This window comes from Rhipicephalus sanguineus, chromosome 2, assembly GCF_013339695.2.
Source record: "Rhipicephalus sanguineus isolate Rsan-2018 chromosome 2, BIME_Rsan_1.4, whole genome shotgun sequence".
In the NCBI taxonomy this organism is placed as follows: domain Eukaryota; kingdom Metazoa; phylum Arthropoda; class Arachnida; order Ixodida; family Ixodidae; genus Rhipicephalus; species Rhipicephalus sanguineus.
In genome coordinates this window covers 23421975-23710332 of record NC_051177.1, presented here as the reverse complement: position 1 = coordinate 23710332, position 288358 = coordinate 23421975, and the positions used below count along the sequence as shown (strand labels likewise).

Here is a 288358-nt window from a genome sequence, read left to right as displayed (position 1 = left end):
CGATCGCGTTTCATGACGCGCGCTGACATAACTTCTTTCCCCCGTGCCATCTCTCCCTGTCTAGCTTCCAGTGCGCTCGTCGGCACGAGAAAAGAGAGAAAGCGCTGGGAGCGTGCTCCAAACCCCCGTAACTCCGCTGATTCTTGACGGATTCGAGAAATTTTTGCGGCAATCGATTCGGGAGGCAGTAAACTCCGATACTGAGGTCATTAGATCATTACTTGGAAAAGTGGTTCATGACCCCTTTAATACAGTATGTTGAAACGGTAGCATGTGCTGACGGAACCCATTGCATGCCTTGCTATGCTGTTTTATGCTGCCTTTGCTCTGGTGGATTGAATTGAATTGAATTGACTATGCGCAACAGTAAAAACAATGTTGTGGGAGACCAGGGAAAGAAAAGCTTTACGACAGCTTGAGAGTGTTCTGGCCATCCTACACATGTCAGCGTAACAGTGGCTGCAAAAAAAAAAATTGTCAGATTTACGCATGCAGTCGATTGTACATGGCTTACGTACAGGAATGAAGCATGCTTGCACATGCCACATATAAGGCACTCTTACAACAAAAACATTTTTGATAAACACCAAAACGATATGACTATTGCTCAGCAAGGTTTTTGAAACAAAAAGTAAACAAGTTTATGGTAATAATCTTATGTCAAGAAACACTCTCTGTAGTTCTATCAATTAAATTTGTGTGAAGCCTGAGGGCCCCCTTTCCCTGTAACAGCATTAATATGCCTTGCAGGGACCAGAATTGTTCAGCAAGTGGGTTGGTGACTCTGAGAGGGCTGTTCGAGATCTCTTCCGCAAGGCGAGAGCAGCATCACCCTGCATCATATTTTTTGATGAGATTGATGCCCTGGCTGTGCACAGAGGAAGGTGAGCTCTGGACTGAGCTCGTGCTCTATTTTGATGTGCTGATGACACCCTGATGAGGCAACTACATCAGTTGTGAATGATGCCCTTGCAGTTTGTGTCATGCTTGTTGTATTTACATTACAGTCAAGTGTTAAAATAAACACCTGATTTTTATTCAGACCAGTACAGTCGAACTTATATATATACTGAACTCACAGGGGGATCATGAAATAGTTATGCACAAAATACAAGATACACCTATCTGAAGCTTACCTAAAACTCCACGTCTCTGACCACATTTTGACAATGTTAAAAATGGGAATTTGTCTCCTTGCGTTTTCGAGACTATGCTAAAAGCACAAATGTTTCTTTATTTCCATCCTTGCCTTCATATCAGGCAAATTGGTGATAGCGGTTTCAGATTAGGAAGGAGCTTATTTCTGCAGCCCATAAGAGAGCACGGCGCATTGTCATGGGGGAATGGGAAACGTTATGAAACGATAGAAGAAAGTGGAAAGGACAGACCACGTTCTGTAGACAAGTACTAAAAGCACTGAACGCCAGGTCAATGCATCCTCTCTCGATTAGAAAAACCAGTGCACACCAGCACTGAAAATCAAACCCAGTAGTACCTCCAGCATTGGAGGCAGATGCTTTACCACTTGAACACTGCTGTGGTGGTATATCAGATTAAAAAGTCTTTTGTGTTCTTTAGTGGCGTGGCAGTTTTCTTTCCAATGACAAACAGCCTCAGTTAGTGCACTTCATTATACAGTGTCCAATTGTCCCCACTATTATCGTGCTTCAATGCACACGTCTGTGCTGCGGGAATCTTATTAAAGCAATGCATCATTATGGAGTGCAAATAAAGCCCTTGCTCTGCGAGCCATCCGTATTTTGAGCCAAGCACCTTGCTCATGGTTTGCGGTGTCCTCCTATTCCATTGCCCTGTTTGACTGCAGTTTTGCCGGCACAAATTTTTCCGATGATGCAAGAAGTGATCATGGGGCATTTACCAGAAATGCAGGTGCAAGAGTGCAGCGAACTGCACCAATCAACATTTCGGAAATGTAGGTGAATGGGTGTTCGACATACATGTACTACGGCGCTATACTTCGTACGGGATTTCCAAAGGGTCATTACAACTGTTTGATATAGAGAATAATGCGATATATCCAGGTTGAACTGTATAACTTGAATGTACTATTATCCACTTCATAGGAAAGTGTTCCTGATATGGCATGCTAGGCACACCTGTAAAATGCAAAAAGATTTGTAAGTGCATGCAAATCCAAGCAACCTACTCATCAAAATAGTAATGTTCTCACTTCCTTCGAAAGTTCTGTGAATCTTGTTTATCATTGCTCAATATCAACCCAGGGCTTTGGAATTGCTACATATAGCAATACAGCCATTTGGGCTAGTTGGTATTTGTTCATCTTAATGCAAAAAAATGGGCTTACTAACAGACAGGGACAAAGTAACAGAAAATCTGTGCTTGTGTGGTCGTTTCTTCTTCCTTTGTCCCTGTCAGTGTGCCCCACTTTTTGCATTGAGATGCTACACTGGTACAGTTGAACTCCTTTATAAGAGACATGCACTGGGTAAGCAGTTCTTGTACCTTAGATTAGGTGTCTCTTATAAGCTGGGTGCCATGTTCTCGTTTTGTGATGGACCCCTATTTCGATGTAGGCACACTAGTGTCTGTTACATCAGTGTCTCTTATTAAGGGGTTCAACTGTAGCCTTCAATGTGTGTGAGCCTTTCCCAATACTTCTCTATATCTAAGCTTAGTCTCATCGTTCCAATGGCCTTGTAGGGCTTAGTTGCTGGCTCTGCTCGGTGATGGGGCACCACCAACACCCTGGTTCTGTGACTGCTTCAGTGTTGTCATTGCTTGTGCAGCACAAGTGGCAGCAGCAACGTGGGGGACCGTGTCATTGCCCAGCTGCTGACAGAAATGGATGGCATCGAGAAACTGGAAGATGTTATCTTGGTTGCAGCTACAAATCGACCAGACATGATTGACCAGGTAAATGTCTGACTTCGCACTCAGTAAGACCGCTATGTGCCATTACCCAATATAGCAATATAGCAAAAATCAAAAATTCTTAATTTTGTCTCAGTTATCATGTTATAGCGTGGCCGGCATGCAAATAAAAACCTTCTCTGCAGGCCCTTATGCGACCTGGGAGATTGGACAGCATTGTGTATGTGCCACTGCCCGATGTTGACACAAGGAAGGAAATTCTGCACTTGAACCTTTCGAAAAAGCCCTTGGGGAATGATGTGGATATTGAAGACCTGGCAAGTAAAACCAATGGCTATTCTGGAGCAGAGGTAAGCACACTACTTATAGCATGCATCTGGCATTTTGGCACAGGATATACCATACAGGTATTCCAGCTTAAAAAAATCCAAGCCTTCCATGTTTTTAGCAGAAACCTTAAGAACCATAAAGTATTTTTTGTGTCGTCAGTCATACTAAACAGTAAGTGTTGTTATGTCTACTATATAATTTAATCATTATGCAGTAATTAGAAATAAGAAATTTAGACACCATTCAGGTGGCTGACAGCAAGAGACAATATGAGTTTCATCAGCAAAGAAGGCTTTGTTTTCGTTTTGTTTTTAACTTCATGCATAATGGCTGAGACACTATATGGGGAACAGAAGTCCAAAAAATATTACTTACCTTCCCTGCCTTTTGCCTTTTCTCTCTCGCTCTCTAAAAAAAAAATCTGGAGTTTTCTTTCTGGGCCAAAACCATGAGTTTGTTACAAGACGTACTGGAATAATTTTGCCCATCCGGAGTTCTTTAACCTGCACGTGTTACCTGAGAGCTTCTGCATTCTCTCCTGATTGGAATGTAGCCATTGTGGCCACAATAGAACCACAGCCTTGTGCTCAGTGGCACTATATGTGTTGGCCACTTGACTACCACAGCGGGTAACAAGAGGTCTGAAAAATTGCGTGAGTGATGTTTAGTCGCAGCACGTAATGACCAGGTAATGGTATTAAACTGGAGATGTAAAAATGTGAAATGAATGGGCAGGAGTGCATATCAACTCCTGCTGTGAGTTTGTCTTTCCACTGCAGGATGCACAAAAAAAAAAAAGGACACAGGCGATTGAACAGCTGTAGCCTGCATTCTTCATCTTTTGCGTGTTCTGCAGCTTAAACATAAGGAGCTGCCAACTTTTGACTTTACTGCAATCCTCTTGCAAAACATGTTCTGTCATTGCTGGGAATTTGGTATGTCTTCATGAAATTTTGTAAAAGCAGGTGGGGTTGAAATGTTTTTTGAAGAAGCAAAATACAGGAGGCTGCACTATGTGAAGCTTAAAGCTGACACATGGCTCTTACTGCACATCAGCCACAGTAAAAAAAGCTCTTATTTTCTCTTTTGCTTTTGAAGGCACTTCTATAGCAACTACCATTTACAGTTCTTTTTTTCTGCACAAACTATTTGGTTGTAAAGATGTGTCGGTCATGCCAATCAGATGTTTTGCGAGTCTTTACTTCTTTGAATGAGCAGGTCTTTTTTAGAACTGTTCATAAAGCTCTAACACAAAAGAAGTGTAGTATGGTTACATCAAGCCTGAAAAAATGTCGCCTTTATTCCTTTGCAAAAATGCAGTTTTTTTAAAAGGCACAGTATGAGAACATGGAGAAGCAGTATACTAAAATTTGAAGATGTGCTGAAGATACACTCTACAATTAATCTGGCCACTAGCTGAAGCACAGGGTAAAGCTTTTGTGGCAGCATTTGGCACTATGCGTCTGATCAACTCCCAGACACTGAAAAAGTGCTACCATACCTTTGACTCCTGCCACACCTGTTGCAATACATTGTCAAGTTGCACAATAGGAAGGATAAAAGCACCTTTAGGCATACTTCTTTTATGCTTGAATGGTGCACATCTCTGCCAACAGCTAAATAAGGTAGCTTCCATATGGTAAATTACACATGCCTAAGTTTGGCAATAACATCAGCTACCAAGGACACCGCTAGTGCATTTGTAAAAGGCCCTACTCGGGGCTGCTGGTGGAAGACGTTGGCACGGCGATTGTCACACTATCCGCCCACAGTCTCTGCTGCAGCTCACTGCGTTTTGGCGTGCTCTTTTTGAATAACTGTTGCACCGCCTTTCCTGTTAACACATCGATGCTCCCTCTATGACAACACTTTTGCTTCATAACTAAGGGGCAGTTCTGTAGTCTTTGTCCTAGCCTAAAAACGGTACACTGGCACAGGTGAATGTTCGGCAAGTGAATGTGAATGTGTCACTCAACAGGTCGTGGCTGTATGCCAAGAAGCAGCGCTGCTCGCCCTGGAGGAAGACATCAATGCCACGTGTGTCGAGGGTCGGCACCTGGAAGCTGCGCTGAAACTTGTCCAGCCACGTATCTCTCCAGAGTCCGTCAAATTCTACGAGTCCTACTGGGCATCTTCCCAGAGCAGACACACCTCAAAAGAGTCTTGAATGCCGCGCTCATCCCTTCGCCTCGGAAGAGGGGAAACCACTCGAAAGTTTCTCTAGCAGGTCTGGTTCACGGGCACAACCCTCAGTCAGCACTTGTGGTCCGCTGCTGGTCATGAGTACGTCATCTTCTATGCGCATGCCCATTCCACGAAATTTTTCCGCGACTTTAGTGTTGCTCTCTGGTATGTAGATACCTGAAAAACAAACACACGTATTAGTGTGACAAAGAGTTCGGTCAGACTGGTGCAACATTTAGCATCTACATCATTTTTTGAGCACAGCAAAAAGCTGCCAGTATGGCTAAACTTTTCACATCATTGCTGGCTTACAATGGCCTTGCAGCATAATGGAGCAAGGGCTGTACGAACTTTCTTGCATCAAATTAAGGAGGCATGGGTGCAGGAGTAAGGACAAAGTATGTAAACGGGGTCGGCATTCATTCTAAAGAACATCTATACACTGTAAAACACGAATCGTCCTCAGTGTTTCTACCTAAAGCATGCTTGTGTCTCAACTTGCCACCATCAACATACATTTAGGCAAAAACTTTTAAGTTTAACTCCATAACAATAAATTTCAATGTTCACTTAAGCAGAATGTGGTACACATGTACAGTCAACCACAAAAGTTTACGGACCATGCGAGCGCATGGCCAAGAGGATCTTCGCGACACTTCCGCTATGTCAGTGGCAATCGACAGCAGTGCTACACCCAAGATGCATCCCTCCCTTAATTTGCAAGCAGTCTATCAGCATAACTGTTATCACTCGCAATCTTCCTCACAACGTTATAGCTTTGATTCTGCTATCCAAGTAGAAGTATGATGGTCACAATGCAGATAAGCGCTTTGCGTGAAAACAGTGAACGAACGATTCGCTGCGTGCCAGTAGAACATTGATATGCCAGTTAACCCTTTAATGCCTGAATTATGAAAGTGCCGAAGAAAAAAATGTGTTTTTCATTTTTCAGCTTTAAATAGCAACCTTAACTTAAATCAGCAGTTTTATTATCCAAAATGCAACTTTAATGCATACTTTTAGGTATGTCGCGAATTCGCGACAACCGGCACTTAGGCCAATAGTAGCGCAATATAGGGATATGTTCAATGGCAACGCAAGTATGGCATTCCCGCATCAATGAAGCGGATCTGTTCAGGGCGATGTAACTTGGCGTCGTCATTGTTGTTAAATGCAAGTTTGACTTTATTGCCTCCTACCAATCACATGACATCGTGTCGGCCACCGTATGGACACTAGACTCCGCCGCCCAGTATAGCCGACTTCTTGGAAGTCGACAGAATGACATGAAGGTGACGGCACCAAGAAATAGATCTAGCTCGCCACGAGACAGAACCAGTCTTTTGTGCGGATTTTTTTGTGTCGCAAACAGATTGCTCTGCTGAACGATGTGATCCATGGAGGTGTCATAAAAAATTCCTTGAAATATTCAATAGGAGCTCGGACAGTGTCCCATTGAGGAAGAGCGGTTTTCCAGTGTAGCATTTCCCGCTGTTCTTGACAGTCTTTTTTTTTCCCACCGCACTGCATGTTTTAGAGAGGCACTAGCTTGGATGGTCTACCACATCTTCGTCTTCATCCTCACTGCTCGATGAAGACACTCGTGCTTGTGCATGAGGATCAGGATCGACATCGTCGTGTTCGCTGTCACTGAGACAGCTGTCGTCACGTTTATCTTCAGGTGGCAAGCGCGTGCGAAGCCTTTTTTCCCATAAAATGAGCGAAAGTCCATCATGAACTTGTCATACCGGCAGTCATCACTGACTGACTCAAATGCCGGATGTCGCGAATTCGCGACATACCACAGAAGTGAGGATCGTGCAGGAACTAAAGTACTTCAAAACAGCGTGACATGTCGTGTGTGTCACGAGGCTGTTAAATTAACCAGCTCTCGCGTAGGTTCGTGTAACAAAACTAGATGACGCAACCGTCATCAGGGAAGGAGAAACGAGACCATTTGCGCCCAAAGAAAAGAACAACACTCAGTATATTTAAACAAACGGAAAAAGAGAGAAATTGATAGAAAATGGAACAAAACATGAAAGAGGTAGAGAAAGTTAACAGGACTATGGGCCGCTTAATAAACTGTAACAATGCATAGATGTAAGTTCAGAATGAAAAGACCGTTCACCGTTCCGTACACGTAGTCCCACAGAAGAGACGCAGTAGTGCAGGCGGTGATGCTGGAAGATGCGGGACGCAGGCTCGGCTTGGATGAAGGCGTCGCTCGGAGGGACAGTGGCGTCGGGCGAGTCGCGGTCAGCGACCTTTCAGCGTTCGTCCACCGACGCTTGGAGAGGGAGCAGGAGATGTAGGCGTGCCTGGCCAACGCCAGACGTTGAGAAGAGGCCTGGCCAACGCCAGACGATGGAAGAACCTTGGGTCTGTGTCCAGGTGGGAGCCCGCAGCGGCCTCGACGCAGGAACCCGCTGGCCGCCACTCCCGCGCCCTGGTCACGTTCTTCTCTTCGCCACGTCTCAGCCCCGTCTCCTCGCTCTTCTGTTTGCACCCGTGGCTCTCTTCTTCTGACTCGCGTGGAAGATCCCCATTGGACAAATTCGTCTTGCGTAACTTCACGCGCCCTGTTCGCACATCTTCTTCTTTCATTTGCCGCCCCGAGAACTCGCGTACGCACATTCAGCCGTCGTCTTTTCTTTTCTTGCGCCGACGGCTTCGGTCACTTTCGCGCCCTTTTCGAAACGCGCACTTCACTCATCACAATAAGTCCCCCTTTCGAAAAGTTTTTTTTTTCAAAAAAAAAAAAACTGTCGATGAATGCGCGTCTGGCCACATACTACACATATTCAACGCAGTCCACTGCACTGTCTTAACCTAAGACACCTAATCAATCTTGAAAGTTGCCACACACAAAATCAACTTGTTGAGTAGACCACACATTTTTTTCACATTTACACCGTCATGTGAAAAATTATACATCACGTCACACTTCGCATGGAATGCAAGTTCATAAACAAATATTTACAAGATCGAAGTACACCTCGGTGGTCCGCAATCCAAAATCCAAAAGGAGCAACCGGTTTTAGAACTCGACGCTCAAGTTATAGCGTCCCAAACAAGCCGAACAGCGCTGATCACCTGGCTAGAGAAAAGAGACCGACGCCCTTGGATTAATTTTCCACCGTAGGCTCGTTTGTACCTGAACCTCTGAAGCATCGGATTCTCAGCCACCAAATTGCTAGCGTCAACGCCGGAATGTCTGCATTCCAGTCGGAGGCGTTGTCTCCATGCGCACCAGTGCAGGAGCGTCTGAATGACGGCTTCCTTCACGAGAATGCTTTGCCTCGGCCCGTTAGCTTCTAAAGGTCCAGAAACCTTAAAAGCAATCACTGATGCACCCCAAGACGCCATAGAGCACAAGTCGGCTTCCTTACTGCTCCGATAGCAACGAACTGGCGAAATATTACTCTCTTGAGGATCACTTGGTACCAGTGAAGCGTCTTGTTCTCCAACACCAATGACCCCTCCATCTGCGTCATCTGGCCGGCCCTCGTATTCACATTGTGCCGACGGAGCTTTCGACTCTGTTCTCCGTTTTTCGACCATTGCTTCTACACTCTGCTTTAATTCTCCCACACAAATCGGTTGTGCATTTACTCGAGACGTTACTCTCGTTCTCTTTTTGGGAGGATTACTTAGGTGGTTCTCGACCATATCCGTCCCATCCGCTACCGCAGCCTGTGCTACACACAAAAAGACTCCGCGGCCACCACCGCAGAGTTCTCTCCCCGGATTTCGCTCATCACTCTGCCGTATGTTTTTGTTGCGCTCACTATGTGTGAAGACTCGGCGTCTTCTCTAGAGACCATCTCACGGTCTTCAATTGTGCACTTCATGCGAACATCTATTACCCTTTCATCAGGGCTGTCTAGAGGACTATGTACCTCTCCAATCAGTGTGCATTCTGTTGCACCAGTTCGCATAGCCGCATTGCTTTCAAAGGAACACGACTGTTCCTTCTTTGCTAGGTTTTGCAAAGCCATATTTAGCACTGTCCCTAGACCTTGCTTGGTCTCACCCTCGCTCTCCGCCTCGCCTCTGTCCTCTATTTGTAAAGTGTCTGTACCAGTGTGGTTGGTGGCGTTTGCAATACTGCCACTAAAGAACGATACTGGTTCACTCGTGAAGGCCCTGCCTTCGGAGCATACATCGTGTACCTGCTCTTTGGAGCTCAGGTATGAGAATTGCTCCCGCCATTCTCCACCCTCTCGTCGCCTCGTTTCGACCTCCGCCAGTTTAAGCCTCAATTGCTGCGTTCTTTGCCTTAGCTCTTCAAGCTCTCTTTCCTTCTTTCTCATTTCACGTTCGAACTCCATCTGTTCGATGCTGTCTTTTATTTCCTCAGCCATCTCTTCACGAATCCGCCTCTCGCGTTCATCGCACCATGCCACCAGTTCCTCGCCTTCTAGACCCATGCGCCTTCCCAACTCTTCTAAATCTGCCCTGCTCATCTTTTCTCTCTATTTCTGAACACCAGTAGAGTGCCACAAACGGTCTCGTCCTGTCGTAGCGGACGCCAATTTGTCACGAGGCTGTTAAATTAACCAGCTCTCGCGTAGGTTCGTGTAACAAAACTAGATGACGCAACCGTCATCAGGGAAGGAGAAACGAGACCATTTGCGCCCAAAGAAAAGAACAACACTCAGTATATTTAAACAAACGGAAAAAGAGAGAAATTGATAGAAAATGGAACAAAACATGAAAGAGGTAGAGAAAGTTAACAGGACTATGGGCCGCTTAATAAACTGTAACAATGCATAGATGTAAGTTCAGAATGAAAAGACCGTTCACCGTTCCGTACACGTAGTCCCACAGAAGAGACGCAGTAGTGCAGGCGGTGATGCTGGAAGATGCGGGACGCAGGCTCGGCTTGGATGAAGGCGTCGCTCGGAGGGACAGTGGCGTCGGGCGAGTCGCGGTCAGCGACCTTTCAGCGTTCGTCCACCGACGCTTGGAGAGGGAGCAGGAGATGTAGGCGTGCCTGGCCAACGCCAGACGTTGAGAAGAGGCCTGGCCAACGCCAGACGATGGAAGAACCTTGGGTCTGTGTCCAGGTGGGAGCCCGCAGCGGCCTCGACGCAGGAACCTGCTGGCCGCCACTCCCGCGCCCTGGTCACGTTCTTCTCTTCGCCACGTCTCAGCCCCGTCTCCTCGCTCTTCTGTTTGCACCCGTGGCTCTCTTCTTCTGACTCGCGTGGAAGATCCCCATTGGACAAATTCGTCTTGCATAACTTCACGCGCCCTGTTCGCACATCTTCTTCTTTCATTTGCCGCCCCGAGAACTCGCGTACGCACATTCAGCCGTCGTCTTTTCTTTTCTTGCGCCGACGGCTTCGGTCACTTTCGCGCCCTTTTCGAAACGCGCACTTCACTCATCACAGTGTGCAACCTCTTGTGTGTGGGCACACTGAAAAAATTTTATATGAGATGGAAATTACGTCCCTCGGGCAGAAAACAACGAAGAAGTGAGAGCTGTTGCACGTGCTTCGCGCTCTCCGGCAATTGATACACAACACTGAGTTCCAGCTTGCAATACCTTACATGATATGGCGCTAGGTGTCTCGTGGTGAAAGCTACGTTCGCCGCAGATACGTGACAGCCGCCGTTGAAGGCAGCAACGCGTTTCGTGTGTTACTTGGTCGGCGTCTTTCGGTATGTCGCGAATTCGCAACAACCGGCAGTAAAGGGTTAATAACAAGACCCATTTCCGGGCTAGCGCTTCGGCAGACAATAGGTGGCGCACCGTTAGGTTGTGCAGACAGGTAGTTTGGCACGCGCTCACATGGTCTGTAAACTTTTGTGGTTGACTGTACATGTTTTGTTGAGTGTATAAACACAACTTTTTTTTTTTTCTAGTAACACTATGAGGTGGCATATCTGGGGCTATTAATCAAACTCTTTTTTAATATAGGTATGGATCAGGGCATCAGCTAAATGTGTGCTGCTTCAACAGCTCTTAGAAATGCTAGCAAAACTCTGACCATGCGTACAGCGACTACAAAAAACTATAACGCAACAGAGTTGCCAAAATGTATTGTTTTCCAAATATGGCATAACAGTAGCATAAATGCTTGCTACATGTGCAAAGGTTAATTATGCAATAAAATGAGAGTGAAATGTTTGAAATATGTTGAGAAAACCAACATCTGTAGATTGATATGAAATATTCTTGCTATGCACGTCTATTTTAGAAATCTTTCTTGGTAAAAAAAATACACAATGACCTAAACTTCAGGATGCTTTTCAATAATGACCTGATTTCTTCCATAATGAGGACTATAAACATTTTTAACTACTGAATTTTACCTTGAAGATTTTTTAAAGTATGAAATCCATAAATTAAGGATGCTAGACAAGCATTATACTGATAAAAACTGCATTCTGCATACACGCACAGCTTCGTGCATTACTGACCTGGCTCCACAGTGAGCACAGAACCTGGAGCAAGACGCAGGCTGCGAGGAATAAGGGGCGTATCGTGTACATCCATACCCAAGTAGTGGCCCACATGGTGTGGACACAGTTTGTGGGCTTCCTGCACAGAGGAGACACGGTGTAAACTGTCATGTCATGAAATGTGGCAAAGTGTTGGTTATTTCAACTTTGTTATAGCACATCCAGAATGAGAGGTCGAATTTTCAGAGTACATGGGGGCACTGCCAATCATGCTGCATTATGGCCAGTATGATGACTTGGAAAGATGTCAAGAGCAATGCTTGGACATGTAAATCGCCTAGTTGACTTACAGCTAAAATACGACATTTAGGATACCTTGAGCTAAGCTCTTCCCGTTACAGCCATTCATCCCAAAACTGCTCTAAGTTGTAGCTGGAGAATTCCTCCACCATACCCCACTTTACCGCTGGGAAAGTGCAAAGCATTGCTTGTGATGTCTAGGGTTGTGAAAGTACCTACAAATTGTGCCACGTCTGTTGAGTTGATGCAAAAAAGGCAATCACTGTGTCAGGTCATGAATACAAAGCTGGCAACCTTCTGCAATATTACCTAAAGCAAACCTCCGCCATTCTGATAAACCTCTGTAAACTTAACAATTTCCATACATCTGTAATACTCAGCGGTGTGTTAATGCCATAATGCCTTGTCCACACTGCAGGCAAATGTCAATAAATAATGCTTTTATTTGTCACGTCAAGATTATTTCAGATTTCAAGCGTGCAACAGTTTTACCGTATGTACTCACGTAATGAACACACTTTTTTTTTTTTTTCAGAAATGTTGATGCAAATTTGGGGGGAGGGTTCATTACACGGAAAAAAATTGCGGCAGGTATAAAAGTTGAAATTTCGCATGATGGTGTTCAGAAATTCGATAATTATACTTCAGTCTCTAAAAAGGAAGCGTTTGCACGCAATGTATGCAAAAAAAAAAGCTTTATTGATGACACCAACCGGCCACTTTTTGGCACTCCTACTCGCTTCTATCGCCGTCAGTGTCTTCCTCGCTTATGTCACTTGCTGCTGCCGCCTCGTCAGCGCCACACCACAGCGCATCGTCTTCTGTACCGTCCAGGCTATTGGAGATCCCAGTCTTCTTGAAGCTCCGGACGATCATATCGCTCGGAATCTGGCTCCATGGCTCCAGAATCCAACGGCACAGCATCTCGATGGACGGCCTCCTTATTTTACCTCCTTATTTATTTTGGCTATGTTTTTAACTTTTGTAGCGTCGTCGTTTTGAGATATAATGGCGTGATTTAACGTGGTTTCGATCTTCAACGACGTTATCAATCAAACCAAAATCAAATCAGCATATGCACTCAATAAAAAAACATTTTTTTTTTTTTCCGAGGACCAAAGTGGGGGGTGGGTTCATTATGCGAGTAAATAGGGTATAGTTTACAGGTTTTTAAGCATCAAGATGCACTACAATTACAATTGTGTAAACTATAACCTTTTGTATTAAAATGTCCAAATCCTTCACATACTTGCTATGATAGTAGCCGACTGACAACAGACACCTGACATTCTCAAAAGTTGCTCCTACTGGCAAGTCGTTACATGAGAAAATTTTAATCTGTCATATCACAATAATTTGCTGTTCAGACTACATACACTAGAGCTTAATAAACTGGAGTTACATTTCCGTCTGCTCAACAGTGGGTGATTCTACATAGCACTCCCACATGATATACCGGGCATTGCAGCAGAAAAAGAAAAACATACTTTTAAGTTCTCTGCATGTGCACTTTGTGCAGATATTGATACAGATTTAGCAGTTCAGAAGGTCTGGCAAACTTCAGTGAACTTTTTAAGTGAATTAATGTTTTAACGTAAAAAGTAATACTGGAGGACATTTCCAGCTCTCCAGAACAGTTGCCAAAGCAAAAACTATTCAAGCATTAAAGGGACACTAAAGAGAAACAATGAATCGGTTTAGATCAATAAAATGTGCTCTGAGAACTCTAATGTCATCAATTTCACCATCATAGGTTTATTCATAGAGGAGAAAATCAAGTTCAAAGTTTCATTTTTAAATTTTGCGCCGATATCTCCCCGCGTGACGTCACGGATTTCAAAGTGTATCGTATTTTGGCGCCGTTGGCTCAACAAAATTACCCCAAACTTGGTATGTTAAGTCTATGGCCCCCTCAGAGGACAATGTACTTCATTTTTATCGATTAGGAACTACGTAGTCCCTAGTAGGCGCAGTCAAAACATGTGACGTCACGACAAATGGTGTGGAAACTTCAAGGTGGCGTCGCCACCCACATTTCGTTTGTGCGTGTTTTCTCGCTTATTAAGCGTCTTCTCGCAGCAAGCATGGTGTTTTTAGTATCGTGAAAGAGTGCTTTACTAATACGAGAAAAATCGTTTTGCTCTTTAGTGCCCTTTAACTACTACTGATTTTACACAGTCATACTGTATGTGAAAGGTTGTTCTTACCTGCACAAGCTCGGTGTCTGGAGTGTGTGGTGACAGAATGCCAGCTTCACGTAGCCGATGTCCGAGTTGGGCACACATGACGTGAAACAGGGCGTCAAGTGACATTGGCCCTTCTAATTTTCGCAGCAGTAGCTGCTGGACATCCCAGAGCAGTTCGTATAACTCCCGCTGGCCGGACTCAAACTGGCCATTTACGGGCCATGTTCGTGTCAAGTCGCTGGTGTAGCCATGAAGTTCACATCCTGCACAGACAGTGTTTTGTTGTTGCTCAACTTTGTTAAACCAAGTTTGGTGCCATGATAGTTTCATTAATTTGAGTTGATGACAACACTGAGCACTATGGCTACCTGCTAGGGAATGGAAATTTCTTTGTTACATCGGCAAATTTGTAAAATCTGGTTTCGTTAGATTGAGTTTCAACTGTACATCACCACCGTCACTTCTGCTGTAACCTATAAACCATGGTTCTCAAGTTCGCTGCAGCTACAAGTCACAAGAAAAGTAGTCTTCACTGAACCTGGAACTGATCTCCTCCAGACATATTTGCCGAGTTATAGTGCACCAGAGGAGTGACAATGATCTCTTTAGTATGATTACTGATGTTTCTGTCCTTACAAGAGCGTGCTAATGGGCTTTGGCATAAATGTACTGCACACATGAGAACCGCACACTCGGACGCGGAAGGAACGAATTAGTTCAGCTACAAGAGTATAACACACTCTAATGACATGCACATAGGTGTCCCCATGAGAAGAAAGCTGATGAGAGTACAATGTGTCTATGCAAAAAGAGTGCCTTGGTGCCTTTGTATGAAAGAGAACTCGTACAATAGAAGTATGTAACATAAGTGAGATAGGAAATGCAGTGCCTTGGCTTCATTTAAACGTAGATAAGTTCACACAGTCTTCGCCCAGCTGTTCATGCTAGCCATGTTTTACACTTACCTCCATCCATTAGCACAAGTTCACCACCCAGCACACGCTGGTCGTTGGCCACGTAGTGAATGATGTTTGCCCGTGTGCCTCCAGCAACAACTGGTGGATAAGCAAGTCGTTGGGCACCACGTATGCGGCACTCAAACTCCATTTTTGAGTGCAACTGTGCTTCCGTCACACCCGTGTGAGATGCTCGCATCACCTCAGTCATGGCTTCGCATGCCACCTGGCAGGTTTGCTTCATGAGCTGCTGTTCCGCCTCCGACTTGATCAGTCGCATCTTCTGGATGAGTAAACGAGGGGACTCCACAGCCACATTGCTCTTGTAACTGTCGGCAAGCTGCCTGAGGACACCACTTGCTTTGGGTCGACTGGGTGCATTGTCATACCAGAGGGTTGTAGGGTACTTGGCTTTCAGCAACTTTCCAACATAGCTTTCAAGCTCCCCCATTTCGTAAGCAGCGTCTACACCCAGAAGATCTACAGCCCCATGAGGACCAGCACATGGCCCGTCCCAAAGCTCTGCATGTACATCCCGCTGTGGAACGAACATGACCGACTTTGGTTCTTGCTGATCCGTGCTTGCGTGAATCACCAGGGCACTGTCTGGTTCTTGAAAGCCAGTTAGGTACAAGAAGTCCGAGTTCTGACGAAATGGATAGGGTATCTTGTCAGACATGTACGCCTTGGTTGCTGAGAGGACGACAACTGCGTGGTTCTTTGTCGTCCTGGTTCCCGGCGACCCAGAGATGGCACACAACTGGAAAATATCATCGATGAGCTTGTGCCGCCTGTCTGCGAACTCTTGGCGCGTCAGGCCAGGAGTAAGCTCGTCTTCGCGAAGTAGGTGCGGATGCGTGGCTGCCGTCGGCTGCCCGTACAGTCGCGGCTGTCGCGAGCCGCACTCGGGCTTTGCTGCCGTGGTCTGACAAAGGCGGTATCCCGCTGCCGCAGCTCGGCCTGGAACGGGAGAAACAGGACATCGATCTAAATGCAAGCATATTCGACAGAAGTCTCGCTGGCTGGCTAGAAGATTCGCGAGGCTTAATCAGCACCGGTCAAAGTTTAAGGTAGTGGAGAAACGTCGTGACTGCTTTAAAATATTAGCAGGAGCCAGTTTAGTCGAGATTACATAATTGTGAGGGCAACAGCTCTTTGTTGTTTAAGAGTGTTGAGCGTTTTCAACTTAAGAAGTTTGAAAGACGCGCTGCATTCCACAGGCAGCCCTTTCCTGGAGAGCACGAACTAGTAAAGTTGCACAGCACGCGGTTTCAGTTTCTATCGCCGTGCGTCTAACTTTTCGAGTTTGATCGAGACATGAAGCAGATAATGTCGGGCGTCCTTGAAAGCATGTCGTAGCACTGGACATGCGGCGCACATTGTTGAATTTGTATTGACGCAAGCGATCGATGCCTACGCACACTTTAGTAAGCACATGTGATTGACCACTCAACGGACAGAGAAGCGCTTTCGACCAGAAATACTCACAGGGCAGTCGCGACGTAACGCTGTACCACATAATTAAAGTTGATGTTGCAGGATGTTTTTCTTGAGAAATAAGACGTCGAAAGTTGCTGAGCTTTCGCGGGACCTGACAGTAGAGTCAGACGCCGGGGGCACAGCTTCAATCCAAAGTGACGAAGTTTAAAAAAGAATCTTCGACCACAAAAGAAGCGACAGTGAACGGAAACTGCATCGTGTATAAACGCTAATGACAAACGTTTTTACTTGAACCGTCCACTCTGCAGGTGTTGGCGAGAAAATTTTAAACTTATTAGCTGCAGTTTACGAGTGCTTTGTTGTGTGAATACTAGTTTGTTTACTATTCATCGCGCAGCTACCTCAGCTGGCGCTCACGACGCCCCGTACGGTAGCTAGGCTTGACTGTTTTCACGATCAAGCGTTTTTATAACTCATGTGGCTAGAGGGCGCTAGCGAGCGTCTAAAATAATCGCTCGGCTGGCTCGAGCGGGCTCGAGGTTCAAGCGTGTCGCCCCAACCAGCGTGTTGCGCTATCGAGTGCTCAGTTTGCGTGGCGGCTTGGCTCTATTCACGAGCGTTCAGTGGCGGGTGAGTCGAAGGCTCGCGCGGCGCCGATCCATGAATCGAGAGGCCGGGTTCTTGACAGGTCGACTTCGTTTGGTCGTGACCGTGCAATAGGAGCACGCTGACGACGAACTTCGACTGAGGTAATTTATGGGCTTGATTTTCTTTTTTGTTTTCTTGCGAACTTAGAGTTCCCTGAACGATTGTCCTTGTAGTCACGTGCGATGTTCCCCTTCCCGCGGCGGACGTCCCACTGATCGAGACACGGCCCCGCTTACTTGCACGCAGAATTTGCTTACGGAGGGACTCGTAAACCAACTTTAATCCAATCACGTGTTTCGTGACACCGTAAATAACTTGTTCGAAAATACTCGGCTAGTTTTCGGGTGGTTTGGAACAAGTGGCGTATGTTTAAAATGATCACAATAATAGTTGCCTATCGATTTTTCCTTTTTGTTAGTGTGCCCAACAAGGTTTATTAAATGAGTACGATCATTTCTGGTTGACCAAATCGCGTTTGCGCGGTTCTGCTTCAAAAATTCACAAAATCTGAGTCGTACTCTACATCATAAGAGGAATTGATATTCGTGTAGAATACTTAGCCAATATGTCCACCTTGAAGTGGGTTTTGCTACAGCGCGAAGATTAGGCAGCACGTCTTGAGGTGGAAACGGGCTCTGATTAGGCTACCTGTTAAAATAAGCAAACTAAAGTGGTGATGATATGGTAGGGCTCACGAAGAAATGGGACACGGAGAAGAAGACACAGTACGCGCACTAACTGCGGGGTTTATTTTTTTTTTATTTTTTAAAGAAAGAAAACTGCATTTTATACGTGGCACTCTATATTAGTGGAGGTCAGTTGGCACGTGCGCTGCTATAAACCAATGAACAAAAGCAAAGTCCACAAGTGCCCCGCGTAAACATAACAAATAAACAGAAAAATACAAAAGTTGCGGCACTGTAATGACAATGACCGCCCCTTTACCGCTGAATATAACTAATTTTTTCATCTGTTGCAATGCAAGAAACGGTGCTAAAATATTGGGCGCAACGTCTGTGTTCGAGCAACTATATTGAGCACCGATGAGTGGGAGAGAGAGAAATAAAAAAGAGGGAAAGGCAGGGAGGTCAACCAGAATTACAACACCCGGTTTGCTACCCTACACTAAGGGGAGAGGGAAAGGTAATCGCAACGTGAACGCTGTGTGACAGCGTGTGTTTTTCATAGACGCAGTAATCAGTTTTCATGGGTGGATCCGTTTCACGAATCTTTTTGGTGAGCATGATCAGGCACGCTACGGTGTCGCGTGATATCATTTTTTTTAATGAACTTCGTTGTAAGCATACTGTATAGTTCTTTGATATCGCATTGCCGCACGCTCGTTGTGGGCATTTTTTCCGATCTGCCGTCTTTCTTACCATCATCCACATTGTTAGAGCCAGGGGCAGGCACGTAGGCAAGGGGGGGCCCGGGGGGCCCGGGCCCCCCCCCCCCCCCCCCCGAAATTCGTCCAGCCTTTTATGTTCGCGGGCAATTTTTTTTCTTTTTGCCATGAAAAGACTTTCGTTCGAATAATTAGGCCTTGGGCCCCCCGCGAAAAAAAATCCTGGCTACGTGCCTGGCCAGGGGGATAGAAGAAAACATGATGTTTTCATTTCCTCTTGGTGAAATCACGTTAATGCTGCACGATAATTATTCCGATAGAGGCCTGTCGCCAATCGGGCTGAGAACAATGGTAAGTTTGTGCCTCTGCTCTCGTTACAGCGTGCTCTGGCGCAGGATGTGGCCGATGGTTCACTATTCACCGCTGTGGTCACGGACTGCGGTGTTTTCCATCCTCATTCCTCATGATTTTCTTATCAGCAAGGAAATCTTAGACGTCGTGTTGGCCTAACTTCCAGCGCAAGATAGCTTTAATGTACCAAAGCGTGCCGAAATATAAACAAGCTTGCTACGATCGAGATAGCAACCAAACAGAAATCTACCTCGCCCACCCGCCATGCTCTGTTTTATTTTCCTTAACAGACACAAAAATAACAGCTGGCACAATGACGTCCCGACCATCGTGAGTAAACCTCAGTGTGGTTCACATGTACAATGAAGCAGTGTAATCCAGGCTGCAGGTTAATGTCTTCTTGAGAAAACAGGACTACGATATACTTTACGCACAAGACTCCCGACTTTGGCGTGCTTACAGAATTACTACTCTCGTATTATCGAACATAATAAAAAAGTTATGAAGCTTTCTTATGCCTCTCTGACCCACATTATCGTTTAAGAAAACTGCCGTGTGTTCTTGTGCACACGATGCGGCACCATAATTTCCTCGTTTCTCTACCAGAGAAATCCACCTTATTACGGGCTTCAGCCTTTCTGTCACCTAAAAATAAAAATTAAAAAAATAATGACTACATTCGCTTTTCGAGAAGCGCAACTGCTTTTCTAAGGCGATTTATTGTGGGGAAACTCCCTGTAATTACGCGATCAAGGCTTGCCTTACGTGAGAGTTAGGGGCCGTGTACCTATCTGGCCAAGCGTCGCATATATCCAAGCATATAACTGCAACGCACCGCCTTTTCTTGGAGCCATTTTTAGCTCTTTCGCATTTTCATGGCGTTAAAACCAAGTGTAGATCGCGAAATTCCTGCAGAAATTGTGTGCACTCTATTTATTTGTAACTTCGATGCAACTGACTCGACGTTCCTTCTTATTTTCATTATTTTTCGATATCGTTACGTCTTTGTCAGCCTCAAGTTGGTTGTCTGCAATGAATGTGCTTCGGTACCTCTCACTTGTATCGGATCTAGTTAGAATAATTAGTCATGAATTGGAATGATGATTAATGTTGCGTGACTCGCGCTCATGTGCAACCTGCTTAAGTATATTGCGATGTGTCTTGGAAACTAATTAGCTGGGCGACGCCACGCGAATAATGACGGATGCATTCTTCAAGCTCTTCTTCTTTAAACGTTGTGCAAGGATTTTTTTCTCACCACTTTCGGGATACTTTCTCGTTGTCTTGCTGCAATTATCTTGCAGAAATCAGGCAGTCTTAGCTCGGGATACCTTTACATCGAGTTGCAGTAACGACTGCCTTACTTTTTCTCACCCTGCAAAGCGTGCTTCACTGTTAGACTAGCACGTTAGTAGAGGCAGCCCAACCTGACAAGCAAAGGAACAGTACGAGGCTGGTGTTTAGAAGTAGTGAGCCCAACTGCCGCGCTTTCGGGATGTTTTTCTTTGTAATTAGTTAGATTATTAATTAATAACGCAGGCACAAAATATAGGTTGCACTTCAGCGATGGGAGAAGCCTCTAGCGGTGTCTGGAGAGTTGGTGTGGTAGCAAGGGGAAAAGAGAAATAATGCTATGCGCGTAAATACACTCGACTTGAGTTATATCAGAGTACTCTGGTTGTATGGATGGAAGGTGGTATTAAACGCCGAAATGAACGGATATCTTGCGATGACAGTAGTATATGTTTAAAGATGCGATTATTTCAGGTATGCCATAATGCGCTGCCGCACCATCCTTTTTAACGCTGTTGTGCACTCGTTTGTCACCCGAAAAAAAAACAAAAAAAAAAACGATTGCATAGCGAGACGATGACACTTTTTCCTCACTCTCCCTTTCTATTTTAACCTGTTTTGCCTTTCCACTGTGCCAGTACAATTTAGGAGGCGTCATGAAAAGCCCACTTTTTCATTCTTATTCCTATATAGGCAGGGTGAAAGATGATACGCAACGTTAGCCTCGTTATAAGAGCGGCAAATCATTTTCCAAGTTGCCTGTTGTTGACGAAGCTACCATATGGGTTCGTATGCCTTGGTTGGAGTTGTACTGCTTCGAGTGATACGAAGCTCTAGCTGCAGAGAAGTGTGCAAGCCGTACGATCCATTGTCTCGTATATATATAACGAACAGTACATACTTTCAGATCATAAAAGTATGAACTGGATGCTTTGATCAGGAAGTAACTTCAATAAGCGTTTAGCCTCGTGTTTTTTCTGTGTTTTTTTTTCTTTATAAACGAATTTTTCTTCAACAAATACGAATCGAGACGTGAACAGCAGACTGCGAAATTAACCGAAATTAATTAATTAATTAATACTGCTGTAACTGTGCCATCCGGGGCAGTTGCCAAGCGAAGTGGAAGTTTTCTGGTCATAGTCGCCATTACGACCATAATTATCATTATTATCATCCCGAGCACCACCACTTCCACCTTCCACGACCTGCTATAGATTTGGGGTAGGTTGCCGAACTTCCCCAGCGACGATTTTCCTATGGAAGTGGGCTCGACATTAATTGCCATAGAAAGAGAAGCCACCGGCACAGCTTGAATCACAGTCCTGAATTTGCTTTGGAACGTAATCGTCCAAAGTGCTTGTTTTGCTGCCTGTGTGTTTTTGTGCTGCTGTGTAAATAATGTCATAGATGTCAAAGCAGCCAACTCATCACTCTGTTCTTTGGGATGAAGGTTGCGTTTCGCATACTTCTTTGTCACTAAAACACGCAAAGTCTTCGCGTTTTTATCTTAAGCAGTAATTAATTCAGTGTTCAGGCATTTCGTCTACGCTTTTTTGGATAACATGAAATTTAGTTCGGGCAGCATACCAACCATCTCAGCATTCGCATTCCTGTATAACGAGCGTCCTATCAGCATTTCATCAATATTGGCTTGTCTGCGGCTTATACTGGAAACAGCAGCTCATCATCACCGACCCCTGCGGATGATCTGCGAGAAGATTATTGAGAACACAGCCCCCGACGCCGCTCCAAGGATCACTGTTTTTATTTTTAGCGTGTTCGAAAACACTGCGTATATCGAGTCAGAACTTTCTTGCAACGACAAGGTTGTTCTGTTCATCGTTTTGAAGGGAGAACGCTTGCCTCTAGCTGTACGAAGCTGGAATATACTGAAACGTAAGAATGTCGGATGTATAACGAAGAAATTATACTCGATATAGCCAAGTGTTGTCGAAGTCTTGTGTAGACTTGTGATGGTGGCCTTCTTCAGTATTACTTCTTCAGGCAGCTTCGCTTTCCTTAATCTACGAGTTGCTAGGATGACAAGCATTTTCGAATATGGTTTTTCTTTCTTTCTTTCTTTCTTTCTTTCTTTCTTTCTTTCTTTCTTTCTTTCTTTCTTTCTTTCTTTCTTTCTTTCTTTCTTTCTTTCTTTCTTTCTTTCTTTCTTTCTTTCTTTCTTTCTTTCTTTCTTTCTTTCTTTCTTTCTTTCTTTCTTTTTTTTTTTTGTAGTAATCATCGCCTTTATCGCCTCCGTCGATTTCGGTACACACACAGACCCGCACGCAAAACAAACTCTTCAGTGTATACAAGAACAGCTTCCTATGGCAATAAATTAAGACGTCATAGATTAAGACGTCACAAGATTAAGACGTCATAAGCAAACAGGTAGACAATAAAATGGGATAAGTAGGAAGTTGACCAGAACAGGAAAAAAAATCCGGCTTTCGTAATCTACAGTAAAGTATGATAAGTAGAAAAAAGTGCAATAGAGAGTGACAGCGCAGACATGGGATCATAGCCTGCAGCGATCAGTCGTTTATCACGTACTTGTGGCTCCGTCGCTTGTCTATTTTCTACTTCTCTCCTTTTCCCAGCTTCATTCCCTTCATTTATTCCTTCCTCCCGAAAGAGTCGGTAGCTATGTCTCTCTCGATGACATTTGTCTGTTTCCTTTGTGCTATTGTATGTTATATTTGTTTATGCATATCAAATAAACATATTATGGAGCACCAGTTAGCCCAAAAACAATTTCTGTAGTCTTCTTAAAATCTGTAGAGCTGCCATCGTCCCCCAGTCTAGCGATGGTGATTATGAGGTCGTGTCATTCCAAGATGGCCTCTCATAGTTTGTTCCGAGGAGTCAGGCAGAACGTCTTCAGTGTCTGCTTATGACTCCTTTCATCACCCTTTGTGGTGTCGGCCATTCCTGGGCGTAAACCGAGAGACTTCGTGAAGGCCGTTCACATAGCCATAGCTGTATAGCGGGTAGTCGCCGTAGTCTGGATGGAATGTGGAGGCGGCAGCGAGTAAGAGTCCAAGATAGTATACTCGGCTGTTTTCAAAAGTTGACGCGTTTAAGACGGTGTGCATGATGTTTTTTTTTTTTTTGCTTTCTCGCATCGCTGCCTTTAAAATGTTGCGAGCTGGGATCTTTGGTTATTGCGCCAGCTTTCTGTAAAGCTTCGTCCCGCAACAATGTCATCGATGCTTTTTTTAGCAGTAGAGCTGTTCTATAGGGCTGGGCCTGACGACAGGTGAGTGCCCGCGTCGCATGTCACGCTGCGGTTCCCAGATGCACTCATATATGGCGTAACTGAAACGGTAGTCGCACAGTGAAACGGGGAAGGGTGGCTCGAGCGTGAATAGGGCCTGAAGCCACAGTAGCAGGGGCGGGTGTGGCTCGGGCTGCCACACGTCCTTTCCCGTGCGTCTGTGCTCTACAAATAACGCAATCACAGACACCCACGTAAAATCACGAAATGTCGCAGAAAATCGCAAGGGAAACATAGGAGAACCGAAGCTCCGCCGTTTCTGCAGATTTCACACTGGGTAAAACTGGGGTATTTTTTTTTTGTCCCGTCCGACCCTCAATGCGCCTTCCTGTAGACGAGCAATTGGCAAACAATCTCAGCCGTTGTCTCCTACTTTTAAGAAACTGTATCTGCTCCTTCAGCACGAAAGGCCCAAACGTATAGGGATTTTCATGAGACACAGAGAGGTGAAGGAGCGGACACCGAGGCCCACCTAATTGATGGTCTTGTCTCTGAATCTCTTTATCAGCTCATTTTACACCGTCAAGGCGAGCATTGTGCTGGGGCCTCGACATTCTTAAGTTTAGGAGGGAATAAATAAAATGTGCGAGCGTCTGCTATAAGTGGGCGGTAATTAAAGCGGGACTTTTAAGTTATCTGCGGCGCATACGCGCTCCGAAAGAATCAATGCTTTTCTGCTTGTCGCGCTTCAGGAGGAATCCACCCGTGCTAACTGATTAGGTAATTATTCAAGCACGCGTGAATGAAACATTCCTTTCTTCTGTTGTCAGAGGCTGTGTACATTACTTAAACCTGCGCTAGGCCGGACTGCTTACCATTGTTCTGTAAAACGCAGTATGTACGTACAATACAAGTGCGAGCACACGTGCAAAGCAAAAATAACAGCAATATATTAAATTTAAGATTTATGACTACGCATTGCAACTCCCTGGAGTATTTTACTCTTCCTCTTGTTATAATTTGAGCAGAGATGTGCGAAATTACATTACCAATAGTGTGCACAGTGTTACAACCATATGAGCATTCAAACAAAACGGATGTCAGTATTTGCCGGTGCTTGTTAAAACTACTTAATTACTTACAAGATAATTAGAAGTGAGACGCTGGCGCGGGTTTTTAAGAGTTTAAGTTAATGGAGTATTCACGCGTACACCCGCAGGTCCTTTACTCTAACACTGCTATATACACTTACGGATGAACTCAGTGTAACTGTGGGCGTATGAGCGGTCATAGCCTTCCTACAAACCACTGGACTGGATGCGCGCCAACTTGGCGGGACTGTATACTCACCTCCCTAACTTACCATCGTCATTCATTACTCTTTTTCTTCCCCGTTCCCCTCCCCTGGTGTGGAGTATAGCAGACTCGAGCATACTGTCGCTCAGGCCGACCTCTCCGCCTCTCTGCAAATAAACCTCTCTCTGTCTCTCGGTATGCGTTTCATTTTTTTTATATTACGCACAAGCGGATCCTTATTGCTAGCGAAAGGTCTCGGACGTCGGCAGGCCCGAAGGCAAGTGGCGTTTCTTTTTTTTTTTTCTTCTGGAAGGAGGAGGGGTGGGGGGTGTTCTATGCTTCTAACTTGTCCTATTATTCCGTCAGTCAAAAATTAGCCCTTTTCTATTTTTCTGGTGTGCAAATTATCCGCTGAAAACATGGTGGTGGTATATGCTTGTGCGGGTGAATGTATCAGCTCTTGCTTTTCTTTTCTTTTAATTATCGTCTAGCCTTCCTGACAACCTCCTTAGAGTTTGTTCCCCCTTGTTGGCTGTTCACTGTTCTTCAGAGAGCACGCACGCTCTTTTTTTTTCACTTTTCCTTTGCGCGAACGCGGGTCACTTGTTTTCGAGGTTTACGCAGTCCGTCGGTTCTGCACTGGACAAGCCTTCGAGTGGCCCTCCCATCCTGGCGCTGTCTGCACAGTTTACCTGGGGTCCGAATCGTGCGGATCCTAATCCCCCTAGATCGATCCCCACGGATTAGCAGCTGGGGAAAGGAAAGGGCGGCCACGGCCAAACTTTCTGTCTGCGACTGCAGGCTTGCACGATCATCCGTCTCCAGGCATGTCGGGTCGGTCTGCAGCTGCTCCGTCCACGTGTGCCTATACGAGTTCCTTTTGTTTCTTTTGTTGAGAGAGAGGGAGAGACCATCCATTTAGCAGTGATCGTCGGATTATTGCTATAAATTACTCTCGACGGAGCATTTCTCATTTTCCGACGACGGTGCGGGACCGACGCCCATGGGGAGAGGTTTGCGTAATCCTTCCAACGTCCTGCCCTGACAGTTGCAGTGAACGTACATCATCGCCATGCGCTTATATGTGGGGTGCTCTGAGTTATACGTGTATGCGACGATTTGCCGTGCTCGCGATCTCTTAGGGGAGCACTGACGACGCACACACCATTTTACTCCGAGTTATCTCGTACGAGTTCATGCATGGAAGAGAAGAGCACGATGCGTACGTTGCGTGACATTTCAGGACTTTCACTGAAGCACCGCTGCTATTGCCAGTATGTGTTGTTCAAAAAATGATAGTTTGCACTGAAGCGTGAAAAGCTGGGCCGGTTGGTTCATGTTTAGGTGCATGTTTACACTGCGCAATATCTATGCATGCATGATATGAAGGTGCACATACGCGCTTGTACTTATTGGCTGTCTTGCAATAGTACACTCGCCGCGGTGGCTTAGTGGTAATGCCGTTACGCCGCTGGGTACGAGGTCGCGAATTCGATTGCAGATCGAGCTCATGGGCGCGACAGGGCAAGTGAGCTAGCAGGAATCACAGCGTGAGGCAGCGCCGACCGCCCTGGCTGTTTGCATCGTACGTCGCAGGACACGCAGCCTGCTTCCGCGACGCAAATGTTCCTGTGCGTGAAATTGCCCTAAACCAAGTGTAGGTGAAGAATGCTTCGCTTGAAGCGCTTGGCAGGCCATTTATACAATAATGAGCATTCTTTGTTCTTTTACGTCTCGAGTGAAGACTCCATGTACCGCTTGTCAGGACGCGGAAAACGGACCTGACGGTCTATGCACTGACTGCTTTTATAGATGGTTCTTACGAGGGGCGGTTTTAATGTGTCCGCAAGGGAGAGAGTTAGGCGGAACTCGTCAAGAAAGAGTGCGAGAGAGTAGCCCCAAGGTCTCCTTTCATGCATCTTCCACTGATTGCTGCCGCGCAAATGATGTCGCTGAATGTCGCGCGGTAGGCGGCCCTCGAGGCCTGAGCAACAACCTTTTCGCAGACATTCCGATCGCGCTGAATTCGAAAATTGTTTCCCGCTTCCCCTATTGTCCACTCTCTCTTCGAAAGCGTGGTATGTAGCTCAACGATCTAGCGTTAAACGACGGCGAATTAACGCTTCCTCTTTCGTATGTGCGTGCGCGCGTAAGTGGTCTCGTCGCTAACGACTGGCCCATATATACCAAGTTACCAACACCTTCCAATGCGCGGCGCTGCCGTATCTGTCGAGACGACTGTTTTGCCGCGCGTGCGATTGGCGATGCGTGCGCCCCATATCGCGCGACCACGTGAGAGAGAGAGAGCAGAACACAAGAGTATGGCGCCGGGCTGGGCACATACACGGTGCTTACGAAAAGCCAAAGCCCCATTTGCCTCCCTCGCCCTCTTTCTTGCCACCGCGACGCAAGCGCGTGCACGGGCGTCACTCCTCCTTCCGTGCAAGGAGGTAGGAGGCTTTAATTAAACTGGGCTGTCGTGCCACGGCCGCCCTGCTCGTAAATCGGCTGTCGACGAGCGCCCGGCCGCTATAGCCCAACACAACGCGTCTCCGATGTCGGGCCTAATTAAACTCCGCTCAGGCATCCGCTCCGGCTGCTGCGGGACGTGCTACTCGCTGTGGGGAAAGATGGGGACGGGGAAGGGAAGCTGTTTCGCCGTTGTTTTGCGCTCTCCTTAAAAGGGGCCTTCATATAGCTCGCCGCGCACTCGCTTCCCGGCCCTCTTTTTCCCCTCACGATCACGAAGTACATCCGCGTGACGGCGATGGCCCGTCCCGTGGCCCGCACGCGCTGGCTGAGCCGGTCACCGTGCAGCAATCTCCCATAAACTTCTCATTTTGGAGTGCGTTGATGGGCTAGGGGAAAGGGGAGCTGTTCACGTGCGAGCATGCGCTGACGAGGCGTTAAAGGGCTCTTCAGTGGATGCCACTTATCATTGCAGCATCGCGTCATCGGGGCACTTTAAGGGAGCACCACGCGCGGCCGGGGATTCAAGTGGTGTTTGCGTATGGGCTCAATTCCACGGCGGAGCCTCCGCCGGATCCTTGTGCTCACTCAGCTTGTGTGAGTCATGGAGTTAAGGCGATGCTTAGCAGTTTCCGCAAGTGGTACGCGCGAAAAGTACACTACTTGGCACTTCCTGTGCTTGACTTATATACAGTACGAAATGGTGCGAGGAATTTTAGGAACAAGTGATGGCATCTTCTCCTACGTTCGCAGACATCACTCTCTGGTTAAATTTAAGGATCTTATCGCGGTTGAAAGTTAGCGTAACGTCTGTGGGCCTATTTACATCTGGGGCCCGCAGCACACCCATAAATTAGACGGCGCCTGCAGGGTGACATGGTTTGGGCTGTTTAAGTTGCAGAAGCGCAAAGCAAAATTCGTTTTGAAGAGAGTCACAAGATGGAAAGAAATGGGCGGCTCAAGTGCACAAAAAAAAAAAGTTGGCTCCCAGGCACAGGGTAATAGAAGGTATAAAATGAACAATCAGGAGTAACTGAGGAATAATCAGGAGTAATCAGGAGTAAGGAAACAAGGGGATGGATGTATAAAAATAGGGATAAAGTGACATCAATAGACAGAAGTTGGGCTGTGAAACAAAAGACCAGTGCTTTGCTCTTTGAAACCCCAGCTGTGTGCCCGTGGAGAGGCGCACTATGTGTAACAGAAATACTGTGTGTATGCAAGCATGAACCCACTCGCCCAGCAGAAAGTTTTATTGAGGGAAACACACTGGAGCAAATATTCGCTACAGTATGAGGCCCCTATTTGCTGCAGCAAAAGTCCGGAAAATATCTGCACGTTGTATTTGAAATGCACCGGTACAAAGCGAATGACAAAATTACCTCGTGAATTATCTTGATCTAAATGAGCTCATAAATAAGTGTCGTTTGCTACGCAGACTGGTATACTGGTGGGAAAATGTGCCAAAGGGATAGAACGGGTGTCGATACAGCATCTAGGTAACTGTATAGAGCTAGAGGTTTTAACTGAAAGAATAAAGGATGATATGCAAAATTCTGAACTGCACTAGACGCTTGTAAAACCAGATTACCTCAATCATCATTATCTTGTCTGTGTTGCTGTGGTCACTATATACTGCATCCTTCGCGTTGGTAAGCTCGAGGGCGCGGGTTCGATATCCGGTCACGGCGACTGCATTGCGATGGGGGCGAAATGCAAAGAACACCCGTGTGCTTAGATTTAGTGTACGTTAAAGAATCTCAAGTGGTCAAGAGTCGAGATTAATCCGGAGTACCCTACTACGGTGTGCCTCATAATCATATCGTGATTTTGGCACGTAAAACCCCAGTAATTATTATTATGTACTGCACCCTCGTGGCTGCGGCCGTTTACACATTTTATTAACCATTGAAAATGACGGCGCTTTGTGCAGCTGTAGCTACAGGGCTCCGAAGATGGCTTGACGGAAAGAGCAAGTCCGCTGCAGACACGGGCGACGATACAGCCGCACGAGGGACCAACCGTCGCTGATTGAGGTATGGTCTTCTGAATGTGCTTTAATTCTTTGGTTCTGGAAAATACTTGTAAGCAGCGTCGAAAGCGTTTGATGCTTGTTAGTAGCGCACTACGTGGGCATTCGATTGGCATCTATCGATGTGCGGTGATATAGATGTCACAAAGTGAAAAAGAGGCGTAAATGCAGTTGTCGTTGGAAGTAATTTCATAGCTTCGTGATCTACACGATACAAATAATACCGATTAAAAAATAACTTTCAGAGCCGCACCAGCACGTTACCTGCGTGCGTTTATGTATCTGACTTCAAGTTTATTGTTGTCATGGTTGCGTAATTCAAGAACTACCTCTGATTCTCTGAAATCACGATTCAAATTACTGAACTTCCGTTGGTTCTTGTACGTCAAGGAGGAAACGTCTACGTCTTCTTCAAATTATGTCTAAAAATTTAGTTTGGGCACAATCGCATATGGTGTCTGTGTAATAATAAAGGATAGGTGCACTGATAATTCGCATAAGGCATGCATCTGCGCTGCAGTATAAAAACGTATTTTCTTAAGAACTATTTTTTGACACTTCGTGCCAGCAACTGCATTACTTATTTTTATTTAATGGCAACTGTATTTCGATTTTAAGGATGAAACGTTTCCTCAAAAATTCGCGCTTTAGCACTTACCTACTATTTTTGTTCCGCTAAGTCTCCCTGCTTTCCGCATAACATTTGGCTGCATGTGTTTCTTTTCTGCCGTGATACATTTTATGGGCCCACCTCCTACTAACCGATAATATTACGCAGCTCGTACAGAGCTTGGCATTCCGTAACTGTAACGCTTAAACATTCGCTAGTTGATTCTGCTTAGTCGAGATAAGTTTACCTTTAACGGGCCCAGATAGATGACAGCCGTATAATCAGCTCCGTGCCTGCTTCCCGATGGCACAGGATGATCAGCTATCCACTCATCGAAACAAACAACACAATATTGCGACGATCTTCTTAGCGGGAGCACCAGTAAGAAAAAAAAATATAGCCAGTTCTACGCCTGGGAAATCGGAGTCAAACAGCGGAACTGGCGAACGCAGATTGAGTTCTTTCTTCTTCTTTCTTTCATCTATCTCTTTCTATATTTCTCTCACTCATCCTTACCCTCACTTCTTTTTCCCACCCCTTGATATGTTATGCAGTACATGGCCATGCTATGGTTTACCCTCTCACCCCCTCCTTTCCCTCCTCATCACTGTAACATTACTTCTCCTCACACTCACTTCCCTTTATTTCGCCAAACTATACTATACAAAGCTATCCCATGTTTTACCCTCTCCCCTCCTTTCCTTCCTCCCTTTCTGTGCCGCATACCCGCCAAGTTTTCGGTCTCCGACACCGGCCTTACTCCGAGCATAAGCAGCCCCGCTGTTAAAAACCAAAACAAAATGCTCTTAACGCGTGTGGCGTCAGCGCGAGCAACGCCGCTCGAACAGCTAGGCGTGCCACTATCGTCGCCACGCCGTTTGTCTGTTAGCGCGATGCGCGACCTCACGCGCCGCCGAATTAAGGCCGATAAGCATCCGTGCATTATTATTATTTTTTGTAGCTCTCTTATGGATGAAGAAAGGCATTAACCCTTAACACCGGTGGCCCATCGTGTCACGCGTGCGCTGTCTATAGCGACGCGCCCTTTCGCGACGCCAAACCGCACCGAGCATTGCGGCGGCTCCCGACAGCATCTGTGTTACCGGTCGCGACGAACACAGCATCGGCGCGCAATTTAGCGCATAATTAAAGGATCGCGCGCGCGTTAGCTGTTTCGCGCTCCCCCGTCCGCTTATTTAACGCTTCCCGGCTCGGAGCGTCCGTGCTGCTGAAGCGCCAAAGCGGGAACATATTGCCACGTGGCCGAGGTGCGTAGCTTCGCGCCGCAAGCTGCTGCTTTTTTGGCCTTCGTTTCGTGGGTGACGCGGAGCGCAGAGCTGCCCGGCTTCCAATAATTTGTCTCAATGAAATCATGCAGCTGCCGTATAACGCTGGAACTGTCGTAGGGTTAGAGAGGGCAAATAGCTGTGATAAATGGCGGCTGCTCACTTTGCTGCAAAGAATCGGCTGTATATGCCGAATCCTTTAACAGTGCTTTATATATATATATATATATATATTATATATATATATATATATATATATATATATATATATATATATATATATATATATATATATATATATAGCTTATATATATATATATACTCAGCTTATATATATATATATATATATATATATATATTGGGAACATATTGTCACGTGGCCGAGGTGCGTAGCTTCGCGCCGCAAGCTGCTGCTTTTTTGGCCTTCGTTTCGTGGGTGACGCGGAGCGCAGAGCTGCCCGGCTTCCAATAATTTGTCTCAATGAAATCATGCAGCTGCCGTATAACGCTGGAACTGTCGTAGGGTTAGAGAGGGCAAATAGCTGTGATAAATGGCGGCTGCTCACTTTGCTGCAAAGAATCGGCTGTATATGCCGAATCCTTTAACAGTGCTTTATATATATATATATATATATATATATATATATATATATATATATATATATATATATATATATATATAGCTTATATATATATATATATATATATATATATATATATATATATATATATATATATATATATCAGTGCTGGGCAGTATCGAAGCTACATGTATCTTAGATACTCTATGAGTATCTTGTATCCGTATCGCGATACGCCTCGAAAGACGGGTATCTGTATCTGTATTTCCGATACATACCATAATGTATCGTGTATCTTAAGATACAAGATACTTCTATCACAACATAACCGTGCGAAACAATAATCGCTGGCCAAGCTCCACTTCTCAAGCTGGTACGGTGCCACTAAGCCATCTGAATAAGTCTAAGGGCAGTGACGTTATTTTATTTTTACGACAGAGTCATCCACTCAGGGTAGAAGATCAGGAAGACAAGCACGCGGACGTCTACGTCCAGCCCACGTACCTTTTGTATTCTCGATTTCTTTTCTCTTTAGTTGCGCCATTGCCGCGACACTTGCTCTTAGCCACTGTCCTGCGCCGCGTACTCCACTGCGTGCGGCGTCCATCGCGCAAATTCTGATGTTGTTGCAGTGTCGTTATTGAAGATTCTCTTGCGTCTTGCTCCGTAACGAAATGTGATGCGTGCAAGAATGGGGTTGCTTTGCGTCGCGTGGATTTTACATATGAGCTATTTGAAGGATCTCGTGAATGTAAGTTTGACTTGCATTCAATGAGTTAACGTATATACAAATAAGATTCTAACAACTTTAGCACCACTGCTACTGATGCTAGATCTAAAAGAGCAAGCGTTTACCTAACAGAGAATATCTTGGCGTGCCGTATTTTTCACTTCCATCTACATTTATTCAAAGAATTTATGAAATCATAATTTCATTATTAGCACAAGTGTTTTCTTAGCTGTCATTTTGCATGACATACACTACCTAGGTCTCTGCACTGTTTTTCCGGTCTGGTCACTGCAGTATGTCTTTTGTAACGCGCTCCCAAAATAAGAGTTCTGCTTTATTCTTCTAATTGTCTGCTTTATTTCTACGACTGTTTACACATTTACACGTTGCCAAGGCGATTTTGCAAACAAATATGTTATGTGGGCGTGCCTTGAGTATACAGTACAAAATATTCTGCTTACCGCTTAAGAGAATAGAGAAATTGAGTTTGCATTATAATAATGGAAATAATTAGGAGGCACCTTAAAGATGTTAGCAAGGGGATTCGAGAAACGTTGTTTAACTGAATGCTCCGTTTTTCTCATGAGCGTCCCAACCAGCTGTTTCAGGCAATTTTCTATAGGCACTGAATTTTCTATTGTCTCAACAGGTAAGTTGACGATACTTCATGCTCATAGCTTTTAAGGGCGCGGTCTGTATTGTGTTTCTGTACTCATTCAATGTGAATGTTTGATGCACAACCACCTCTCTATTTTACTTATATTTGTTTTCTTGTGCTGGGCCTTCTTAAATATTTTTCGTATTACTAATTGCCGCCTAATGGGAGCTATGTGCGGCAAAAGCGCGAAGAGCGGCGGTGTCCTCCGACGCTTTGTGCAACTATACAATACGTCTGAGTCATTTCTGTGTTGCACATGCTCTCTCGTTGAAGAAAAATTGCTAAAAGATTGCACGTTAGCGAGTATATCAACAAAGAATCCCTTACGCCAGCAGCTAGGTAGAACATGGAAATTCATTGCAGTTTTACATCATCTACGTATGCACCAGGGGTCTCAAACTCAGCTTATAGCCGGCGGGCCGCGGTCGCGAAATTTAGTTCCAAGGGCCGGGACAGTGAAGATGGTGGGGTCGGAGAGAGTTTGAACAAAATGAGGTTGCCATTTGAAAGGAAGTCTTTTGCATATCTCATATACAGGTCATTTCTAAAGAGGATTAGGAGTCAGGATTTGAGAGACATCAATACCCATGTACACAACGAGTGAAATCTGGACGCGGATTGAAATACAGAGTTTTATTGCGATAGCAATTATATGGACAGTCTCGGCTGATTTTTGCCGTCGGTGGCCGCCGTCATTCACCGTATATGTATACATATATATATAGAAAAGCCACAAAGAAAAATAATTCAGAAATTCTTCCCGACGCGCGGAATCGAACGGGCGACCTCTCGCTTTGCAGCCCGCCGCGTTAGACGTTAGGCCACGACAGCACAGTCTTTCAGCCTGCTAACGGCGAGCTATTTATATGCACCATGTAATTCAGGATGCTTTCTTAGTGGCCACATAGATGGCGCGACGTGCGCGCGCGCTTTAAAGATCGTCGCCCCGCCCCTGCGAACGCCGTTGCTGTTCGCTCTACAGGGCGTCGTCGCTTTCGTGCGCTTATCTCAAGGAAAGAAGGGGCGGCCGGTGGGGTGCTTCGCTTCGCTCGCTGCAGCGGCCGCGTTTGCGAAAGGAGCGCGCTGTTCAAACAGAAATAAGTAACAACTGTCACAATTAGTTCGCGCTCGTCTTGTTTATATACACCTCTTACATCAGTATCCTTTCTGAGTTACCACGTAGATGGCGCGATGTCCGCGCGTGGCGCGCTTTAAAGATCGTGACCCCGTTCCTGCGAACGGGGTCGCCTTCGTGCGCTTATCTTGAGGAAAGAAGGGGGCGGTTGGCGGGGGAGTGGGGGGTTGTATGTCTTGTGCTCTCCCGGCGATGTCTGCGCTGAAGTGACAGAGCGTACGAAGGTCGCTTCGACGCTGCAGCGGCCGCGTTTGCGAAAGAGGCGCGCTGTTCAAACGGAAATAAGTAACGACTGGTACAGTTGGTTCGCGCTCGTCCTGTGTGTACCTGTTCGTTCGTTTCGTGCGTCCTGCTTTATGTTTGAGCGGTGCGCTTCCAGTGTCGAGCTGTGACGCATGATAGTTCGCGCTCGTCCTGTGTGCGTTCTTTTCGTGCGTCCTTTGGGCTCGAGCGACGCGCTGGCAATTTCGAGCTGCTTTCCGTTCTTCGCGTTAAATTCCAATTTATTGCTATCGCATTCATTGCTTCGCCGTTGCGGTGAAACTGTGACTTTTTTGTTCCACGGTAATGTTTCAGCACATGGTGACCACATGTTCCTCACGAAAGAAACGCTTGAGACCAGCCATGTCTGTGTAGCTCACGAACATACTTAGAAAATAAAAACAAATGGGACGGAGACGGTCATGTGTGCCGGCCGGGCCGCGGGCAAACGGTCTCAAACCCCGTATACACAATGCGTCCCCCCCCCCTTCCCCAAAGAAAAGAAGTCGCTACCAGCGTTGTTGCTGCTGTACACCTGTCCGGATATACGGCATTGTGCAAACTGTCTTTTACGGACAAGGTAAAAGTCCACACTGGTATTTGCGCCGTCATGCGAAAGCTTCTTATTGACGTTATTGTGATTATATGGCAACGCGCTAGCTGGTCGGCAAGCTGAGCAGCGACTCCAATCAATTGCAAAAATGACAAGAAAGAACTGCTGTCAGCGAAGTGTATAAAGAGTTGCCCTGTGAAGAAACTAAAACAAGCCCCCATAAGTTGTTTTGAAAGGAAACTAATCTACTTTGAGCAAGAAGGGCAACACTTTTGAGATACTAACAGACATTTCATTCATGTGAAACAAAATAGATCACAGCTAAGAAATTTTCAAGCAGACATTTTCGTGTATAGGCGTTTGCTGCTATAATATATGGATATATAATAACAAATTTGAGAATGTATCGGAGTATCTTAAAATACGATTGCCAAGTATCGTATCGGATACAATTTCAAAGTATCTTTGCCCAGCCCTGATATATATATATATATATATATATATATATATATATATATATATATATATATATATATATATATATATATATATATATATATAAAAGAAAAAGAATGAGTATAGAGAAGAAGATCGAGGAGTACGCGATAGAGAAATATTTAATTGATCAATCAATTAATTAATTAAGAAAGGAAGAATGAATGAAAGAAAGAACAACCTTACATTACGCTGCGGTAAACGAAGACGCGAGAATAAAAATGACAGAATGGTGACGTCCCAGCAGAATACAAATTGCTTCGTATTTGACAATTCGTGCGCACCATGCTTCGTGTATGCGTGTGTTACGTATAGTGAACCACCGAGGTCAGTTGGCTTCAGTATAACTGTAGCAATACTCACGTTGCTTTGCAAGCCTGCGATGCGTATAGGGCATGGTACAAGGAATTTCGTTTTTGTGAATTGTTTACCGCCTAGATTGTTTAACACAGTCCTAATAACATCAGGTTCGACGTTGGCAAAAACACACAATCGCAAAAACACAACGCATGTTCTATCGTCTCCCCACAGTTATATTAATCAGAGACGGTACGGTACGCCTGCGCCGAAAAAAGAGACAATGGCCGGTTTCGCCCAATGGGCTGTCGCTCCCGCGTCAGTCTGGAACATGAAGCTAGCGCATTCTAAACAAGCAGGGTGTCGGAACGAAATGTTTTTCGTTTCGGTTTTAGTTTCGTTCCACCGCAAAAAGTTTCGTTCCGTTTCTGTTCCAGACCGGAAAAAAAAAAAACGTTCCGTAACGGTTCGTAACGGTTTTTTTTGTATGCAGAAATTCGAAGTAAAGGTAATCATAAAAAAACATTGGATTTGCGATGTAGTCACTTGCCCTCCTCTTAAGAAAATGGGACAAGGGTAAAACGAGTTCTTCACAGGAGTTGAAGTAACTGTACCACGATTTCCTACCAACTACCTCATACCAGTATTATTTCAAAGTCATAGCATTTATTTTCTCAAAAGACAAACACGAATTTTTTTAGTGGGCTCAATGCTTTGTGTCAAGGTAGTGAGCACGATCTCAGAAGCAGCACGTCATTGAGTGTACTCTCTGATGTGCGAGACCGCTGTTCTGATAGAAAGATATCCAGGCCTGCGCGGAATACGCAGCACAGTCACGGTGAAAGCTGGAAGAGCGGACTTTGTAGAGCCTGTTGTAGAGTCTTTTGGGGCAAATAATACAAGTACACATGCAACGTACCCACTGCGCCATAAATCACAATTTTGCTGAAGTAGCGAAGTTCCCACTATGCCATTTTTCGTCATTCTTCGGAGAATCGTGGTACCCGCTACACATCTGTAAGGCATTATGAGCACTTTGTGCTGTGGCTGATGATGATGAAGTATTATGGCTGGGCACTTTGCAGTAGGTGGGAAGCAGTGTTGCGGAATGGGCGCCTCCATTCCACTCCACTTCCATTCCGGGGAATTAGAACTTGCCGCAATTCCATTCCTTTCAATTCCTCGGAATGAAAAAAACTTAGCCCATTCGGACACTGGGGATGGCCGGGCAGCTCAATTCCATTCCTGCAATTCTTCAACGTAGGAAAGGCATCTTCACAGTTTTATCGAGTTAAGAATGAACGCCACATAAAGCTGATGTCATCAGATGCATTAAGAACTGCAAAAGTACGCAAAACACGTTACCAAGAGCAAGGGATAGTAGCTTGGTGACATATCTCGTGCAGTACAACCACCCTACTAATTTCTATAGGGGCAGTTCTCCCCCTACCTATAGTATTTGCCTGGTCAGCGTGTTTGAACGAATGGTGGTGTTTTAATATTGTTTAAGCTTAAATGTGCTAATGCTAAAATGACGACATAGCGAATTTTTTAGCTGACAAAAGTAGTATTCAAGAAGGCTAAGCAGTTTTGCCACGCGTCTGGAGCGGTCGGAAATATGGAAAAAAACTAAGATTTGGTTAATGGAAAAGAAAACCCTCTAGATCTTCTGGTATTAATTGGAACAGTGCACCGCTCGAGCACCTTGTGCCTTTGCATCGAATACGGAACGCGGGGCCGCACCGCTCGTCAGCACGCACGCTTGTCAAGCGCGCCTCGCAAGCATGGATGGGGTGAGAACTTTGTGTTCACCTATGCGCAGGTACGCAATGTCTTCCTTGTTGCAAAGGTTATTTACGTGTGTCAGGTACTAAACTGCTCGTGAGATAAAGATCAGGCTGTGCATAGAGTATTCGCCACTTTCGGGGGGGGGGGGGGGGGGTTCAATGGGAACCAACGCGCAGAAATAATTTGTTTTCTCCCTTCTGTATCTGCTTGGATAGTGCATTTGTTTGTACACTAACCTATGTCTCGGTTTATAGTAGGTGCGTTGCTTAAAAATGTACCATGCTCGAAGTTAGCCAAGCCATTTTAAAAATCCTGCTTTATTGTTAATTTTGAGGCTCTGACTTACTCATGTTTGAAGTTCGAAAAACAGGACGTAGACGAAAACGTGCTCTATTTTCGGAAAAAGACGTAATTCTATTCCCATTCCATTCCGTGCAAAAGGCGCTTAATTCCATTCTCATTCCATTCCTCCAAGCGTTGTTCCCATTCCATTCCGGGATCGGGAAAATGTGGAATGATTCCTGAGTCATTCGAATTCTGGTGGGGCAACTCCGCAACGCTGGTGGCAAGCATTAAGGCATGCAGGGCTTAAAGTCTCCCTTCATTGGAGGGGGGACCCTCAGAGGGCGGCGACCTATATACATACATACACACATACATACAGCCCCTCCTTAAGAAATGGAAGGGGGGCAGGGCTTCCCCGAGCTGCCCCTGACTTTAAGCCCTTTATTAAAGCCCACACTCTTTGCGCTATTAGCATTGTCTGATGACTGGATGTTATTTTCCTCTTCTGCCACGCTATATTACATATGTTAACGCGACTCCTTGCCCGACATGACGCCTGTATAGAGTGTTTTTGCGAAGGAGTTGCAAGCACCAGCGTGGTACTGTGGAGGAAGACCCGACTGCCACGCAGAGGGCGCGGGTTAAAATCCCATCCGATCCTATAAATTTGTTTCTCATTCAATTTCCTCTTATTTCACGCGATAGCGGGCACGGAAAACGGCGGCGGCGGACAACTATGGCGCCAAAACCAGCTGTTGTGATCTCATAACAGCTTTCGCTGTAACAAACTTCAGCGCCGTCAATGCCCTCTCCCCTTTGGCCTGCGTGACAGGCGCGCGATAGTCAACTTGCGTTAATATAAATATGTCTGGTTGCCACTGTTTTCGTTTTTCGCACAATTTCAAATAACCTTTGCTTTGGAATTCCTGCCTGAGGTACGCGCTAATACTGTGCCCTGAGATATGCATAACTGCTCACGTTGCATGAGCTCAGTTGTTCCGGATTGCGAAGTTTTCTCGTGAACCGAAAAACGATTGAAAAAATTTCGGTTTCACTCCGGAACGAAATAGATAAAGTTTCGGTTACGTTTTCATTCCGGTCAAAAATATCGTTTTTTTTTTTCGTTTTTCGTTTTCGCTTTTCGTTCCGTTCCGACACCCTGTAAACAAGTGTCGTGGCGTTTGTGCGGTCACCTTACTGCGTAGTCCGTGACAATAAGCAAGTGGAGGAACATCACCAAAATCTGCTATCTGAGAAAGCTCGACGCGTCGGGTACGATAACTGTGCCTGACCAACTACGCGGACGCTGTCCGATCACGAATCATTTTCAGATGCTAACACTTTTGCCCGGTTTACTTCTTCACAACGCTCTGCAGATTTTATTGCTTCAGCATTATAAGTGAACTCGACCCAGTTTGGAGGTATCACGATCCTCTAATAAAAAATGTGGGTGAACTGATGAAACCATTCCATTCGCTTGTATATTGTACCGACTCGACACATGACGGCTGAGGGACAACGTATTCGCAGAGTGCGTTGGTTCTGCACCGCTGCAGTAGATTTGACGGCACTGCACGCGTGCTCTGACGTGGCGGTCACGTGTCGGACCCCGCCGCCCATATTTTGTGTGCGCGTTTGTGTGCTAATTTCGTTCGTGTTGCGCTGTAAGCTCTCTCCTAATTCTCCCTCCTCCATGGGCCTGACGCTAAACGCTATGCCACCGTTCCGTGCTGATGGCACTGTCGCTGTCAGAGCTCTGAATGGATCCTTTGTGAGGCGCGTGCAGCGGCCATTAGGACCGTACTTTGGTTAACAGTGCCCCATTCGTCTTTGTTTCATTTCGCGCGGCCACTCGCGCTCTTTCGACGAGCAATCAGTAACTCTGAAGAAGTCACGGTGCGGCGGTGAAAATGGACAATGGACACGTCTTATGTAACCACGGCGGCGTGACAGTTGCCTTTGTGCACGAGCCTTTGTGCGAAATGCGTTCGGTCTTGCGCAAGGCTGTTTAAGGGAGTGCATGGGCAGATCTGAAGCCGGTCATGACAGCCTGTTTTTGTTGTTTTCTTCTTTTTTTGGTAGTTCGACACTTCCTTCCTTCCGACTAAGACGGCTGACATTTGACACAGTCAGTTGGTTTGATGTGCTTAGCTGGCCCACTTGTTCTGTGGGCAATTTAATTAGTGGCTTTCTTCTCTGATGCCGGAATGATCGTCCCCGCAGACTTCTAAGATGAGCACCATTTCTCTAGTGTGATTTGTATACTGGATTCGGATCAGGTTAGCTGCTTGAAATGAACGTATAGCATGAGATTTGATTATTACCCATGTCAAGCCTGTTCGCAACGACGTCCTCACAGCGCGCACTCCTGCAGTGTTGTGCCCCTGTATAGCTTGTGGGTTCTGAGGCGATATAACCGCCGCCGCTCTCGGAACACACGGACACAGTTCACGCGGTCGGGCAACAAAACACAGAGGTTTATTAACACAGTTCTTTACATAATCTGGCGAGCTCGCCGGCCGAATTAGTAAACACGTAACACGCTAACAATGAATACTGGAAAACATATCATACACTCAAGAGAATGTAAGACATGCAATAAGACATACAATAAGACAACATAATAGAATACAAATGCGGAGGCGGCGCCGCAGATGCACGACTTACCACGAAGGCCCGAGGGAAGCGAGCCGCGGTACCGTCACCCACGGACCCCGGGGCCGTCGTCCATCCGCGCGCGCAGCCACACCCGAAAAAGAGATTCACTCCTGTTTCTATGCGCCGGCCTAAATTCGCGGCGGCGATGCCGGCGCCACCGCGCTAAACTCGGATTACAGACAGCGCATCACTGACCTTGGACGAACGCTTCGGCTTACGCCAAGCACGTGCGTTCCAAACCCAGCGGCCGCGCCCAAGTTACGGCAGTCGCCTTTACCCAGGATGATATAGCACCCCCACAAGCTGACACGGTCGAAAGGCGGTTTACTATATCTCACTGTATCTGATACTTAAATTTAAGAAGCTTTTGAAAATAGCACGGACAAGCGTACGAAACATGAGGCCGAGACTGCGGGGACATTCGCATGAATGGCGCCGCGCAGCACAGTCAAAAGCCATGTGCACACGATGGGCCTTGCAACGCCATCTTAGTTGGCCAGCGTAGCGTGTTTACCGACGACGACGATGCGAAAGTGTTCAGCAACTGACCAGCTCGAATTAATTAATTAATTAATTATGCAACAATCAATTTCTAATTCGACAGAACATGTCGGCTCGAGTTCATTTTTATGTAAATTTTATGTAAATTTTAATCCACGAACCGGTGTATATGCCATAGACTCAAACATAAGATTACCACCATAACCTGTTTCACTCGACGGGAAAAAGAAAATTACTACGACGCCTCCGACTAGGAGTTTGTTACGAACGGCTACTCATTCCTATTTGCAATCGCGAACAGCGCTAACTGTAACATGTGTGTTGTAAAGGAAACTACAAAACACATGCTTTGTGGCTGTACAGCTATCGAAGACAAGATGCTTTCTCTTAGAACGGATTTAATACACTTAGATGACAGACCTTTTTATGAAAAAAAAATCTTGAACGCATGAATTCGCGCGTCTGCGTTTAGGTTATTCTGATTTCAGAGATAGTAGAGTATTATTAGCACTGTCGGAGATCCGTGTGAAGTCCAAGTACTATCCGGAGGCACTTACTCGTCGAAGGATTGTGCAGGGGAAGTAATTTGGGAAGTAATTTGTAGTGTCCTCTTCGTCCTGTGTCTAAGGGCCACCGTGCGTATCGGCAGAGAGAGGAGGCTACCATTACCGCCCTGTCATGCACGCACAAGGTGATAGCATTGTGTGCACCACTGAGAGCCAAAGTATACCTTAATTAGGAGGACCCCCTTACTTAGTGTAAATTAAGATAAAGTTTAAGGCACGGCAAACGATACGGGATACCTACGTTTAGCATCACATACGTAATTCATGCAACTAAAAAAAAAAGCAGGGCATAAACACGCATGAAATGTCTCACTGGGTATTGCAATGCGATTAAGGCGTCTCTGTGCTTGTAGAGATGCACTGGCTTTCGCTTTTGACGTATAATGGACGATATATATGTAGTGATTCTTGGGGAGAAAGGAAAAGGCGACAATTTAGGTCTACCATAGCGGTGACACGGCTAAGCGCCTTGAGTTGTAAGGGTTGGGGAAAAACAGAAAAGTAGGAAGAAAAAGAAAAGGAAGTGGCAGAGCGACAGGGGAACAAGTGATAGGAAAGATGGGCGGAGCGGTTAGAGAAGTTCGCGGACGGCGCCCCGATCGGCGAGCGGTCTTCTGCGAGAGGACATCGCGGACGAGTCGACCGTCTGGCCTGAAATCCTCCGAGCAACTCCTATAGTGGACAATGAGCGTTTCTTTGTGCGCGTGTGTCCGTGCAGAAGTGATAACTTCTCTCTCTCTCTCTTCTCATATGTCAATCACACTTTTTCCCATTGCAGTTTCCTGCGGATAGAAAGGGGCAAGAATGGGATTGAAATATGAGAAGAGAAAGAAGTTTTCACTTGTTGGGTTCACCTCATAGCCTTTCCTTTATGGCTTCTCTCTCTCTCTCTGTTGCCTAAGTTTCACCAAAGTCGTTCCTATAAAAGATCCACACAGCTGGATTACAAAACTGACAGGGTCCCTTATGTATTCGCCTAAGACAACTCGAAGGCAAAAGCCATCTTCTTTCTCTTCTCAGTTCGTGTGTTGATCGGAGGCATTGCAAGCTTTCTGCACCTCCCCTGGTTTAGCACTGCCTCCGTGATCATCCCACCTTCGACCAAGCGATGATGTCATGTAAAGACGTCATCGTGTGACGTCATGATCATTTTTTCATCACTTGTGTTGGCGCCTACGCCGACGGTCAATTTTCGCGCTTGAGGAGGCATCTGAGGCTTTCACCTTAATAAAGCAGCCTGGTAGCAGACCTAGGTGTGGTAAGAGCAGATACTTGAAGACGCCAAGTTTTAACACGAAAGTGTTTTATGCCGGGGTCCACCACGGCTCCACTGACGTATTTCCGTCACAGATATTGCGTTGTAAAATATGCACTAACAGATGGCAACGAAAAGAACTGGACGAAAAAGTTCCGTTGCCGGGAGTCGAATTACGACCCCTCTCTCAGCAGCGCGCGGCGCGAACCGACTCGGCCACAGACGGCACGTTCTTCTGCACACTAATAGCGAGCTATTTATATGCGCCATTTACCGTTGGCGGTACTAATACATCGGTGGCACTTCGGCGTGTATTCGTTATCACTAGCGAGATGGCGCGACGGGCTCGAAGGGCGTAGAAGGGCGCTCTTTAAAGGTCGTCGCCCCGCGCGTTGCGATGCATGCGCGCCTCCACAGGGCGTGGTCGCTCGTGCGCGCGCGCTTATCTCGTGATGGGGGGTGGTTTGTACGTCTTGTGCTCTCACCGCAAGTTTGCGTTGAAGTTACAGAGAACACGAAGGTCACTTCGCTCACTGCAGCGGCCGCTTTTGCGAAAGGAGTTTGCTGCTCAGACACAAATGAGCTACAACTGTGACAGTTAGTTCGCGCTCATCCTGTGTACACTTGTGCGTTCGTTTCGTGCGTCCTCCTTTGTGTTTGAGCAGCGCGCTTTAACTGTCGAGCTGTGACAGCTGTTAGTTCGCGCTCATCCTGCGTATGTTCTTTGCGTGCATCCTTTCTACTCGAGCAGTGCACATGCGTTGCGAGTTTCGAGCTGCTTGCCGTTCTTCGCGTGACATTACAATTTGTTGCTATAGCATTCATTCCTTCGCCCTTGTGCCGAAACAATGCACAACAAACGCTCAACTACGTCCGTGAAGGCACGTTTCACTTTCGTGTTATACCGATTCCTATGACAGAGGGATCAGTCATGTTTTTTTTTTTTTCTGTCTAGCGCAGCACACAGGCGAGAAACTTTTCCAACGGTGGCATGTATATGCCAACGGTGATAGCTGGCAACAGGGTTTGGGAGACGCGACGGCTGCTGATCTCGCTCGGTAGCATTTTGTGCCTTCATTACGAGAAGGCGAGGAGAAATCGCGCTGAGATCGCCTCGACACGTCGTCGATTCCTCCGAAGAGGAGCGTCGGCGTCTCCGGCGCCCGTGCGAGATCCGACGTTCCCGACGAAGACCTGCGTCGCCAACGCGGTTTCCATTTCCCGGCTAACTTGTTGGCTCCAGCTAGCTGGGGTGTCAAGCCAGGCAATCCGGAAATAATAATAATAATAATCAAAAAAGAAGGAAAGGAGGTGTGAGCGAGGTGAAGGAGGGGGAGATCTCGAGGTGGGTAATGAAGCGTAGCCTGCGGCTTGATCGATGATGGTTCTCCGCTAGCAGACCGCGCGGGCCACTGGCTTTTTTTTTTTTTTCGTTCGGTATATGGGGGGGGCACCGCGGTGCTGCCGCCAGCGAAACGCGCACCGGTATTGCGAGTGCGTGGCACGAATTTGCGCGCGTTGACGGCAACAGGCAGCACGGAAAAGAAGACATTTCTGTTGGTTTGCTCGTGTGTGTGAGTTTTATCTTTCCGCCCTGCCCTTTCTTTTATATCTTTCTTCCTTCGCTGTCAGCGCTAAAGACTGGTATGCGCAGATTCGGATGTGTCCAAATGAACTTTTTTTCCCCCTTCCTTCCTTCCTTTCCTTTTTTCCAGGTCGACGCGTTTCCGTGTAGCATATACCGCCTAGTCGTGCCGAAATCAGCTTCTGTGGGAGCGAAGCGACAAAAAGGGCGACGGCGCAAATGAGCTGCGCAGAAGCAGAAGTAATTCGTCTTTTGACGCAGTTGCCTTTTGTTCGCTCGCAGAAATTCGCTGTACTCGTTAACTCCAAACAGCAAGTTTCTCCGCCGATTGTGTCGCACCAGTTGCGAGTCGTACTCCGTTTCTGCTAGTTACAATCCGGGGCTGGAAATGCTGACGCGGAACGAGTTTCGGTGGCTGGCTCTCGTGTCGCGTCGCACCTCGGCGTTTTGATGGATGATGTAGGTAAGCCTTCTTCTACGTGCGACTGCGCTGGGAAAAATATATATAAATTGGAATGGTGGGAGTCCTGCGTGTGTAGGACCGCAGAAAGCATATACCAATATTTCGGTCGCTCTCGCAGTTCCACTGAGATGTCGATAGATGCCTGGTTTAATTAACGTAACGTTTCTTTTAAAACATTTCTCTCTCTCTTTTTTATTCAATCGAGTTAGTTTAGAACGTTTTAAAGGTTGTCTATAATGTGCGTCGCAGACACACGTATGTGTACTTGGTGCAGCTCACTTTCTGAAACGAGTCACTTTAATGGTTAAATATAACAGAGACCCGCATGCGGGTACCTTCGCTCGTCTCGTCGCCTAGACGTCAGTGCGTTAACTGAACCTTATAACTGAGTAAATCAAATATACTTAGTCACCTAATGGCGCCAGTTATAATGTTGATAACTGGGCGCGTTGAGACGCATCCATCAGACGAGCCATTAATCAAAACGCCTTTTTGAGTTTGGTCCTGACATCTAATAATAATAATATCTGGGGTTTAACGTCCCAAAACCACCATATGATTATGAGAGACGCCGTAGTGGAGGGCTCCGGAAATTTCGACCACCTGGGGTTCTTTAACGTGCACCTAAATGTAAGTACACGGGCCTCAAACATTTTCGCCTCCATCGAAAGGGTCCTGACATCGTGCAGCGATGTTAATAAACTGTGCGTTAAGTGATTCCCTTAAATGTTTCTTTTTTAATGCGATAGCAAGAGGCGCATTCCCAGCGGCGCTACCCTCTTTCCGTCCCGCTGTCGACGGCGCTTGCTCGGTTCACGTGTGCGGAAGCATGAATCTACATTTGTAGACACATACTTAACTAATCGCAGGCAATATAGTCTAAGGCACAGTCACTTTGAAGTCCACTCTGTATAAATAATTAAAGCACAAAACAACTTAGATACCTAATACCTAACTTTCAAAATTCACACCCGGAAGTTCTAATTAATGTGAATGAACGCATCTCCACGTCTCGTTTTCAAAATGTTATTAATACATATTTGTTGTCCTGTATACCTGCATAGCATAAGGTCATAGTCACCAAGTGGTTTACAATATACAGTGTAAAAATGTCGGCAGATCCCACGCGTTGTGGGAACCGGTTTCATGCGAAGCAGTCAGCGAGTACTTCTATGCTGTATTTTATGGCTTTGAGCCAATTAAGCGTTACGAGGTGGATCGACGCGTTTTTTTAAGTGCAGTACCTGTGTGCACATCGTGGGCTTGCCAGGCACGTCGACAACACTGGCGTTTAAAGGGTAACTTATGGTGCGACGTAACGTCAGCCCTCACGTTAGAGTAGATACATACGTCAGTATTATCGAAACTAAGTGCACTTTATGGTACAACCATGTGAATATCATACGTAACTTTCTTTAATGTATTCTTCCGGGTTCTATCAATGCTTCAATATAGCTTGCTGAATCAGAGGAATACAAATGTAATATTTATTAGACGGCTATAAAAGCGGAGCCAACACTAAAACCATAAACGTTAATCTGATATGACGCCTGTATCGTAGGAGTACATATGTAGTGTTTATTACTTTCTTGTAAAATTAGATAGCCAGTGCCACAACAACAATCGGCGTTGCACCGACATTACGCCCGCATAGGCTGTTTTTCCTAAACAGATTATAGACCTGGCGTGGCTCTGTGGTAGGATACCTGATTGCCACACAGAATGCTGGGGTTCGATTCCTGCTGGGATCCTAATTTTCATTCTTTCCATTCGTCGGGTCAACGCTGCCGATGTCGGTTTTTCCTAACGCTCTCGCATTTAAATTACCAATGTCTGTTCTCGCCGTTCCTGGGTAGATATAAATTGTCAGTCACCTGTGGCGCATACCCGTACACCGCGGCCCGTGGTAAACAGTTATGTGCCACACGTGTCTGGAGGAAAGTCTTTGGCGACGTACGCGACAAGATTTTCACGTTATTAAAGACGATAGTCTTTCTTGGGGAACTTAAACGCCGAAATTTTGGTCTGTCTTTCTGTCTGTCCTTCTGTCTGTCTTTCTGTTTGTCGGCACGTCCCTCGATTCAGTCACTCGGCCAAAGTTGAACCACTTGCCCAAGGGCCAGCCATCGTGAACGGCTGACTAGGTTCATACTTGTGTACATTGTTGATCAAAAAGCAAACATTACGCATATCTCAGGCGCAACATCACTAGGTAAGTATTAGACTGTGTGTTCCTTTAACAGAAAATACATAGATACGCAATTTTAAAGACCTTGATGGTATGCGTTTAACGTTGAGACTTAAAAGATTGCCACAGCTGAAGCGATCAGCGGTCCAAGCCGAGCAAGCGCGAGCGCCAACAACAACCGTCTTCGTCTTCTTCTTTCGCAGGCGTTCTTGTCTGCGCCCTACCATGTTACAAATCACTCCCCCGCGGAAAAGGAGCCATCCTGGCGACCTAAGGAACAGGTACAACTGGTGGGTCATAATGCGGCTTCAGTCGATCGACGTGAACAGTCTCGCGGCCGCGACGACGGCGGTTCGTAGATGATTGAACAGGCTCAATCATATAGTTAACTGGGGATGCTTGACGTAGGACATGGTAGGGGCCTTCTTACTTAGGCAGTAGCTTTGTGGAAAGGCCAGGAGCGGAGGAGGGAACGCGAAGCCACACCAACGTTTCAGGCGAATACGACTGAGGAGGCAGGTTTTCGTCGTGACGGTCCTCCTGGCCCTACTCGCCCTATAATGTTACAGCCCTAGTTTCTTAAGGTGAGCTGAAAATGCGACTGCGCTGAAACTTGTCTTCCTCCGTGCCCTCTGCACAAGCTCATGTTGTGTTTCGGTTTCGGTTCAGTATTGCATTGTACGAATGACAGGAGGCGCCGCTCTGGCATTCCTGTTTTACCCAGGCGACGTGTAAAGTTTGTGGAGAGTACTCGTTGAGTGCGGACGTTTCTTCTCCTTCGGCGCATCGCGCCAAACAGCGTGTTCGGGCTGGCCGGGGTCCCCACCGGTCGCGTTGGCCACCGCCGGTCTTCGCCTGCCGCTGCGCCGGGACTACCAGCCCGCAACACAGCACTCATGTTTCCCGACGTATTGCCAGATGGCCCATATCTCACGCAGCGCCTCTTCTATCGTCTTTAGACGACATTTGCAGCGAAGCACGCAGATACGCGGCCAATTTTTTTAATATCATGACCCGACAGTCCTCTTACCCTCCCATGCCACTTTTGGTCTATACCAAGTTAAGAAGGCAATCATGAGATCACCCGGACGTAGGTGGCTAGATAGATAGATAGATAGATAGATAGATAGATAGATAGATAGATAGATAGATAGATAGATAGATAGATAGATAGATAGATAGATAGATAGATAGATAGATAGATAGATAGATAGATAGATAGATAGATAGATAGATAGATAGATAGATAGATAGATAGATAGATAGATAGATAGATAGATAGATAGATAGATAGATAGATAGATAGATAGATAGATAGATAGATAGATAGATAGATAGATAGATAGATAGATAGATAGATAGATAGATAGATAGATAGATAGATAGATAGATAGATAGATAGATAGATAGATAGATAGATAGATAGATAGATAGATAGATAGATAGATAGATAGATAGATAGATAGATAGATAGATAGATAGATAGATAGATAGATAGATAGATAGATAGATAGAAACGCTCAAAGTGCCAAAGATTCTCTAAGAAATGCTTCGCGTTTAAAAAAATTGTTTGAATTTGTTTTTGTGTGTGTTATGAACTGTCGCCAACGATGCTGTACCAAGTTACTTTTACAGCGAAAGCTGTTATGAGATCATTTCTCCGGCCGTTTTTGGCGCCGTAGTTGTCCGCCGCCGCCGCCGCCGCCGCCGCTGCTGCCGCTGCTGCCGCCGCCGCCGCCGCCGGTGTCCGTAACCACTATCGCTCGAAATAAGAAAAGAACGAAATAAGAAAAAAATTCCAGGATGGAACGAGGTTCGAACCTGGGCCCTCTGCGTGGGAGCCCAGTATTCAACCTCTGAGCCATGCCGGTGCTTGAAACTGCATTGCAAAAAGGTCCTATACAGGCTTCATGTCGGGAAGGAACCACATTAGCATATGCAATATAGCGTGGTAGAAGATTAAAATAAGCACCAAGCGTCGCACAACGCGAATTCTGTAACCAGGCGTCAAACAATTGCGAATTGCGCAACGAGTAGGTTGTTGAATGCTTCCAACCCATTACACAGGGCTCTGCCATAATTCTTCATCGTCATCAGGCGCAGAATCAACAAAGTGCGCATAATCCCTTACATGCGTTTAGCAGGTACCAACGCTCTCTGTAGAATGACGAAAAATGGCACAGTGCCTGCTGCCCTACTTCTAAAAAATTAGAATTATTTATAGCGTAGTGGGTTCCTCGCAAGTGCACTTGTATTGGTTGCCAAGGAAGCCCATAAGCGCATGATCCACTTCCTCGGGGTCTCAGTAAGATTACAATGATTTATAGCGTAGTGGGTTCCTCGCAAGTGCACTTGTATTGGTTGCCAAGGAAACTCATAAGCGCATGATCCATTACCTCGGGGTCTCAATAAAGTTCTTCGCCCCCCCCCCGTCTCTCTTCCACGTCAACGTATACAGCATGACGGGAGAGGGAAATAGCGACCGGGCGTCACCCAATGCAAATTACATAACTGGTGGGCCGTTTAATGATTCCAACCCATTACAAAGGGTTGAGCCATAATTCTTCATCGTCATCAGTCGTCACGTCAACAAAGTGCACATAATGCCTTACAGACGTGCAGCTGGTGCCTCGCTTCTCCATAGAATGACGAATAATGGCTTTGTGGGTGCTTCCCAACTTCACAAAAATTTTGATTTGTGGCGTAGTGGGTACCTTTCTAGTGTACTTGTATTGTAGCCCCAAGAGAGCTTAACGGGCTCTAGAAACGCCGCTCTTCCAGCTTTCGCTGTGACTGTGCTGCGGTTTCAGCGCAGGCCTGGCGTTTTTTTTTTCGTATTATGCATCTGCTTTCTGTTGCATAAGTTCTTAATGAGTGTTCACGCAAGTGCTGAGCAGTGCATGGATGGTTGGGCCAATGTCAGGCAGTCTTTGCCACCTTTAGCCGTGCGTTCCCTTGGCATTTAATGTGTTGAAAATTTTAAAGTGACAATGAAACGAAATGAAATATCCATGTGACAAATCGGTCTCCCTACAGTCTGTAGTTTCTAGTCTAGTGCTCTTGAGAAAATACATAACTGCCACTGGCACTGTCTGGTCGGACATTGCGGACAAAATGCAGCTTTCACTTAGTGTCTCCACATCGATGCCTGCCAGCGTAAAAGCCAGCATCTTCCGTTGTCACGCGTAGAGAGGGCAGTCGCAAATAAGATGTGCTAAGGTTTCATACACTTGTCCGCACAGCCGATTAGGTGCGCGCAGCGTCGAGTGAAGGCAATCCGGTGGATTCCTGTGGAATCCGGATTCCACCGGATCCGGTAGAGCATACTAGCATGGCTTCGTTTGATGCTAGCCAGGAGGCGATCGCAAGAAATAGTTCACGTCATTTGACGATTATGTTACTTTTACGTCGACGGGGGCTGAAGCAACAGCGGCTGTTGCTTCAGCCTCATCTAGCTCGTTGCCTATCAAGTGACAATGTCCAAGTACCCTCTCGAATGTAAACGAGTGACCATTCCTCTGCGCAACATTGAATGCTTGAATGATCTCCAAAGCCAGTGCATAATAATGGCTTCTTTGAGTAAGGATGAGCAGCTTGCAATGCGAATTTTGCATCCATTTACGCGGTGTTTGATCGGACACAAATTGGACAGCTTTTCGTACAGTTCTTGAGATTCATACAATGTCATATGACAATCCAGTTCGATGGCGTTCAACAGAAAACAGCGATTGGAGCAACAATGCGGAGAACTGGGCTTTGTGTTTGAACCTTCTAAACACCGTAAAACAATCGCGCATTGTACCGGACCCTGGTACAATTCGTAGCGCGACGCTGGGCGGCCTTGGTGATTCAGATGAGTCCGCGATCCACAAGTATCGGAACCATTGTTGGAGCCAGTCTTTATTTCATTCGAAACGGAACACACAAAACAAGCGCACAACGGATACGCTGGTGCAACTTTTGACTCGCTCAAAGCCATTGCGAAATATATGCGACTGCCTGCGGCGTCAGGAAGCCAAGCTACGCGAATGAGAAATGAAATGGCATAGAAGTGCCTGAATCGATCATCGATCTCGAAAGTCCGGCTGGGCCTGAGAACAAACGTCCTTTTTCCGGGCTTTCCGTCTGTGTGGTTTCTGTTTTGTTAAATTTTTGCAGCATCGCCGATCTCTTTTGAGCGTGCGTTGATGTAGCTATGCGTTTCATTTCACTCTCGCTAATGCGAACTGACGGGTCTCGCGCCACTCTCCATTTTAATGCGCTCTGTTCACTGCAGTGGCCGATAATGCGCTGCTTCAAGGATCTGAAATCCTTGAAACACTCAAGATATCGGAGGGCGAGTGACAGACCGAGAGAGAGAAAGAGTAGAATAAGTAGCTAATACTTGACTGCGAAGCGTCGTGTGTTTCTTCGGCGTCTGAGGAATTGACGTATTGGCGCGGTGGGGGAAAAAAAAAAATCTGATCGTGACCCACGCTGCACGGCATGGCGCGAGAGCTTGTCAATGAAGCAAACTTTGCAGCGTCCGCGTTGCGTGAAGGTTTCGACGTCACTGCCATCTACTGTAGGGTTTCGCGTTCTTGGATGTACGTAAAGGATAGGCGCACGTAAGCGCCATATTTAGGTTTTCATCTATCTCTTACGTGCAGTCTTTTTTTTTTATTGCCTGCTGTTGCCTCTTAACGCGCATCTTCTGCGCCTGCTCGTTAACCGCATTTTCATGCCCTGACGCTGAATATTGTAACGTCGAGAGGTTTCTGCTACCATTTGTATAAGCGCATGAAACGGGATGTATGCCAAAAACACTGGCATTTAATGCGCACACTCTGCAGGATTTTCATCTGTTTTCTTTTTTTTCCTGCCTTTTTTTTTATCTCCGCTGGTTTTGATCCAGTCTGCGTTCACTTAATGCAGTAAAGCTGAAAGCGACTGTTTGGGATGAGGGCTTGGCGTTCTGCCTAGCCAGTGCACGTGCTGCTCCTCTGTCCAGTTATTATAACATTCCGTGATCTTCGAGAGATCACTACGCAACTAAAAATTAATTATAGCTGCACCTCGTCACCAATGCCGGAGTCGGGTAAGCAATCAATAGCTGCCGACGCTGCATTCTGTGCTGTAGAGGCTACAAGCTTCGTGTCGAACGTATTCGCGGCAGTGGAGAAGCCTTTTGCGTAGTGCCATAACGGCATTCGGTGAGGCCCGATCGCTTCAGCTCTCCATACCAGTTCCTTCAAAGCGAGACGACAATATGGACCATTCTCGTATCAGTGTACGAGCACACATCGCGAGTGCTTTTCGGGGCTTCCCGAATTCTGGGCACAGCTCTGTTTGGGAATGGCTCCAGCTCCTTATGCAGCGTCGCACGGTTGAAAAGAAGGCGCCGTCTGAAAGGCTCTTTGGATGCGAAAAGGTGCAAGAAAGGACCCTCGTCGGAGTGTACGTGAATGCTGATAGCGGGAGGTTTGCTTTCACTGTCGAACGCGTGTGCTTGCCGGGAAGCTGCGTTCGTTGCCGAGGCGGAATAAGAAAGGTAAAATACTTTTCCTAGTGTGGACCTATAGCTGCACTGGTACTCCGCCTTTTCTTTCTTGCGGTGCTGCTGTACAGGTGAGCGTCAGGTCTAACGGCAGAGCTTACCGCCTGGGCAAGCTTTGTAGTGCGTGTTGGCTCGGGGAATCTGTTCGTAGTTCCACATTACGTCTCTAGTCTCAGCGGCTTCTCGTTCACTGGTTTTCTTCCCAGAGTTGCGCATGAGTCCCGGAAGAAACAGTGTGTGTGTGTGTGTGTGGGGATGGGGGGGTGGGGGGGCGGGGTATTCTTCAAACAAATAAGCACCTAAAAACCAGAATAATTAGGAGCCCTTCCTCTATCGTGAATATGGGGGCAAACGAAGCTTGGCGTGTCCGTGCCTGAGCTAGTCTTTCTTTCTTTCTTTCTCTCTTTCATTCCCTCTTTCTCTCTTTCTTTCTCTCTCTTTCTTTCTCTCTCTTTCTTTATTTCTCTCTTTCTTTCCCCTTTTCTCTATTTCTCTTTCTTCCTTTCCCTCTGTCTCTCTTTCTTTCTCGCTTTCTTTCTTTCTCCCTTTCTTCCCTCTTTCTTTCTCTCTTTCTTTCTTTCTTTCTTTCTCTGTCTCTTTATTTCTCTCTTTCTTTCCCTCTTTCTTTCTCTCCTTCTTCCTTTCTCTCTCTTTCTTTCTTTCTCTCTCTCTTTCCCTCTCTCTTTCTTTCTCAATTCCTTCCTTTCGTTCTTTCTCTCTTTGTTTCTTTATTTCTCTCTTTCTTTCCCTCTTTCTTTCTCTCCTCCTTCCTTTCTCTCTCTTTCTTTCTTTCTCTCTTTCTCTCTCTCTTTCCCTCTCTCTTTCTTTCTCAATTCCTTTCTTTCGTTCTTTCTCTCTCTCTTTCCCTCTCTCTTTCTTTCTCAATTCCTTTCTTTCGTTCTTTCTCTCTTTGTTTGTTTCTTTATTTCTCTCTTTCTTTCTTTGCCATTGCGCAATGCTCCTCCCAACTATTTTTTTCGCTGGGAATCAGACCTTCACCCACGTGCTTAGCAGCTCAACACTACTGTTGCTACATGCAACAATGACGGCCATGCGTGAAACACTGAAACGCAACAATGAAAGGCAACAGTGAAATGTGACAACGAGAAATTACAAGTGACCTCGATAAAAGATAACGATTGCCATATCAGAAACGGCTGATCGCCGACAAGCGTACGACCGAGAGGTCATTGATAATTGGAAAACGGTGCATACAGATACGCGTGTGACCGGTACATCTTCGAGAGCCTATTTGTGCACACTCGCCGGCGCAGGGTTTTTCGCGAACTATGCCGCCGTCACCTAAATCATGAAACTCATGAAAGCTTCGCTTAATAATAGTAGTTTAGCGGTTCCTGTATTACATAAATGTTTCCAACCATGTAAGCGCCAGCGTTTATCGGAGACGTACGACCCACTGCAAGGCTGTCGTATCTAAAGCCCCTAGGGACTTTAGTCGTATCTGACTGCACCAAAAACGTACGCGCACTTCCACTCTCTCTGCCCGTACCGAACACACGGCCTGTCGCTAAACATAACGCCGAGTGGTTCTTACTTTTTTTCTGCAGTGGGGTGCAAGTCAGATGTGTCATATGCTCGTAGTTACACTGTCCACTTCCGTATAAATTTTTTTTCGGCAGCAGTTATTTTACTGAGAATCACGAAATTTTTTGTTAACGTGCTTCTACTGAAGGAAGCGACCTCGTCCATTCTTAACGTATTTCTTTATCTCTATTTAGACAGAGAATCAGGCAAATTGTGCGGTATGAAACGAGGACCGCGAAGAACGAAAGACAAACAATAGTTGTATTCTTTCTTCTCTCATCGGCTACGTCCCAGATTTTTCCACTGTACACTTTCGCAGTAAGGGCGGATTAATAACTGGTCTCATCCGCAACTTGCTGAATTGACGGAGAAGTAACGGAGAAGAAAAGTGAGTAAACACGACGACATATGGTACTGACGCTGGATGCATTGACGTACATATGCCTGCTTTTCACTGTGAATACATATCGCGTTCCGTATTTCTCAGTATTGGATTGCACGGTGCAATTGCACGTTCTTCTAAGCTTGTAAAAATATCTTTCTCTTGACTAGGAGCGGCGTTTTCGAACGCTTATTTATACGAAATTGAAATTACCAACAGTTCCACACGTGAATGCCGTATAAGCATGAATTCAGGGAAACCGTCAACCACTTGTTGTGCACTTCTTGATGAGGCGCCCAGCGCCTTTCAATCTGCAGGTAACTCAAGATCATTTTCTATGTATAAAAACCAAGGACCATGGGTACATGAGTTACTCGCATTATGATACATCCGTACATTGCTTCGGCGTCTTAAATGCTCTGTCCTGAGTGCTCTTGTGTACTCCCTCTATTGTTTTGCCATATTTCTTCGTGTAGTTTAGTCTTTTCTTAACGACGCACGTGTTGGGCAACAGACACGGTAAAATGGGTATAATCTCTTCACTACCTGCGTCCATATTCGTGGACACAACTTCTCAAGCAAATTAGACAACAGCAAACTGCTCAGTGTCATTGAAAATTCACACCTTTGTCGCCCAGAGTGTCCTACACCCATTCTCCAAGAGTGAGCAGCAGAAGTCAACATTAGCGGCTGGTGTACGAACAAAATAAAACGCGGTGGGCAGATCGCGCAGCAAGTGGCTGCTCAGGCCTAACTGCTTAAAGTTTTGCGGTTAATATTTTTTCTTGCATAGAAAGTAGTGTGAACACAAGTTATGCTCTTAGTCTTTGGGAATCATTTAAAAAGTATTTGAAGCACTGAAAGTGAGATTTCGCATTTATCGGCAATGTTTTCCCCATATTTGCAACTAGTCTCCGTTCGTGGGCACCAATTTTTACCCCTTGAGAATGAAATTTTCGCCGCAATATTTTTTTTTTGCACTTGTGGAACCCACATCAAATGATATTTTGCAAACAGCATCTCTTTTTCTTGCCTTCATCTTTGTTCGGTAGTGAAGTGCATAATGCAGTAAACAGGGTAAAACTGGAGGTGAAAACCTTTTGAATAGACCTCTCTACCTTTCTTAGGCTTGATTTATTTTGTTTCCTTTTCTTTCTTTAGGCATCTTCGTCCATCGATTGCAGAGTTTCTTGAAAGCTAAGCGCCGTCATTTCTTTATAACCACAGAAAACAAAGAAAGAAAGACGTTCGAAAACATTTTCCTCTCTTTTCAACCGGTTGGTTGCGAGCCGTACCGATTCATTTTACCTCTCAAGTTCCGCGACGATGGTTTTCCAGGTCTTGATGCAGGTTTCCTGGAGAACAAACAATAAACGAACTACGGTCGCAACGGAGTGCCAGAGGATGGGGAAAGGGCGGGTAAGCGACCGCAGCTTTAGAGGCAAGCCGTTCGACAAAGTGATACGAAGCAGCCAAAGCACCTACGCCATCCCTTCACCTGTCGACTTGGCTAGAACTGTTTTCTCCACGATCCCTTGCAGGGTGTGAGAAGAGCTTTGATTTCACTTCCGTGCATTCCCCCGTTTTCTTTCTCTTTCTTTCTTTCTGCTTTCTTTCTTTTGAATGTATGTATGTACGCGGATGTATGCATGTATGTACCTATGTATGTATGTATGTATGTATGTATGTATGTATGTATGTATGTATGTATGTATGTATGTATGTATGTATGTATGTATGTATGTATGTATGTATGATTGTATGTATGTATGTGCGTCATAATGTGTGCACGTGAAATAACGGGAGAGTGAATCAGTGTGTTAAGACAGACTCGAATAAGTGGCATACTCTGCGTTCGTGCCCGCCTGAGTGTCCGGGGAGCCCGCGTTGAACAGAGAGGCAAAGTTCGCAAGGAAGGGAAAGACAACCTGCGTGTGCGAAGGGGGCTTGCACGTGTTTCGTTTTTCTGTAGCTTATTTATATGTCACATCTATATGTCTGTCCGTACATTTGTATGTGTTCAAATTTATGTGCGTGCATCTGTTTCACAAGCGCACAGACGCAAAATATAAGAAGAAAGGCCGCCGGACGAAAGCTTGAGAAGGGCACTTACGGAGGAAAGTGCGCTTGTTTCCTGCGTGGAACTTTCACTCGAGCCTTTGGAAAAGCACCGCGGGTCGTGATAGGGGTTGGATGCGCGGTGTCTGGCCACTGAAGCCTGCTTCCCTTATGTAGAAGGATGGGCTCATTTCTTGGCCCCCGTGAACGCCGGTTTGATCCGCGCCAGTCGACGGCCGATCGCACCTTTTTGCACCTGACGCTCGATTCTCCCGCCTTATTTGGCGCAGCCTCGACCGCACGGCTTGTTATATGGGCGCGCAGTTCTGGTCGCGCTCGGTAAAAACAAGTTCACAACGGAAACGCTTTGCCCCCGCCGCACCCTTCCCCCACATCTTCCTTCTGCATGCACCCCTTATATTGTGCCTTGCGCAGGGATCGTGGCGTACCTTCAGATTTGTTTCATCACCTTCAAATTCTTTGGTGGAAATTGCTTTCTGTTTTCTAAAATATTATTGAAATGCTATAACATGGAAACGTGGGCTTCTTAATTTCTTTCTAAGCTACCCACATGATGTCACATCCGTGACGGAAATGACGTGCTTCACTTCTTGGGGGACACGGTCATATTTTTGTATGGGCTATCGATGGTTTTCAACTTGAAATCTTGCTGCGCTAGGAGCGCTTACGGACAGCCAATATCATCCATCGTATAAAACAGGAGCTATTTTTCCAGTTTCCCGTGTCCATTTATTTTTTCCGCCGCGGAGAGAGCTTTGAAGTGTCACTTAAGTCGAGAGGACCGAGCGCTCGTAGCTTCAAACATGGCGTCGACATCGCGTGCCCCTGCCTCTCGGAAATGGCAAATTTCGGCGGATTCCGGCGAGTCTGAGTCAGAATTTTTTTCATGTTGCCAGCAGCGCAGACTCGGAAGATGATTTTGACTCATCTGTCTTCAGCACAGACAGCGAAAGTGCGCCAAACAGCCGCGGGACGTCAACAGGTATCTGCCGGTAACTTTCGTTTTGATTTCCGAACCGAGTCGTCGCTGCCGCGCTCCGTTCGAAAGATATCTGGCGCACTCTCAAAGTCACAGGTCTAATCTGCGGGGTATTAACATCGCTTGGGCGGTACCACTTGCCGTCGGCTGCTGAATTTGTGAAGTTCAGCGCGCGAAAACGAGAGTGGGCCTCGCATTGCGTTCCGTAATGCCGCGCGGCGTTTCGTCAGAGCCATCGATTTCTTCATGGTCTTCTTTACCTGAGAAATAATCGCCTGGATGTGCAATTCAACTAATAAATATGCATGAATGCACACTCTTGAGCAAAAGTAACCGAGAAAACGAAAGTTTTCTGCGAAACACACTGCGCAAACCTGTGCTTCGCCGCATCACGCAACTGCATTGCGCGGTGGCACGATGGCCACTAGGGCTAACGTTTTATTTTGTATCTAAATAACGACTAGAGATAAAATGCTTATATTTGCAGGGATAATGGATATGGCATTTATGGTTAAAATGTATATTTCAAAATTTCTTTTGTATTCAACTGGTGCAAGGCACTATTGATGTTTTTACAGAGTGCTCTCGTTTTTGTCGAACATTTTCCTATTAAAGTCTTTTTTTTTTTTCGGAAAGTACTTTAGCAATGTTTGCTTGAAAAGGGTACAGTTTCGCCGCAACGGCGAAGCAATGAATGCGATAGCAGCAACAAATTAGAATTCCACATGAAGAGCGGCAAGCAGCTCAGTCCTTGCAACGCGCCGCTCGAGCGCAAAAGACTGGCGAAAAGAACACACACAGGACGACCGCGAACTAACAACGGTCACAGCTCGACACTTCCAGCGCACTGCTCAAACACAAGGAAGGACACTGTAAAAGAACGCACAGGTACACTACAGGACGAGCGCGAACTAACTGTTGCGGTTGTTACTTCTTAGTGTTTGAGCAGCGCGCTACAACCCAACGCTCTTAGACTTCTGTTTCTTTAAAACTGCGGCGCGTGGAATGACTGCTCCGCGTCTCCTGTGGCCTGGTGGCGTTAGACGTATCGTTTACTCGGCATTCCACATCGCCAGTGGCTACAGAAAGGGGCCACCTTTAAGTGCGCGTCTGAAGAAAAATGTCGGAAAAAACGTCTGAAGAAAAATGCCGCGCGCCCTTCGGGCAATCTCGCGGGTGATACTGCACATACTGAAGCACCTCCGAGCTCTGCGTGTAGTTAGCACTAAATGGTGTATATAAATAGCTCGCCGTTGCTATGCTGACCAGCTGGAGGCGCGTGGCCGAGTTGTTTAATGCGGCCCACTGCGGAGCGAGGGGTCGAAGGTTCGAATCCCGGTGGTGCGCTTCGAAAATTTTTTTCTTCTGATTTATTTTTCTTTGTGGTTTTTATTTATATATACATAAATATACATATCCGGGACATGACGGCGTCGACAGACGGCGACGGCAAAAACCAGCCGAGAGTGGCCATGTGATTGCTATCGCAATAATATAATACCATTCGAAAGCGCATTTCTTGTTCTACAAGTTCATGTCATATATTAGAGTATCAGTGATATTCTGTGGTAGTAGAAAATTACACCATCTCCCGCTAAAGGGGACCATGAGGCGATGCGAAGCCGGAGCACTTGCACGATCGCGTTCCGTTGGCGTTCATTGGGCATGCTACCGACCTCGCGTCGTGGAACGCGAAGAGGGACGCTACGCGCGTCTTGTCTTCCCTCTAGCCTGGCCGTTAATTCTCACAGGGCAAGCGGGGAACGCGGTCGACAGGCGGGCGAGAGGGGGGCAGCGTAGGAGAGGAGAGAGAAGGGGAGGGGACGCGCATGCGCTCGAGCTCATCGCGGCGTTGCGCAGGAGAGAATTTCGGCATGTCTAGCCCGCGTTTCAGAGGAAGAGTGGAAAGGGGGAGGGGGAGAGGGGAAGTGGAGAGGGTATGTGGAGAGGGGATGGGAGAGGGGGAGGGGAGAGGAGGTGTGTGGAGAGGGTATGCGCATGCGATGTAAGGGCGGTCACGCCGCACACCACCACCACCACCGGATTGAGCTCCGCCTTAAGATACTTCGCATCTAAAAATTGTTTACTAGAGTACCCAAAATTGACCTATTTTCCCGCAGACAGCAAAGTGTTAAATTTTCTTCATGCTAAAACACTGCTTTCTCCTTTTTTTTTCATTCTCTCTTTAGGTGTTCACGCTCTTGTTGAGGAAGCGACATGTTCATGTGAATGCCAGATTGTGCTGTCTCCAGTGTCCGTGAATAATGATACGCTGCCGTTTGCGTCTATGGCAGTTTGCGGGTGATACAGCTAAAACCTGTGACTTCTGGCTTTCGTCATGGACATTTACTTGACAGGGATGATGAACAAAACCGTGTACGTTTGAACGCGTTCGGTAACAGGCGCATCCGCGTGTGCATAATAAGGGTCGTCTCTAAAACGAGTTAACTTTTTCAGTCTTACTATACGAGGCACGGCTTGATAGAGAAATTATTTCGAATAGCTTGTAAGCTATATGAGATATTTTTCCTGTTTGGAAAAAAAGCATCGTGCACCTGCCGAGGCCAAAAATTACCTTGCAGTCTTGCATTGGCAGGTGAACACATCAGCATCAAATTTGCTTTACGACACAGTATGTATGACCAGATCGTAGCAGAACGAAAGAGAAAGCGACCATCATGCTTTGCAGAAAGCGCACCATGTCATCTTTGAGTGGATTCCATGTCATTGTAGCATTGTCGGTAACGATCTCGCTGAAAAGGCAGCGGCCTGCTCTGTCTACGGAAGCACTCAGACTATACTTCAGTCCTTCAGAGGACGAGCGTTGCTTGCTCACACAACGACACAAACTTTCCGGAGCTCTCCAAGCGTACCTAGTTGCTACATACGTACCCTGGACCCTTCTTTAAGGCCCCGAGTTTCAGCTGGACCTCTCCCACCGGGAGGCAACACTGCGCTACACCCTCTGGCTTGGTATGGCATTTACGAACGCGCGTTCTTTTCGCCTATTAATGGGCGATACACTCTTAGAAAAAGAAATATTACCTGTTACTCTTTCTGATCAGTCCTCACCTCTGCCACATATATAATTCTCTTTAAATACACACTTTGATTCTATTTGGGAGGTCATTCTACTCTCCTCAGGGAGTCGCGGGAGTCGTGGCTCTCTAAAAAAAGAGTTAATGTGTACCTTTAAGTATAGTTATATATGTGGCAGGTAAAGTAAGTCTAACAGCTAATTCTCTTTTCGTAGTGTGAACCAGTGCGCAACACTTATGGGTCTGAAGAATCTATAGAACACCTTTTGCGCACGTGCCTTTAAAGGGACTCTCAACCACCGAAAACGTGTCATAAGGTGCTGGTGGAAATTATAAGACTGTGATTTATGGTGATATATTGGTAATGTTCGGGATTTAAGTAAGAGTTACAATTTTAAATTGCCAGTAAATGTCGCAGAAGACCGCATGTCGCGCCATTTGGCGAAAAACTTTGGTACTATGCAACGAAGGCATTCAAAACGGTGTTAATAGCTGGCTATTATTTAGTGCTACCGTACGTAATACTTAAATTTGCACTCTTTTCATTTTGTAGCCATTCTCACTTTATTCTATGCGTATTACGGGATAAACAAAGGCCACGCTGCCTGGCGATGCTACCTTCTCCGCAACTAGTGGAACCTCCGGCATACCCTTGACGAGTCGCAGCGTACCTCATTGCATGTAGCGGAGCACTTTTGTATGCCCGCTAGTCTGCGAGTGAGTGCGCAGAGTATCGAGATATTAATGTGAGGTACAAAAGGCTATCGTCATTTTTTTTTTCGTACGTTTCTTGTCACACCGTAAGCTGGATCGTCTGCGCACCCGGAATATATCGTTCCAACTAAAGAAATGGTATGTGCATTTGATAAGCTCCGCTAACGTGATGGCAGTGTCGTTTGAAAGCGTTGTTTTACTTTTTGCGACCAAGAATGTCGTAAATTGCAACGAAGTTATCCTATTATACTTTTCTTTTGCAACGTCGCCATTGGTACTCGCTACAATTCTAAATACCCAAAAAAAGAAAGACTTCGTGGGAACATTGCGCGTAAATTTCAGTGGGCTAATGTCTTGCAAATTACGTTCTTCACATGTCATCACCCAAATCGAAATTGTCAATATCCCCTTCCATATTCGGAAACATTTATGCAAAACGCATTTTCTTGAAAAGTGAACGCTTTAACACTAAATGCAGTTTCTGTACAATTTCTCCTAGGAACCAGAGGTAAATATACTTTTTTTTTCTTTTACTGAATCCGAACTTTCTCCGAGTCATTTTGCAGAGCGTTTCAAACTTTGCGAGCAGAAGCGCCGAGCTCTGCAACACCACAAAGAGCTCGTGCCGTCTATCCATCGCACGCCCGAATGGAAAATTGTCGACTCGTTTAAGGAATAAGAGAAGGGGATTGGGACTGTTAGTATGAAGCGGCTAGGCGACGAGGAGGGAAAGAACGTCGATGAAGAAAAGGGCGAATAAATGTGCTAAGAGCGCGGCTGTGCTGTAGCGGCGGTCGACGTGTAAAACGGCTCGGAATTAACAGCTCTCACCGCGAGTGAGGCAGAGAATATCAGGGCCGGAGGACGAAACGACGCATGGAGCGCCCTTGGCTTCGGCGCTATAAAAGATACAGCAAGTACCGAAGAAACGAACAGCGTTCGCGCGCACACATTTCCATAGGCACTTGGCGGGATTGGCCACAGCTGGTGGAACCCCCTCTCTCCGGCTTTCGTTTTCTCCTCTACACCCATTCTCAATAAAACTGCGCAGCGCTGTGGGAGCTGCAGCTGGTCATCAGCTAATCAAGAAGCCCAACAACACCCGCTTTCAGGTCAGGTTGGTGCCTATTCTTAAACTTAAAAACTGACACACTAAATTGGCATGCACTTTGAGATTCTCCGGAGTAGCTTTCTTTCCTTCTTTCTTTCTTTCTTTCTTTCTTTCTTTCTTTCTTTCTTTCTTTCTTTCTTTCTTTCTTTCTTTCTTTCTTTCTTTCTTTCTTTCTTTCTTTCTTTCTTTCTTTCTTTCTTTCTTTTTCTATCTTTCTTTCTCTCTTTCTCTCTTTCTTTCTTTCTTTCTTTTCACATTCATTCATTCATTTATCCAGTTCCTTACCTTTATTTTTTATTTTCTTTGTTCCTTTCTTTCTTCATTACTACGTATGTGCATGCCTGAGTAAAGGGAACGAGGAACAATACGCAATGTTTTATATGCTCAATTGAAACCAAATTCATTGTTCTCGCACAGAAAATTCTATTAATAGGCCCTCATCTACGTTACCGATCTATTAGCTGCTCTTAGTGATCAGCCGATCGCGAACCCATTCTACAGCTTAACAGATCCGTCGTATCAGTCCACAATTAGTTCTCACACAAGCTCCGTAGCTTCCAGAACACTGTACGGCTCTAGCGAAACCGACTGTAACCGCACACTCGTCCTCCTCTCCGCTGCCTCTTTCTGTCGTTCCTTCTATAGGCGACGCAGCCACCTGAACGTTGATATAAAGAAACACGAGTGAAAAGAAAGACCTTTCGTCACACCTTCTTCATCTGCCCCGTGCTCGGTGCCTTCTCGGCACCCACAGCCGCCCCCCTTTAATTTTGCTGGGCGCGCGCGCGCATTGTGGCGCCAGAGAAGTCCTCCGGCTCCTTTGTGGGCCACCATCACAATGGATGCATCGTGGGCTGAGCCGGATGCCTGCTTTACTTATTTTGGACCGGAAGGATGGAGCACGTGGTGCCAGCGCATAGGACTTCGGCGGCTCCCTTATTTGTAAGCGTTTTGGGGCTTTCTTTTTCTTCTTCTTCTTCTTCTTCCTCTATTTCGTCACTTCCAGTGAGGCAGAAAAATTTTTCGATCCCCCGAGCTGCTGCCGGCGCTGTTCTCTTTCTGTTTCGTCTCCCGGGAGACTTTTGGGCGGTGACTGATCACTTCTGTAGTTTTCCGAGGGGCACGCCAGTGTCGACTTATTGCGAGCGAGTCCGGACGGTCGCGCGAGCCTCCTAGTTTTCGTGAGAAAGAAGGATATGGCAAAATTGGAGGTTGCGGAGGCATCGCAGAAGTCAATGAAAACGCGTCTTTATTCGCGAGGGGGATTAAATTGCGAACTGCGCGAGCGAGCTCGAGTGTTTCAGGGCCAGTTACTCGAAGTGAAGGTGACACTTAGCATTACCAACAGTCACGAAGACACACAAGAGCAGTTGCTGGAAGTTCTTTGCAGGGCTTCTGTATCTCGCCCGTGCAGTCAACAAAGTTTAAATTTTACAAAAAGGTTCTAGAAGACAGGTTTGCTATTCCTACTGACACATGTGTCCACTTCGATGCACTTACGATGAATTTATTAGTGCGTTAAAGCGATTAAATTTACCATAACATACAATTCGTCCAGAAAACTACGAGAAAACTACTATCAACGTAACTGAAGTAGTACTGACGCGCTGCAGAAGTGCACACCGAAAGACATTCACGAAAAACGAACACGGACCTTGCGCCTTTTTATCAGCGGAGCTGTTTAAGCTTTTCGTTCTGCGTGCGACGTTCGCAAAAATTTTAAACGCTTCGCAGCGCAGGAAAAACAGACACAAAGAAAACGACACCAGACAACATACGAGCGCTAACTACCAACAAAGGTTTATTGAACATCACGTGCGTATATATACTGTGCTCAAACACCGTCGCACATGTTGTCTAGTGTCGTTTTCTTTGTGTCTGTTTTTCCTGCGCTGCGAAGTGTTTAAGATGATCAACCAACGGGCCCTGGTTGCATAGTATAGTATAGCTCCTGCATAGTATAGCTCCTGCATAGTATAGCTCCTGCATAGTATAGCTCCTGGAATAGCATAGTATAGTAAGGGTGTGTGTGGTAAAGGGAAGTGAGAGTGAGGAGGAGGAGGGGAGATGGTAAAGCATAGCATAGCCCTGTATAGTATATCATAGCAAGGGACGGGAAATAGAGGTGAGGGTGAGGAGAAGTAATGTAAGGGTGAGGAGGAGGAGGAGAGAGAGTAACATAGCCTTGTGTAGTATAGCTACGGGTCGGAAAGAGAGGTGAGGGAGAACAGGAGGGAAAGGAAGAGGGGAGGTTGACACATTGTATAGTCTTGTATAGTATATATAGCATAGTAAGGGGTGCAAAAGGAAGGTAAGGGTGAGGAGGAGGGCAACGCCACCAGCCCCGCTGCTTCCTCAGTCTTCGCACCACTAGTGCGTAGCTGCCCCAATTTGTCGTTGTTTATTTTATTTCATTGTTTTTTCTCGAATGTCGGTCTGTATGAACCACATCGGCGCATCAATACACCTCCAGTTACACCATACCAGTTAGCCCCAGCAGAAGCACTATGAGAGTTTCAACGCACGACTCCGAAGCACTTGGCAACGAGACGCTTTCGTAAGATACCAACAAAACAGTGAGCTTCGCAGCAAGTGACCTTCAAGGTAGTTATTTAAGAGACCATTAACGCTGTAGTTTCAGGCTGCAGGTGGTCATTTTGAATGTGAATACAACTATAAAATCACTGTGAGTTGAAATTCGAATAGAATGCTGGCAATAAAAAAGAGCAGCCTCTTTCGTCAACTACGGACGAGCGCAGATACCATATTGAGATAGCTTTTAGAATTCTAGTGGCACACACTAGCCATAAAACTAATTTCTCATACGTGTTATTCTTACACGTAGTTGTGACGATGCTAACGCAACATCTTTAGCGGCAAAAGCAAACGTCAGTCATACTAAACGTTAGGCGTAGGAGCCACCCTGTCAGATGCTCGAGCCTTTACTTATTCTCGCGCTCAGGGGAAAAGCTGCTGTGACTGATCGCCTGCTGAGAGGTTGTTCCTTTAAGCCCGGCAGGGAGCTCTCCTTTATGGAGTGCCACTTCGCGCCCGCGGAGATAAAAAAAAAAAGTGCAAAGTAATTAACAGCGACAGGCATCGCGAGCGCAGCAGTATGAAATACGCAGTTTTGAAGACAAATTTTAATAAATGGCTCAAGGGTTTATATGAAGTCTATTATTTTCTTTCTTTCTTCTCTCTTTTCTTCTTCATGGCATCGCTTTTAGAGCTAAGTCGAGTTCTCAACAACTTGCACCACGTGCGCTTGACAAGCACCTGTAAAGCGTGCTTTTCTGTGAGAAGACTTATCGTGCGGGAAAGCACTAGGGACGTGAAGTGGGGAACGTTGCTGTAAATAAGGGCTATATCGTGGGGCGCCATAGGGGTGACAGACGAAGAAGAGTAGCAAGACTACGTTGTAGAGGTACGTAATAAACATAAATAAGAAAAATTCGTGCAGCTCGCACTAAGTCGCGTAAGGCTGGGTCAGAGCAGAGCTGCTGGGCACCTAGCTCGTCCTGGCTTGGCTGTGCTTTTGCCTTCTCACCTCTCTCTTTCCCACCCATTGCTATGCTATGCTATGCTATGCTATGCTATGCAATACTATACTATACTATACTATACTATACTATACTATACTATACTATACTATACTATACTATACTATACTATACTATACTATACTATACTATACTATACTATACTATACTATACTATACTATACTATACTATACATGACTCTGCTTGCTCTCTCCTATAGCGCGTATGCGGCACAGAAATTGGGCAAATCCCACTGCTCACCCCACTGGTTCACTAAATATTAAGGGAACATACGGTCGGCAAACACCGATTAGGGGCCGCACGTTTCTGCTTAGTGCTTGGCCGGTGATTGAGCGCGTTCATAATGGTGATCATTTTCTATCTACGACACACGGCAAACCTCGACCATGACAGCTCTGCTGTAAAACGAAGGAAGCGAGCAGTACTTTGCGAGCGAATTGCAAGTCGCCGTAGCGTCGGTCATACTGCCGCATTCTAGTGACGGTGAACAATCTCGCCAACCCTACCAGAACACTCGAAGAAAGAATATAACAATTTGTTGAACTGACTTGGGCCCCGAAAGAAGTTGGAATAACAGAACTGAGCGCAGTTCTCGATCGCCGAATTCGAACTCACGTGCTAAGTCCGCCAGGTATTTATACTGAGTACACAGAACTTGCGATAAAATTGCTGTCAACAAAAGATTAAATACGGATAGACTAGGCGCCTAGTCTAGCGCCTCGTGATAACTAGATAAGAGTGAAAATACGGCAACAGTGATAATCTGGTAAAATAGTCAAACAATGGGCAGTTGAAGATACAAGAGTGCAACGGGCAGTAACGCGGTTGTTATTCGATTGACAGCCTTTCTGCTCATGAAAGAACGCAAATAATCCGCAGCTATTCCGTGCAAATCGTCGAACTCTCCGTCCAAAGTAGTAGTACATGTATTAATTATCATTGTTTTGCAATAGTCATGTTACCAAAGAACGAAAGAAGGTTGTGGGTTCGTTCGCCTAGGTTGTGCGATGGTTACCGTGCTTTGCTGCTGACACGAAAGTCATGGGTTCCATCCCGGCCGCGGCAGTCACATTTCGATAGAGGCGAAATGTTAGAGGTCCGTGTGCTTTGCGATGTCAGTGCGCGTTAAAGAACGCCAGTTGGTTGAAATTTCCGGAGACCTCCACTACGGCGTACCGCATAGTCATGCCGTAGTTTTGGCGCCTCAAATCCCCGATATTATTTAAGGTTGTGGGTTCGGTCCCCACCGTCTGCAAGTTGTCTTGTCGTCCACTTTAATTCATTGTCATTTATGTCATAATTACTGCACTACAGCTACACACTGCTAATAATGCACCCTGTGCCTTCCTTGGATTCAGTGTCTGTTGGCTTTATTGGGTTTCGTCTTATCAAATTGACTTATGACAATTGCTCCAGTTACGTTCAGCGCTCTGATTAAGATTTCTCCCTTGCAATGACTAGTTGCAACATTTAAAAATATGTTGCGGCTTCATATGGAGACATCGTTACTGAAAAGATTATAAGCGACAGCTCTGAAGATTCGGTAAGAAAGAGTGCGGGAACCATAGTCGCGCATAACGAGTTTCTGCGAGATGAAACAGGTCCCTTAGCCTTCCGACAGCCAGGAATGTGAGGCGAGCTGTGTGTCCGCGGACCCGCAAAAAGAGGCAACCGGAGGACTAGAATCACCAGAGGACATCAACAGCCGAACGGGTATATGTGTGGTGCATAAAACGTAAGTCACAAAAAGAGGAAGTCCGTACCAACGTTGGTTAGCCAGCATATTGCCCGTACGACGAGGAAGGAACATCTGCACACTGTCAAAAGAACGCGTGCTGTCCCCTCTCTGCGCTTCCACAAGCTCTGGAGCACAATATCCGGTGTCTGGATGCGTGGTTCGTTTAATTATCTGTTTGTTTAGTCTTACATATGCAATCCCTTGCTCCAAAGCACGATGTACGCAAATCGCTGGCTTATAAACCCTAGTGGCCACGTTGCGGCATCAGACAAAATATGACGGCCACCAGCTTAGTGCTGTTTGTTATGAAACGAAAGCAAGAAAATGTAACTTGCAGATGATCTAGCTATTCTCCAATACGCAACATTATGATGTTAACAACCAAAAAGGGATAAATACTACAAGCGTAAAAGGAGATAGCAGGGAATGGCCACGGGGGGCACCGTGCATAGTACTGTGTTCTTTTAACGCTCACCTAATACACGGGGCAGGAGCATTTTTCATTTCATTTCAATCGAATTGCGGCTTCCGCCGGCTGTAATCGAAATACGGGACAGTTAGTGTATTGCTTTCGTAAAGAGCTGTTTAAAAATGTCGAACGGTTCAGAAAGTTACATACCCTGCATATCAGAAGACGACATGGGAGCTTGTACCTAGTTTACGCTGCAGGCGAATGTCATGGTCGCGAAATAACATCATTAACCATACGGCACATGCTTCACAGCTTAGAGTGATGATAATAAGGGGAAGAAGATGCGTTTCCACAAACTCCGTCGCTTAGCAGAAATGAACGATGAAGTGTATATTAAAGCGAAGTTTTCTTGAGTTAAAAATACGACTGGCCGGGGACAAAAGGTAAAAAATATTATGCTTCCAGCATTGCGCCTAGAGAGTCTTTTAGAGAGAATAATAGACTTACTCCGCCGAAAGAGCGTACCATAAAATACCAGGCCTGCCGCAGAAACGTAATTCCATCCATATCAAGAAATATCTGACATAATTTGGATTGTCAGAACAATAAGAATATTTCTACAAACGCGCGCAGGATGGAAAAGAACATAATTGAATTTCTGAGCTAAAACTAATGCGACGCACACCGCTGCATATGAATGATGGCTCCGTTGCCTAAGGAGGCCACCACTGGACTTGCTCTTTAACAAGCAAATGGCATGGAGGGGGTGCCTTCCTCATTTCCCTAATTGCAAGTTTTACCGAGAATCGAGCTTCCCTGCAAAAAATATGAGGCACGTGACACATTTACACAGCACGCGTTCGTTTAAAGAAAGACGTGCGCACTTTCCTCTGTGCTCTCCTAAGTCCGTGACGTGAGCGGAAGCACGCAGCATGCGAAAGCAAGTAGATTTGGCTTCTTTTTCCGGCTCGAGCGCCCGTGCGAGAAATACCGCTGGATAAGATAGTCGGCACTTGATGGGCGGCGTGGTTGGTTAACAAAACGCCCATCGCAGCAGTGGAACTTTCCCATTTCTCCGTTGGGAAAGAAGGGAATTTGGAGCGAGAGGGTTTTGGAAGACGAACTAACTGCATTGACGGAGGCACGCGAAATGCGTCCGTCATTGCTGTGACCAATTTTGCAACTTCATTCATGGAAGGTTCCTTCCAACAGCACACATGTCTAGCAATAAGTGCTCATATTAGTAAATTACCCTTCCGCACGCCAACGTTACCAGGCTTGTCGCGAGTAGACGCTTGGTAGGCGAGAAAACGCGCGAAAAGAAAATACGGGTAGCGACGCCACCTTGAAATTCCCGCACCAAACGGGGTAACGTCATAGATTTTGACGGCGTCTACTAGGTCCGACGTAGTTCCTAATCAGTAAAAATGCAGTACATTGTCCTCTGAGGAGGCCATAGACTTCACATATACCAAGTTTGACGAAATTGCGTTGGGACAATGTAGCCAAAGTACGAAAAACGCACTTAGATATCCGTGACGTCACGCGCGGAGATTTCGGTGCGAAATTTAAAAGTGAAACATCGAACTTTATTTTCTCCCTTATTTATAAACATTTGATTGTGAAATTAACGACATTAGAGTTCTCGAAGTACAATTTATCAATATGAACCGATTTATTGTTTCACTTTAGTGTCTTTTTAAAGCCCCCCTCGAAAATGACGTGGCTAACCGATCGTGCTGTGTATGCGTGTTCCGTCTCACTAAAACGTTCCGTGCGACGTTGTAAGAAGCTGGGGATATGAATTCTGCTCACAGAAGATTTGCTAGTCTGCATTCAGTTGGTGCAGCTCGTCATGTATATATCGCGATCGTCCCGTCGAAAGTCTAGTTGAGTTGATTTGAAGATGCACTAATGAGAAAGCGAATAACACCAAGTTCGTGGCTCGTGCAACCGATTTATCTAACGAGCGGTAATTTGGTTATCACGCCTTGCAGATTGCGGTTGACCGGTGTACCATCGCGAGCTAACGTGCGCGAGCGACTTTCTGTCTCACAGTCACTTTCATGTGGGTCAGTTTGCTCTGCATGAAAAGAAGCTCTGGCATGAAAAGGCACAAGCATGCATACAGGAGTTTTGAAAAAAAAGTTTTATAAGCAAGGTTAAAGCGTATACGCTGCTGCATTAACTATCCTATCGTATGAAAGATGCTTTATTTACATTTCAGTGAACGGTCTTCACGCGCCTATATTCCAGATTTTGCTAGTTAACCACAACTGCAAGTCGCTGTGGTTTCTGATGCTTGTCTCTCATCCGTGCCTTTTCTCGCTATTGTTCCTAAAGGGTTTCATGTTATTCCCACCGGCATTGTACCCTCAGAAGTGTACGGTTTTAGTGCGGACACTTTTACTGCTTCCAGAAAAGGTAGGAAAGTTCCGGCGCGTCAGACTGCCGCATAGAAGGCGAAGCATAAACATGTATGTGTGTCATCGGCCTTTCCGTAGACTAAGCAGGGGTTTCATTGTTGTAGGCTTAGCGGCGTGCATCTCTCGATGGAGCTGTATGCGGTGAGAGCGCCCGAATCACGTCCGCTCGTTCGAACAAACTGGGCATAGCAGCAACGCCGGTGGCGCATCGCTGTGTGCACGCCGCATTGTGCGCACGTGACGACTGCCGCGGGAAGGAGAGAGGCGCTTATGGACGGTCCAGCGTTGAAACCTGGCGCACGGCAAGCCTTCGCATGGTTGTCCCCGTCGCTGTGGGGGTTGTGCCTGCGGTGGCAGCAGGCAGTTCACATGCCGATCGCGTCTCGAGGCGTGCGCCCGTTGCCAGCCAGCCAGCACCCTCTCTATGCCGGTCTTCTAGTGGCCTCATCCGGGCGGTGGTGCGGGACACGACTGTGCAACAAACTCTCGGGCCATCGACCGCTTTCTGCTCACCTTTTTCTTTCTATTTTGTCTAAGGCTCTTTGAGACGTCCTCGTTCCTGCCACCACTATAGCACACGGTGGCGATGTTTGGTTTTCATACGAACTGACACTCTTGCCGAGTGGATCGTTTCCTCCCTCTTTTCCTTTCCTGGCGGTTTAGCTAAACGTCGTAGATGGTCGCTTAACTTGCCGCCTTCGTAATCAGGATTCTATGTGTATTTTCTTCTTCTGTGTGTGTGTGTGTGTTTGTGTGTGTGTGCGTGCGTGCGTGCGTGCGTGTGTGTGTGTGTGTGTGTGTGTGTGTGTGTGTGTGTGTGTGTGTGTGTGTGTGTGTGTGTGTGTGTGTGTGTGTGTGTGTAATAAAAATAATTGCGCGTGCACGCGCGATTATTTTTATTAGTCCGAAACACGCATTCCTGTATATATGAAGCACCATGTTTTTGTCCTGTTCTGATTGTCTGCTCCATCAGCTTTAAATTTACTCCGTGTTCTAGATGCATTGAAATCAGTCTGTGCAAGCCTTCATTAACATCAGTATTTCAGTCCATTTCCTAGGCGACAGTTGCAGAGGAACCGTACTCTAAGATAGTTATCGGAGAACCGAGCCCCTTGACAGTCTGTGAATGCGTGATCAATGCTCTTGTGTATGTGTGCGTATCGCTTTTACTATTTCCTTCTTGTCCGGTCACGTGACGGTGGAGTGTCCGCGTGACCAAGTCCTCAACAGTCAAGCCAAAGCCACAGAAAACCAGAACGTGGCAAAAAAGAGTCGGAAATAATATCGGGAGATTTCGCTCGCAGCCTGGAACCTGGAAGAGCGGCGCACGCTGGTGGACCAGACACAGGACGCGGCGATCGCTAACGGCTTCCTGGACTAAGGGAGCTCACCACCTCGGGCGATAAAAGTACAGCTCTTTGACGCTGATTCATAATATAACTGTTTACTCTCTATCTCTCCTTTGCTTATTCTTCTTCTGCGCCATTCCTTCTCCCCCAGTGCAACGTAGCAAATATAAAGTGCAACCGGGTTAAGCCCTTGCATTACTTTTACCTTTTCACTCTCTCTCTCTCGCTCCCAGTACACACCTGGTTTCATTGCAGTGTTTCCGGTATGATGCGCGTGTGTTATTTGTAGATCGAAAAATGTCTAGAATGTCATTTACTGGGGAAACAAAAATAACTTGAAGTCTCCAAATATTTCTTTCTTTTTTTGTTTGTGTGCTCATATTGATCAGTTTAAGAGCGGCAGTGCCGCTGGATGAATGGGTGGGTGTTAGGAGCAGACCTTTTGAATCTGGGTGACCGCTAGAGCCTCCAAGTTTTATTAGTCCTTTCTATGTGCTGTAGTTTTTACTGACAAGTTGTTAGTTCTGCCGTCCCCCTTTCCAATTTTGACTATTGCTGTAAAACCTTTTCATTTTATGCATTACATGGTTTTCCGCCACCAAGAGAGAGAGAGAGAGAACAACTTTATTATAAAAATAAATGAACCCCAGTCCGGGTCCACTAATAAAAAAAGGCAAGGCTTAGCCATCAGACAAGCCTAAAAGTTTCAAATGTCCGAGTAGTGCCTTCATGATGTCTGGGGAAGAGTCCGCCAGCCACTCCTCCAGGGTCGCAGGTCTTAGATTGATAGGTATATATTTAAGGCTCTCGCCCATGGCTGCACGGCCCCCCGGACAATCCCACAGAACGTGAGCGTTATCCGGGTAGCCACCGCATGCCACGCAGGCAGGAGACCCGTCCTTGCCTTGTATGTAGTGTTGAATGTGGGGTGATTCCGCCACCAATATTCCAGCCTTCTCTTGCTGGTGTCTACGGCAGGCTCCATTATGTTCCCAAAACTGTCTTTGAAACATTCAACGAGAAGATGCTCCGTGGTATCTGGACCCTTATCACACCGCTGTGTCCACGCAGAGCTGCCCCTTGGAGCCTTGACGGTTTCACCGTCATGCTGAGGTGCTGTCGGGTGAAGCTGGTGTCATGGACGTCGCTGCTGCTGTTTGTTGCCGCTCACCTGTGGTCAGCTAAAGCTTGTCCTCAGCGCTGCAACTGCCTAGAACTTCAGGTATGCTCTTAGCGTTGGTGGAACACGACGCAGTGACCGTTGTAAGTATTCATTGGTTGTGTTCCAATACTCGCCGTAGACGGCTAAATAGACAGCTAGGCGGACAGCGGACATCTTAAGTGCCATTACAACTCTAACGTAGCCGGCAAAATAGAGAGCTTCGAGAAGGCGGCATCGGAGACAAATACGATGCAGGCTACTTTGCTGTCCAAACAAGATGGCGGCTCAGCGAGCTGCTAGGATAGCTCGGATCTCGCCGGCATGGTCGCCTGCACACAAGCAGACGCTTTTCCATGCGCTCAATGTAAGCTACCTTCAATGTTTCATATATTTGTACAGGAAAGGAGGTAAAGAAATAGCAATTATGTTTTTTTTTTTTAGCTTTCTCTTGCCGACGCGAGGAGGGGTCATGTCCCATAGATGCCATCCAGACGTGCTCCATTATTCGGACGACACAGGCTCGATGCTGTCTTCTAAGCTGTCAGCGTAGACTGTCTACGATGCTGTCCAGAATTGGAACACAGCCGTTACAGCGGGCAGCGCGAGGAATGAAGACGAAGAACGCAACACACAAGAAGAGCGCTGAACTTCAAATGCAGTTTATTCACAATAATCGCCAGTCTGAAAACTAATGAAGATGGCGTAATCCCAGCCATCACCACACATGACAATGACAATAAAAAAAAGAAATCTTGATTATGTAAACAAATAAAGAGGATATAAATATAGGTTAAGGGTAGCCTGTGTTCTAGTTGACAGTAGAGTAGAAATGGAGCTGAAAGGGCCACGCAGTGCGCGGCACAGATAACCGGTTGTCAGATAGAGTGATGGTGTGGGTACAAAGGGATGGGAAATGCAGCCGAGGACGGTAGGAAGTTAGATCGGGTGATGAAATTAGAATATCTGCAAACATAAAAGAGAATCGGATTCTATCTTAGTCTTTTAGCGCAGGACACAAGGACAATATTATTTACGACGAAGTCAAGTTGTCATTGCGATGTCTCCTGCGCTAAACGGATTAAATCGAATACCAACATGTCCAAACTTACGTTGTTTCTAGAAATTAGCTTGCGCAAGACATGGTAAATTGTAGATGACTGGAAGAGGGGCCTTCATTTTGCAGTGAAGACAAAAAAGTATGATGGTGATGTCACAAATCGTTATTGAATGGAAGCCCCGATTCTGTCTGGTTGCATCCGCTGAAATGAAAAGGCGTCGTGATTGTAGTGACACAGCGCCACGAAGAGAATAACGCAACCCAGCGCTTCCTAGGCCAACCGTCGAGCACGTTATATCATCCGGACAGGCACAGGTCATACTTGTCAGCTCGACTCGGCCGTCTGTTCACGTAAATGTCGCGTGCTTTGAACAGCCGTACAGCGTGGTGATTACCCAGGTGCTGTGCCAAGAGGCCGGCTACCGGGAGCTGCCGGCGCCCGTGCCCCGCGCGGCCGTGGCGCTGCTGCTGACCAGCAACCAGCTTGAGCGACTCGCTACGGACAGCTTCCGCGGCCTGGTACGGCTGCGCAAGCTCATCCTGGACAACAACCGCATCCAGGCGCTGGCGCCGTTCACTTTCCGAGGGCTCGCCGGACTGGACGAGCTCAGCCTACAGAACAACCCGCTTACAGTGCTCTCGCAACAGGTACACACACGCACCAAGGTTTTTAAGGCGAAAGCCTTAGATGACTCATGAAATGCGAAAAATAACCGTCGGCGTCGTGCGGCGTCAACACGAGCGATGCAAAAATCATCGTCATGGGATGACGTCACCCTGTGACGTCATCGCCGCGTGACATTACGACGTCATTACATGACGTCGTCGCTTGGTCATAGGTGGGCCGATCTCGGAGGCACGTGAGGTGTAGAAAGCTTGCAATGCCTCCGATCCCGGAGGCAGTGCAAAACCACGCCAGGTGCAGAAAGCTTTCGGGGGCGGGGGCATCAATACAGTTGTCTGAGAATAAAAAGAAAAAGAAGATTGCTTTCACCTTCGAGTCATATTAGGCGATTCACTAAGGGACCGTATGAGTTTGTTTGTTTTGCTTTCTTTCGCCTATACAATTGCGCTCTAGAAAATGAAATGAAAAATTGCAGGGCTGGTCTAGTAGTAAATTTGAGGTTCACAGCGAAATCGAAGCAAGTAGTGGTTTGGTCGAGTAATATTGAACCGAATAGTTAGAATGCAGTATATGACATATATAAAGAAAAACTAGTATTTTGATCATGGTCCAACTAATTTACACGATATCTTTTATAATTAAATAAAGGCTTGTGGGAATACTGTATGACATGTTTTTTTTTAATGTTCCTTTCTTTCTATATTCCTATCTTTTCATCCCTTGATTCCCTTTCCCCAGCATAGGATAGCAAACTGGACGCGCGTATAGTTGACCTTCGTCCCTTTCCTTCCTCACCCTCCTCCTCCTTATTTGGTTCGAAGCGAATTCGAATAGTAGCAGGGTGTAAGTTGCAATACTTAGACCTTATGACGCGCTTTTAAATAGAAATAATGTTAATCAGTGTGCAGGTAATTCGTGAGCTTAACCTTGAAGTATGGCTTCGCGTCAATGTTGATTTCTCCTGATTAGACGTTTTCACGGCATAGCGGTCGCACATTGTAGTGAACTTGTCTATTTAGGCGGGTTACATGCGGTAAAATACGTCTATTCGTTCGTTGTGAATACTTCGAAATTTTTGAAATTTTGAATTCGCATCGAAGCGAATTCGAATACTGTAATATTGGCTCGAATATTCGCATGGGACTTGAAATTTGCCATCCTCCCTTTGTAGCTCGGGGCTAAGAAGGATCCACGTGTATTTCTTCGTATGTATTCGTGTAGATTTCGTCTGTGGCTTTGTGCTGCAAACGAATGGATAATTATCTTACCTTTTATGAACTTTACACCATCTCTTGGATTTCGTCATAACTGATGCGCTATATTCAGTGTCCTTCTCGTCCCTTGAGTTGTCGACTAATTCGCCCTTGCGCTAATACCAATGGCTAGCCTCCTGGTTTCTTGTGGTAGAGCGATGGGCTCGGGAACGAGATGGTAGCGGGTTTGAATCCCGGACCGGAGCGTATTTTTCGTCAAATGCCTGCCTGATCCACTTCTTTCTGTGTGTTCGTGCAGCATATAGCGTGCACTCCTTTTGCTGTATTGTCTGAGAACACTATGTTTTACGAACCTGTGTCGTTACCTCTCCTTTACATTTTTTTTCATTATTGCTTCTATTACGCGAAAAAAATGTTCAGCAGTCATCTATATAGCTCACCATCTTCTCCTATGTTCGTTTCGATAAAATATATAGGCGTTTCGGTGCAAATATGTATGGCTCTGTACAGGCGATATCGATATATAGCAATATATAAGTGGCATGTATTGAATGTAGTGTTGCAAAATGAACATCGGTGACCCGCAGAGCAATTATTTTCCGTAGCCTGTACAGCGACATTGCGCCGTTTTCGGCGTGCTGGAACGGTGCATTCCCTTTCCCCTTCCGAAGTACAGGGCACTTAACTGGAGATATCCTCTGTTCAACCTGCCTGTCTTCCCTTTACCTTTCTCTCTCTCTGGAACGCTGTCGCCGGCATGTTTCTTTCTTCGGTCTTTGACGCGTTTCACGTGCTGACATGCAGCGAGACGAAACTTCTAATTCGTCCCATAATTCTGCGGGAAGCCGGTAATCGCGAAACGTTTCTGTTTTCTGCGCATTGCCATCACGGCGCGCCACCAGTGCACAGCAGAGCAGTAACCGGTCTTTCCAATGTTGAGAGCACGCTTCCACTGACGTCACACACAGCTGAGCGCAGTCACCGCAGAGGACAGTCGTCTAACGTTTCATTCGTGTTTATTTTGTTCTTTCGTTTGTATGAGTTTACCTGACCGTTGTATTTTAGCACTAGAGCAAGTCAAAACGAAATTTAAAATGGAAAGCTGTGAAAGAAAAATGCGTCAGTCTAGAGGGCTGTGGGAAGCCGTTATAGTTTTGTCGCGGTTGAGCGCTCCATATTTTTCACTGACATCGTGGCTTCCAGTACCAACGTTATTTGGTGTCCAGCAGCGCACCGTAGTCCTTGTCAGACACGCAGAGAAGCGCGCATGGTAATAGAATTCGAGTTGCTCCAGCTTTGTATTTTCGTATCAAAGTGACAGAGAGGGGCATTGTTTCATGTCTCCCCCTGGCACCGCTGCGTGTATGGCATGGAAAGCTTTTTTTTTGTTTTTTGCAATATTTGTCGTGTCTCTAATTTCGTTAACTATTTCTTGCTACCATAAACTTATTGTATCACTAAGAAAGTATTAATTGGTACTGTTGTATCCTGTCGACTGCATCATTTATTGTTTATTTACACCCGAAATTCATAATGAAAATGTAAAGATGTCTCACATACAGGTTCCCAATATGAGGAAATTCTTGGAGCTATGTCCGAAATTCTGTTCACTTAGAGTAATCGTACGTTGCAATAGTTAAGGAAAAGAACGAGCTACCTCGTCATAATAATCCTAAAATATTATATTGAAAACGCAGAAAAAGGGCCCCGGAGTTTTGCCGTTTGAACCCAGATAAACAATGTAAAAATGAACGGTGTCGTTAATACCACATTACGGCACGTGTTCGATCTTCTGTCAGCGTTTTGCTAATGTTGCGTGATAATTTGTTTCAGGCCCGCACGCACTATCAAACGTCGCCAGCGCAATAAGAAGCGCACCATTTCCATTCACTGTTATACAAAGACTGTTCGAGCTGTGCTGTTCATGTGTTGCAAGTGTAAGCCGTCTTAGCTTCCAGTTATTATTGTTTTTACGCGTGATAACAATTTATATCTTTTACACTTGCACTGGTTCCTAATGGTGCGTCTCGCGTGTCATTTGTGCCTTCGAGATGTGTAAACATGTAAAATTTTGCTTGCGATAGCACAGTAGGCTGAATATTTTCACTAGATCATGCTAGTGTCGCTATGACAATGTCATGTTCACAGAGTGCGGAAATGTGTTTGCTTGTTTCTTTGTTGACCGTGTTTGGTGCCCTAAAGTCACAGCAGCACTGTGTGAGGCTGTATGTTTTGAATGGTGTCTCGCCACGTGGGATGGGAACTCGCTCTCTGTCGTCTTAAGTGATTCAACTGAGCACGGGGCCTGACTTTTGACGCAGTCGCTGTCCGGCCTGAGCCGGGTTCGCATGCTGCAGCTGGGTTTCAACCGCATCGCCCGCGTGGAGCCGTTCGCGTTCGCCGGAAGCAGCGACCTGGGCAGCATCTCGCTCGAGGGAAACCCGCTCGAACTGCTGCGCTCGCGCGCATTCGCCAACCTCAGCCGGGTCGGATCCATCAGGCTGCCCCGGAGTCTCGCCGCCATGGAGGTATGACTGAACGACCCACATTCCTCCAGACTGCGAACCAAGGGATGAATGCATCTTTATTCTAACCGTTGATGGACCGATGCCTTATGGGGTGAATGGAGAGAGAAAGTTCTTTGTTGAAATACAGAGAATTCTGCCGGCGTATATATCGGAGCCTGTATAGGACTCTGTATAGGGAAGGGCGAACCTAATGAAACCGACAGACAATGAAGCTAACGAAGGTATATTGAGCACATTATTTTTTAGTAATTATGGCATGCATGTAAATGAACTTGCCGCAGGTAGGGACCGAACCTTCGGTCCCTACCTGTGCCTTCGGATAACGCGTCCGACGCTCTGCGGTCGCTTTCCGAAATTCCGATCCTCTTTATTGGGTATTTATAGTTGTGTAATCCTGGGAGTGTTAGCCAGCGCCACTTGCAGCCATGACGGCGAGTGTGGAACACTCCTTTGTTGCCAGCTGGTGTCACGTAGCATGTGACGTATAGGGAAGGAGATTGGGGATAGAAAAAGAGCAGGATGGCAGGAAAGCAAAATAACAAGATATGTGGTCGTGGCATTTATAGATGAGATAAGAAATGTAATTTCCGTCATGTATAGGCCAGTTTAGAGCCTATCAATTAATTCAATTGTTAAAAAACATAAAAGGGACTGCCAACCTATTTTGTGGTACCTATTTTCTTTAGTGCAACAGATAGCTTACCGGTCAGATTGTCTGCTCATGGAGTGGTATAACGCGGAAAACGCTGCCAAACATCTTTTACGCGATTTTTTTCGATCTGCAGCGCCTATACGAATTCGTACACACAACGCGTGCTGTAAACAGTGATATGTGAGTGCGACGGCGGTTCATGCTCGTTCGCTCCGCTTCGCTGCGCACTCGTGGACGCCGTGCGTATGCGCCTCGGATCGGCATGGCTCTAAAGTTGCCGCGAAGGCAGCGCCGCTTCACAGCTTCAACTCCTTTTACTTCGTAGGAAGCTTAGAATAAAGCAGGGATGCCCAATAATACACAGACTGTAATGTAAGCACGAATCGTGGTGCCTTAAACAGCAGCAGACTTGTTGCCGCTGTTCCTTTCTTCTTGAACCTCCTTGAAGGGCCCCTGAACAACCCTCTGAAAACGCAAAGAACGAGCGCGTCTCTCCCTGCGTTTCCCGTATTTTCGGCGCAATTCGTGACGCCAGTAGTCTGTTCTCGTAACGTCATGAGGAAATAAGCTCTCGATTAGCCCATATACGAGGGATATCAGTTGTTAATTGTCTCCTATCCCGTTTTGCCATGCAGTCTCATCATGCCTGTTCTGCCTTGTCTCGCATGACTTTCGTGCGCGATTAACTGATCTCACTTAGTTTTGTGCGTTTTCGACTGCGCAAGTGGAGATAACAGCGTATAGCCAAAAAGCGCGGAATTCTGATAGGCTCAGCGATTAGTGCTGACATTGTACACGTGTTTTATGATTAAATAAGGGGCGGGGAGGGGAGAGCGCCTGTAGGAAGGTTACTGAAGGAGAGAAGTCCGGCAGCAGTGCACGTTGGAACCACACACTAAAAGATACACCTTTTTGCAGACACTTCTTACGAGCATCTGCGCTACTCTGTGACATCGCAGCAAGCAAGGAAATCGACGACCCGGTGGACAACTATCGCCCACTGCGTGATCAAGATTCCAAGATTGTCGTCACCAGAGGGCAACGTGTCCCGCTGATATATAAAGCCTGCGGAAACATCGCTTCTTCTGCAGTCCGGCAGCAGTGCACGTTGGAACCACACACTAAAAGATACACCTTTTTGCAGACACTTCTTACGAGCATCTGCGCTACTCTGTGACATCGCAGCAAGCAAGGAAATCGACGACCCGGTGGACAACTATCGCCCACTGCGTGATCAAGATTCCAAGATTGTCGTCACCAGAGGGCAACGTGTCCCGCTGATATATAAAGCCTGCGGAAACATCGCTTCTTCTGCAGTCCGGCAGCAGTGCACGTTGGAACCACACACTAAAAGATACACCTTTTTGCAGGTGAGATAAACGTTCTCGGCAATATTGAGGCCGCTATTTTCCTTACATTTGTGCATTGCTGCCGGACATAGTTCTTTGTTTTGTTTTTACTGATTATAGCTCTGTCTGAGTGCATTGCATGTATCTTGTTCCCACCCGATAATGACGAAGGACTCGCGTGACACTGCTAAGGCCATCGATGACCTGCGTCGCGAACTAAGAAAAGAGCTCCGAGAGATTAAGGACAGTTTGAATGAAGTGAAGGACCTCAAAGAGGGCCTTAGTCAAATACTGAAAGAAAACGAGGAGCTAAAAGCTGAAAATGCCAAATTGCGGAGCAGGGTCGAGGAGGTCGAGCAGTACCAGCGTTCCAATAACTTGGAAATCAAGGGCGTTCCTACTGATATAGAACCATTTGAGGCTGTCAAGAAAATTGGAGCCATTGTGCATGAAGAAATTTCTGAGGATGATGTTGACACATGCCATAGAGTGCCCACTGCTCGGCACGATGTAAGCTACATAGTTGTTCGCTTTGTACGAAGAACTAAACGGAATGCCTTGCTAAGCAAAGCAAAGAAAGCTAAAATTGACAGTGGGGTACTGGGCAGTCGAGTGTCATCCCCAGTGTACGTTAATGAACACTTGACAAGGAATGGCAAACAACTGCTTGGGGCCGCAATACAACGCAAAAGGGAGATGCAGTGGAAGTTCGTTTGGACAGCAAATGGGAAGGTATTCGCTCGTCGAAACGAAAGTTCGCCGGTGCTCAGGATAGCCACTACTAGTGATCTAAGTAAAATGACCGCAGAGGCTGACTAGATCAGTGACAGTTGTATTGGTGGTTATTACATTGTCGGAACACTACCAAAATGGCAAAAGCGTGCTATTATGAGCTTGACTCTTTCAATTCACTGCTGCATGACGCACATAGGCGATTAACATTGTTTCATGTGAACGTACGCAGCATACGGAATAAAAAAGAACAGCTGGTTGACTATTTCTCTCGGCTTTCCTTTGCTTTTGATGTACTTATGTTTTCGGAAACCTGGCTAACGACTGGCGAAGATCCTCCTTATTTTCAAGGTTACACTTATAATGGCCTAGTGCGTACTGAAGAACGAGGAGGTGGTGTGGCCATTTACGTCAAGGAAATATTTAACCATGAACTTATTCCTCAATTTTCCCGTGTAAACGAAAATATTGAATGCTTAATGATACGCCTGCCTAGGGCGCTTATAACCGTGGTCTACAGGCCACCCTCAGGTAGCAAGCCAGCATTTCTGGAGTCGATTGAAAATATACTGAATTATTCCTGTCATTCTGGTTTAGCTTTTGCGGTTATGGGTGACGTCAACGTCGATATGCTTTCATTGGATGCCTCAGCTAGACAGCTAACAGAGGTTATGAATTATTTTGCTTGTGAAAACGTCATCACAAAAGCCACGCGATTGACGGCTGAAACGGCAACTCTGCTTGACGTCTGTATCACGAACGTATGCACATTATCGTGTGTCGCTGGAACACTTTCTTTAGAAATAAGCGACCATCTGCCAATTTTTTAGCCTTTCCTATATCACGTGATCACTATCAAGCTAATAAGACTGAAAATGTAGTATTTCGTAAAATCAACGATCATACGTTGGAGTTATTTCGTCAACGAATTATAGAAGAAGACTGGGAGCGTGTGCTTCAGGAAGCAGACCCAAACGTTGCGTATGAGATATTATTTGGAAAACTGAAAAAATGCTACGATATTGCGTTTCCGAAGGTTATGAAAAAACACCAGAGCAAAAAAATAAGAAAACCATGGATTTCCAATGCCTTGCATAAAAAAATAAGGAAGAAACACCGCATGTTCCATGCATTTGTCGAGTCCCGCGACATGAATACGCTAAAGGAATACAAGAAATACAGAAATCAACTTACTTATGAATTGAAACAGGCCAAAATGAACTATTACGCAGATGTTTTCAGCAGAATAAGCAATGACCCAAGGAAAATTTGGGATGAGGTCAGAGACCTGCTGGGCCACAAAGCTCAGAGCAATATAACCATCATAGAGACAGAAGCGGGAGTCCTCAATAACGTTGATGCAGCAACGGCATTCAACAAGTATTTCATAACTAGCTGTGACACCCAAGATGACACAGATGGTGAGGATCTACATCTGTTGTTAAACAATTGCAGCATTCCCAATACAATTCTGTTAACCCCTGTCACATGCACCGAAATTGAAAAAAGTATTAGGAAAATAAAAAATAAATGTGCAGCAGGGTACGACGAAATAAAACCTGTGCCGATAAAATACGTAGCCGATGTGTTATCCACTCCCCTAGCGTATATTATCAACCTTTCTTTTACCACGGGCATTTTCCCAGACAAGCTGAAAATTGCTCGCGTATGTCCTATCTTTAAAGGCGGCAATCCGAAACACATGACCAACTATCGTCCCATATCAGTGCTACCTGTTTTGTCGAAAGTATATGAAAGTGCAATGAACAAGCGGCTCCAGGATTTCTTTGATAAATACAATATTATATATGATGCACAATTTGGCTTCCAAAAAAACAAGTCTGCAGAGCTTGCATTAATTCAAATAAAAGATCACATAATAGATAATTTCGAGAAAAAATTATACACAGTTGGGCTATTCATAGATCTGCGTAAAGCGTTTGATACCGTATGTCATGACGTCCTCTTACATAAATTAAGCTCATGTGGTATACGAGGAATTGCACATGACCTATTGAAAAGCTATTTAACAAATCGATACCAATTTGTGAGCATAAATAACGAGCCATCAGAATACGTCGTGGTGAAGAAAGGAGTGCCGCAGGGATCCATTCTGGGTCCCCTCCTATTTATAATTTATATTAATGATCTCTGCCACATTCCAGATTGCCCCAAACTAGTAATGTATGCGGACGATACCAACATCTTTTTTGAGGGTTCTTCACTTGTCGACCTAGAAGGGAACGTGAACCTTTTTTTGAACCAGCTCTCGTCATGGTTGAAACTCAATAAGTTGTGCTTAAACGCAAATAAGACCAAGTACATGCTGTTTGCCCCCGTGAATAAGCCAAGAAATTTTAATATGACTATTAGATACCAGGGCCATATATTAGAACAAGTTAAGAATCAGAAGTTCCTAGGTGTCTGGTTTCAAGAGGACTTATCTTGGAATGAGCATATAGCGAAGTTAATGTCAGAACTTAGTAAAAGTATTGGATGCTTATACAGGTTACGTTCTCTCATACCACTGTGGCTAAAAAATTCACTTTATTACACTCTCTTCTACTCACGACTTTCTTATTGCGCGCTTGTGTGGGGGACTACAACACTAACGAACTATTCTAAATTGGTTATTTTGCAAAAGAGGGTCCTGAGAATCTTTGAGGATTTTCGTGGCCCTATACGTGACTTGCGGACAGAACCGCTATTTTCGAAATTTAGTATGCTCAAAGCCAGCCAGATTTTCTATTTTAAGTTATTTCAGTACATAAAACGCAATAGACTCTATCATTCGCAGGATCCTCGTGGTTCTCTGTATGATTTTCGTACTTATGCTAGAAGGACTCCAAAGACTCGAACGATCTACGGACGGCAACACACATCTTTCCAGGTACCCACCTTTTTAAACAAAATCGACAACCTTCTAGATATAAATTGCACAGTTTCTAAGAAAATGATCAGGATAGTACTGATTGAAAACAACATTGAATTTTCTTGACTACTGTTTTTGTTTCCTGTTTGCCCATATTGTATCTCATGTTTTTTGTTTTTTTTTCTGGTACAAATACTACACCGTACGACAATTCCTAATCGTATATTTGTGTACTTTTTCCCCGAGCATCCCTGTGTATTTTTTATTATTTGTCGTTTCTGTATGCTTTAAGTAATTGCGATCAGCACTCGCAGCTAATGTCAAATTTGTATGTTGAACATTACGATTGTAGTGTATACATTTCCATACTAGAAATAATGCTTTATTATTGCTGTATTTGTTACATTATTTTGCACATGTACCTTTTTTACCTTTTCTTTCATTCCTATTATTTGTATCCTGCAAAGTGCTTATGACGGCCTGCGTGCCTCACTGCACCTGGAGCAAAGGCCCTTTGTCAGGCTTTTAAGCCTTTTGCCTTCGCTCCATTTTCTGTACTTGCACAGAAAGAAACAAATAAAGAAAGAAAGAAAGAAAGAAAGAAACCACTCTCTCGTCTTTGAACTCGGAGTGGTTTAGGGGCCCTTTAAGCTCCCTGAACGCTGGTGTTTCTACCCTCAGCCGGATGCCTTCGCGGGTCTTCGGAACGTGAGCCTGGTGTCCATCGAGGCCCCTCGCCTGAAGCGTCTTCCTCAGTTCGCCTTCCGGGGTCTTGAGCACGCGGGCGAGCTGCTCATCCGGGACGCCGAGATCGGCCTCATCGACTCTGGCGCTTTCGCCGGCCTCAGCCATGCTCGCCGGGTCACGCTCGAGGGCTGCACCGTGGAGGCGGTGCGCGCGGCCGCGTTCGCTGGCATGCGAGCCGTCGGTCAGCTCAGGATCGGCGGCAACCGCCTCGGAAGCGTACTGCCCGGAGCCCTGGACGCGCTCGACCAGGTTTGTGATCGACGGTCATGTGTGATCAGTGAACGTCTTGCATGCGTCGCCATTAGAAAGATCTTGACATCATTTATTCGGGGGTTCAATGTATAACTTGCACGGAACACTTTCTTAAAGGGGCGCTGCAACGCTTTTTGAACATGGTCAGGAAACGCTGGCGATCGGTAGTCAGAGCTCGTGAGAACGTGTGAGCGAAAAATTATAGCGCTGCACGCGGCCTAGAATTTACAATTATTTATCAGAGTCAGCTAGAAGTCGCTCGCACTTCCCTCGACAATTGATGCCATAAACCGAAGGTCCACGGCCATTGGCTGATTTGAGCACGGTGAGCTGCATAGTTACCGTGCGCTCGCTCGCGATCACATGAAAGTAAGCCGCGCGTTCGAAGAAAAAAAAAATACTCAAGGTCATGACGCGCGCTGACGAACGGACATAGCTTCTTTCCCCTTATTATCACTGCCCCTTCCCGCCCCCTGCGTTGCCTTCAACGCGCTCGCTAGGAGAGAGAAAGCGCTTAAGGCTCGTTCACACCGAACGCGGAGCACGCAATCGGGCAAGCGGATTTTCAAAGCGGAGAGGCAGCGAGGCCGCGCGGCTGTTCAGACCGACCGCGTTGCCTTCTGCCCGCTCCGCCGCAGGAGCGGAGCAATCCACCAATCCACGGCGGACGTGTCGCCATCTTGCGGCACTACGCAATACTACGCGCGCGCTTATCGAGCCCTGATTGGCTGCGGCCAAAGCGGCCAACTTTTCCACGCGGAGAAAATTGGTCCGGGAGCGATCCGGGCAAGCGGCAGCGGATTTTCCGCTTTTGCGGATAATCCGCGTCCGCTTTCCGCATCCGCCTCTCCACTTTCCGGATCCGCGCTCGGTGTGAACGTGCTTTTAAAGCGTGCAGCTAATCACTGTAACTCCGCTCGTACTTGACGGATTCTAAAAATTTTTGTGGCAGTCGATTCGTGACGCAATGAACTCCTTTAATGAAGCCATTCAATTATTACCCGGAAAAGTGTTGAAGGGCCCCTTTCAAAGTCATTCAATGATTACTTGGAAAAATGTTGTAGGCCCCCTTTAACGAAAAAGTGTCTTATGCCGGGGTCCACGAATGATTTACCTACGTTGTTTCCGTGGCGCGTAAATGATGTCAGCAAAAGTGCTCGCCAGTTTTCTAGCATCCGCTCCAGATGTGTCTTAATTCATTTCTGGTTTCTACGTCCAGCCTCCTGATTCACTTCCGGTGAATCAGGAGGCTGGAGATTAGCAGCGGTGTCAGAATCCCCGACGAAATTTACCAAGGCGCTCAAGTTCCTTATCTAAAACCAGAGACACAAACGTGGATCTTTACAGTTCGCTTTATAGCCTGAATATAAACAACGCCCCCTAGGCAAGTTTGTTCGGAAATGATCGTCGACATCATGCCCTGTTACTGAAAGTGGCTGGATTGAGACCCCAGAATAAACGTTTCGTCGTGCAGATTGGAGGATTGGGCGAAACATGAAGATACGGCGCTTCGCTCTTTGTAGATTCCAAAAAATCGCGTCGGATCTGCTACCTTTTTTTTTTTTGCAATAAACACTGTGCAGATTTATGCATTTGTATCTCTTAACCTCTGGCAAAGCTGCAGCTACACCTATGAAGGCACGTCTCGCTTTCGTGTTATCACCGATTCCGATGGAAGAGGAACCAGCTTTTTTTTTTTTTTCAATTTCCTTTTCTTATTGAAGCGCGTTGTCTGTGCATTTATAACTTCGATTCCTACCTTAATATGTTGGAAGGGGGCTGTGTTAGGGGCAAAGCACCTTAGGGTCTGGGCTTGTCGGCATGTCATGTCGTCGTCACGTCGGCGTGCCATGTCGTAGTCACAGTCCATCATAAACGGGTATGCGCCACAAAAATTTGGTAAATCCCATTACTCGCCACCGGTCCATATTATGCAGATTATAAGTTAAATGTTCGTCGTTACTGCCTAAAACGTTATGTTTAGCTTAGCAGCGGTGTCAGAATCCCCCACGAAATTTAACCACGGCGCTCAAGTTTCTTATCTAAAACCAGAGACACAAACGTGGATCTCTACGGTAAATTCATCTATTTGAAACACAACTTCTTGAAACATATCTACAAAGGGATGGTGCTTTACTTGCCACATGTCCACTAAAAATGAAGGCAACAGTTAGCCCAGCAAATAGCCGACGACGTTATTGGAGCTGAAAGTCCCTTCCCTACATGCCCGGTTTCAGGCTTGGCACCACTAGTGCCTCATCAAAGAAATCTCTCTCAAAACAATATGGCGAATTACCTCGGTCAGGCCGTTCTTCTTCCTCTTCTTCTGTCTCTCACTGCCCACTAGCAGCGATTTTGCTGTGGGAAACGCCGGCGCACACTGCATGCCTCGCCCCTCCCCATGTTTCACGTTAGGTGAGCTTAAACACCCTTCCCTACGTGCTTCAACCCTCCCCAATTTTTTTTTTCGTTACGCCCGTCTTACTGTTCTTAAAAATATATTTATTAACTTTTCCAGATGACACTGCAGTATACAGCACTGTGCATACGAATAACTTTGCTCGAGTTCTGTTGGGGGCCAATGTCGTGGTTAACTTTTAATCTACGCTCTTCTCATGCAACTATCTTTATTTTCGCGCACTTCGTTGGGGCAGTCATAGTGACGCTCGTGGAAATGTCATTCAGTGCGCTGCAGAAACATGCAATTTAGCTGTATTAAATGATAGATCATAGAGATTTGTTCGCGGATATTGCTATGCTAATTGCGTAGTCGCAACACCGTTTAGTACGTTTCTCGACGTCTTTACGCGCTGTCCTCCTTCGCAGGCGTCCGTGAGTCACGTGCTGCTTTCGGGCAACTGGCTTCCCTGCGACTGTCGACTCCGCTGGGCTCCCGAGTCCCTGCGGAGGCGAGGCTTCTGCTCGTCGCCCGCGCACTTGCTCAACGCATCGGCTGCCCAGGTGTCGCTGGACACTCTGCCGCGCTGCCTGCCCGAGCACTTCGTGCCGCACACGAGGCCCGACGCCCCTCCGCTCTCGGGCCGTCAGCAGACCAGCGGCGCCGCGGCGCAAAGTATCCTCGCTGCAAACATATCCGCCGTGCTGCTGCTACTGCTTGCTGGCGGATCGTGGTTGCAGCGCCTTGTCTTCTCAACGTCGTGCCTCCCGGAGTGTTATCTCTGACAGCCTGCGTCGTAATTCTTTTTCCGCGCGTACACACGCAAAGTGCACTCTTCCTGTCGAGTCACCCGTCGGCACTTCTTTGCTGGTCGGAGTTGTGCTCATATAGCGTGCGAGTGGTCACACCAAGGAACTCCTCGTGAAATTTCAGGAATCTAAATATCTGCATTGGCTTGCCGAATGACGCTTGTGCCCCAGGTTCGATATCTTCTATTTTATTTTTCGTATAAGCGCTCAGAGTAACCTTGGGACGCTGGAATTCCGTTTTACTGGTCTTGTGTCATTTTTAGAGAACGCTTTGACATAATAGTGACATAATAGCATGTTCGTAACCTTATTTATGACACCTTAATATTATTCTGCGTATGGAGACTCGAAGCTTATGCCGGTATAATGTAACCATTCTGGTTATCTTTATTTAGCACTCCGTCAAGGCGACATCTCTCCATCATAAAATGACATATGGTGGTAAACGACGGATGACAAAAGGCATATTGTGCGATATTTTGCCTCTGTCTCGCTCTCTTTTCTTTCTTTGTCTCTCTCTTTCTTTCCTGGGTTCCCTTTGTCAAAGTACCGAAATTGGTAGTAGCTTCTTGAGGCGTGGAAACGGAACCAAGCGCGCTGCTTCAAAAGCGGCACGTTTCACGTGCCTCCGTGGTGAAAATTTTTTGCTCAACCGCTCAGATAATATTGTATAACGATTTCGCGTTGCGTAGTGTAAAGTCATCTCGCAAGTATTAGTGTACCCGACCGTGCGTGTTGTACAGAAAACACTATGACCAATGTGACACACTGGTCTTTATGGATGCGTTCTGACGACCGAAGTCGCTTCATACGTCTCACCAGCAAGCATGCACACCTTTATTGGCATCTATGGAGCCTGTACTCTACATATGCGCATGCGTGTCAAACTCAGACGACGTCTAGGTTGTAACATGCAGGAGGTGTGAGCACCAGGCAGGTCAACACTAAGAAAAGGAGATTGACAACCACCAGCACGAAGTCACGCGGAAATCCACGCGGATTTTTGTGAAAGAAAGCTTCTTAGTCGCCGAAAAATGCGTCCTGGTCCGGGGATCGAACCCGGGACCAACGTCTTTCCTGGCAGGTCGCTCTACCAATCGAGCTAACCAAGAAGCTAGCAGTTGGCAGTGCGGGGGCGGATTCGTCGACATCTCGAAGCACATGGACGCATATTATTGCAAACCAGTGCTACAAACGGGTGGTTGTCAATTTCCCTTTCTTAACCGTTCCGCCACCTTGCGGGATTCTGCAGAACTGATTTGCAACAGGTCAACGCTGTGCAACAAGTGTCACTTGGACTCATCCCATCGCCCCGGTGCTGTGGACTCTCCAGATGGCCCTGACGAGTGACGAAGCACTATATTTTGTTTTCGAGCAGTTCAAGAATATAGACGATGTTGACGTTTGTCTGCCTCAATTCTTCGTCTATAAAGTCACGGATGCACGCTATAGGGGGTCTATCACTGCGATAAAATCGTAAAAGAGCGCTTTTTATTTCGTGGTCTGTCGAAGACATGCTATGTTCATTTGCGACTGGACCGCGTGACACTGTCACCTGATGTTGGAAAAAAAAAGACAGAAAAAAAGGGGGTAACGATTAAGAGGACCAACTACCGCATGAATAAGGCAGAGGTACGTAGAACATGAAACGTTTATCTCGCTTCAATACGTAAAACCTCAGATATACGCAAATTACAGCGATCAACCCTTAATAATAATAATAATAATAATAATAATAATAATAATAGTTGCTGGGGTTTTACGTTTCAAAAACATGATTATGAGAGACGCCGTAGTGAAGGCTCCGGAAATTTCGACCATCTGGGGTTCTTACGTGCACCTAAGTCTGAGCACACGGGCCTCCAGATCGCCTCTATCGAAATGTGTCCGCCGCGGCCGGGACCGCGATAAACTCTAGTTATAACAAAGTCGTCTGTATGGGGATCAGCTGGACATCGTTATTAACAATATTTTATTAAAAACATAAACAGATCAGGGACGAGCCATTGTTACACGGGACGCGCATGATTCTAACAGCTAAGTTGCTCCCTGAGCGTTCGTTGGGACAAAACAGCGGTGGTACAACAGTGCTCTAAGGAAACAAAGAGGTTAACTAGATGCGGAATATTGAAGATGCCTGCGAATGACTGCCTCATCTGCTGACAATAACCAAGTGATGCAGTCACTCCCGACAAGCTTCTGCTACGTGAAGGTGGGATGGCTTCCGTAAAGTGTCTCTCTCTCTCTCTCTCTGTTCTTTTTTTTTTCGTTTTGCGTCAACAACTTCTTGTTCTTTAATAAATAGTGCAAACATTGTACAGCTCAAAGCAGGGAACGTAAAAAGATAATACAAATATAAACAAAGTTAATAAACTTGATTAAAGCAAATGAAAAAAAAAAAGTGGGCGGGAGGAAAAGCGTTTCCGTGGGGATTTCTGCCTATTGCCTTACGAATACTTTCGTATGAAATGCACACGCTCTTGTCGGTCACACTTTTCTTGCTTGGCAAGTTAAGCCCTTTCTTTTTTTTCTTCTTTTTTTTTAGTTTAAAGTTACGAAGACATATATACAGAATTATTTTGGAAGACAAAAGTAAAGTGATCTCCATAAGACTACAATTTTAAAAAGTGTAGAAAGCTATTAGGAGAGGCTCGCGGGCAGTGTCACAGTTGTGCTGTACAACGTGTGTACAAGGACCGAGCAATCCCTTGCACGTGCCTACGATGTGAGTATGTGGCGCTGCCAAAGGACACACAGGAAACACGTCCTAAGTACGTTACAGCACGCTATTTGGGTGTTGGTTTATCGATTTCCTAGCGTCATTATCGAACAACGTGTGACAGTTCTTTTCTTTTTCTTCGTCTCATTTTGCGTTTACAAGAGTTCAACAATCTCGTGTTTTTCTCAACGTTCACTTAGCGTGTTGGAGAAACGCTGAACGGGCGATGTCAAGTTCACAGTGGTTCTTGTTTTTATTTTATTTTTCGTTTTTGTGTGATGTTCTCTCAACCACAACAAATTAGCGTTACTGGTGACTGGCATTGCTATGATTACAAGATCGCCAGGTGAAAATCGCGGGTTTTTTTTTTGTTTCTTATGCCACTTGGCTTGCCCGATCGATGCTGGTGCTGCCATCTAAAAATGAGACCCTCAGCCGCACGGCGGCTGGTACATCATCTGAAACCAAGAGGGCGGCAGGAGCAAGCGGAGCAAGTGGATTCGTCGGCAAACCGGCGACTAGTGCGCTCTTTTTTTTTTATTTGTTTGTTTGTTTTATGCTGTTCTCCGCGTTAAAAGTAAGAAAGAGAGAGATTCGCAATAAATATAGCATTAGCGTAGACGAAAACTTCGGGTGAGGGGAATGACACCCCCCTCCACGAAAATTTTCAGATCACACACACAGAACGGTCGAACCCTCCCCCCCTCCCCCCTTCCCTCCGAAATAAAGTTCTGGCTACGCACCCGTACATTAGCATCAGCCACGTAGCATGATACTTGGCACTTGGCTTCACATAAACGTCCATGTGCCTGTGCTGGTGTGTCTCGTTCGATACCACTCTTTTATGTGTTTTCTTTCGTTATTCTTTTTATTTCATGTTGGAGGTGCGCAGAATATCTATCATACTAAAAGCCGTGATTACATTTATTTGATGTTTTTATTTTTTTACTAATGCTCGGCTGTACTGTTCCATAAGCACACCTAGAAACATGATCCTAACGATGATATGATATCTGATACGCATCGCAATGGAAGTGAAAAGTGGATGCCGATAACGGTACAAATAGCAAGTGTCTTCAGCTTTCGGCGATCTGCCAAACAACTTGGCGAGAACCTCGGCACTTAGAAGTTCGAAAGTTAATGGCATTGCTGTAACGTGCTGGCGCAGTTGCCACCTGTAATAACAATATCAAAAACACTCTTGGACACCTTGTTTTCTTTTCTCTCCCCCCCCCCCTTTTTGTTTCCGCAGCCAGGCTAACCGAACTTCACCGAAGCGTTTGCTTTAAGGACCTGACACTGAAGGGGAACCGTAAGTTGAACTACATTGGCTAAATCACACTTTCGCATTACAGAAAAGACACACAAACGAAAGACGGTATCAAAGCTGCCAAAAGTAAATTCCTTCTAATCCTACCGGAACCTTGTCCGTGTGCTATCAGTAAGTGACAAACAAGTTCCCGCCTTTAGCTCCCTGCGACGTCACGTGCATAGTTTGTATAGCTCGCGCGAGACTGGTTAGCAGTTTACCGATAAACTATCTTTACGTTGCACTCGGCCAAGAAAGTATCAGAAACTTTCCTTCGACAGAGGTGACCAGACATGCGGAGCCCTTTTGAAATCCGTGACGTCATTGGCAGTGATTTGTGGTCGATTGCAAGCATTCTCATCAGAGCTGTGGTGTGGAAAAGTCAAGAGCGGAGGGTTTAACTTTATACTGCATTGCTGCGTTCCTTGAAGACATGAAGACAGTGTCAAGAAAGACGCCTCGAGGTGATCGAGATGAGCTTGCAAGTCTCGGAACTTGCATGAAGTGATGAAACATGAACGTGGGGGTGCCTCAGCGTCGATGCTTCTGACGTATTATCGGAGGTAAGCGAGCACGACCGACATTTGCATGCATGTTGTATATCCTCCGATGACACAGAAAGCTATTCGTATGCTAGGGCAGTTTTTAGGGAACACTGGTCTCAGTAAATAATGGTCTGATATATTCTGTGTGAGTGCAGTGATCACTTTGGCCCTCCATTCCTCCTCCTATTCCCAGGGTAGAAAACGGGGCACTCGTTCACTTGACCACTTTATTATATGTCTACCTATCTTGCGCCCGTATGCTTAGATTTAGGTGCACGTTAAAGAACCCCAAATGGTCGAAATTTCCGGAGCTCTAATAATCGTATCGTTGTTTTGGGACGTTAAAACCCAATAATTCATTCCTTGTTCTTGCGGGCAACACATGCATCGCGCGCATATCTTTTTTTTGTATGCTTATCCATGCATGCCTGTTCGCCAGCCTTCGTGCGGCTGCATCATGCCTGCTAATACAGACACGAAGACCAATTCCGGAAGTTTCACGGTGACGTGTTGTGATCCCACCGCGGCAGATTTATTTCGTGACTAAAATATAGTGGTCCATGGTTATACGTCCATCCCGGCGTCCTCTACAGAGCTCGAGTGTTGAAAGGGCAGATCTTGAAGTAGCAGGCCTCTGAAAGAAACAGGTAAATCTAATAAAAGAAACAACCTATTTAGAGGGAACAAGAATGCCGTTAGAGTGTAAAGGCTTCCGAAGTACGAACACACGTCTGACGTCATAGGCCTTACCAAGATAACACAAATCGCGTTTGCAGCGATATTGAAGCCGATAGAAGGCCCCGTACCAGGACTCCAGGAATAAAGGAGGCCGCGTTTGCGAAAGGAGTGAGCTGCTAGCTAAAAGAGCCAAAGTAGGGGCTGGTTGAAGCAACAACTGCGACATTTGTTAGTTCGAGCTCGTCCTGCAGCTGCCTGTGCGTTATTTTCGTGCGTCCTTTCTTGGGTTTGAGCAGCGCGCTGCAAGTGTCGAGCTGTGACAGTTGTTAGTTCGCACTCGCCTTGTGTGTTTTCTTTTCCTGCATCCTTTGTGCCTGAGCAGCTCGCAGCAGGTTTCTATAGTTGCTTGCCGTTCTTCCTGTGACATTCCAATTTCTTGCTATCGCATATTCATTGCTTCGCCCTTGCGGCGAAGCTTTGACTTTTTTATTATACCTGTATTATTTATACCTGTAAATATGTCATAATTACCAATTATGTACTACGTGACCCCTTTCTGCAATGCCTTAATAGCGCTGAGAGTACTGTGAAAAATAAGCAAAAATAAATATACGATTAGGTGCTGACAAAAGCAAAGAGGAAAAAACTTCTGTAGCGATGGGTGTAGTTCTAAATCCTGCGCTAAATGCAGCTCCACTACTGCGAAATCTGAGGAAGTGCGTAGCATGGGCACCCAACGATTCCCGTTCGTAGAGTTCCCACTGCTCCATTTACCAAACCGTCGATGACGTCAATGCTTGAGGTAAGCATGTAGCGTTTCCCCGGCACGAGCAGAATCTTGTTAGGCAGATTCGCCAACTCGGTGTGTGACATGCGCGCAACCTTTTGCTGCGCTTTACCGACTTCCTGCTTGTTACGGCAGTTGAGCTACGTGTCATCTGCAGCGAGTTCCCTCAGGTTGTTCCCCCCTTCAGATGTAGCGACGAACGCGCCCGAGAATTAGCGCTGGTGGGAGGAGCAATCGTGCGTGGTGAGGCGGTGGCGCCCTCTCTTGCTCGGTGCAGCTGTCGGTCGCATGTTTCCGAAGCGTTTTTAGAGGTTTTAGGTTAATTATTGCGATTACTTCTTGGTTATTTCTGTTAATTATGTTATTTTAGACCTTGTTCGTTTATTTTTATCCGGTTTTGAACATTGCTAGCCTTGTTTTAGGTCTGTATTGACCACTTGATTGCGAGCGTGATCACGTCACATGAGATCTACGGACGGACGACAAGCCGGGCGCCTACGGTGCTACGCACTTAAAAACAACGATCTTTCCGAAGCGTCAAGGCCATGCGCCTGCATTATAGAGAGAGCTGTTTGTACATATGCAGGGCGTACATATACTCACTTCCCCTGAGCTTGGCCCGTCGGGACTCGTCCTGCGAGTCTAGTCCTCCGTCGTCGTCCCCTTCGACGCTGTACGAGGGGGAGTGCTGCCGCTGGCGCGAGCGAAGCTGCAAGGACTCCAGGGCCCCTTGGCCGGGCATTATCGACAGTAGAGGCCACGACTGCAGCTTCGGGTTGGACAGGCTGCCACCCTGCACGTGCCGGCGACACAATCGTTATACGTCAGAGCAATCGCGAAGCGAGACACGTTTTATGACGATATCCTGGAATAGCACCGACGAGGGGACCAGAGCTATCGGATCTGTATTGTCCTCATCGTATGTGCTTATCGGCACAGCTGGGAGTTCCCGATCTTTAACTTAGCGCCGTACGGTCAGCCGGCTACCTTACTGAACGACCACCCGTGCTTTGGTGTGCTGACCCGAAAGTCGCGGGATCGAATCCCGGCCGTGGCGGCCGCATTTTCTATGGAGGCGGAAATGCTCGAAATTTCCGGAGCCTTCCACTATATATGGCGTCCCTTATAATCATATCGTGGAAGTTGGGACGTTAAACCCCAACAGTTACTATTAAGCGGAGCGCGAAGCTACCGCTTTCTCAAGCGTTTTCCATATGCCCACCCTCGCTCTCTTCGGTGGGCGGGGCGCCTGCCGTGTGTCGTCATACAGCAGACTGTTGTTATTGGCCGATAGATGACTTAAACTAAGAGCGCCATTTGGATCAGATGCACTTCTTGCCACGGGGAGCACCCACCTGCCGGCGCCGCGCTCTATAGTGTGCTAAGATTACGCAGTAACAGCACTCGCACTCACCAGAATCACACAGAGAGAAAGTACTCGCCCAAATGTCAGTTCTTCTGCTAGAGAGAAAGTGATCGCGTTGATGACGCTCGCGTGACAGCTTCTTGTCCCGTGTCATCCCTACCAGTGCAGCTTACGCCGCGCTAGTCGTCGGAGGGGGGAGGGGGAGGAACTTTATAGGGAGCACTGCAGTGAAACTGCGCATTAGGCGCGCAAGCAGGCATGTCACGTGGTCTTTTTTCGCATCTCACGGGCATCTGCAGTAAGCATAAAGCACTAATACTTAATGGATAAAAAGTTAGAAATACTTAATAGATAAATAGTTAGAAACTGTATAAATAATAATAATTGTTCGGGTTCTACGTCCCAAAACTACGATATGATTATGACGGAAGCCGTAGAGGGCTCCGGAAAATTCGGCCGTGCGGTGTCCTTTAAAGGGTCACTAAAGTGGAATAGTAAACTAGTTTACACTGGTAAATTATACTCTGAAAGCCCTAGTGTCGTTAATTTCACCACCACAGGTTTATTAACAGATGAAAAGATCCACGTCAATGGTTTCACTTTTAAATCTTCCGCCGAAACCATCAAAAACTATAGCGTTACGGTGACCGGCGCGGGAACATCAAGGTGGCGTCGCCACCCGCATTTTCTTTTTGCGCGTTCTCTCGCTTACCAAGCGTCTTCTCGCGGCAAGCGTGGTTATTTTGGTGAAAGAGTAGTTTACTGATACAAGAAAAATCGTCTTTCTATTTAGTGCCCCTTTAAAGAGACACTAAAGAGAAACAATGAATCGGTTTTAGATTGATAAATTGTACTCTGAGAACTACACTGTCGTTAATTTCACCATCATAGGTGTATTAATAAAGGAGAAAATGAAGTTCAATGTTTCATTTTTAAATTTCGCGCCAAAATCTCCACGTGTGACGTCACGGATTTCAATGTGTATTTGTCGTATTTTGGCGGCATTGGCTCAACAAAATTTCCTCAAACTTGGTATGGTAACTCTATGGCCCCTTCATAGGACAGTGCACTTCATTTTTACCGTTTAGGAACTACGTAGGCCCTAGTAGGCGCCGTCGAAATATGTGACGTCACGGCGAATGTGTGGAAACGCCAAGGTGGCGTCGCCACCCACATTTTCTTTTTGCGCGATTTCTCGCTTACTAAGCGTCTTCTCGAAGTGTTTTTGATATCGTGAAAGAGTAGTTTACGAATACGAGAAAAATCGTTTTGCTCTTTAGCGTCCCTTTAACGTGCACCTAAATCTAAGCACACGGGCCTCCAGCATTACGCCTCCACGGAAACGCGGTCGCCGCGGCTGGGAATCGATCCCGTGACCTTCGGGTCAGCAGTCAATCACCATAAGTTGGAAAATATCAAATCCGACGTCTTGAAAACACGTGCCTACAACTTTCTAATTGGCATTTTTTGTCCAGCTTCGTTGCTTCAAAAGTTGGTTAAATAATTCGTTGGCCTAATTAAGCACTTAAGCAGAACACAGAAAAAAAATTGTGTGACTGACTCCATGTAATAGTCAGCAACATGCATTTTATCGCGTCGTTATGAAGTGCGTCGGCATATTTTGTTTAAATTCTGGCTAAAGTTAGCTGTGGCATCCGGAAACTTTTTTGCATTCGCCTTTAGTAGGCACTATACGAGTCGTCTACTACTGTAATTGCGCAATGAGCTCAGGCTTGTGTCAGTTCCTACAGTGGAACGTGACACGTCCGAGGCCCTGCATCTAATACTCTCATACTGTCAAGGTACTAGTCGATCGTTTCTTTTTTTTTTTTTTTTCTACTTGCATGGGACGCGGCTGTGTTGCTTAACCTCACGCGAATTTTTCGTATCCTAGGATACGAAAGGTTACGAAGAAGTGGTCGACCACTTCTTCTATCCTTCTGTCTTTTCACCCCTTAATTCCTTTCCCCCAGCGCAGGATAGCAAGCCGGACGTGCGTCTGGTTGACTTCCCTGCCTTTTCTTGCATCCTCTCCACCTCCCACGGCGTAACTATACCAGAGCTCGTCCTCATGACGACTCCTGCAAAGCTGCTGCGGACGAGAAATGTGAACAAAACTATGCGGGACCGTAGCGAAACTGCGTCTCGGGCGGCAATAAATCTCGCTTGCCGCTTTTGTCGCCAAACACCGCAATGCGAACGCAGTATTAGTGGCTGAGCTAGAAGGGGAGCGTATAAAATAAGGAAAGAGACCTCCTGGAGAACCAACGTCGTATTCGTTCATCCGCTCTGTTGTCCTCGCTTTTTTTTTTCTTCTCGAACCCGGCCATTTATCCCATTTCGCTTTCTGTTTTTCTTCCTTTTCGTACTTTTTGTCTGTCGCAACAACCTGCTGCGGCTGAAAAGGATCTCGCGAGTGGGCAGCAACCGCGTCTCTCTTCCTCCCGCTGTCAGACGCGCGTCCTTTTACACCATTTCTACGCGTTTCTCGGGCACCGCTGGCGCTCTCCGCGCACGCCGTGTGTGGCACACTCCTCCACGCCCCTATTTCTCCATTTTCCACCGCTGTGTTCTTCATCCGCGCCCCGCTTCTCAAAACTGAACGTTCTGGCAATCGCAAAAGAAGGCCGCGCAGCGTCCTTCTTTTTAACGCGGTAGCGTTAGAGAGCTCGTGTCGCAGAAATTCCGCTGTCGGCGTCGGCACCGTTGGTTGTGAGCGAAAAATCATCCGTGAGCGAAAAATCGAGAAAGTAGCAAATAAAATAAACGATAAAATCTTCGGCCCAATGAGGATCGAACCCGGGCCGTTCGCGTGGCAAGCAGGTGTCTTACCACAAAGCCACGATGTTGCTTGCAGCTACTTCGGACAAAAACAGTACATAAATGTCATGTAGTGAAAGGAGTCTCGACGCATTTTGTTCGGCAGGTGTCACGACGAAAACGAGCCCATACGGTAGGCGCATTCGCGAGGCCATGAAACTACGTCGAAAAACGCCGGGATAGTGCAGCCATCGCCGCTAAATACACACACGAACTTTCAAACAGCTCTAAAAATGGACAACTATGTCCATCTAGAGGAAAACATATCAAGCCAACGCAGCAAACGCTAGATAATGTGCTGCCATCTGTGAGGCATTGTGAGAAATATGTCTCGACGTTTCATGGCATCCGAGAGGGCCGGCGCGCGGCGTATATCTTGGAGGCCATGCGACTCTTGCTTTAGATCGAAAGCCTGTAAAATTCGCGCGCGTGCGTGCGTGTGTGTTTGTAACAATACACATTAATAAGTATGCACTTAGTGGTTGAAGTGCGCACTAGGGGCCGGATTTCGCTATCGCGTTCAACTCTTAAAGGCGAAGCTTAAGTGTCCCCCAATTTTTACTTCGCGTTATACATTCGCACACTGACGAGCAATGTAGAGAATGTAGACCATTGCACTCGGCAGTCAGAGTCAGATGGATGCGAGTGGATCATGACTGCATCTGCTTCTTTTTGCGTAATACCGAGAGCTATATCTCGGCCTTTCGTGCGTATACACTCCCAGCTTTAAAGGGACACTAACGGCAAATAACGATTTATGTCAGAGTGTAAGCTCAACGTATGACAACTTCTAAAACGGCAATATTATCAACAGCAGTGATCTACTTACCGAGAAATTGAGCTAAATGTATCACATGATGAGCGCCACGAGTGGGACATTTTCGAAGTGATCCCGACGACGTATGAGAGTCTGCCTACAATAAATCACTAGTAATCAAACTAGCAGCAATAAAAAAAGAACCTTCCGTGCATCAAAAAACGTAATAAAATGCTGTTTGTTCGTTTCCGTTTGATCCATAGAAAAAAGAACCTCTGTGGCGTTGCTATGGGGAACGGCGCGCGTGGTTCAAAGGTTCCGTTTTCGCCGAGCTGCGCTTCGCCCGGCGCCCTGCTTCGCTCACTCGGTCGCGTCTCAGTGGTAGTTTCGGGATCGCGTACTGCCGCGTGCGTTTTGCGTGCTCGTGAAAGTCGCTCTGACAGAAAGTTCGACAAAATGCCGCATGCAACGACGCCGGCACTACGAGCCCTCAGCAGCATACCGCGTTCATCGGGGCTCAAGTCGCTGAATTGGAGCCCAGCGTCGCGAGCCAATGTCTCGTTGTCAAGTTCTCCGTGCACATCCACTGCGGCGATTGCGGCAAGCTTCGATGGCTTCGATGGCCGTTGTTGCTGCTGTGGGTCCCGCTACTTTCACTCTGCTGCTACTAGTGTCGGCGGCCGCGCAGTAAAGGCGGGCAACGTTGGGCACGGCAGCAGTGACGTATGAAAGTCGAATTTCAGGCGGGTGATTTGAAGTGCGCTAACGCGATGCGGACCACTAAAACGTGATTTTATTTCAAAATAAGCACTTCCTTGGCATAAAAGTAGCACTACGAGGTTTCTGGACCGCTATTTCAACAATCAACGTCGACTTAATATTTGCCTTTAGTCAAGTCTTTTAGCAAGTTACGGAAATACGGTACGCAAATACGGTAAGGCAGTACACCTTTCCCGCTGGTTGTGCTTTGGCCGCTCAACGACCGGGAAAGGTGGACCGGTACCGTGCTGCCTTACCGTATTTGCGTACCGTATTTCCGTAACTTGCTAAAAGACTCTAGTGTCCCTTTAACGGTGCAGACCAGGGGCGTAGCCAGGGGGGGGGGGGAGGATGGGAGGGTTCAACCCCCCCCCCCCCCCCGAAATTTTTCAGTTTTGCTTGCATATATACACACGCACGCATACAAACGCACGCACGAACATACATAAAGTATGGTTGAACCCCCCCCCCCCCCCCCCGAAAAAAATTTCTGGCTACGCCCCTGGTGCAGACGAAGAGTGTGACGTAGATCTCTTATACTAGGACGACGCGAAAGAGTCCAAACTAGCCTAGGGCTGCAGGCCCACTCAGTGCTTGGAAACTTGTTACAGACCAATAGCGATATTGTGACTGTGGTGTGACTTGGTTAGGGTACTTGGTGCGTGTGTGTGCTCCTCCTCTCCCTCTTTCTTTCTACCTTTAACTTTCAAAGTCCCCCATCCCTTTCCCCTGAGTAGGGTAGCATACCAGTTTTTCTAGACGGGTTAACATCCGTGCCTTTTTCTTCTGTTCCTTCCTTGTACAAAAAAAAAGAACAAGGTTAAATTCAATTCAATACAATTTGAAGACCATACGCTGGTGTGTAGAGTTGGTTAAAAGTTCGCAGGCCACGCTGCCATAGGAATACATGAGATAGTGACCTCCGACCTTTTGACACCCCCACCCCTGTACCTCCTAAATCGTATTAATAGATGTGACATTTTGCGTAATCGGTAGCCGCACGCGTTCCACGCTAGAAGCACAACTTTCTTTCTTTCTTTCTTTCTTTCTTTCTTTCTTTCTTTCTTTCTTTCTTTCTTTCTTTCTTTCTTTCTTTCTTTCTTTCTTTCTTTCTTTCTTTCTTTCCAACACTTAAACCACCTACCGTCATAGCAGGGTAGCAAAACGGACGCGTGTCCAGTTGACTTCCCTTACTTTCTTCCTCTTCTGTAAGAACAGCGAGGTAGTAGGCGGTAAGCTTCCTCCGAAATCAACAGTGCGTTTAACTCTCCCACCTATGCAGCATTACAAAGTATGCAATCGTGAGTAGCAAATGCAGGCTCGGGGCGGCCTGCGAGCGAAACTACAACAGGCCGCCGTCCTTAGTATGGGAGCATTAGCTACAAGTCTCGTGAAACATCGCGTTTTAACCATCTAACACAGTTGCTCGAAGAAAAAAAATGGTGAAAAAAAAAGCCTTTACAGGCGCGGGGGATTTACCTTGCTTATAGGATTATGGTACCCCAACACTGGCACATTGCCACGCTTTGGTGGGATGTGCAAGTGGCTGCGGAAATTGAGTCTTTTTGTAGAAGAGATTAAGTCAGCTTCGCACTATATTGGTGCCAAGTCTGAAAGAAATACGGACCTGGGTGGTCTTCTTTGTTTCTCTTTCTTCATCTCTTTCTTTCTTTTTCTATTTTCTCTACGTCTTATTTGTCTCTGTTTGCTTCTATTTCTTTCTGTCTCTTTCTCTATATTTCTTTCTGTCTCGCTCCTTCTATATATCTTTCTTTCTTACCTTTCTCTCTCTCTCTTTCTGTCTATATATTTCTCTCTCCTTCTTTCTCTTTCTGTTTTTCTTAAGTCTCTTTATCTCTTTCTTTCTATGCTATGATTTATATTCTCCCCTCCTGCACATCTCTCCATTCTCACCCTCACTTCCATTTCCCGCCCACTTCGCATACTATACAAGCATATCTTATGCTCTGCTAGCGTGCCTGGACAGCCGAGTGATTACGATGACCGCCTTCGGATCGTGGGTACGCGTGTTCGAATCGCGCCTCGTCAAGATTTTTTTCTTTCACCAAGAATTTCTCTCGCTTTCTTTCTATCTCTTTTTTTCCTCCCACTCTCTCTCTCTCTATACTCGTTCTCTCACCCTTCAGGGTTATTCAGGGTTATTCGGCGCACGTGTTCTGGGAGCGAAGGGTGAAGAAGAGGACGAAGATAGCGCGCGCCGGTTCATGACGATGATAGTTTTCTGTTCGCGGATTACAACCACTGGCATGACCACCTCTGCTGCAGGAGTATCAAAGGAGTGTCATAGTCTATACTGGAATGTAAACAACTAGGACGTAGAAAGTTCAGTGGCGCCTTAACCGAATTCTGGTTTGACAGCCAGTAAGATATCAAATGGCGGCATGGACAATAATATAAGTAATCAGAAATTCATTGATTGATTGATGATTGATTGATTGATTGATTGATTGATTGATTGATTGATTGATTGATTGATTGATTGGCTAAACTACACGTCTAAGAGATAGGTAGGGAGAGAATGGTCAGAATGTCGAAACGTCGTCATCAGGAGCAGCATTTTATGCCCATTGAAGGACGGATACCTGTTTTCTCGAACTAAACGTGCACTGCGTCAGTCTACTCCGCTATGTACCTGCAAATGATCTTATCTCACTGCCCCACCTAATCCTCTACCACCGTCGACTGTTTTCCATCTGCGTCGAAACAATTAAAACGAACGCTTTGCATGGCCTCGGAGCTGGGGCGTAAGCGACTGTCAATGTATACCGATCAATAAGATGCAAATGTGAACACCTTCGACGAAGAAACGTTACACTGGTTTTCTTTGCCAGCCTTACAGCGCAGAGACATGCTCGCAAAGCTAGATCCTGTCATGCGTGCATAATGCCCGACTCTATAGGTACTGCGATCGTGCAGTCGAAGTCACTGATATTGAGAAAACGCCTGCAGGGTTTGCCGTTTAGTCGATGTGCTGACCTTACACAAAGTATTTTGGAGCAGTTTTCTTTTCTTTTTTTAGAGTATAAATGACTCCTCGAGGACGAGTCGATTGCAACATACACGAAATCACGTTGATGAGCTAGAAGTAACGGGTATATTCAATGCCTTCTGCCCGTTACACTTAAGCCGCAATGCAAGACACAGTGAATGAAATCCATGTCGCTGTTTTTGCGGAACGCATGAGGCATCCGGCCCGAGCGTTTCCTACAGGCGCTTTCCAAAGCTACCCCCCCCCCCCCCCCCCCCCCCCCCCCCCCCCCGTTCCACGACAGCTTAAAAGACGAGCGGCCCGAAAGCGCAGTTAGGCGCGTGCATCTTATACCCGTAAAACAAGAACACAGTCTCTCATCTCTCTCAGTTGAGCGGGGGAAAGAAAGATCACTCGAGGGTAACGTGAAAAACAACGTAACGAAAGCGACAGCAGCAACATAAATTCACTGACGCAGTTGGGTCGAAATGTGGAGGGGAAAAAAATGACCGCTCACTTCCCGGTCGGCCATACGTGCGCACCGAAATAAATTAAGAAATTAAACAACTCTGATTACGGCTCGCAAGGTCACTATATTAGCAGCCCCTGTACAAGGAGAGGCTCTCTTTCATCGAATCAAAGCGGAATAAAGAAGGCGCTTATTTTTCTTCTTCTTCGGGAAGCAGGGGGCCTCGCTGCAGTCCTCCTCGGAGCCATTATCCAGTTTCCAAATAAGCCCAATGGAACCGATAGCGAAGCATCACGCTTCACTGGAGCAACCTCTCGGCGCGCCGCCTCATTTGCGTGCTTATCTCCCGGCCGCGCGCGCGCTAGCCTCACGCGCGCCAAGGCGCCGACGCGTGCTGCCTGCGCCGCCGTGGAGAACGTGCAACAGCGCGTTGCCGGCAGCAGCAGCAGCAGCGATTGCGCGGCGTGCCGGCATGCCGCGCGAACACACCGTTGTTTCCCGCCGCGGCCTGTGGTGTTCGTGCGTGTGTGCGTTGCACGCCGAGGCAAGCAGTATGGACACTGGCCGGCTCGCGGTGGTGTGTTGGCTGGCCGGCCGCACTACTACTTACTCGTGCGTGCAGCGGCTCTAACGGGTCCCGCGGCGGCGTGCAATGCGCGCGACGCGTGATCCGGCGCGAGATTTTTACGCCTCTTCTTACCGCACCGCGGTCGTGTACAGAGATAGTGGCCCAGAGATTGGAGGCCCCGATAAGCGCCCTCTAGGGCGCCTCCGCGCACACCGCCTGTTGCTCCGTGGCTTTTTTTGACGCGAGCGTGCTTTATGTTTTACGACCGGCCGTTTTTATGGGAGGTGTCACTGCGGGGAAGCGTTTTATATCTCTCTTTTTATCTCGCTGACATGTCGCGCTCCGCCGGTTTTTGTTGTCACCTGCCGCGTGAGAACGACGGCGAGCACAATATGGACATCGCTGTTCTTATGCTTTGAACTAAGGAATTCCTTCGAACAATGAGCAACAGTGACATTATTATCGGTTTTGACAGGAAGCACTTTACACCTCGAGCTATGGTGCAGGTATACTATTGGTGCTTATAATGTTTGGGTGTCGTTCTAAGTGACACGCGTGTGCCGTAATTCGTTTCTTCTCTTTGCGTAATTGATGGTAGCAGAAGCTTACCATAGCTACTATAACAGGGATTATATATTGCAAATGTTTATTCGTCCCTGATGCCTTCGCCATTATTTCGCACTAGTGAACTTCGAACAAATGTGCGGACTTTCAGTGCTTAAACCGGCGAATCCTTGTATACACAGCGCAGGTCGTTCAATTAACCTACAAGCCACTGTGCCACAGAGGTGAAGGGGCATCGCATTTGTGCGCCAGAAAGACGCAAATTCAAGGGAAGAAGTCAGCCACACGGACGTCGCATCGAACCGATAGAGGAATTTTGAATCGCATGGTATGTGATCTTCGTAACGTAGTGCACTTGGTGCGCGACGCGCTATAGTGTGTTCACTGCATGCAGGCTTTGGCAATGCGATCGATGTTCTATATATAGCAAGTGCAACTTGCTGATGTCGCATTCCTGTTGCCATGCGTCGAGGGTTCGGGAGCATGCGATGATGCCATCGAGGCCGCTATATTGTTGTCCAGCCAGCATTCTAAAAAGCTGCGTTTTATCTCGAGCTGCTTATCTCCGAAAGCACAGTCTAAGTTTTGAAACGCGCACAAATATGGCGCATGTTCACGTCACGTGAGTACCCCCTGTACAGCGGGCATTACTTCTCAACCGCGTTGTTTACAGGGCTTCGCTTTCATCATTGAGTTGATTGAGTCGCATACATGTATAGAACGTGTAGTGGATCACGTGCGCAAAGTCTCGGTCTGCGGTTTGATTACGTCACTAAATGCGTGGCCGACCCTCACTGCCTTTCCACAGCTCCTCGATAGGAGGGATTAGATCTCCCGTGAACCCTCTAGCGACCGACCTAGTTAAACGCTTTCACCGACGCTGCGGAATGTTAATTGCAGGCAGCAATTACAGCGAGATGATTAAGTCGTCCCGATGGGTTTTCCCAATCGCGGTTAATAATTAATGGAAACTGAGAATGACCGTGAGTTCGGAGTAGTTTCTCACAGCGTAGGGAAAAATAATTGTTGACGGCGACAGTCCGCCTCGTGCCCGAAAAAAGCAAGGAAGTCGCCAGTTCAATGTCCGACACGACGGCCGCCTGTATAAAAGATTCCCCATCTCAGGATTTCAGATCATGCGCCACCAGCCATGCAGTGTGTGTATAGCGTCATTTGCATGCCGCGCTTGCACATAGCTAGGTTTTTGTTCTACACCAGCTTCAATGTCATTACAATTTGTGTGACTAATTAACAGGCCAGAGCTAAAATTATCACCACGGTGCATTTTTTTAAATTACTGTACCGTATCTCAGTTATGTATGCCAATATATAACAAGGTTATGTTTGCAAATATATATATATATATATATATATATATATATATATATATATATATATATATATATATATATATATATATATATATATACATATATATATATTTGCAAACACGTTTAAATGCACACATATACCCTGTAAAGTGGACGGGGGGATGGCCGCCGCGGTAGCTCAGTTGGTAGAGCATCGGACGCGTTATTCGAAGGTCGCAGGTTCGGTCCCTGCCCGCGGCAAGCTATCTTTTCGTCCACATTTCTTTCTTCACAATTAGCTTACATTTATTAATAAAAACATCCCCTATACTTTCCTTGGCATTATTGTCTGTTAGTTCTCATTAATATTGTGTATAACAAAGAAAACGAGCGCTTGAAATTAACGCTTCTATATATATATATATATATATATATATATATATATATATATATATATATATATATATATGTGTGTACGAGAGTGGTCTGCATTTCCTATGTATTCAAACAACGTCAACCAGCGAGTCGCACGCGTTCGGTTTTTATAGGAAATGATGCTATGAATAATTGACCCATGCTGTTTTTCACTACGGCACCGTTACATCACACCCAGAGAAAAACACTATATCGGGCAAATAGGATGTGCCGTTCTGCGAGACGATATAAAGAAGAGAGAGAGGGGGGGGGGGGGGTATAGGGATTAGGGATGATAGCCATGGTCGTGTTCAGTAGGCTGCCCTACTCGTGGGAAATGGAAATGAAATATAAGAAGGAACATACAGATGAGAGTCCGCGATCATGGTCCTAGGATCTTTGATTCCGACAGCAGTTCATCGTATGAGTTGCTGACCATAGTAAAAAAAAAAAGCACATCGTTAAGAGTCGCATATATGTTGAACTGTGACAGAGAATGGGCTGTATCAGGGGTCGCCAACCTGCGGCTCGTGGGGCACTGTTATACGGCCCCCGGCACGACGTTGGAACCCTCCCCCCTCCCCTTGTCACTTCCTGTCTCGACTGTAAAGAAGCGGTACTGAACAAACGTTATTTCTATTTCAGTTCAAATAAACATGATTTCTATTCCAGTGTTGCTCATTATTGTCAATTCGACGAACTTTTTCTTTTTGCCTGCAAAGCCCTCCCCCCCCCCCCCCCCCCTCCCTAGTGAGCCGAACTTGCTGCTTCATCTGCCGGGCCGTCGCCGGTAATTGCACAAAAGTTACGTATTCGTTATGACATCGACAGAATCGCATGTAACTTGCGGCTCCATCGGTTACGTTCTTTAACAACCGCCTAATCAATGGGCGAGTTTTTGTGGATTCGAAGCCGTCCTACGAAACTACACTATTGCGTCATGTCTCTCATCAGCGGCTAGTATGTGAAATCGAATAAGGCTCATCACTGAACCTTCAAAATAAACCAAGTTACGCATACTGCGCTACCGAAGCGGATAGCAGAGAGAAACTGAAGAGGACCTTTCGCGGTCTACAGCCTACCTCGCACACCTGCACGCCTCAGCTCAGCTCCGGAAGAACGCCGCCACCACGGAATCGGAGCAGCAGCAGCAGCCGCGAGGAACGCGCATTTCGTCTTGGCTCGACCGAGAAAGAAAGCGAGCGATCCAAAACGGCCGAAGCTTTCCACGCATAGTCTGGTCTGCTCCCTCTCTGGAGCACGCGCATCCAAGGGACCATGACGCGCACAGCCGCTCGACCAATTACCTTTGCAAAAAAGAAAGAAAGGCACAGCCGAGGAGGGCAAGCACTGTAAGTAGAGAGGACCCTCAGGCACCCCTTGCTCCCAATCTCACTCTCGCATGCTCAACTCCTGCAGAGGAAAACAAAGTGACGCTGCAGGGATGGTAAACATCACGAAAAAGTCACGTTTTTCACTGCGGCCCTCCTGCGATCGCGATGCGGCGCCCAAATAGGCGAGGGGCGTGAGGAGGCTCCTTATGTGCCGTAATAGGGACATCGTCACGCACGCCGTCATGGCTGCGTGATCCGTCGCACCGGAATCAAACACGCGCGCGTTTGAGCGTGGAGCGCCCCGCGGACACATTTGGCGTGCTACGCGAACGGCTCCGTCCCGTGAAGGCCCCGTCCCCCCTTCTTGATCGACGTCGGACGACGAGCCCGCAAGAAGCATCCTCACTTACACCTTGAGGCCTCACGCTTGTGTCTCTTCCTATAAAATAGCGTTTATATCTTGTGCTAATGAAGTTTCAGAGAAGAGAGCCCTCCTATGTATAGGGCATCGTTTTATATCGACCAACACCAACTTCTTTTGTCCCTGATCTAAGTGAGCAATGTTAACATGGGTAGTCAATAATCCTATTATTGAAGTGTCGAGCATGCTGAGTTGAGAAAGCCGTCTTCGAACCAGACCCCGTTGGATTAACTTAATTGGGTCACATAGTATGTGACTGCGGGGAGGGGCGTCGCCAGAATTTTTTTTTTTTGGGGGGGGGGAGGGGGGGGGGGGGGGGGTTCAACCATGTTCGTGCGTGCGTTTGCATGTGTGCGTGTTTGTATGTGTCGTTTGCATTTGTCGAGCCAAGACGAAATACGCAAACAAAACTGAAAATTTTGCACTAAACATGCTTCTATATCTTGAGACCGGCACTTCGCTGACTCTGCTGTAAACTCATCATTTCGGTTGCGCGGATAACGCTGATAGTCTTTCTTTTACCTTGTCCGGTACTCCTCTATTCATAGTCTAGCAGCCCAGAAACAAAGCTTCCTCTGACCTTACTGTTTTGACAGCGAATTTGTTTAAGGCAGCCGTAATTTGTGCGGCCTATCCTGTGTGGCCTATCAGATGTGCCGCAGATATTGAGTAAATCCCACTACTCATCACTGGTCCAATAGAAAGGAAGAAGACAACAGTGAGCCCAACAAACGGGTATGTGCCACAGAAATTGGGTAAATCCCACTACTCACCACTGGTCCACTAATAGAAAGAAGGCAACAGTTAGCCCAACACTATAGGGAACGGGAAAGGCAACGGCGGATGCGAGGAGATCCCGAAGCAATGGAAGGCCTACGCCAACGACGACCTGTCCGTAGATGTGCGAACGCTTTCAGCGCGAGTTTTTGTCTCTGTAGGTTGGACATCCGCGTCGTGTCTGTGACTGTCTGTGATTTAACTCGAACCTCTCTGCGCTGAGAATCAACGTAGAAACAACCTAGCACCGCCTAGCTAAAGCTTAGCAACGACCTAGAAGCAACCTAGAAACAACCCTCATCACCTAGCTAAGGCCTACAAACAACCTAGAAGCAACCAGATTGGTCTTCAGAATCGTCCAGTTTTGCTGTTTCAAGGCTTGCGCGGCTTAGTGCGAGTTTCGCGTTTTTTGTTTGTTTTGTTCTTTTTAATAATTATTTGCCACATTAAGAAAACGAAACTGTTTTGTCTCCCTCTGTCGACTTTACACATTACTTGTGAAACGGGAGGCGCCTTGCAGCTTTAGCAGTCCGAACCGCAAAGAAGAGGTTTGCAACTTAGATGGGTGACAACTACATTTAACAGAACTATGCGCGGTGCCCTTCTAAAGGGCAGAAGAAGGGAAGCTGACCAGGCCCGCTGAAAGAGTCAGAGCGAATTAATGGGACAAACGATAAACACTTACACAGCACATACACAAACACACGCACGTCCAGAATGGACGCCAGCCGCAGTTTCCGGTGGGCGTGAAGATTAACCCGCCGGCATCGTGAGGGCCGAGGTCTTTTCCGCGAAACCAGCGAGGACCCAGCAAGGGGGGGAGGGGGGTGCACGTTTGGTTCTCGGGTCACGTGTTTCCTGCGGCCGCTGCTACGATGGATGACCTACAGCCACTTCTGGCTTTACATAGTACACCTGCCACCTGCCCGAGGCATGCGATCTGCTGCAGGGCACTGGTAGATTGCCTGCAATCCCAGCTCATAGCAGCCCTGACGTTTCAGTTTCCTCGCATCTTCATTCTAGGTTCTTAATAAGATGCATTGAGACATATACTACATCCATTTGAATGAGCGAAGTGCTCTTTTCAACGTCTTCATTGATTTTGCGGGAGAACGGTTGCTACTCTATACCGAGTAAATCAAAGGTCGATGTGTCCCTCCTTTTTTTTAATTACTCGAATAGTTAAGCAACAGCGCCGCTACGTCATTTTGACGACATGGATTTCAATGTATACCTCTGCACATATCTTATTACATTTATATTTATCGGCAATATATTAGCTATAGCCAGCAGTAGACGTAGCGAATGCTCATGACGTCACTGCGAGCTTGTGCAGGAACTTGCATCTTGTTAATATTTTTGTAATGATGAGGATGAGTACGTGTTAATAAGAAGCTAATTTACTTTAGTCAACTTAACTAACCTTCTTCCTGTCGGCTTAACGTGTATAGCTCAGTTCCACCCGTAGGGTGTCCCTTTGTTTCTGTTAATACATTTGTTGTGCTGTTTGTTTGTTCGCAGACAAACCTAACGTGAAAGTGCCCGTCGGCTTAGATCGGCTTAGATTCGAATAAATACAGTATATTTTCTCGCGTAACACGTCGGATTGTCTGAATGTTTTTATAAATTTCTCCAATTCTCATTGATCCTAAAAGAAACGAAAAAGAGAGCACGACGATTCAGCAGATGCGTAAATCGTCCCGCGCTACGCTCGAGAATAGCGCTCTTAATTGAAACTTAGCCAAGTATATATGTACTTAACCCATTGAGTATAACGCTGCCGTTGCCTCCTGCCAAATGGAGGCACGTGCTGTCAGAATGGAGCTGTCAGAATAGCAGAGTAGCACTGTGGCGGTGGGACCCACGCACCATATATTCAATAAAGACCAGAAATTTTATGCCCAGATGGAAAAGCACGTGCTGCGTGGACGACATGATATTATAGGATATTTTGTCTGGCTTTATGACATATGCACGCGATAACTATAATAAATAAGTGTAGGCGCATTTCCATCCCTTCACTGACGCATGTGTGTCTGCGTAAGCGCCGTATCTCGTTCTGCACTGCATTACAAACGACACTGCGCAACCTCATCCACGCATGTGGAATAGCGTTCACCGCGTGAGCTCAATTAGCACAGTTTGCGAGAAGAATAATGCCTAAAGAGCGGCGGGGGGGACAGATGGTAAAAAGTAGTCATACAGGCCAAAAATTTCGACTAAAGAAGTTGAGCTAAAGGGGGAAGCGAGCAAGAAAGAAAGAAAGAAAGAAAGAAAGAAAGAAAGAAAGAAAGAAGGAAAGAAAGAAAGAAAGGAAGAAAGAAAGAAAGAAAGAAAGAAAGAAAGAAAGAAAGAAAGAAAGAAAGAAAGAAAGAAAGAAAGAAAGAAAGAAAGAAAGAAAGAAAGAAAGAAAGAAAGAAAGAAAGAAAAGCTGGTGCACGCAGCCCGGCGAACCCTTGAAAGCAATTCATTCTAGGAAGAATTCCGTAGTTTTAATTGCCTCGACTCTCGTGATTAATGGTCAACGCGAGAAGGCCGCGACACTGCGCCACGAACCCCTGAAAGCATTTTTCGAATACCGCCAGTTCTCCCTCTTCGTTTTCACAGGCGTACCGCCCCCGCGAGCTTGAAGGCTGTGGTGTGGAGCGATGAAGCACGTGTTACAGGTATACGCTTCATTTATTAGGGGCACGAGCAACCAGTTACACTCTTGTTCCTGCTTCCGCTCGAGCACGATTACGTCCGGTTTTCCGAATATTGGTACAAAATCGATGGTTCTGGTAAAGGTTATATTGGTTACATGATATCGGAGCATATGTTTACTTAAGATAAGGGCCAAGTAACTGTCGGGATAATTAATGAAAATTAATTGAATGAGTTGAATCCAAGAGCAGACGGTTTTTTTTTGTGAGCAGCTGAGAGCGTTGCGGCATCCGGCGAAGCAGATTTCAACGACGAGCTTCTCTCTGCGTGGCTTTCTGGTGTCCACTTCGGCAGTGCGACGAAAAGCGAAGGTTATTCAAGAAATACACAAGAGAACACGAACCCACAGGTATGGTGGCTAGAATAGCAGTGGTGCGGGATCCACTACCAGGCTTAGGGTCGCCTCCACTTGTTTGTTGCAGGTGACATCTGTTAAGGTCAACATACTTGATGATGATGATGTTATGATGCCAGGCACTGTTGCTTCTGAACTATATGTGGCGGCCTCAGTCAGCCATTTGCAAAAAGGTTTTTTTTTTTTTTTAATTTTGTATTCGGCATATTTCTCAAGTATTTGATTATTCGCATGAAGGTGATCCATAGTAAAGTAACCTTTGTGAAATAAAAAAAAGACGCGTACCATCGAGGAAGAATTTGAGACAGAACAGAAAAGGGCGTCACTCGCAACTAACGTTATTCTCAGAACAACAGCGACATATAGAGTCGTAGCAACCATGCATGCGCACGCACATCGCCTCACATGCTCGTCAAAATACACGCGATTAGAATGACAAAAACAACTTTATCGAAAAAGATTCGAAGAAACTAAATTCACCACCACGCCGAAAAACAGTTGTGTAACTTACACACGTATCTATTTTCTTTTTAATGTAGTATGCTTCCATAATCTCACGCGCTCATTACTCTTCCCAAGAACGGATGCAATGGAAAACTGAGGCTCACACTTCCAGGAATCGCACTGCATACGCAAATGTGCTGAAAGTTTGTTTTTCAATGTAAGTTCATGCTCCCTAACTCTGTCGTTTATAGACCGGCCTCTTTGGCCGATGTGAACTCTACCGCAACTAAGCGGGATCTCGTACACCTCACCAACCGCGCAGGTGACATACGGCCTTGCGTGGCTCTTCCCACACGGGGAGGGCCTCGGTGCAGTAGATATTCGTGGGTACAGGCTAGACAACTTGCGGGGCGCCGAGAACACCAACGGTACCTCACCTGTTAGCCATGTTCTTAAGGTTGTGAGCAACCCTGTGCACGCTTGGCATAACCATGGGCCTTTTTTCCATCGGCTGCCTGTTTCTTCTCGACCCCTTCCGTTTTTGAAGGAGGGTTTCTGAAACTACGACGACGACAGAACTAGGGGAGCCAGCTGAGCACAGCCGCGTGACCTGATTGTTGAAACTTTCGTGCATTCTATGAGGACAAGATTTCACCTGTGCTCCTTCAAGGCAAATGGAAGTGACGGCCCTTTTGACACGTTTAGAATACGAAGCATGAAAAGGTAGAAGCGCCTTGCGTGAACGCGGACAGTATGCCCAACATATATGTGCGTCTCCAAGAAAGTGAGAGCCAGATCTAAAAATTGCAGCTCGCCGTCAACAGGAAGCTCATGCGCGAAAGAAAGTCCTTTGGCACGTTGTCTAAAAAGAGCTAAAACCACTGAGTTAGTGGTTGTCAAAGAAGGGTTAGCTTTAAAAATGACTAAGAAGTCGTCAACATACCTAAAAATCTTCACCATCGCATCGTCAGTAACCTGAGCCACTTCGCTGTCAAAACCTGCTAAAAATATATTACATAAAACAGGCGCCACCCATGAACCTATGCAGATCGCCTTTCGCTGAATATAAAACTGATTATCATAACATTACGAACGTCGAGCGCAGATAAAGTTCAAGCAAGGTCATAAAGTCGCCAAGGGAAATGCCGGTGGCGCTCAAAGGCGAAAACACCGTTCTCCTCAGTACAGTTTTTAACAACTAAAAACAGATACGTGGCGAACAGAATAAAATAAATCTTCAACGTCAATAGAAAATGCATTTCCTCCGTCGTTTAAGACTAGTAAGAACTGCGTAACATCATTTGACTTCTTAACAGAGAAACAGAGCTGATCTGAGAATAAAGTTGGTTGCGAGTGACGCCCTTTTCTGTTATGCCTCAAATTCTTCCTCGATGGTACGCGTCCTTTTTTTTTGTATTTCAGTAAGCATGTATCAACTAGCCCAACAACACGTTTTGCTAAAAGTAACCTTTCCTGAAGTCAGTTTGCTCTCTACGTTGATTAAAGTGTGACTCTTATTCTATTCGCAATTCGTGAATATTTTGTACAATGGTGGAAGTATGCGCTGTACAGCTCTTCAAGTCTAGCACGTCTCCCTCTTTGTGTATTGGTAAAATAGTGGCGTTTTTCCGACACGATGGCACAATTGTATTTCGTACTGAAATTCAAATGCAAGCTCTGAGTGACGCCATAATGGAGAATTTTACTTTTAGCTGCGCACCAGATGTCGTTCATAACCAAGTCCATGCCTGGCTTTTAGTGCGCACATTCACAAGATGCGTGCTGACGCCGATTCTGCTTAAAGGGACCTTAAAAAGCAAAACGATTTTTCTTGTATTCGTAAACTACCCTTTCATGATACCAAAAACACCGCTCTTGCTGCAAGAAGACGCTTAGTAAGCGAGAAATCGCGCAAAAAGAAAATGCGACGCCACCTTGGCGTTTCCGCACCATTCGCCGTGACGTCGCATATTTTGACGGCGCTTACTAGGGCCTACGTAGTTCCTAAACGGTAAAAATAAAGTGCACTATCCTCTGAAGGGGCCATAGAGTTAACATAAAAGGTTTGAGGAAATTTTGTTGAGCCAACTCCGCCAAAATAAGATAAATACACTTTGAAATCCGTGACGTCACGAATGGAAATTCACCTATGACGGTGAAATTAACGACATTATAGTTCTCAAAGTACAATTTATCGATCTAAACAGATTCATTGTTTCTCTTTTGTGTCCCTTTAGAGCAGATATTTACGGGCTTCCTTAATTCGCTATTCGTTCACCCGCCGCGGTAGCTTGGCAGGTATAAGGCGCCGCGCTCCTATAAGCTCGAGAACGCAGGTTCGATTCAACACCACGGGAACTCGTAAGAATGCCCGTGTACTTAGGTTCAGGGGCACTTTAAACAACTGCAGATGGTCGAAATTAATGCAGCGTCCCCCACTACGTAGTACCTCAAAATCACATCGTGGTTTTTGTACGTAAAAAAAAAACGAAGAAATTATCATTGTCACTATTCTTCCTGACACTATGTCGTGGATGAGCGTGTGTTGCCACCACAGAGGCTCGCTTACCCGTCTCTCCATGTGGTCAAGGGCTGCGCTCCAGTCGGGGGGCGCCACTGCTGCCGCGAGCGCCACCAGCGGTGCCAGAGTGACCAGCACTAAAGATGAAGATCGCAGGCGAGCTGGCAACAGGGTACCACCCATCACGACGACGGCCACCGAAGAACGGGCTTAAATGATGGTGCGCCGAATGACTTTGCTGGTTTCTGCAGAGTGTAGCCCAGAGCCCGTGCACCTTTTATATTAGGCGATCAAGCGCGTGCCCACGTCATAGGTGCCCCGCACCCCGTCTACGAGGTGGGGATGAGGAGAGGGGCTGCGTGCATCCCTCTAATCCGTATGATTGGTCGTCCCGTGGGAGATTGGCAATCTGTGCGCGCAAGGCTTAATTAACCGCAAAGCCGGCTTTGCCCTGAGCCATAGGAGCGTCCCGCGGACGAGTTCGGGAGGAGCATTGTCATGTCGATGCTGCTACCCAATACCTGCCGGTGGGGTCCGCATAAATTGCGCCACGCCGGAGAGCGCCCATCTACCGTCGCTGATTGGCTCTCCGGCATGCTGCCCCCGTACGGTCGACTCATTCTCCCGTCCCAAAAAAAACTTTTTCTTGATGTCGATGCTGGACGTAATTTAATGTCCATCGTCTTGCTGCTTTATGCGAGCTCTGTGACCTGGAGCATATATCGTTACGGGAGGTATCAAGGTCTGGTATTTGTTAGTCGCGGGTAAAATTAAGTTTTGCCGTCGGAAGGTCATACGTATCTGTACGTGCGTACATTTTTCTCTAAGCAAGAGCCGAACGAAAGTCCAGGAAAATACTAAAGTAGATCTTGCCGAGCTGCGCGCTGACATAAATAGAAATAGGCCTAATCAAGAGTATTCTCATTGATGCTGTACTCTGTTTCAAAATAATTTCGCTCGAGAGGGGAAGCTAACTGCGTGTGCTGGTGCTAGGGAATGAGCAGACGAAGCGCAACAAACTGGAATTCGCCTGACCGCGCGTTTGATTAGGCGACACCAATTCCTCGTCACGATGAGACATGGCTGCATGGTCTGTTTTATTTTTGGTGTCTTTGTTGTGAGTTTGACGAACAGCGGAAGGAAGACTGGCACGGATCACAGCTTCGTGTACATACGCTTGTTTGGGCAGTCTATCACTGAGATGAAAAATGCAACGAGTTCCCCATTAAACCATCTACTTGCTGACTCCCTTCTTACGGAATCAATTTTCCGTCAATAGACTTCATGAATTGATACACTGGTGCCTTTTATCATGGGAAGCGTAATGTTACATGAAGACAGAAGCTCAGAGATAAGCACCGAGTGTGCGTTCGTTGCCATTGAAAGGAGCGCATCAGGCCCGACTGGCGACAATGTGTAATACGTCGTCGAGGAGCGCGGCCAAAATGAATGGCCTTTGTGTGGTGCTGCCAGACCGGCAAGGCTCACTAAACCGTCGTTACTGCGCCGTGTGTCTCCCTCTTCGGTAATCCAGACAATCCCCACGCGCGCACACTCTCGCCAGGTTTTTGTCTGTCATCTTCCAAAGACGCTGTGCCTGGAATCTTAACCAGGCCCTCATGCACCAGTGGAGAGACATCTCACGCACGGCTTATGAAGGCGAACATAAGCGGTGCGGCGGCAGCAGCATTCGTTCCTCCCCCATCCAATTCACGGCCAGGTGAGAGAGGCCAAGAAGAAAAGAGAAAAGCGCGGGATAATCGTCGCGCGGACGGCCACTGGCGACGCGCATTCCTCCCGGTCTTGCTTCGGTAAGCACCCGCGCGCGCAGTGCTCCGCCTCGCCGCGCGGTCCTCAGCCGCCGCTTCCGAGCTCCGGCCGCAACAGCGCCGTCCGAAGAAGAAGGAGCGGCTGCCGGAGCAGGAGCCGCGGCATCAGGGCTGCGCATTCCAGCGGCCAGGAGAGGGGGAAACCCCCCTAGCTCCTCTCACAATTTTTTTTTTTCTCGGGGGGGGTCCTGCCATCGCCGCTGCTCCTCACAAGAGGGGCACATGACGTCACGGGCCCCTCTTTCCCGGACGCTGGAATGCCGTCTCGCAGGAGCAGGTTTCCCGCGGAGGGGGGCCGAAGAGAGGCAGCAGCGGAGCAGCCTGCTGGCGCAGAGGCCAGAGAAAGCCGCGCTCCCGATGCCGCCACCATGAGGCCAGGAGCCCAACCATCGGCTGGGACACCGGCAACCGAGCGCCCGTGCTGTGGGCCCCAGCCGGGCCGGGACCCAGTGCTGCCCTGATGGTGTCTGCAAAGCGGCGGCCGATGCCGCGCCGCCGGTGGCTAATGGCGTTGCTGTTTCCCCTGCTGCTGCAGCTACTCGCGGCGGTGGCGCCGGCGGCCTGCCTGACCGTCAACACGGAGCCGTCCGAGGCCCTGCCGGCCATGCGATCGCGGCAGGCCGACACGCGGGTGCTGCTCGAACTGGAGGAAGGACAGCCTGCGGGCACGCTCGTCGGACGTATACCTGTGCGCGCTAACTTCACGTACCGCTTCAACGAGCAGCCAGCCGAGTTCACCCTTGACCCAGAGTCGGGCGCCATACGCACGGCGGTGGAGATCGACCGTGAGCAGCTGGCCAGCGACCGCTTCGACCTGGTTGTGCTGAGCAGCCAGCCGACGTACCCGATTGAGGTGCGCCTGCGTGTTCTCGACGTGAACGACAACGCGCCCGAGTTTCCCGAGTCGAGCTTGAATGTGGCCTTCTCCGAGAGTGCCAATGTGGGCACCCGCGTCATTCTCGACACGGCCAGTGACGGAGACGCCGGTGCCAACGGTCTCAGCACCGACTACCGAATCGTGGGTGGCAACGAGGACGCAAAGTTTCGGTTAGTAGTCACCACAAACCCTAGCGGAGAAACTCCCTTCCTGCACCTGGAAACCACGGGTCGCCTGGACCGCGAGGCGCGCGATTCGTACACGCTCAACGTGTCGGCTCGAGACGGGGGCACGCCTCCGCGTCTGGGACACCTTCAGGTGAATGTGACTGTGCTCGATGTGAACGACAACCCGCCCATGTTCGATCACAGCGACTATTTTGTGAGCATTAACGAAAGCCTACCCGCAGGCGCTAGTGTGCTTCAAGTGCGCGCCACGGACGCTGACGCCGGTGTCAACGCACAGCTCTCCTATTTCCTCGATCCCGCAGTGCAGGCGGATTTCGCCATCGATGCGGACACGGGTGTGTTGCGGACAGCGTCGACGGGACCGCCTCGCTGCAAGCGCAGCCGACCCGATGCGCCGCGTAGCTGTGTGTTCACCGTGTTCGCCCACGACCACGGGTCGCCCCGCCAGGATGGACGAGCGTACGTGACCGTCAGTCTGGTAGATGCCAACGACCACGAACCCGTGATCCGCTTCCGTGTGTTTACGGCGCCGGACAGCTACGCCACCGTGGACGAAAACGCGCAGAACGGCTCCGTTGTGGCCGCGGTGAGCGTCATCGATCACGACGAAGGCCCCAACGGCGACACTGTCGTCGAAATTCGAGGTGGCAACGAGCTGGGCCATTTTCGACTCGAGCCCACGCCCAGCTTCGACATAGTGCGCGTGAATGGAATTCTGGATCGCGAGAAAGTGAGCAGGTACAACCTCACGGTGGTCGCGACCGACCGAGGTTCTCCGCCCCGGTCGTCCACTGCCTTTCTTCTAATTCTCGTTAACGACGTCAACGACCACGAACCGGTGTTCGAGCAGTCGGAGTACTCCTCGCAGCTTAGTGAACTAGCGCCCGTAGGGAGCTTCGTGGCAGCGGTGACTGCTACAGACCGGGACACAGGGATAAACGCGCGATTGTCCTACGCCATATCATCGGGCAATGAAAAGCTCTGGTTTCGCATAGACCCCGCGACGGGGCTTGTCACCACAACCCGGCCTATAGACCGCGAGCAGCAGGATCTTATCGAACTCAAAATTTCAGCGAAGGACGGTGGTCCGAACCCGCGCTGGGCGCACGCTATTCTACGCGTCCAGCTACTGGACGAGAACGACCAAGCGCCTGCATTCGCGCTGACTTCGTTCAAGGCTTCGATACCAGAGAACGCGGAACCAGGGTCGCTCGTAACCGTCTTGTCTGCGGCCGATGGTGACCTTGGTTCCAACGGCAGCGTGGCGTACAGCCTGGCTCCCGAAGTCGAGCTCATGTACCCGGGTATGTTTCACTTGGACGAAGTACACGGCAGGCTCGTCGCCAAGCAGAGCCTAGACCGCGAGCGACAGGACGCGTACAGCGTGATAGTGGTAGCCCGAGATCAGGGCAATCCCGCGCAGTCTTCGACGGCCACGGTCGAGCTCTCCGTCCTGGACGTTGACGACCACCGACCACAGTTCTACCCGACGCAGTACTTCGTGGAGCTCTCGGACGGGGCGCCCCCGGGAAGCTTCGTGAGCACCGTCACCGCAACTGACCAGGACGATGGAAACAATGCTCGGGTGGCTTACTCTATCCTGGCCGGAGCCCAAGGGAAATTTTGCATCGACGCCACGTCGGGAACGTTGGAAACCACGCAGGAGCTAAAACTGGAACACCAGGCCCGCTACGAAATCCAGGTGGGTTCTTTTACAACTTTTCATGATTGATTTAGCTATTTATTTTTTCGCTGTTCCTGGTCACATCAGCAGTCTCCCTGGATTGCTGCAAGTATTGGGTTTCTTATATACTGTCCCGTTATTCGTGAATCCAAGAAGCTTTGCTCTAATTGAGTGCATCATCCATGAACAGAGCAAGCAATAATGGTAGCTGTCGACTGACACTAGGTGAAAGTTTCGTCCGAATAGCGTATAAGCAAAACGCCCCACAGTTTTCACGATTCACTAGATGTCTTGGAGAACTGCGGTTTTTGGCAAAGAGTAATATGCCATACGCGCTTGGGAGTGGGCTGTGTAATGCTCAAGCAACAATGACAAACTCATTCGTAGTTCTTGCGCAGGATCTGTGGATACTGTTGAATATGTATCGCTCGGTAACACACTTTACAGGGGTAAACAATGATCAGTGATGTACAATAGGACAGTAAGGTTGCTACTGTAAATGTAAGGATTGCATCGTGTTTAAATTCCGAGAGTAAGAAAGAAACGACGGTTGTGGCGTCAACACATAAGTCTTATCTATCTGTTGAAGTGAGCGACAGCTTTTAATCAGACGCATGCGCCAGGTAAGAATTTTGTTGCTCTGCACCTTACTTTCTGACGCTTCAACACGCTGCCTGTTATCGTAACATTTGTTGCTGGGGAGCTTGTTCACCAATACGTGGGTTTCGGTATAATCGTATAACAGGCAAAATTCAGTGCTATCGTTCGATAAAATTTGCCCTCGAAACGTTTCTTTATTAGCCTCAGTGGATTCGCTTCAACACCCGAGTAACAGACAATATAACGAGCTCCGTAGCTTGATAAACTAATTATCAAACGCCACTTGCAAGCGTCACCCACTGTTTGGGCGAACAGAAACTTTCGCGTACGCCGACCGAAACTCAGCTCTCATCTCTCCGCCATGCTCAGCGAGTAATCTCTCGCGTCTCCGTATGCCTCAACTTTCAATCAACAGCGCAGTAACTGCGCCTTCGCAACAGCAGCCCGACAAAGAGAGACAAAAGGACAACAACAAATTCAGCGCTGTCCGTGTAATTGTTTTCTCTGCCGCTGAGCGTCTATCACGTGTTTTGAAATACCGAGGCCGTGTTGGCAGCAGTAGTCATGACAGATGGTAGCCCCCGCTCGTGTTAGTTGCTGGATTTGTGAGTCAACCGGTTCGCAATACGAAGGGAGAATGCCACGAGTCCCAATTAGAGTGAGCAGTTCCCTTTCGTCACGCAGTGCGCACATGCGCTCTGGTTGCAGTGAAAATACGCGCGGGGCACGTGATTAATGGACGTGCGTAAGACGGCGCAACTAGCTAGCCGTCAGTGAAAATTGGCGTGCCTCACGTAACGCGCATTGTGTGCCGCGTGTAGCCTTCATTTTGTGCTACTGGAAAAGGGGGGCTCCTAACCGCGGATGAAGCCATTTAGCGAATAAGCAATGTCATCAAAGATTAACGACAATTGCTGCGCGATTGTCGCAATTAATCTAATTTGCGCGCAATTTAGTGCTGAAACACGTATCTCCTCGAGACCTCGTGTTGTCTTCGTAAACGCCGCTTATAAACCGTAACAGAACCTACATAACTGGTATAAATCGGTTAACGGCACACCGAAAAGAGAGGGAGAAAAAAAAAAAGTTGAGCTGCGTTTGTAAATGACCTATAGCTCATGACAAAACTGCACAACTACACTTTAGACTTAACAATTTATACATTTTGTTTTTATTAGAGAAAGAAATGAATGCCGAAAGCGTTATGCAGCCGCTTGCATCGAAACAAACGTTTACTTTCCTATGCACCGTTTGAGCGTTCGCACTCTCCGTGGATAGCTTATGTGACTAAGAAGTTGCGCCCTGCTAAGCCCAAGGACGCGTGTTCGATTTCCGGCCAGGACGGCTATACACTTCAATAGGGGCGAAATGCAGGAACACCCGTGCACTTGAATTTATGTCCACGTTGAACAACCTAAGGTGATCAAAATTTTTAAGGTTATTAGTTTAAGCACGTAGAACTCCTCAGTTTAATTTATTTTCGTCTTTTCATTAAGTGTTACAGAATCCCCTTCATAACTTAATGGGTGTTGGAAGGTCGTCCGCTCTTTCGTGGTGTCTACTGCTTGGTCTTTCCGTGCGTCGTTCCAGTGCTGGACTGCTTCATCGGATTCCATCCACATGAATGAGGCTTAATTCCCATTGCTCAGACTTCAGTCAACTTGCACAAATATGTTCCCGCAATCCGCATCTTGAACGTGTTGCCCGCGGGGACCGACGCCACCACGTCAACCTTCCACGGCAGCGAAGCTTCCGTGCAAATGAACCGTCTCTTGAAACTCAAAACAGGCCGGGACACGGCAGCTCACGCTTCGGGGTTTGAACAAACGCCGTACCATGACGCAGCACTCTACTCACTCCGTGCATCCGGCATTCCGGCATCACCCCCAGTCCCACCGTATCGGAATTCCGAAAAAAGAACAGCTCTCATATCTCAGGCGAGAAAAAAAGTATCGAAAACGTTCTAGCATGTAAAATGCCTGGCAAAAACAAAACCTGGCTCCTCCAGCGCGCGACCGTGGTCCCATTTCCACGGTGTCCGTAACAAAAGCGGCCGAAAGAGAAAGGGCTCTCCCACCGCGATATCGCTTTTATCGCCGAGGAAGAAGAACTGAGAAAGAGAAAGAACGGAGCATCGAGGCGTCGCGATCGTCCGAAGGCGTTTTTCTCGCCGCGGAAATCCGAAAAAACAAACTTGAAGAGGCGTCAACGTCACGGTCACGTATTTTCTCGAGAGAAAACCGCGAAATAAAGCACGCGTCGGTCCTCCGCTTCTGCTTGTGTGCTGCTCTAAACAATGCGTCGTGAGGTTGCTCGTGCCAGCGCCACCCTATATATACATACATATATATATAACAGGTTGTTGCAAGAGGAAGGGGGGCCCCATGTATAGGGAACACTGCAAACGGGTTACGGCGCTGTCGCGCGTAAATCAAACCTGCCTAATCGCGCCGCGCTGCCGGCTGCCAAGGCACTTGTCTTTTTTTTCTCTCCGTGGAAAGGCGCCGTCTCTTCCTCTCCCCTCCGTCAATGAAGGAGAGGAATGCCGAGGTTGAAAAGCCGTAATGCTATAATGCCCCTTTATTTCCCTCCGTAGACGGCGCTAGAATATTGTGCCTTCGCGCGATACGCGTCGGATGTATTTAAAGAACATTAGCGGAATCTATTTCGCAGGCGCCGTGGATGATCCCAGACGCACGCGCGCGCATGCATGGTGCGCGCTATTACGCGCGAAATATGGCCTCGTTAGAAAGATGCTTCTTTCTTATTTATCTATTTTCTTGCCTCGTTATCCGCAGGCAACGACGGCTACGGGCTATGATTTCGGCTTTCGATGCGCTCGTTCCTCCACCGTGCCAGAAAAGTGTCCTCATCTTGTCGTCACGGCGGCGATAAATTTGACTTACGAAACGCTAGAAAGTTGAAAAAAAAAAAAAAAAAAAGAAGAACACCGCGTTCATCCATGAAAGTGCTCTACTAACGTCGACGTCGTCGTCAGTGCGGCTAGCGCTTTTATGGGCATTTATGGCTTGTGGCCGCTGCGTAAGTTTGTTGCTAGACTCGGTATCAAATCACTCCGTATGAAAACCAGCTGGCGCCAACTGGTCATTTAATTGAATTCATACACGTATTGTGTAATACACGAAGCGTTACACGAAGCGTCACCACTCCAGTAGCGTTCTCGCGTATACTGACTTGTAGCGCTTCGCTGCAATGACAGGGACTGTACGTCCGGTGAAGTCGTTGTATCTTCATCATATTGCATTCTATTCCATCCATTGCATAACCATCCAAGCTATACTGAGTCATAATAAATCAATAAAAATTTAGACATAATGCATTGCCGGAGGCTGACATCACTGACCGTATGTATGCGATGTTTAGCCCACGGAGATAAGGTTAAAGAGGACATGTCGCCCAAGTGGGCGTCATTGTTGTGCGTTGGAGACGACAGCAAATGGGGGCATAACTCGACCGTGTTACACAGTAAGATGAGGGGGGGGGGGGGGGCGAACAAAGCATCGAATTTTAAGCGTGTTTCCTGACAAAGCTCGCGCGGGGTTTGCCAGTTGTGTAGGGCACTGCAGCAGCTTCATGTTTCTCGCAATTAATGGTCTTAATATTCCGTCGGATTAATTGAGCTTTGTCTAACAAAAATAAGCGAGCCCCTCGAAAAACTGCCCTTCTCTCGTTCTCGCAACAAAACAGCGGTTTTTAGCAGTTGCCAAGGTCGGGCGAACGGACAAAGCAAGCATAAGCAGATAGCGCAGTCACCCATCCAGAAAGCTACCAAGGCAGTTTCAGTTGCGAGGAAGGAACGCACGAGAGCTTCGAGAAAAAGTGCGCACATGATTTGCCACGATCAGTTAACGTTACGTTAACGTTGATATTGTGTGTTCTCAAGTAGTAACGTAATGATCACTACTTTCCCGCATATTTTACTGTAACATTTTTTTTTTGCTGTTCTCGTTTCCTTATGTATTTATACCCGTTCATTTCGTACACTGTTCAAAGTGTAACATTTTTTTTTTTTTTTGCATTACCCCCCTTACGCAATGCCTTCAGGGGCCTGCAAGGTACTTTTAAATAAAATAAAAAATATTAGGCTCAGTGCCCGGCCCCTCAATACATCGACGGGTTTTACAATCACTGTTTAATTACCTGTCAAAAATTGGCCTATTCGGAAAGCTTTAATGATTGACTATTTCACATAGAAAAGCCTTAACTTGCCTGGCACCCTCGTTGTAAATATTTCTATCAGGTTCACTAGCGCATTTCATTTTTTTTTTATTCTTTCTTTTTATTATTATTTCCTTCCCTCTCTTCTTTAGTCTGTCAATCCCGTTCCCCATCCCTACACAGAGTAGCATGCCAGCGATATACAGACACCGGCAAAAATCTCAGTTTTTCTAATAAAGAGTCTCTCTCTCTCTCTCTCATGGATAACTGCTGCCATCTGTATAGAACGGAAAACGCGTTGTGTGTCTTCGTTGCAAGAAACGGCGCAAACAAACGGAAGAAAAAATACAGATTGGACTTGGCGCTGACTACCGAAATGTGCGTTTCCAGCAAGCGCCAAGTCCAGTCTGTCTTTTTTTTTTTTGTCCCGTTTATTTGCGCTGTTTCCTGCAATGCGAGCGCACCAACAAGCTCAAGTTAAAACGCTGTTGACGTTGTATGTGTCCTGAAGGACCGCTTTTACATCTTAGTTTATTCATTCATCCTCACCTGACGATTTGGCGCAGGCGACAGCGTGTGATATTTTGCTGAAAGTAGACAACGCGCCACTTGCTCCGAATTAGTCGCTCATTGAAAATGGAGCCTTCTTGTTCGCTGACCGCTTATTTTTCTTCGTTTCATATAAGCGTCGTTCACCAGCGTTCTCAATCTGGCACTCGTCGCGTTCTCTTCCGCATCAGCTGTTTTGCCTCTCAAGCAAGCTGCTATGAAGGACTTGCCAAGGCCATCAGCTTCTTTAGACGACATACGCCGTGTGATTATGTGGTTGGCGCTGTGTCTCGATATTTTGTGTAATGAAAATCGCAAATGGTCATCCACTGGGTTATACAGGAATACCACGTTGATTCCATATTCACTGTTAGCGAAAATTCTTTAGGAACTTCTAGTTGAGCACGCCTATGTAGGTATACAATGACAAGTGAGTGTGGCGTGAACCGGCGAAAAGATTAAGAGAAATGTTCGACGCATGTACTTGCAGACTGAAAACACAACCATGTCAACCCCACTTTTGTTGAGAAACTTATTAGCCAGACGGAAGTTCAACATTTCTGTCAGGCAAAAAAAGAAAAAAGTGCAAATCACAGCATTAACGCGCCGTCAGACGAAAATGCGGCTGTGCTGAAACCTTCTTCTAAAATAGGATATTCCCGTATTACCAAACAGCGCTTGCCCACCACCTCTTCGTGAAAGGACATGACATCACGTTTCAGTGGCTTCCAAGTCACTGCGGCATATTGGGCAATGAACATGCCGACGCAGCTGCTCGATCTGCGCACAAGAATCCATCCTGTTCTCAAGTACAGATGCTGCAATGAAAATTCGAGACATTGCTCATGATGAGAGAAAATCATTGTGGAACACACCAAGTTTACAGCACACACGACTGCATAGGCTGGACCCGTCTCGTCGACTTGGGCCTCCGTCCGGACTCTCTCGACTCGAGACAACGGTGCTTTGCCGACTGTGGCTTGGTGTTGCTTTCACCAAATATTTTGCCTTCCGAATCGGCATGCAAGACAGTGCTGCTTGCAGCCACTGCGGCAGCGATGAAACGATATACCACGTTCTTTGTCACTGCCCTAGTGCGCACAGACTGCCGCTAGCTGCTATGTTGGCCTGCCTTGACGACAGACCCCTGTCGAAACAATCAGTGCTATAGAATGCTGACCCGAACTTTCTTCACACCGGAAATCAATTAAGGCCTCACTGAAAAATAGGCTATAGTACCCCCGCTCTACACCTTCCTTTCATTCATTTGTGTTTCTTAATCGCGCTCGCCTGCTCTTCTCTCCGCTTTTCTTTCCATCTTCCTTTCCCTTTCTCTCTCCCCTTAGTGAAGGGTAGCAAACCGGATGCTAGAATTCTGGTTGACCTCCTTGCCTTTTTCTCATTTTATTATCTATCTCTCTCTCTCTGTCCATCGAGTCCAGCAGCGCTGAACTTCCGCAGATCCCGCTACGCTATGACAACCGCGGTATGGTTGTAAGAAAGGCTGTGCACCAAGAACAGCAGCCTTACTGAGCGCTCGCTCTAAGATGACCGTAACGATGTGCAGCTGTCACTGAAACATCGTCCCCCACGCCTGCCCGTCAGGCTCGTTTAGAACCCATGACCCGGCGTGCACCGGGGTCAAGCACGGTGCACATAAAGCAAACACGAAGACGAGCTGTACACACTTACCTCGACGTTCTCCGCGAATGGTATCAGATACAAAGTACACCCTGACCGTCACTGAAGCGCTAGTGCAATATTCAGTACATGGAGTCAGTGTACATTTGCGGTTGTTTTGTTGAGTGTTTGTTTTGTCTGTCATTGGGTAGCTTCCACAGCAGCGACGTTCTATACTGTTGTGGGCATGGCTCCGCGACCACATTCGGATGCAGGTGGATGGCGTCAGTATCAGTGTACTAAAATGTAGCTGTATAGGACTTCCTGTGTGGTCGTAATTGCTCTGAAAACCTCTGCTGCATCTCCCATAGTTCACAGCGCGGATAATTAAGCAGCAAGGATTATATTCTCGCTCACTGATTCAACTATAGCACTTACATGCCATTATCCTTTAATTGGGCAGAAGAAAAGGGAGAAGTGGAGACGTTGTGCGGGACGCCTTTGAACAATTACTACCCGTGAAAAAGCAAGCAAGGTTGCCAGATAACGAGCTGAGAGAAAGAAGGAAAGAAAGGGAGAACAGGAAGTTTAATTAGGTTACGTCTGGTTATCTGCCTTACAATGGGGAAGGCGAAGTGTGCATAAAAAGAAAAAGAGAAAATATGTAATGATTGTTGGGCTTTTAAGCCCCAAAACCACAATATGATTATGAGAGACGCCGTAGTGGAGGGCTCCGGAAATTACCACCTGGTGTTTTTTTAATGTGCACTTAATCTAAGTAGTAGCATTTTGCCACCATCGAAATGCGGCCGCCGCGGCAGGGATTCGGTCCCGCGACCTTCGTGTCAGCAGTCGAGGAAAGATAAAAGGTCAGCAATGGCGGAATGGTGGAAGATGGGCGCGCACACAAACAGCGCTAATAGCGTAGTCGCCGACGGCCACAGAGCTCAGGAGACTTTAGAAAGAGCAGTAGCTAAGTTATATACACAACACGAACGATGACATATATATGAACGATCAGTTTTGTTTCACTTTTTTAACGCAACATACGTGCAATTACAGCCATTATAATTAAACCTTTTTACACATTTAACTTTAGTTCACCGGCACACAAAAGATAACTTAGGTGGCCCGAGACAAAATTTCTCTCCTTCAGTTGTATTCAAATTCAAATTTCTCTATTTTCCAAACACATTTGGAGATAGAGAAACGAAAAGGAAAGGCAGGGAGGTTAACCAAGTTTTGGCTCGGTTGGCTACCCTGCACGTGGGGTGGTGGGAAAAGGTGGAATAACAGATGAAATAGAGATGGAAGAACGAGAGTAAGAAAAAAATTAACCGACGATTACGATGCTGCCTAATGCGAATTCTGAGCGCAGCTTCGTGTCGGGGCAACACCAACTGTGTTTGAAGTATTGGCTTTCCTCAAGGTATCGACTACGCCATAAATCATAATTTTTGTGAAGTACGACAGCACCCACTACGTCGTAACGAGGGTTATTCAAAAAGTAAGGGCCGTTTGCTAATATTCAAATATTTACACGTCGGAATAAAGGTTTATTTGTGCAGCGCAATCTGTTAACTCTTCGTGAAGGTACTGAAGTTATTGTTCTGGCTCAGTAGTAGTTTGCTTGTCGGGGTATGCAAACGACAATGTCTGCGAAAATCGTTGCTCCCGCCTGTTGTGAGGTGCGAGCTGTAATTCGATTTTTGCATGCAAAAGGACCGTCAGCTTCTCATATTTAGGGGGAGTTGTGCCTAGTTCATGGACCTAAAGTGATGAGTGAAGGAAAGGTCAGAAAATGATGTCGAGACTTCACAAATGGCAACGCAAATGTGCACGACGAAGAGCGGAGTGGCACTGCAGGCTCAGAATACAGACCAATGAAACTTCAACAAGTGGACCGGAAATTGCGATTAGATCGATGACCGACAGTTGGTGGTCTGTCGGATGAATTTCCTTTTGTCGACTGCGCTACAATTTGCACGGTTGTAGCTGAAAGACTTGTATATCACAAATAGTGTGCAAGGTGCACGGGTAGCAAAAATGCTTACCGACTAACTCAAACAGCCAAGAATTCCCAGGCAGCGAACTTCTATGCAGAGTGACTAAAGAAACTGGTGTAGCGATTCGAAAATTGCTTAGAAGTTAACGGTGATTATGTAGAAAAGTAAAGTGGGTTTGTACTGAATTAATCCCGCCAATAAAAATTTTTACTAGCCAATATTTATTTTACGGGGACCAAAGGCCTTTACATTTTAAATAGCCCTCGTAGTTCACAGACACTCGTGAAGTCCGGTCGTCTTCATGTGGCACAATATGGCTTTCGTGGCCTTGTAAGTACATTGGGAATGGTTTTACAGGGCTAAGAGCTGCCGTCTGCAGCTTTTCATGGCACGAACGTATGCAAGTGAGGCGAGAGAAGCACAGTTTTGGTGCTTTTTATCCAGGGAGCATTGAAAATTACCTGTCTTGATCGCGTAGAACGTTTATTCTGCAGATAAGATTGCAAAACATGTCCATTTTTATCAGCTTAAGCAGATTTCTTTGGCTCTTTCGCCCATTCTTGTGGTCGGCAGTCGAACTTTCACCGCGTATGCATAGGCACCGAGGCAAATGCGATCGCGCAACCGAGTTATGAGAAATCGCAGTCATCGCCAATGAATTCAACACGTTTCGAAAAAAAAATTAATGATAATATAATAATATCTGGGGTTTAACGTCCCAAAACCACGATATGATTATGAGAGACGCCGTAGTGGAGGGCTGCGGAAATTTCGACTACCTGGGGTTCTTTAACGTGCACCTAAATCTAAGTACACGGGCCTCAAACATTTTCGCCTCCATCGAAAATGCAGCCGCCGCCGGCCGGGGAAAAAAAAAAGTCTCGTCCTTTCTGCCATCTTTTTTCCGGTCTTTTGCTTTCCTTCTTCGTGCAGAATAACATGCACGCAGGCGACACGTCACGCCGGCAAAACACCGCGCGTTTCAATTACAACGCGCTTTCCATCTGAAAAACATTATGCAGCAGACCGAGCGAGTCTTCATTTATACTTTGATGGCATGCCCCGCACCATGCATCGCCTGCCGGCCTCTCACCCGCCTTCGCGTCCCACTCGGCTCTTGTCCCGGTGTAATCCCAAGCACTCAGAATGCATATGTCGGGGGCCTTGAGCGTAAAACGCGTGTTTCATGCCGCGCCCTTAAGCGATAGCGCCACAGTCCTGTCAGCGCGTTAAGAGCGACGATCCGTTGGTTGAAGACCGGTTATAGTTACACATCCCCGCGCACGTCAACGGAGGAAGGTGTGGGACGGGCCGTCAGCATTATCGCCACGCTCGCTCACGGATAAGGGAAGAGCCGCAGACGTGCGGGTCACGCTGCAGTGAGGAGCTACACGAGCGCAGAACTCGCGGTCCGGGGCCTCGGAGTCAGACACGTGCTGCAGAAACAATGGATCCTTTTGTTCTCGGCGGGATGATAAATCGTGGTATAAACTCTGCGTGCTCAATTGTCAAAGTGAATGAGAGGAAGAGCACGTGCCTTTTTGTGCTTTCAGTCACTCCTGCATCGCAGCTGGTAGTCCTCCCGATTTGATCTCCGTGTGACGGCTTGGGCGCTTCACAAAGAAGGTTCTTCAACTTCGTACGCGTTTATTTATTAGTTATTTATTTTACGTTCAGCCTACTGCTTACATGTCCGAGCATTCTGCTGCACCCTTCATTCTACCTGTGTATGCAATACATACATACATACATACAGAGTGGGATAGGTTTCAAACAGGAGAAAGTGCCTCAGAACAGGCTGGCCGACGTTTCGATAAGTGGACCTATCTTTGTCAAAGGCGCCTTGTCATCCTTGGCGTGTTAGTTTTAAAGGGTTAGTGTTGACGTCATGTCCAGCGGTGGCGCTTGTCGCTGTTACATACATACATACATACATACATACATACATACATAATACATACATACATACATACATACATACATACATACATACATACATACATACATACATACATACATACATACATACATACATACATGTTTCGCATTGTGCGCGCCGTGATCGGACGCGTTATCGTTGGCCACCTGACAGTCAACGCCGCTTTTGTTTTTTTTTTTAGCCTGCAAGGTCTCTACTAACCACTTTTATAATCTCACCACGCTATACCATACACAGTGACCTACTCGCGTTTCTAAAACGTTTAAAAAAGACTATGTGCCGAACACGACGGTACGGTATTACTCACACTGTAAATCGGTAAATCGGCACTGCTAAAACAGACGTAAAGCAGAGGACAGAAGAGACAGCTGATGTCGGCGTGCTTACGGGGAACGGCGGGGGGTCACCCCCTCATCATCCAAGGGGGCGCCAAGTCTTCCCGTACCTTTACTCATTTGGACCTGGTACGCCATTGTTTAAAGGTTTTTGACGATATTGGCGTCAGAGGACCACTGATTTTGCAATCCAAGAATACCTTTACCCACGGAGAGCCGGGGACCAGAGACGGGCCATTGTCAGAAGCGCGCCATCGCTTCATTTTCATTCTTGCATCCATTACGAAGCTTATTTCGAGCTCGACCATCGGAGGTGGGGGTGGAGTGGGGTGATTCTTTCGCTCCTCCTAAATGATAATCCTGCGCACGCCTATATGGAAGAAGGTTAATGTTCACAGGGAAGAATTGTCACTTAGTGTCAGAAGTGATTTACGCTTGAATATATAACCACACAAAAGTTTACATATATCTTGGTCCACCTCTCGGTCATAGTATACGTGAGTCTGGTGGTGTGTAGATGTAGAATCGCCGCCGTCCATACTTCGCTGCAAAATGTCGAAGCGTGGCCTCAGCTCACTGTCTGAGCTGATCGCGGAGGCCACGGTCAGAGCTGCAAAGGGCGCTATCTATGCTGCCTATCCTGCAGCATCTTGTCCAAGGTCCGAGAACGCCGAGGAGCGGTGGCCAGTTTTTGATGTGTATACCCGCCATTGGATTTTCCACTGTTTGACGGGTGCGCGCTCACACGAATTGCTTATCCATGTACAATGACTCTAGTATAACGCGCATGGGACCATAACGACAATGAAAGCCGACAGTCACCGAATCCACGCCGTTCAAATATAGACGACTCCCACCATTTTTCGCACGGCATGAGGTCGGCTAGGTAAGAATATTTCGCGAGGCGCGTTTTTGCTTGACCATCACATTCGCTAACTATCACTACGTTAATGAAACCGTTCGTGAACGAGGTAATATTGTACCTGTCGTCAGCTTCTTTTTTCAATTCTAGCAACGCCTCCCCTAAACACACTCAAAGGACTCGCAGCGCATTATGGCGCAACGCCATTGTGCACATATACAAGTACGAATACGTGGTGGCCTCGATGTACATTATCTTAATTTCCGCGCAGGGCTTAGTTCCAGCAGCTAAACGGACGACATGCAATAGCACGACGATGCACGTGGTAGACTGTATGACCACACATATCGCGTCTTTTCTGTCATTACCCTTAATTCCCACTGGCTGCTTACTTGTGACCCAGGACGCGCATCACGTATTCTCATTGCACACACCGACTGTTGAAAGAAGCGCGGGAGGAGTTGAGTGTGGGTCAACACTTGGGCCCAACGTGGCTCGGTGTTTCTTAGCGCAGAGGACGGACACCTGGCCGTGCTCGTTGGCGTCCAAATCGGCGCCGTATACGTGTTGCGCGCCCATAATACAGACCTCCCTGGGCACACACACACAAATATACGTGAGGCGGCGGCAGCGACTGCGAGCGTATTTACCTCTTGCAATCAGATTCGCGTCGGTCGAGATAATGGCCCGTAATTATTACATGTGGAATGGAACCCAGTGCGTTCTGGGCCCCCACGCATTCGTAGGAGAGCCTCCTTGTTCGGCAGGACCTGTTTTCCTGTCGTGCCGAGTCCGGGCCGACGGGGTCTTCCCTCTTCTTCCGCCTCGACTGCAGTGTCGCCCGAAAACGGACAGCGACGCCGAACTGCGCGCGTTCTCGCATCTTGGCGCTAATTTCTCGACTGCGGGGTGTCGTGCACCGGGAAAGGAGGATGCAGTGTGTGCATACATGCCGTGGCGGGATGCGGCAAAGCACACAACGCTTTCTCCTCCGGCGTGCGCATGGTGCGCGCTGGAGCGAGCTTTGCTCGCTCGCTTGATGCGCTCATCGAGCGACGGTAATCGGCGCTAATGCGGAGGAGGCCCCATCAGCGCCGCGCAAGACGGTAGCGGCGCGCGTTGCCCCGTGTATCGGAGTCGCTCACGTTGTGAACAGCGCTGGGCGAGTCTCGAGCCCCCGCGGGGTGCATGACCAGTGGAGTTAATTACCACGACGGCGGCAGAAGAAGCGGGGAGGAGGCCGCCGAAGACGCGTATAATCGAGGAGGCGCAATAAGCGGGCACACCGGGCCGGTGACGTGGCAGGGTTGTCACGGGAGCTAATCCGCGCGCCACAGCGGCGGCGACGAGACCGGAGGCGGGGGACCGGTCCGGGGCCCCAGCTAATCCCGAGTGGCGGCGGCCCACGGGTTGTTGACCAGCGGCGGCGGCTGCCGACGCAACAATAGTCGCTATCTGGCCCCGAAGGCAGCAGACTTGCCCCTGCCGGTGGCAAATGCAGTGCATGAGCATGACACCGGTGCGCGGCCAGAGCATGTCCCCGATGTTCCCGATCGCTATCGGGCCCCACCGGCGCTGATAGGGTCCGAGAGGCCCCTTCATTGGCCCGAGAAACGTCGTAAAGATCAAGAAGCGAGCCGCCGGCCGGCATTCTCACTTGCCCTCCTCGCTGCCACCTCCTCGCGGAACGAGTTTGAGGCCCTCATCGGCTTCCTTCCTGCTCGCATCTGCGGAGAGGCTGTTGCGGGATTTCGATGGGCCATCTTCCCGTAGGGGCCGCGCGCTCTCGCTGAGTCGCTACCCCCGGCGGAGGGATATAGTGCACGGGGCGCGCTTTTTCGGACTCTCTTTTCGTGACACCTCGTCGAACGCTGTCAGAAAGAGGGGAAGGGCGCCCACTTTACTGCGCTGACAGTAGCCTCCGCCGCCACACGGTGCCCCGACTGTTTCACGCAATGAACCAGTTTCGAGGAAGCTGTGGACGACCGCCTCCTCGCTTCCACCCTTCTTCAACCTCTCTCACAAGCTTCAGCTAAGCTGGCCACCCCCTTGTTTGCAGCAGCCGCTCTTTGTTCGACCAGCAGCGATGGCTCTGTCTAGCTTCTGGCAGCCTTGTCCCGTCTGCACCACTCATTCGTGTCCGTCTTGCACTTTTGCTGTTCTTTTACAGCCCTACTGAACGCATTCTCGCAACCCCCTCGTAGAATTTATATAATGTCATCTTAATAAAACACTGCAGCGCTGTATAAGCGCTCGACGCATGAGCTGATGAGGAAACGAACTAAAGAAAACAAAATCTCCAAATGAAGAACAGTTCGTCACTGTCCGGCTCCTTCGTTATCATATCGCTGACTGTCGTGAATAGCCAGCGCGCGGGCGCAGCGGCGCCAGTCACGAATCGTGCTTAATTACGTGCGAACATGTTTACGAGTTCGGCCCCTGATTATCTCTTGACGCCATTTCTGCGGCTTCGACCACGCTGCACGTATCTAGAGGGGGCGGTCTGTGCAGTAGCCCCTGTCTCGACGAAGGAGCACGACTTCTCCATGCAACGCATCGAGCCGAAAGACAGCAGCACCGACCAGTTGGCCCAATAAGAAGCCCCATTTTCGAACCGGCATCGCGCTCGCCCGTTCGCCCTTCTCTTTTGCCGAAGAGGCGGCCGCCTCGTGGAGATGCGACAGCAGACACGCCACGACATTCCTTTGTGTCGAGGCGACAGGCGGCGTTGACATTGATTGCAGTGCGGCTATCAATTGGCCATGTCATAGGCGAGTGCATGATGGAATCACCCTGCACGAAAGGGCTATGTTGCACAACAGAGCATCGCTTAGAACACCGCAGTGCTGAAATTCAAGTGCTAAACTATTGTTCTTTTATTTACACACGACTTGTTCCCTTCACGACCATCATAAGTAGACATTAATATGCAGCTATAATTCAATTCGCACCCTTTCTTTTACCATCATCATCACCTTCCTTGAAGTGTCCAAATTGTCGTTTTCAACCCACATGACGATATTTATTCTCTCAAATCTCTTTCATTGACTTGACGGAAAGAAGTTGATTACGGATGATCTGGTTCGTAACACACACACACACACACACACACACACACACACACACACACACACACACACACACACACACACACACGCACACGCACACAGAGAGCGAGAGAGAGAGAGAGGGAAAGTCAATTTTTTTGATGAACGAAATCCTTCCCGTGTTCGCGGCGAGCAATGGCCAACATTACCGGCCTTCTAGCGACCAGAGTCCACCATCACTGAAATTTTGTAGAGGAGGCGTTGCTAAAACATAACATAAGACGATGTGCCCTGTAGACTTCTTAAAGGGACACTAACGAGCAAAACGATTTTTCTCATATTAGTAAAGTGCTCTTTCGCGATACCAAAACCACCACGCTTGCTGCGAGAAGGCGCTTAGTAAGCGAGAAAACGCGCAAAAACAAAATGTGGATGGCGACGCCACCTTGAAGTTTCCGCACCATTCGCCGTGACGTCACATGTTTTGACGGCGCCTACTAGGGACTACGTAGTTCCTAATCGATAAAAATGAAGTACATTGTCCTCTGAGGGGCCACAGATTTAACATGCCAAATTTGGGCTAATTTTGTTGAGCCAATGGTGCCAAAATGCGATAAATACACTTTGAAATCCGTGACATCACGCGGGGAGATTTCGAAGCGAAATTTAAAAATGAAACTTTGAACTTGATTTTCTCCTCTGTTAATAAACCTATGATGGCGAAATTAGCGACATTAGAGTTCTCAGAGCACAATTTCTCGATCTAAACCGATTCATTGTTTCTCTTTAGTGTCCCTTTAAATAACTACCTGCGTATCAAGAGTCCATGAACGACAATAATACACAAGAGGTAAACATGATTCTAGGAGTCCATGGTCCCACATTGCACGCCTCTGCAGGGCGGTCCTTTTGCGTGCTACTAACAACAGGGAAGCGCGAATGTCGCCATAAAGCATCTTCTCATGCGCCTTACTCCGGAGACACATATAATTGGTTTGTGTAATTTCTGTACTTCTCGCACAGGTTGAATTGGGTTCGGCGATCAGTATCAAAGCTGATACACAGGAGGAAATGCGAGTCGGTTGATTCGTATCGCTAGAAATTCATATTCCTTCGCGCTTATGTATAACTCGTTTCCAGTCGGCGAGCATATACACATGTGTGAATATGGATGGAAGCAAAGAATACCGGGGTTGGTCGGTCGGTACAGGCTCGCAGGGGCGGCGCCAGGATTTTTTTACTGGGGGGGGGGGGGGGGGGGCACCCACGACAAGTGGGTTCCTTCAGGGGGGCAGGGAGGCTGGGAACATATGCATTGTATTTTGACTATGCTTGCTCTCGGGGGGGCAAAGGGGGGGCAGGCGGAAATTTTGGGGGGGCTGGAGCCCCCCCAAACCCCCCACTGGCGCCGCCCCTGCAGGCTCGGCTTGGCCGAAGCCCTGAAACGGATTGTGTCCGGCCCATCTGCATGACTGCCTACTTGTTGATGAGGCCTATTCTGGATTCAAGTCCACGCGCGCACCTCCTCCCCCCCGCGGTGCAACCGACCAAACCTTTGGCGGTTCGGCCCGAGAGGAGGTCGCACGGCGCTCCATCGTCTCTCGCTCGCTGGCGGCATGCGAGGATGATCCATAACAGGGCGCGATGCCGCAGGGATCCATTGTCCGGGCAGGCTTCTCTCTTCAGCACTCTCTCCATCCTAGCGTCTTTTGCGAGAGGAGCAGTATGTGCCTGCAGTATCCCTCATAAACGTGCAGTGCTGCTGATGCGAGAGCTGCAGCGTCGGTCAGTCGAAGCCCACACACTGCAGTGCCCCATGGCCACGATTTTATTTGGCGGCGGGTCAGAGTTCTCCGTATTAGTCTTCTTTTTTGCTTTTTTTCATTAGGACTTCCTGTTTTTTCGTTCCATTTTGTTACCTTAAGCCATGGGCGTCTGAAGGATATTGTCTTGGGGGTGGAACCCGTGTGACATCGCGGCGGGGGGGATGGAGGGCTGTGGCTTCGGTGGGAGGTAAGTGCCCCTTTTGCACCCCCTGCTACACCCATACCTTAAGCCTTTATTATTTGGCAAATCATGTCAGCAGTATAGGGCTATATGGGCTGACCTCGCCGGTTTTCCCAAGGGACAGAGAAAAACTATATTCTTTTTCCTTATTAGTGGATTACCCTTGCACAATTACCGAAAGCGCCAGTTTTATGCCGCAAGAAGACTCTTGGTAAGCGAGGTAACGTAAGCCCGCGGTAAAAGCTATCTTACCCCGCTGGCCGTGCCTGTAGTCAGAATTACCATGAATGTTTTTTTCCGCATTGTAATAGTGCACACGTATATGTATGACTGGTCACTGTTGCAAAAACGAAGAAACCATTTACCATGCACCTTTCATTCGAGCGTTGACCTCTTCGTGCAGCATCAGACCGGCTGGTGGTGGTGGTGGTAGAAACAACGTATGAATGGCGGGGGGCAAAGCTATGACACTTGGGAATACAGAGGACTGGACTCGAGACCGTTTTCGGAAATGAAGGTACTTGGACCATTGCCGCGCGCGTAAATACTATATAATATAATTGTTGGGGTTTTACGTCCCAAAACTACGATATGATCATGAGGGACGCCGTAGTGGAGGGCTCCGGAAATTTTGACCATCTGGTGTTCTTTAAGGTGCACCTATAGATCTAGGTACACGGGCCTCTAGCATTTCGCCTCCATCGAAATGCGGCCGCCGCGGTCGGGATTCGATCATGCGACCTTCGGGTCAGCAGTCAATAACCACTATACCGTGGCGGGTATTGCGATCCGCGCGAGTCGTCATCTCTGCTATCATTTATGTTTTCTGTACATATTAACGCCGTGTATTAGAACGATGCATGCAAGCCCGCCATTCTCAGATGCAGGCTCCCGCGCGCTTAATGATAACGATCAAGCGTGCAGGTATTGAACTATTAAATTATTCACGAATCTTTATTCCGCACGGCTGGGAGACGATTTGAAGGCGACCGCCGCCGCGCGGTTTGCTGCTCGCAAAACGAAGGAAAGCTTCAGCTTTCACTCTCCCGATTTGATTACATGCATGTGAAATGTAGTAGTACCTTCCTTAGGTAAGTACTGTACCGATTACAGTGACATGTGTTGAATTTAAATGCGCATATCATATACTCAACTGACCGTCGGGATCAAAACGCACGCACTGCTATACCAGTAGTAGCTGTCGCAAGTACCGGTCGCTGCTGTTCGTAAGCAAAAACATCACCATTTGTAGCAGGAGAGCACCTTATAGAAGTACAAGAAAGACATTCTGTTGACGATACTTCGCCTTGCTATCGATTTTTCTTGTGGTCATGCAAGCTATCCTGTAACGGGTAATTGATCGAATGTGCGTAGGACCGTGAGCTCAGAGACCTTCTAGAGAACGCTGAATTGTCTTCCGACCTTCCGGCGGAAAAAGCTGTCTAAACGACGGCTTTTTCCGCCTGCCCCTTCGTATCAATCACTGTACTGATACGAAAATAGACGTCATTGTCAAACGTCATGGTCATATGCAACTTCAGTTCACAACTTGTCTAAGACACTTCGTCAATCGTATGTATACCGCATAGATGAAATTCACGCATCAAGTTTATGCTCACTTCGAAGCTGAGCTTTTACAAGGAGTTGTGGTCGACACAACCCGCAGAAGCTGCACGTATTTGGGAAGCAAGCAGAATGCGGGTTCTCTTCCGTGGGCATACTACACGCGCTGTAGCTCTTGCACCGCGTGCACGGTGTTCCTGAATTCACGGACCAAGGAAATAACGGAGAAGGAGGCTCGAGGTTGCATGGGCGCGTGTGGCAGGCCGCACGCAGGCTGAAATAAATAAAAAAGAAGGGGGGGGGGGGTGCAAAAAATATAAACTGCCAACATCCAATTTGGGAGAACCGAGGGAGAACAAAGTTTATCAGGGGGACAAGAAGTTAATGGATGACTGCGGCTCGGATGAGTGATGGTGGGACGCGCCGAGGGCGCCTCCTTCTCGTCCTTTCTTTCCTCCTCGCTTCTTTAGCTGCTCGTATTCCACTTTAATCTCGCCGGATTCCTGTTTATTCTTTTTCTTTATTTCGCTACCTCGGCTTGCTGCTTATCTCGGCTTTGTTTGTTCTTGCATCTAGGGTTTATTAGAGACCCGAAATTGACCAAAGAAGGAGGCAATTACGGCCCAGCAGCGAGCTATAGCGCCTTCGCTGCTCTCGAAGGAGCGGCTGTCCGGCGTGGCCGCCCAGGCTACACCACAGGGAGGAAGAGAAGGGAGGTTGCATCGTGCACCGGTATAAAACGCAGGCGCGCTCACGCTAAGTAGCCTTTCGGGCAGCACACGCGGGTCATGGATATAAGACCTGCTGGGACAACACCGACGAAAGGTCGCACCGACATAACAGCGCACGAGAAAAGGTCGCGTGAGCACACAGCGTGTCAACAAAGCAGCGGCGAGACGGAATGGCTCCTGAGGGAAGAGCAGGAACGCCAAAAACACGGAACATGTCGTAATATGGCCTCATACCTGCTGCGAGGAAAAAGTCCAGCCACCAAAGATTGCTCGTTTTAAATGCCGCGCCGACAAAAAACTCCCGTGCGTATAGCATGTGCCGCCCGATAGATGGACAGAATATATGCGGCCTGCGTTGTTTATGATGGTAAATTAAAAAAAAAATTATACAGAAAGTTCATTTCAATGCAAGGTATACGGCCTGTATGGCGTAGCTCACCTTCGCGATTAGAGCTCTCTCAGATCTTCTGTAAAATCAGCGAATAAAAAAAAAGTCCGCAAAGTTCATATAAAGAGAGACTTTGAAGATGCAGAAAAACTTACTGCTAAATAAGATCGAAGAGGCCGGCCTGATGCATTCCTCTACCCATGGCGAAGGCAGAAATATTTTTCGCAGAGGGGGGTGGGGGTTGGGGGGGAGGGGCACGCCCTTGATTCCACATGGGGTCTGGGCACGTAAATGTGGGCGAGTGTCACTTTGTGCTCTCTATCCCATGGGAGAAAAAAATTGGGGGGGGGGGGGGGGGAGGGGGAACGGGCCAGGTGTGCCATCCCCTGGCTACGCCACTGCCTCTACCCACTAGATATATGATCCATATTCCTTGCTTCGGGAAGGGGAGGAATAAAGAAGTATGGCAGGTAACAACAAAATTAGACAGGCCAGGCGAAGCATACAAAAAGCAGGTTGACACATAGCCTAAAGAGGCTTAACTGATGTTCTCTTAGAAATCGACTGCAGGTCTGGATGGCCTGGAAACCGACGCAGAATAATTTCCTCTGACAACGGCTGATGGTCGGGACGAGCACTACAGTAGCAGATCGTGCGCGTTATTGGGGACGAACACACGGCCCGTGCTCAGTTCAATCGTACATGTCGCAGCTGTCCCGAGCGCTTGAAGAAACCGGGCCACCAGAGTCCTGCGTTCAAGAGTTCCCGTGTGCTGCCGGCGATGCGATCGTGTACTTACCAGTGGGAAGCCCGTGACGCTGATGCCATGAAATGTGACAACTGCTGCAGAGTCTGTCAAACGTTGTTAAAGCACCCGTGCTCCGAATCTCTGGCTTTGTCGGGTAGAGAGACCGAGGGAGTAAACCGTATTTGCTCAAAAGGGTCATGTCGAAGCATCCTGCACAGCTCGTTGGACTGTCAGTCCTGTAAGCCCTATCGATCTGCCATATAGCTGATATTCCAGGTTCTTGCTGAACAACGCTAACCACCCCTTGATCCCACGCGCCATAGTACCTTAGCGGCTATGGTGTTAGACTGCCAAGCTAACTTAGTCTGATTTTTACTTATTTATTTTTTATCCTATTAAAGAAGCCTTTAACTGATTCTTTCTTTTTTTTTGCGCCTCTCTCTTCCTGTCTTTATATCACCACTTCCCTTCCCCACGCAAAGTAGCAAGCCAGTGATTTGTATACGCCGGCTAAATTATCTGCCTTTCAATAAAGATCGAGTTCTCTCTCTCTCTGCTATGCTCAAGTACGCGGGTTCGATTCCCGGCCACGGCGGCCGCAGTTCGATGGGGTCGAAATGTAAAACCACCCTTGTATTTCTAGCTAGGTGTAAAGAGGCCCAGGTGGTCAAAATAATCGAAAGGCTCCCACTACGACGTGTCTCAATCATATTGTGGTTTAGGCACGTAAAACCCTAAAGATTATTATTATTATTATTATTATTATTATTATTATTATTATTATTATTATTATTATTATTATTATTATTATTATCCCTTTGACCCAGGGGGGTCATTCGCATTATCAGAGTTTCACTGAACGAAAACCAATGTGGTCTCCGAAACCTTTAACGCTAACACGATCTCCTTTTTGTTTTTTCTTGGTATCTCTCTCGTAATTTGCTTGCGCATTCGAGCGAAACAACTGGTGGATATTGCGCCGCGACCACTCGAGTAGTCGTTGAGTGAGGAAACGAGCAGTTTTTTTTTTTTTTTTTTGCCGAGTGTTCGCGAATCCGCATCTGAGCAAACACGTTCGCGGTAAAGTCTCCCATTTCCGTATACCCTGCGTATAAACACGTTATCTATAATACGCTGGACAGATTACGAAAAAAGGAGTATGACTGAAATCGTTCGGAGATGAGTAAACGCGGAAGTAGTTTTAATAATGATAATGCTCACTTTGCCGTGAAGATAGACCCCTATTCTTCAATAAATAATTACCCAAAAGGCTTCCGGTGTTTACAAAACTGCAAGAGCAATCACGCGCTCGTTGCGCAGCCTCGGTCTCTCTCTGCATGTCGTTCCATTTCTTCCCGGTCCTTTATTGTTTAAACGCACAAGCGTGTCTCAAAGCGGTGAGTTTCTTTAACATACGTCGTAGTGCCTGCATCGCGCCATTGTTTACGCCTTTTCTATTTGCGGTAGCTTTAGACGAATCCTTGCGGTAATACGCATTGCTATTGATTATGCGTACCGCCTTTGCAACGCATTTCCTTCGCAAGCAGGACCCTTGTTTCCATCCTTGTACTCGTGTCTATTGTTGTTTCGTGTTGTACTACTTCAGTACCTACAAAGTATGGCTTATCTTACCACTCCCTTCCGTAACTTGCACTTCGAATGTGCTGCTACTTCTCTAGACATAAGAGAAGTTGAGGGAAAGATTCGAAGGGATGAAAAAAATGTTGAACGGGGAATGTATACCTGCGGCCTAGGTTTGACGAAGGCACGCCCTCTTTTCGAAACGTTAGCTCCAGCGGCATTCCCTGAGTCAACGATTTTTTATCGCCGCTATGCTTTTCTATCGCTCGGAGGGCTCCTCAAAACTCTTCACTTGGTCTTGCTTTTCCGTCGCTTTAACGACTACCTTTGCGTACCGCCAGAATGGGGTTACAAACGGCATAATGTTTGTCGCTTACGGTGCCTAAAGAGAAGAGAAGAGAAGGAGAGAAAGGAAAGGCAGGGATGTTAACCAGTCTAGAAGGACCGGTATGCTACCCTACACTGGGGAAAGGGATGGGGGACATATAAAGATAGAGAGAGAGAGGAGAGCACGCACGCACAAAAAGTCACACACATTTCACGGTCATCATAACGACGTTAGTCTATAACCGACGGTGCAGGTCTGATGCCTTCAAGAAGTTTAGCACTGCCTTCGTCGCCTTCACCCGCGATGACCTATCAGGACGACATTCCAGAATGGTTCCTGCCGTCATCGGTCTGGGATCTATGCGACCAAGAGCGACGGCGAGGGATTTTCTCTGCGCATTGTAGCGAGGACAGTCGCAGAAGATGTGCTGTAGTGTCTCCTCGCTACCACAGTTGTCACAAAACGGGTTGTCAGCCATTTGGATTCGAAAGGAGAATGACTTTGTGAAAGCCACTCTTAGCCATAAACGGCAAAGCAGAGTAGCATCACTTCGGCGTAGTCCCGTAGGTGTCTGAAGACGCAGATTGGTCGGGCAGAGGCGGTGGTGGTTGTGCAGTCTGCTTGCTGTGTTATAAGTGGAGGAAGTCATTTCTTGTGCAGCCACTCGAAGTTGGCTAGCAGCATCGGTCCTTGATAGGGGTATCGTCTCGATCCTGTCACCTTGAAGAGCTGATCGAGCAGCATTATCGGCGTGTTCATTGCCTATCAGGCCGCAGTGACTTGGCAGCCACTGAAATGTCACGTGGTGTCCTTTCTTTAACGAAGTATGGAGGAGATATCTAACCTCGAAGACCAACTGCTCGTATGGTCCGTGTCGCAGGGCTGATAGCAAAGATTGTAGGGCTGCCTTCGAATCGCAGAAGACTGACCATCGTTGGGGCTGTTCACGGTTGACTACACAAAGTGCAGCGCGAAGAGCGGCAAGTTCTGCTGCTGTTGATGTCGTTGGGTGGTCTGTCTTGAAAGTGACGCTGATGGCTTTCGCTGGGACGACCACTGCTCCGGACGAACACTGGGGGGTAGTTGACCCATCAGTATAAACATGCACATGATCTGCGTACTTCTCGTGTAAAAGAATCAGAGACAGCTGTTTCAGCACTGCAGATGAGAGCTCAGATTTTTTTCTGATTCCCGGGACGTTGAGGTGCACTTCAGGTTTAACGAAGCACCAAGGAGGTATCGCTGGCTTAGATGCGGGGCTGAAGCCTGACGGAAGGTGGGCAGAATGGTTCGCAATCGTTGCACAATACGATGCCCGTGGTCTTTCTGAAGGCAATGTTGCAAGGTGGTGGCAATCGACCCGGGAAAAATGCCTAATATGAGCTCTCAAGGCTTCAACCGCAATGTGCGTTTGCATAGGGTGGTCCCGTGCGATGGAAATAGTCGCTTCAGTCGACGCGCATTTTGGCAAGCCAAGGCAAACTCTGAGAGCCTGAGCTTGTACAGCCTGCAGAGTGCGAATATTTGTCCTGCATGTATTAGTCAATACAGGCAGACTATATCTCAAAAAACCGAGCAATAGTGATCTGTACAGTTCCAGCATTGCGTCGACCGACATCCCCCAGGTTTTTCCACTCAGGAACTTGAACAGCTGGGAGATTGCTGTCAGGCGCTGTTTCATGTAAGACACATGCGGGCTCCAACGAAGGTCTCTATCTATGATTATACCCAGAAATTTGTGGTTTCGGGCATAAGCAATGGTCCGTCCTTCGATAGAAATGGCATAGTGCGTCATTGGTTTACGTGTGAAGGCCACTAATGCACATTTTTCCGGGGATATTTGAAGGCCTTGCTTCCCGAGATAGCTCGCTGTCACACTTGCAGCTTTTTGAAGCCTCGCTCGTATCTGGAGGCGTGTGACGGCTGATGTCCAGACACATATGTCGTCTGCGTATATAGATGTCTCGATCGTGCATGGTAGGGATTCGGCAAGATCAATGAGAGCGAGATTGAACAGAGTAGGACTTAGTACTCCGCCCTGAGGAACGCCCCTGCAGGTATAGTGTCGTGTGGTTGGGCCGTCGTCGGTTGACACAAAGAAAGATCTAGCTGTCAGGTAGCTAGCAATCCATCGAAAAACTCTACCACCCAGGCCAACCATCTCAAGGGCGTCGAGAATGGCCTCGTGTAGCACGTTATCGTATGCGCCTTTTACATCTAGGAACAAGGCTGCAGACAAACGCTTGCGTGATTTCTGCTGTTGGACATACGTTACGAGATCAATGACATTATCAATAGATGATCGATCACGTCGAAAGCCAGCCATGGAGTTTGGATAAACCTTGTAATGTTCGAGATACCACTCGAGGCGGCTAAGGATCATCCGTTCCATTATCTTTCCCACGCAGCTGGCCAATGCGATAGGGCGGTATGAGGCAAGTTCAAGTGGGGACTTGCCTTGCTTCAGAAGTGGTACCAAACGACTTGTCTTCCATTCGTCAGGAACACTGCCCTCTTGCCAGGATGCGTTGTACAGACGTAGCAGCTCTCCCCGCGCAGTCTCACCCAGATTGCACAGGGCTCGATATGATATACCATCTGGCCCCGGTGATGAAGAACGCCTGCATAGGGCTAGTGCCGCCTCAAGCTCCTCCATTGTAAATGGAAGGTCCATGCGGCCGTCACGGGAATGAGGAGCGTCACTTCCGGCCAGAGCACCTGGACGAACTAGTTGGTCTGCTATCCTCGCGCAAAAGTCTTCTGCGACATCAATGTCTCGCCGCTTTTGGAAGAGAGCAAGCGCCTTGAACGGAAAACGCTGTTCAGGAATGCAACGCAGGCCACGCACCGTTCTCCAGATGTGAGATAGGGGCTTGCGGGGGTCTAGTGTCTGACAAAACGTTCTCCAACGTTCGGAGGCTAACTTGTCCATACGACGCTGAATCTTCTTTTGCATTCTTCTGGCTGTTCTAAGGTCGTGGACGGATTTTGTGCGCCGATATCTGCGTTCCGCACGGCGGCGAAGCGCTCGCAGTCTTTCCAATTCGGCATCAAAATCGTTCCGCCTGGATGTAATCGATATCGTGCGCGTGGCATCTTGCATTGTGCACTTGATGACTTGCTCTAGCCCAGTGCTTACACCCGCTTGGCAAGCATCCTCCATGTCAGACTTATAAGTGGTCCAGTCAATTCTTCGAACGGCCTTCCCTGGACCACATCTGGACATCCCTTTGATGTGAAGATAAGTGGGAATGTGGTCACTCCCGTGTGTCTCAATATCCGAAAACCAGTTAGCACACCTGGCGAAGGAGTTGGAAACGAAAGCAATGTCAAGGCAGCTGCCATATGTCACACCTCGAAGAAAAGTGGGGCTGCCGTCGTTCATGAGGGTGAGGTCATGATTGTGAGCGAAACTTGCTAATCGGCGCCCTCTTGCATTTGTCCTCGTACTTCCCCATGCCAGATGATGTGCATTGAAGTCTCCTATGATGACCCATGGAGCTGGACACACGGCCAAGATACTATCTAATCTTTTTGAGTCAAAATTACTTGAAGGCGATATATAAACGCCTATCAGAGTGAACATGAGTTTGTTCTTCTTAATTGTCAGGCATACATATTGATTGCCATCATGAGGCGCAATTGGATGCAACAAATAAGTGAGTTCCCGACGAACATAAACGAGGACTTTGCTGCATGCTTCATTTGTTGGGGACATGACAGCTTCATACCCCGATAGTCTTACTGGCTTCGATAAGTTGGGCTCACAAATTATGATGACCGGGAACATGTTAGTGTGCACAAACTGACGAAAGTCTGAAAGGCGCGATGCTAGTCCTCTGGCGTTCCACTGGATGATGGACGCTGCCTTGACTTTTTCTCGGAAAGGAGGGTGAACGGTAGCCATGTTTCTACTCGAGAGATTCAAGCACTGGGCTTAAGGCGTCGAGTACTTTGAGAGCGCTTCGAGCAGACGGTGTCCCCATGTCCAATAATATCCCTCGGATGGCGTCCATGAGAGAACGAAGCATAGAAATGACTTGTCGATCTCCTCTAGGTGCGTCACCAGCGCTCGGTGAAGACTCTTGAGTGGGCGCGATCTTCTGAGGCTCCACGGCAAGGGGACGGCAAGGAAGTACCGGCCATTCCTCTGCAGATAGATTCCTCTCCGCAGTCTTCCTTGAGCTGATCGGTCCTTTTACGGCTTGACTGAGTGGTTCTGTGCTAGAGGGAGCTTGCGCCTTCTTTGAGGTCGAACGATGCCGCCGTCGCCGGTGCCGACGCCGTACTGTTTCGGCAGCCTCCCTGTGGGTCGAATTGTCTCTGGCCATTTGCTTAAGCACCACGCGCTCCTTCTTGATTTGAGGGCAGTCTTTTGACGAGGCAGCATGTGATCCATTACAGTTGCCGCATTTAAGAATCGTGGAACGGCAGGTCTCTTCCGAGTGAGGTTCTGCGCACCGAGGGCACATTAGCGAGTTCGGGCACACACCCTTGACGTGTCCTAGCTTAAAGCACTGGTGACACTGAAGTGGCTTCTGTACGAACGGCCGAACGGGGTGTCGGAAATGTCCGACTTTGACATGGGATGGCGTACAATCTCCTTTGAAGACCAGTTTTACACAGCGCGTCTTCCCAAGACGGCGCACTTGTGTGATGACAATACCCTCATTCGCCGGTTTAATAAGGGTAGGCAAGTCTGCTTCGGGAATCGCGATGTCTATGTCGTATATCACACCGGCTATGGATGCATTGTCCATCGGTATAAAGGAACGCACTTTGATGCCGCCTAGCTCAGTGACTTGTTGAAGTGGTCCGAGAGCATTCACGTGAAATACGTCTATAGCGAGTATATTTTTCCGTGTATTTATTCTGACGTCCTTGATCTCATTAGGCACCACACGTTCCAGAAAAGCGGATAGTGCTTGCCTGTTCAGCAGTCGCAAGTTTCCTGAGGACTCTTCCGGCACGAAGATGATGACGTGCGGCCAACGCTCAAGCCTTGACTTCATAGTCGCCGTACTCGCGGGAGTGGGCGAGGTTGCGTTGACGACCTTCCTCTTCGCCCTCTTACTCCGGACGGGGATGAAATCGTCATCAGATGAGTCGTCTCCCGAAGCTGAGTACAGCTCTGTGTCCTCGGTGTCACTGGGGGAGTTTCCTCTTTTCCTCGCTGTGGACGGCCGAGATGACTTCTGGCCAGGAGGTCCTCTGGAATGCTCCGCGTCCATGGCCGCAAGACGGGGAGCCGAGGCAACAAGACCGAAAATTTCACCGAAGAATTCAGAGCACAAAGAGAAGCGTTTGGATAGCAACACACTTCGTCGTCGTCCCGCCCCTAAAATTTTCTTATAAACACACATGCACACACACACGCACACATCGCAAAAATATTTATCCTGCACTAACACAAGCAATAATCGTACTGTACACATGGGACAGTTCGTAGAATATCGGCTCAGTGTGACGAATTCCCATTCATGTGTTGCATTTATGTTTCATGTTTTAATCTTTGGTTGCGCTCACTGTTCATGTGTACGTGGAACGTCTTAAAGGGACACTGACACGAATATTCGACGCTGATTTTACTCTGCCATGTTAATCTCCTGTATACAAAGACGGCCCTGCGCAAGTGTGAAGCTCGGTAATTGCTGATAAGACATCTTATTTTGACATTAAGGTCCATTTTTCGCATGGCGCACCTATGACGTCAACACTATAGGGTGACGTCAGGCTACAGTGTCAATTCTGGTTACTTCAAGCACCCGAATGGCACGTTGTGACGACGTCAGGCACCAAAACATTCACAATGGCCGCTTGCGCGTCACAGACGGAGCCAGGAACGGAGCGGCGTGGAAACATCACGATATCTTGCGCCAGCACCTGACGACAAGTTCATACCGGGTTGTGACGTCAGCGTACAGTAGGAACCGAAACTAGCTTTTAGAAACATACTATAATGACTTTTTCAGGGTGAACTCACGCTTATGCTAGTGTCTTGAGCAGGGTGTCGGAACGGAACGAAAACCGAAAACGAAAAACGAAAAAAAACGATATTTTTGACCGGAACGAAAACGTAACCGAAACTTTATATATTATTTCGTTTCGGAGTGAAACCGAAATTTTTTCAATCGTTTTTCGGTTCACGAGAAAACTTCGCAACCCGGAGCAACTCAGCTCGTCCAGTGTGAGCATATCTCAGGGTACAGTATTAGCGCGTACCTCAGGCAGGAATTCCAAAGAAAAGATATGTTGAAATAGTGCGAAAAACGAAAACAGTGGCAACCAGATATGGTTATATTAACGCATGTGGACTTTTGCGCGCCTGTCACGCAGGCCAAAATGGAGAGGGCATTGTCGGCGCTGAAGTTTGTTACAGCGAAAGCTGTTATGAGATCACAACAGCTGATTTTGGCGCCATAGTTGTCCGCCGCCGCCGGTGTCCGTGACCGCTATCGCGTGAAAAAAGAAAAACATTGATGAGATACGAATTTTTAGGATCGGATGGGATTTTAACCCGCGCCTTCTGCGTGGCAGTCGGGTCTTCCACCACAGTGCCACGCTGGTGCTTGTAACTCCTTCGCAAAAATACTCGATACAGGCGTCATGTCGGGCAAGGAATCGTGTTAACATACGTAATATAGCGTGACAGAAGAGTAAAATAACAACCAGTCATCACACAATGGTAATAGCGCAAAGTGTGGTTTAATGCTTCCCACCAGTCTTGCGGAGTTGCCACTCCAGAATTGGAATGACCCCGAAATCATTCCACATTTTCGCGACCCCGGAATGGAATGGGGACAACACTTGGAGAAATGGAATGAGAATGGAATTAAGCGCCTTCTGCACGGAATGGAATGGGAATGGAATTACGTTCTTTTCCGAAAATTGAGCACGTTTTCGTCTACCTGCTGTTTTTCAAACTTCAAACATTAGTAAGTCAGAGCCTCGAATTTAACAATAAAGCAGTATTTTTTAAATGGCTTGGCTGATTACAAGCACGGTACATTTATAAGCAACCCGCCTCCTACAAACCGAGGCATAAGTTAGTGTACAAACAAATGCATTATCGCAGCAGATACTGAAGGGAGAAGCAAACTACCCCGGCGCGTTGGTTTGCATTGATACGTCCCCCCCCCCCCCCCCGAAAGTGGCGAATACTCTGGCACAAGGTGGCCTAGCGGTGCATTGTTCCAACTAGTACCAGCAGATCTAGAGGGTTTTAGATCTAGAAGTGCTCAGCCATAATTCTTCATCATCATCAGCCACAGCACAAAGTGCGCATGCCTTATGTATGTGTAGCGGGTACCACGATTTTCCGAAAAATGACGAAAAATTTCATAGTGGGAACTTCGCTACTTCAGAAAAATTACGATTATTCATCGCGTAATGGGTAGCTTGCATGTGTACTTGTATTAGTTGCCCCAAGAGACTTTACAACGGGCTCTACGAAGACCGCTCTTCCAGTTTTCCCTGTGACTGTGCTGCGTGTTCCGCGCAGGCCTGGTGATCCTTTTATCAGAACAGCGGTCTCGGACATCAGAGAATACACTCAATGACGTGCTGCTTCTGAGATCGTGCTTGACACAAAGCATTGAGCCCACTAAAAGAAAGTCGTATTTGTCTTTTGCGAAAACAAATACTATGACTGAAATTAATGCTGGTTTTTGCTAGTGTGTAAGAATTCGTGGTACAGTTACTTCCCGCTCTTCAGCAGAACGTGTTTTACCCTTGTCCCGCTTTCCTAAGAGGAGGGCAAGTAACTACATCACAAATCCAATGTTTTTTTATGATTACCTGAACTTCAAAATTTTGAATTAAAAAAAAAAACGTTACGAACCGTTACGGAACATTTTTTTCTCGTTCCGGAACAGAAACGAAACGGAACTTTTTGCGATGGAACGAAACTAAAACCGAAACGAAAAACATTTCGTTCCGACACCCTGGCCTTGAGGGCTTGTGGCCTTTCGTTTGACGCAAAAAAAGAACTAAAACTAAAAATGTTCGTGTCAGTACCCCTTTAACGGTGTCGTGCGGAAATCATAATTATAATTCATAATTAGAAATCATAATTACGGCATTGTATGCCGATGTCCTTGAGCGCATAAGCGCGCATGAATACGTCGGGACCTCAGTCACGCAGTGCGTTCGCGCACCCACTGATAATCTACCAATACGCGTGCCAGAGCGAGGCAGAGCAACTTATGGCGCGTGAGCACCGCATAGATCCACTTATACTACAGTGCGGCTTACACGCCACGTTACGGTAGATAATTTGCTCTCATTGTGGGACTCTCGCCGCCGGCATCACGCAGACCGGTCCTTCAGCTGGTGAGGAGTCGAAGAGCGCCGCGCTCCTTGCGCTGCGCGGTGTCGTATATAAGGCGATGTTGCTTAGAACGACACTCAAAAGACGAATTATTTCTTTCGTATAGGTAAATATGCCCTTCCACAACAGCAAGAACCACGCGAGAGAGAAGCTTGGTAAGCGAGAAAAAGCGCTAAATACAAAATACAGGTGTCGACGCCACCATGAAGTTCCCCCACCAACTCGCCACGACGTCATAGATTGTCAGCAGTATCAGTAAATAGACTACAGAGTATAGTAATTCTTGGGACGTATATTGCATGCGAAAACTACGATATGATTATGAGGCACGCCGTCGTGTAGGGCTCTGGATAATTTTGACCAGCTGGGATTCTTAAACGTACACTGACATCGCCCAGTATCCATGGCCTCTAGCACTTCGCGTCCATCGAAATGAGACCTCCACGGCCGGGTCGGACCCGCGTCTTTCGGGTGAGCAGCCGAGCACCGTAACCACCAGCGAACCGCGGCGGCTGCCAGTAAATATGAACTACGTTGTCTTCTTAGAAAGCGAGATACTTAGCATGGAAAGCTTCGGGATATTTTATTGTGGCAAAAAAAAAAAAAACCGATAACGACTATAAGATTTGTGACGTTCATGAGCTGGGATTTCGGCACGAAATCCAAAATAGAGCTTTGCACCGTCATTTTCTCCTCTATAGTTCGAACCTATGATCGCGAAACTATAACGACCAACATAGTCTTCAAAGCAAAAGTTATCAGTCCAAATTGATTTTGTTGTGCAAAGAAAACTTGAAAACCACCTGCGGAAACCATTCCGCCACCTTGGGTGCATGTTTCCGCAGAAGTGATTTGCAATAAAACTGATTTAGTGTTCTACTTTAGTGTCACTTTAAAACCTGATCGGTTGCATAAAGGCCTAATCATTACAGGCCTACCATATAAAGACGGCCCATAAATAACGGTTTAGTGCGCCGAAGAAAGGAACATAACCTTTTGTCCGTATAAACTATTTCCCAGATTAAACAGATAAGATGTTTGTCTTTAGGGCTTTCCTAGCTATGTGTGAAAGTTTTTCCATTCAGGATGATATCAGACGTTGGGCCGAAACCACAAAGCTCCCACGGTATCACATGACATCGAAAAATTAAGGCTCTATTATTGCTACAAGTGATCTTGGCCATGTGGCAGACCAACTTCAATAGAGATGCGTCCAGTATGAGGACGGGTGGGCAACTCACTTTTATGCGAACTTCTTGCAAGCCTTGCTTCTCTGAATTCTTACGAGTTGTTATGTAGCACACTCTATATTTACTTTCCTCCTACTAAATTTTTTTTTTTCATCTCCTTATTTCTTTAGATACGGCTGGCATTGTACTTCTTTCGGGGTTCATTTGTCCAACCTCCCAATTCCGTTCTTTTTCCAATCTCGGTTGCAGTACATACGTTTTCAAAACTAATCAGAATACTGTAAACTAAATGCGGGAAGCCGATTTCTGTCATCTTCTGTGTTTTGTGCCACAAGCGGCTTGTCGATGCCACCCGCGACGTGCAGGACTTCACCTCACGAGGCCTCGCGACAACGACCCTATACACGGACGGTTCTGGTGTGAAAGAGCATTCAAAGTGGATATGCTTCTGGGCCGAAAAAGGCGACTGTACCAGGCGCGAGCATCTTGGCGTCGTTTCACTGGCTGATTCTCGCCTCCTGTGCACACGGCGCGGTGCCACACGGCGCTGATCTGTGTCTCCTCGCTTCTGGCCAAAGCCCGCATGCACGTATTTGCCGCTGCACCTCCAGGATGTTTACCCAACCAAGCCAGGCGCGCCGTAGCGTGTTTGCAGGCCTATAGCATGACTTGGAAGGCCTCTCTGGCCGCCACCGAGAGGATTGAATTTCGAGCGCACGTGCTCCTCCTCACTCCCACCCAAACCAAAGATGCCTGTCTGGCGTGGCCTTTTCAAGTACACCTTCGACTCTAGCCAACAGGACTCGCTCACACGGCAATGCCGTGACGGAGCAGATGTTTGGACACCCTGAAGCCTTGGCGGCTGGCTCGTTCCCTCCAGACGTCCGAGGACGTCTAGCCGCTTCCGTCGCTGTTTTGCTATTGTTCGCGTTCGCGGTCTTATCTTCCTCATGTATAAATACAACTGCTCTCTCCACGTCGTCTTCGAACCGTGAGAGCGAGGCTATAACTTCGCGAAGGGCGACACGCAGACAGACGCCCGCTGCAAATCTTGCGCGAGCAACAAACGCCACGGTTAAGTCATTCGAGAGCAGTTTGGATCCAGACCAGTTTTTCAGGACCAGCTGTGCGCGACGCGCTCGTTCTGCTTCTCTGCTTGACGGCCGACAGTAAAACGTGCGCAGACGCGACAAGGGGGAGCAGCACGCGCACGTCCTTTAGCATATGTTATCATGCTCAATGGTTAACCAACCTGCCACCGTGCCTCGTAACTGCTTGTTCAGACGATCAGGTCAAAAAGTGACCGAATACTCGAATAACGCGCGTGCAATCGCTCGAAGAAGGAAGGCGCCACTATTCACATTCCGTCGCACTGTTTTGTTACATGCGCCATCCTGTTAACTAAAATCTCACGTATAACGAACTGCCGGTCGTTTGGCTGTGTGTGGTCGTCGAGTTGGGCGGACGCCGGCCTTCTCGTTGGTCTTCATCTCGGCTGATCCTCTTTTTCTCATCTTTTATTCCTTTACCCCCTTGCCTGTGCGCTGCTGTTGAAGTGTCTGCCACGAGAGACGCAGTTACGGTGGTGCACTTCTCTCTTCTTTTCCCTCATTCCTAACGACCAGTTCTCCAACTATGGGAGGAATACGTTGGCAAGTAGGCTGCTCGAGCGACAAAACGAAGGCAATGTCTTCGATATCAGGTGATTAGATCCTGGGTCTCCTCACCGCCTTCTGGGGCGCCGGGTGCATGACTGCGAGTTGTACTACATGGTCACTCGTCTGCGTGAAGCGTACTCCTGTTCTTTTCACTCGTCGTTTCTCCAGGACCTCTGTGCCCTTCTCTCCCCGGTCCTTTAGCGTTCTTAGCAACCATACAGTATGTGTTTGCGCGTTGAGCCCCGTGCATCCTTCGCAGCGCACCTTCTACGTGAGGTTGGCTGCGCTACGAAATGGCTACGCCACGGTAATGAAGCAGAGGCACATCGTATGCATGCGGACGCGATGGATGCGATATTAGCACGGTTGTTTTGGTTTCAGAGCAAATAAGTACGCCGGATATATGTAGAGATGGGAAAACATTCACGGATGAATGGAGAGGCTCGTTCCACGGCAGGCAAGGGGCTACATCGATACTTATTACACTTCGAGATCCATGTAACTATGCTTGAACAGAGCAGAGGCAAACGGAAAGAAAATGCGGTATGAAAACGGTTCCGCTAGATGTGTACGTATATTCACAGACAGTGTATACCGACAGCTAAAAGGCAGTGATACAACCTCAATGTGCACGTGCCATCGCAGCGTGTATTGTTCCAGGATAAATTAAAAGTTTTACACAGTCTGTCCTAACACAATGTTTTCTTTTAAAGTCAGTTTCGAAGCGTTTGACCAAAATTTCACGATAAATGAATCAGTATGCGCGTTTCCTTGCGGAAGGGATGATCAAACTCGGAATGGAGGTGGTGGGATTCATTCAATTCACATCCTGTGTATGCTGAACGAATGAAAAGCACGTATCTCAGTCAGCGGTTCTGGACAAATGTGAAGATGCGAAGGGTCAAATTTATGCAGCGCCGCGAAAATTCTCCGACGCACAACAGAACGCTCAGTTAGCGGGAAGGCCGCGAAGGTATACGAAGAGCTACCAAAATAAAACAAGCAGAGAGAAAGAAAAGACACCGTGCACTTCGTCATCAACCAACTTCCTGGGCGCATTCTTTTCGCTCACGCAGTTGCGATACCCTTCGACCCCCTTTCTTATTTTTTTTTTTTCGTCCAGTCGTTCCCTAAAACATGCATGCCCGCAATTTCCTGAGCGAAGGAGCGAGGGAAAAAAATAAAGAACAGAACCGCGGAAGGTTAGAAATCACCCACGCGCGTTTCCTAAACACGTGTTCGGAGTTACGTGCATAGATAGGAGTGCACGAGAGGGGGGAGGTCTAGAGACATCCTTTTAGGCGGGAGCGCCGGTCGCGGCGGTGGCGGCAATGCGTGTTTAGGCAATCATGAGATCGCTTTGCATCGGCAATGTCGTGACCAGCTCGGACCACGCAACCAGCCGGGCAGGCAGGCTCTCTCTTGCCGCCTGCTAGCAGCGGCGGCGGCGGCAAACCTGGGTTTACCGGTGAGTCCCTCCACGAGGAGAGTGGCGAGGCACGAGACATGCCGTCTCTGATGAACACCTGTCACTCATCGGCGCGCGGCGGTCGCGGCAGTGGTGGTAGTCGCCACGCCGGCGCCGCGCTGCGCGCCCGAGCGAAACCTGCGAGCGTAGTAATTGTATGTGCGCGCGTAATGCGTGTACTGTACGCGTGCTCATAAGAAGCGAGGCTCTTGTTTGGTTCTTTCTCAGTTCTCCAGGAGAGGGCGCCGACACTCGCTGCGCGGGTACGAAGGGTGCGCGCGCAGTATGCACACGAACACTCTGCGTGCGTATGCATGCGTTGTTCTTCATTTGTCCGACGTTTATTAAGTGCACGCGCTTGTACTCGTGCTTGTGGGTGCATGTGTGTTTTAACTGTCGTACGCGTGTGAGCGTACGTGCAGGTAGGTATCTTTGCAAATGAGGACAAGAGGGAGAGAAAGTGTGTGTGTGCGTGTGTTGATTATTCCGAGAATACTTTCAGTGTCCGCCCGCGCTGCTCGTACTACGACTCTGCGGCAATGTATACCATTAGGGAGTGTCATTTGAACTGATTCCAGGTCGTTCTATAGCTCGCACAGGCGGTGATCGTTCGTGGTAATATGTCTCGCACGCCGTAACTGCAGCATATATATATATATATATATATATATATATATATATATATATATATATATATATATATATATATATATATATATATATATATATATATATATATATATACTGTTGTGGAGTTTTTCCTCGTTCCGGTTTCCCAAACGGGTCCGTCCATCGTCGCTGATGACAGGTCTATACCACAGCGAGAGCAAAGAAATGCAAAATGGGCGTCCGAGCAAGTAAGTGATTGAAGGGCCGTCAAGGAAAGGCCGAAAGAAAACGTATGGCCTCGTTTCGACTTCATATGGCTTACCGATGTATAATTTCCGTGCGCGCCTCTCCGTACATGTAACACATAATGTAAGATTCAGCGCTCGCTCATGCTGCGATTCACTCGCTGCGTACGGTCTACATGAATTTGGTAATGCACGCGAATCCCCGCAAACACACTCTCGTTAGGAGACGCCGAGAGAATAAGTCACATAATTTCTTCGCTTCACATAATTTCTTCGGCGTATAATTATTTATTATCGATGTCATGCGTGAGCTTCAGTGGATATGTTACTTCTTCGTACAGTGCCAGCGCCACATACGCGTCAGCGCATTTACTGATCTTTTCCATCTTTCCTTCCTTCTCTCTCTCATCTTTCCACTCCCCTTTCCCATTCCCCCAGCGCAGGGTAGCCAACCGGACAGGTGTCTGGTTCACCTCCCTGCCTTCTCTCTTTTGTTTTCTTCCTTCAATGTGCCTTTCGTTAGTTTTTCTTTTTTCGCGGCGCTGTGTGCACTCATGTGTTGGCGGCTGCCAACACGTGCGACTCTAAGAGTGTATTTGCACTGGTGCCAAAGAAAGATCATTCGCCTAAAGTTACGTCATACGACGCAGGTGGCGGCTCGGCATCCCAACAGCCACGACAGCGAGGGCCAGGACACGGCGCTCGTGGTGGTCTTCGTACGGGAGGCCGGTCGCGCAGCGCCACTGCGCTTCCGGGCTCCGGCCGAGGGTTACAGCTTCTCCATCGACGAGGACGGTGCCCAACCGAGCCTGGGACGAGAGCTGGGCCGCCTGTCTCTGGAGCGCTCGGACCAGGTGGACCGCGCCCGGTTCTCCATTGTAGACGGAGATCCTCAAGGCTGGTTCCGTCTGGACCCGCTCACCGGTGTCCTCAGCACGGCCGCGCCCCTGGACCGAGAGCGGTGCCAGCAACTCTCCCTGGGAGTTGTCGCCAACACACTCTCGTTCTTTGCCCGCACCAGCATCACAGTTACGCTGCGCGACGTAAACGACAACGCGCCGAGGTTCGCTCAACCTCTGGTGCGCCTCGGCGTGCCCGAGAGCTGGCCACCAGGACTGGAACTGTACGTGCCCGATGCGAGTGACGCTGACGATGGGGTGAATGCCGAGCTAGAGTACGCGCTGGCATCTGGGCCCGCGGGCCTGTTTGCCGTGGAGCACAGCAGCGGCATGCTGCGTCTCCTACAGCCCGTCAGACTGCAGGCCGGCAAGGAGTTCGCCCTCGAGATTACGGTCAGCGACAGGGGCCAGCCTCGGCTCACGTCGCGTCAGAAGCTCGTGGTGACCGTGAAGGACGTGAACGACCACACACCGACGTTCGAGCGGCCCTCGTACGAGACTTCGCTGTTAGAGCTGACCAGCGTCAACGAGCGGTTCTTCACGCTGCGTGCCTGGGACGCCGACCAGGGCGATAATGGACGCGTCTCGTACGAGATCTCGGAAGGTAACGACGAAGGCCGCTTTGGAGTGTTCCCTGACGGTACCGTGTACGTGAAGAAGGCGTTGGACCGCGAGTGGCGCGACCTGTACGCTCTCACGGTGGTGGCCCGCGACCACGGCGAACCGCCGCGCTCGTCCGCCGTCTCGCTGCTCGTGCACGTGCTAGACGAGAACGACAACGCGCCGGCGTTCGACAACTCCACCTTCATCTTCTCGCTGGCCGAGAACGAGCCTCCGGACACCCACGTTGGCAAGCTGACCGCAGAGGACGGCGACAGGGGCCGCAACGCCGAACTGAGCTTCTCGCTGGCGTCCAACGAGAACGACTTCGTCGTGGATCCGCGTACTGGCTTCGTGCGCTCCCTGCGCTACTTCGACCGCGAGAAACTGCTCGCGCTGACAGGCCACGATTCCATCACTATGGATGCCGTTGTGCTCGACTCCGGCATCACCAGGCTGCGAGGCGAAGCCAAGGTGAGTGTTCAGTGGGTGTTGGCCGGAATACTCCAGCTGGCGTCCTTGTTTCCCGTAATGGTTGTGTCATGGTGCGTGCCGTAAACCTAGTTATGTAAACATTTTGAGCAATGTGTCAGAAACTGATTCATGGTGGTCACCATATAACTTGGGAAATATCTCTCCGCGAATAACTTCCACGTATTATTGCATATCTATTAATCTTATGCAGTGAATGCGGCTGCATTTTGAGATACAAAGATTACAAGCCGAGCTATCGCATCGACTACCTTGCCAACGATTACTCGTTTATGCAAGGCTGACTAAAAAATCAAGCGCTCCGTGAATTCATCATAACTGAACCGTGCTGGTGCATGGTCTGAGTATACAGTCAGCGTTGCGCAAAATCACACATAGTATGATCGCACTTCACCTTTTTCCGCGGGACAAAGACATCACCGCAAACCACCACGGCGGCGGCGGCTGAAAGAAGGAAACGAAAAAGGCCCATCTTGCACAGGACGGTCGACCATATGCGCGCTGCTCCATTCGAGTGCGATGAAGTTTGGTGGAGGGGGAGGAGGATGTGCGCGAAGAGAATGGCGGGCTGCAGCCGCGCCTTCTTTGTTGAGGACGAAGCGCCGGCGACGGTTCATGGACCGACCGACGGCGCTCCTATCTCGCTTATTCCACAGAAGGGGCAGGACACCGTCCCACTGCGGCGGTCGTGACGAGCGCGCGCACTCGCGTCAACGCCCGTTCCAAATTGTCTTGTGCACGGGATTGCGGCGGCAAACAGACGCGCTGCACTGTCGGCACCGTGGACGATTCCGGCCGGCTGCGTCTCCGCGCTGCCACAGTTGCCGAGCTCTATTGCGCGCGGCCACGGCTTTCGTGCGCCTAGCCGCAGTCAGATATAGCCGCACGCGGGGTCGTACACACACGCAGAGCACCGCGCAGCTATGGGCCAACTCCCCTCGACCCGGCCCTTCCTCTAATGATACCCTTTCAGGGAGCATGATAGGCAGAAACCGGAGAAAAGAAATATCAAGCCCGGGAATCATACACGCAGGAGAAAATTGGCAGGTCCAGTGCTGTCACTCGCTGTTCATGATCTCAAAGAAAGTAAAGTAAAAAGTAAAGGAAGTAAATAGGATGTTATCTAATAGCGTTCTCCCTGGTTGCTTTGTGTTCCCTAAACAGCCACTTCGGTACGCATCCGTGGCGATTTCCGCCCTGCCATGCATCTGGTTATTCATGTTCCTTTGATTTTGCATAGCTGCACCGCTGTGTATTCCTTAGCTGAGCGTGTCACGCACTCGCTTTTCCTTTGATGCTTGGCTGCGCTAATGGGCTTGTGTATAGCGACTCGGTGGAATATGTTTCCTGTCACGTAGGTACAAGACTTGTCCCACAGCGCTGTGGTGTAAGTAAAGACCGCACGACAACCGCGACGACGACACCCAAAATAGGCACGCCTGTGACAGGGCTCATGTATGACCTCGTGAGGGTCTTGGGTGGTCTTTTCTGCAGCTTTCTCGCCACTGTTCTTTCGCTGTCTTCAGTATAAGCGTCGCGGTGGGGCCTTCCTTGTCAGACGCGTCTTGCGAGTCCCTCATTGTCTGTATATCCTTGGGTTATTATTATTTTTGCTTATTTGTGCGAAATAAGGAGCCGGTTAGCGTGCACACTGAGAATTCGCTTGCTCGTATATTGCGGTGCGCACGGATATGGTTGTCGTCTCTGCTGTTAGACCACGCACTCCTTAACAAAAGCATTGCGTGTTCATTAAAGGAACGATTGTTCCGGGCCTTAGCGTCGCACGCTAAGCGCCGAAAATAGTCGGACGCAACGCAATAGATCCATTCAATTTCCGGATCACAAGGACCTTGAGTGGTCGTGATGGGAAATGTCCTAGAAACTTTCTTCCTGTGCTTTGGTGAAGCCTCGTTGCATTTTGTTTCCGATCAGACATATACCTCGTTTTTGCCCCTTATTCTAAGTCGTTTCGTGCGGACTATACGATGGAAGCAAAGCAATCGTAGCACTAAGGTATGGACTATAAGACACACACAGCTGCTCAAAAGAATAAGAATAAAGGCCCTGAATCTGGTTAGTCTGTGTCTCTCTACGTCACTATATACACACAACGCGTTCTTTCTAACGCCCGGCGGTTTGCGCACCCCAACGCTTGGGGTTACGCTAACCTGTTGTGCATTGCTGTAGAATTAAGATGCGGCGAGTTTTTCAACCGTGCGTGGCCTTTGCGTCACTGTTCATACGATAAAGAAATTTAGTGTGTCCTTAGCTCAGGTTGCCTATGTAGCTTCAGTGTCTATGAAACAGTAAGAGCGACATGGCGAGTGTGCGTTCATAGTGTTCCTGGATGAGCCTGTTTTGTTTACATAGTGAAGAGTGACGTGTGTGTGTGTGTGTGTGTGTGTGTGTGTGTGTGTTGTATAGCTGTTGGCTTACGCTTTGTTTTTCGCTCAACTCTGACCTGCTTGAATAGGCTGGCGAGAGAATTATGTTCAGTGCCTCGTCTCTGTACATTGTGTGATCGCGGGGCCCTCGCACCCCGGTCCTGATTTTTCGCAGGTGGTGGTGCACATCACGGATGTGAACGACAACGCGCCGGTGTTCTCGCGGCCCAGCTACCGTGCCAGCGTGTCGGAGGCGGCCGCCCCGGGCACCACGGTGGCCCGCGTGAGCGCGACAGACGCTGACGAAGGTCGCAACGGCGAGCTGCTGTACGCCATCGCGTCGGGCAACGAGGCTGGCGCGTTCGCCATCGACGAGGACTCGGGCCAACTGAGCCTGGCGTCGACACTGGACCGCGAGTCGGCCGGAGCCTACACGCTCATGGTCATCGCCAGGGACACCGGCGCCGAGCTGCAGCACACGGCCACAGCCACCGTGCTCGTGCAGGTCATCGACGAGAACGACAATGCGCCGGAGTTTGCGCCGCGAGCCCTCAGAGTGAGAACCTACGTGCACTGTTCAAACAGTTCCCTTATTAATCTCTGCATTTAAGCAGAAGCGTGGATGCTCTTGCTTAAAGGGACACGAAAGAGAAAAACGGCTTTTCACTTCTACTGCGAGAAGTAAGCGAGAAAATGCGCGCAAAAAAGAAAAAAAAAGAGAAGAAAATACAGCTGGAGTTCCCGCACTAGCTCGACGTGACGTCACATTGACGTTCACGTGCTGACGTTCCGGCGCGAAATTCAAACATGAAACCTTGACGTTCATCTCCTTCTTTCGTAAATAACCTATCATCGTGAAATTAATGGCAATAGACTCGGCTGGAAAAACTGTTTAGGTCTAGCAGGACGTGCTTAGTCTCTCACGTAGGGACCGACAGGGAATAAATGATCTGTCTATAAAGTCATTGAATGTTTCCCTTTAGCAGTAGCGAAGCCCAATTTCCTTTTTTTTTGGGGGGGGGGGGTTATCATGCTTTATGTATGTTCGTGCGTGCGTTTGTATGTGTGCACATATATATACACATGCAAAATCGAAAAATTTCGGGGGGTTTGAAACCCCCCGAAACACCAAAGGGGTGTTCCTTTAATAGTTTAGCGAAATTATCTTCCATGAGCCGATGACTGCATCTGTCTGTCTGATTGGTTCGTAGCTTAATTGGAAGCTTCTAGAACTTTCGACGAGTAGCCGTCAAATACAAGATATGGCGTTTTTTATTCTCCTTTTGCTCACATTGGAAATCTGCAAAATTGGCGCACTTTTCACTTAAGAAGCGCACTTGATTTTCATCTTTCTGTTATCCCGGGATCTTGTACGCTGATACCACACGCCTCATCAATGTAAAATTACACTCCGCATAAATGAAAACTTGCAAACCTCCAACCTTTCAATCTGAATCATTTCAGGATACATAAATTATTGGCTGTCACAATGTCTCAAATGTGCCTTTGTTTTTCGCACAGGCGGATGTACCGGAGACCACTCCAATCGGTTACGAGTTGCACCGGTTCTCAGCGACCGACCGCGACTTGGGCCTCAATGGAGAAGTGTCCTTTTCCATCGCCTCGGGCAACGTGAAGGAGGCATTCAAAGTGGATAGTGTTACGGGCGCGCTTTTCTTGGACCGACCCCTGGACTTCGAGCAGCAGAGCGTCTACCAACTGAACGTGACCGCCAGCGATGGGGGCTCGCCGCGCCAAGCGGTGTCCGTGGGCTTCACCGTGCGCGTGCTCGACGTGAATGACAACCCGCCGCAGTTCGCCAACGTTGCCGTCGTCCGTCAGATCGAAGAAGGCCTGCCCCTGCACACGCCCGTCGTTACGGTCACCGCCGTGGACCGCGATGCCGGCGCCAATGGCAAGCTGACGTACGCCATCACGTCGCAGGAGCCGCCTGGCGCCCACTTCAACGTGCGCCAGGACTCCGGCGTGGTCTTCACGGCAGCCGAGATCGACCGTGAGTTCAGTGACACGTTCCGGCTCACGTTGACGGCCACCGACCAGGGCAGCCCTAGCCTCTCGTCCCACAAAACGGTCACCATAATCGTTGAGGACGTTAACGACAACGCGCCGACCTTCGTATCGGTTGACGCCGGCATCCTGCCCGAGGACTCCGAGAAGGGCTACGTCGTCATGAAGCTAGAGGCCGTGGACGCGGACGCAAACGCCAACGGTCAGGTCACTTACGAACTGGTCGATGGCGACAAGAGCCTCTTCGCCATCGACCGCAGCACGGGCGAACTGTCCCTGCTACGCGCCGTGACCCGACCCGCTGTGTCCTACTCGCTAGCCGTCCAGGCGTCGGACCAGGCGGTGCCGTCGCAGCGCAAGTCCTCGCGCGTTCACTTGACCGTGCTCGGCGCCAACAAGCGTTCGCAGCCGTTGCCCGCCTTCTCGGCGCCTCACTACTCGGCCACTGTTCCCGAGAACCAGCCGGCAGGCACCAGCGTGCTTTCGGTGCGAGCGCAGGGGACGCCGCAAGGCCGCGTGCAGTACTTCCTTACCTCCGTGCGTGCGGCGGCCTCCGGAGCGCTGGCAGGCCGCCGATTCACCGTGCATCACGACTCTGGACTTGTGACCGCGGCCGCGCCACTGGACAGGGAGGCCGGCAGCGACGTCTTTCAGCTGGAACTGCTCGCCGTAGACGCGTCAGCCAAAGTGCCCAGGACTGCCAAGGCTTCGGTGAGTGAACAGGACGTCTTTAACTAAAGAAAGAGCCAGTGGTCGACAAGAATTACACCGAGCGCCGTGCCTCCCGCAAAAGCCGTATAAAACCGTGTTTATACGTTCATTCTTGAAAAGCGGAAGCACGTGTACTATTCCAGAATGCGCGGCTTTCGCGTGTGGACGTTGTCGCAATCATGTTTACTCGTCCAGCGGGATTTCTTTCTTTCTTTCTTTCTTTCTTTCTTTCTTTCTTTCTTTCTTTCTTTCTTTCTTTCTTTCTTTCTTTCTTTCTTTCTTTCTTTCTTTCTATAACGGTTTACCATTCAGAACTGAGAGGTGCGACGCAAGGAAGAGGACGAATATATTCAGGCCGTGTTTATCATGACATACCTGTTACTCGCAGCTAACTTTCTAGATGACGACGATTGGTGGTGATGAAACAGCGCTAAGAGACGAGGGCGGAAGGGGCACACACACGAGCGCTTGTCTTCGTCTCTTAGCGCTGTTTCATCGGCATGCTTCCAAACCAACTAGCCCACCGACAAGCACTGACGATTGCTGTTTACATCGCATTATATACGTGGCGCTTTTCTTCATTGCGAAGAAAGAAATACGCGTTCTATTTTCATTAAAGGCGAGGCTGTCAATTAAGGCACAGTGGGTTATATATGCCAGCTTCGCTAAGCGGTTGTGTACGTGCTCTTGTAGCTTACGTTCTTGTAGTGGCAAGTATTCTTCACTAGCTGATCGTGCGCGCACATGAATGTTAAGGGGCATTCGGCAAACTGAGTTCTCTTATTGAAGGTCAATGGACTGCCGTCTACATATGTTGTCGATGAAGGCGTATACGAAGGAGGAAACGCGAACAGTTTTGGCCAAAGTCTGCTTTCGGCTGCGAGGCGCACTTTCCGTTTGCAGCAAACGCTGTTATTTCGTAGGCGAGTAGGAGGGGATGGGACAGGGAGTGGTTTCAGTTCATCCGGTTTCATGGACACGTATGACAGCGTGAGAACTTCGGTAAGAGAGGAGCGGCGGTTTAAATGTTGAGTTTGTACCATTAACAGGCCCCGCCTCTCTTGTCAATAGCGATACAACCGGTCTACGTATACAAGGATACCGGTATCATGAAGACGTCAAAGGAATTCCTTTCGCATTGAAGCATCTATGAGATTATGTTGACTATCTTATGGACGAAAGCGGTCCTCTTCTTGCTCGCGCACTCCTTCTGTAGGCGTTAGTCGGGTCTCAACTTCCTATATCCGTTCATCTGCATCGACTCTCCAGTAGACATACAGAACGAACTCGGCGTATGGTCTCGGCCTGTACAATGAGCCCCGAACCGTGGGCCTGCGGTACCGCAACACCTGTGACCCAGTTTCAGCACACGCCGGTCTATTTTCTAGTAAGCGACGTTGCTACGAGGAAAGAATGCAACTAAGTGATAGATGAGTGAGTCCAATTAATGCATATAGGTCATCCATGCTGTGCCCGGCATTTACAGTTCGTTCGTGGAGCGCGCACACGCTCGTGCTATAGCTATCATTCTTGTTATAGCTTTCTGTATAGATAAGTTTCTTGTTATGCATGTCCCCATTCTACGCCATAACAGCGAAGGTGTTACTTCCTCGCTGCCTTGATTAAACGCCTGATAGTGCAAGCCAATGTCCATAGTCACTGCATACTCATTCCTTAACATGTTTAAGGCAAGTCTTTTTCTATTTGCTGTTGGCGGTCGAGACGCTTGGCTTCTCCGCATGACCGATTGCTCCGATAAGCATCTTGTGTAGATACAGATCTAAGAAGAAAATGGACACGCAAGAACTGTTCATTCTGACAGCCATTCTCCACTTTTCTCAGACTCCCCGCGGTATAATTGTCCGGCCGCTCTTGTTCCAATCCTTTTCGTAAAACTGCTCGCTTACGCGTATAGAGCTCAACGTTTTCGCTTAACACAGATAACGCAGCTGAGATACGCCCGAAACATGACAAATGATTACGTATGTACGGGCCCATCTCACCCTCGCAATTCGCTATCGCTTGAAACTAGAATCCGTGGTAAAGCTTTGCATAATCTGCGAACCACCGTGCCGTTTACTTGTGCTATGTATAAATTATCCAGCTTTGCTCTCGAAGCCTCGATTCTTGTATGCGGCGTTGCTGGCAGGTGCGAGACTAATTGCATCTCATACTTACAGCGCGTAGCGACAACTGGGACTGCGCAAAGCAACGGTGGCGCGTATTCCTGGACGCCCGACCGCCGGAGGAGCCGTGCCGCCACGCACGGGTCCCCTCGTGCACGCCTTCCTCCCACGGTTGGTGTGACAGTCGCGCTGAATGCGGGGGCCCCCACTGCGCGCCCATAAACACAACTTAGCCGAGCCGTCAGCCGCAGGCTTCGAGCCCGAGCGCGGGCCGCAGATTTATTGGCCGCTGAAGACGTTTACCGAGAGGCATAAAAAGGGAGAGGAGGCCGGAGGGACCTTCGCTTTTTAAAGGCTTCCTCTGCAAGGGACGCAGACGCCGCTTTGTTGTTATTAGCGATTCTGCTGCTGAGAGAAGACCGTGCACACCTGCGGCGCAGGCAGCCTCAATCGCGTCCTTTGTCGCGCACACAATGCACGGCCTCTGCGTTTTGTTTCCCCCAGCTCCTCCTCTCGTTCTTCTTCCACTGGTGAGGTATGCAGGTGCGATGCACGGTCGCGCGATCGAACACTGCCAGTGTAGTTTGGTGCAGCGCGCAGAACCAGTGAAGCAAGTCGAAGAGGTGGAACAGGTCTCGTTTTATGCCATTCGAGATGTTCGCTGTTATAATCAACAGAGAAGTATACATTCCTAAGCGTTGTCCTCCGCACGTCATACACATTCCGTATCTGGAACCAGTATGTCTTTATTGCCATCGATATTGAGAAGCTTGCGCATGATCACACAACTACGAAAAAAAAAAACGTGACCTTGAGGAAGGTGTGTCATGGTGGTCGGGTAGACACAGGTCACTGTCCAGGAAATTGCAAAGAAAATCTGCGGATCAAACAACCGGCATAATCGTCGAAATCCGCGACTTCGAATCCGAATTGGCTCAAAGTTTCGTGGTATTCTTGCTGTTGCTAAAACCAGAACACTCTTCTCCTTATGCCGCTATTTTTATTCTTTCTTTATGCTTTTAGTTTCATGAATCGCTTTTGCCGCATCCGATCAGGCGCCATGCAGTCCAAGAAGTGGAATCCGAAACCGCACAATTTCCTCTGAGGTTTCGCTTGGCGCTGTGTATTTCTGGCTCTTTCTCTTCTTTGTCCCTGTGTGAGTGCGCTGCTATTCAATCGCGAAGTTCACGCAACCAGCCCAAGTTTCAGTCTTGTTACAATTCTTTTGGACAACGCTGCCATCCCAAGGATACTCCCGCGCACGGATCATCAAGCTTCGGTTGCGCTGCGCGATATTACATCGGAGCCGCCTGTCGTTCCACGCCGTAGCTCTAGGCTCGCTCCACCGCAGTGGCGGCGCTAGCAGAGCTGCGAGCAGTTCAAGACTTCGGTGGCTAGCGCCGGAGACAACAGCGCCGTGCTGCTGTTGCTGCCGCCTTCGGCGTCGTCGTATTTCTGCAGCTGCTTCGACGTCTGCAGTGTGTATGCAGCATACTGGTTTTCTCCGCCGCCTTGTTCTCTTCTCTTGCTCGAATGCCTTCGTCCGCTGTGAGTGTGAGTGAGTGAACAACTGTGAAAGCGTCTCCCCCTCGGAACCTTTCATTTGCTTCCTTCTTTTCCATGCATGCGCCTCGAGTTCCGCGCTGCCTGGAATTTGGTGTCAGGCCTCTGGAGGGCGTCGCCGCTTTATTTGCTCTTGTTGCTGGCGGCGCTTCGTTCATTCCTTGCCTGAGAACTTCTTTCCTAAGAAAGGAAAATGTAGGCACGAAAGGAGTTGAAACGCGACTATGCAAAAAAAGTTAACCAATCGGTTCCAGTCTTTCACTCAGCACTTCAGTCAGGCTGCTTCTTTTTTGTCCAATAAGGGTGCTCCGAAGTTCTAGAAAGCATACGCCAGAGAGAGGGCGAAGTGACCGTCGCGTAAGCACGAGCGAAAGAGAGAGAGAGAGACCCATCACAGTCGTAAGTGTCGTAAGCTCCACTGATCCGCCTTTTGTGTCACCTCAAAAGTGAAAGTCGATATCAACAGAGAGAGAAGGAATACAAGAAAGGCAGGAGGTTAACTTTACTATGTCCAGTTTGCTACCCATACACACGGGGAGGGGAATAATGGAGTGAGATAGATAGAGAAAAAACAATCAGTGCACACATTTCACAACGCAAATGAAATGTAATGTGTCAAACGTAATGTACTTGCTATAAGCTACTTTCAGTTGTTTAAACATTGTCCCGTAAGTTCTACGCGTCTGCTTCGTGCAGATTACCGTCGACAGCCACCACCGCGTGCGCCCCCTTGTCAACGGGCGCATCGACCTTTTCGGTGTGTACAGCGCGCTCTCGTGCCTTTCGTCGCGCCATAGCTGTCTCGCTACTTTCAGCACACCGTGCATCCATGCTTGCTTGCCCTAGAGCGCGATTAAGGAAGACAACGGGTTATCTCTGCCGGCAAGCTTCTATACACTCGTCCGCGCCAGCCCTTGCCGTGCGCGGCAAAATTTATTGAGCCGACCGCGCCCCCTGTAATCACGCGCAGCTGGTTAAGGGGCACTAATCTGCATACATAGTCGTCGGGGTGCTCCGGCGGTGGAAAGCGTCCCCGCTCAAATAATAGTGCACCGGGCGGCGGCATTCCGCACACTGCATACCTCGTCGCGGCAGCATGCCGTATACACCGAGCTGCTTCCGCGGCGAGATTACGTGCATGCGCTCGGCCGTATCTTATAAATGCCACGCCAATCGTCCCGTTTCTTCCCGGGACGTTGCAACCTATCACGCGACTGTCGCATTACAGCGGAAGCGCTTGCGGCGCCATCGCGATTCGACCCTCGTGTGATTAGGCCTCCGCTCGACTATCTCCCATTAAGAAAGCTCCCTTTCCCCGCATCGTCTTCTCCCCGTTCGTCCGCCCGTAGTTAAACACAAACCGGGACGTTAAAGTGAAACCTGATTCGAGCGAGATTTTATGTACTAACCTCCGCGCTCGTAACCTTTCCGGTATATTTTAAAGCGCGTTCTCTACAACTTGTCGAGTCGAGAACTTTGGAAGAACTAAAAGCGATGTTCCGCCGGCATCTCTAGAGGCACTTGCTAACATTGGCGTTCGCAAGTACGCCTGTAGCAATTTCGAGAGAAAGGAGGGGGGGGGACTCCCTGAAATTTTTGCATTTTGTATGTATATATAATATCCCCACACAAGCACACGAGCGCACATAGGTAAAGGGGGCTCGTACCCTACCCGAAATGAATTTCTCGCTATACACGCCCTTGTTCGCTAACGCTGACGATGAGAGCTGTCCCACACAACGAAACCGCTAACGATGCATCGCATGACACTATATAGAGAGTCCGGTGTCTTTTGTTCGGAGCGCACCGCATAATAGTATGACAATGGCCAGTGCCGGGTAAGCAACCAACCGACCGTGTCGAGCCACTGAGAGTAAAATGACTGTAACTCGTTCGAAAAATGGCTATTCATCTGGTGACTTCCTCCCAAACCGTTCGGCGCACGGCATAACAGCTTTCGCATCGCTCCTCCAAGCGGGTGTTATATTAAGATGCGGCGATGCGTTCCTGTATGCTATATAACCCTCTGGTTAATGCTCTTTTACACTGCACGTTTTACAGTTTGGTGCGCTATAGTTCCGATCATATACGTCCCGTGCGAGCTATGCACAGTGTGTGCGTTCGAAGAGCGCCGGCTTTGTTGAGGATTGTAGGAGCCGCTGGCCGGGAACGGATGAAAGGAACAAACGGGGGCTTGACCGCGTGGACTGACACGCATCATCCTTCCAATCTCGACCATCTATCTTCCCCGTCCCGAAGCCCCTGGTGAGTGAACGGAGGAGGGCCACGTACGGTCACGTTCGTCGCAGTTACGGAGATTAACGATTGGTCAGCCGAGGGGGCTTTTTTGTTACGTGCCGCGTGCTTGTCACCGAAAACGCCCGGTTAATGCCGGGGTTCTCTGCCGGAAGAAGAACGCGCCGAAGCGGGTTCGGGGCACAGCCAACGGGTGGGCGTACTTCGTCGTCGACGATCGGAGCCGCCCGGAAACCGAACACCTTCGCGAACCGACCCGGCTGCAGTGCACGACCAGACGCAGAGAAGTTGGGCGAAAAAAAAAAAAAAAGTGCACGGTATAACGGCTCAGGTCGCTGCCTTCTCCCAAAAGATGCCTCCCCCTTCCCAGCCTGGCTTCAATTACCGGGTGGAAAAAACGACGGAAGCAGGCCGAGCAATGCGACCGAAAGCGCGATGCAGGCGCGCCTCTCACTTTCCGCGTGCTCCTATGCGGAATATTTTGCCCTAGAGTTACTGTATATGCTTATACAGTAACTCTATTTTGCCCCCTCTCACAGCGCCCTCCGCCGTACACGCACAACCTCCACTAACCACGGGCGAGAGTTCGCCTTTTTGCAGTCTGACAGGAATGAATTATGTCCAGGCGAAAAAGAACAAACTCACGGAGTGCCTTATGTATTTCCCTAGAACTACTCGAAGGCGAAAACCATCTTCCTCTTTCTGCACCCAATGTGGTTTTGCAGTGCCTCCGGGATCGGTCCACCGTTGTTTGGCTAAGCGTCGAAGTCATCCTGTGACGTCAGGTTATGTGACGTCACAAATTTTGGCGACATGTGAAGTTATCACGTGATGGTGATTTCTTGCGTCACTCGTGTTGACGCCGACAGTCACTTTCGCGTTTGATGAGACATCTAAGGCTTTCGCCTTAAATAACACCGCTTCGAGAAGTCGTACAAAGGTACAAAACGACGCCGCTCGATCGAACAAGGCGAACACCACGCGTCGCCATGCTGCAAAATAGCAGGACGACCGTAACGAAATCACTGCTCTAGAATGTGACTTAAAATTCTTTGCTGCTTAGCGCCAGGTATTTCACGTCTGATTCGTGTGACCTTATGAGGGCGAGGACACTAGAACGACAACCGGTTGGACGGAACTAATTCGAAGTATAGCCTATTATGAAGCCGTAGCCGGCAAAATTGTTAACTTGAATTATGAGCTGCAACAACGTTATGAATTGATCACTCGAGATGCAATCACGAAATGCTATAGGTACACGGGAGCATTATTCCCAATAAGTAGGGCTATTTTTAACCATCACAGCCACCGAGAGGCCGTGTTGTAACCTTGTCGCTTAGTCGGGCTGTGACCAACCATACTGAGCGGGGGCCTTGATCTCGCAGAAAGCAGGTTTTGTTCATTATTTCTTTTTTACAGTTATGAAGCGGTATCTTTCATTGTTTACCTAAGGACCATCTGTAAGTGCCGCTTGACAGCCATGTAACGCCAAAGAAGGAAACGTCACTTCGTTCGCGGGCGATGTCTGACCTTCGGGGTTGACTTGACAGTCGGAGGAAGCAACAAAAAAAAAATGCACGAAGCGTCCAAAATGCAGGCGGGTCCGGGAACATGCAAGGCTGGCGCGGAGGGGGGGCACCGGACATCTTCGGTTGACGAGCTGGCTGAGCTCGGTGGCTTCTTCTTGCGCGTTATCTTGAGCCGTCGAGCAAGGCGCACGTCGCTTTGTGCGCTGTTGTCCCCTCAGTCGCATGTCTCCTTCGAACGAACGAACGACGCGAGTGACACACACCCCTGAAAGAATGAAAGAGTACAAGAGAAAGAAGGGAGGGTCTGATCCGAGAGGGCAAGGAGGTGGGGGTCCGCGAGACACGCGTGAAATTGGTTTCCGACGCCGCGTAGCCGGTCGCCGAAACCGTGCTGCTTCACGCGCCTCCTGCGCGGCAGTGTACTGCGTATTCTCTGCAAGGAAATAAAGAAAAAGAAAGTGCATGGCCCGCCTGCTGCTTGCTGCTGGAGGGTCCTCCTTTGACAAGAAGGAATCGCAGAGCCTTCCCTTTCGCTCTTCTAATTTTACTTTTTTTTCCCGTCTTCTGCTTTTCGGTCTTGTCGCTCCTGCTACCCGACGTCGTCAATAAACTACCCCGGGAGACGCTTAGTTGTGCAGTTGTGCCTTCAGTTGCCGACCCTCTGCACTCCCCCTCTCAGTGCCGCCTCGGTTGCCTCCTCCTTCCAATTGGGAGGCTGTCCTCCTCATCTATCTATTCTGGAAAAGTTGGTCCCTTCCTGCTGCTGCCTGTTGATGGAGGCGGCCAGCAGCCAGGCGAGTACGAAGGTGAGGGGAATGCGAGGAGGAAGAAAAGCGCGAAAGCGGCTTCGTTCACTGAATCGGCCGGACCGAGCAAAAGCGCCACTTGGCGCGGGGAAAGAGGAGACGAGGAGGGAATCCGCGCTACGGCGCGTCCGGCCGGTGCGGCGCGCTTCATTTATTTATTTATTTTTTTAATTTCTTACATTGGTGCCCGCGCGCAGCATCGGCCGGCTGGACGCTGCGCGACCGTCATCGCTGCCCCTCAACCAACCCTCTCCCTCGCCTGTGTGTGTGCGTACTTGCGAAGCATACCTACCCTTGGTACTCAAGTAGAGGAGGAGAGCTCGGAGTGGTGCGACGAAGACGATGCAGGAGCGTCGCTCGTCGCACAGGGGGCAGGGGGGGGGGGGTAGGTATAGCGGCCCTCCCCTCGAGCCCTCGCTTTCTCTGCGGGAGCTCTCGGCCGCCGCTCCTTTCCCAAGGGCCGAGCAGCAAGAGGCAAGCTACGCAGCTGCCGCCGTGCCGGAGGACGGACGACCTGAGTGTGCCGACTTCGTTGCTGCTGCTTCCCGCGGCGCTGCCTCCATGTAAACAAATACCAGAAAGCGAGAGAAGAAGCGCCGCCCGAGAGGCTACGGGAGAAGAAAAATAAAAAGAGCGTCGGCTGCCGCCGCGGCATGCCATCGCGACGGACGGACCCGAGGCCATCGGGGCGAGATGATGCCGCCATCGCCTCCTCCCCGAACCCTCGCAGGAACGCGTGCGCCCTTGGACAAGTTCAGTGCGCGCGCGCCTCTGGCAGCCAGGTCAGCGACGGCGACACACCACAGCACATACTGGCCGAGGATGGTCGTGGCGTAGAACATTAATGCTTCTGGATCGGACGCTCTTGTTAAGGCGATAGCCTTAGATGCCTCATCAAACGCGAATATTGACCGTCGGCGTCCCTCGCCATCGGCGTCAACACGAGTGATGCGAAAAATCATTATGACGTCACCATACGACGTCACAAGTCACCAAGATTCGTGACGTCATCATGACGTCATCACGAAGACATCGTCGCTTGATCAGAGCTGGGTCAATCAATCACGGAGGCAGTGCAAAACCAGAGGAGATGCAGAGGGAGAGAGAGAGAGAAACGAATAGGAAAGGCAGAAAGCTTACAGTGCCTCCGATCCTGGAGGCAATGCACGTTAGGTTCAGAAAGCTCTAGGAGGGGGGGCGGGGAGGATCAATACAACGGCTGAGAAGAAAAAGTGGAAGATGGCTTTTGCTTTCGAGTCGGCTTAGGTGAATGCAAAAGCAATGGCGTAGCCAGGAGGGGCACACCGGGCCCGTGTCCCGCCCGAAAATGTTTTTTCCCATGGGGTACAGAGCACAAAATGACACTCGACCCAACTTATCTGCCCAGACCCAATGTCGGATCGGACCGCCGAAAAAAATTTCTGCCTACGCCATTGTGCAAAAGGGACCCTTGTGAGTTTTTTACTGCCACTTAATTGGCACATGTGTGAAAGATACAAATTTCGAATTTGGAAAACTTTCGCTACGTGTCTGAATTATGAAGGGTGAACACAAACAACTGCGGCGCTGTGTACTTCAATGGCGGTAGCGTGCAGACTCTTCGTCTAAATCGCTATCCAGCAATCCTCCTATGGGAGGGCACGAGGCGCTTCGGGACTCGGGAGAGCGAGTGTCACTTCTGAATATTTTGTCACTTCTGCAAAAAGCTTTTGGCAGAGATGTCAGAATAGTTGAACGGCCTGAAATCTCCCGCGCCACAAAAGCAGCCACCAGAGCTGGACTTTTCTAGACAGAATCTCCTTACTGCAAGAATCTCCTTACTGGTGACTGGTGTAGCTCAAATTCTGCTTAGCTTGAGGAATTTCGCGAAATCTTGAGTGTTCACTGACATCGCCGATGGCCGCATCTGAATGTATCGCTCACCGAAACTCGCATCTACTTTTGATAGTAGTAGATTCAAAGGGTTCTACACACGCACAGTGAAGACACCGACGCTCCACTGAGACTCTATGCCGGTCACGCCTTTGCAGCTGCGACGAATTCTTCCATGCAGAACACTTTATGAGCTTTGCACCAGCGTGATATTGGCCTATCTGCAACGAGGGAGCTTCACCCCAGGCAGCACGCCGGCATTGGACCAATCTCGGAACAATGTTGGTAAACATTGGCAGAAATATTGGTCCTGCGTTGGCTTTTGGGGGTTTGCTACACCTAAATGTGCATTGGTCCAATATTGGATGCCAATGATTTTCCAATAATGGCAAGGATGGCTGTAGCCAACATTGTCCGTCCAACATATCGCCAATAATGGCAAGGATGGCTGTAGCCAACATTGTTCGTCGTACGTATTGCCAACATTGTATAAATATTGGCAGCTCCAATATTTTTTGCCAGCCTTTATCGTTGGCTGCACCACCGTTCTTTCATTTCCAGCGTTTAACGCTGAAAATGAAGACATTTTCCACTGAATGTGTAGTTTAACGTGAGGTAGCTTTTGTGCACGTAAATAAATTCATGTTGCCCACGCTTTTGCTTTTAGGCAAGCAGCAGGGATAATCAGCGTACAAAAGCTGAGAGTACACACAAGTTTATTCTGCATGTATACATATGGCAAAGATACTGCAAGTTTTGAAAATAATTTCGCATTTCGCGCTTTGTTCTGCTGACCGCTTGCTGGCAGATAACAGCTGCACAGAACCTACACTAATTACCTTCAATAACGTCCTTATATTAGAAATCGGGGAAACGGGACCACTCACAAACACACACAGCCTCCCTAGGTGTTAGCGCTTATTTGATTTGTCAGTTCACCGAAGGTTCAAAAGGAAGTCAGTGAAAAGCGAAGCGTGATACAAAATGAAATAAATGAACATGTACACGTGAACAGACATTCGATACAGCCGAGATCCATAACCACCTTGAACTACCAGAAAGTTCATCGCCTATTTATTAATTAAAAGGTGACTGCGGCAAGAGCTTGAAAGTCTGCGACAACTTCACAACTAATAAAAATTTGTGTGTTACAAATCCATCATTTCTTTGCGCGAATCCAGCGGCGAAGGGCAAATGAAAAAAGGGTGTTAAGCTGACGCACTACAACGCGAGAAAAGAACGAAATAGCACACGCAAATGCTGACAACATCGCTGAGGGCGAGAACTTAACCAACCTGCTTCGAAGCGCACAATAAAGCCCCCCACATCGGTATTCACAAACTAGCAAATTTCAAAAAACTTACGCGGTAATGTAGACAATAATAAACGCAGCACACATTTCACTTACGAACAACACGGAAAGTAACATGCGACGAAGGAGAAAAACGACTTACTGAACGCGATACGAACACAAAAATCCGGCGGAAAGTTTGCGAGTTGTCAGAACACATCGGCGCTCATCTGCGGATCGCTCTTCAAAAGTCAAAACAGTCAGGTCCGATGAAGAACAGGGCAGCTGCCTTCTCACTGTGGCATCGCCGTCGAATCTCGGTATCCGTAGGATCGTGGCATCCTGTCTCGGTATCCGACTCCGTTTTTTCCCGATGACTCTCGACTGAATACTGAGGGTGTAGTGATTCGAAAGGAAAAGGGAAAAGGCACCTAATTTCTGCAGCCCAATAGGGAGCACGGCGCAGTGCCTTGAATACTGAGGGGCGCGCGCCCGCCGATGCTGGGAGCCCGAACGAGGGAAAGTAACCGCCACTGACTGACGAAGAATAGCCGCCGGCCAGAAGGGGCCGAAACGCGTACGCATCTTCCGAGGTGCCGTCGTCTCCCGCCATCTCCCTCACCCCCCCCCCCCCCTCGTTTTCACAGGCATTGAAAGCGAACCGTCGTGGGCGGAGCAGCAGTCAAGTGACAAGTGTTTTATGACCAGCGACCACCGCGCTGCCCCACTGCCGCGAGGAGAGCACGTGAAATTCCGAAGCAAAACATGGCGCCGCGCTGCTTCTCCGGCCTCCCGATCACCGAGAACATTTATTCAAAGTGAACACGTCTGGTTTTGTGAAGCGTTGAAAGTGCAAACATAACTCATCGATTATTTACAGATTCCGCGGGCGATACCGTAGTCTTGGACAGCACGTCGCTGTAGCGCGCACACAAAGAAGTTATAATCCTGTAATTCAACCAGTCGTGTAGCAAACACGAAAATACACAGCGTGGTTGAAGTCACATGAAATGTTTTGATTGTTTGCCGCTAATAAAGCCGTGAGAATAATTTCGGTGCGTGTGCGGTGCGCAGAAGGCGCACCAGCGCAGAGGCCCATTGCGAAGCAGATGACTTCTATTCTACTCCATTAACTCGTCAACACTATGTACAGCTTCAATCAATGTAAAAGTAGAGTTTTTGGTTGTTTTTATACAGTTGCGATGTATACGCTGGCTGTATCACACAATTAACGTTAACTTTCAACAAGCATTGCAAAGTGAGATTTTGTTTTGTGTTTCCTTTCTCATAGATGTATTTCCAACAGCGCGCGAAACTCAGTTGAGAACTTGGTACTTATTTTACATTGCTCAACATCTGTAAAACGAATTTTGTCCAGCTATTTTGCATATATTTTGTGCCACACTAAATGCCAACCTAAAAATCAAGACCCTGTGTGCGCCATTGTTCCCTTTCTTATAGATTGGAATTTGCAGTTTTGTTTGTTGGCTGACAACGATGGACTGTTTTTGCCATCTTTATACAGTAAAAGCTCGTTAATTCCACACTTACTAATTCGGAAAGTCGGATAATTAGGACGCGTTCTCTGGTCAATGCAAGCATGTTTATTGTTTAACGGCATCACAGTCTGTTAATTCGGCCATACCTGTCCGCAACCCGGTTAATTCGGACGAACCTCTTAGTAGGTTGGGGGACGCTGCGACGAACCTTTGCCCCCCCCCCCCCTAATGGGGAACCCTGCGCACGCCTATGGTGATAAGTAACCAGAAATCTTCTTTGAGGTGCGCTGGATGCCGGACAAAGTGATTTTCATAACAGCGTGCATTCAGGTGGTGGCTCGATTCGGGCTAACCTTCCCTCAGTGATGGTAAAAGGGGAATAAACATTCTTGCCGATTAATCATGCATATGCTTGCCAGTGTTTAAGACATTGGAACGACAACGTGTAAGTCTGGACAATATTGTCCGGCGCGTAGCATTGGCCGTCCAATATTGTTTAACCAGTCAGATTGACTGGACAATATATCCAATCTACTGCCATTACTTAACCAATGTTGTTTTACCAACGGATAAGCTGGCCCAATATTGCCATCCACACGGCCTGGTTCTGCCAATATCGTATTTACATCGGGAACCATGGGCCAATGTTGCCAACCTCAAAGAGTAGCACGACCAATATTGTATGTTGGCTGGCAAATATGGACCATTATTGGCATCCTTGTAGGCTGGCTTGCCAACATTGGTTTTATAGTGGTTTGTATGGGCCATCATTGGGCCATCGTTTGCCAACGTATAAACAATATTGGACCAATGTGCTGTGCTGCCTGGGACGTGACCTACAGAATAAAAAAAGAAAATTTCGGCAGATCCCACGCGTTGTGGGAATCGGTTCAATGCGAAGTAGTAAGCGAGTACTTCTATGCTGTATATTATGGCTTTGAGCCAAGCATTACGAAGTGGATCGACGTGTTTTTGTAATCGAAGTAGCTGTGTGCACATCGTGGGCTTACCAGGCACGTCGACAATACTTGCGTGTAAAGGGTAACTTATGGTGCGACGTAACGTCAGCCCTCACGTTAGAGCACATACGTCAGTATTATCGAAACTGAGCGTCCTATATGGCGCAATCATGGGAATATCATACGTAACTTTCGTTAACGTATTCCTCCGAGATCTAGCAATGCTTCAATATAGCTTGCTGAATCACAGGAAGTCAAATGTAATGTTTATTAGACTTCTATAAAAGCGGAGCCAACACTGGAAGCACTGACGTTAATCTGATATGACGCCTGTATCGTAGGAGTACATATGTAGTGTTTGTTGCTTTCTTGTAAAATTAGATAGCCAGCGCCACAACCACAATGGACGTTGCACCGACATTACGCCTGCATAGAATGTTTTTCCAAACCAGTTTATAGACCTGGCGTGGCTCTGTGGTAGAATACCTGACTGCCACGCAGAAGGCTTGGGTTCGATTCCTGCTGGGATCGTAATTTTTATTCTTTGCATTGGTCGGGTCAACGCTGCCGATGTCGGTTTTTCTTAACGCTCTCACATTTAAATTACTAATGTCTGTTCTCGTCGTTCCTGGGTAGATATAAACTGTCAATCACTTGTGGCGCATACCCGTACACCGCGCACCGTGGTAAACGGGTATGTGCCACACGTGTCTGGAGCAAATGGTTTGACGACGTACGCGACAGGATTTTCACGTTATTCATGTCATGACCCGACAGTCATATTCGTCAGATCCTCTTAACCTCCCATGCCAATTTTGGTCTTCACCAAGTTAAGGAGGCGATCATGAGAGCACCCAGACGTAGGCGGCTAGATAGATAGATAGATAGATAGACAGAAAGAAACGCTCAAAGTGGCAAAGGTTCGCTAAGAAATGCTTCGCATTTAAAAACGCCACGAAGGCACTCAAACGCAAAGTTTACTCCCTCACAATGGCAGTGTCTCGATCATACTTCATGCACAACTTCAGTATGTAACAGTTACTGCAGACACTGCGTAATAATTACATGACTCGATAAAACCGGATTGGAATTGGTATTGTGCATCGTAAAATCCAATCCCCGAACCACTAAACTACGTCACCTTGTAGCTAGCTGGCTTGCGTTTTAAATACTACGTTTCTGTATTTATCACTTAGAAACTGTCGTCAGTCCCGTCGAATGACTGTTTCACGCTCACAAAAGGCAAATTGCATTTTTTTTTTAAATAAGAGAAACAGCTATATACCGTTGTATGTTTTCTAACGTCTTGTAAGCTGTTGTTACGGTCCCGGGGCTGAATTCACAAAAGTACTCTTTCGTAAGTGCGTATTCCCGTTGGTCAGCCGGCTTCGTTAATGATATATGCTGGATCGTGATTGACTAATATTCTCTTACGAAAACTTTTAGCGTAAGACGTTTTTGTGAATACGGGCTCCGGAGTTTGAGCGAAATTGACGAATTTTGCTTTCTTTTTTTCTTTCTTTCTTTTTTTTTGACGAGACACGGACGGAAATTTCTCATTGTATAGCGTGTGTGCGTATGCATGCGCACGCTCGCTTCCTGCAACTACCGGCCACAGCGGTGAGCGTGCTGAGAAACACGACGACACCGTCGCACCCCCGGCGTGCCGTTTGCAAATGCGATCGTTCTGCCCGCGAGGCTCTTTCGGTCTGTAGCAACCTTCGAGCGTTCTCGTTACGTATATAATTGTGCACAATCTCCGCGCGCGTAATACTGCTCAGCTGTATAGCAACCGCATGGGATTCAGGTGCAGCTGCAACGCCGACTTCCCACGCGCGCGTATTTAGTCCCGTGCCGGAGGGGAGCGCCGCTGCTCTGGGCGGTTGCACATCCTCTGGCGCAGCGCGCAGAACCGCGACGCCTACAGTTCCGCGTTGTGTGTGTAAACACGCCTGGCCTCTGCCACCAAGAGCGCACGTTGTTGCTGAGATGTCTGCGATCTCCAGCGACGGCCGTTTAAAAAAAAGGGAGGCGAACGGGGGGCGGTTGCTTTCCAGATCGGAGTCTCCTTCTTGCTCAAGAGCAGCGCGAGTGCAATCAGCTCGGTGAGATATCCGCCGTGCGGCTAAATGCGGATCGCGAGCAGCCGGACCACGTGATAAGAAGGTACGAGCAGGTGTAAGACCAGGCCGATTCCTCGGCTTTACTTTAATCGCCATGAATCTTCTTCCCGTGTCCGACCGCGATTGCTCGCTCGCTGCGTACGCGCGCACTCCCTTCGGAAAAGCGCGGGCCACTTTTCTGTTGGCGCCGGTGTTGTTTTGGGGCCTCGCTTAGCATAGCTCATAAGGGACGACGGAGGAATTCCCCGGCTCTGATAGCGGCCTCTCTCTAATGGCGGCGGCTTGAGGCCGCGCTATACCGTCTTGCTGCCGGACGGCGCAGGCGCGGCTGCGTGCGGCGCCGTCCGGGCCGCACCCTTGTGGGCTGGGCAGCGTGCAACGGCCTGGCCGGACCCCTAGCTGGGAGCGGCCGCCCCAAGGGCGCAGCGGCGGCCCGCATCACATGCAAGAAGAGCTGCGCCCTGCTCACACCACGGAACTGGCCGGGCCGCAGCGAGCAGCATGCAGCGCGGCCATTACACGAGAGAGCGGCCCTCTTGTCTGCTGCTTCGCTTTCTGTTTTTCCTCGCGTGCAAGAGCACCTGCCGCGTTATCCGCCCTACTACGCCAAGGGACGGCCGACATCCGGGCCGCGCACGCTCCTTTCAACCCTAACGCACGCAGTGTGCAACGCTAACCAGACTCTCAAGCGATTCCATTTGGGGGCTTTACCTTATAACAGAGATTTAGTGGTGCGCGGACGTGGGACGTATTATCCCACACGAGCACCACTGAGGCCGACGTCCATTAACTACCGCGTGTTCTTGCATTGGCGAGACGCTTAGAGAAAAAGTGTTTAGCATGTTGCTGCCTACACGCTTACCCCGGTAGATAAGTGGAACGTGCAGAGTTGGTCACTACAGCGGTCTATTTTTTTATTAATATTAAGGCGAAAGCCTTAGAAACGCAAGAAGTGACCGTCGGCGTCAACACGAGTGATGCAAAAAATCACCATCACGCGATAACGTCGCAGGTACGAAAAAATTGTGACGTCATCGTGACGTCAAGATGGCGCGATATAGCGTGACGTCATCGTCATATGACGTGACATCATCGCTTCGTCAAAGGTGGGCCGATCTCGGAGGCACTGCAAAACCACGTAAGGTGCAGAAAGCTTCCAATGTCTCTGATCCCAGAGGCAATGCGAAACACCTTGGGTGCAGAAAGATTTCGTATGGCTGGGGGGTCAGTATAATCAACTGAGAAGAAAAAGAAGAAGGCTTTCGCCTTTGAGTCGTATTAGGCAAATGCATAAGGAACTGTGTGACCTTTTGCTGGACCATTTCTTTTCCAAACGCCTGTCCGAAGCCAGAGGCATACAGCTGCAATTTATGATCATAACCGTCACGTTCGTTATGACTTCCTCTTTGATTGCTTTAAAACGGCCTTTTACGGCATTAGCAGAATAAAGTCGCGAGTCATCATTTGAAAGTCCAGCACGACGTTGACATGCGACGATGCTCTATATAGTTGGTCTCGCACGATTAATAAGATGAATTAATGTAGTGTGAGGACAAACACCACGATTACTTTAAAGTATGTGTAAACGCGAGCGTCTGTATTCTTCGTTATTGTCTGTTGTCTTTGATTCAGTTGCGTTGATGTGATGATGATTCCTTTAGCAGACGAGGCGCGTCGGAACTCATTAGCGCTGCTCTAGGAAACTTAATTATCGTTTGTTGAACATTTGACGTGCGTTAGGCAGCACTAATCATACGTTCAGCGTCATAACGATGGGCTTGTCTCCTGCGAACAATTCCCTCGCAAGAGTTAATACAGATCCAGAGGGGGAAATCACAAAGCTCCAAGATTGACTGAAATTCGCTTTTACAAACAATTTTAGCGTAAGATGTTTCTGTGAACACGTGTATGCAGTGCCCCCATTCACAAAAGTGTCTTACGCTAGAGAAGTTAGAGAATAATTCAGCCACTCCTTACGTCCACCATATCAGAGAAAGGAACAGTCAATAGCAAAAAGCGTTAACGAAAACGAAGCCTTTTTAAATACCCCCCCCCCTCCCCTCCCTCCCGGCCTAGATATGCCCAGAGCGATAGAAAATAGATGGAATATATCATGAGCGATGGTCAGTATACTCGAGGTGTTTATCTGAATGTGCTAGCTGCGTTGATATATTCTACACTGGCGGCCCCTAATAACGCTCTTTCACTGCGCTGTGTACTTCGCTAGCCACGATTAAAAGGCGCCTTGACAAAGGTTTTCGCTTGCGTGAATACCTATACTTGCATGTGCATCTACGTGTGAAAGCACTCGACCAAGAAACACTCTTGTCTGGTTTCGTACTTTAATCTGATATAGTGAACTGCATATGCATCTTTTGAGTTATACTTTCTGCATGGAAAAATTCGTGTGCCGGAGCCGACGTTTCGACAAGCGGTCGAAACGTCGGCTGCAGCACACACACTCTGTTTAAGAATTTTTCGTCGCAAGCTTCCATCTGCCCCTTACTTTTTTTTTACTTTCTGCATAGATAGTTTAGGGTAGGTACCAAAAGCTGTGCGTTAGCGTTTGTCGCCACCGCGCGCGCGGTGGCGACAAACGCTGTCCCCTTGGGCACCCTATTCTAAAACGCTCTCAAGTCTTTAGTCGGCAACAAGGTGCAGTGGGCTGAGAACGGTGTCCCAAGTTTATTTCTTCCGGCAAGACGATCGCGATTTCGTCGACTATTACGCGCCCCTCAGTTATTTCATTGCCGTACCACTGAATAAGTCCATCTATTCATGTAAAGATTGGGATCGTCATGTTTTTTTGTTATGGTGAATTCACTGTGCGGGATGGTATTTAGTGTGGACGATTCGTTTCGCACCATTCTATTCCATTTTCATCCAGCGATCGCAGCCGCGCCGTATTCCGGCGATAACGTAAATACAGGCGGAGCACCGCTCAGAGTATGCGATACGCTTTTCTGTGAGTCCTGACTTGGCACGTATATGACTCTCTTTAAAGAGACACGTTAACTCTGGTTTTCACGACTCCCCGAGGAGAGTATGATTTTCAAAGAGAGTTCACGTGTCTCTTTAAAGAGAGGAAATGAAAATAATTGGAACGTAATCGTCACGTTATCCCGGGTCTCGTGTTATTTGTGAAGAATACTGGTGTGCCTGCGTTGTAACGGAGTGAAGAAACTGAAAAAAAGAAAAACAAAAAAGAACGTCTTGAACTTTATCGCAAAAATGATTAAAGCGTACGCTGTGAAAGTCATTATGTACTCCAGCATATATTTAAACGCAGTGCCACGGACGCCCTCATTATGAGCCAGCCATATCTCCACCATGCATGCGTGCTATTTTCGGAACAGGCGCAAAAAGAAAAGAAGAAGAAAAGAAAACTGACCCTTGCCGCAAGGTGAACCGGCCACTTGTACACACGTACTCGCTTCGAACTGACGACCGTTGAACTGCGTCCATTATATACTTCTTTCTCTCCACGCATTAGAAATACGTCTACAGCGTCGGTAATGCGCCGGAAATTGCGGCAGCAGCGCGTCGTCCACAGCGTTGCAGGAGGCTTCTTGTCCTTTTTTTTTCCTGGAAGCGGGTCATTTGCATCGAGGAGCGCCCCTTCAGCTGCCAGCCGACCGAGAGCCAGTCGGACTCGCGAGGAGTCGTCGCCGTACAAAAACGCACCACGCTAACTGCCTGTGGGTGTGGGTACGCATAATAGTGCTCGCGCCACACTGCGGTCTCTAACGGGGAAGAGATCGCCGGAGAGTCGGTATCATCGCCACAACACGTGTTGCAGGATGTTTGAAGTGGATTGGGCAGGAAGCTATATCGGTGAAGCATGAAGTGGAGGCCATTGTACGCTTCTTCGCTATAACTATTTTAAGGCGAAATCCCTTAGATGCCGCATCAAACGCGAACATTGACCGTCAACATCAACGCGAGTGATGCAAAAAATAATGACGTGTGACGTCGCCATATGACGTCATCACATAACATCGTCGCTTAGACAAATGGGCCGATCACGGAGGCAATGCAAGACCAGGTGAGGTGCAGAAAGCTCGCAATACCTCCGATCATGGAGTCGGTGCAAAACCACGTATAGGCGCAGAAAGCTTTCGGAGGGGGGCGGGGGAGGATCAATGCATCGACTGAGAAGGAAAAGAAGATGGCTTTCGCCTTCAAGTCGTCTTAGGCGAACGCATAAGGGACATGCAGAAGAATCGCGAGTCGGGCTGGGCTAGTTAGTGGATATGAGGGACCCTGTGAGTTTTTTATTGCGCGGAAAGCTGAAGTGTTGCAGACAAGGGATCAAAGACGTGTGAGCCACAAATCTATGAGAATGAGAAGAATAAGGTTAATCGAGGAGTGGCAATTTTTCGGTTATATTTATACGGTCGCGTGTTAGCCTAAAGACAGCCAGGGAAAGCGTACATGTTCGTTTCAGTTGAAATGTAGAGATAATAGGGAAAATGGAAGTGGTATAGTGAGGGGGAAGACTTATCTGCCGCTGATTGGAAGCCGAGTCGACATAATATTCATGTCAAATTACGCGTGGTCTGTATACCGCTTGGCCATAGGTGCAGCCAGATAGATGTTGGGGGCGTCCACACCCCGCCCCCGAAAATTTTCAGTTTGGCAAACACGCACGCGCATATAGAGGAATCGGACGCCTCCGTCAACCAGGAGCGGAGGGATTTGTCTCGCCCTTTATGGACTTCTATTTATCGTCCCGGCGATGAGGGGTAAGAAGCTACGTCAGCGCGCGTCATGAAACGCGATCGCTCTTCGCAGTTGTGATTCAATTGCGCGCTTGTGTTGCTGCTGTGTAATTTTAGCACACCACAGAGCGCGGCGCCTGCACGTGGCGGCGCCCCGTGGCAAGGAGCGCGTCAGATTCAAACGCCGCTCCTGATTTATGTCACCTATATCTGCAAACAACAGCAATCTGCTGTTTGACGACATACAGCTGGCGCCCCGCCCACCGAAGTGCGTGAGGACGGGGCCCCTGTAAAGAGGGCACATGAGAAAGTGGCAACTTCGCGCTTCGTTTGTAAACTATACGTGCGGCGCACGACTACATAATTTGGCTGAAGCTTTAAAAGCAGCTTTTGCTATTCGTAAACGTGTTTTTTTTTTTTTTTCAGCAAGCCCGAGGGGTGATTCGGAACCCCTTTCACACTTCTGCTTTCGTTGTTAATTAATATGATGCACGTACATTTCCATTGAGCTATTATTCTCCATCAGAAGCGGGAACGGCTAGCTATAGGCTGACAACGTATAAGTGTCGTTTCGTGTATTTGCTACACTAGTTCGAACGAGATTCTATATCAGTTCCAGAGAGGAAGCAGTCGCGGTATGTGTCATGTATGTGTCGCCACAAGTCTTCCTCACTAAGAAACCAGCCGCGTTGACTGGTTATGTCGTTCGGCTGCTGGGGAGATGTCACGGGATTGGGTTCACACAATGACAGCCACATTCCGCTGATTGTCAAACTTCAAACTTGTATACTACAGAATAAGCGTGAACCGCTGGGCTAGTTGGTGTGACGTTGCTAGGATGAAGAGCGGAAAAATTGTCGATGAATAGCTACACCGACGAAAGTGGAACAGGACTGGCAGTGCTAACAGACCTGTACCCCCTTTCGTCGGTGTAGTTAGACGTCGACCATTTTTCCGCTCTTCATCCTAGAATTGTATACTTATCTGTGGTGTACACTAACGAATAACCAATGGCCAAAATTAACCCGAAGCCGTTGATGACAGCGTCATAAATGTTGGTTGTTTCTCCCAGACGTTTAAACCTCATCATTGATTATCACATGCTTTACGCGCGGTTATGAGTGTTCCGATTGGCCGATTAAAGCAAACTAGTGTTCGTAGCAGTAGGGCTCGATTCTATATATTCCTTTCTCATCGTCCACCCTTACGATTCCGGCCTCGGGGCTATCAAGCAATCGAAATATAGATATGAGATATGGCGCAATGGGTCATATCTCTGCCCTTGACGTCAGCTTGCGCGCTGTTAGCCGAAAACCACGAGCTCGGTGTCCCGATTCCACGGGACCACACGTTCGTGCGAGTAACGCGCGTGGGCGTCGTTGGGGAGGGGGATGGCGGCGGCGGCGAGTGTTCGGCTCGCGGCCGAGGAATCCAATCAGGGCCGAGATTGCACGGAGAGCCGATTCGCACAGCGGGCGCGTCCGGCAGCTACGCCTCCCGCAATGCGTCCGGCCTGGGCGGGGCGCGCACCTCGCGGCGGCAACAGATGAGCTAGCGCGCGCGCCCCTTCCCAAACGACTGCACACACAGCCTTTCGCCGCTCGCGAAGGACGGCAGCGTGTGCGTGCGTGCGTTCCCGAGCGCTCAATGTTGAGCGCTGGGCCAGTCGCTGTTTGGGGGCGAACGAGACGGCGACGCTCCGCTTTGCGAACGATTCCCACGTCCGGAGAGGAACGCCTTTTGTGAGCAAGCTCTTCCTTCCACACTGCCAGTGCGGAGAGCAAGGAGGAGACGGGATAGAGGGCGCCGGAATGGGCCATTGCGATGGCGGAACTGCTCGCTCGTTCGCGCTGGCTGAACTGCATATGTATGCGGCCGCGATGCCGCCTCCGGGACAGCACCGCGTTGTGCGGTGCATTCTTCAGGCCGACCCCGAAAGGGTTGTCTCGGCCTGTGGGGGTGGGCACGCGCCGATCTCCGAGGATGCACGTCTGTGTGTCCGGAGTCGGATGGGTGTGTGGGGGCATCCGCAACACTGCACGAGTATCGGGTGTATTCTCAAGGTTGATACATTAGCGCTGCTCTTCCTTCCTCCCCCCGGCCTCCTTTTCCTCGAGTATCCGGTGATCAGCTGATACGCGCGGGCACCGGAAACCACACCATGCCGCGCGTACAGTGATGGTGGTGAAGGTGCGTTAAGGTTTGTAAGCGAGAGATAGAGAGAGGTTAACCCTTCGTTCTTGCACTTGCCGCGAAAGGCAGACGAAAGGATGGAGCTCAAAAGACTGTTATCTGTAGACTGTGGCTGCATATTCATCCATGCTTAGCTCGTATGCCTCGTCGTGTCTTCTTTTATCTCCGAAATACAAGAGTATGTTGCGAGAGAGCAAGTATTCAAGAGCGAGAAGGGATCAGAGACCTTTGGCTTCAGCTCCGTCTTACGTTTCATCCTTGTGTTCCGGAACAGTAACCCCCCCCCCCCCCTGCACGCGCGCGCATCCGTCCTCTAGCAGCACTATAACATAAACGACGGCGCAACCTACTTACATATCTTTCAGGCCGTAAAGCGCCCGCGCAACGTCGGTCATTCGCTGGCTGCCGTATACTGATCACAGGCTCCTCTTCACGCACCCGATCCTCCACCGTACTTGAATCGTCTCGGCAACTCACGCTAAAACTGAGCCCTTCATAGTTAACGTCAGAAGCGATGCACAGTGCATGCAGGGTCGTTGGAGATAGCGGTCTGTATATATTTTGTAGATGCTCTGGAATACGTCGCGGCCGGAGAGTACATGTGCCCACTTTTTATTTATTTTAATTCAGAACTGTTATGCCCGTTATACTTCTAGACAACGAATTATGACGTCACTAACGAACAGAGTTGGGCTAGTTGGTGCGGTTGTATTTGCTGTGACATATTTAAAACCTAATGGACAAAACCTTAGGGCAGGACAGAGCGCCGTTGTTTATCGTGCTAATATGAATATATCACAGCAAATGCGTCTGCGTCAATTAGCACTTTGCCCTGTCCCAAGTATTTTTCTACAAGTTTTTCGCGCTGGTAAATTTGTAATTTGTCACAGCACGTAACGTCAGGCTGTCGAACACTGGGCTAGCTACATTACCAATGAAAGATAAGAGCGCATAAATTTAAGTAAGACGGAGACAATGATTAAAAAAACGAAAACAAAAGAATGTATGCGCATAGCGAGCTTATGTGATTCGTTTCAGCATTTTCAAAAGTGCTGTTGCCCTCCTGTAAGCACCGGCGCATGTGTGCGCGCCAGCAAATGAGGTCACATTGGCGCGAAAGCGCCCGTCAATTTCAGCCCGCCGTGCGGTCCCAGCACATCGCCTGGACGAAGCAGCATGTAGCCCGTGAAGGTAAATGGAGCTGTATGGGTGAGGGGGAGGTACGATGCCAGGGTGCCCTCGAGCCTTTCATCGCTGTTCGATGGCTGGACCGGTTGAAGCTATTCCCACTTCTGCGTCATCAACGTCGGTCGCGCTGCAAACGTGCAGATAGGCGCCCCAGTTTTCACGTTTTTCTCTGCAATGAGCCCACGCGAGCGACCTTCCATCCCCTCACAACTGATCCGTCCGTTAGCGTCGTGCTGAAACCCACTTCTATACACTTGTGTTTCGCTCTAAGCTTCTTGGTAATCTATGGAAGCCAAGTATTCGCGTTGAAGACCTAGCATGATGTGGCCGTTCACTTTGCCAGCGAATATATAGATTAACGCAAGTGCGGGGCGATGGTCGTAAAATGCGTACAACTGCAGGCATTACGACATGCGTTATTGTGGACACTGGTGTCGCTTACTGCTGATGACGTGATGGATGGTTTGACATGCACTGTAGTCGTCTTGGGCAGAAGAGGAGGAGGAGGATGTGGCGTTACGAGTACGTGCTGTTGAGTACACCGGTACATGTGCATGCAACATACTTAAACCTCGATCGTTGATACATTTTCCGGAGCACGTGACCTATTATCAAGTAACAGGCAAAGGTCTCGTTCCGTCCTACTGTGGGCGTTTCGCTGTTATGCTCACACAAGCCGTGGCGTCTCGGTTAAAACCAACAATCCGATCAGCTTGAGTAGAAACAGCGCAATGTCCCCAAAGGGACGAAACAGCAAATGGGCAGACAGTGCTGCTGCGCAACTGTTGTGCAGGTGGCCTTCTTTCCCATCAAGGACGCTGCTTCACGTTTCTCCAGGCCTCCTGCTCCATTCAATTCCCCTCAAGTGTCGCGGTTGTGGTGTCCTCGCCTGAGAGACAGTTACTGCGTCACTTACCCCCACTCTTCACCTATTTTCCCAACTTAAGAATCTCTCTTCATACATGATAGCCTCGACGAAGCTATATTATTTTTGTACGTGAGTACAATGTTTCGGAAACTCCTACCTCATCCATTTCCTTTATTATTTTTTGTTTCACTTGTCGTCAATTAACACTACAGGCGAGGCAAGAGAAGAGCGTTACTCGTGTACGTACACGTTGCAGCCAGGAGCCAGAGCATGCCCGCTCAGGTGCCCCTACATGCCGTTGCTTGCCGCGAGCAGGAGCCGGCAGGCCAGCGAGCTGCCCTCCCCTTCTCCGGCTCCCCTCGCTTTTCTTAGTGCACAAATCCCATGCACAAAGGCAAGCTTCGAAGTGGCCCCCAGGTCGAGCAGCGAACTCTGATGGATGGAGAGCGCTGCGGGAGAAGCCCTCGCCGCAGGAGCTTGCGGCCACCTGGGCCTCCTCCTCTTCTTAAACGTGTCCCTCCAGTCCACCGAGGTTGTGTGCCCGAGTGCGTTCGAGTGCGCGCTCACCGAGTGGGTGGCCCCACGCACACAACGTCGCATGGACTTCTGGGGCGTCGCTTTTTGCTGCAGGTCGAGAGCCCGGGTCTCGCTCATGCGCGGCGTTCGCGTCATGCCCGGAAATCACGAAAAGCCGCTCTGGAGGAACGTGGCGCGATCCATCCATTCTTCATCCTACGCGCCAACCATGCGCCGCCTACGCCGTGTACGTGTGGCCGCCACCACCATGCGTCACACAGATCTGATTAATCGAGCGGCACCGCGCTTTTTCTTGCGTAAAAGGGCCGGGCGGCTGCGTTGTTTTGAGGAAACGCCCAAATCCGCGCACTTCCTGCCGGAGTCTTCTACAATGGCCGAGCAGAGAAGACGACGCGGTGTGAATTGCCACGGACCACCGGTCGCGGATGGCTATTCTGCGCTTGTGTCCGACTCTCTCTCTCTCTCTCTCTGACGCGCGCGCGTTGCCACGGGTCATCGTGACTCGTTGATTAGCGGCTGTGCATGACGCGCGCTTGAACATGTTCTCCGCCATTTACGCTACATAAACAAGCGCGTTCGTTTTGTTTGAGTGGCGCATATCCTTTCACCTGTTGACCCGAATCGTATCACTGTAGGCGTTGCTGGCTCTGAATCCCGCGCCCTTCGTTTTATTCGTGCGGTATTATGAAGACATCTATAATTGAGCCGTTGTCTTCAATCCGGCCGCGTTTTCTTGTGTTGGCCCCAATGTGTTTTGTGCTGCTTTTGCTTGAACTGAGTGTGATATGGCAGCAGTAACGTCACATTTTCTAAATGCAATGACCCTTTTTATCTTCGTGCTAGAACTCGCGTTCGCAGTATGCTGCTTGAAGTGACCGTTTTATTTATTATTGTAATCCTTAACCATTCTTCGTCGATATACCTCGGAAAATCCTATGGCCCTAACGCGACGTGTCGCTGTCCATAGGAATGAGTACCTTATGCATATGCAATGTGTATATGACTGCCGTATTATTGCTGAAAGAAAGCAGGACATTACAGTCGCCGCAGCAAGTTACCATACCATACAGTCGGCGCAACAATTAACCATACTGTCGACGCATAAAGAAAGCTGGACGAGAGTTACAGCAGCTTTTGAAGAACACCATACAGTCGGCGCAGAAAGAGAGTAAGCCACTACTGTTGCTGCAACAGGTAGCCATACTGTGCGGACTAGTGTTGGGTCAATGATGTAGAGTATTATTTCCATATGTGGGTTAAATAACGGATTTATAAGCGTCCTCCAAGTTTATTTGTTTTTAATCGTGAGCGTGACTGGCGGTACGCGTACCCCTTTTACGTGTTCGTAGCCGGGGCCACAACGAATGTAAATTTTGTTAATGTTTTCTGCAGACAACAGCAGCGTCGCGTGCTGTTGGCTCGCTTGTCCGAAAATTGCTAGTTGTCACGCATGAATCCCGCCTACGGTCGCAAATTACGCGCGTTTTACTGGCTTACGCGTGTCAAGTCGTGTTTGTCTGCTGTTGTTACATGGTTAGGTGCTGTAATGCGGACTGACTGGTGTACGAGCACCACCCACAGGGGCGCAATACGCGTCAGTAGTACACCATAAAATAAAGCCCCCCCCCCCCAGGCACGTAGGCAAGGGGTGGGCCCGGGGGGCCCGGGCCCCCCCCGAAATTCGTCCAGCCTTTTATATTCCCGGGCAACTTTTCTTTTTCTTTTTGCTATGAAAACACTTTCTTTCGAATAATTAGGCCTTGGGCCCCCCCCCCCCCCGAAAAAAAATCCTGGCTACGTGCCTGCCCCCCCCCCCCTCTTTACTTTGCTAGAAAAATGAAATGAAATTTGAGCGCGCTATAACGCGTACCTTGGTGAGTAATAACGTGTAAACAGAACACCACCGTACACTGCATGCATCTGTGTGTCGGTACTGACTGTGTGTAGGAAAAAAAAATTGCAGTGGCTTAGCTCGGCTATGCCAGGATATAAGCAGCGTTAGCAAAGGTTCAGCTGATTATTCTTAGCTTTCCAGATTGTCTAGAATTATTAGCCTTCTTCTGTTCATTCTTCGTACGCTGAACCGCTAATTTCCAGGCAATTACTTCGGGATCCGATAAGATAAGCTTCTCGGATCTTCTGCGCCGTCGAGCAGCATTTGCGCTGTCCTTCTCCATGGCGTTACCCACCTGCAAACGCCAGTCAGAGGCGCTATCAAGCGGCCCCAGCGCAGTGTCAGACGGCGACTGCACAGCGAAGGCGAATAGCTGCGCGCGCGCCGGCGCTACGGTGTCTATGGCTACGACGTCACTCCTCTCGAATGCGGCGCAGACCAGCAGCGGCGAGCCGCGCGCGGCGGTGGCGGAGAGCGCGTGAGATGCCAGCTGCGGTGACCCAGCTGTGTGACATCACTGATGCTCGCGCATGCGCAGCACGGCTCATGACGCTCCACGCGAAATTGGCTCCGGCTAGGCAAGTGTAGCTAACCCTACAAAAACAACAACAACAAAGATGCAATCACTCGTGTAATTCGATTCAGGAATACTGATTTGAAGCACGCTGAACTCAGCACACGCCTTCGTTAGGTTTGCGCGTTTGAAGCAATCATATCGTGGTCTTTGTTTTCGCCACATCTAACAGGCTAACAATATATGCGAGTAGACAGTGTTTATATGGTCTTGCAAACTCCTGAGCAAACGTATTGCATGAAAATTTAACCCATTTGTGTCAGCTTCACAGCCTTTGTTAAGGAGGAAAATATTGTATCTTTCAATTGGCCAGTGGGTCATATAACACTTTTGCATTTAGCGATGGAAGCGGTCGCTAAAAGTGTGGACAGTGTTCTGCAGCGGGAACCCTAACTGTGTAGTGGTCCAGTGCGAATTACCGAATAGTTGTACACGTCACAAGAGGGGCCACTCGCAAGTTGTGGCTTGTAAAATGGCGCGTGCAATGTCTGATCTCGAAGGCCATGCCCAACGTATCGGGATACATGAAATAAATTCTTGAAGCTAGCTTCTCCGCAGAACAGGATAACGGAATACAAGATCCTCTGTCGCATCGCGGAGAAGCCCGCTTAACAATTTTTTTGTTTTTAGGATTAGGTGATAATACTATGTCGCCTGTCGTAGTCAGGGCATATAGTACAAGTGTATTTTCTTTGAACACGTGCAGTAAAACGGCTTCATTGTTCTGTGTACGTTCCACTCAAAGAGAAGAGCAACGCAACTCCCCACGGTGGTGTAGTGGTTATGGTGCTCGAGTGCTGACCCGAAGGTCGCGGGATCGAATCCCGGCCACGGCGGCCGCATTTCGAAGGAGGAAAAATTCTAGAGGCACGTGTGCTTAGATTTAGGCGCACGTTAAGCGAACACTAAAGTGAAACAATGCATCAGTTTAGACTGATAGATTATGTACCCTGAAAACTCTACTGTCGGTAATTCCACCATGATATATTTAATAATGTGTGGATGGATGGAAACAACTTTACTGATAATTCGGTGATGTTTAACAACCCGGGCTCAGGTCTCTCACGAGGGGACTTCTAGGCCTTGCCTCGTCGCCGCCTCTTGAGCCCGCTGGACTGTCCACTCTTGTGTCTTGAAGTTGTAGCTGCGCAGAGCGGCGGCCCACTTCGATGCAAGAATATCCGGAGCTACTGACTCCCACAACATGCATGTGCGAAAGCGTCGCTCTAGTTGCCCGACATAGTTTGCAAATAGCACTCGGGTATTGCGCGGGGAAAATGTGCCAGGTTTATTAACACAGGAGGAAATGAAGGTCAAAGTACCATGTATCAATTCGCGCCGAAATCTCCGCGTGTGACGTCACAGATTGCAGAGTGTTCTTACGTACTTTGGCCACATTGGCTCTAAGAAAGTTCCTCAAACTTGGTATGCTAAGTCTCTGGCCCCTCCCAGAGGACAATGCACTTCATTTTTACCGCGGTTAGGAACTCTAGTAGAATACATTGGTAGGGGAACTCCAAGGTGGTGTCGCCACTACCATTTTCTCTTTGCACGCTTTCTCGCTTACCAAGTGTTATCTCGCGGCAAGCACGGTGATTTTGGCATTGTGAACGATTGAAGAAAGACAAAACTCAATATTTGGTTAGAAATGAAAAACTTCTGTTCTTAGAGATAAACAAAGAAAGAGCACGAAACATCTCAGCGTTAGGACACACGTCCGCTCTCTACAAGATCTTATGAGCGTCTCTCCTTAAACACGCAGGCACGCAGTCCGTCCCCTCGTGTCCACGTAACCGCACACCATCCTCCCAAACACAACACACACGGAGCGACGCACTGCTCTTCTTCCGTCACCACCGCGGTTAAAGGTTGCCTCGCCGAGGCAATGTGGGCGGAGGTGGGGCGCGATCTCACGGTTTCAGACCCTCGATGCCGGCAGACGAGCAGTTGTGGTGCATTCCTCTGGAAAAGCGTCTGGACTGCGCTCGTGAAGTTCAACAAGTACAAATGGAAACAAGATAGAAATACAACAGGCATTGTGAAAGAACAATTTACTAATACGAGAAAAATCCTTCCACTCTTTAGTGTGCCTGTAAAGACCCCAGGTGGTCGATATTTTCCGAAGCCCTCTACTATGACGTCTCTCATAACCATATCGCGGTTTTGGGACGTAAAACAGCTTCATTTATTACGAAGGAGGCATCGCAACGCGAATCGCTTCAGCTACTTGAGCAAGTGGTCTTCTCCTCAACGAAAGATGCTCTGAGGAAAAGCTTGCCTACGGGATTACCAATAGCCCGTGCGATCGTCCGGTCGCATAGTCTCGCACGAGGATTCTTTGAAACGGTTCTCACGCTCGACCGCTCGCCTTCGCGGAGGCGCGGAAGCTTGTCCGAGAAAGCAAGAAGCCGGGCCTCACGAGGAACCGAGTTAATACGGTTCTTCGAACCGCTTGCTGCTTTTCTCGCGCGTGAGTCACGGGGAGGTGCCGCTTCAAACGGGAAGGCGTTTTGCCCCGCCGTAACTACGGAGTATCGTTACATGCCAAGAACAAGACACTTAAAGGCGGCCCTGCCTTTACACGATTGTACGGTACACTGAAGGGGTCGAAGCTGTGGTCATTCGTCTGTAGAGAAGACCTAAAACGAATAAAAAACGCTCGCTGTGTTAAAGGGACGCTAATATGAAACGGATAAACTATTATTTGAAAACACGACTGTCGTTAATTTCACAATCGTGGGTTATAGAGAAGAAAACGGAGGTGGAAGTTTCACTTTTAAAATTTTGTGCCCAAGTCCCGGCACACGCATGTCAGCGTGACGTCACGAATTACAACGTGCTATTTTCCTGTTATGACCACATTGGGCCAACAGAATTTTCTGAAAATTGATACGTTATGTCTCTTACTTCCTCCGAGATTAACGTGCTTCATGTTTACAGTTTGATAACTCTTTAGGCCCTAGTCTATGACGTCAGAGCGAGTTGGTGCGGGAACTTTAATGTGGCGTCTGCATTTTGGTCGATTCCACGAAAGATCGAAAAACGGTGTATATTTGATGTTTCCGATTTTCCTGATAATTTTGTATGTTGTGCACATATGACTGCACAGCACGAAATCGCAGTTCGTTTTCAAATAAAAATTTTTTTCAACACAGCAAAAATTCGACAAGTGTCGCCGGTTGACGACGACCATTTTACGAAGAGTGCGTTTTCGTAACTTCGGAACCATGCTGGCAGCTACTCAAGCTATATATTACAAATATATTTCTTTTTGGAGGAAGTAGAAGTAAAGAGAAAATAGCTGGTATGATTTCATGGAATTCTGAGAAAATTATGTATTTTTAAAAATTCACAAAAAACGCTGCGTTTTTGAAAATCAGTCAAATTTGGGACGCTATGGCTACTTCTGGGAACATCTCAGCTTGTTCATATTTGCAGTATGAATAGGCCTTTATGTGAATAATGAACCTCCGCATTTGTATTTCTCTAATAATTTTCAAAGTAGTAAATTTTCATGCTCGAAACACCAAAAAGAGAAAAGTGCTCCTCGATTAAAAAATCTATAATAAAAAAAACCCAATCTCAATTTTGTTCAAAGTCCCCCAAAATGTTCTCAAAGGACTGCAGAATGATATTATGAAAAAACATGTTGCATCATTTTTATTAGCACAAAAGCATAAAATGTCAAACATTGTGTTTCCAGAGCGTTGTGGCTACTGCGTGAAGGACATCTCTAGTAACAAGAAAATACAGTAACACGTCTTTTTTCTTCTCTGAACTTCGCTAAACAACAGTAATGATCTATTGTCGGAAAGTGGGAACTGTTTTGTAAAGAAAAAGACCGTTCCAATTAAATGCATTTGCGTGGTTTGCGACTTCACGCCAGTGTTAGACATCCCTTAGTCCACAGTAGGCACTTTCAGTTGTAGCCTCCTTTTCTTTCATCTATTTCAGTTGAGTATAATTCATATCTTGAGTGCTAAAGAACGCATTCCCTCCATGCGTCTCTTATGATGATGTGGTGCGCCAGAATTGAGAGATTGGTATAAAAGCCAAGGTCTCTTCATGAATGGAAATGAATTTCTGGAGAGCGGTCGCCAAGACGTGTGGTTTTTGTTGGCCCAAATGTGTATGTTGTCAAACCTTATGTGATCAATGCAGAGTTTAAAAAGAATCGATTACGTGAAGATTGGTGGCAGCAGTTTTGGCCACGGACAAAACACGTTTTGTTTGCATTGCATCTGCTTTGTTTTGCATCTCCTTGTATGTCTTGAAGCAGTGCTGGCAGATCTGGTCTCCCTCTTGAATTGAGCGCGCATCCTACTTCATGACCCTCCGCAAAAGAGACTCGATACGATATCTTCTACATAACGAAAATTCCGCTGCAGCGGAATTTTCTTTTTGTGCACCATGAGGCAGTCCGTACAAAATCTCGGTCATGGCTATAACGCCTACCCGTAGCCACCTTCAGAGCGTAGGACAGTGATCTCATCAAAGTGAAGCACAATTTGGATGCTTAACTTCTATCTCAGGTGGTGTTTGGCTGACTGGCACAGCCGTGCTCGTTGCTGTCGTCTGCTCAGGCGGGCGTCTATCGCGCCGCCCTTTGCACCTGTCCGCCTAACGCGTGCTACTCCGTTTACACGAAGGCGTGTAGCGCGGGCTACTCGATCCGCCACACGATCCGCACGGTGCGGATCCAGAGACCGGGCGGGAGAGCGACGAGCGGTGAAAAATGTATCGTGTAACCAACGCAATCGACACCCCAGCATTTTCTCGTGCAGAGCAGCAAAGCCTGGCAAACAATGTGTGGCTGCTGTGCTTAGGTTGCACTGCGGTACTCGCCGTTCACCACTGTCGCTATTTGCGATTTCTCACATTCTTACAATGCATGATCGACTCAGCTACACAAATTTCGCGTTTAGCTTCGTTGCTTTTATATAGGTAAGCGCATTTACTTTAAAAAAATTATCCAGAGGAATGAAAATGTCCGTGCTGCCCGTCGACGAGGAATATAAGTGGTGTCGCAAATGCATTTAATTGGAAAGATCTTTTTTTCTTTACAAAACAGTTCCCACTTTCCGACAATAGATCATTACTGTTATTTAGCGAAGCACAGAGAAGAAAAAAGACGTGTTACTGCATTTTCTTGTTACTAGAGATGTCCTTCACGCAGTAGCCACCACGCTCTGGAAACACAATGTTTGACATTTTCTGCTTTTGTCCTAATAAAAATGATGCAACATGTTTTTTCATAATATCATTCTGCAGTCCTTTGAGAACATTTTGGGGGACTTTGAACAAATTGAGATTGGGTTTTTTTTTTATTATAGATTTTTGAATCGAGGAGCACTTTTCTCTTTTTGGTGTTTCGAGAATGAAAATTTACTACTTTGAAAATTATTAGAGAAATACAAATGCAGAGGTTCATTATTCACATAGAGGCCTATTCATGCTGCAAGTATGAACAAGCTAAGATGTTCACAGAAGTAGCCATAGCGTCCCAAATTTGACTGATTTTCAAAACGCAGCGTTTTTCGTGAATTTTTAAAAATACATAATTTGCTCAGAATTCCATGAAATCATAAGAGCTATTTCCTCTTTACTTCTACTTCCGCCAAAAAGAAAGATATTTGTAATATATGGCTTCAGTAGCTGCCAGCATGATCGCGAATTTACGAAAACGCACTCTTCGTAAACTGGTCGTCGTCAACCGGCGACACTTGTCGAATTTTCCTGTTATGAAAAAATTTTTTATTTGAAAACGAACTGCGATTTCGTGCTGTGCAGTCATATGTGCACAACATACAAAATTATCAGGAAAATCGGAAACTTCAAATATACACACTTTTTTGATCTTTCGTGGAATCGACCTTTTCTTTTTGTGCTAGTTCTGGCTTACCAGACACCCGACGTCGACCGCTGGATCCATGGGCGTTACCACCGTTCACTGTTAGACTTTATACACGAAGCAAATTCGCATCTGTGTTAGTGATATCACGAATTACTATGCCTAAGGGCAAGCTTTCGAAATGAAAAAAAGAAAGAAGCGCCTTCTCGCAGCAAAACTGGTGCTTTTGTTATTGTTAAATGGTAATTTACCAATATGAGAAAAATAGTTTTTCTTTTTAGTGTCCCTTTAATGTTGGAGCAGTTAAGGGAAACGCGAAACGTCTACTCCTCGCGAGGAACCGAATTCACAAAGCGTTTAGTTGGTAAGTGTTCATTGCCATTGGCCAGTTACCGACGATAATGACATGCCCAATGTAAGGATTGGCTGAAAATTTCTCGTGCGAACAATATTACCGCAAGTCATTTTATAGGGCCCGCAATCACTAAAGCGACTTGCGCTTGTTCTTAAGAGGAAATTTTAGACAGTCCCCATGCTGTACGTATCATGAGCGAAGCCGGCTGGCCAATGGCCAAAGATAACTTACGAACGAAAAGCTTTGTGAGCCTCAGACGTACAGTTGTTTGCACTAATAAAAACGCCTGTTTATAACACTACAATGGCGCAGACTCCCAAATGACGATAACTTCACTGTTGACTTGAGTTCACAAAGGGAGCAACAATGAGGCGGATGATGATGACTACGAGGAGGAGACTGCGCAGGTTGGTCGAGTGCACATATATGGAAGAGACGTTTTAACACTGTCGTGGTTTCACCATCACACACTTCTGACTTTTGTTTCTTTGTGCGACGCTTATTGCTACGGCATAACTGACACGATATCTTAGCTCATAATATACACTGGAGAAGTCTCGATAATCACGTGAGTTGCCGGATGCTGTGCCCCTTTCATCATCGAGGCCAAGCAAAAGCCCGTGAACAACGGGCGATACACCGCGCGCCACTGCGTGCGAATGAAGCAAGAATGCGACCTAGCTTTCTCGGGAAAAAAGAAGTATAATGGGTTTTTGTCTGCTTATGCATTCCAGCGGGTTTAGTATTTTTCTCAGAGTACTGTCGTTCCAAAAAAAATTGTGTTTATGTTGTTAGAGCAAGGCCTTGGAGTGTCGGGCATATACTGCGGAACGCGCATCGCCTTGCAGTGGACCGACTCTATATATCTCCGAATTGCGAACCGTTTTTCATAGCGTCGTCTCAGCGTGGTGTCCGGGTTTGGGCTGTTAATGGTCCCGAAGGTAATAACGACGAACAAGCCTAAAAACTTTCGGCGCCTCTCCGTCATATCTCCGCTCTCATCTATACCCCGGGTGTGACTAATCAGGGCGCGGCCAGAACAAAAGAGCAACTGCCTGAAAACACAAAAGGGAATAGAAAGGAAAGTAAAAGAGAGGAGGCCCTGATTGACGGGCGAGCGACCGCGCACGTGTAAATGCCTCCGCGACCACCGCCGCCTCCGACTGGGGAGCGAAGGAGACGCGAAAAAGAGAGAAAAGAAGGCAAGCAGCAGCGGCAGCCGGCAGACAGCAATAAAGCAGCGCCGACGGTGCGGGTCGGTGCAACTCGCGGTGCAAACATTCGCCTCGGGGTTCAAGTAAAACGGCAGGAATGGAGGTAAGAGAACGGGGAGGACCCCCCCCCCCTCCGCTGCTGCAGACGCACACACAGGTAGTGTATACATGCTCGCCAAAGAAGCGGCTGATGCCGAAACAGGAAACAGCGGGGTCAAAGGTGGAGCCGGCTGGAAGGCGGGGCGCGCTCACGAAAGGAAACAAGTCATGGCCGCCGCCGACGACGACCAAAAGACGTCGGTGGAGGCGCGGAACGACCGCCGCTGCTGCGTGCCTCCAGGGATTTGTCGCACGAACCTCCGTGTCTCTCCGTGAAAAAAAAAAAAAAAGAAAGAAAGGAAAGAAACGGTGCAGCATTGTCGGAAGTGGTATGGAAGCCTGAGGGCAAGTTGGACACAGCTGGTGGTGACCATATACTCCCTTACGCAGACACTGGCGGAGGGGGTTCATACGTATGATGTTCAACAGTTCTGAGTAGGCGCACGTCCTGTCTTGGCAGTCCGTTATAAAGCCCCAACCACTGGCACGCGTATGCACGCGTATGCACGCGCCTAGGCGTCAAATGCGCCTCTCGGCGTCGGTCGCGGAGGGCTGTACGCGTCCATACGCCTCGAGGCGCGCGGGGTCAAGACGACTTTGATATTTTCGCCTACGTCAAGCCGGTGGCATGATGCAAGCTTCGCGTCCGGGCCTTCAGGTGTCGCCCCCATCGAAACGACGACAGCGCACCGCCGGCAGCGGTAATCGAAACGCCATCTAAGCCTTTTTTTCGCCGATCTTATTTGTAAGACTTCAGGTCAATATGCACAAAAAACCGTTTCTCATTTAATTTTATGCTGTCAGAAGCGTGTATAGCGCGAAGGCTAAAAATATTTGAAAGTGACGCACTTTTGTGGCAGGGCAAACCAGAAAACAGAAGTCACGCCGCACTGGTGGCCGTGAAAGGGACGCGGATATGTTCATATCAGTTACAGACAGTTTGCTGTATACTGTGAACGAAGTGGTGCGACATCTTGAGCAGCAGAAGTGCAGGAACTTTAGCGGTATACCTTTCTTATACCAGCGAAGGCTTCGTGCAGTTGGATCTATTTATCATCCAACGCTGGACAACTTCTGTACTCCGGACATCTGTGGCGGGGCTATGCGTAGTACGTACCTTCTTTGGATATAAACGCTTATGCATGCATGTTATTCGCTGGTATACATGCTAAAACGCCACTTACGTGTCCTTCATTTTGTGTAACCATCGATGCAGTCGCAATAAAATAATTTATTGCAGCAAGTTTGTGTGATCAACGTTGTCATTTCGCTCGGCCTGTATGCGGCAGCACTGCCCTACTAAAGTAAGTATGCAAGATACTTGTGAGTACCTAATGAGTAATTGACTACAGTGTACATTACGGAAACGAGAAAAATTCAGGTAGGGTGGAAAGGGGGCTGCCGGAGCGAGCGTGGGACAGCGGCGACGCAGAAGCAGACGACGACGGCATCGTCTGCTATGCGGAACGCCGGCCGCCATATAAAAGTGCCCTTGTGCGTTTCAAACATATTTCATTTTATACACAGCTATAAAATCTACAAACAATATTCGTAGTTCTTAAAACTAAATTGCATGTGAAAAGTAATAAAAGCTTTTTCTGTTGAGAGCAAGATAATATTTTTAAATGTTTTTGCAACTACCGTTAGAATCCAGACGGCGCTACCATCGCGTCCAAATTCGTCTCCATTGGCTCTATGGACATGTCACTCGCTTGCCTACGTCACCAGTACGGCGCGCCAACCAATCAGAGGCCGGCTTAGGCCGGCGGCGCCAACCAATCAGAGGCCGTGATACTTCTGAGTGCTATGCCTAATGGCCGCCGCTTCGAAGGCACCTCCGAGTGCAGGGCAAGCACGGAAACTACGGTCGCAAACGCTCCTGAGTGACCGCGTCGTCATCCAGTACGTCGACGACACGGCGAACGACCGCGAGTGCTACCAGTGGGACGCTGTTTCGTGCCGAATTCGAGCGACACCCACAAATCCAGCGAATGCTTCCCGGCTGCCCTTGCCCCGGTTTTGAGTGCCATCGTCGACCGAGTGAAAACATCGTACCTACTACTGCGGCATGTCGCTGCTCCTGTGCTCTGATCTGTGTGTATCTGCGCTCGGAACGGGTGTAAACATGCTTCGGAGGGTTGAAGTCCTCAGCGTGAGCCCTCGCCTACCGCGAAGTCAATTCAGAGCGGTGTCGTCTGCATTCAGCCGTCGAGTTCGTGTGAACCAGCTCATCTGAGGAAGTTTGGTTGAGGAAATTGACGGTAGTTGTTTCCGTCGAAAACATAGACACTATATATGACGCCAGAGACTTGGCGTGGCGCTTACGCAGGAGTTTTTAACCGCAGTGTGTTTGTTTTCAACATCGCCATTCGCCTCATCATTGCCGAAAGCGAACATCGCACTTGCCAACGCATTCCGGTGATGTGACAACGTACATGAGGAGGATTTGCGGATTTTACGACGCTGAAACATTGGTTGACTTCGGCGCAAATCGTTTGCGTGTGTTGCCAAGCTAACAACAAGAGCGCGCTTGTTGGTAGCAGTGTGACGTGTTTTCGTGCCGGGTACCAGCGACGCCGACACATTCAGCTGTCGGCGGTCTCATTTAGATTCATGTATAAAATAGAAGCTCGAACGTGCGCGAGTGTGGTGATCGAAAAAGAAAGTTGCATAATTAAGTGCTGCTTGTGTTGCCTGCTATTTCACTTCTTGACTCTTGGTCTGCTTCTCTGCCGTGCAACTACACCTTAGCACATGCCCAGTTGCACATGCCTTGTTTTGCAGGTTTTCTATTCTGACACACATTCTCCCTAGTCTTTTCTGATACTCATAGACGGGAGAATGTGAACAGTGGCGCTTCTCCATCGTTTTACAGTTTACTTAAATATAACACATGTTTCGTTTACAGCTGGACAGCTAATTTGCTAAAAAGCTTGTAAGTGACAAGCACCTCCATTGAAATCTGAGGTGCACAATGACACGATAGTTAGAAGAGAAGAGCATGACATCACACGTATGTGCAGAAGGAATGAAAGTGCAATATTACTGTGCTGCTCTTTGTTTAGAAGGAATTCAAACGGTGCCTCACTGGAACCTCAGACACTTGTGAGACCATTCTAAACTGCGCACATATTTATCTTTTCCTCCAGACTGAATCCAGCTGAAATAATTATTTGATGGTTTCAAATGCCAAATCCTTGGATGTATTGCAAGGACTATTTCATTTCTGTTCAGTTCTTTGTAAATACACTAACTTAGATTATGCATGCACTTAAGCATAATTGAAATATGAAGACATTCATTCAGTTTAGCTGTTAGACAACTTGCCAAAGACTTTTATACAGTGCTCTGGTGCAATCCTATGAGCGAAATCTGTCGCATCGTGAAGTTTCAGGCATGATTTATTATATTAGAGGGTATTTTGACTACTGACGACGTCCAAAGGCCTTCTACACAGTGCTTGGTTCCAATCTTATTACCGATATCTGTCGCATCATGAAGTTTCAGGCACGATTTATTATGTTAGAGGATATTTTGACTACTGACGACGTCCAAAGGCCTTCTACACAGTGCTTGGTTCCAATATTATGACCGATATCTGTCGCATCATGAAGTTTCAGGCACAATTTATTATATTAGAGGGTATTTCGACTACTGACGACGTCCAAAGGCCTTCTACATAGTGCTTGGTTCCAATCTTATGACCGATATCTGTCACATCATGAAGTACCAGGTGTGGTTTGTTGTGCTAGAGGATATTTCGACTACACACAACGTGCAAAAACCAGTGCTCGGTTCCAATCTTATGACCGATATCTGTCGCATCGTGAAGTTTCAGGCATGATTTATTATATTAGAGGGTATTTTGGCTACTGACGACGTCCAAAGGCCTTCTACACAGTGCTTGGTTCCAATCTTATGACCGATATCTGTCACATCATGAAGTACCAGGTGTGGTTTGTTGCGCTAGAGGATATTTCGACTACACACAACGTGCAAAAACCAGTGCTCGGTTCCAATCTTATGGCCGATATCTGTCGCATCGTGAAGTTTCAGGCATGATTTATTATATTAGAGGGTATTTTGACTACTGACGACGTCCAAAGGCCTTCTACACAGTGCTTGGTTCCAATCTTATGACCGATATCTGTCACATCATGAAGTACCAGGTGTGGTTTGTTGCGCTAGAGGATATTTCGACTACACACAACGTGCAAAAACCAGTGCTCGGTTCCAATCTTATGACCGATATCTGTCACATCATGAAGTACCAGGTGTGGTTTGTTGTGCTAGAGGATATTTCGACTACACACAACGTGCAAAAACCAGTGCTCGGTTCCAATCTTATGGCCGATATCTGTCGCATCATGAAATGTCAGGTGTGGTTTGTTGCGATATTTAGACTACAGACAACGTCCAAAAGCCTTCTACACAGTGCACAGCTGCAATCACAATCTTGACATAACCCATTTTTTTGTGCACACTAACATGTTCAAATACAGTTTTTTCTGATATTTACGAACACTGGAATGATGTACCTGGTTCCGTTTGTGAAATGAATGTATCTGATTTTTGGAGGCACTTGTATGATATTAGTGTTCTATTTCTCTCATTTTTTACCCAGTTGCACTCAACAGGTGGCGATATCTGCTTTTGTTGAAGCAGTTATTGCGATATTACTGTATACATTCTTTCCTTTGTATTCATGTACACCACTCCTGCAGTAGCCCTGCATTGGGCTGCAATATTTGAAAATAAATAAATAGACTGTTTAATTATGAACTCGATGCGTATTTTGTGGTGAACAGTGCATATTCATTTATTAGAAAACAAGAAAGTCAGGCCATACTTGCAGTGCTACAGTTTACCTGCATTTTGTTGCTAGACTGGACATAAGTAACTGTGAGTTTCCAGTAATGTTGGTTTCTTGTTTCCATGCTACTGAAAAAAATTTGAGTTAGTATGTATGCTTGCTCCAGGATTCGAACTTCTCAATGTTGGTCCATGTAATAAACTGTAACTCATATTAGGCAGCTAGAATATTAGTCACGGTGACACCCGTGGTACGCGGCAGGGGCGTAGCCAAGGGGGGGGGGGGTTGGGTGGGTTCAACCCCCCCCCCCCCCCGAAATTTTTGAATTTTGCTTGCGCATATATACACGCACACACACAAACGCACGCACGAACATACATAATGTATGGTTGAACCCCCCCCCCCCCCCCGAAAAAAACTTCTGGCTACGCCCCTGGTACGCGGGAAAGCCGTCTTTTTGTTAATGTGAAAAGTATTAGTCGTTATGCGGCGAATTTTTAGGGCACCTCGTTTGGACTTTGCAGCAAACGTCTATTCCCTTTTTTTTTCGTAACTAAAGTACGTGCCAAGAAACGACGTCAAGCCCACCGACGGTGCGGGCGACGCCGCTCCCGTCCGCTTCTTGGAGCAGAACCATTTTCATGAACAGGATGATTATATTCGTGTTGGGCACTAATAGCATGGCCGTGAACAGGCGTCAACAAGGCGATCGCACAAGCGTTGGCGATCTCGCAAACATCGTTGGCTGTGTCCCGTGATGCAGACGTGAACCTAGCAGCGCACGCGCCGATGTCGATTACTTGTGCATACCGTGGTTGTTACTTTGGTCATTGCGATGTTAATTACTTCTTAAATAGTCAAAACAGTGGTGGGTGAAGCACAATCAATATTTTACCGACAGTCTAATTCGCTTCGATTGATAACGCACCGTTCTAGGCTGTACATGGACAGTTTTAAACAAAAAGATCAGGCAACACTGTGCCTCTGCCGAAAGTAGAGTGACCTAGAATAGGGGGAGTGTCCAAAGCGACGCGCGAATACATGGGAGGAGCGAGGGCCTTTTGCGGTGAACTTCCGCGCCGCGGCGCTGCCATGCCGGACCCGTGGGCTTTCTCCGCGACGGAAGCCGCGTCAAAGCGGCGAGCGTCTGCTACGCGCGTGATATTTTGGCCGCTAGTAGCTAAAATTGCGGAAATTTGGGCAATATTTAATACCGCATCACTGCAACATAATACTGCAGCGACTGATCACACAGAGCACGCGTTTGGTGTTGTGAAACGGGGATTTTGTATATATCCTTTCAGCTGGCTTGTCACCGCATTGGTTCACACTTCCGCGGCTGTTTGAGGAACGCATCCTGCGCGCAATTCATCGTGAGAAAAGGCGCTTAACTTACTTTCGTGTGGAATGATGAACGTAAACTTGCTGTAGGAAAGAATAAACTGGAGATAACTAGGAGAACGTAGCACATATGCACGAAGTAACTAGCTCATGCATGCTAACGCGTTTGCACTCTTCATATCCTATCTTTTATTTCGTGCATTCGATTTGTTTTACAAGGCTGCCTCCGGCGCTCTGCTGTTTCAAGCCATTTATTCATGCGAAGCCGAATGTGTCAGTCGGCGTGGCCGCGGTACCAAAAGTAAAAAAATTACTCGCATAACTCGCGTCTCGTTTACTTGGTATACACGAAAATTGGCAGAGGGGCACGAATGTACGTATGCCCAACACGACCAATAGGTCATGGCATACATGCCATGACCTATCGACATGCAACTTGACATGCTTGCCATTTGCGTAACGACTAACAATAATCATATGGTGTGTGGCGCGCAAACCCGTTTCTGTATCCAGAAATATAATTCTGACGATGTGTGGTCTGACGATTTGTTTCCGTCAGGTTATAAAAAACTTGGTGGTCACCAATATCGATGTCAACATTTTAGAGTTACCCATACATTTTGAAGAACTGACCGCATAGGTAAAATGTATGCGAAAAAATTACATGAAAAAAAACATGGTCTCTTATGCATTCGCCTGAGATGACTCGAAAACGAAAGCCATCTTTTTCGTCAGTCGATGCATTGGTCCTCCCTCACCCCTCTCCGAAAGCTTTCTTCTGTAGATAACGTGCTTTCGGACTGCCGACAGGATCGAAAGCATTGCAAGCTTTCTGCACCTCACCTGCTTTTACATTGCCTCTGTGATCGGCCCCCGATCACGGAGGCAATGCAAAGCGACCGTGTCATGTGATGGCGTCATCATATGACGTCACGTTGAATGACGTCATAGTAACGTCGCAAGTTCTGTCGACGTCATCGCGTGATGATATTGTGCATCACTCGTGTTGGCTACGTGGGACGCCGACGGTCAATTTTCGTGTTTGATGAGGCATCTAAGGCTCTACTTTTTGAAAAACAAGACAAATCAAAGTAAATGAAACGATATCAGTGCATCATCGTGTATATGCCTCCCTTCACGTTACGAGCGATCGCCCGAAAACAAACGTGATTCTCAGTTCAGAGCAGCTGATTGCACGCGTCTGCGGGAGAAAAGAAGCTTGCTTTACCCGTCTGGTCATCTCTTTATATTTATTCAAGAGATGAGCAGACTCGCTATTTAAGTACTCCGGAGCTTCAGCACGAAATTGTGGTGGACGCTATATTGAGGTCGTCAGGAAAAAGCGGGAAATTGCGGTCGGGTGCCTTGTTGGCGCGCACTCAACTGCCGCGGAAACAATTGCATTTTATGTAACTACTCGTCCACATCTTTTTGTAAAGTCTCTGAACCGGGCGAACGCTAACCTCCGAGAACCGTGAAAACATCTGAAGTTGAGAATAAGTTGTTTAAAACTGCTTTCATTTCGTATAGTGAAGGCTTGAAGCAATGCACGCACCTCGCGCGAACGTTTCATACTGACGTCAGCGATCCAATGCAAAGTGCATTTTTTGCATTTTTTCTAGCTAGGTACATAAGGGATCTCTGCATTTGAACAATGTTCTGAAGTGAATGAGCTATTACACTTCTATTTGTCGATTTCTTACCGTATTTTCGTTCAGGCAGCTTGTACAGCAAGAATGGGAGCATTTGTAACTTTGTTGCGCGATATCTGGGTAAAGCAACTTCTATATTACGCCTTTTATGCAAAATCTTGTGGAATAAAGTTAGTTTACCTGGCATTGCTTTTGTTTCAAATGTTTGCGCACAGTGAACCTTGTTGTACGCTACCTCAGAAGCAAAAACATAAGCCAACAGCATTGCGGTCGTATGGCCGTCTCTACTCTTTTTTTTTCTTTTTTTTTTTTTGTTTCCCTTGCGTCTTCCCGGTGTGCTCCGTCCATAATAAAGAGCTAGTGGAGGCTAATGAATTGTCGAATAAAGCGGTGTGCGTATGGCTAGCAAAACCAGTGGCGACCATGAGTAAAAAGCCCGTAGTGTGAAGCGGTCACTGCGCGCAAGTATTTCAGCTGACTGCGCGTGCAATTTACTTTTTTTTATTACTCTTAATTCGAGCATGCGTGATGCTATTGCCCGATTACTCGTGCGAATAAGGTTTTTGTTTTCGTTCTTTGCGTGTGCGTGTCCGTTTTGCGCGTTTTTACACACGCACCAACGTTCTCGAACTCTGTGACCGGAACTAGGCCACGCTGATGCCGCTTGACACATGATTTTTTGCATTCTGTTTTTGCCCCAGCACTAGCACAACGCTTAAAGATGGATAAACTCCATTCCGCACCGCATTATAAAAGTTAAGTAGACTTCAAGTGCCCTGTGTGGAAACGCGGCGCAAGGAACTACAGCGCGTAGCAGACGCCCCTCGCTTCCCGCGCGCTTCCCGAGCGCGGAAAGCCCACGGGTCCGGCGCAGCAGCGGCGTGGCGCGGGAGTTCACGGCAAAAGGCCCACGCGGGAGCCGGCGCTTTGGACACTCCCCCTATTCTAGGTCACTCTACCGAAAGCGAGCGTCGGCGCGGTCGACGCTTGCCAGTGGTTGCGCGCCCTTTTCCTCCACGGGGCGCGCCGCGACGCATTTGACGCGTAGGCGCGTGGAACGCGTGCCGGCGCTTGCCAGTGGTTGGTACTTAATGCCCCTTCGGATGTCGCGTCGTCATGCGTAGCTGACACGTTGCTGAGACTGCGTTAATGACGCCGGTCAGTCAAGAACGACCGACTGTATAGCAACGCGAGAGCGTCGAATGAGTTATAGCGCGGTCAGCATCACTGCTTCAAGAAACCATAGCAAATCTCCGCGGAACGCATGTAAGGCTAACATGTGTACCAACGTTGATGTATACCACTGTACGGGCTTTCAGTATTTTGTTTGATAAGTTGTACTATACGCGCAATGAGTCACCTGAGCGTCTGCGGAACTCGATGCGTACGACCAACCTTGAAGCATGCTATACAGGGTGAGTCTTTGGTATTTCGATATGATCAATTGGACCATGTGCGATCACTCACGTGCGCGTCTCGTAGTTAAAGGGGCCCTGCAACAGTTTTCCAACCATCGAATGGCTTCAAAAGAGCTTATTGCCTCACGAATCGACCGCCACAAATGTTGTTTACAATCCTTCAAGTATGAGCGGAGTTACATGGATTTGTCGGACGCTTCAAGCGCTTTTTCTCCCCTCTCGTGCCAGCTAGCGCGCTGAAAGCTACGCGAAGGGGGAAGGGGGGCAAGAAGAAGATGATGATGCAAACTTTATTTGGGTCCAGAGAAGACGCAGGAGAGACCCCGCGCCGCCCGGCTAGTCCCACGTAGGGACCGCCAAAGCGTCCGTTCGTCAGCTCAGCGCGCGTCATAACCTTGCGCACTTTTATTTTTCTTTTCGTCGAACACGCGGCTCACTTTCAGCGCGAGCGTGCGCGCGGGCACGTGGCGCTATCCCGCGGCGGCCGCGGTAACTATGCAGCTCACGATGCTCAAATCAGCCAATGGCCGTGGACTTTGGGTATATGGCGCTGTCATTTGGGTTCATTGCATCATTCGTCGAGAGAAGAGGGAACGATTTCTAGCTGACTTTAAGAATTCATTGCAAATTCCAGATGATGTTTGGCTCGCGTATTCTCAGAAGCCTCGACTACCGATCGGCAGCGTTTTCTGACCATGCTGAAGAAGTGTTGCAGAGCCCCTTTAAATTCGTCGGTAGAAGGACTAATCCTAGCAAGTAGGGATGCAGGTATATACGTTGGCAGTGTCCTGGTTTTTGATTTCCGTAATACAGTACATTTAATTATAGAACCAAGGATGTTCTCGAAAACTATGTTCTTTGATTGTCTGTTATCCAAGTGGTGAAAATTATCAGAAGAAACAGGTACAGTAATTTGCTCACGCCATCTTAGTTCCTGCCCGACTAATTAGCTGGCAGCGACTTGCACGTAGGTAGACAGGCGGGGAGAGAGAGAGAGCACGGTCTGAATGCATTGGTGAAAAAGATATAAAAAGATATAATAAAAGCTGTGCCAACGAAATAAGGGATGCTCAATTGCTGGGACGCTCATGCATGCCTGTTTTCAGCAGGGCGGTATCTGAAGCAGGCTCGATGTAGCTGAGGGACTTTGGTGACAGGGTATTGCACAGATCGTGTTTGATTGCCGTCAAATAAATTAAGGCCATGACCAAAGGCCTTCCAGAGATCTGCAGTTGCTGCTATGTGGAAACGATACCTGGAGCGTCGTAGCCTTATCAGTCAATTTAATATTTTGCCACCCTCCATCGACCATTTTTGTTCCCTATCCCGACGAGGCAATGCCTCACACTCACCGGCGGCTACATTGTTCCGTGTGTAGCAGCACTCGCGGTACTGCACAGTAGTGCTGAGCCATGACATTGTGCGCTTGGCTCATCCCTTCTCTGCTCATAGCGCGTACTTTCTTCGTTTCCAACGAGAGTCGCCGAGGGCTCCAATATGTGCCTACCGCACACGAACGGACACACACGTGTGTACGTATCCCCTCTGGTCAGGTCGTCTCAGACACCTCCGCGTCGGGGTTTGCTTAGCTGCCTAGGTGTGGCACCGCGCCTGGTCGAAGGAACACGCGGCCGTGCCTTTGCAGGGTGCGAGAAGATCCCCGCGAACCGGTCCCCCGCCTGGCTTTAGAACTAGCGACAGAAGCAGCAGGAGGAGTCCGTGTATATGCGCAGAAGCGCTCCCCAACGCCCTTCCTCGCAGTCTTCTGGAGACGAGCTTTCAAGGGCCAAAAGTAGTTGCCCTGCACGAGCGATGGCCCTGTCTCAAAGGCTGCAGCGGTGCAATGAGGCACCGCAAACATGCCAGCCACCCCCGCAGTGTTGCTACATTGTACGTTATACGAGGCGTCCACCAGGTAGCGACGGGAATGACTGGTCATGAGATCCCCGTGGTGGGTGTGGATGGCTTGATGGAAGTGAGCCGCACGTGCGCGCTTGTGAGCAGAGGACAAGCAGGTTTTCGGTACCGCGATCAAGGAGACTCGGATTCGAGATTGCCGACGCAGTTCGGGACAATGGAATATCTTTTGGGATATCTCCGCCTGGTGTCAGCGCCGCTGATGTTCTTGTACAGTTGCCGTGCTGGAACTCTTCGTCCGTATGTATGTAGCCTGCAAATAAGTTGCGTTGAAGGCGGAAATAAATTTCGTTTTCTTTCGCCATATTTCAGAGAGAGCGTTTACCAAGGCTCAGACAACCGGGTAAGGCCAACTAGCTTTGTTAGTTTGCGGTAACAAACAACAAACATTTGCTTGTTACACATGCGGCATAGTGGAGACAACGCCGCGGGCACTGTATGGCTCAGCGCAGGCACCCGTACTTTCAATGTTTCATTTTGGTACCATTAACAATTATAAATCCCCCTTCTCCTTAAGGGGCACTCGCACGAGGGACAAATCCGCGGGGGATACGGGAGGATTGGGTATCACGGGACCGTGATGTCACGGATTAGTGAGTGGGCGCGACCCCCCCCCCCCACCCACCCCCCCGTGCCTCCTCGGAGGACACGGGGACATTTTCCCCGACGGGACAAACGATGCCCCAGCGGTAGAGGATATAGCGGAATTTCGGGCTTTTGTTTGGCCACATTGTTGCACTTGCTCCTGCAGTATTCTAGGGACAGTACCTGCAGAGAGCGGCAATGGGTGTCCAGTCTGCAGCTCGTCGTCAGCAGCTGGTGAATGGCTTGTACCGCCCACTAGTCTCCCCAAGGTCTCCTCTCAGTTCGCCTCGTCCGTGTGAGTGGGGGACATTTGTGGGGAATTCTCCACGCGAGTTGACGTCACTAGGCTTCGCCTTTAACCCCCGCAGTAGCGTAGCCAAGGGGGAGGGGGGGGGGCACACCAGGCCCGTGCCCCTCCCCCTGAAATTTTTTTCCCCATGGGATGCAGAGCACGAAATGACACTCGACCCCACTAATCTGCCCAGACCCAATGTCGGATTAAGGAGGTGCGCCCCCCCCCCCAAAAAAAAAAAATTCTGCCGGATCTCGTAATAAAGTTTATTCACTCACTCACCCACTCTGCCCACGCCACTGATCCCCCGAGGATCGTGCACAGCATGACGTGGACATGACCACACTTCTATCCTCTTTTCCGCCACAGTAGATCCCTTATTTTCTCATTCTCGCCATCCAGCTATCCGGTGGATCAGGAGATTGTCTCCAAACGAAATCACAATGGTGCGATACGCGCGTGGTATGGTTCTCGGCTTTTGTACAACCAAGAACAGCTAAGGTCTCCTGGAGCAATAAACAGGAGAGGACGAGGAGTGTCCACAAGGGGACTCATTGCTGGTGCTTCCGAAGGCAGCGTTTTGTCAGCGAATGAGGCCGGTTCGCCGTGCACAAATGGTTTAGAAGCTTAGTGTTGGGAGGGAAAGTCGTCGTCGGTGAGATGGGAAGAGCTCGTGTAGACGGTAGGGGGGGAAGACAATCACTCTCACGTGCGAGCGTTTGCCGATGATGATGGATGAAAGCCAAGGGGGTGGTGGCCCGCGTCCGACGACTCCTTCCACCGTGCGCCTAAAAACGAAAGAATGAAAAGCGGCACCCGGAGCGAGCGATGAGATAAGAAAAGAAAATGGCTGCGGAGGAGAGAAGCCGTGGGAGGAAGCGCTCTCGTGACCGGCGAGAATCAGGGTCGGCTTATTGTGCTACCGGTACAGGATCGATCGCTTCGCCGAACGGCCGAAGGAGAGGGCAATGAGCGCCGCTGCACGGAGCCTTCCTTTCCCGCATTTTTTCAGCAAATACGAGCAAAAAAACGAATAAACAAACAAACGAAGCCTGCATTTTGTTGCGGGAAGCGAGCAACGAAGTCCTCCTCGCGCTTCAGGGAAGAATGCGTCGTGCCGAGCGATAAAGGCGACAAGGACTAGCATTGCATAACGCGCCATACAACATATCTGGCTAGCGAGATAGATAACCAAAGTGGCGCCACTCTCAGAGGCCATGCGCCGTCCCGCACACTGGTGCATCACCAGTCGTTCCCGGAACACGGTTACCAAACGAAGGGGCAACTAGCGTCCTCGGAACCCCGCTTCAAGAAATATTTTCCCCCTTTTCTTTGCAAGAATGACCGCCTCTCATAAGAAAAAGAAAAAGAGGCGCGCGAGCGGCCGCCCGACTGGAAAAGCGTGCACCGCATTCGTGCGCGCGCTTGAGCGAATGGAGCACGCTATATAGGGGCCGCGTGGCAACGCGTATCATATGGCGCGCCGTAACTGCGCGGTTCGCGGAATACGTGGAGTACGGCTCTAGGTGAATCTCTCTCTCTCTCCTTTGTTGCTTTTCTTTTTGTGCTTGCGTTATCGAACGCCGGGCGTGCCGTCGTGCGCAGTGTGCTTCGGGGCGAAGGTTAATTGCCCCGCGTGAGTGCCGTCGGCCGGTGGTGGCGCACCACACGGCTGCTCGATTAAACAAATGTACAAGACATTCAGTTTAGTTTGGTAAGTTACTCGCGAGGAGCTTGGCGCTTCACCGAGCTCGGGTGCGGCAGTAATAAGCAAAAAATAACGCACGAATGAATGGCAGGTGGTAGAGATCAATAGAAAGTTAGCAACCAAATACAGGGTAAATAGACAATCAGGAGTCGTCAAAAAGGAAGTGAGAGAAACAAGGTCGGTAAGAATTGGATGCGACGGATGGAAACAAAAGAAAACCATGTTGATTTGCGAATGCTACAGAAATGAACCAGAAGGCAAAAATCTGTGTATGATAACACAAAGGGCACCACCTTTGGTGTTGGAGGCCCGAGCTGACTGCCTGAGTACAAAAACATACGCGAGAAAATATTCGTAACAGTATAAGACATGCGTCTGCGGCAACAGCACATGGCTTATCATGCAGTACGGAAAGTACTCATCACGTTGTTATAGAATGCGAGGATATTTGTTCAGCAAGAACCGTTGAGGGCGTCCACCATTCAGAGGCGCTAGGATTGAAAGCCGATGGAAACACTAACTGGTGAGCGCTCGAGATGTACCAGCAAGGGACGTTTGGAATGTCGGCGAAAAAAAAAATCATATAAGCAGTGTAGTTACAGGCGTGTGTAACAGTGCAGTTTTGTAGAGATTCGAATGAAGAAATTTGTAGTCAGAATGCGAGACTGCAATAGACGTAGCAAAACCTGATTGGAACAGATCGACAAGCTAGGTTTGTCGACGCCTGTTTCAAAGGTGAATCCATTAAAGTTCATAACTACCAGGGGCGTAGCCAGAAATTTTTTTCGGGGGGGGGTTCAACCATACTTTATGTATGTTCGTGCGTGCGTTTGTATGTGTGCATGCCTATATACGCAAGCAAAACTGAAAAATTTCGGGGGGGGTTTGAACCCCCCCAACCCCCCCCTTGGCTACGCCCCTGATAACTACGTCTGAAATTAATTTTGTGACCTGCATTCAATGATAAGTGTATGAGCGTTATTGCATCTCACTGCTATCAGATTGCGGCTGCAATGAAGCGCGCAACCTCGCGCACCAAAGCTGTGGGCATTACCGTCACAGTTTCTACAGTCACGATGTTTAAAGTTGGCACCCGTAACATTTGGCGTGAAATTATTCATAGCGCACTGATCCCAGTTTTCGCTCATTTCTGTGCTGTGCAGGTGACAGTGACCGTGCTGGACCGCAACGACAGTCCGCCGCGGTTCCAGAACGGTCCGTACGTGCTGTCGCTCTCCGAAGACACCCCCGTGGGCACCACGGTGACGGTGCTCGAAGCGCACGATCCCGACCTGGAAGGCAGTGTTCGCTTCGGCATCGCCGGTCAGCTGGAAGACACCGGTGGCCGTTTCGAAGTGGACCCTCTGAGCGGCGCCCTAGTTCTGGCAGAACCACTCGACCGGGAGCTGCAGGCCCAGCATCAGTTCCACGTAACCGCCACTGATGGAGTCCAGTCACAGGAAGCCTTGGTCACCATCGAGGCAAGTCCAGCCATAATAAGTGGCTAGGTTTATTACTGGGGCTATAGAAATAACAAAAAAATTGGGGGACGCTTAAGGTTCGCCTTTAGGAGTTGAATGCGATAGCGATATCCTGCCCCTAGTGCGTACTTCGACCACTTAGTGCATACTTCTTACGAGCAATTCAGATTGTACATTATTGCAATGTCATTGACAAAGTACAAGGTGGTCGCATGCCGCAGCACGCCGAGCTTTGGTGTCTGCCTTCTCTGCCTCCGTCTTGCGTGGCCGCCCTCGTTGTCGTGCCCCACTTGACACTGATGCCCCACCAAAACTCGCCGATGAGGAAGACACCGCAGTGTGGTTGGCGCTTGTAAACGACAGAATCCATCACAAGCGTGTCAAGAGCCAGGTGGCGTGAGGAGAACGTCTGTACGCGTGATATTTTTTTCGAAGTATCAGTGCTCCCACTACGTGGGTGTAACCGAATGCACGCACTAAGGTAATGCGCGCACTTATGTAATGGGTAGCATGCTTTAAACCAGGAGCAATTATGCGCGAGAAATTTTTTCGAAGTTTCGATGCACACACTACGTGGTCTTAAGGGAATACGCGCTGAAATGTGTGTGCCTTTCTTAATGGGTGGCTGCCTTTAAACCACGAAGTCGTTATGAGTATTGATATGCGTTTCGAAACCTGACGTCAAATCCCCTTCAGAAACGACCCATTTATGGGATATGGGAAAGGCATTATTTCGAATGGCACAGTTAGGTGATATTTTCTTCAAACGCTCCCCCCCCCCCAAAAAAAACAAAAAAAAACTGCAATTGGCATTTCCACTAAGTTACTTTGGGTATCCACCCCATTTCTTTTATTGTATAATTTATTGTATTGCCATCAGGCGTCACAAGGTGTGACGCCCGATGGCAATGTACGCTTGTACCAAGCAATATTACTGCGATATTACATCTCGTACTGTGACACCTGTATACAGGACGCGTATGTTTGCGAATCATGAAAGTTACTTTCAGTGCAGTTACAAACAGAGGCGTGGCAGTGTGATAGAACACCTGCTTGCCACGCAGACGGCCTGGGTTTGATTCTCACTCGGACCCAACAATTTTATTATTTATTTTATTTGCAGCTTTCTCCATTTTTCGATCACGAAACAGATGATTTTTCGCTCACAACCAACAACGCCAACACCGACGCTGATGCGGACACCGGAATCTCTGCGAAACGAGCTCTTTAACGCTGACGCGTTAATAAAAAGGGGGGAGGGGGTTGGAGCCTGTGCCAATTGTTAATGTATGCCAGGCGTACAACCGATTATACAGTAAAAGAAATGGGGTGGATACCCAAAGTAATTTAGTGGAAAGGCCAATTGCAGTTTTTTTTTTTTGTGGGAGGGGGGAGGAAGGGGGCGGGGGAGAGCGTTTGGAGAAAATATCACCTAACTATGCCATTTGAAAGAACGCCTTTCCCATATCCCATAAATGGGTCGTTTCTGAAGGGGATCTGACGTCAGGTTTCGAAACGCATATCAATACTGATTTCCACAATGAATAAAATCTGGACTCCAATTCTGAAATACAGTTTTCGTTCCACTGCGGTGTTTCAGCTCATAGCGACCGCATGCATGGGGAACCTCACGAAAAGAAATGCTTGAGACCAGTCCCGTCTCTGTAGCTTACCAGATCAAGGCACTATTAATGGCAATTAGCGAGAAAATGACGCGAGTACTATTATTGAGCACAGTCACAAAACTTTATTCCGCGTGAAGCCGCGGGCCGCTAGTGAAAGGTCCGCGGGCCGCGTGTTTGGGACTCCTGTTCTAGATAATTCTTCCCGAGGGTACGGGCTGAAATATGAATGTTTCAGTGATGAAGTGTTCCGGCTAAGTAATTAAAACGCCACGTTGAAGGGACACGGCCGATGTTCCAGCTTCAACTTTGAACCGAAAGCTTTTAACTGTACGCAGGAGAAACTAATTCTAGTACTTTACTAGTCGGATTAATATCGACCGAGAAAGGTTTGTGTTGCTGTTATGAATACGCTAGTTTATTGCTAGATTACGTACGGCGCTCTTAGAACGCAGCGATCATAGTACTATACTCTTCAGGGTCGTTCGGCGGGAGGAAACGATGCGGTAATCGGTGCCTTTAAAAGCCCGTCGTAATTGACGTGTCCTGCTCCATATTCGGCGACGTCTTTAGTCTGGCGGCACTCATTGTCAACCCAGCGCGGCGTCTTTACCGCACCGGCGGCGTCGAAACTCGTTGCGATCGTGTCTGGGTCACGACGACAATCCGCTCAAGAGATCGGTCGTCACGGCTCAGACCGCATTTCTACTTCTTATTTATTTATTTTCTTATTTTTTATTTTTTTATTTTTTGCTATGCAGAGAGACGCGACGTTGCTGTGGCGAAGTTTTACCGGGCGTCCCGAGACGATGTTCATTTTGAGAGCCCATAAATCGATCCCGTGTGCGTTTTATTGCTCCATTGCCGTGTGCGTACTAACTGGGCGTTCTCTTGTCCGCCGTGTACAAAAAACTGGCTCCCTCTACGACCGGTGTGCAAGCGCGCACGTGCCTGGAGGCTGCTGCCGCCGCTGCTTCGCGCGTGTTTACAGCCGTTCACAGGAAGAGGGCGCCGTGACACTCATTCTCGTCGCTTTATATTTATGCGCGCTTTCTTTCGCGACTCGCGGGCCAAAGGCGGGTGAGCGGGCGTCAAACCGGTAGGGGCCTGGCGGAGAAGCCGCTTCCTCCGAGAGTTGACCTCTGAAATTCGTGACGACTGCCGGGGTCGGGTTTTGCGCCAGAGTCGGCGCAGGAAGTTGCATTTGTTCTTACGCGGTAACGTCCGTAAGTGCCGTTCTCCTTTCCCCGCCCAAGTGTTGCTCCGCAAACACACGTACCAGCTGTAAAGCTCACGAGACGCGAGAGGTGTCATTTTTTTTATACGCATGAATGTTTTCACTCACTATTCCCAATCCTATCTCCGTCTATTCCCCTTCCTGTATGAGCCTGTACTCGGTTACAACATAAGAAAAAAATGGCAGCTCCTCTCACTTGCAATGGTTTCCGTTAGAACCGCAAATACCTTTTCTCGGATAATCGAAATACTTCGTATATTAAAAATTAAAGGTTCGTCGTTACTAACCAAGCTATTACGTTTGGCTTAGCAGCGATGTAAGGACGTTCAGGTTTATGACCTAAAACCGGATGAAAAATTCGTGAACACGGGGCGTCGCTAGAGCCGCTGTTTCGTCAAGCGGACTTTTCTTCAAGGCTGCAACTTGAAGAAGACAAGTCCGCTTGTCCAAGCGTCGGCTCCAGTGACACCCCGTGTTCACAAATTTTTCATCTCTTCAAAGTTTCTATCTTGCCCTAAACTTCTGCTTTTTTTTTTTTTCATTTTTTTTAATACGAACGTGAGTCTGTATGGCAAAGTCAGCTGCCTGAAAATGGGCAAGCGCTATTGGACGGAGCACTTATGCAAATTTTCTGTGGGAGGGATAGCGATGACTGTGGGTGGAGCTGACATTACCTTTAGGTTGTAGCAGTATACGCCTAAAAACAGATAAACAAATAAAAATTACCGTCTTTGTGTTCCTACTGACCACTTTACATCTGACTGTTCGTCTCGCTGCAACACTGTCGCCTGAGCAGAGCCGTCTTGCTGTCTTCGCGCAGGTGCTCGACACCAATGACAACTTGCCACTGTTTGGCGAGGCTGCCTACTCATTTGACCTGTGGGAAGACACACAGAGGGGCGCACAGGTCGGAGCTGTGTCCGCCACGGACACTGACATGGGACTCAACCGGCAAGTCAGCTACTCGGTGCTCAGTGATTGGGCCAACGACGTCTTTTCCCTCAATCCTCAGACAGGCGTTTTTACGCTCACGTCGCACCTGGACTACGAACAGGTACGTAGGCAGAGTACAATAAGCTTTCGGGGCCATCTGCTTTTGAAACGCTGCAAATTTCTGTCTCTGCTGTGAAATTTATTTCTCTCGATAACGACATGAGCATCCTTTCTAAAACGAGAAGTTGATGCATGCCATGGAACTTTCCTTTCTTGTCTGTCTTAAAGGAGTGTAGACGCCGAAATCTTCTGCAATATCTTTATTAATTTATGTGGAAAGCCGTTTTTTGGGGACCCCGATAACGAGCGGCATGTGCACAATAGCGTCCCCCCCCCCCTCCACCCCGCCTTTTTTTTTTTTTTTTCGTGTAATTTCCAGTGGTGCGATCGTCGGGACGGAAGAAGAAAGAAAGCGCTTAAAGCGTGTGACAAATCCCGGATTCGAAAACTTTTTGCGGCAATCGATTCGTTAGGCAATAAAATCTGATACTGAGATCATTCAATAATTACTTGTAAAAGTGGTTCAAGATAATTATGGGCTTGCCCTAGGAAGATGTTAAAGCGATAACAATCTCTTACATTAAATTATTGGGGTATTTGTTCTAATTACATGCGCGCTTTTTTAATTTCTTTTGGGGAAGCACGATACGAAACCAAAACTGAAATGCAGCCATCCCAGCCGGAGTTGCAGCCATCGCCAATGCCATCGCTATCGCAAGATGGCGACCACAACAGAGGCGCGGCACTTTTAATCCGATTATGAACAACGAAAGCACAGTGAAGCAGCATCATTTTTAAGCTCTCAGCAACTTGTTGCATCACATGTCCTTGGCTTTCCGGACAATTGCATGCACCACGGGACGAATTAGCGGAGTGGTCAGTCTAGGCACGGGCACCATCCCGTTTTCCAGTGTCATTCGTACCATTCGTACCCACGGTGGCAGAAACGTCAAAAGAGGCGCTCGCATGCATGGGCGTCGGCATAATTTTGTCTTGGGGGATGCAGACCCGTATTGCAACACAACGGGGTGGGGAGGAGGAGGAGGATGGGGGGGGGGGGGGGGGGGGGCAAGTGACCCCCTCTGCCGACGCCCATGCTCGCATGTGGTTCTCCGTAAACAGCCACAAAGTGACGTCCGGGAGTCGAGGGTGGTGAACATTGCGGAAATAAATCGCCTTTCTGTGTAGGTAAAATTTGCTGGTTCCGTCTTTTCCACACTGCCAGATTCGGAGGCGTACTGTGGTTTTCTCGCTAAACAAATCGGGTGCGCGTTCGATTTTACTTCGTTTGAGAGCTCTTGTGCCATTTTTATGACAGGAATAGACTTGTGTTTACACACGAATGTTCATACACGCACGTGCACGTAGTACATATAGGGGGAGGAGGGGGTTCAATCGCTCTTTTATGTTCATGCGTGTGTTTGTGCAATACAAACATTTCGGGGGGCGGGTGGAGCGGGTTGGAACCCCCACAATCATCCTAGGCCACAGTAATGCTCTTTTGAAACAGAATCCTGGCTACCCCTCCAGTTTTGTGTGTTGCACCGATAAAATATGGGTGTATGTTCAATTCTGGGATGTCTTACACAGGGGCAAATACTGCCAAAAGAGCTAGCAGTGTGTTTTATTATTTTTTCTCCCTGTTACATAATTTTGCCCGCTCAATTAATCGACCAATTTCATCGGCATCATCAGGGTCGCATTAACATAAGTCAACTACTTTAATGAGGGGCTGTATTGTGGGAAGTTGCATATAAACTTTAGATGTTGACATATTCTAAGCTTGCATGTGCACGTAAGACAGAATGTGTGTTATGCACACATATCCACCTTACACAGAACTTGCCAGTTCTCACGTTAGCAGCTTAGGAAATAACACAATATCAAATATTAAAGAGTTATGGCATTGCTTGTTTTTATGTGTGCATTTTGAAGTGCATAATGTGAAATAGCTTTTACGTGTATGCGACTAATTATTCAGAGAGGGGGAAATATAAATTTTAATGACATGCTGGAGATGTCTGAGCATATCCTGATATGTTATGTATATATAAGATAGTGTATCTTCTGTTTCAAGCACTTTGAAAGACACCACAAAATGGCTACAGACATTGATGTACAGCCATGGTGAATATTTTTTATGCAATTATTTTACAAGAGATTGTCAACTTTTTCTTATTTCAGCATCAGCATTATGTGTTGGTAGTACAAGCACAAGATTCTGGTACGCCAAGTCTGTCCTCAACTGCCACTGTATACATGAATGTGATGGACTTGAACGACAATGCACCCCTGTTCGACCCCATGAGTTACAGTGACGAGGTCTTTGAAAACGTTACAGTTGGATCCAGTTTACTGCGTGTCAGTGCTACCGACCTTGACTCAGGTAAGTGCTTGTGTGTCTATAACCAGAGTCCAAAGTATTGAAAGACTGTGCTATAGTTGTTGTAGGAACTGTTACTTGCGCAACGTAGTGCTGAGTAGGAGCTGTTGACTGAGCGAATACAAGGATTGTCACAAACAAATAGGCTGGACTTCCTGTAGGCTGTAGTTGCTGTAGCTATGTGGGATACCTTGTGAAGACACTTTGAGCTCCAGAAATCCATTAAAGCCTTACTGAACCTTTTGCATGGCAGTGGACTATTGGATAGGTTATAGTACTCCCACTGCGCACCTTTGTTTGTTTGTTTCCACGTGCCTGCTCTTCTTCCCATCTTTCTGCCCCTGTAGTGTAGGGTAGCAAACCGATGTTATAATTCTGGTTGACCTTCCTGCCCTTTATTATCTCTGTCTCTCGAGCTCCAAGTACCAAATCTTTTATTTAATGCACCATGGCCAATATTACTTAGGTCTACAGGCAGACTGCACCAGTGCAGTTTACTTGTGATGTTTTATTATGTCAGTAACAACATTGCAAGAGAGAATACAACAAAGAAAGTTGGTGTTAGAAAAGCATTCTACGGAGGTTGTGCAGAAAGTTGCGATGCTATTGCTACTGTGTCAAAGTTGCTGGAATGTGAAATTTGTAGTGCTGTGAGTGTTACTTCATGTTCTAAGCTATCTGCCTTAATGTGCAGGTGACAATGGACGCATCGTGTACAGTATAGTGGAGGGTGACCCAGACGGTCATCTAGCAATTGAAGCAAACGGGACCATAATAACACGTATGCCACTGGATCGAGAAAAGAAGTCAATGTATGGCCTTACTGTGCGGGCAACCGACCAAGCCGTGGAAGTTCATCGCCGCCTGTCAAGCAGTGTCCAGGTGACCATTGTGCTCAAGGATGTCAATGACATGGTGCCCGAGTTTGTCACGCCAAATGTGACAAGCGTGCAAGAGAATGCACCAGCGAACAGCATTGTCATGGCAGTCAAAGCAGTGGACAGTGATGAAGGCAGAAACAGCTACGTGGAGTACAGTCTGTCACCAGAACACAGCTTCTCACTGGGCCCTGTTGATGGCCTGCTTCGCGTCAAAGGTCCCTTGGACCGTGAGCAGAGGGCCAGCTATGAATTACTCGTGACAGCTCGAGACCGTGGTCATCCTGTACGCTCTGCCTCCCAGAGGCTACGTGTGATACTGCTCGATGAAAACGACAACAGCCCCGTGTTTGATCCACGACAGTACAGTGCGGCAGTGTCGGAGAATGCCAGCCTTGGGACCAGCGTGCTTCAGGTGTCCGCCACAGATCAAGACGAGGGTGCTTCAGGTCAAGTACGCTACTCGATCATTGCAGGTGACCCGAACCATGACTTTGAAGTCGGCCAGGACACTGGTGTGCTACGTGTACGTCGAGCACTTGACTACGAGCGCCGGACACGATACCTGCTCACCGTACAGGCAGAAGACTGTGCTGGTGCTGGAGGCACAGAATTGCGTTTTGATACAGCCACTGTGACTATAGCTGTGACAGACGTGAATGATAACGCACCCGCATTTGTGGATTCTCCGTACGAATTGCATGTTGTGGAAAATGCAGCTACACCTGTGGTACTTCTCACGCTCAGTGCACACGATGCAGACCATGTACCTAGTGGTCCTCTCTATTACCGCCTGGAAGAGAGCACTCAGGGACTGTTCCGTGTCAACAGTTCTACCGGTGAACTATTCCTTGTGCATTCGCTTGACCGAGAAGTCAAGGACCGATACCAGCTTACTGTCCTTGCAGTGGACTCGGGTGAGTTCTGCTCTGCTATATGTTGAAGAAATTGAACAAGTTTAAAAATGCAACCGTAACATAACTAATTATTCAATCTTGACTGTGACCACTGTGTAAGAAACATTGATGTGAAATTATTGTTATGTGATAGGGTGAAAGAATAAAAGCTGTCTCATAAAAAAATAAGAAAATTTGGCTTGAAAAGCAAGGGAAGTACTCTTTATAAAACAGAACATTTGTGATTTTATGCGGTACACATTTTTGCACTGTATCAACAGATGCCCCATAATATGTGCTAATGACACCTTTTTCACTGCACAAGCAAATCTTTCAGCCTCTCTTTTTTATACAGTGGTGGAACACTGGAGTGCGTGATATATTTATGGCAAGAAAGTGTGTTCAAGAAGTCGTCTATAAGTCGAATCCATACTGTATCGATTGTTTCTATTAATACATTAATTTGAGAGAATTTTTGTGATGTAAGAGACTGCTGACGATTAATCACAGGAGTTCCAACTTTTTGTTCATCATGGATATCTTCAGCCACACAGGTTATTCAGGAGACATAAGAGCATAGTCATACAACAAAGGTTAAGCAATGACAACAGTAACTGAAATATCTTACATTTGGTACTGCTATGTTCATGATTCTTGTAGAAAGAAGACTAAAATGGTGGCATGGCTATGTTGACATGCTGTGTAGTTTACTTTTCTGGTAACTTTAGCTGATTGGTATGAAACTTTTTGATGTCTTTGAAGTTTGATTATCAGTCCATGTAAGTCAAACATGTGCGTGGCAATGTGCTTTCAGCAGAGTGTGAAATGAGAATGGTAAAGGCTAGTGTATCTAAGACAGTCCTGAATCGCTGATGATTATTCTAACAAGTACACTTTCTTGCATCGAATTGCAGGCAGTCCTAGGCAGACTGGAACAGGGACTGTTAATGTTCTTGTGAGTGACATCAATGACAATGCCCCTTGGTTCGAACGTAGTCGTTACACTGTTACACTGCCTGAGAACCAACCGGTGAACACACCTCTTGCAACCATCACTGCCACTGATGCAGACACTGGAAGGAACGCCCTGATCAGGTTGGTGGCATATATTGACCGTTGCCTTCGCACCTACAGAACTTGCTGACTGTTTTGCTGTATGCAAGTTTAACTCGTGACATAAGGGAAGGTTGAAAAAATTGTCTGAACTTTTCCTTTTCCTACATTGGTAAAGTTAAAGAAATGGCTTCAATGTGCGCCCCTGTTGCTCAGGCTTTTGGCCTTCACACTTGGGTAGGAACAAACCCTTCCTTGATCAGAGCAGTCACCTTTACGATGAGATGCCAAATAGCTATCAATTATATGACCTTGTATTATTGTAGAAGCTACAAAGAAGTGTTGTGTACTGGGGTATGTGCACATTAATGTGTGTTTTGCGAGTTGCTGCAGAAACGTATACAGCAGTTGAGTGGTATAAAGCAGGTAATCTAACAGAATCGGCAACTCATCAAGAGGATTCTCCCAAGTTGGCATGCTTTAGGTATGCTTCTTGCTTAACATAATATACTGAATTAACTACATGTCGTCCTGGCCCTTTTACACCCTGATTTAAACTTGCATGAGCTGCATGCCCAGCACTTTTCTTTACTTGGCTGCACAATTTTGTGCATGGAGGTAACTTAGTCTTTGCATGGCGACACAGGCTGTCATCTAAAAGCCTTGACTGTTCTAATGTTCAGCGTACCTTAGCAGTGTTTGTCTCTAGTTTACATCATCTGCAGTTTTTGTACCTACATGTGTATGACTAAGAAAAAGAAATTAGTACAGCTTCACTGGCTTAACATCACTAAGACTGACGAAGCAGCAGGTGGCTTTTGCTTACCTTTATGGTCTCTTTCACTGAGTACTATTTTAGCTGTGGTATAGCAGTGACAATATCATGCCACTAAACCACCCTTCGGCTCTGGCTGTAGCCAGTCTTTCTTGGTGACAGAAGTTTTCCGAGACTCATAAGCCAGGGTCAGGTTCTCTTTGGTGCTGGGTGGCTAAGCGATTTTGCGCCCGATAAGCCTTGTTGTAGCATAGTCGTGACACCACCTCTCTAGATCGAAACTTGGCGTTTTCGCTGTCGTTTAGCCTCGGCTTCCTTTGCTCAGAACTCGGGATCGGCATGTCATTGTTGGGCCTATGCTTGAACAGCTTCCCGCTGTTTCTCTAGTCGTACCACGTCTTCTTCCGGAGACAGTTGCCTCTTAATCCTCGCCATACTCATTGTCGAACGTCCCCCACCCCTCCCACTATCTCTCCCCGGAAAGCACTGCACTTCCACTGTTTCTTTCTCATTGGCTCCGCCTGCCTGTCACTAGGTGCGCTCTCTCCCTTTCTTATCTTCACTGCTCTGTCAAGACATGTACCTGGTGTGCACTTCTGATTGGCTCTCCTCCTCCTTGTCTTTGCCCACACTATCTGTGCCTCTGCTTCTCACTCCCTCCCCACTCCTTCACTCACCTCACTAGGCTATACTATGCTTTCTTTCTCCCCTCCCTCTCTTAGCTATTGCCTTGCTATGCTATGCCTCCTCTCTCTCTTCACTTAGCCCTCACCAAGCTGTGCCGAGTTTTTGCATACGAATGGAACGATTCAATGTCGTCCTTAAACAGCTCTCCTGTTAGAATTATGGTACTCGAAATGCTAAATTTTTTGCTCAACCACAGCACGAAGAGCTTTTACAGGTCTCAGTTCTTGACCATACTGCAGTGGCACCACTGTGCATAAAAGGCTGCACCTAAATTTTTTATTTTTCATGTAGCACTTCGTGCGTTAACACAGACTGTTTCTGTGTGATTTCAGGTATTCATTGCGAGGCGAGAATGCGAGCCAGTTTCGAGTGGACCCGGATAATGGCATTATCACAGCCCAGGCACCTATGGATCACGAGGAGTGCGAACGCTACGTTCTCCAACTTGTTGCTGAAGACCATGGTCTGACACAGCGTCACACAGCAGCTACAGAGATAATTGTCCTTGTCACTGATGAGAATGACAACAGGCCAGTTTTCAACAAAAACAACATGACGGTCGTCATTCCGGACACATCTGATACAGGCAAGAAGCAAATCCTGTAATATTAATATAGTATGCACAAAGTAGTTTGACATTCAAAGCTGTAGCATTTATTATTGATGTTCTATTTTAAATTTATGTACTTGACCTAGGTAAATAAAAAATGAAAAGATATGTGGGGTCTAGTCCATTTGCCAAAATTACTAATATATTTTAAGTGTGCACTTACTGGTTGCATTAATAGGCTTGAAAACGCAAATAAAATTGAGGGAGAGATTTTTCAGCTGTAAATTTCAATGCTGTAATGGCCTAGCTGAACTTTTAACTTGCCCACTGAAACTATAAAGTTACAAAATAAATCTCTCTTCTAAGGCTTTGCAGATTGAGAAATACTTGCATATTGTTCTTGAATTTATTTATCAGAGATGTAACCCATTGCCATCGATATGGAGGTCCTCAAGGTACAGTATATATGTAAAAGCGTGGTTAAGCATGGCATGTAATGTGCTTTTTCACTGATCAAATGCTGCGCGTCAACAAAAAGTTGGCAACATCCGCTGTTTTCATGTTGCAGGTCATTTTGTCCTGGGTGCCCAAGCACGAGACCTCGATTCTGGCGCAAATGGACGACTGATATTCCACCTCTCAGGAGCAGATGCAGAAAAGTTCCAAATCAACCAGGAGACTGGTATTGTACGATTAGCGAAGAAGTTGCCAGCAGGCCTGAAGAAGGACGTCACCTACCACTTCCATATTCACGCCACAGACCAAGGCAAAGTTCCACTGTCATCTAGCGCCAGTGTTCGTGTGTTCATCGCCAGCAGCAGCTTGTTCCCCAAGTTCCAACCGGGTACAGTGAGCAGGCTCACATTGTCTGAAGGGGGAATCGGAAGCAAGGGACAAGTGCTGACGACAATATCTGCGACATCTCCCAAGGTTGGGCCTGCTGCCAGAATCAACTATTACATTGCGGGAGGAAACAATGGTGGCGCATTGGTGTTAAATCCAACGACTGGAGATCTCAGAGTTGTGCGCGGTGAAGTGCTCGACTTGGAAACAATGCCCAGAATGCAGCTGTGGCTGGCGGCTGGCGACAGTGACGACCCGATGCTAAGCAGTGCAACGAGGATCGACATAGAGCTGACTGACGTGAACGACAATGTGCCAGAGTTCGATCAAGACCTGTACAATACCTCTGTGAGGGAAGAGCAGCTCCCAGGTCAGCTGGTTGCAAAACTCTATGCGCGGGATGCTGACAGTGACAAAAATGGAAGAGTGAGGTACAAACTGCGACCTATGACAGCTAAGGAGAGTTCTCCGTCGCTGCCATTTGAACTAAATGCCAACACGGGTGAACTGCGCACAACAGCTCGCTTGGACCGTGAGCAGATGTCCTCCTACCAATTCCTTGTAGAAGCCAGTGATCACGGTAGTCCCAGTTTAACTGGCACTGCCACCGTTATTGTGACAGTGACAGACAAGAACGACAACCCACCTCGTTTTACCAGGCTTTTCAGCGTTAATGTCACCGAAAATGCTCCTATTGGATCATTTGTCATCCAAGTGACGTCCTCCGACAGGGATGCTGCTGAAAATGCAAATGCTACATACAGTTTCACAGAGAACCCCGGCGAGCGATTTGCCATTGACCCATACTCAGGAAACGTGACCGTTGCAGGCCTGCTGGATCGGGAACTGCATGAAGAATACCTCCTCAAAGTAGCCGCTGTTGATGGATCTTGGAAAGCCGAGACACCGCTGACTATCTCTCTTCACGACATGAACGATAACGCACCACGGTTCCTGCAGCCTGTTTACAGATTCAGGCTTGCCGAACTGCAGCAGGCGGGAGCCTTCATTGGCCACGTGTCGGCAATGGACGCAGACAAGGCAGGCCCTAATGCTGCTGTAACGTATGCACTTCGGCATCCATCGGATTTCTTCCGCCTGGACCCTACCTCTGGCAACCTTCTGAGTAAGCAGCCGCTCCGCTACAGACGTTCACCGAGGGGGATGGCATCACCAGAAAACCAGCATATCCTTCGTGTAGTGGCCACAGACCACGGGAAGCCACCACTCTCGTCAGAAGCCACCATATACGTCAATGTTGTTGATGCCAACAACCACATGCCAAAATTCGACAGGCCATCATACTTTTCGCCACTGCCAGACAATGCTGTTGTTGGATTATCTGTGCTTCAAGTCACCGCAAGGGATGAACAAGACGTCGGCATCAATGCAGAGCTGGTTTACAGCATTACTGATGGAAATGGAACTGGTCTTCTTGATGTACACCCATCAACCGGTAATTATGACTATTTATTTATGAGGCTTTACGTCTAAGCTGTACAGTGTGCTACAAGGGATGCTGTGGTCGGGGGCAAAATAATCAAAACCTGTGCAAGTTGGTTATATACGCATTTATCTTAAAGATCAAGTGTCCACACACGGAAGTGATCGAAGAAGTTGAACTCCAGTGTTGCTATTAATTAGCAAACATATATAGTCGCGCAGGTACAACCGTGAATATGTGCTCTCACTACATTTTTGAAAGGCATAATACACAAAGATATTGCCCTTTCTGTGAGTGTCCGTTGTCTGTTGGCGTTTGTTCCTTGATATGAATGTAGTGGAAAGCTTTATGCTAATTTCACCATCAAGAGCTCTTTAAAGCACACTTTTGCATCTTGTTTTGCACCCAAACATTTTTTAAATTGAAGGCGCTAGTCCGCCGCGGTGGCATAGCGGTTACGGTGCTCGGCTGCTGACCCGAAGGTCGCGGGTTCGATCCTGGCCGCGGCGGTCGCATTTCGATGGAGGCGAAATGGTAGAGGCCCGTGTACTTAGATTTAGGTGCACGTTAAAGAACACCAGATGGTCGAAATTTCCGGAGTCCTCCACTACGGCGTCTCTCATAATCATATCGTGGTTTTGGGACGTAAAACCCCAGATATTATTATTAAATTGAAGGCGCTAATAGGTTGTATGATTTTTACAGAAAGCCATTACTTAGTACGCATTCAGTAAGCTTAAATTGTGATCACAAATAGGAACATCATGTTCAGGTGCTTTTAAATTAGAGGCAACAGTATCTATCCTACAACTGGATTTTATCCTTTTCTTCAGGTATGCCAGCCATTTATAACCATCTCTTCTATTCTGTAGTGAATTTAATTGGAAGTCATCAGCAATTATCAAAACTTGTTTGTTCAAGAATTGTGGCAGCTTTCATTCTTGTTCCACTAGAGCAAAAAGCGAGCTCAAAGGTTACCTTTTTAGAAGTTAAAAGACGCATGTGATAAGTTGCATTTGTCATGAGGTTTGTGAAAGTTGATCATTGCTCAATAAGTAGAACACGCTTTAAGGCAGGTTGTCTTTTCGTCCACTTTACTTTCTTCACATCTATGTCACAATTGTTACAATATACTTAAAGCAGTGCAACTGATGTTCCCTATAGCTTCCTTGGTTTCATTATCAGCTGGTTTTCATTAAGGTTGTGTCAGACAAAGAAACGAGCCCTCAAAAATTATCTTCCTTCATTCATTAAGGCAGGAATGACATTTATCTTTTAGCTGGCAATTTGGGTCGTCAGCAAGGTAGCATGAGAGCTGGCTTCAGCGGTCGTTTAAATTTTTCTTTTGTTACTTGAGATAATTTCTTATACCAGACTTACTGTCTTGTGACGAGGAATTTTTTGGGAACTGTGAACAACTGCTTTACTTAGAAAGAATAATGAACATAAATGAAGTAGTGAAGGCATAAACTTGAGCCAAACCCAAATCAAATTCAGGGAATTGATGTCATAAGGTCGTTCATGACCTCTACATTTTGGTATTAATTTGGAATACCATGTGAAGCAGCATATCCAAATAACTTGTTCCTAAATTTATGAAAAGTGGGCCGCAAGCATTGTGTAGATGATAAACAAAAGAGACAGTCATAATGCAGGTATATAATGCATATAAGCAACCCATAGAAACATGTATACCCCGCCCAACACCCTTTAATGTGCCTGTTAAGGTTTTTAAGCGAGACAGGTTTAGATGCTCGTCTTTAGAGCATGTGCTATGACATAAAATCTTTCACGCACAGTACACGTCCCTGCGCAGGACAGTGTGTGTACAGTAACTCATTATACTATATCATAGTTGCCTGTCATCATACCTCCCTCTTTCTTTCCCTTTCCCCTTGCCCCGTGAGGAGTAGCAGGCTATAGACATGCTTTCCAGGCCGACCTTTCCTTTCTTGTCTTCATTAAACATTGTTTTCTTCTTCCCTAGAAACACTTAGTTTGAAACTACAGTCTCATAGTTCTGTATTTGTTTTGTTTTTTCTTTCTTCTTAAGGATGGTTAACAGTAGCGAAACCACTGCCAAGATACCAGGGCCAGAAGTTTGTCCTGAAGGTCAAAGCTACAGATCAAGGAGTGCCGCCCAAGACAGCTGATGCAGTTGTGTCCATCATTATCACATCAGAGAACCAGTTCAACCCAGTGTTCAGTGCACTGAGCTACCAGATTATCATCCCTGAAAATGAACCTGTTGGCTCTGAGCTGCTTACCGTCTCTGCCACAGATGCTGACAGAGGTAAACTTTCACGTCTTTTGCATGGTAGACTCCGCATGATCTAGTGAATGAATGCTAGTGATAGAGGCAGGTTATTGTTTTATGGTACCTTTGGGAAATCAATTAGACAGCTGCACAAGGTGAGCAAGGACACAGGAAGAAGTAGCACTTGCAAAGCAGTTAAAAGGGTCCTGAAACACTTTTTGAATGTTTTAGAGGCATTGTCGGACTTTATACAAGGCACATGTGAGCTGACAGAGTGAAGTGAGAATAGCTTTGGAGTAATGTTTTAATTGCTGTAGTCGTAAGGCAGGTCTGATAGCCTCATAATTTATGTGCTAGACTATACAGAGCATCGTTTTTCTTGCAGGTCTGAATGGACTGGTACGCTATTCAATTCAGTCAGGAAATGTCAATGACAGCTTTATAATGGATGCACATACTGGAGTGATGGCCATCCACCGTGTCTTGGACTATGAAAGTTCACCAGAGTTCCGACTCAACGTCAGTGCCTGTGACAGTGCATTTAACATCAAGTGTGCTTGGGCAACATTGACTGTGATTGTGACTGACGTCAATGACTGTGCTCCAGAGTTCAATGCTACTGCTTTTGAAGCATATGTGCCAGAAAATGAGCTGGTGGGGACTGTTGTGACACAGCTCACAGCTACAGATGCAGATTCAGGTCGAAACAAGCTTATTCAATATGCTCTTGTGGGTTCTTCCGATTTTGCCATTGACAGTCAAACTGGGTTAGTGACAACGAAGACGACATTTGACTATGAACAAGCCAGTGAATACATCCTTGAAGTAGTGGCAAGCAACCCTGGGTCACTGCAGTACAGCTCTTGTCAGCTGCGTGTACACATCACAGGGAAGAATGAGTTCTACCCTCGGTTCGTGCAGCCCGTGTTTCAGTTTGCAGTCAGTGAATCGACAGCTGTAGGAACAGCAGTGGGCCGTGTCCTAGCAACGGATGAAGATTCTGGACCTGACGGTCATGTCTATTTCCTTTTTGTGGGAAGCAGCAATGACAGAGGATTTCGCATTCAACCCAGTACTGGCATAATTACAGTAGCACGTGTTCTCGACCGTGAGGCTCAAGCCCGAGTTGTTTTGTCTGTGATGGCTAAGAACGCTGGAAGCATCCGTGGCAATGATACTGATGAAGCTCAAGTGGTCGTAAGCATTCAGGATGGCAATGACCCACCAATGTTTCTGCAACCATTATACGAAGCTCGCATCAGTGAAGCAGCGCCTGTGGGTTCATCAGTGCTGACAGTGTCTGCGGTGGACAGAGATGTGCGCCCCAACAACCACCAATTTTTCTACTCAATCGTTGATGGTGACCCCAACAAAGCATTCAGTGTGGACGCACAGACTGGACTTCTACAGACTTCAATGCCCTTGGATCGTGAGACAGCTCCAGTTTATTCCTTGACTGTGGCTGCAATTGATCACGGAAGTCCACCGCAAACTGGAACAACAGTGGTCCGTGTGACATTAGATGATGTCAACGATAATGGCCCGGAGCTTGAACCAGCAGATCTTTTGGGCTATGTGCTTGAAGACGAGCCACCTTACACTAGTGTCATCACTCTGTCTGCTAGGGACCCAGACCTAGCACCCAATGGAGCACCCTTTATGTACACCTTGGTTGGTGGAGCCAGGAAGAGCTTGTTTGAACTTGACCGCGACACTGGACTATTGAGGACCACGCAGCGTCTTGACCGAGAAGCAACACCATCGATACAGCTTTTGGTTGAAGTGCAGGACAGTGGCACCCCACCAATGAGGGCACGGCACACCCTTACTATAATGCTGGTTGACAAAAACGACAGCCCTTCGGCACCACGCTTAGTCACGGTCATGGTCTGGGTCTACCAAAACCTCTATCCCGGAGGCAAGATTGCAGATGTTAGGCCTCTTGATCCTGACACCACAGGCGAATATCAATGTCGCCTGCAAGGTCGTGATACAATATTCAGCATTGTAAGCCACTGTGACCTCCATGCAACTCGTCTGCTCAGCCCTAGCAACTACAGCCTCACTGTCCGTGGAAATGATGGCTATCATCAAGATGTGACATCAACCGTGAATGTGCAGTTCAAGGGTTTTGACAATGCTACAGTGGAAAACAGCATCTCTCTGAATATCGTCAATCAGTCGGCCCATGACTTTCTGAGTTCCACTTATGACCGTTTCCTTGGACTGCTGGGACATGTACTCGAGGTGAGCACACAATTCTTGCGTTTTGTCAGAAATAAACATGCCTCATTCAATTTTCTAGTAGATAGAATTCAGAAACTACAGCCTCAAGATGACGGAGCAAGCCATCTTGTTAATCTATTTCTATGTCACTTGGAACAGCATGTATAGTTCCTTTTAATGAAATAAATTCAACAAATGTTTGTGTGTCAAAAAGAATGAACCTTGGGACATTTAAAAATGAGTGGAGTAATTATACATCTCACGTTCTTGAAGAACGGAATCAATGAAACCCTTGTAATGATTTCTCATAAAGCAAATGAAGAGGGGCAGAGGTGTGGGGTGTAGACTAGAATATAATGTGTTCCCTTTCACAACGTGAAAATTTAGATGCAGTAACAACATATACTGTTTTAATTTTACTGGACCAGTATCCACCACTGTAAAGTCTATACAAAATTTACTTTATGCAGGGTCTGGGTGTGCCAGTCATCTACAGCATGACGGATGTGCAAGGACAACTCCAACTGGCCCTTGCTGTGAAAAGGTCATCGGGGGCACTGGTGACACCCGAAAAAGTGGTCCGGCGTCTAGAAGCCAAGAAGGACTCTCTTCAAGGGATGCTAGCCAAGACCATCTTAGTTGGCTACGAGCCGTGTGTGAGCTCACCTTGCCAGCATGGTGGCACATGCCACAGCTACCTAGACCTGCAGCCTTCTCTCCTCATCCTGGATTCACCTCAGCTGGTGTTTGTGTCACCACGTGCAAGTCGCTCATTCGCCTGCTCCTGCCCCAGTGGCTTTTCTGGAGACCAGTGCCAGGACCAGTTAGATCCATGCTCACCAAACCCATGTGCAGATGGTGCACCCTGCCATCCAGATATTGAAGCAGGCTTCCGGTGCATGTGTCCACCCAACCGGCAAGGTCCACGCTGTGAAAGCCAACGTCAGGAGAGCTGTTCCAGCTCACCTTGCAAGAATGGTGGCAGCTGCAGGGAGGCACCCGGTGGCTCTTTCTTCTGCCTCTGTAGGCTTGGCTTCAAGGGAAGCCTCTGTGAGCAGGCAGCTGATGGGTGCAGGCCAAGTCGCTGCCGCAACGGAGGCACCTGCATCAGTGATGGACCTGCAGGTTTGTAGCTTGCTACGCACTACTTCTGCACTTCATTATGTGTTGCTCACACTTTATTGCCCACCAAGCAGGGGTGTAGGCAGGGGGTGTAGGCAGAAATTTTTTTCGGGGGGGGGGGGGGCACCTTCTTAATCTGAAGTGGGGTCCGGGCAGGCAAATGGGGTCGAGAGTCATTTTGTGCTTTGTATGCCACGGCAAAAAAAATTCGGGGGGGGGGGGGATTCATGGGCCCGGTGTGCCCCCTCTTAGCTACACCACTGCCACTAAGTGATTCTTTTGTTTTGACAGTACCAACATTCATAAGCATTTTATAGGGTAAGCACCTAGGGGTCTTCAAAATCTGCTTCTCATATCACAGGTCTGACATGATGAAAATGTCCCAACTGTCATGTTGTAGCTACATACATATTTCTCAACAAACTGAAAGTAAGCTGACCACAAACGAGATGTTTGCAAAAGAAACTTATGAAGAAAACCTTGAGAACTTACGGATATATTACACAACCCTTGCAGAAACTTTCAACCATTTGGCTGTTGTAGGTTTTGTCTTCTCTGAGAGAAGATACGTGCTCAATGTTTGCAAGAAGCAGATCACTAATTTCGGTTTGGAAAAAATTATGCTAGCATGCTTGTGAAGACATCACAATCTTGATTGGCTGACACAAGTTATAACTTCCACTTGTGTGTGATGCTATGACTGATGCTATGAAAGCCTATATCGGTAAAAAATAAAAATGTTAAAATGCAAATACTGCAGAGACAGTAACTAAGAGCTGGAAGACTTGCTTGCATTGTTTATAGGCCCGTTTTTCAGCAGAATGGTTTGCATTGCTCAGCAAGTTTTTTAAACTTTGGGTAGCAACAACAGTGGTTCGATTTCTCATGCAGGTTACCACTGCCAGTGTGAGCCAAACTACTTTGGGAAGCACTGTGAAAAGTCAACCTACGGCTTCCAGCCATACTCATTCATGGCCTTCCCCTCACTCAAGCCAAGCACAAATGACATTTCAATTGTGTTTTCCACAAACCAAAGGGATGCATTACTCGCTTACAACTTTGGTGTTCAGAATGGTGGCCGGTCTGATTTTGTGGCACTCGAGATCGTGGATGGCAAGGCACAGTTTTCCTTTGGTGGATCACGTACGGCCATTTCCAAAGTGTCTGTCGACAAAGAAGTTGCCGATGGTGGATGGCACAGAGTCACAGTCATTCGCAATGGCAGGGTAAGTTGACTTAATGATAGTGCAACTTTGCTAAGCCTATCAGAGAAGGACGTTGCATTTTAAATCCTGCCTTTCATTCAGTACAGTATTATAATATTGGGCATCTCTTAATTTACCACAGGCTAACTTGATTTAAATTTTATGGTCTTTTAAATGATTCATGTTTAAGAGACGAAAAAAAAAAAAAAAACTTTGTTTCAGAACCTTGTTTGCATCGAACATGAACCAAACACACTTCAAGACAATTTTTCATGTGATGCCAGGTCAAATGAACAGCTGCTAGTGAGGTTCATGCCTGCACCTAAATAAATGTCGTGGAGATAATGCATCATGCTTTGCTTTTCAGGTGGCATCACTTTCAGTCGTAAGCTGCCAAGACCATGGAGAATTTTGTGAAGAATGCTCTCACGCCAACTCAAGCTGCTCACTTTCAGTTACGGGGCAAGCAGGGTGAGTAAAGAACCAATAGTACCGAGCCTATAAGTAATGCTGTGATTATACTTAATTTCTTAAGCAGCAAAATATAGCACAAACAATAGAGCAAGAATTACTTAGAAAGTAAAACAGCACTCTCTTCTGTATTACAACACTGTCACGACAAGCAATCAGTGTTGGGACTACATCCGTCGTGTATGGTTATCTTGAGACTACATAGTGTGGCTCTGTTATTAAGCTGCAGGTGCTTCAAATCTCTGTCACATAGAGAGCAGCATACATCTACTTCATCTACAAAGTAACGTAGTATTTTACGTCTAATGAGAAATGACGTGATCTGGTGGACACTTATCAACACCTAGTAAAGCACTTCTAAAGCAGTTTGTCATGGTCATCTAGCTGCAGTTAGTGTGAGGATCTTGGCCAGTTGGTTATTGATGCATCCTACGTGTGTCATCGCACATTTCAGCATAATCGTTAATGCTCGCATATGTCCTGAAATGTACACAGGTATTTGCATCACGCATGTACCTAATCTGATTAGGATCATTAGTAGCATTTGAGAAACTTCTGATATTTATACTACAATGGTGTGTCTTGTGCCAAGTGGCAACTTCCTGACATTTGTAGCCAGTGAGAAATGACCATGGATAAAATATGAACAAGAACGCATGTCAGCAGTGAACTTAATCTGTTTACTTGTGTACTTCAGGTGTCCTGTGCTCTTTCATTATGTCTACGTCTGTCAATGTTAAAAGAAGCTCGCATTCACTACAGCTATGTCCTGTCATAGGAAACAGTAATGAATGGCTGCTTTCTTGTATACAATTTCAAAGCAGGTCACAAGTGTGAACAAGTGCTGTGCAGGACCATACCACAGAGTAAATGACATTACAGTAAGGCTAGCTAACGACTATGAATATGATTTAAATGTATAGAAATTAACAGCAAGTACTTAGCATAATGTAAAAAGGTGGGATCGCCATTTGGGTACCTTGGCTTGTGGGCATTGTCAGTGTAGATGACCGCAGCCATGTTTATATTAGAAATGTCAATGGCTAAGTGCACCACTCGTCTTTAACTGCCAACTAACTTGAATTCTCTGTGCGAGACTACCTATAGCCTCATCTTCTTTGCTTTGCAGGGCTGTAGCTGATACTAGTGCTGCTGCAAGTTCATGTCATCACTGCAGTGCAAGTGTTTTTTGTAATTGTAAACATCGAGCATGTCTAATGTTTAGTCTAACGAAGGGCAAATAAAAGGCCTCTTAACATCGCTACACATTTTTGTGAGTTGGTATAATGTGTGTGATTTAGTTTGCTTGTCTGTCTTCTAATGTTGTGTATGTACACGTCTACCAATGATGTGCAGGACCTTGAGCCTGAGCAGTCAGCCACTGTTCGTGGGCGGGCTGCCATCTGTGGAGCCTCTGCTGGAGCGGCCCAGCCAAGTGTCAGCCGATGACTTTGTGGGCTGCATGCACAGCGTGTCGGTCGACGGCCACCCGCTAGCACTGGATGCTCCCCTCAGATCACAGTACACTACAGTCGCATGTGGTCGCAGGGGTGATCCCTGTGCTGGTGGCTGCAAGGGTGGCGCACCTTGCCATGACCTTTGGTTTACAAGCCGTTGCACCTGCTCTGGAGGAGGTCTGCTGGCACATGACTGTAATGAAGGTGAGTTTTCATCATCATAGCGTATGGTGAAGTAGCGCACTTTTGACAAGGACAAAGAGGACAAGAAAGACGCGACACTCGCTTTCATGGATGAGAACTATAGCTGATCTCTCTTTTGCATTCTTCCCATCACTATCAGCGTTAAGTTCACGCTGAGCGAGATGACAGGATTGATGATTTAGTTGGGTTTCTACACTGGAAAAGAAGAGTCAAAATGCAAATGAGCTGCTGTAAGATGGTGACACTGAGGTTGCAAGGTAGTGCTGAAGGAATGGAAACTTGGAGGAAAATACTTTGTCGCATGCCTTATGTCTGTAGTGTTTTATATCACTCCGCTGTTTATTTCAGAATGTTTCAATATGCTATAAAAGATGTGAAAGATGGCTTTTTAGCTGTGTTGTGAGAATAAAATGGTATAGTAAGTGACATAATCTGGCTTGATTATCAACACCAAAGCCAATTTATCCTTGTAGCAGTGCCCAGTCACTTTTTTACACAAACTTTATGAAAGTACTCTAAAATTATCAGTCAAATGTGTCATAAGCCTCTTTTCCATACATAATGACAACATTAAAACACTACAGGAGAAGAGAATAAGACATCCCTTTATGTAATTGACAGCAAGATGAATTGGCAAATGCTGTAAATGCCACACCCTGGAAAAGAAAATGAGACTTTGTGGACTAGATGCTTAAAAAGTCCCTGCAACACATTTCAAAGTAGCCATGGAATGGCTTCACTAAAGAAGCTTATTGCCTCACGAACTGACCGCCGCAAGGATTTTTAGAATCCATCCAGTACGAACGGAGTTACAAAGCTTTGTCGCACACTGTAATGGCTTTCTCTCTTCTCTTGTCCGAACAAAAGAGCTGGAAGCTAAGCAGGGAGAGATGGCACGGGGGAAGAAGGTACATCACATGTGCCTCGTGATCTTGAGCACTTTTTTTTTTTCTTCGAACGCGCGACGTACTTTCAGTGTGTTCGCATGCGTGCGGCCAAGTGGTGGCCTCCCGCTGCGGCCACAGTAACTACCGAGCGCGCCATGTTCAAATCAGCCAATGGCATGGAACTTGAGTTAATGACGCAGTGATTTTGAGTAAATAGCATCATTTGTCGAGAGAAGAGGAAGCAATTTTTAGCTGACTAAGAATTTATTGTAAATCCCAGGCCGCGTGCTGCGCCATAATGTTTGGCTCACGTATTCTCGGGAGCCTCGTGTGCCGATCGGCAGTGTTTTCTGACCATGCTGAAAAAGTGTTGCAGGGCCCCTTTAACGGAATTCTTTAGTTTTCCTTACAAAAACTCTCCCAAACATACTGAACTGCTTGCAGCCCTAAAACAAGAGAAAACAAGGTGTAAAGTGTTGAATTAATCTTGCTGCTCTGATTAGATGTTAGCTTTTGCTACCTGTTACCATTCAGAGCTAGCAGCATTTCGAAAAAGCCAGCTACTACCTATTTAGAACAGGCTAGTTACTTTCACCACAGAAAATGTTTCATGCAAGCAGCACGAGCAATTATAATAACTGCATTCATGTGATCTACATGTCATCAAACACTGTCTTGCAGCTCTGGAGCCCTATTCACTCGGAAGCGGTTCATACCTGGAGCTCGTTCCTCAGGAGAAACACAGACGAGCAGCCCTGCTATTGCAGCAGAGCCGGCGCAGTGTCAGGAGCGCTGCCAGCTTTAAGACAATGGCCTTCAGGCTTCGCACCAGGACTGATGCCGGTCTACTTCTGCAAGTTGCCACTGAGAGGGACTACACAAGACTACAGGTAAGAAGCACTACACTTAGTACCCTTTACTTTCTCTTGTGCCTTTTGTTAAAATGCAAGGATGTGTGTTTGTTTGTTTGTTGTAAGCCTTATTAAGTGAATTTAGCCCTGAGTGAACGCAGACTTTCTAATGGGCTTGGCTGCAATGATTTTGAGGGTTTAGGGTTTAGGGATTAACAAACAGACACCAAGATGAACAGTAAGCACAATTACTGCGCAAGAGCCTCAGCCAATCATCAATCTATGGGCAAATGCAATGGGAGTAACTGCTGCAGCTGTTGAAACCCTACATCTGGAGTCTCAGTGCGCCTGACAACTCACAATATAAAATTTGTGAGACTTCCTACTTTACCTATAAAGCGACACAGCATGTGTTGGCCACTTAGCATGTATGTACTGTATTAGTTACATGAAAATCAATGAAGAATAATTGTTGCAGACTCCGGTAAGTGATTCCCATCATGAGCAAAATGCTCATGATAAATCAAATAAATCATAACGTTATATTTATTAAGTGTTTGAAGGAGTCACTCATGTTTAAGAGCTCCACAAATTGCCAAGCCAATTCCATGAGCATATTACAGCTTGAAACATTTTATTTTTGTGAGTGACAAAGCATTGCATAAGGAGTGGATGATGTGTTTCTACCCCCTTCCTCTTTGAAATCTGACCGTGACACCTTTCAAGACAACACGTGTGCGAGCTATATCATGGAGCATGAAATAATGTAGTCGCTGTTTAATTGGCAGGGAATGGCGTGACAGCAGCCAAGGGTGTGTATTGTCACCACATTCATTCCTGGGAAAACCAAAGTGGGATCTGCTAACATGTTGGGTCAATGCAGCAAAGAACGAAGAGGCATTCAATGCTTGCAAATCGTGCTGGGTTAGCTTCGTCGTATTCGCCACCACATGAATGGTGGTGCTACAAATTTGTACTCATTTGCCCCTGATTATGTGCACAATTGTAGATACATTTGAATGTGGATCACTATGTCAAGTAATGAAAGCAGCATGGTGTCACAGGTCTGTCAAAATGTGCTTCCATGCCCTCGTACTCGCTCGCTATCCTCCTTTGGACTGCCATGTTGGTTTAGTTTGTGCACCACCTATAGGCCGTGGACATTGGGAATACAAATAGAAGTTGCACGTTACCACCAAAGGCACTCACACAAGAGGTCAGCTCTTCTGAAGGAAAGGGAGCAGCATCTTCTTTGAGAGTGATTTTGCTGGCAGAGCTAATTGCCACAGATGCCTGCTCATATCAAAACAGATTAAAGGTACACTGGATGGAAATGTGAAGCTAAATTGACAGACTGCACTTATTGAGTAATAATGAAGCTTGTCTTTCCATGTGCAGACACTTTGCAGGGCAGAAAAAATGCATGGATTAGGTTGAGGAGGATTATGATAATGTCTTTAAATTTACGTATGAGCTTCTTGTGATGCCATACTTCTTGAAAATGCCTGTTCAGGTCTAGGCACTTGATTATGATATGAAATATAATTATATTACATTGTAAAGCAAGCAAAGGCATAAACTGGCAGTATTTGAAAACATTGCTCATTATGAAGGTAGTGCACTGTAACACAATGGTGAAAACCACAGATTAGTATGGTGTCATTGCACTACTATGCAGTTTTTACTGCTGTGTTAGTACGAATTCATGGATTTGATTCCTGGCTGTAGTGGCTGTGTTGTGAGGGGCGCAGGATGAAAAAATACTTCTGTACTATGCTTTAGGCATACTACGATAAAACCTAGTAGGTCAAAATTATTCATAGTCATTGTGTTGCCTTGGGATGTTCAATATAGTGTTCCCAATGCATTCTGTGCAATGAAGGCACTTTTAACTTTTCTGCGAGACAATCGTTTCTGCATGATAGTTTAATTTCCGTGTGTTGTGCACTGCATGTCTCTTGTGTACTAAGCACCCTGTGTATACGTAGACTCATTAAACGGAACCTGAAGGGACCAGAAAAATATGTTCGGTTTAACAGGAGTTTTAATTGCTGAAAGATGAACAGGGGTGCAGAATTCAAGTACGAAACCAATCATATTAGAGGCAGTTGTTCCATTTAAGCAGCAATTCCATTTAAAAGATCTCCGTTTACTGAGGGTCCACTGTATACTGATTTCATTTAGCCGTGCATTCATCTGGTTCGGCATGCTAGGGATACTGCCAGGCAAACCTCTGTGGTTTCAATTAAGAAGTCTGTCTCTCAACCATCAACCAAACTAATCAGTAAACTTCTTGCGACTCTAGAGACAATGATTCTCATCACATGCACCAATTTGCAGCTTGTGGATGGCCACCTGGAGTATGTCTCTCGGACCAAGCAGCAGGATCCAGTGCGGTGGCGCCACCCCAGGCGCATCTCTGATGGCAACTGGCACGACATCACTCTCAGTCGCAAGCTGGAATCTAGTGGTGCAGTCATGCTCGCTGTTGAGGATGTGGAGCATCAAATTCCAGCTGATGGCGGCCTTCATGACTTTCTGGACCCCTTCCTAAGTTCCTTCACCATAGGTGGACACTGGGACTTGAACTCAGTCACTCATGAGAATCCTCCAGGTAACACTCTTCTGCAGAATCTAGAATGAAGCCTATATCTCTGTGCATGCCAGTGCGAATGAGGTGAATAACTGCACAGTCCTATGTAATCTTCTGCAGTGCAAAACTCAGCTTATTTTAAATGATCATCTGTTAGGAGTTGAAAGCATGAAACTTCAGGATGCTGTGCTAATATAAAACTGCTGCTTCAACTTTGCCTCCCTGTGTGCCTCCACTGAAATATTTCTTCAGTGCTTATGAGCAGCTAAACGTACAATACAACTGGCCAAGTGTATTGCATGCATTTCATCTCAAGAGTGGTGATATTGGTTCTGTGCATGCAGATAACCTTGGATATTTTTAATGGGCATTTGCTATATTAATTGAAGCTTGTTGTTACATGCTTTGCATAGTAAACATTACATAAGTAATGACTTATAAACCTGAAAAAGAGAGAACAAAAGGTATGTTCAGCAAAGGGCACAAATGATACTCGCATTAATGATAAAATAGTGCATATGCCTGGGGACTGGAAATTCAAATCAAGGACCAGTGGCAGGAACATAGGTAGGGCTCCATGTTTTCGGAGTTTATTTTCTTGAAATTCGGAGGGTGTTTTTCGGAGTTTATTTCTTGGGAGGAAATTCGGCATTTAACGGAGTATAATTTCACGTAAATCACCAATGCTCCAAAATTCGGTGTTTAGTTTTGCATTATAAGTTGTTGCAATATGTTCTTATTGATTTCATTTCCAGTGAAAATGAGTTGCATTGTTGCTGATAATCCTGTTTCTTCATTCTTTCATTTTTTATTAACAGCCTTGCTAACAGGGTTCATTTACCCTGTTAATGAGGCTGTTGATGTGCGATTCTGTAACCTTGCCAAAGTGTACTTTGGGGGAGGGGGGGGGAAGGGGGGAAGGAGGGGGGGGGAGGGGGCAGGAACTAGTCAAGCTGCTTGTCAGCGTTTTCTCCCAGCCTCCCTCATCTTCTTGATGAAAAATAAAGTACCTATTGTTAGAGCTGTGCGAATAGCAAAATTTTGGGTGCGAAGCGAATTCGAATATTGAAGTGTGAGTGCGAATCGAATAGAATATTTTTCGAATATTTCTCGAATATTTCTACAATGTTTCTCGAATACTTCGAAGTGAAATTGCAGAAAAAAAAGTTGGAGAGGATTCCTAAGCATATTCTTATGAGATAGCAACATGAAATTGTTTCTTTTCGCTAGGTTGATGAAGCACTGGCGGGGTGGTGTTTCATAGTTGTCTCATCAAGAATGAGGCAATACAAAGGGGGAATTGTATTTATGTACATGATTTGGTGCAACCAAAGTGTTGCCGACAACACTTTACATGTGATAGGCAAAGATGTCATTTCCTCAGCCTCTCCTCCTCTTTCAACTTCTGTGGAAGCCCAACTGATGTGGTGGACTAGGGTGTGCTCCTTCAGGTCCGGAGTTCCAAATCTGCCTCGTAGACGTCAATATGTAAGAACATCTGAAATTTTGGATGCTAAAAAGCTTCGGCTTCCGATTTTTCGGACTTCCTGCCCAAATGTCAGGTCTAAAACAGCATTAATTGAGCCCCCACCTCTGCCACATCTTTCATCTCCATGTTGGAACCAGCGCTTTCTTGAGTTATACATTTGCGACCGTAGCAGAGCTTGAAAGGCAGCTTTGCCGCAATACCGGGGTGTGATGAGGTGAAGCATATTGAAAATCTAGGGACCACATTCAATCGGACGTTAACTGCCTCTTGGCAAAGTTCGACCGTAACGGAGCTTGAAAGGCAGCTTTGCCGCAATACCGGGGTGTGATGAGGTGAAGCATATTGAAAATCTAGAGACTACTTTTAATCGGACGTTGACTGTGTTTTGGCAAAGTTCGACCGTAACGGAGCTTGAAAGGCAGCTTTGCCGCAATACCGGGGTGTGATGAGGTGAAGCATATTGAAAATCTAGGGACCACTTCCAATCGGACGTTGACTGCCTCTTGGCAAAGTTCGACCGTAACGGAGCTTGAAAGACAGCTTTGCCGCAATACGAGGGTGTTATGAGGTGAAGCATATTGAAAAATCTGAAAGGGTCTCTTTCAATCGGACGTTGACTGTATTTGTCTTTGGGAAGTTCGAATAGTTCGAATAGTAAAATTCCAGTGCGAATCGAATCGAATAGCAAACACTGTTTGAAAAATATTCGAAATTTTGAATATTCACACACCCCTACCTATTATTATTATTATTCTCAATACTTCGTAATCTTAAATGAAATGATATCTGAACATGAAAACATGCGAACACACTCAGTTTATTTTAGATGTCTGGAAGGTTTTAACGTACAAACACATATACAAGCACAAATACTTGAATACAAAACACCTATATACCTTTGATCGTATTGCAACCTTAAAGCTTGTTGTAATAGACGGAAGCATGCTTTACGAGGTTGCTGCCGCTGATGGAGGTGCGCTCCTTTCGATTGATGATTCTCAGCTTTGAAAATGGCCTTTGAACGTTGAAAATGCCCTTTTAAAATCGGAGTTTATTGGATAAATCCAAATTGTCGAAAAATTTACCGGCGAGTATTTATCGGATTTTTTCAAATTTATCCGAAAACACGGAGCCCTAAACATAGGTGAGAGCGGGTGCATACCAGGCATGTGCTCCTCCCCTCCCTCCCACACCTAGAAATGTTTTGTACAACAGGTCTACATGGCATAATAAAACAATGCGGGACAAACAATATGCTAGCCCCCCCCCCCCCTCATAAAAAGAAATTAGGAAGGAAAACCAAGAGAAAATATTCTCGCTACACTGCTGATCAGTGGGCATAGGTCGGCAAAAAATGTGGAGCTCACTCAGACTAACTCATGAAATATATTTTGTCCTTCGAGCTCACTCGGACTCAGGCTCACTGAAATTTTTCTCAGCCGGACTCACGCGGACTCAAACTCACCAAAATAATACTCACTCGGACTCACTCAGACTCAGACTCACGGCTCTATCTGAGTCTGAGTGAGTAGACTTATGAGTCCGTCAGCGTAAAATTGGCTTTTTCGACCATAGTGTCAATGGTCTTTAAAACCTATATCTTGCATAATTGGTGCTCTACTTGGTGCCTTTTGATCTCGTACCTTCAAATATGGGTTATCGGTGGTTGCAATTCAGTAAGGACATTTTTATTGAAAAAGATGCCTCACACGAGATATTTTTATCAAGAACTTCCTGTGAAAGAGTTTGCGGGGTGGGGAGAGGTCAATCTGCTCCCCCCCTCTCTGTAACTCACACCCTTATTAATAAATATTGAGCTGGCGTATGAATGCTAATGCTTTGAAGTATGTGTGATTCGAAGGGAGTAGAAACGTGAGCCGACATAAGGCTGATAATAACGTTGGAGTTGTGTAGATAGAACCATAGGTCGACAAAAAAGTGTGGAGCTCACGCAGACTCACTCAAGAAATATATTTTGCCTTTAGGGCTTACTCGGACTCAAAATCACCAAAACTTTCCTCAACCGGACTCACTCAGACTCAGACTCACTAAGATTTTTCTCAACCGTACTCACTTGGACTCAAGCTCACCAAAATATTACTCACCCGGACTCACTCAGACTCACGGCTCGTTCTGAGTCTGAGTGAGTCTACTCATGAGTGAGTTTGCCGACCAAGCTGCTGCCCACTAACTCTCTATTTGAAGTGTTATCCGCAGTGCCCATCCAGTCATTGCCAGATAGCTCTAATACTGGCTGCTCCAGTACACTCATGGACTATTAAAATGCCTTTTTCATTACCAGAGGCAGAATTTTTACTGTGCTTTGGATACTATAGATGTTGGTACACAGAATATAGTTGCTATTGCACCTAAGATAATTTAATGTGGAAGAACTAATTGCTGGGCCAGTGCTTGTCCTTGTCTCTTTTCTTGTGTTGCTTGTTGTAATTGTGGTGCTAATTTATCTCCTCCACGCTCTAGTGTTCTTTTGAAACAAGAAAGATTATTAAATAACATGGAAATAAGATTAAACGATGCTTTTTCCTCGCAGGTTCTTTTCAAGGCTGTATTCAACAGATTGCAGTGAATGGTGAGCTGCAGTCTCTCAATGCCAGCCACAACTACTTTCAACTGGTGGTGAGAGGCACCGTGGGACGCAGCTGCAACCAGGAGGCCCTTGGCCTTGATGTGGCAGCTGATCCACTTGGCGTTGGCATCATTCTCGTCATTGCCTTCTTTGTGGTTCTCATCCTGGTGATCCTCGTCAGCCTGCTCGTGTTTCGTCGGTGCAAGCTCAAGCGCCCTAAAGCGGCAACCAGCAGCACCCAAGCAAAGTCAAATGGGTGCAGTGTCATCAACCAACTCACAGATGCAACTAGGGCTCCTCCACACCAGGAGCCCAATTACACTGAACCAGCCATGCCATCTGCACCAGAAGAGCATCCACGTAGCACACCGTCTGCACCAGAGTTGGTATTGCCAAAGAGAACGAGAGAAAGGGAAGGCAGTGCCGACTTGCAGCAGGTTCGTGCACCACAGAGGCCGGACATTATAGAACGGGAAGCCCTGCACGCATCATCGCCACTTGCGGGACCTCGGTGCCCAGAACAGCCTGCCTACAGTTCAGCTGAGCCAGAGCACTATGACCTCGAGAATGCCAGCAGCATCGCCCCTTCAGACATCGACGTTGTGTATCATTACAGGGTATTCAGAGATGGCAGCCAGCTACGCAAACTGCACAAGGGTGTGCACAAGCATCCCGGCACGCACAGGCACAGTCCGGCAAGCCCCAAGGCACGGCACAGCCCCCGACAACAGCTTCTACTACGACCCGCAGCCCGAGACAGCCCGTCGGCCTTGAAGATGCACAGCACACCACTTGCTCGACTCAGCCCGTCTAGCGAGCTGTCACGCCAAACACCACGCATTTTGACTCTGCAGGATATAAGCGGAAAACCCCTTCAGACGGCCCTCCTGGCCAGTGCACATCCTGGTGGTGGTTCCAAGCCTTTCAAAGACCCGTTGACCAACTCCGAGCGCAGTCTAAACAGCCCCGTGAGCCAACTGAGTCGAAGCACCGGAAGCCTTCCCTCAGCCAAGCTCAAAACAAGCTTGTGCTCCAGCCGCTGAGAGCCACTGTAGTCAGCCACTTGCCGGCCTGGGCCTCACGGCTGAGGAGATTGAGTGCCTCAATGCAAGGCCCCGCAACTCAAGCCTGGTGAGCACACTAGATGCAGTCTCTTCTTCTGGAAGTGAAGGTACAAAGGACAAGCTGTCTCAGTTACTGGAAGATCGGCCAACTACAACCACTCTTCTAGATGCAGCCGCAGTTCACGACTCGTCAAGCGATGAAAGTGGTAACGACTCGTTTACCTGCTCAGAGTTCGAATATGACAACGGATATGACAAAGCCCACCATCGGGATTTTGGCCCGGGTAACATGATCTTTTCCAAGCTTGCCGAAGAGGACAATGAGAATGACGAGGACCCGTCGAAAACCTATGATGGTTTTGACTCATTCAGGGGGTCGCTAAGCACTTTAGTGGCCTCGGATGATGACCTTTCACACCTTTCTTACAAGCCCCCCAGTGGTGCAGTGCTTGGTTGGGACTGCTTGCTCAATTGGGGACCGAACTTTGAGAACTTAGTGGGTGTGTTCAAGGACATTGCTGACTTGCCGGACACAGTCAGCCCACTTACGCCTGGGCATCCAAAGCCCAATGAAGAGTATGTTTGAGCTTGCTCTCTATGAATACTCAGAGGAACCAGCTGGGTTGAAAATGCACAGATGCCAAAAGAAGAGTCAGGACATGCATTGCTATCAGGCAGCTCGTTTCCGTAAAAAGCAAACTTGAGAGTAGTTTTATAGTTTCATGCAACAATTATTAAAGGGAAGCCTGGTACTGTCAATGTCTGCAGGAGGCATTGATGAGGCAGCTTAGCTGGCATGTGGATGATTCGAACTGCATAGCTTTCAAACAAATTGGGCTTGAAGTTTCGTAATAGTCTTCAACGACCAGCGCAGAACGGACAAGGGACAAGAAAGGGAACACAGACGAGCGGCCTTTCTTGTCCCTTGTTCGTTCTGCGCTGGTTGTTGAAGATGGATTACCAACTAGCCCAATCTCACACTTGCCCGTAATATTATTTCATGTTCAACTTATCAAAGATAATATATAATTACAGATTAGCTGCATTGCAATCATTTGCAGAATTTCCTACAAGACAAAAAGACGAAAAAAAAAAGATGCCTTGCAAGCAGTTTTCTTACGGCAAGCTTTGATATGTAAGATGAAAGGGTATGAACTTGAGCTTGTAAGAATGCAAGAACATTGCCCAGACTCAGCTACATGAACACATGTAGTGTACTGCCACCAGTTTATCATGTCAGTATTTCAAGCTAAATGTCTAACATTCAAAACTAATTTATATTAAATGCTCTAATATTATATAATCATGCCATCAAATGGCAAAGTGCAAGGACACTTTTCTTGCTGGTTAGACGACTGCAGCATCAGACTGTTTCCGTAATGTTAGCATGAAACTCTACGGGTCTTTGTTTAAACAGCATGAGTTTCATATGGTACATGAATTTGATTAGTATGCAGGCTTTTTAATATTCCTCCACCGAATCAACAGTGGTTTCCTTTAGCATTCATGAGAAAATTTTGGCATGCACAGATTTAATGAGTTATGAGTGAAATGAAATTTTACACTGAGTAACGTACCCGTCAATGCAAGTGAAAATTCTATTGCCTTTGGAAAGTTGTGGTATAGCTAAATGCGGCTGCCTCACAAGACATGATGGATGGATCACGTGTTTACTTTGAGGTTGAAAGGTGCATTGCATTAAGACAAGAGTAACTAATGCTGTGCTTTCCACCCAGCTGGTCTCCAGTGCTACACTGGTGCACACTTGAAACCTAGTCACATGAGAAGCGCATAAAAAAAAAAAAAAGAAAAGAAAAATGTCCACATTGCCGCTGACATACGTAGACGACCCAGCACTTGCTGCAAGTTGCTGGTCATGGTTATTCTTGGCATACGGGCCAAAGCATAACTGCCATTTCCTAATTTATTGGGCCTGTTTTTGTGGACATTGTCCAATCATTTTGTGAACTAACGACACATACCTCATATCAAGCTTTGTTTCAACTTTGTCCAGCATTGTTTTTGTCTGTGTGTTCCTGTTTTCAGAGCCTCTTTTGCTGTTCTTTTTTTTTTATTTGTGTCTGTAGTACCTTCTTCAGCGTTTGTTTGTTTTGGAGCATATTTTGTTGCAGGTTCACATATGCTCTGAAAGACAACTTATAGCATCCAAAAAGAAAACGGAAGCCAAGTAATTTGCAGCACAAAACAATCAGCTTTGCATATTCCGCAACCCGAAGCCATATTCTGCTGACTTCTAGTCTCAAAACAATATGCCTTTATGTTCCACAATGGCAGCCTTATGAGATGCACGTGGAATTGGCAGACAAGGGAGAAAATAAAGTGAAGGCAGAAATGTTTTGTTTTTAGACCAAGTACTCGATGCTGCTCTTAGACTACCTGTAAACATTCTCATTTGACCTCTTTACCATGTGCCATGTTTTCTTTTCTTTTTATAGCGGAAATCAACAAAACTGAATAAAACAGCTTGTTGCTCATGAATTGTGCTATGTGCATTGCAGTTATGAAAGGGTACACACAAACATGCAATTTCTCAGTCAAGACAGCAGTGAATGGTTTCCTACCACTACAACCTAGCCTGTTCTACAGAATGCACTTAAGGACCCTGAAGCGATTTTGATAAAATTTTATAAACCCATTGAGCTGGCAGCATAGGTCGTTTGCTCAATCAACAGGCCAATCTATTTTGTTCTCAAAAATTACATTTTCATGAAGGCTAGTGTGATGAGTTCAGAAAAGAGGGAAACATTTCATTCCTCAGCTAAGCACTGAACTAAATTACCTTTTAGCCATGTGATGTCAATCATGGTTCATGAAAGTGTTCCATGTAAGCACGCAAAGCCTACGCTACAGTTTTTACCCTCTAAAATTAATATGTGTACACAGCCAACTTCCATGCCACCTATCCAAAGAGATATGTACAGTGTGGAAGTGCTGGTAAGAAACAAGCACAGGACTGGTTTACCTATGGACTCAAAGCATGGCTCATGCCCATGACGTGGATTGGCTGCACAAAAGGTGAACAATGTTTGGTGCACATCCATAATAATTCCTCTGTCAATTGACTAGCTCTTCCTTTAAGTTTCACTTAGTACAGCAAGAAAATCGGGACAGAGGGGCTAGATATTTTGTGACAGCTATAGAATGTTAGTGAGTGTTGCCAGGCTATAGAATGTTATTTTCCTCTGTTCATCAATAATGATAGGAAATTAACTGCAAACATAATCCGTCTTGCTATTTACTTTGACAATTCAGTGAAAGGAAAGTGCTTTGGCTTTCCTTCACGTTGTTTTATGTAGGCCCATAGGCGTGCGCAGGGTTTCCCTTCAGGGGAGGGGGGGGGTGCTGCGAACGTTCATCGCAGCCTCCCCCCCCTTCCCTATTAAGTCAAAGTATGGGGCAGACTTTGCTGCCTTAACTGCCTATCTCGTGGCCGCTACATTTCCAAGTATAAACCAAACAATCAGATCTTACCTATTTATTTATTTATATACAGTCTCAAATATTGTGGATTGTGGTCATGTAGACCACATCATAGTAAAAATAGCAAATGTTTATGGTGCCCAGTTGTGACTAAAGCGATATTCACACGAGGGACAAATCCGCGGGGGATAAAGGCTGGAGCTTAGAGACGTCAGCTGGCTGGGAGAATTCCCCTCAGAAGTCCCCCGCTCACACGGACGAGGCGAACGGAGAGGGAAGCTTAATGTTCTCACCAAGCCTCTCGTCTTTCATGGCCGCTACGAGCTGTTCCCCTTATCGCTTCTGGTCGTGGCCGGGTCGTAGTGCTCACCGATTGCTCATCGTCTTAAATTCATGACCGTCACGTGTGTTCCGCTTTTTGCTTCCTGTTGTAGTGCTCACGACGCTCCCATGACCACCCCGAGTCATTGCCTTGGCACATGTCTTCGAGCCAGGCGGTCCGCACCGCGTTTCATTAGAATAATTACATAGCGAAGACGCGTTTGTTCCGCGCGACGATTCTTCCGGGCGTAGGTGTCCTCGACTGAGTGCAAGGTTTGGAGACATTTTGCTGGCGCGTTTGTGTGATCGCGTTTCGTTTCGCCGCCAACTTTCAAAAAGGTGCAGCAGCCGTGGATGCGCGAAGGCGAGCTTTCTGGTTCTCTCTTTTCGGCAGCGCCTGGAAAGTCGTCGGAAGAGGGAGTGACGTAGAACATTTATCGATTCATGGCCAACGCGATGTTGCGTAATTGTTTTAGGGTATTATGCATAAATATTATCGTTATTTAACTTTATAATAGCTCTGCTGAAACGATGAGACAGTACACGAACGCGTTAATTTTCGCGCCCATCTGATTGTGGATCTCAAAAGCCGTAATGCATGCAGAATTATATGCATGTATTAAACTTGCCAAAGATCCCATGAGAGCCCGTCACCTAGCGTTATGTAGTATAATTATACCTTGCTTGTGCTACTACTCGACTTTGGAAAGCGAAATGGTCGTCAGGGGCGTAGCCGGAAATTTTTTTCAGGGGGGGGGGGGGGGTTCAACCACACACTATGTATGTTCGTGCGTGCGTTCGTATGCCTTGGCTACGCCCCTGTCTGACACTGCAACTCCTTTTACGATTACGTAGGGCCAGCACGGGTCAGTGTGGGCCTCCTATAGGCAATAACAAAGGATACGTATGTGCTATGACAAAGAAGGTCGCTTACGCAGCGTTGCTCGGCCAACCCTACAGTATCTGCATGATGCATTCAAAACTGCCTTTTGGGATAACTTGGAATCGGCACGTCTCTCTCTCACATCTTACATAATTAACCACTGCACGGGCCACATGTATACTACGTTGCCGACATATCTTTCCCTTTTCCTTGATCTCACCATCAGTGACATACATCTCAACGACGACACACGCGTCCAGCGGCTGTAAATTCATGCACTCCTTTTTACGGCATCTGACAACACCATATGACAGCCTTCGCACATTGCGCGGCATCACAAGCGCATCATTAATGTGCTCTACTGATATCTGAGACGGCGAAGGGAACGCTGAAGGAACTGTTAAAAGAAAAGAAAAAAAGAGGACACCGCTGACACCTGTATTTCATGTTTTGCGGGCTTAGCCATGCACCAGATCGTGAGCTTCACGAAGGAGCTGCCACGTAGGCCCCAAGTCCCCCTCAAAGTCGTCCATGGTTAGGTCCCACACGGCAAGACCGGAAGTCCTGCGCACCACAGCTCGCTTGGAGCGCAGACTGGCGCGGTCTTCGAAGCCGATCCACTGGTCCCCCGAGTAGGCCACGGAGCAGCGTGAGAAGCCGTGTCTGTCGCGGTGCCAGTGCGACGCGTTACGTATCAACGCTTCGGTCACCTCATAGTAGCTCGCCAGACCTGATCTATTTGTGTGCCGAAAGGGTCGGCCGGGACCGAGAACGCTCATTCCTGCACGTGTCATCTTCATCCAGGGTCGCTTGAGGGTAAACGTTGTGCTGGCAAACGAGACACTCAGCACGGTCTTGACAAGCATGTGATCCGTGACCATTGACAACTCATCGAGTACCGAGGAAAGACCCATCTGACCGTTGTGGCGTGCCCTGAACACTGCCCGCATCGGGCTCTGACACGTGGTGACCGGGAACGTTGCGGGATTCACGGTCCGGTGTGTGTCCACTACGATGAAGTCCAGCCGGCTGTAGAGTGCGGGAATATGATAACCTTCGCGTCTCCTGGCAGTCTCCCATGGTATAACAACGCTCACTCGGAGTTCCTCCTGGTCGAAAACGACGCGCAAGGTGTTCACGAAGGTGCTGTAATTGGTGCGATCATCTAGGGTCGGGTACTTCCAGTAGAGAACCAGACCGGTGAGCCCCTTGCGACGCGACCAGGATGCCGCGTTGCGCACGAACGCGAGCCGCGACCTCCTCTCGCGCATCAGTATGCGGAAGTCTTCCGAATCCGAGGTCTCGCCGCCGACGCAGGCCCAAGCAGGTGCCGAGAGCGAGACCATTTTAAGCAGTGCCTCGGCATCTTCCGTGGGGCGCTTGAAGCGCAGGTCTCTCCGCTCCACGTCTAAACCCACGGATACGAAGACATGCGCGTCGCAAAGTATGGCCGACGCGTTGTCCAAGTCGAAACGGTGCGGAGAGCCGGGTGCAGCGCTGTAGTTCGCGAAACATAGGACGATGCGGCTCGCGTCCTCGTCCGATTGTCGTTGCATGGCGATTTGAGCACCCGACCGACCGTACTGTTGTTGAGCGGCCGAGCTTCCAGCGAGGGCGGCTCTCATCAGCGGTACGACGTCGGCGTCGTTGATTGACGTCCAATAGTGCTCAACAACGGCTGCGACAATGGCGATGCACGCGCTGGTCACTGTGAGCACACCGAGGACGAGCAATGCCATGAGGCACATATTCTGGTCGTGCATCATGTAGCGCAGAATGGACTCGTCATCGCCGGAGCTCCGTCGCGAGGTACTGCGGCGAGCAGCGGGGACGTCATTGTCTTCCATGGCTTAGTCGCAGAAGCAAGATGAACGCGATCCAAGCTAACAGCGCCTAATGCACAGCGAAAATTGAATCGCCAAAATGCTGCGGCACCAACGAAACGTTATGGAAATCACAGCGATGCCGGCGGAGTGCTAGCCTCTGCTTCAGGAAACTAGCTGGTTGCTTGCTTGCTTGCTTGCTTGTGCCCGTTTGTTGGCTCTTACCCACTACGGGGGATCGGCCATGAAACCGGCGGTTAATTTAATAATATTTTTTTTAAAGAATGAGGAATAAATCAATTGCCGCAGGAATAAACGAAATTTTAAGAATGACTAGTCGATATGGAATAAGGAGGAGGATAATACCACAATATGAGAAACAGTTACCGAATGAATGAAAGGAATTCTGGAGTATCAAATTTTGCTAAGGAATAAGTTAGCTGGTTGTTTGGTTGACCCGTGAGAAAAATGGCGCAACTCCTCGTGGCCTCGCGACTGCACGTGTCGAGAATCTCTTTGTTTCTTTATTGATAGTTACAGTGATTGTTCATTTACCTGAAAAAGAAAAAGAAGTTGAACCTTGGTGGAAAACAGCAGCAATAGCAATAACAACGTAAAAAGCGAACTAGAGTGAGCACGGGAGAGAGGGAGAATAAAGAGAGAGGAGGTATAAACAACGGCTTGACATCGGTCGTTGTAAACACTTTTAAGGTGCCTACTGCAAGTGATGTTGCGAAGTTCATACAACGCCATACACCATTTTGCAAAGTATATAGCGTGCACGCCTACGTAGCTGAAGACACTGTTGATGTTGTGGCTGCTGCCGATGATGATGACGACGAGAATTATAGCTCAGTAATTTGAAATGAATGGGCAGATTTGAACCACCCCCTCGTTAAGCAGTTCACATGGTGTGACGCCTGGTGCGAGTCTACGCGTCTGCTATGCAATATTAACGTGACTCCTCGCCCTATATGACGTGTGCATAAGGTCGTATTCCGAAGCAGGACGTCGCACTGGCGTGACTCTGTGGTATAATATTTGACTATCGAGCAGGTTGCCTGGGTTCGATTCCGCCTCGTACCCTGATTTTCATTCCTAATAACCATTAGAGTTTTTAGCACATGGACGACGGCGCCGATTTCTGCGACACGTCTTCACGCTATCGCATTGAAATTTGGTGGGCACACGGATGTATGCAGTGCGAGGACGGCTTTCTTTTTTTTGCAGAGCGAGCGCTTTCAGCGAAAACATTGGTCACATAATCATCGTAACCGGCACAACCTAGGTTATGCCACAAAACACCTACAGCGCTGTATATATACTCTTATCTTCTCAAAAGCCAGTCTGCGCATGGCCTTTTGATCATCGCGTGAATCAACTTGAGTAAGCGTAGAGTTTTATTGCAGGAAACTACACGGTTGCGGCCTGCTTGCTTGCTTGTTCCTTGCATTTGGCTCACACCCTCAACGGGGGATTGGCCAAGAAGCCGGCGGCTTGCCTTGAAACGCTGTTGATGATGATGATGTCCTCGTCCTGATGGCGCCCACCCACAAAGGGGGATGGGCCAAGAACCGGGCGGCAGGATGTTTAAGGTAAACACCTATGATGCTAAACAAATCTTTAAATTTAGCTTAAAAAATGCAATTGTTGAAGGAGCAAGCGGTCAGACTATCGTTTCGGTTTCTAAGGTAAATGATCATCATCATCATCAGCCTGTCTACGCCCACTGCAGGGCAAAGGCCTCTCCCATGTTCCGCCAATCAACCCGGTCCTGTGCTTTCTGTTGCCACGTTATACCTACAAACTTCTTAATCTCATCTACCCACCTAATTTTCTGTCTTCCCCCAGGGTGACGAGACGCTGGAAGTTGTAAAGGAGTACGTCTACTTAGGACATGTAGTAACCGCGGAGCCGAATCATGAGAGTGAAATAACTAAAAGAATAAGGATGGGATGGGGCTCATTCGGCAAGCATTATCAAATCATGAATGGTAGTCTACCACTATCTCTCAAGAGGAAGGTATATAACAGCTGCATCTTACCGGTACTTACCTACGGAGCAGAAACCTGGAGACTTACAAAGAGGGTTCAACTTAAATTGAGGACGACGCAGCGAGCGATGGAAAGGAAAATGATAGGTGTAACCTTAAGAGACAGGAAGAGAGCAGAGTGGGTCAGGGAACAAACGGGGGTTAAGGATATCATAGTTGAAATTTGTGGGGATTGAGGCTTGCCCGTCGCCATTGCGCGGGTTTTTCGCCTATTTCTGCCATCCTCATGTCCGATCATGTCGCTCCCCTCCTCCGCCGTCCTACGGCGCTGGGCGAGCAGGGGTGACGTTAACCCCCTCACCCCGGCGCCGGATCGCGACGGTGGCGCCACGTTCGAGTCTCGCGTGCTCGCGAGACGTTGCGCGCGGCGGGGGAGTCAGACTGGTCAGACCCGTCAGACCCTCTCTGGACCTCGTAGGGTAAGCACGCATTTTCTTTCCTGTCCGTCGGCTCCTTTGTTTGGGCTCGCTCGGACGGAGTTCGCCAACGGTGCCTTGCGCCAGCGGCGAGCGCTTACCTTACGTTGTCCTTTCCGAACGCTAGGCTGAAGAGCGGTGCGGTGCATTCGCGCGTGGTCTTACTACGCCGAAACCGTACCTATCGAAGCCAACGCGAGCGGAGTTTTGCCCTTGCTCGAGCGATCGGGCCCTGTTTTGGTCGCTGATCGTGAGAGCTCGCAGCATAGTCGCGAGGGAACGTTTCTCTCAGCGGCGTGTCCCCGTGAGCCCTTTTGCCCGCGGAGACGTGCTCGCGGCACCCTTTGTGTTGTACTTTCGCCCGTGGCGTGGTTAAGCCTGTTTTGCTTCTCCCGCCGCCTTTGGGAGCGGGCGTTGTACTGCGTTTTGTGGTGTTGCCGCAGGCAATAAAGTGTTGCGGATTTCGAGAGCAGTACTGTGTACTTGCCGCGTTACGCTCGGCGCCTTGTTTGCGCTCGAACGTGCGTGTGCAGCGGTGTGCTAGTTCACGCGAGGCGACGGCAGACGCGGCCCGGTGGCTCGCTAAGTCCGAACCCACGCTAGTGGCCGTACTCCTGTGAGATACGTGCACACTACAAATTAAGAAGAAGAAATGGATATGGACCGGGCACGTAGCACGTCGGCAGGATAACCGGTGGTCATTAAGGGTAACTGACTGTAGATGTAGATGTAGATGTAGATCCTTCACAGCTGGCTCACACCCACTCAGGGGGATTGGCCAAGAATCGGGTAGCTTAGAAAAAATTATTTAAAAACTAGTAATGAGAATAATTTCCTATTTTGTTTAACAGAAAGATTTTTCACAAGTTAATTTTGTGAGAATAATAATTTCAAAAAAAAAAAAGGAAAAAGGTGGGTGGAATTAATTTTCATCAAATAAGAAATACATAAATATAGAAAAGAATCTTGCTGTACTTTGCTTCTGGTTAACTATGGAACTTTTGAACTGTGGTTATTGTTTAAATCTTTTTGACTGTTCTATGAACTCTTGCATGGCCTCACATACTTTCCCGCTGCCGTGCCCAAGGGTAAGTGCACCTAGAGATAGTAAATTTGAGGTTCTCAACTCTAATCCCATTATACGTAACGGCGTTTCCAGAGATGTCTTTCGTAATGTAGAAAACTTCTGACATGAGATCAGAAAGTGTTCTATTGTTTCATCTTCCCTACAATAAGAACAGAGGGGTGATGGTGCCAAACCGGCTCTATATAAATAAAAATTTAATGATGGAATTCGGCAACGCAACTTCGTAATTATAACTTCTAGATCTCTGTTATGACATGTGGAACTTTTCCAGGGTGTCATTAGATGATTAAAGTCCGGGGAATTTCTTAGAGCTGATATACTGAATTCTTGCATCATCATTTGCCTCCGAAATCTAGCCGCTACTATAAAAGCTGATGTAGGGGTAATATTAATAGCTGGTCCGTCTAACGCCGCTTTCGCTAATGTATCAGCTGTTTCATTTAGAAATAGACCTCTATGCCCAGGTACCCATGCTAAACGAACGTACGTTAAGTGATCAGGTGTTAGGGATTTGAACTCTTTCAATGTTTTCATATCACCGGATGCCGTGAGCGCACTGCACACTGATAAAGAGTCCGTTATTATTACTGCGGAATTTATTGATGTCGGCAGTTTACGAAGGGCCAAGACTATCGCTAAGAATTCTGCAATAAAGATGGGTGTGTAATCTGGAATTCGGAGCGAAAAGGACCAGTCAAGAACAGGGCAGTATATACCGATACCACACTTTTCCTCTCTCTGCGACGCGTCCGTCGCAATGACTACGTTTGCTTGCATTCTGACCAGGTAGTCCTGTAGGGTAGCTCTTAACATGTTACTCGGTAGATGTTTTGCATTTGTAGGGAAAATGTCATCAAAGTAGATTTGAAGAGAATTTGTCGCATTACCAATCGGAATAACCTCCCTTATTTGGACGGACAGTGGATCGAGGAGAGATTGTACAAATTTTACTTGAGGTGTGTGAAATCTAGGCCAATAACAATCAAAAAATAAGCCCGGCTGCGCGATGAAAACTGTTTGGTTACGTCTTAAAGGAGATTCAAATGCCCTTAAATATGTTTGTACCGCCAATATTCTGAATCTAGTGACCAGTGAGGGAATTCTCGCTTCCATATACAACACATTATTCGCTACAAATTTAGGTAGCCCTAAGCACATACGCAGTGCTTGCTTTTCCAGAAGAACAAGGGGACGAAGCTTATAGGCAGGTGCCCCGGAGTATAAAACACTCCCAAATTCTAGCACCGGTCGTACATACATGCGGTATATTGATAGTAATGTGGCTCTACGCATTCCTGATCTCCTGTTGCTTATTCTGCGTAGGATACCAACTGCCCGAACACCCTTCGCTGCGATATATTCTATGTGGTTTCGCCATAAGAGAGAACTGTCATATATCACTCCCAAATATTTGATATTTTGAACTTGTGGAATGATGTCAAGCTTGTATGATAGAGATAAATGCACTGGGTCTTTTATAGGGAATACTAATACCGCACACTTGTTCACGTTTAGAGAAAGATGAATAGCGTCAAGCCAATGTTCTATTTCAGATAAGTACATTTGCAGGTTTTGATAGAGAGCGTGAATGTCATTAGCTGATGAAAAGAACGCTATGTCATCCGCATAGACGTACGTGTGTACGTTGTCGTTACATGGAATCGAGCTTAATAAAATATTGAATAAGACCGGTGACAGAACAGCCCCTTGGGGTACTCCTTTTGCCTGTTTATAATTACTTGATGAAACTCCGTTCTGGGAACAATAAAATTTCCTATTACCAAGAAATTCCGTGATCCACGCTTCTAAATAATGTGGGAAGTTGATTTCTCTCAGACGACTAATTAACACGCTGTGTTCAACACTATCGTACGCTTTCGTAATGTCCAGAGTAACTAAAGCTGCATACTGTCCTTGTCGCCGCGCCAGATGTATCCGACTTTCGAGGTCAATATGCGCTTGCCATATTGAACATCCCTGCCTGAATCCAATTTGACATGGACGAAGGATCATTTCTCCGTCCACAAACTTCACTATCCGAATGAGCAATGCTCTTTCTATTACCTTGACAAAATTTGACGTTAATGCAATTGGCCTGATATTGTCTAACACATATCCTTCTCCTGGTTTTTTAAGAACAGGTATAATTTTGGCGATTTTCCATTCAGTTGGAATCCAAGCTTCTTTTATGGAATAATTTACTATATTAAGGACATCTTCCCGTGACTCTTTGAATAAAATTTTTAACATTGCCGACGTGACTCCATCGGGGCCTGGAGCAGCAGCGGGAAGTTTCCTTATCACCTCTGATAATTCCTCCATAGATATTTCAGTAAAACTTTCACCTGATTTCGGCATTATTGGAGGGGGATGAACCTTAGCCGCAAAGCGCTTTTCCAAACCTTGCGCTATGCTCTCCAATGATTGCGTCAATTCCTGTGGCGATAAAATTATGGATTCAATATTTACTGATTGAGGAATTAGTTTCTTATGTCTGAGAAATCCAAATAGTGCTCTTTTGTTATTTGATTTCGAAAGAAATTCAAAATGCTTTTGGTCATACTCCACCTTCGCTTTCGCGACTGTACGTTTAAATGTACCTGCAATGAATTTATAATCTGACCAGTTTTTAGGGCATTGATTGTGTAGTAGCTTCTTCCAGGCGGCTTTTCTACGCCTGTAATCCCGAGTGCAGTCGTAATTCCACCAACGCGACATCGACTTTTGTTCAACTGAGTGCACCTCAAATTCCGCTTTTCTACGCGACTCCTGTAAAACAGAACAAATGCTCAATGCTTTTTGTTTTGACGTTGCTTCTGACAGAGATGCCATGGAGCATCGCAAGCTCTTTTTAAAAGTACTGTAATTTATGCACGTGAGTCTTCTAGAAATGGCTGATATTATCGGACATATAATCTTAAATATCACCGGAATGTGATCACTGTTAGTAGCAGAATCAACAGTCAACCAAGATGAAATACAAAGGCCTGATCCCGAGAAAGTCAAATCTAGAGAAGAGGCAGCCATCCCTCTGATAAAAGTAGGGATGCCTGAGTTGTGACAAGTCAGACTATTACCCTGAGACCAATCCCATAACCGAGTGCCACACGAGTCTGTCCTTAAACCCCATGTTATATGATGGGAGTTGAAGTCACCCGCCAATAGGACATTATTACCGCTGACAGATATTACACTATCCAAAGGGTTTGTGTCGTTAACCCCTGACGGATAATATACATTTGCTATGTAAAATGTTCTACATGAAGGAAGGCTCAATGCAATTACAAGAATTTCGTGTTCCGACGACAGAAGCTGAAGCGCTATTTGCGCCTTGTGGCAAAATCTGTTTGAAATTAACGTAAGTAACCCACCCCCTTTTGACCTTCGGTCAAGGCGAAATGATCGGTAGTTTTTTAAATGGTAATGCTGATCTGGACCTAACCAAGTTTCTTGTAATAATATTATATCTGGATTTTTTTCAACAATGAGACACGATAAATCTGTAGAAGCTGAAAAAATTGAACGACAATTCCACTGTAAAACTTTCAAAGGCTCAATGATTGGATATACCAACCGTAGAGACAATCTTCTCAAGGATGCTTTCCTTTATGACTTTGCTAGGCGGAGCCTTCTTCGTTTTAATCTCAGGCGACAAGGAAGACGATGGGTTTAGGGGGGATCGGCTACGTTTCTGAGCCCGCGAATCTATTTCAATGTCAGTATTCACACTCCGATCTAGGGTGTGGAGACGGCCCTCGCTCCCTGTAGAGTTATTCATCTCCCGGAAGTCATCGAGAGGCTGCCTTTCTTCATTCATGCCGCATCTGGCTTCCTGCTGAGCGGACTGCGAAGTACTTTTCTGGGGAGGAGCTGTTGCGTTATTTATCAGCTGAGTGAGGTGAGTATTCATTATCTGATACAAGCATTCCGAGAGGCTGGTAAATAACCTATCCATTGCTTTAGACATTGCCTTTTCCACTGCGGTCTCTATTGTTTGTGCGATATTTGCATCTGTCATCGTATTTTGCCGAGCGGTAATCCCAGCATAACCTTGTGTCCTTTCCTTAATAACTGCCATTGCTTCTCTCCTAGAACATCGTCTTCTGTCCATTACTTCCAGTAGTTGCTTCTCTTGAAAATGAACGGGACAGCTAGAATAGTCCGCTCTATGAGCGCCCTCACATAGGCAGCACTTCTCATCTTGGGCAGTACAGTCAGAGTGTGTGTGACCCTCGCCACATATGCAACACCGTATTCCAGATTTACACCCACCAGCACTATGGCCAAAACGCCAACAATTTCTACACTGCAGGGGACGCGATGTTAACGGTTCAACCCTGAAGATTAGAGGCCAAGCTTTTATTTCCGATGGACATGATGTACCGGCGAAGGTTGCAATCACCGACTCTGTGGGTACTCTCACGTTGTCTACCACGCGATTGCACCGGTAGATAGCTATTACTCCGGCCATTGAGAGTTTCTCGAGTGTCTCAGAAGGGCTTAGTTGTGAGTCAACTCCACGTACTACACCTTTGGTGCATGCGAGATGGGGTGGAATGTATGCACTCACCGGGATAGAGGCAAATGACGAGCATTTCAGTAGATCCGCTACACAATCTTTGTCCGGTGATCTGCATACAATACCTCCGCGGCCGAACTGTCGCACATCGGTGATGCTCTGATACTGAGAAGTTACCGCACGAAGTTGCTCCTGAATCGCCTTAGGGTTGTTCAACCGGATTGAACCACTACCCAAGGGCACCAGCGCAACGGGAATGCTGCTCACACCGCTGCGTAGAAAGAGATCAAGAGGTATATCATCCGCTCGAAGAGAGGCTGACCATGCCGAACTGCCTTGCCCAGGAGAGTTCCTGGACATTGTTGCGATCACTGGACGATCCCTGAAAATAGATCTAACACAGGTGAAAGTAAATACTCGATGGAAACAAAAGATATTAAGCTACCCGATTCTTAGCCACCAAACAGATAGAACGCAACCAGCAGTCGATCGCGTCGCAACGCTACGCCTCGTTCGCTGTACTTGTACCCCGCCCTGCCTTTTGGCTCGCTTCTGACTTCTGGATCACAGCGTCTTCGTCTTCGTCTTCTTTGGAACCTTCGTCAGAGCCAGGAACAGCGCCACGGAAAGCGTATCCCGCGACAACCGAAACGCACGTGTTTGGCATTAAATTCTCGCAATGTTGGAATTTTCGTGGTGCGTACAATACTCCATGTTGTGGTGTCCGGCCGAGCGCCGCAGTTGATCGTAGAGTCGATAATGCGCAGGCGCGCGAAACAAATAAAAGACACGCGCCGCTGCCTGCCCGTGGCTTATCGGGACCGGCCACGCAACGATGAACATGTGGCAATAAACGTCACTCGCTCATCGGAAACTTGTCCGCTCCTTTTTCGCATGAACCCACGCTGACACATGTCGGCTGTCAATCCTGTCACAGAGAAGGCTTTGATTCCACTATCACGAAATTCAAAGAAGCCTTCATAAAAAATTTTCTTCTTTTACCTTTAAAAAATCACTGGTACAACACATTTATATGGTTCAGATATATCTGCGCTGTGGAAGCGTTTGTGTTTAGCCGACTGGGTAGGACGCCCGCTTTTAGTGCATGAGGCCCTAGGTTCGAAGCCCAACGCCACCAAGAAAGTATGAACTTTTTATTTCTTTACAGTGATTCGTCTTACGAACAGAGAGACGGACGGACAGGCGCAGTTTTTTCGTCCAGTCGGCGTAGAAATATTTCAGCACTTCAAAAAATTTCCTCCTAGCGCTCGATTATGTTTGGCAACATCGCAACTGTCTCCAATGTGCGCTTGTTGCTCATGCTATAAGAAAATGGTGCAACTTCGCAGTAAAACGACAAACCTTATACTGCAGTGTACTCATTGAAACGAACCTATACGTGATAATGAGCAACCTTCCTTTAATGAAGCAAACCTCTTCATACTTCCCTTCCTGGTATTTATAGCTTGGTGCACCGGCTTGGCCAGTTCTCAAAGGCTGAGCCTTGCCATCCATGGACAATAAGGGCCTCACCTTTTTCCACCGCTTTTCGGCATCTATTGCGGTGAAGCAAATGCATCAGGGGAACCTTTAGCTCGGAAGGCTTTTATGCGCACAGAAGGTCCGTCGCTGCTCAGTGTGACGTCAGACAAAAGTTGAGCCTTATCATGGATGATAAGGGCCCCAACTTTTTCGACCGCTTTTCGATATCTATTGCAGTGAAACAAGCGCATTGGGGGAATTTTTAGCTCGGAAGGCTCTTATACGCAAAGAAGGTCCATCGCTGCCAGGTCTGACGAAGTTGAGTCTTATCATGAATGATAAGGGCCCCAACTTTTTAGACCGCTTTTCGACATCTATTGCAGTGAAACAAGCGCATTAGGGGAATTTTTAGCTCGGAAGGCTCTTATACGCACAGAAGGTCCATCTCTGCCAGGTCTGACGTCAGACAAAAGTTGAGTCTTTTCATGAATGATAAGGGCCCCAACTTTTTAGACCGCTTTTCGACATCTATTGCAGTGAAACAAGCGCATTAGGGGAATTTTTAGCTCGGAAGGCTCTTATACGCAAAGAAGGTCCATCGCTGCCAGGTCTGACGTCAGACAAAAGTTGAGTCTTTTCATGAATGATAAGGGCCCCAACTTTTTAGACCGCTTTTCGACATCTATTGCAGTGAAACAAGCGCATTAGGGGAATTTTTAGCTCGGAAGGCTCTTATACGCACAGAAGGTCCATCGCTGCCAGGTCTGACGTCAGACAAAAGTTGAGTCTTTTCATGAATGATAAGGGCCCCAACTTTTTAGACCGCTTTTCGACATCTATTGCAGTGAAACAAGCGCATTAGGGGAATTTTTAGCTCGGAAGGCTCTTATACGCAAAGAAGGTCCATCGCTGCCAGGTCTGACGTCAGACAAAAGTTGAGTCTTTTCATGAATGATAAGGGCCCCAACTTTTTAGACCGCTTTTCGACATCTATTGCAGTGAAACAAGCGCATTAGGGGAATTTTTAGCTCGGAAGGCTCTTATACGCACAGAAGGTCCATCGCTGCCAGGTCTGACGTCAGACAAAAGTTGAGTCTTTTCATGAATGATAAGGGCCCCAACTTTTTAGACCGCTTTTCGACATCTATTGCAGTGAAACAAGCGCATTAGGGGAATTTTTAGCTCGGAAGGCTCTTATACGCACAGAAGGTCCATCGCTGCCAGGTCTGACGTCAGACAAAAGTTGAGTCTTTTCATGAATGATAAGGGCCCCAACTTTTTAGACCGCTTTTCGACATCTATTGCAGTGAAACAAGCGCATTAGGGGAATTTTTAGCTCGGAAGGCTCTTATACGCACAGAAGGTCCATCGCTGCCAGGTCTGACGTCAGACAAAAGTTGAGTCTTTTCATGAATGATAAGGGCCCCAACTTTTTAGACCGCTTTTCGACATCTATTGCAGTGAAACAAGCGCATTAGGGGAATTTTTAGCTCGGAAGGCTCTTATACGCACAGAAGGTCCATCGCTGCCAGGTCTGACGTCAGACAAAAGTTGAGTCTTTTCATGAATGATAAGGGCCCCAACTTTTTAGACCGCTTTTCGACATCTATTGCAGTGAAACAAGCGCATTAGGGGAATTTTTAGCTCGGAAGGCTCTTATACGCACAGAAGGTCCATCGCTGCCAGGTCTGACGTCAGACAAAAGTTGAGTCTTTTCATGAATGATAAGGGCCCCAACTTTTTAGACCGCTTTTCGATATCTATTGCAGTGAAACAAGCGCATTGGGGGAATTTTTAGCTCGGAAGGCTCTTATACGCAAAGAAGGTCCATCGCTGCCAGGTCTGACGTCAGACAAAAGTTGAGTCTTATCATGAATGATAAGGGCCCCAACTTTTTAGACCGCTTTTCGACATCTATTGCAGTGAAACAAGCGCATTAGGGGAATTTTTAGCTCGGAAGGCTCTTATACGCACAGAAGGTCCATCGCTGCCAGGTCTGACGTCAGACAAAAGTTGAGTCTTTTCATGAATGATAAGGGCCCCAACTTTTTAGACCGCTTTTCGATATCTATTGCAGTGAAACAAGCGCATTGGGGGAATTTTTAGCTCGGAAGGCTCTTATACGCACAGAAGGTCCATCGCTGCCAGGTCTGACGTCAGACAAAAGTTGAGTCTTATCATGAATGATAAGGGCCCCAACTTTTTAGACCGCTTTTCGACAACTATTGCAGTGAAACAAGCGCATTAGGGGAATTTTTAGCTCGGAAGGCTCTTATACGCAAAGAAGGTCCATCGCTGCCAGGTCTGACGTCAGACAAAAGTTGAGTCTTATCATGAATGATAAGGGCCCCAACTTTTTAGACCGCTTTTCGACAACTATTGCAGTGAAACAAGCGCATTAGGGGAATTTTTAGCTCGGAAGGCTCTTATACGCACAGAAGGTACATCGCTGCCAGGTCTGACGTCAGACAAAAGTTGAGTCTTTTCATGAATGATAAGGGCCCCAACTTTTTAGACCGCTTTTCGATATCTATTGCAGTGAAACAAGCGCATTGGGGGAATTTTTAGCTCGGAAGGCTCTTATACGCAAAGAAGGTCCATCGCTGCCAGGTCTGACGTCAGACAAAAGTTGAGTCTTATCATGAATGATAAGGGCCCCAACTTTTTAGACGGCTTTTCGACATCTATTGCAGTGAAACAAGCGCATTAGGGGAATTTTTAGCTCGGAAGGCTCTTATACGCACAGAAGGTCCATCGCTGCCAGGTGTGACGTCAGACAAAAGTTGAGCCTTATCATGGATGATAAGGGCCTCAACTTTTTCGACCGCTTTTCGACAACTCTTGCGGTGAAACAAACGCATCGTGGGAACTACTTGAGAAGGAACCTATTGAAATACATGAGAATTGACCCCCCCAAGCAGGTGCACCAAACCGGAAACCTCAGGGAGGTATACAGAGGCTTGCTTTATTAAAAGAATTGTGCTCATTATCACGTACATTCGTTGCGCTGAGGACATTAAGGTACGGTTTGTCGTTTTACTGCGTAGCTCTGAAGTTCACATCGTCAGCATCCAGCACACATCGAAGGCAGTTTCGATGCTGCTATATATATATTAAAAAATCGAGCGCAATGGGCAAATTTTTTAAGTGCGCAAGCATTTTTACCGACTCAACGAGAAACCTATGTGTCGGTCCACCCGTCCGTCTTTCTTTCACCTAAGACGAATCGCTATAAAGAAATAAATGTGTAAAACAAAAAATCAACGTTTTTCGCGGTGCCAAGTTTCGAACCTACGACCCCACGCTCAGCTGCCGAGTGCCTTAGCGACTGGGATAAACGCCCGCGCGAGCAGAAGAGGAATACATCTGAACCATATGAATGTTTTGTACTGGCGATACAAACAGATTATGAGAATACTTTAAAATGCTTAACCATTTATTTGCTGACCCAACGAGAAAGCTGTCAATACATTCGTCTCTCTGTCACGTAAAGCAATTATCGCTATAAGGAAATAAATCTTAAACAAAATAAATTTTCTTGCCGGTGCTGGTCTTGAAACCAGCACCCGCGTTCCGTAGGCGAGTGTCTTACCCACAGGGCCACATTTTCTTCTTTTTTGCATGGGCTACTAATTCGCGCTTCCATTGCACACATCAGAAGAGTGTAAACTGCACAAGTGTAATCTTGAACCCGCGTTTCGGTGGTGGCAAGATGCACCCACTGTGGGGCCGTTCGATACGCTGACGAACGCTGGGAAGATGAAGGACGCCATTCCGGTGCCGCCCGAAAACAGCGTTCTAGTAGAGCAGGTGTCTCAAACACGCGGTCCGCGGGCCTCTTTCTAGCTGCCCGGCACGGATATGAATGTCTTCGTCCCATATATATTTTTATTTTATTAATTACACAAGAAAAACCGCAACCCATGCGGTCACCATGCGTCGAATCATAACCGTGGAACAAACCCCCCTTTCTCTCTCTCTCTCTCTCTCTCTCTCTCTCTCTCTCTCTCTCTCTCTATATATATATATATATATATATATATATATATATATATATATATATATATATATATATATATATATATATATATATATATATCAGAACAGGCATCCAGATCGGTAACGATGTTTTCGAATCCTGATGTCAAATCCCCTACGCAAATGACCCATATATTTGACATGGGGAAGGACATCCCATATCATATCACGTCCGAGGGTCACATCTGAGGGAGATTTGGCTGACATTTCGGTCAGGCCCTCCTCCTTCCCCTACCCCCGCTTTCACCTTCTTCACTGTCCTGACCCTCGCGTGTCTAAATTTCGTAAATGCGGCCCGCTAGCTGAGGTGAGTTTGAGACCACCGCTATAGGCTTACCTTTTTGGTCAGAAACGCACCCACAATCGATTAAACCTGAATAAAACTTTCAAAATTGAAAAATACAAAATTTCCAAAGGCATATATGGTCACCATTTGCTAGAAATGCACCCCCAATCCATTTTATTAAAAGTGGATGAAATTTCAAAAATTGAAAAATACGAGATTTCCAAAGGCGATACCTTTTTAGTCAGAAATGCATCCACACTCAAATTTATTACAATGAAGCTTTCAAAAATCGAAAAATACAAAATTTCCAAAGGCTATATAGCCTTACCTTTTTGGTCAGAAAGGCACCCACATTCAATTTCATTACAAGTGGATGAAGCTTTCAAAAATCGAAAAATACAAAAGTTCCAAAGGCTCAGCTTTTTGGTCAGAAAGGCACCCACAATCAATTTTATTACAAGTGGATGAAACTTTCAAAAATAGAAAACTACAAAAATAAAAAAAAATTAGTCACCAAGACCACAGCCTCCGTGATTCCGTGTGCCAAAACATGAACAATGTTATGTGCGGGATTCCCATCTCAACATACCTTATACTTCTTGTAATCTTTCTCTTCCTTTCTGTATTTAACTGCGGGATAGACCTTTAAAGCCGCATTCAATGAGCTATAGGCGTGTAAGAAAATATACTGCGTTATTCACGCTAGACATCGCAAAACATATGACAGAGTTGAGCACATAGTTTTAGTTAATAGTTTCATAACCTCAACTTTCCCAAGTGTATTCAGACATGGATTGAGGAGTTCTTGTGAATGTCAACGTTTTATTGCTTCCAAAGCGGCATTTATTCTTCTACGTATATAGGCGGAAACAAGAGGCGTTCCACAAGGGGCAATCCTTTCCCTCGTCTAATTTAATATCTTAATGAGTTCTATTCCACAACACGAGGACGCATGCATGTGTATATGCTGATGACATTGCCTTTTTTTAACATCGGCATATGATATTCACAATCAATTCCACACATTCCAGGCATACTTATCAGCTGTAGAAAGTTGGCTTGATGGCACCAAGTGCTCTGTACGAACATTTCTATTGAAAGACCCTATTGATATTTCGCTTTCTTATAATGTCGAGAATATTCCACAAGTTGAGATTGTAAAATATCTCAATGTGATATACGACCGATCTATGTCTCGTAAAAGAGTTAGGCTATAGAATCAATCTGTACTCCTGATTTTCTCTTTTCCAAATTGCTTTCTTTTTTAGTTAACATTCTCCGTTTCATTACTTATAACCGCATTTTCCTTACGAGAACTGAAATCTGGGCGAGTTTGTACGATAGCATACTGGAGCAGGTAGCGCAAAAAATTTCCTATTTTCCAATTTACGTATTCATGCATTTTGCTATTTATATATTCTTAATATCTTCATTTTTGTTTAATGTTTATTTCTTCATTTTTAGTACAGAAAATATGACTTTCAATTTAAGACTTTTCTTTTTAAACTACCCGATTCTTGGCCAATCCCCCAGCGTGGTTGTGTGCCACGGATACCAGACACACACCCACTCTACTCTTTAATGCGCCGTAGCGGGTAAGCTCCAAAGTGTAAGCAACCAAAAAACACGCAGTTGACACGACTGATGAAAAAGAAGCCGAAGGTGGATCACACCGTCAGGAAATGGGTCAAGTGCAGAGCGTCGAAGAGGCGACCATTGGCGGCGATTCTGCCGAAGTAGCCGCCAGACAATCCGAGGACTCGCGTGTCACGACAGCAGCCGATGAAGACCTCCCTGTCGCAACGTCCACCCGGGAGGAGGTCTCACCCGCAGAGGCAGTCGAACCTCCGTCCAGACCCGCACAGATTCTGGACCCGCAGGAGACGCCTTCGAAGAGCGCACTTCCCCCGCCCGTAGAGATGGGTGATATCGCGGTCAAGGCTGGCAGCGGGCGCCGCGCTGCCCGCAAGGTGAGCTCCTGTGGAGGATTCCGCGGGAATAGACGTCAGTCAAAAGAAAAAGAAGAAAAACAAAGGTTGTTGAGAATCTGGGAGTTCATAAGTGCTTGTTTTCCGTTGGCCAGTCAGCTTCGCTAATGTATAATATGTCAGCATGAAGACTGGCTGAATGTGTCTCGTACGAACAATTATAGCGTAATAACTATTTGTGGATTCGGCCCCTGTTTAATAATAATAATATCTGGGGTTTAACGTCCCAAAACCACCATATGATTATGAGAGACGCCGTAGTGGAGGGCTCCGGAAATTTCGACCACCTGGGGTTCTTTAACGTGCACCTAAATCTAAGTACACGGGCCTCAAACATTTTCGCCTCCACCGAAAATGCAGCCGCCGCGGCCGGGATTCGATCCCGCGACCTTCGGGTCAGCAGTCGAGTGCCATAACCACTAGACCACCGTGGCGGGGCGGCCCCTGTTTACGAACAGCATAAATAGCCGCGTATAAAATTTGTTTTATGTAGCCAAAGCGCTTAAAACTCGAAGCATAATGTTGCAACGTATTAGCATAGTATATATAGTTAAGATCTGGCAGCCGCTTTTGCCAATTGAGGAAGCTCTCACGTTGTAGAGTGCTCAATACACGGTGGTTAACTGTAACTATATAGCATAAAATTAGCCGAGTTTCGTTTCAACTAAAAAGTGTCAGTGAAGGAAAGTTTATTCGAGGATAACTTAACGGAAATTATTTGATTATACTGACGTACTACTATTGCCGGTGTATATCATGCTCTCAGACTGATAAACTTCTCTTCACTGACACTTTTTAGTTGAAATGAAGCTCGGCTAATTTTAGGCTTGTTATAGTTAACCACCGTGTATTATCGGCTCCTCAAGAAGTGGTCGAATTTTATTGTATATACCAAGAAAACGAAAGACTATGTTAGCCGAACACCAATTGAATTACACGAGGAAGAAATTCTATTTCTACAGAAGATATCTTCTCTAGCTGAATCAGACGGCAAGTGATGGCCCGTTTTTCAACTGTACTTGGTTATGTCTGAGTGCATCCAAATTTCCGCAGTATGTTACACACAGCAACACTTGAAGACAATTGGTAATGCATCAAGTTATCTACAATCGGGGACAGCCTCAGCAAGACAGACACGCATTAAATTGCCGAGATGTGCAGTACACTGTTTTGTTCCGTCTTTTGAAAATCCCTTGTGCATATTCCACACACTTTCATTCAAGCCATGCATATCCGACCGAAGTAGTCTGTGGTACAGTTCAGAGTCTTCAGCTGATTATCTGACGGCGCGAGCGAGTGGTCTTTGAAAAGGTTAGACAATAAAAAACTGGCGCGGTCTTTTACGCATTCGCCTAAAATGACTGGAAGGCGAAAGCACTCTCCTATTTTTAGGGGCGAAGCACCTTAGGACCTAGCTCTGTCGTCGACTCTCACTGTCCGCTGTCACGGTATACAGAAAACCATTGCTATAGTCGAAACATATGTGCGCATGTTGCGATTACGATTATAAAGTCTCAGACAAAAGTCATATGCAGCACTCATAACACTCCTGAAACACCTTAATAGAAATGACATCGAATAATAATTAAAGGCACTATGTTCCCGAAATCAACAAATCTGGCTACCACAATTCTGAAGGATGTGCACAGTGGGATGTGGAAGGTGTCGTGCCTGACAGTTTGTCTTCAACGAGAAACCCTGAAGAAATGCTTTCATAAGAGCTTGGGTCGGAGACATCTTTAGAAGTCCGCGGCGTTTCCTCCTCAAAGGGCAAACATATGTGTATATGTTGCGATTACGATTACGAAACAAAGTACAAGCACAATCCCTTTATACTAGTCGGCGACTTTAACGTAGACATTATCGACAGCGACTGGGTTATGCAGTGTATGATGTCTCGATACGCTCTGCGATGCATTTCATATGACTGGAAACAATCACCCGAGGAACATGCATAGACCTTGTCTTTGCCAACTTTAGATTAGATCCACTCGAAGAACCATTGGCTCTCCATTTCACAGACCACAAAGCAGTAATAATGAAGGGAAAACGGAATCCAGAACTCAAGACGATATACGAATTATAACAAGAGGATTAAAATATAGGGTGGTCAAAATTAAGCTTTATGGTTTTCTCAAAATTCAGCACTGGGAGGTATACGTGAAAACCACCTTTGCAGATAAGTTTTTATCCAGGGGGACACAAAGTAAGACAATAAGCTGTCAGCCGCCCAGTTAACTAAGATCGAATCATGCACTTTTTAATGATTGCAGTAAGCGGGCATGTATGTATTGAAAAGTTGGACGCCATCGCATTTCTACACAGTTCCACTTGGAAGAATTCTTCTAGCATGTCTGTGCCCTGAGATATCCCGCTGCAAAGTTTAATTGCGGTTTGCATGATTACGCACGCAAGTCGGTGAGCACTAACGCAAAGCTCCTCCCCGATGTGCCGCGGCATGAGCAGTTGCGTTCGGCGTTTAATCTGACAAATGGTCGAAGGCATCGGCAAAAATGATAACGGTTACCCTTTCGTTACCGGCTGGCGATAACAAGCAATGACTGCTCGTCACATCAGGGAAGAACATTGCGCCTATCCTCGCCGTCTTGCATGCGTAAAAATCTTATCTGCAAAGGTGGTTTTCACGTACCTCCCAGTGCTGAATTTTGAGAAAACCATAAATCTTAACTTTGAACACACGGTAGAAAAGCATTAAAGGGGTCATGAAGCACCCCTTGGGCTTGTTGAAAAAACACATCCTGCGGAAAGCTGACACGGCTATAAACTGCTCTGCAAAATATTACAGTCGTGCGCACCGCGTAAAGGCCACAAGCGAAGCGCGAAGTTGCCGTTTCCTCAGGCGCCCTCTTTTCAAACAGAGGCCGGTTCTCACTCTCGTCGGTGGGCGAGGCGTCTGCACGTTGACGTCGCGGATCTGCCTGTTTACGTCGCAGGAGACATAGCATGCTTATTGGCCGATAGTCGGATGAGATGCGCTTCTTGCCACGGGGTGCCGCCGCTTGCCCGCGCCGCACTGCTCAGTCTGCTAAATTTACACGGTAGCCGCACTCGCGCATGCGAATCACAGCGGGAGAGCGATCGCGTTTCATGACCAAGGAGGTTGAAAAAAAACTTCTGGAGTGGAGGCGGCGCACCGCCGCTGATGCCGACGACCGCCATATTGCTCCAGGCAGAAAACGTGTGGGTCGTCGCTTGAGCCCGCGCGGAAGTTCCACAGATGGCGAATTTCTCCATTCTTTTTATGACAAGCGAGTGTTGTGGATGTATTATTTTTTGGACTGCGATCCACTCGATAACCACATTTACAATTTGTCGAAGACTGCCAAGCTGTACATAAAAAACGCCGGGCCTGCGCGCAGCACAGTCACAGCGAAAGCTGGAAGAGCGGCCTTTCTAGATCCCGTTCTAAACTCTCTTGGGGGAAGTACACTTGCAAGGTACCCACTACGCCGCAAATCATAATTTTTGTGAAGTACGGAAGCAATCACTATGCCATTATTCGTCTTTCTGCGGTAAGCGAGGTACCCGCTACACATCTGTAAGGCATTATGTGAACTTTGTTGATGCTTCCTGTGGTTGCTGGATGAAGAATTATGGCTGAGCCTTTTGTAATAGATTTGAAGCAATTAACGATCCGGTCACTCGCTGCGTAATTAGCATCATGTGACGCCTGGTGGTTATTTTACTCTTCTGACACGCTATATTACACATTTAACGCAATTCCATGCCCGACATGACGCCTGTAAGGATGTTTATGCAAAAGAGTTCCAGTCACTAGCGTGGCTCTGTGGTAGAATACTCGACTCCCATGGAGAGGACCGGGGTTCAAATCCCATATGAGCCTGTTTATTTTTTATTTATTTCATTTTTCTTATTTCTCGCGATAGTAGTTACGGACACCGGCGGCGGCAACGGACAACCACCCCACAGCCGTTGTGATCTGATAACAGCTTTCGCTGTAAAATCAGGCTTCACCACATTTCAAAAGAAATCAACCGGAAAAAAATTGGGCAGATCCCACGCGTTGTGGAAATCTGTTTCATGCGAAGCAGTCAGCGAGTACTTCTATGCTGTATTTTATGGCTTTGAGCCAAGCGTTACGAGGTGGATCAACGTGTTTTTGTAAGTGCAGTAGCTGTGTCCACATCGTGGGCTTACCAGGCACGTCGACAACACTGGCGTTTAAAGGGTAACCTATGGTGCAGCGTAACGCCAGCCCTCACGTAAGAGTACATAGGTCAGTATTATCGAAACTAACTGCACATTATGGTACAACCATGTGGATATGATACGTAACTTTCGTTAATGTATTCCTCTGGGTCGAGCAATGCTTCAGTATAGCTTGCTGAAACAGAGGAATACAAATGTAATGTTTATTACACTGCTATAAAAGCGGAGCCAACACTGGAACCGCAGACGTTAATCTGATATGACGCCTGTATCGTAGGAGTACATACGTACTGTGCATTGCTTTCTTGCAAAATTAGATAGCCAGCACCACAACCACACTTGACGTTGCACCGAAATTCCGCCTGCACAGGCTCTTTTTTCAAACCAGTCTATATACCCGACGTACCTCTGTGGTAGAATACTTGATTGCCACGCAGAATGCTTAGGTTACATTCCTGCTGTGATCTTAATATTTATTGTTTCCATTCGTCGGGTCAACGCTCCCGATGTCGGTTTTTCTTAACGCTCTCGCATTTAAAGTACCAATGTCTGTTTTCGCCGTTCCTGGGTAGATATAAACCGTCAATCACATGTGGCGCATACCCGTACACCACGGCCAGTGGTAAACGGCTATGTGCCACACGTGTCTGGAGGAAAGGGTTTGACGACCTACGCGACAGGATTTTCCTGTTATTCATGTCATGATACGACAGCCATATCCGTCAAATCCTCTTACCCTCCCATGCCGATCTTGGTCTACACCAAGTTAAGGAGGCGATCATGAGAGCACCTCGGCGTAGGTGGCTAGGTAGATAGATTCGTAGATAAAAACGCTGAATGTGCCAAAGGTTCGCTAAGAAATGCCTAGCATTTAAAAATCCCAGAGCGGAGTAAGAACGCGGCTGACAATTAAGGACTGTTATTTTTTAAAAATTTCTTCTTTCCCCCGTGTCATCCCTCCCTGTGTAGCTTCCAGTGCGCTCGTCGGCACGAGAAAAGAGAGAAAGCGTTGAGAGCGTGCACCAAACCCCCGTAACTCCGCTAATTCTTGACGGATTCGAGAAATTTTTGCGGCAATCGATTCGGGAGGCAGTAAACTCCGATACTGAGGTCATTAGATCATTACTTGGAAAAGTGGTTCATGACCCCTATAAAGAGGAATTAAATAAATAGATTTGTATATATATACACTTTATGTCAATCAATTTACATTCGCAGTGGCAACGCGCGGGTGACGTACGGTGACACGATACCCAGTGCTTCGCCACTCGTCACGATTCACATTAGTGAAGATGCGGAGATTTTTTTTTCCATCTCAGTCGGTTGTTTTGATCCCCCCGCCCCTGAAAGCTTTCTGCAGCTATCGTGGTTTTGCACTGCCTCTGAAACCGGAGGCATTGCAAGCTTTCTGCACCTCACGTGTCTCCGAGATCGGCCCACCTATGACGAAGCGACGATGTCATGCGATGACGTCATAACGTGAGGTCACTATTACGTCATCACATGATAACGATTTCTTGCATCACTCGTGTTGAAGCCAACGGTCACTTTTCCTGTTCGATGAGGCGTCTAAGGCTTTCGCCTTAATAATTGAAGTGGTCCTGGGTTTCAGCAGCTGCACATGAGGGTTATTATTGAGAGACATTGCAATGAATGGTGGTGTATTATTCAAATCACTTTGCGTTCTTAAATTAGTATACTTGTTTAGTTGAATATGCGAGTAACTTCCCATTCGATCAACTGCTACGTTGATATTGATACATTGAGCTCTCCATCTACCGCGGTTGCACTACGGCAGGCAGAGAGATTTGAAGGGAACCCGCCGGCGTCTTCCGCTCGTCCGAGGAGCCGAGAGCGGCGAAGCGACCGGGAGGGGCGACCGAGGACCCGAAAGTCCCGTCGGTCGCGTATTGTCAGGACGTCGACGCCTGTCGCCCTGATGGTCCCAGGAGCATTGGTCACGCCGAACGAGCCCGCACCTCCGCCGCAGACCGGGGACGTGGAAATGGCTGCCGGACATGTCGTAAGACAGTTGCTGGACCACTTTACTTGATTACCGTTCAATGGCTGACTATGATCCCTCATTCCCTTGCCCAAGAGCAAGTTGTGGCCGCGCATAACAAGGCCGCCCTTGATCGCCTTCTGTGTCGAGGTGTTCGCGATGGATCTTGCCTAAAATATTGCCAGTTTCTCGGCGGGCGCAGTACACGACAAAAAGGTATACGTACGTGTACATGCTGCGTTCCAAGACTGAGCTTATAAACAGCAAACACTTTGCAAAAGCTCTGGACTCGCCCACCGGGACATCGCTTCCTTTCGTTTATTTCACCACTTTGCAAATTAAATATCACCGTGTTTGTACAGATGAACCGTTGGACGTACGAAAGGGGCGGCAAGGGGAGGGGGAAGGGCGTTCGAGCAACACCCTCTGGATTTCAAGCCCCTCTACTTTAGGGGCTTTAAGAGGGGCTTTATCTAGACTAGCTAAGGCCTCTCAATATCCTCCTCTCCTAGCGCCTACGTCACCACACTACGACGGAGCTGCTTTGTCGGTGCTTTCGGGAAACGGGAGAAAGCATGAACGAATGGATTCGCAACGCGCCGTAAGTACACGAACGAGCGCGTAACAATGTGCATTTCTGAAAACGCGTCCTCCGCGCCCGTTGTAGTGTGATGACGTCACCGAGGAGTGGAGAGGCCTCAGCTAGTCTAAAGGGTGTTGGTTCGAGTCGCGATTGGTGGCGACACAAGTTTATTACCTATGTATGTTTCTTTCCCTTTTTAACGCACGACATTCAGCACCTATTTGACAACGTAATGAAGAAAGCTTGTGTACCCCCCTTACATTGCGTGTCGCAATGCGTAAAACCACTCGCGGCAACATTAATGGAAACATTAATGACAACATTAATGGAAGCGTATTATAACTGTTGCTGTCTGAACAGCTTATTCACACCCACTCAGGTCTTAAAAAATTTAATCTCGATCGCGTTTAAGTGCTGTAACATGCAGACTGGTGATTACATCTTGCTTATATCGTTCCGTTTAAACCAGAAAAAAATTAATGTGATTCTGTAGAATTGACCAGTCTAACGCGCAATGGATGCCACGTCAGACGCGAGAAAACAAGCAAAAATCGGACAGACGTTGAGAGAGTGTGCACCACCATTTTCAAAATTTTGTGACGTTTTCTCTATATTTGATGTTTTTCTTTGTTATGTTGTCGATGGGTGTACATAGTTGGTCTTGTTGGTGACCCATGTATGACTAAAGGAATGAGATGAACGCATGAATACTGCGTTGACTTTCAATTGAAGTATTTATTATGAGCCGAAACCCTGTGCACAGCCACGACAAAAAACAAAAACAAATAATAGATCAAATACAGCGCCAGTGAAATGTTCATCTAAAGCTCTTCTGTAGACAAAACCAGACTTGGTTTGCTTTTTTTTCTTTCTGCGTAAGGCACAGGATGTCCACACTCACCAAAGATATATCTTGTAGTGCGAACGGCTCTGCCGATCGAATCAGGAGTAACATTTAAATCTGTTCACACACAACTAAATATCAAGCAAGGATGTACGTTCAGGTTTCCTCACCAGAGCTTCGCGCTCGCATTCTCCCGTCTTTGCGCGACCAGAGCACACAGCAGGCGCCCCGGGCCATAATTGTTGCCGGCAGTTCCCGTTGGTGGAGAGCGGCGTGCGTCGCGACTATTCTCGGCTGCTTCGTGGCCCTGGTGGCGGTGCTGGCCTACGGCACCATCAAGAGTATTGTCCACCAGGGTCGAGTCATCGAGGACTTTGACAACTGGACGCTCGCCAGGTTAGGAAAGGCGGCGTCACCGGTTGCTGTACGTACTGCAGCAGCAACCATCACGATAGCGACGCCCACCTCTGATGCCGTGACCTTCGAAGAGCACGGCGGCGGTGACGCTATTGCCAATGGCACGCAGTCGGTCCGCGTGTGATTTCACGCATGCGTGTGCATTTCTTCCTCTTTTTTTTAACGAAATAAACCACGCGAAGTACAGAATCTGTCTAATCTCGCAAGAGAAATGTATCACCGCTGGAACTTCAGGTGGAAAAAAAATCGCACTTTCGCCGCAAGAACGAATGTGATAGCAACAAATTAGAATGTTATACTTCATACGACCTGATGTAACTCAACAAAACACCGGCGTAAGGCAACGCGACCGCTAAAGCGAGCGAATCGATCTTAGTTTGTCTATCGCATCGACGCAAACAGTGCGTACATACGTCCACCGATCCCTGTCAAGATAGGGCGACCGCATCCGGCCGATTAACGTGCGCAGTTTCTGCCGAAGCCACGCGGTCCTCCCTCCGGGTTGCATAGTTTAGCAGTCGTTGCATTCGTTCTATGCGTGCATATAGTATAATTCTGCAATGAAACCTGCACGAACAACCTTCCAGATTTTGATCACGACAATGCCATCTCTTTTGTGTACTTTCACTGTACATATAGTCCAGCTTTATTTCCCCCATGGGCAAATTGCGGCCACCGTGTTTTGCATTCGTGCAACTCGTGCACGCCGCATCCACCAAGCGAAGTTCTTAAGCAGGCGGAAACGTCTTGAGCCTGCAGCTGTTACAGGTTTACTCGGCGCGAAAAAAAAAAAGAAAAAAAAACAAGAAAGAGAAAGCGTGAAACTTAGGTGGAGCTGTGCAGCTGGGCTGTTAGGCCTAGCGTTGCACCAGCTGTCACCGGTCTCTTTGAACTTTGCGACCCCTCATGTCGTTCGTTAAAAACAGCGTTGCTTTCAGGCCTAAATTTCTTTGTTTTCGTTGACTTCCTTTACGAATACTTAGCTAGCGGCAATAACCGTCGGCACGAGCTCGCCGACTCCACGAGGCAGGACAGTACGACTCGTGTACAGCTTAACTGCCTTCATTAGCATCACTAGCGTAGCCATGGGTGTGCGTGGGGGGAGGGGGGTTCACACCCCTCTGAAAATTTTTCGTGTGTATATATCCTGCACACATACAAACGTACGCACGAACATACATAAAGTATGGTTGAACAGCCCCAACCACCCATAAATTGGGCATATGGTGCATTCGGCTAGTCCTCTACAAGCGTGGTACGACAGCGCGAGAGAGAGGGGGAGAGAGCTTTAGTATGGTGTTCCAACGAGCGATTGCTATGATACACGAATAAAAAAAAGGCTCTGTCGTGTATATTTCTCACAGGCCGATAAAGTGGCCATTTGTCGACAGGTGTTAAAGATAGTTGATTATTTCACTTGTGAGCAGAACGCACGCACAAAGAGTAATGACGCATTGCTTAGTCCCCCGAGTTGTCAGTGTGACTGCATTGCGTCAAGTTTCGCAACAAAACTTGTTTGCGTGATTTCCGGGCAAGCAGCGTTGCTCTTCGGTCGACGTGGATAAACTGACATGCACTTACGTTGACTATCGGAAAAATATGGATCTATGTTTTCAGCATTCACATTATAAACGCATCACGAAACGATTAAAGTTACCGGCCGCGATAGCGAGGCCTTGTACCTCATACCACGAAAGAAAAGTATCACGACAATTGTGGCAATATTACCACTAAGCTAGCGTCATTGGTCGCTCGATGTTACGATGCTGGCCGTCTATTTCATGTGATTACTACAATTATTGATCCATGGTGAACGCGTTTTGAAGTACGTATGCCACTTGCACTGATCTGAACGTTCATGAAATGTTTAGAACATTTCGTCGTCGTCCGAAATGATCACGTACAATTCTCGGAATGCCTAATTACCGCAAGTCAACCATCGTCACACAGCGCACAGCTTCGCAGCAGGCATGCATCGCGAGTCCCGTTACGATCAGTCGGCCTGGAAAACGAAATCCGTTCGGTTCAGCGGACGTTTGAATACATCGAGAGCGACGCCGCTTGTCGGCGTCGTCCTATTCGGCCGCACTGTCCGTGTCGTTGAAGGATCGAGAACCGCTCCCCGCACCGCAGTACCTTCGTCCTGAAAGGAGAATAGAAAAGCACTTGGAGTGACTTTAAACAAAATGTTTTAAAGCTTTGCCGTAACGAAAAGGATTCTCCCCAGTCAGACTTTATATACCATGACGAAAACAGCGCACAAACACGCGGAACACGAAAACAAGAGAACGAAACTGAATTCGTTCTTCTTCTCGTGTTGTGCGTGATTATGTGCTAGTTTCATCATACATTCATACCAACTCACCCAGCTTAACTTATTCTTAAGATTGATTGTTGACCGACGAAGAAATGATGGTGAGCCCACCTGTGGTGGGCGTAACAAAAGAATCACGACACAGCTCATAATGTTGGCTCATGGGTCTATCAGATTTTTCGAAGAAATGACTGGTGACATATTAAACGGCTTCTTTGTTTTTCTTACGCTTGGGTTATACCCTATTTTTGATCAGATGTGCGTTCCCATTCTCGGTCTATTGTGCCACTGTGACACAACAATTGTAAAGGCATATAACATAGTTACACGTGTTTTATTTCTCTTCAAATACACCTTTCTTCACTGTTATTCATTCAACGGGCATCACAAGACACCTTCGTCTTTATGACATGTATAAAGACCTAACATGCCGTTATGCACTACATGCCGTGCTTGCGTCATCCGCTATACTCCTGCTACCTCGCGAACTCAAACAATAACTCAAACACTGCGTTGGGTGTGCGTGGTTTCTTCAGTGCGTGATGCAGGAGTGTACGTTCCAGGATCAGTAAAACGCAACGAAGAGCTCCGTAAGACTATAGCCGAGGCAGCAAGACTGGAGTTTTTCAAGGCGGAAATAAACTGCCAACTGCCAGCGCCACGTGTTGCCACTTCGGGCTTCTTGGATGACGTATGGAGGCTGTATGCGCTAAAGCAGCGAGTTATGCGGCCTCGACGCGTCCGGTACGCTGCAGCTAAGTCCATGGGCAGTGCGTGAAGACTCTACCGTTGTTTGAGGAGCGGGAGCGGTTAAGCGAATTCAGCTGCTGTTTAACCCACTTTAAATCAAGAGTCACGAAAAAGAAGCTGGCGGCAATTTTATACGTCTGTTGTATTTATAGGGCGTTAAGTTACTGACCATAGTTGAGGAAAAATAGTGCAAGAAAATTCGCCACTGGATGCCGGATTTATATATATGGCGTTCCCGCTTTGAATTAGTTCTGGCTATAACTTTTCCTCTTTTAAAGGGGGCGAAACGAGGAAGGCTTATGGTGTTCATGCATCGATCCATTCGCTTCTCACATTGCAGGAACCACTTGAACATGGTACTTTTTTAGCGAGAAGCATCTCTTTCCCGGAGGCACTACAACGCTGTGTAATCTCGCCAACCTTAAAGGTGCGTCCCAGTTCGCCGAAGCTTCGGCTCAGCTCGTCCGAGCTCTTGAAGACCACAGTGGCCGCTGCGGCGATAAGGGCAGCAAAGCACAGGAAGGACGTAGCGGCGCACAGCCATAAGCAGACTCGAGAAGAACTGTCACCGCCGCCAGCGGCTGCAGACTGCAGCTGAACCTGCAGTCACGGCGAAGGCAGACTATTTTAGCGCTACTTAATCCCTAGGAAAGTCATGCGACCATCCGTCCGGAATGTAACAAGTGGATCGATCCTGAAGATAAAGTACTACTCAAGTGGCAAGCAGGTGACAACAGAGGCCCCACAAAGAATTTTTTTTTTTCATTTATGGACAGTACAAGTAATTGTATCGTACAGTTCAGAATCAGAACTTCATTTACAACAATTTGTTACAATTTGTTGGGGGTATTTCAAGCGAAAAGCTGTTGCAAACAGCTTGAAAGCAGCACAACACAGTCGGCGACAGCACAACAGTCGGCGTGCAGGAAAATAAAGCGAGCATATAAGCATATATTGTATATAGTGATTAGAACATATCAGAATTAGCTCGTTTTTACAGTGATATTCGCACAGAGTTATAGAATGGTAAAAAGCAACGGACAGCGCAACTCCACGTCACTACCAAAAATAGTTCAAACACATTAAATATACCATAAAAAAGGAGAACAATACATTGGAAACATCACCTTTGGAAATCAATCCATTTGCTTTCGCGTACAGGCGTTAGTAACGAGTGAAGAACAAAAATAATGTCGCGTCTTTCGGGTAAATGCATCAACATCGATGCCTTGGTTTTCATATTTATTAAGAAGTGAAAAAACATTTTAGTCAGGTTATTGCACTAGGCAATTAGTACGCCTTTTCAGCACGAGACATATATTGCGGAACAGCGCAAAAACGAAAAGACAAAACACACGACAGGGGCGTAGGCAGAAATTTTTTTCGGGGGGGGCACCTCCTTGATCTGTAGTTGGGACGAGCAGGCAGATGTGGTCGAGTGTCATTTTCTGCTCTGTATGCTATGGCAAAAAAAAATTTCGGGGGGGGGGCACGGGCCCGGTGTGCCCTAACGTGGCTACGCCCCTGACACACGACAAGGAGACACAAAGAAGCACCGACTAACGATTGAAGCCTTATTCCTAAGGACAAGCCAACATAAGGGAAAAGTTGAAGAAAACATAGAGAGACTGCGCAAGAGATGCAGGTGAGAGGAAGGGAAGCAAGGCCAGGGGCACCCAAATATGTAAAAAAAAAAACACCACGCATGACACGCCCTTCAATCAAGTCCAAGGCAGTGTACTTCTTTTTCACGCAATGTCACGGAGGGTACGCTGACGCATTGGCTTGTTCTTAGAAATAAAGCTTTAGTTGTTAGCGCTGGTTTGTGTCTGCTTCTCTGGTGTTTTGTCCCTTTCTGCGCTGTTCCGCAATGAACCATTATCAACTGAACCTGCTTACCACGCTTCTGCGAGGCATCTATCCTGGCTGCAGGTTGTCCCAGTTGGCGCACAATGAAAGCAGGACAATACAGTTTTCGCATACCATAGCGTGCCCCCGCTCATCTTCCTCATCCTCCCCTCTCCCGCCCTCGATTTTGAAAAAGCGCTGAACGGTCACGAGTGTTATGGCCCACGGCATATTCTAGCATATACTACCAGCAGTGGTTAGCACTGATTAATGTAGGCTAGAGCGGGTTAGTAATGTTTGTCTGCTAGTGTTGCCTCAATGATGGCCATAATTGGCTAATGTTGTTTTGGCTACTAATGGCTAGTGTCTGCTATTGCTGTCTAAATAATGGCTAGTGTCGGGTAGTGTGGCCGCATGTTGGTTAAGTGATGTAATCATCAGACTACACATTATCTGACAATCTTTCCTGTGGGCGCGAATATTCACCTGAATATTTAAATATGGCAACATACAGGTAGCCTTGAACACGCTGAATATTTCTGTCCAAACAGTTACAGCCTTGTCGGGACAACGTCAAAGATCTCTGACGTCATGAACGGACTATATATATAGTCGCCTCCGACAAGCCGCCAAAAGCTGTTTTCGCTACGACGAAATTGACCGTCCCTCTATACGAAAAGAAGTAAAATAAGCAGTGTTTCTGTCGATACGACGAGAACAGTGACAGCAGTGTGTTCCGCGAATGTATACAATACGGCAGAAATGGCTGTCGATACACAAAGGAAACACAATATGGCCTGCCCCCCTTTTGCTTTTCTGCCGGATTTGTGTTCCAGAAAGAACGCAGTCGTGCCTCTCGGTCCTATTTTTGTCTAGCGTGTCCCAGCTCATAGGCTATAGGCAAAACTTTGTGCTGTTCGATGATCCACGTGGGTAAAGCAAATGTCGAATAAAAGTCGACATGTAAGAGAAATAAGGAAATGCTAGTCGAAGAGTATGTTCAGTGGTCGAAGAAATATTACTCCGCTGGTTTTGTGCTCTTTCCTTTTGCTCTACATTAAGCATCAAACGTGTGTTTTTCCCAAGCTGCGTTTCACCATGCCGGGGCAGTTCGATTCTTCAGTCTCGCTGCCCTCTTTGACAACGCCTGCGTGCGCGCCGAGCTTCTGTCGATTTGCGTGAGCAATATGCAGGCCAGTCCGTGCACACCGGAACCACTAATGATGGCGCTATTGACCAGAGCCGCTGAAATCACGCGTACGCTAAAGTAAAATGCACGTACAGCACGCTACGCTTGACGCGTGTACGAGTCGGGCCTGTGCAACTCGACCAGCATATCACCTGCCCTTCGTGAGACTGCGCCGTTCCGCCGTCTTCTTCTGGAAACGGTGGTGTAGGAGGGCGCTGGAGGAGCGGCAGTCGAGGCCTTTTCAGTGGCGCCGGCACCACCTGGAGAATCAGCGTTGCGACGAGGGAAAGAAACCAGTAATTGGTAATCTTCAAAGGGATATTGACAACCACCCGTTTGTAGCACGAAGACCCGAGGAAATTCATACGGATTTATCGGAAAGAAAGCTTCTTAGTTGCCGAAAAATTCGTCCTATAGTCCGGGGATCGAACCAGGGCCTTTCCGGAGCGGTCGCTCTACCGAATGAGCTAACCAGGAATCTAGCAATTGGCGGCGGGAGGGCGAATTCATCGACAACTCGAAGCACTGCGGAATCCGCATAGATTTCCTCGTTGCAGGATTCTGTAGAACTGGGCTACAATCCCTCTCATCGAGGTATACTGTATGCTAATCAGAATGTGTTGATTAGCATCCATAAGATGCGAAAGAGTCACAAAAAGGGAGGATTTGCATAAGTTTGTACACTACGCTTATCTGAAAAGCTAAAAGCCCGTGTAATGTGCGATGTCAGTGCAATCCCAGGTGGTCATCATTATCCGGACCCACCCCGTGACTCATAATCGCGGCATTGGCACGTAAAAGCCGGTAATTTATAAAAAAAATCAACGTTTACATACACCTCAGAGGAAGTGTCACCTACAAACTGTGTCGTACCGTCATTTCCACCGGAACACTTCGGACTTGCGCTTGTCATCGTTGCACGGTATACAGTGCTAGTGCGAGCACGCTGTGAACATGAGAGATGCACTCGACAACATGCTGCCATAAGGAGCAATATGGCGAGCTTCGGCCGAGTACACGAAAAATGGTAAGCAATATATAAAAGAAACGCCACTGTTTCATTTCGACTCCGGAACGACAGCCGTTATAGCGCAAAAAAATCTGTTCGGGATAGAAATAATAACCGTCAGTAATTAAGTAAAATACGGGAGTGTGACTGGAATTTGCACATTTGACACGTAGCCACCCTACCCGTTAAAATTTGCACGCAAATAGATGAGTACAATCTTCAGTGTGTCGCGTAGTAACTGCACTGTTGGCCTAGTCAGAAGATATACGTGAAAAATATTTGTAATAATGACAGAAGTGATTGCGACATTCTGGCCGTCGTGTCAATGCGGCAAAAACAAAAGCTCTGCCAACGATCGAAATTTCCACACTGCAATCTGTCACGCCGTCGACGCAGCGTAAATGAGACGATTTGCATTAAGTATGTGGTTAAGATACGGCCGTATTGTGGTAAGCTAGGAAATTTTCTACGTTGTGACGAGTGCACAGGGGATTCCGGGACATTTACGAATAGTGCCTGCAGGACCGTTCAGCCGGGGACATCAAATCCATATGCACGCCAGTAGTTACGTTAGAGTTTAAAAGGAAGTTGGTGGGGAAGGGGGCGGGGACCGGTATGTTATGACGTGTTTGCGTTCCATTAATGAAAATGCCTACAGAAGGCATACATAATTCCGTGAAGGAAGCTCTTACCCTGAGTGCGTCCAGTGTCCTGTACAACGCTGGTCTGTCAGCTTCGGCCGCCGTGTGTTCAGCGGTGCAGTCCATGACGCTGCTGGACAGCGTGTTGATCAGTGCTGCGTGGTCAGCGGTGATGTCCAGCGAGCCGCCCTCCTCCTCCATCCCAACACAGGCGGACTCGTCCTCCATTTCCACGCAACGCTCATTCGCCACATTCGATATGAATGATGATGACGACGATGATTATGATGTCACCGGGATGTCTGTTCCGCTGTACAAAAATTCTTAATTGAATCAGAACGATTTTGATTCTGAATTTTTAAATTAGCATTAATAATATATTCTAACCTTTATAATTCATTTTCACATGTGACCACTTTTACCTATAAATTATTCGTTTCTTGGCCAATCCCCCAGAGTGGGTGTGAGCCACCTATAAAGGTCATCATCATCATCATCATTACATAACATGGCTCTTACCCACACTGGCGGATTGGCCAAGAATGGTGCAGCTGAGCTTTTCGTTACATTCTTGAAATATTACCTAACGATAAAGAAGTGAAGAGAAAACCAAGATAAGGATAAACAAACAAGTACTACGCAATTGTGCAATAAGAAGACATTCTCTATTTTCTTTTGTTTCAGAACAATGAATATTACCGACAATGTGTGGGGGTAATCACGTTAAGTGGTTCATTAAAATTGGTTAATTAAAAAATGCAGTATTAATAAAGAAAAGCTGTTCGTTCGAACTGATTTTATGTATTATAGCATAAACAGAGATTTATAAAATCATATCTACACGTGCCCGATCTTGGCCAATTCCAGTGAGTGCCATGATGAGTGAGTAAGCGCGACTAGACAGGAACGAAGAAAGAAAACAGACAAGGACATAGCGCTGTTTTCTGTTTCCTTTCTTCGTCCCTATCTAGTCGCGCTTACTTACTCTTCATGGATGCAAACCAACTGGCCCGCCAACGTGTTTCAGCCCAGTGAGTGGGTAAGTGCCAATATATTTACCAGCGAAGCTGCTTAGCAAATCGTTCCTTGTGAGTCGATCCAGAAAACTATCATAAATCATAAACGGGTATGTGCCACAGAAGTTGGGTAAATCCCACTACTCACCACTGGTCCACTAAAAAACTTGGAGGATGCTTGAGTTTCGCCTTCAGCAGTAGAACGCGACAGCGTGATCGGGCCTCGTGAACATTGCCTGGCTTCAGTTCTTGGTGGATGCCTCATCCGTGCCGTAAGGAAACGAACGACTATGCGCGTAACGTTGGCCGTTTCAAGCTATCCTAGTATGCCTATACTGCAAGTACAGTTGCGTAGTGCCCACTACGCCATAATTCTTTCTTTTGTGAATCGGCGAAGGGCACACTACGCGTCCGTAAGGCAACACGCGAACCTATGCAGCTGCTCGCTTTGTTTATGTTTTTGCGGCTGATGGTGATTAAATATGTCTGAGCGCTTTGTAATGGGTGGGCCTTTAAAACACCCATTCGTTGCTCTATTCACACGTTTTGACGCCTGGCGCGATTCTACGCTTCTGCCACGCAATATTACATGCGTTAAGGAGACTCCTTTTCGAAGCACTTTCAAGCAATAACGTGGTTCTGTATAGAACACCTGCATGCTTGCCACGCAGACGGCCTGATTTCGGTTCCCACTCGTGCCGAAGTTCTTTATTAAATGCGAAGCATTTCTCAGTGAACCTCTGGCAGTTTGAGCGTTTCTATCTAGCCGCCCACGTCTGGGTGCTCTCATGATCGCCTCCTTAAAGGGACACTAAAGAGAAACAATGAATTGGTTCAGATTGATAAAGTGTGCTCGGAGAACTCTTGTGTAGTTTATTTCACCACCATAGGTTTATTATTAGAGGAGAAAACCAAGTTCAAAGTTTCATTTTTAAATTTCGCGCCGAACTTTGTAATTCGTGACGTAAAAGGTTTCAAAGAGCATTTAACGTATTTTGGCGCCACTGGCTCGACGAAATTTTCACAAACTCGTTATGTCAAGTCTCTGGCCCCCTCAGAGGACAATGTACTTCGATTTAACCGATTAGGAACTACGTAGGCCCAAGCAGGCGCCGGCAAAAATATGTGACGTCACGGTAAATGGTGCGGGAATTCCAAGGTGGCGTCGCCACCTGTATTTTCTTTTTGCGCGTTTTCTCGCTTATTAAGCGTCTTCTCGCAGCAAGCGTGGTGTTTTTGGTATCGTGGAAGACTACTTTACTAATGCGAGAAAAATCGTTTTGCTCTTTAGTGTCCCTTTAAAATGGTGTAGATCAAAATTGGCATGGGAGGGTAAGAGGATTTGACAAATATGACTATCGGGTCATGACATGAATAACGTGAAAATCCTGTCGCGTACGTCGTCAAACCCTTTCCTCCAGACACGTGTAGCACATACCCGTTTAAATCTACGCAGGAATGGCGAGAACAGACATTGGTAATTTAAATGCGAGAGCGTTAAGAAAAACCGACATCGGCAGCGTTGACCCGATGAATGGAAAGAATAAAAAATAGGATCCCAACAGGAATTGAAACCAACATTCTGCGTGGCAATAAGGTATTCTGCCGCAGAGCCACGCCAGGTCTATAAACTGGTTTGGAAAAACAGCCTCTGCAGGCGTAATGTCGGTGCAACGTCAATTGTGTTTGTGGTGCTGGCGATCTAATTTTACAAGAAAGCAATAAACATTAAATATGTACTTCTACGATACAGGCGTCATATCAGATCAACGTCTGTGGTTGCAGTGTTGGCTCCGCTTTTATAGCAGTCTAATAAGCATTACATTTTTGTTCCTATGATTGAGCAAGCTATATTGAAGCATTGCTCGACCCCGGTGGAATACATTAACGAAAGTTACGTATGATATTCACATGGTTGCACCATAAAGTGCACTTAGTTTCGATAATAGTGACGTATGTGCTCTAACGTGAGAGCTGACGTTACGCCGCGCCATGAGTTACCCTTTAAACGCCAGTGTTGTCGACGTGCCTGGTAAGCCCACGATGTGCACACAGCTACTACACTTACAAAAACACGTCGATCCACCTCGTAACGCTTGGCTCAAAGCCATAAAATACAGCATAGAAGTACTCGCTCACTGCTTCGCATGAAACCGATTCCCTCAACGCGTGGGATCTGCCGAATTTTTTTATTTGCATCTTTCTCGATTTTTCGGTCACGGACAAGATGATGATTTTTCGCTAATAACCAACAACGCCGACGCCGAGGCCGGAATTTCTGCGAAACGAGCTCTCTAACGCTCTCGCGTTAACACAAACAAGAAGGCAACAGTTGGCCCAACAAATGGCTGCGGAGAAACGGGTATGTGCCACAGAAATAGGATAAATCCCACTACTCACCACTTGTTCACTAAGAATGAAGAAGGCGACAGTTAGCCCAACAAATGGCTGCGAAGCGAGGGCGGCGAGCCGAAGACCCCGAGTACGTACAACGAGAGGGGTGGGGGGGGGGGGGCAATTCTGCCTCACTCAGTCGGACCTTACGCTATATTTTAGTGCGCAGGGTTAAGGCTACGCATACCTTTTGATGATAATGGCGATCGAGGGCCTGTGATGTTGCATTCAAAGACTCTTTACTTCCCAGATTTACCGCCGGAAAACCGGGTACCAATGGCTGCCGTAGTGAGAATCCACGACATCGCTTTATTTTCATGTTTTCATCCATGGAAGAGCTCGCCTTCTTTCGGACTCGACTTAAAGGATGGTGGTGGGGGGGGGGGGGGGGTGTTGCTGCGTCGAAACTTGCCCCCCCCCCCCCCCAAATAGAGAACCCCGCGCACGCCTATGCTTACTGCATTGTCTTGTGCAAAGAAAAATCTGTATTTAAGGGATGATTACCTGAGAAATCCACTTCGATTTAGTTGTGCAACTTCGCGATAAATACGGTTGAAATACAATTTTTCCTTTTCCCGAACCGTCCTCAGCGTTGCCGACTTATTTGCTTTATTTTTTTTTTTCGCGTGTCCTCTTAGAGGCTTACTTTGACTTCCGGGTATAGTTTACGATTGCGTGATCGGAAGTGGAGATTGCGCTATCCGCTGATGGCAAATTGCACTACGCGGAACACGTCTGTGTTCATTCAAGCTGCGGAAGTGCGCGTGTGTAGCGCGACAGAGTCTCGCCTTCCGCTGCGCTAGTGGTGAACGCCGGACGAGCAGGTATGTTTGAACGCTATGTCTGATGTCGCGACGGAGAACGGAAACGCCACGAGTGGGAATCAAAACGGGAAACGTCATGCGATAGGCATCCACAAGCGCGCAATCCGATGCACGGTTCGGTTTTGATTTTTTTTTTCTGTTTCTTTCCAGGAATTTCGTCTTCCCGGTGACAGCAGCGCTGCAGGCATCCTGCATGGAAATAAAGCGGTATCCTGCTTCAGTTTGAAGGAAGGGACGGATTGAATAAGGTTTGGCGTCGCTGCCTATGGTTCATTTTCATTCCTACGTGTTTGTGAACGCATTACGTGCACACATACGCGCAATTAACTAACTACAACTTACTGGTTACCTAACACGAATACACGCTATTAACTAACTTCTCGAAATAAAGAGGCCATGCGGCCGGGATAGAACACACGACATCGCGCAGCGTAGCAGGCCCCCACAGCAACCGCGGTGATGAAATATGTGTATTCTTTTGACCACAGTGAAAGTTTCCAGACACATCTAGGAAAAAAAACAAATTTGGGTAAACGCAGCAAGACAATGTATATATAAAAATGTACGATTAATACATTAAGGATGTGCAGTTGCTAAAGAAGCAATCTTTATGCATAGATGGATACCGCGTCATATATTTACGTGAACAGGAAAATTCGTGCTTATCTATCTATTCGTGTTCCTGGTTGAAATGCACGAATAGATAGAATAGATATACTTATGTTGTGTTTCTGGCGGCAGATG

General features: G+C 47.4%; 6 protein-coding genes across 6 annotated transcripts in view; 3 read left to right on the top strand and 3 right to left on the bottom strand.

Annotated features, from left to right (window-relative positions):
* The window catches only part of LOC119382533 (ATPase family protein 2 homolog), a 14808-nt gene extending 9386 nt beyond the window's left edge, over positions 1-5422 (top strand). The window contains exons 11-14 of the mRNA XM_037650270.2: positions 751-884; positions 2769-2895; positions 3039-3203; positions 5162-5422. Of these exons, the coding sequence (XP_037506198.1) occupies positions 751-884; positions 2769-2895; positions 3039-3203; positions 5162-5350 (615 nt within the window). The 3' untranslated portion in view covers positions 5351-5422. The remainder of the gene's footprint in view (positions 1-750; positions 885-2768; positions 2896-3038; positions 3204-5161) is intronic.
* On the bottom strand, positions 4463-17089 carry LOC119382535 (xaa-Pro aminopeptidase 3). Its single transcript, XM_037650271.2, has 5 exons — positions 16712-17089; positions 15233-16183; positions 14289-14530; positions 11800-11920; positions 4463-5544 (listed from the first exon to the last, which is right to left on the bottom strand). The coding sequence occupies exons 1-5, from the start codon at positions 16740-16742 to the stop codon at positions 5360-5362; spliced, it is 1530 nt and encodes a 509-aa protein (XP_037506199.1). The 5' UTR covers positions 16743-17089; the 3' UTR covers positions 4463-5359.
* Positions 17090-73100: 56011 nt separating this feature from the next.
* On the top strand, positions 73101-89880 carry LOC119382532 (insulin-like growth factor-binding protein complex acid labile subunit). Its single transcript, XM_037650268.2, has 5 exons — positions 73101-73298; positions 74695-74943; positions 78456-78662; positions 84949-85263; positions 88093-89880. The coding sequence occupies exons 1-5, from the start codon at positions 73101-73103 to the stop codon at positions 88447-88449; spliced, it is 1326 nt and encodes a 441-aa protein (XP_037506196.1). The 3' UTR covers positions 88450-89880.
* Positions 89881-93532: 3652 nt separating this feature from the next.
* On the bottom strand, positions 93533-115337 carry LOC119382531 (uncharacterized). Its single transcript, XM_037650267.1, has 3 exons — positions 115131-115337; positions 95115-95304; positions 93533-93680 (listed from the first exon to the last, which is right to left on the bottom strand). The coding sequence occupies exons 1-3, from the start codon at positions 115263-115265 to the stop codon at positions 93634-93636; spliced, it is 372 nt and encodes a 123-aa protein (XP_037506195.1). The 5' UTR covers positions 115266-115337; the 3' UTR covers positions 93533-93633.
* Positions 115338-117253: 1916 nt separating this feature from the next.
* LOC119382530 (cadherin-related tumor suppressor-like) lies at positions 117254-247754 on the top strand. Its single transcript, XM_049412155.1, is given in 21 exon segments — positions 117254-119678; positions 156293-157615; positions 160193-160573; positions 161539-162756; positions 213164-213481; positions 217161-217394; positions 219518-219719; positions 220411-221511; positions 222405-222585; positions 224338-224591; positions 225094-226854; positions 228896-229135; positions 229485-231346; positions 231796-232450; positions 233339-233673; positions 234020-234123; positions 235480-235784; positions 237353-237561; positions 239863-240136; positions 244156-245198; positions 245200-247754. Coding segments are annotated over 21 exon segments (14949 nt in total). The 5' UTR covers positions 117254-117371; the 3' UTR covers positions 245842-247754.
* A 2604-nt stretch (positions 247755-250358) lies between these two features.
* Positions 250359-251747, bottom strand: LOC119381088 (chitinase-3-like protein 1). Its single transcript, XM_037649074.1, has one exon. The coding sequence runs from the start codon at positions 251745-251747 to the stop codon at positions 250359-250361; it is 1389 nt and encodes a 462-aa protein (XP_037505002.1).
* Positions 251748-288358: the final 36611 nt, after the last annotated feature.

Coding starts and splice junctions, on each gene's coding strand:
- LOC119381088 (XM_037649074.1), bottom strand. CDS start 251,747: ATGGAAGACAATGACGTCCCCGCTGCTCGCCGCAGTACCTCGCGACGG.
- LOC119382535 (XM_037650271.2), bottom strand. CDS start 16,742: ATGTGGTACAGCGTTACGTCGCGACTGCCCT. Junction 14,531..15,232: donor ACTTGTGCTAATGGATGGAG/GTAAGTGTAAAA, acceptor CTGTCTGTGCAG/GATGTGAACTTCATGGCTAC. Junction 11,921..14,288: donor CAGACACCGAGCTTGTGCAG/GTAAGAACAACC, acceptor TCCTCTGTGCAG/GAAGCCCACAAACTGTGTCC.
- LOC119382531 (XM_037650267.1), bottom strand. CDS start 115,265: ATGGGTGGTACCCTGTTGCCAGCTCGCCTGCGATCTTCATCTTTAGTG. Junction 95,305..115,130: donor TTGACCACATGGAGAGACGG/GTAAGCGAGCCT, acceptor CGGCACGTGCAG/GGTGGCAGCCTGTCCAACCC. Junction 93,681..95,114: donor ACGGGCCAAGCTCAGGGGAA/GTGAGTATATGT, acceptor TGTTTCTTTCAG/AGGCCTGCTACTTCAAGATC.
- LOC119382532 (XM_037650268.2), top strand. CDS start 73,101: ATGCTCCGTGGTATCTGGACCCTTATCACACCGCTGTGTCCACGCAGA. Junction 73,299..74,694: donor GCAACTGCCTAGAACTTCAG/GTATGCTCTTAG, acceptor GTGATTACCCAG/GTGCTGTGCCAAGAGGCCGG. Junction 85,264..88,092: donor CCCTGGACGCGCTCGACCAG/GTTTGTGATCGA, acceptor CCTCCTTCGCAG/GCGTCCGTGAGTCACGTGCT.